The 288,358-nt window shown below is 41.9% G+C and overlaps 1 protein-coding gene and 1 non-coding gene across 2 annotated transcripts; one reads left to right on the top strand and one right to left on the bottom strand.

Annotated features, from left to right (window-relative positions):
• The first annotated feature begins 46,864 nt into the window (after positions 1 to 46,864).
• ATP10A (ATPase phospholipid transporting 10A (putative)) lies at positions 46,865 to 261,040 on the top strand. The gene is made up of 21 exons (XM_044229895.1): positions 46,865 to 47,325; positions 135,124 to 135,328; positions 191,533 to 191,618; positions 199,605 to 199,711; positions 200,116 to 200,247; positions 201,331 to 201,461; positions 203,049 to 203,301; positions 206,458 to 206,675; positions 211,711 to 211,905; positions 214,347 to 214,935; positions 229,445 to 229,548; positions 229,644 to 229,770; positions 235,220 to 235,404; positions 246,844 to 247,171; positions 249,745 to 249,821; positions 253,137 to 253,262; positions 257,067 to 257,267; positions 259,100 to 259,180; positions 259,259 to 259,363; positions 259,840 to 260,027; positions 260,167 to 261,040. The coding sequence occupies exons 1-21, from the start codon at positions 46,865 to 46,867 to the stop codon at positions 260,783 to 260,785; spliced, it is 4,518 nt and encodes a 1,505-aa protein (XP_044085830.1). The 3' UTR covers positions 260,786 to 261,040.
• Positions 166,607 to 166,728, bottom strand: LOC122894735. Its single transcript, XR_006381807.1, has one exon. It is a non-coding gene; the product is annotated as a small nucleolar RNA SNORA28 (small nucleolar RNA).
• Positions 261,041 to 288,358: the final 27,318 nt, after the last annotated feature.

Here is a 288,358-nt window from a genome sequence, read left to right as displayed (position 1 = left end):
GAAGTCAAACTATCACTCTTCGCAGACGATATGATACTCTATGTGGAAAACCCCAAAGACTCCACTCCAAAACTGCTAGAACTTATACAGGAATTTAGTAAAGTGTCAGGATATAAAATCAATGTACAGAAATCAGTTGCATTTCTCTATATCAACAACAATACAGAAGAAAGAGAAATTAAGGAGTCAATCCCATTTACAATTGCACCCAAAACCATAAGATACCTAGGAATAAACCTAATCAAAGAGGCAAAGAATCTATACCCAAAAAACTATAAAGTACTCATGAAAGAAATTGAGGAAGACACAAAGAAATGGAAAAATGTTCCATGCTCCTGGATTGGAAGAATATACATTGTGAAAATGTCTATGCTACCTAAAGCAATCTACACATTTAATGCAATTCCTATCAAAGTACCACCCATCTTTTTCAAAGAAATGGAACAAATAACCCTAAAATTATGGAACCATAAAGACCTCAAATAGCCAAAGGAATATTGAGAAAGAAAGCCAAAGTTGGTGGCACCACAATTCCGGACTTCAAGCTCTATTACAAAGCTGTCATCATCAAGACAGCACGGTACTGGCACAAAAACAGACACATATATCAATGGGACAGAATAGAGAGCCCAGAAATAGACCCTCAACTCTATGGCCAACTAATCTTCGACAAAGCAGGAAAGAATGTCCAATGGAAAAAAGACAGCCTCTTCAATAAATGGTGTTGGGAAAATTGGACAGCCACATGCAGAAATATGAAATTGGACTATTTCCTTACACCACACACGAAAATAGACTCAAAATGGATGAAGGACCTCAATGTGAGGAAGGAATCCATCAAAATCCTTGAGGAGAACATAGGCAGCAACCTCTCTGACCTCAACGGCAGCAACATCTTCCTAGGAACATCGCCAAAGGCAAGGGAAGCAAGGGCAAAAATGAACTTTTGGGATTTCATCAAAATCAAAAGCTTTTGCACAGCAAAGGAAACAGTTAACAAAACCAAAAAATAACTGACAGAATGGGAGAAGATATTTGCAAATGACATATCAGATAAAGGACTAGTGTCCAAAAATCTATAAAGAACTTAGCAAACTCAACACCCAAAGAACAAATAATCCAATCAAGAAATGGGAAGAAGACATGAACAGACATTTCTGCAAAGAAGACATCCAGATGGCCAACAGACACATGAAAAAGTGCTCCATATCCCTTGGCATCAGGGAAATACAAATCAAAACCACAATGAGATATCACCTCACACCAGTCAAAATGGCTAAAATTAACAAGTCAGGAAATGATAGATGCTGGCAAGGATTCGGAGAAAGGGGAACCCTCCTACACTGTTGGTGGGAATGCAAGCTGGTGCAACCACTCTGGAAAACAGCATGGAGGTTCCTCAAAATGTTGAAAATAGAACTTCCCTATGACCCCGCAATTGCACTACTGGGTATTTACCCTAAAGATACAAACGTAGTGATCCGAAGGGGCACGTGCACCCGAATGTTTATAGCAGCAATGTCCACAATAGCCAAACTATGGAAAGAACCTAGATATCCATCAACAGATGAGTGGATCAAGAAGATGTGGTATATATACACAATGGAATACTATGCAGCTATCAAAAGAAATGAAATCATGTCATTTGCGACAACATGGATGGAACTAGAGCATATCATGCTTAGCGAAATAAGTCAAGCGGAGAAAGACAACTATCATATGATCTCCCTGATATGAGGAAGTGGTGATGCAACATGGGGGGTTAAGGGGGTAGGAGAAGAATAAATGAAACAAGATGGGATTGGGAGGGAGACAAACCATTATTGACTCTTAATCTCACAAAACATACTGAGGGTTGCTGGCGGGGAGGGGGGCTGGGAGAAGGGGGGTGGGGTTATGGACATTGGGGAGGGTATGTGCTATTGTGAGTGCTGTGAAGTGTGTAAACCTGGCGATTCACAGACCTGTACCCAGGGGGATAAAAATATATTATACGTTTATAAAAAAATAAAAATTTAAAATTTAAAAATAAAAAAGAAGCCTACAGCTAACATCATACTTAATGGTAAGAAACTAGAAACCTTCCCACAAAGATCAGGAATAAGCCAAATTTTTCCAAATTTTCATCATGTGTCTCAACATTGTACTGGAAGTCCTAACTAATGCAACAATACAAGAAAAGGAAATAAAAGATTAGGAAAGAATGAAGAAAACTCTTTTTTTGTAGATGCCATGAAATTCTGATAAAAGTTACAAACAAAAACAAATTTATGAAAACAATGCTGGAAATAATCAATGATTACAGCAAGATTCTAGAACATTATTTCAAATTCCACTTGGTCATTGGTAGTACAAAATTCAATTGCTTTTCTGTGTACTAGCAATGACCAAGTGGAATTCGAAATAATGATACTGCTTTGTGATCATTTTGATTTGAATTCCTAATGCTTAAATCAAATTCAACTTTTCTTCCTGTTTTTCCCCCTTTTTAATTGTGGATTTTCATCTTTTTTTTTTATTTTCTTGAGGTCTTCTCTGCCCCTATCCTGTCTTTCGTTGAAGCTCAGGAGCAAGAAGGCACAGTGAATAAATAGGTCTCTCCTCCATCCCCCATCCCACTCCCAGGGAGAACAGCACATTAGTCAGTAGCAAACATACACAGTGCTCATTCAGTCATAGCTGTCCTGGGAAAGAATTACAAGTAAGGCAATAATTTACCTACAGTTTTTAATGTACGGTTTTACGATCAATAAATATAAAATTTGAAGGTTAAATGCAATAAACACTTATAGTTTGGAACACCATATTTTCTCCTAGGAGAACAAGGGACTAAAAAGAACTTTTGTTCCTTTAACTATATGGGAGGAGGAAAAAAAAAAATTCTCTTTCGGAAAAAAGACCTTGAGACTTTTAAAGAATAAATGATGACATTTCTTTTTTGTTGAGATTTATTTATTTATTTATGGGGAGGGGCAGAGGGAGAGAGAATCTCAAGCAGGGGTTTAGTTCCATAATCCTGAGATCACCACCTGAGCTGAAAACAAGAGCCAGATGCTTAACCAACTGCGTCACTCAGAGACCCCTAAAAGATGACGTTTCTATGAAAGAATGCCACCATTTATCATACTATAATAGAGAATTGGGACTTAATGTGGTAACAAAACTACTTTCTTTGCACCTGGATCAGCTCACAAATTCTGATAATATGAGGGCCCAATTCTCTAGAATCGCTACATTATTGTAAAGAACCCAAGTCAGATACAGATTTACTCAACGAACTTTCTTTTAAAGAGGCCCAGACTAAGGTTTTCTACTTTGAGTATACCTTGTCAACTTTGGTATGAGGGTCCGAGGATCCTGAGTTGATGATATTTTTAATACTGTATTTTATTTCCAATTTATTTATTTTCAGAAAAACAGTATTCATTATTTTTTCACCACACCCAGTGCTCCATGCAAGCCGTGCCCTCTATAATACCCACCACCTAGTACCCCAACCTCCCACCCCCCCGCCACTTCAAACCCCTCAGACTGTTTTTCAGAGTCCATAGTCTCTCATGGTTCACCTCCCCTTCCAATTTACCCAAATTCCCTACTCCTCTCTAACGCCCCTTGTCCTCTATGCTATTTGTTATGCTCCACAAATAAGTGAAACCATATGATAATTGACTCTCTCTGCTTGACTTATTTCACTCAGCATAATCTCTTCCAGTCCCGTCCATGTTGCTACAAAAGTTGGGTATTCATCCTTTCTGATGGAGGCATAATACTCCATAGTGTATATGGACCACATCTTCCTTATCCATTCATCCGTTGAAGGGCATCTTGGTTCTTTCCATAGTTTGGCGACTGTGGCCATTGCTGCTATAAACATTGGGGTACAGATGGCCCTTCTTTCCACGACATCTGTATCGTTGGGGTAAATACCCAGGAGTGCAATTGCAGGGTCGTAGGGAAGCTCTATTTTTAATTTCTTGAGGAATCTCCACACTGTTCTCCAAAGAGGCTGCACCAACTTGCATTCTCACCAACAGTGGAAGAGGGTTCCCCTTTCTCCACATCCTCTCCAACACATGTTGTTTCCTGTTTTGTTAATTTTGGCCATTCTAACTGGTGTAAGGTGATATCTCAATGTGGTTTTAATTTGAATCGCCCTGAGGGCTAATGATGATGAGCATTTTTTCATGTGTCTGATAGCCACTTGTATGTCTTGATTGGAGAAGTGTCTGTTCATATCTTCTGCTCATTTTTTGATGTGTTTGTCTGTTTCATGTGGGTTGAGTTTGAGGAGTTCATTATAGATACTGGATATCAACCTTTTGTCTGTACTGTCATTTGCAAATATCTTCTCCCATTCCGTGGGTTGCCTCTTTGTTTTTTTGACTGTTTCCTTTGCTGTGCAGAAGCTTTTGATTTTGATGAAGTCCCAGAAGTTTATTTTCGCTTTTGTTTCCTTTGCCTTTGGAGACGTATCTTGAAAGAAGTTGCTGTGGCTGATATCAAAGAGATTACTGCCTATGTTCTCCTCTAAGATTCTGATGGATTCCTGTCTCATGTTGAGGTCTTTTATCCATTTTGAGTTGATCTTTGTGTACGGTGTAAGAGAATGGTCGAGTTTCATTCTTCTACATATAGCTGTCCAGCTTTCCCAGCACCATTTATTGAAGAGACTGTCTTTTTTCCACTGTATATTTTTTCCTGTTTTGTCAAAGATTAATTGACCATAGAGTTGAGGGTCCATATCAGGGCTCTCTACTCTGTTCCACTGGTCTATGTGTCTGTTTTTATGCCAGTACCATGCTGTCTTGGTGATCACAGCTTTGTCATAAAGCTTGAAATCAGGTAAGGTGATGCCGCCAGCTTTATTTTTGTTTTTCAACATTTCCTTAGCGATTCGGAGTCTCTTCTGATTCCATACAAATTTTAGGATTATTTGCTCCAGCTCTTTGAAGAATGCCAGTGGAATTTTGATCGGAATGGCATTAAAAGTATAGATTGCTCTAGGCAGTATAGACATTTTAACAATGTTTATTCTTCTGATCCAAGAGCATGGAATGGTCTTCCATCTATTTGTGTCTTCTTCAATTTCTTTCATGAGTGTTCTGTAGTTCCTTGAGTACAGATCCTTTACCTCTTTAGTTAGGTTTATTCCCAGGTATCTTATGGTTCTTGGTGCTATAGTAAATGGAATCGATTCTCTAATTTCCCTTTCTGTATTTTCATTGTTAGTGTATAAGAAAGCCACTGATTTCTGCACATTGACTTTGTATCCTGCCACGTTGCTGAATTGCTGTATGAGTTCTAGTAGTTTGGGGGTGGAGTCTTTTGGGTTTTCCATATAAAGAATCATGTCATCTGCAAAGAGAGAGTTTGACTTCTTCATTACCAATTTGGATACCTTTTATTTCTCTCTGTTGTCTGATTGCTGTTGCTAGGACTTCTAATACTATGTTGAACAAGAGTGGTGAAAGTGGGCATCCTTGTCTTGTTCCTGATCTCAACGGGAAGGCTGCAAGCTTTTTCCCATTGAGGATGATATTTGCTGTGGGTCTTTCATAGATAGATTTGATGAGGTTCAGGAATGTTCCCTCTATCCCTATACTTTGAAGTCTTTTAATCAGGAACGGATGCTGGATTTTGTCAAATGCTTTTTCTGCATCAATTGAGAGGACCATGTGGTTCTTCTCTCTTCTCATATTAATTTGTTGTATCACATTGATTGATTTGCGAATGTTGAACCATCCTTGTAGCCCAGGGATGAATCCCACCTGATCATGGTGGATAATCTTTTTAATGTGCTGTTGGATCCTGTTGGCTAGGATCTTGTTGAGAATCTTAGCATCCATATTCATCAGTGATATTGGTCTGAAATTCTCCTTTTTGGTAGGGTCCTTGCCTGGTTTGGGATCAGGGTAATGCTGGCTTCATAGAAAGAGTCTGGAAGTTTTCCTTCTGCTTCAGTTTTTTGAAACAGCTTCAGGAGAACAGGTGTTATTTCTTCTTTGAAGGTTTGGTAGAATTCCCCAGGGAATCCGTCAGGTCCTGGGCTCTTGTTTTTTGGGAGGTTTTTGATCACTGATTCAATCTCGTTATTAGATATCAGTCTATTCAGGTTGTAGATTTCTTCCTGGTTCAATGTTGGTAGTTTATATTTTTCCAGGAATGCATCCATTTCATCTAGGTTGCTAAGCTTATTGGCATATAACTGTTCGTAATAACTTCTGATGATTGTTTCTACTTCCTTGGCGTTAGTTGTGATCTCTCCCTTTTCATTCATAATTTTATGAATTTGGGATTTCTCTCTTTTCTTTCGGATTAGTGTAGCCAGTGGCTTATCGATCTTATTGATTCTTTCAAAAAACCAGCTTCTATTTTCATTGATACGTTCTACTGTATCTCTGGTTTCTCCCTCATTGATCTCAGCTCTAATCTTGATGATTTCCCTTCTTATGTGTGGAGTTGGTTTGATTTGTTGTTGATCCTCCAGTTCTTTAAGGTGTAGAGACAGCTGGTGTGTTCTGGATTTTTCAATTTTTTTGAGCAAGGCTTGGATGGCTATATATTTTCCCCTTAGGACCGCCTTTGCTGTATCCCATAGGTTTTGGACCGAAGTGTCTTCATTCTCATTGGTTTCCATGAATTGTTTCAGTTCTTCTTTGATCTCCTGGTTGATCCAAGCATTCTTAAGTAAGGTGGTCTTTAGCTTCCAGGTGTTTGAGTTCCTTCGGAACTTTTCCTTGTGATTGAGCTCCAGTTTCAAAGCATTGTGATCTGAGAATATGCAGGGAATAATCTTAGTCTTTTGGTATCGGTTGAGTCCTGATTTGTGACCCAGTATGTGATCTATTCTGGAGAAGGTTCCATGTGCACTTGAGAAGAATGAGTATTCTGCTGTTTTAGGGTGGAATGTTCTGTATATATCTATGAGGTCCATCTGGTCCAATGTGTCATTCAATGCTCTTGTTTCTTTATTGATTTTCTGCTTCGATGATCTGTCTAATTCTGAAAGAGGCGTGTTAAGATCTCCTACGATTAGTGTATTCATATCAATATGACTCTTTATCTTGATTAACAGTTTTCTTAAGTAATTGGCTGCTCCCATATTGGGAGCATAGATATTTACAATTGTTAGATCATCTTGGTGGATAGTCCCTTTAAGGATTATGTAGTGTCCTTCTGTATCTCTGACTACAGTCTTTAGTTTGAAGTCTAATTTATCTGATATGAGAATCGCTACCCCAGCCTTCTTTTGAGTCCCATTGGCATGAAAGATGCTTCTCCACCCCTTCACTTTCAGTCTGCGTGTATCTTTAGGTTCAAAATGGGTCTCTTGTAGACAGCATATGGATAGGTCCTGTCGTTTTATCCAATCTGCAACCCTGTGCTGTTTTATGGGTGCATTTAGGCCATTCACATTGAGAGTGATTATTGATAGATACATTTTTATTGACATCGAGTTACCTTTGAAGTCTTTCTTTCTGTAGACTGTCTCTATATTTCTGTTCAATGCTATTCTTGGGATTTTTCCTCTTTTATAGAACACCCCTTAATATTTCCTGCAGTATCGGCTTGGTGGTTGCATAGTCCTTTAAGCCTTGCCGGTCTTGGAAACTCTTTATCTCTCCATCCATTTTGAATGTCAGTCTTGCTGGATAAAGTATTCTTGGCTGCATGTTCTTCTCATTTAGTGCCCTGAATATATCTTGCCAGCCTCTTCTGGCTTGCCAGGTCTCTGTGGACAGGTCTGACGTTATTCTGATGGCCTTCCTTCTGTAAGTAAGGAGCCTCTTTGCCCTGGCGGATTTCAAGAGATTATACCTACAATTATAATTTCTCAATTTGACTATCAGGTGTCGTGATGTTTTTTTGGAGTGTATAATCTTGGGTGGAGACCGTTCAGCCTCTAGTACATGAATGCTGGTTTCATTCGCGAGATTCGGAAAATTTTCATGAAGGACTTGTTCCACGATATCTTCTAGATTTCTTTCTTTCTCCTTCCCTTCAGGAATTCCAATAATTCTGACGTTGGAACGCTTCATGGCATCATTTATTTCCCTGATTCTGCGTTCGTGGGATCTAAGCTGTTTGTTCCAGGCTTCCTCCTGATCCTTTCTCTCTATCTGTTTGTCTTCCAGATCACTAATTCTATCTTCTGTCTCAGTTACCCTAGCTTTGAGAGAGTTTAGATTAGATTGGAACTCATTGAGAGCTTTGTGGACCTCCTCCCTGGTAGCTTTAAACTCCGCCCTAACATTGTGAACATCCTGTCTGGTCGCTTTCAGTTCGGCCCTAATCAATTCTGTTTGGTTATCCATGGCTTTCTCCAACCTAGCTATTGCCTGGATAATTGTTAGCCTGAATTCTCTTTCCGACATATTGTCTATGTTGATAGCCGTTAGCTCTGTTGCAGAAAATCCATCCTCTGTATTTTTCTTCTGTTGGGCATTCCTCCTCCTAGTCATTTTGGTGGGAGAAGACTGAACAGATGTAGCTGGATGTATCAACTCTGGTGCAGTCAAGGTGCACCCTGGAACACTTCCTGATCTCCGTCTCAGAGAGAAGCCTCAGTCTGGGTGCAGAAGCTGAATAAATTCCCCCTTGGACGCTGGCAGTGCAGGTTCCAAGTTGCAGACCTGGGGGCGCAGGATCTTTTGCTCGTCCCCAAAGCCAAGGCAGTGGCGGCTGTCTGGGAGCTCCTGACCGCCAGAGAGGTTCCAAGCAGCGATCGCACACTGAGATTTTGCCGCCGGCCTGGGCTGGGAGTGCCAGGCTTGGGCGCACCTCTTTTCAGAGGCGGCTGTGGGTCGGGCGCGCGTCTGGGGCACTGAGAACGGGGCGTTGGTCTGTAAGCTGCAGGCTGGGCTTTTGTGCGCCTCTGTCTGGGGAAGAGTTTTGCGCGCGCGCGGCTTAGACATTGAAACAATGGCACAGCTCAAGAAGTGCCCCTGGGCCTTAGTAACCCAGGAGAGCTCGATGGACGTGCGCGCGCATCTCAAGCTTTGTGGTAGGGCTAGCGCGCGTTCTGCAGACCGGTGCAGCTCCCATCCCCTCACAGGAGCCGGAACCCACGCGCATTCTCCGGCGCGCTGGCGGCTTAGGGACCAGGAGCTGGTTTCTCCGCCGCATCTCTCTGCCTCTGCGCCAGGGAGGCCGTCTGGTACCAGGGACTTAAGCCCCTGTCCCTAGCCGCCCCGATTCCCACAATTTCCCCCCATAATCCTTTGCTCTTTTGGAGTGCTTTCAACCAGTCTCCAAGTTAATGCTGGTCCCCAGACGCAGGGCACTCTCGCTCGTATTGGGGTATTACTTTCCCACCGGTTGCCTCTGGTGGCTCCCTCCCCCTTTTGTTTATCTTCGATATCAGTCCGCCGTTCCCATTCCGCTTTACCTGCTCACTGGCGTCTTCTGCCCCTGTAGAGATCCAGACGTGTATAATTCTGATCTCAGGCTGATTTCATGGGTGATCGGAGTTCTTTGGTAGGTAATCAGCTCACTTTGGAGTACCAGCTGAAAAGACGCCTCTTCCTAGTACCCCGCCATCTTGTCTCCCCTTTAATACTGTATTTAACTGAAGTATTGCTTACTGTATCTGAAATTAACCGCATCCAAACCTTAACTTTCCCCATGACATTAACCATGTTATTGATATCTCCTCTTTGCCCCCAAATTTCAAAGGTTCATAATGACCATAGGTGGGAATATTCCAACATCTCATACTCACCCATCTTCTGAGTCTCTCCTGCACTTCCAAACTCACTTGTTGCTATAGCATGATACCCCTGCTCCCCACTCTTTTATCTAAACCCCAGCATCACTTGTTCCAACACCAAGGGTTCATTACCATTTCCTAAACACACCACAAACCCCTTGCCTTCTGGCCTTTACATACTTCGTTCCCCATCTAGGCATCTGTCCTCTTACCCAGCCATTTACAGCTACTAAACCAATAATTCTTCAAGTCATAAATGCAAGACAAATTCAAAGGTCATCTTATCAAAGTTTTCCAGTTACAAAAGACTATCTTTTTCTGTTCCCTCTTTAGAACTTGGAATTTAATCTAGTTTTCATCACATCCATTCATTCAGTTTAATTGAGCACTTCATTAAGCTTTGGCAATTTATCAGGCTCCAGCATATCTGTTTGGCAACTTTCTATTAAGTGGTCCCAATGATCTAGAGGCTTAGGGCTTTTCTTGATATTGTAGAACTTGTGTTTATTCTTCTTCATTAGATTGTAAGCTCATCAAGGACAGAAAGTCTCTTACTTAGTTTTGTGGTAAGCTAATGATGAGCATCAAAGGAAGCCAGTGCAACTATAAATTAGCTCATGACCAGAAGACTACTCTTGGCACCTGTGGGGTCACAAACACCCTGCCTTCAGATAACAATCCAGTGAAAGCAGCAATAAAAGACCTAAATGTACAAGTTGATTACAATGTTCATATGGAAAGATAAACAAAAGTAGTCAGGCAAACTTGGAAGAGGGCCACTTGGGTGGCTCAGCTGGCTAAGAATCCAACTCTTGATTTCAGCTCAGGTCATGATCTTGAGGTTGTGAGATCAAGTTCTACTTTGCATTCCATGCTGGGTATGGAGGTTGCTTAAGATTTTCTCTCTCCCTCCCACTCTGTGCCTCCCCTGTTCCTTCTCTAAAAGAATTAAAAATAAAAATAAATAAAACAAAAGCTTAAATATATCCTAGAAAAATTAAATCAATCAATCAATCAACCAATTAATCAAACCTTAGAAGAAAATAACTGGGGAGGGAACTATCCCTACCAGATATTAAAACATAAACTTTCATTCATTAAAATAGTGTGGTGTTGACAAATGAAAGAACAACAGGTCAGTGAAATTGAATATGAAGTCCTCAAAAAGAACAAGTACATATGGAAACAGATTAGATCATAAAGATGGCTTCTTAAATCAGCCAGTAAAGGGTGCTTGGGTGGCTCAATCAGTTAAGCGTCTGCCTTTAGCTCAGGAAAATGATCCCAGGGTCTTGGGATTGAGCCCACATCCATCTCCCTGCTCAGAGGGGAGTCTGCTTCTCCCTCTCCCTCTGCCACTCTCTTGGTCTCTGACTCTCTTAAATAAGTAAATAAAATATTTTTTAAAAAATCAGCCAGTAAAAAACAGAATTCTGAAATAAATGTTGGTATGACTGGATAGTTACCTAGGAAAAGAAAAATTGTATCTATAACTTCACTCCACACCAGAATATGTTACAAACATAAGAGAAGTATAAATCTAGAATTTTGAAATTATCTAAGTTCTAGAGGAAAAAAAGAGTAAACTATCACCAGGGATAAGAAAGCCTCCCTAATTATGATTCAAAATTCAAAATTTAGAATTAAAAAAAGAAACAACCCTACAGAAAACTAAGCAAGATATATTGAGAGTGAGTTTACAGGAAGAAAAAAAAGTGTAAATAGCCTTTAACCATATGAAAAATGATCTAACATAATCAAAATAAGGGAAACCCTGGGGATGGGGTGGGTAAAATGGGTGAAGGTGGTCAATAGGCATGAACTTCTACTTATAAAATAAGTAAATCCTGAAGATGTAATGTATAACATAGTGACTGTAGTTACTACTTCACTGTATATTTGGAAGTTGTTAAGAGAGTAGATCTTAAAAGTCCTCATCATTGGGGTGCCTGGGTGACTCACAGTTCATTGAGGGTCCAATTCTTGATCATGGCTCAGATCTTGATCTCAGAATCTTGATCTCAGGGTTGTGATTTCAGGCCCCACGTTGGGTTCTGTGCTGGTTGTGGAGCCTACTTAAAAAGAAAAAGGTTTCATCACAAAAAAATAAACCTATAACTACATGTGGTAATGGATATTAACTAGACTTACTGTGGTGATCATTTCAAAAGATATACAAATACTGGGGCGCCTGGGTGGCTCAGTGGGTTAAGCCGCTGCCTTCGGCTCAGGTCATGATCTCAGGGTCCTGGGATCGAGGCCCGCATCGGGCTCTCTGCTCAGCGGGGAGCCTGCTTCCTCCTCTCTCTCTGCCTGCCTCTCTGCCTGCTTGTGATCTCGCTCTGTCAAATAAATAAATAAAATCTTTAAAAAAAAAGATATACAAATATCAAATCTTTATATCATATATCTGAAACTAAAGTAATCTTTTATGTCAATTGTATGTCAATTAAAAAAAAGAATCTGATGAACATTTTTTCATGTGTCTGATAGCCATTTGTATGTCTTCACTGGAGAAGTCTCTGTTCATATCTTCTGCTCATTTTTTTATATGATTGCCTGTTTTGTGTGTGTTGAGTTTGAGGAGTTCATTATAGATCCTGGATATCAACCTTTTGTCTGTACTGTCATTTGCAAATATCTTCTCCCATTTCGTGGGTTGCCTCTTTGTTTTTTTTTTTTTTTTTTTTTACTGTTTCCTTTGCTGTGCAGAAGCTTTTGATTTTGATGAAGTCCCAAAAGTTTATTTTCGCTTTTGTTTCCTTTGCCTTTGGAGACATATATATTTTTTTTAAGATTTTACTTATTTATTTGGCAGAGAGAGATCACAAGCAGGCAGAGAGGCAGGCAGAGAGAGAGAGAGAGAAGGAAGCAGGCTCCCGGCTGAGCAGAGAGCCTGATGCGGGGCTCTATTCCAGGACCCTGGGATCATGACCTGAGCCGAAGGCAGCGGCTTAACCCACTGAGCCACCCAGGCGCCCCTGGAGACATATCTTGAAAGAAATTGCTGTGGCTGATATCGAAGAGATTACTGCCTATGTTCTCCTCTAGGATTCTGATGGATTCCTGTCTCACGTTGAGGTCTTTTATCCATTTTGAGTTTATCTTTGTGTACAGTGTAAGAGAATGGTCGAGTTTCATTCTTCTGCGTATAGCTGTCCAGTTTTCCCAGCACCATTTATTGAAGAGACTGTCTTTTTTCCACTGTATATTTTTTCCTGTTTTGTTGAAGATTAATTGACTGTAGAGTTGAGGGTCCATATCAGGGCTCTCTACTCTGTTCCACTGGTCTATGTGTCTGTTTTTATGCCAGTACCATGCTGTCTTGGTGACCACAGCTTTGTAATAAAGCTTGAAATCAGGTAATGTGATGCCCCCAGTTTTATTTTTGTTTTTCAACATTTCCTTAGTGATTCGGGGTCTCTTTTGATTCCATACAAATTTCTGGATTATTTGCTCCAGCTCTTTGAAGAATACTGGTGGCATTTGATTGGAATGGCATCATCACTAGCCCTCAGGGAGATTTAAATAAAAATCACATTGAGATATCACTTTACACCAGTTAGAATGGCCAAAATTAACAAGACAGGAAACAACATGTGTTGGAAGGGATGTGGAGAAAGGGGAACCCTCTTACACTGTTGGTGGGAATGCAGGTTGGTGCAGCCTCTTTGGAGAAGAGTGTGGAGATTCCTCAAGAAATTAAAAATAGAACTTCCCTATGACCCTGCAATTGCACTCCTGGGTAATTACCCCAAAGATACAGATGTAGTAAAAGAAGGGCCATCTGTACTCCAATGTTTATAGCAGCAATGGCCATGGTCGCCAAACTATGGAAAGAACCAAGATGCCCTTCAACGGATGAATGGATAAGGAAAATGTGGTCCATATACCCTATGGACCCAACTTTTGTAGCAACATGGACAGGACTGGAAGAGATTATGCTGAGTGAAATAAGTCAAGCAGAGAGAGTCAATTATCATATGGTTTCACTCATTTATGGAGCATAACAAATAGCATGGAGGACATGGGGAGTTGGAGAGGAGAAGGGAGTTGGGGGAGATTGGAAGGGGAGGTGAATCATGAGAGACTATGGACTCTGAAAAACAATCTGAGGGGTTTGAAGTGGCGGGGGGGTGGGAGGTTGGGGTACCAGGTGGTGGGTATTATAGAAGGCACGGATTGCATGGAGCACTGGGTGTGGTGAAAAAATAATGAATACTGTTATGCTGAAAATAAATAAATTTAACTTTTAAAAAAAATGCAAAAACAGGTGAGGAGAAGGGGACATTAAAGAAGTGCTGTGAAGGAAAAAAAATCTGAGAATGATATTTACAAATTACGTATTCTAAGATACATGTTATTAATAGGGTTTGAACTCTAGGTAGTTGAATTAAAACAACTAATGTAAATTTTATTTAGATAGAAATAAATGGATATTCAAGTTCAATTTTTCACTTATATAACAATTTTACTTATAAAGTTAATTCCACTTATATAAAAATGTGTAGTCCTCTACAAAAGATATCATGGTATCAGTTTCAACATATAAAAATGATTAATTTCAATGAATTAGAACAATGAAAAAATACAACCCTAAAATTATACTGAATATATAATCTTTCTCCAAAGAGATTCACTTTCAAATGGAGGGTAAAATGTTTTTGTAGGCTTTTCTGATTGTTTTGATTCTGAATTAAGTGGGAGTTTTTTCTATCAGGAGTGGCTAAGATTAGGTATGCATACCACAGGTATCTTTATACCACCCAAAGCAGACATCACTAGCTGATCATGACATATTTAATCCTATGAGTCTGGATTCAGCCACAGATCTTTTTTAAAACAGCACTAAAATCAGTCACAACAATCAATTTCTTAGTACCTGTTGCTACTCCTTGCCTTTGCAAAGACAATCTTCCTTTTTTTATTATCTTATTTTATTTAAATTTGAATAATTAACATAAAGTGTATCATTAGTTGCAGATATAGAGTTCAGTTATTCATCTGCTGCATATTACACCCAGACTCATTTCATCACATCCTCCTTTTTTTTTTTTAAAGATTTTATTTATTTATTTGACAGAGAGAGATCACAAGTAGGCAGAGAGGCAGGCAGAGAGAGAGAGGAGGAAGCAGGTTCCCTGCTGAGCAGAGAGCCCGATGCGGGACTCGATCCCAGGACCCTGAGATCATGACCTGAGCCGAAGGCAGCGGCTTAGCCCACTGAGCCACCCAGGCACCCCACGTCCTCCTTTTTAAAGTAAATTTATTTTTTATTTTAAGATTTTATTTATTTGTTTGATAAAGAGAGAGAGCACAAATAGGGGGAATGGCAGGCAGAGGAAGAAAGACTCCCCAGAGAGCAGGGAGCCCAATGCGGAGCTCAATCCCAGGATCCTGGGATCATAATCTGAGCCAAAGGCAGATGCTTAACCAAATGAGCCACCCAGGCGCCCCACATCATGGATCCTCCTTAATGCCCATCATCTAGTTACCCCATCCCTCCACCCTCAAAAACAATTTTTATTATTTTATTTTATTTTTTCGGTGTTCCAGAATTCATTGTTTATGCACCACACCCAGTGTTCCATATAATACATGTCCTCCTTAATACCCACCACCGGGCTCACTTAAGCCCGCACCTCCCTCCCCTCCAAAACCCTCAGTTTGTTTCCAGAGTCCACAGTCTCTCATGGTTCATCTTCCCCTCCAATTTCCCCCAATTCATTTTTCCTTTCCTCCTCCTAATGTCCTCAATGTTATTCCTCATGCTCCACAAATAAGTGAAACCATATGATAACTGACTCTTTCTGCTTGACTTATTTCAATCAGCATAATCTCTTTCAGTACCGTCCCTGTTGCTACAAAAGTTGGGTATTCATCCTTTCTGATGGAGGCATAATACTCCATAGTGTATATGGACCACATCTTCTTTATCCATTTGTCCATTGAAGGGCATCTTGGTTCTTTTCACAGTTTGGCGATTGTGGCCATTGCTGCTATGAATATTGGGGTACAGATGCCCTTCTTTTCACTACATATATATCTTTGGGGTAAATACCCAGTAGTACAATTGCAGGGTGATAGGGTAGTTTATTTTTAATTTCTTAAGGAATCTCCACACTGTTTTCCAAAGTGGCTGCACCAACTTCCACTCCCACCAACAGTATAAGAAGGTTCCCCTTTCTCCACATCCTCTACAACACTTGTTGTTTACTGTCTTGTTAATTTTGGCCATTCTAACTGGTGGCATTTCAATGTGGTTTTGATTTGAATCTCCCTGATGGCTCATGATGCTGAACGTTTTTTCATGTGTCTGTTAGCCATTTGTATGTCACCCTTGGAGAAGTGTCTGTTCATGTCTTCTTTTTTTTTTTTTGACAGACAGAGATCACAAGTAGACAGAGCAGCAAGAAGAGAGAAAGGGAGAAGCAGGCTTCCTGCCGAGCAGAGAGCCCGATGCAGGGCTCGATCCCAGAACCCTGGGATCATGACCTGAGCAGAAGGCAGAGGCTTAACCCACTGAGCCACCCAGGCACCCCTGTTCATGTCTTCTATCCATTTTTTGATGTGATTATCTATTTTTTTAATTTTGAGCAAAACAACTTTTAGATAGGAGGGGAGGAAAACATAAATGGTCACTCTAACAGTGTGTAAGTCTTCATAATTCTGAACAATGGGAAAAATAGAAGAAATACAAATTAAAATTAAACTAGGATTCCATTTCTCACCTCCTGGGTTGACATAAATACAAAAGGTTGACAGCAAACTGCTGTCAATACCATGAGGAAGCAGATAATCTCAAGTGCTGGGGATGCTAATGTAATAGAGGGAAATTTGACAATAAGAAACAAAACTTCATATGTACTCACTCTTTGGCCCTACAAGCACACTTCTAGGAATCTAGCTTAAAGAAACCCTTGCAAAAAAGTAAAAAGATGTAAGACAAAGGGCATTCATTGCAGCAAAAGACCAGAAACAGCACACATGTCAAAATAGTGGGAAACTGACAGAATGTTTGAAGTGTGCCATGAAATGGTAAATATGAAGGAGAATTCTGGGTAGAGATTATGTTAGGGTTGCTGTGTTATTCCCTTCACTTTTATATTTGCTTAAACATATTCTTATCATAAAAGGTCTACAACTACACCTCCCGGCCTCCCCCTGCAAGATTGGTCCTGAAGGAATGTTGGTAATTTTTTTTTAATTCACCCCAAGGGTGTCTCATTAAAGCAAAGATCTAAGGGTGACTGATGCCTCCTTTTTTTTTCAAAGATTTTATTTATTCATTTGACAGACAGAGATCACAAGTAGGCAGAGAGGCACTCAGAGAGAGAGAGAGGAAAGCAGGCTCCCCACTGAGCAGGGAGTCCCATGTGGGGCTTGACCCCAGAACCCTGAGATCACAACCTGAGCTGAATGCAGAGGCTTAACCCACTGAGCCACCAGGTGCCCCTGGTTGATGCCTCTTCAGGAGCTTGCAACAGTCTTCTGTTCAGGGAATATTGAGTGTTTCTAAAGTTTGAAAGCCATTACTGTATCAGACCTACGCCTGCCTACTTTACAGAGAAATATTTGTTGCCTTCACAATTCTTTCCACTCTTCAAATTTATGAGTTTGGCTGCACTCCAGGCTTCCACTGGCTGCATCAGTTTCAGTTGGTACTGTCCCTGGCTGCTGGCGTAGAACTGCAGTGAAATGTTGTTGCTATAATTTGAGGTACCTCTTGCCTTTTCAGTACTTCACAGCCCCCAAAGTCTCTGTTTCTGGTCCCTAGGTAGCACTGTTCATGGAGTGAGGACATTACAAGTTTCAACAGGATGTTAAATACAGTTTTTCAGCCAAAACACACCCTCCACCCCACTCCCTACCTCCTCCCCACAACCTGAAGCTGGAAAGCAACCTTGAAAATAAGGGTTTTTTTTTAAATTTATTTATTTTCAGAAAAACAGTATTCATTATTTTTTCACCACACCCAGTGCTCCATGCAATCCGTGCCCTCTATAATACCCACCACCTGGTACCCCAACCACCCCCCCGCCACTTCAAACCCCTCAGATTGTTTTTCAGAGTCCATAGTCTCTCATGATTCACCTCCCCTTCCAATTTACCCCAACTCCTTTCTCTCTAACACCCCTTGTCCTCCATGATATTTGTTATGCTCCACAAATAAGTGAAACCATATGATAATTGACTCTCTCTGCTTGACTTATTTCACTCAGCATAATCTCTTCCAGTCCCGTCCATGTTGCTACAAAAGTTGGGTATTCATCCTTTCTGAAATGTTGATATCCAGGATCTATAATGAACTCCTCAAGCTCAACACACACGAAACAGGCAAACACATCAAAAAATGGGCAGAAGATATGAACAGACACTTCTCCAATCAAGACATACAAATGGCTATCAGACACATGAAAAAATGTTCATCATCATTAGCCCTCAGGGAGATTCAAATTAAAACCACATTGAGATATCACCTTACACCAGTTAGAATGGCCAAAATTAACAAAACAGGAAACAACATGTGTTGGAGAGGATGTGGAGAAAGGGGAACCCTCTTCCACTGTTGGTGGGAATGCAGGTTGGTGCAGCCTCTTTGGAGAACAGTGTGGAGATTCCTCAAGAAATTAAAAATAGAGCTTCCCTACGACCCTGCAATTGCACTCCTGGGTATTTACCCCAAAGACACAGATGTCGTGAAAAGAAGGGCCATCTGTACCCCAATGTTTATAGCAGCAATGGCCACGGTCACCAAACTATGGAAAGAACCAAGATGCCCTTCAACGGATGAATGGATAAGGAAGATGTGGTCCATATACACTATGGAGTATTATGCCTCCATCAGAAAGGATGAATACCCAACTTTTGTAGCAACATGGACGGGACTGAAAATAAGTTTTTAAAATGAAATGAGATTGTGCTGATAAATAGAAAGTGCGAGGGAAATTAAGTTCTAACCAAACAGGAGGTAGATTATATAAAAATGCCAGCCACATGCTTTCACCATCCCAAGGTTTTAATTCCTATAAAGGCTGGCTTGGCTCAAAACTTCCCCCACCCAACTTGAACTAGTATTTATAAATATTCCCACTCTCATCTAAACATCTTCCATTTATATTTCCTACTCCTTTATTTCCTTCCCGAACTCAAAAGAAACAAATCAAAAGTAGCAATTTTAACATCCTATAGGAATTTCCCATCTAACTCAGTTTTTTTCTTTTAAAAATTTTATTTTATTTTTTCACTGTTCCAAGATTCATGTTTACGTACCACACCCAGTGCTCCGTGTAATACGTGCCCTCCTTAATACCCACCACCAGGCCCTCCGTAACTCCCACCCTCTTCCCCTCCAAAATCCTCAGTTTGTTTCTCAGAGTCCATGGTCTCTCATGGTTCTTCTCCTTCTCTGATTTCCCCCAACTCAATTTTCCTTTCCTTCTCCTAATGTCCTCCATGGGGCAACTTATGAATTTGCACACACTTCTCTGTACCGAATATATAAGAAAGATTCTGGAGACATAATAAAACCTGCTTTCTTCCACCCGTGATCAAAACTCTTCCAATCAGTGTCCAGGACTGATTGCAAATAACCTGGTCCAACCTCCTGGCTGATTCGAACATTTTGGAGGTTGGCTGCCTGAGCTTCTCTCCACTTCTGCAGCTGTCTCTCAGGACAGATTCTGTCTTCATATATGAAAGGGTCATGATAGGCATGGAGAGAGAGAAGGGCATGGGCAAAGAAGTGCTTTGGAATGTCTGACAAATACCTTTCTAATCTTTCCTACTGCAAGTTTCTCATACCTGCCCCATTTTTCCAGGCCCATTGCTACCCTCTATATCTTACCTTTCTTTCCTTTCACCTGGATAATTGTTTTCTGCCTTCATCCTCTCTGATGTATATTCAACCCTCAATATACCCTCCTTTTAATCTACGCTCCACCAGAAGAACTCTTTAAAATTTAGCTTCAGAGTCAAAATTCCTTGGCTTTCAAAATTCTTTAGGATTCATGAAATATCAATTTCCTCCATCAGCCGAGCAAAAGTAGATAGGTGGATAGCATCTCATCTATTTAGATGTGATAAAATCAGCTCATTCATTCCATGCAGTAGTACAGCATTTTGGAAACACTGTCTCTCTAAATTCAGATGCACTTTTCCTTTGAAGAATCCAGTTCTAGGAATCCAACCTGTATAATTCTTTACCCAGCACATCAAGGTGCATGTGTGATATGTTTATTTTCTCACTGTTTGCAATAGGAAATTGTTAAAGATATCCAAATGCTTATCAATATGTAAATGATCAATCATATTTGGGAAACACTTTGCAGAGTACACAGCAGACCTACCACAAAAGTTAAGATAGATCTGTATGGCCTACAGGGAAAGACAGCCCATATCACCCTCCCAATATCACATGTTAAGCAAAGATCCAGGATAAGTCACAAGACCACCACTTCTATAAGAAAAAAAAAAGCTATATATTTATGGGGAAGGTCAGACTATGTAGTCCTTTCATTGGCACCAAGCACCAAAACATTAAGGTATCTTCTCCCTTTAAACAGTAATGCTTTTTCAAAACTATAAAATAAGTGTAAGACCAAGAAAGATCTGACTTTTCTTCTCACCCCAAAAGTCCCATTTCCAGCTAGTGCACTGACCACAACTTTAGCCTCTTCATTGTTAACTCACTGTTCAGAGACACAGTGTCATTTCTGTAGAGAATGGGTAAAAGACTTATAACCATGCTTTTTTTGCAGTTTAGCTATACATTTTTTTCCCCAAGAGTCCCATGCCAGGTCTTACTTATATCTCAACCCTCCCCTCAAGTCCCCACCTTGGTATCAGATTTCTCACCAGACTCAGAAATAGTCTTCAGAGCACTGACTGGGCTCTGTCTCTACCCCATCTCCCCTCCCACCCTCCTTCTCCTTGCAGGCTTGTACCCTGGCTCAACTGACTCTTGGCTGCTTCCCTTACCGAAAGACCAGGAAGTGTCGTGATTCTATCTTAGAAAATGAAATTTACACACTGAGGGCAAAAAAGAGAACAGATAGATACCTATGTCTATACCTATGTTGATATATCTATCTATATAGATCTCTTATCTATGTTTATATCTATATTTATACCTATATCTATATAGAGAGATAGATTGCCATTGCAATTCTTGATAGATATATATAGCTATATAGATATTATATACTAAAGATTTTATTCATTTGAGAGAGAGAGAGCACATGTGCAAGTATGAGCCATGGGAGGGTATAGAGGGAGAGGGAGAGGGACAAGTGGGCTCGATCCCAGGACCTGGAGATCACGACATGAGTTGAAATCAGATGCTTAACTGTGCCACCCAGGCATTCCCAGATATATATACATATATTTAAATAAAACTAAAATGGCCAGGCTGGAATTACCAAACAGGCACAATGGATAGGTAGGTGCGTGAATTCAGAGGAGAATTCAGGTTTCTAAAACCAGAAATAATAACTATTGGGAAATGTCAGGCGCAAACTAGGAATTAAGTATTTAAGAGAACATGAGTAATGCATTAAAAAAATGTACAAATCCAATTTTAAATCATCAAAAGAAAGAAGTCCACTGAGAAGTCAGTTGTGGGCAAACCATGAGAACAGCCAGTACATTCAAGAACATTCAAGCTATTAGGGGGGCACCTGACTAGCTCCGTTGGTGAAGCATGTGACTTTTGATCTCGGGATTGTGTGTTTGAGCCTCATGTTGTGTGTACAGATTACTTAAAAAAATAAAAATCTTAAAAAAAAAAAAGGGCAACAGTCATTTGAAAAACTGGCTGCAAGTGGTAAAAAATGCATATTAAGGCAACAAAACGCAATTTTGTAATAATAAGTTAACTAGTATATAATGAAAGTCCTGGGTTGGCAAGGTCTAGGCAAATTGGTGCCCTGGCATGTAAACTTATGAACTCCATACCCTTTCCCCTATAGCAGAAGCACTTCCCCAGGCAAGGCATAAGCTCCAAAATGGCTGGCATGGAAGAGGGTAATTGGGCAAGACTTTGAGTGGGAAAACAACAGAGACAGGGCCAGGGAGAAGAGGTGTGGGTGAATGTGACTGAAGGCTTTGAACTTCCCATCTCACTGGGGTTTTTCTTTGACACCGACCTCATTGCCCTATGTCTCTCTGTTTCACCCATCTTTCTCGGCCTTTCCTGTGGCATGAAGAAGGGCAACTGTGGATATCCTAACAAACGCCTGCATTTGGAGATAATATGCTGATATTAACCAAGGTATCTTTCCCTGTGTCCCTCCTCCCATTTCAGCAGCAACCTGGAAATTCTTGTCTTACCAGCTAGGGAATGGCCAGAAGGGGTGCAGAAATCTAGCACGTGGGTTCTCAAAACAGACTTTTGAAACTTTGTGGCCGAGAAAAACTGCTGAGAAAGACCTCAGGGAAGCACATGATGAGAATCATTCCTCTCCCTCACTCCCACCAACTTGACAACGATGCAGGAGTCCGATGTGAGAGAAAGAGAAGGACCCACTGGCACAGGGGCAGAGAGGACCCTTTGCAGCCTTTCTGTCACTGCATTCTTCCTACCATGGACTTTTTCTTTTTTTATCCAGTCTTTCGTCACATCTATGTTTGTTCTGCTATTTTTGGTTCTATTTACTATGCCGCAAGATCTCTGTTGCTCTTTTTCTCAAATTCCTGTATTATCATTGTTATTATTATTATTATTAGGTATTAATATTTTATGTGAGTTTGTGCACACATATTTATGTATATTTATCAGCTTCTCACCTTCTTATTCCATGTTCCCAACTGTCTCACTTTTTCCTTCTTCAAATATTTATTGACATCAAACTATGTGCCAGACATTGTTCTGGGCACTAGAGGTGCAGGAGCAATGCAAACATTTCTATCCTCCTGTTTTCACAGACTTTGTATCCACATAGGTGAGGGGCAGCATGCAAAAATCACACAATAAACAAAACCAGCATGTAGAGCATAATATCGGGTAGTGATGAGGGCTTTGAAGAAAGTCAGGGAGAGGGACCAAAGAGGCAGAGGAAGGTGGGATTTCACATGTGAACAGGCAGGCAAAGATCCAGAAGAACGGACGTCCGGGCTAAGGGACCAGCATACCTGGGGCCTGAGGTGGGAGCAGGCTCAGCATGTTCAGAGAAGAGCCAGGAGGTCAGTGTTGGCTATACAGGTGTGAGCAAGGGAGAGCAACAACATGGGGCCATGGAGACAATTGAAGGCAAGCATGCTGGGCTTTCCTACAGAAGGGACTTTGTAAAGTCAACAGAGGGCTTTGAACAGAGGAGCAACCTTATCTGATATTCATTTTTAAAAGGATCACCCAGGGGTGCCTGGGTGGCTCAGTGGGTTAAAGCCTCTGCCTTCAGCTCAGGTCATGATCCCAGGGTCCTGGGATCGAGCCCCACATCGGGCTGTCTGCTCAGCAGGAGGCCTGCTTCCTCCTCTCTCTCTGCCTGCCTCTCTGCCTACTTGTGATCTCTGTCTGTCAAATAAATAAATAAAATCTTTAAAAAAAAAAAAAAAAAGATCACCCAGACTGCTGTGTAAGAGATACACCACAGGGGGTGGAGTTGAAGTTGGAGGCTGGGGGCAGGAGTCCCTACTGTAGTACTTTCAGGGAAAGATTGCAGCTTGGGCTTGGACAGTGGCACTCAAGATGGCTACAGTGAATAGAAATGAGTTAAGGTAAGCTTTGAGTATAGGACACATAGAATTTGTTTATATAGTGGGTGTGGGACATAAAAGAAAGTGAGCAGTCTGTTCCTCTCTCCAAGCTCTTACTTTTTCTTTTCTTTTTTTTTTCAGTTTTACTATTTTTTTTTCCCAATTTATTTATTTTCAGAAAAACAGTATTCATTATTTTTTCACCACACCCAGTGCTCCATGCAAGCTGTGCCCTCTATAATTTAATGTAAGCTCCACACCCAACATGGGGCTTGAACTCACCGCCTCAAGATGAAGGGTCACATGCCCCACCAAGTGAGCCAGCCAGGCACTCCTTTTCCTTTTCACTTTTTCCTACTGAAGATCTGAACTAAATATTATATGTTTATTAGTCTTTCTGGGGAAGGCTTTATGTCTTAATTTAAATGTGTCTTTTAAACATTTTATCATTTATTTAAAATAAAAAATAATAGGGGCCTCTAGCTGGCTCACTTGGTGGAGCATATGACTCTTGATCTCAGGATTGTGGGTTCAAGTCCCACACTGGGTATCGATACTACTTTTAAAGAAAAATCTTTGGGGTGCCTGTGTGGCTCAGTCAGGTGAGTGCCTGACTCTTGATTTTGAGATCTAGCCCTTTATCAGGCTCTGCACCAGACATGGAGCCTATTTAGGATTCTCTCTCTGTGTGCCACCCCCCACTCTCACTCTCTCTCAAAAATTAAAAAAAATACAAATAATAAAATAAAATCTTTAATAAATGATAAAAATTAAAATAAAAAATAAAAAATTGCTGATGCTTGTGATAGGATTGCTTTTTCATTTATATGTGTTGCTCGGTTCCTTTTATCAGAGTGCCAGGAACCATTTTTCTTCTTATTTTTCATTCCAAATAAAAATATCTTTTTTTCTATGAGACATTTTTGTAATTGTGTTTTAATGCAATGACCGCTGCAGGAGCAATAATAGGGCAATGCAGTGCCCTATCACCCAGACTACAGTTTCTAAATATCATTTCCCACAGAAAGCCACCAGGGCTCTTTGAAAAACTGATTTATTCCAGAGCAAATGTAGGAAATGTGGAAGATGAACCTGGAACGTCGTGCTGCCCGAGAGATGAGGGAAGCTGTCCAGTACAACTGGAGTTGTATCAAAGAGACCCAGAAAACCAACCTGAACAGACCTCACTGACCAACCCCAGAACAAGAGGAGCTCCAAAATGCTATCTGCAGTGACTAAAAGACATCAATATGCTAAAATCCACGAGTTCATTTTGATACAAAACAAAATAACAAAATTGATCACCCTTGGAGGATCCTAGGGGCCAATTCATTATTTCATTATTCTGCAAACTGTTAATACAGAGAAATAATATTGTATTTCTTAAAAAAGAGTGACTGGAATCTCAGTATTGAGAGGGCCTTGGGGAAGTTGACTTATCCTAGTGCACTGACGACAGTGACAGTTCAACAGAACTTGATTGCTAGGAAGACCCAGGGGACCCAAGGGCAATGCTTACAATTCCATAGGTTATTAGAGAAGAATCCAATGTACTGCGTACAGCACCAGCACTAAAGTAAGGACATGCATCCCTGCCAAAGACTGTCTCCCAGGAAGGTATCTAGAAAGGTCAGCAGTCCACTCTCTGGTGCCACCCTGACAGGGCTGTGGCCAGGCACATGTTCTTTCCTCTGATCAGGAGCCATGTGGCTGGAGAGGCAAGTGCTAAGCAGGCTGATAAAGCAAAACCAAGATGTAAAGCCAAATTGGGGAGGCAATGTACAAAGATCCCCAGAGACTGAAAGTCCAGAAAGCTCTGTCTGGACAGCTTTTCACTGTATTAATACATACTGAGGTAGATTTCAGGTTTTAGCTAATTTGAATTAAGTTGCAATGAATAAGCCTTTTTTGGTGACTTTGGTCTAAGTGGCTCCATTTTGGGCCTGTGATTTTCTTTCTAACATAGCTGACTTTTGTGAGCCACACTAGCAAATTAATAGAACCTGAGGAAGGGGTTCTGAGAACTTCCAATTTGTAGCCAGTTGGTCAGAAGCATAGTTGACATTTAGCAACAGGCGGCTAGACTTGCAAGTTGCTTCTGAAATGGTGGGCAGTCATATAACCAAACTCAAGGGGTTGAGGGAAAAATCAACAGTCCCCAGTTGAATTATATGCGTTATTGTTTGTTCAGTCTTAGCACCTAGGCAAATTTAGATTCCTGAGTTACCTGGTAAAGGCCTCCTCTACATCTATTAAAATGGGCCTAGTGCAAGCTTTTTCTTCAGGTCTTCCCCAACTCTAGTTAAATCTACCAGTAGCAACCTCCACCATTTTTCCTCAGTTTCTTGACAAAGCTTAGCTAGAGTTGTCTTTAAAGTTCTGTTACATCTTTCAAACTTTCTGGATGGCTGTGTTCTCAGGCAGCATGAAACTTCGTTTTATCTCTGGAACATGGACCACCGCTATGGTTATTTTAGAGGCAAAAACCTTAAGTTATCTACTTTCAGATTTCAGGTCTTCAGAAAAAAAAGCAGGTCTAGTCCCAAAGAATGGGAGAAAATTGGAAACCTTAGTTCAGAGAGTCATAGCCAGATACTCAGTGAAACCAGGATCCAGCACAGTTTTATAGGCAAACAACAAACACCCAAATAACAATTAATCAGAACTAGAATCTAACATCCACAGAGGGGTGTTACTGAAATGTAATTTTTGTCTCTAAAGCCACCGCAATTTCCACCAGAGATAGCCAATTTGAGACTAATTTGTTTGTAAAACAAATACAGTTTCAATGAACTTGGCCTACATATATACTTAAGTGCATCAAGAACAGTGATTAGTAATATAGGTTATTTCAAATCTGTTTTGCTGGATCTTCCCATAAGGAGTTTCAGATTGAACACTTAACAGCTTTTCAAGGCTGAGAAGCCAAGCCAGATACTTGCCATCCGATTCGCCTGCAATACTATAGATTTTGGTTACTTCCTCTCTTCTTGAGGTCCCCAAAGTATCATGATGTTCTTGACTATGTCAGGAAATGGCTTTCCTTTCTTACTTGGTAAGGCTTCCAGGAAACTTGTAAGCAAGGTCCCAGGTCAATTTTTCCAAAGGGCTCATTGCCTCCATTAAGTCAACCTTAGTTCCTTAAAACTGTTTGGTCATACCTGAGTCTAAGCATGTCTTTTTCAAATATGATATTCCAGTCAAGCCCTTAGCAGTATGATCAATGTGTCTAACGGTATTCCGTTACAAGGACAACAGATTTCTATTGAATTTATGCAAATAACTATAATTGCCATGAAAGTATGAATACTCACTGAGTTTCCAAATTATGGAATGATCAGGTAGGGAGAAAAAGATAAATGTTTTGTATTTATTTACAAAGGAATATTTTACCACATTTTTGTAAGTCATAGATAACTTAAGAGAAAACGTTTCCTTAAATCTGGAAGAGCAAACATTAAAGAGCCAGCAGGGTTTCAAACAAGAGTCATAAAAATTATGATCATTCTCAATTCATGCAGCCTCAAGTTATTCTTACTCTGTTTGAATGCAGTTTTTTTTTTCTGTTTGTTCCAGAAATTCTTACTCGGTTTCATTTTATGATCTTAAGGGTATCAGAAACCTGTATTTGTCAAAAGTCCTTCCCGTGAATCTCCTTGAAAACCAAATACATTTGCAAGAGCCTCAGGACAATGACTGTAGATGACAAAAGACTCAAAGATAGTCATGTTTGAAGATCTGAGGAAAGTACTTTACAATGCAGTTGACAAGGAAATTTGATTGTTTTTGTGACACAACATTTCAACAACTAGAATTACAAGTGATGACATTATACTAGGACATATTAAAATTTGAGAAATTTCATGTAATTTCTAGAACAATTAGAGCATTTATCCATACAACATGCTCTCCATGTAACTTAATACATAAAATAAACAAGCCTAATTAGTCAAAAAGACCTTTTAGAATTTGAATTTTGGAGAAGTTTGTTAAAAACCTCAGAAAGTTTTAAAGGACATGCCTAAATAGGATTACAGATATTACAAAGCTTAATTTTTAATTACTTATTTAAACAAGGTGGCAATAAGATTCTACAGAAGGTTACCTAGATGTTAGCAAAACAAGGTTGTTTTCCTCTCTCTGTTTTTTAAGTTTTTATTTCAATTCCAGTTAACACACACTGTTACATTACTTTCAGGTGTACAATATAATAATTCAACACAAAACTTAACTCTTTTAATTTAATTTTTTACGTAGGCTCCACACCTAATGTGGACTCACAACCCTGAGATCAAGAGGTGCAAGCTCTTCCGACTGAGCCAGCCAGGAACCTGAAAACTTAACTCTTTTTTAATATTGAGAAGATTCGGTTTTCTTAAAGATTTTATTTATTTATTTATCTATTTATTTGAGAGAGAGGGGGGGAGGAGCAGAGGGAGATGGAGAGGGAAAAGCAGACTCCCTGCTGAGCAGGGACAGCTACACAGGGCTTGATCCTAGAACCCCAAGATCAAAACCTGAGCCGAAGGCAGATGTTTAACTGACTGAGCCACCCGGGTGCCCCAAGAGTTGTATTATCTTTGATAAGTAACCTTATGGAATCTGTTGGCTATATTTTTTTGAGCATGGTGATTTTCTAGTCTGTATTTTAAAAAGGCCTCTTTTTCCCTTCAGTCTTAGGAATGGGGGATAATTTAGATAAAATTTCCCAGAGATGCTGAAAGACTTTGAATTGTTTCTGAGACCATATTCCTAGTTTTTGCAATGATTTGTAAAATAAGCACGGCTGCTTTCAATCCCTCAAGGAATTGGGCTGCAGTTGAAATGACATCATAAGTTGACCTACACATCTGATTACATTTTCCTCAATTTGCTTCAACCCCTCTCAGTATATGGTCCTAATTTGGACTTCAGAAAGAAGGCCTTAAAGGAAATTCCTATTAGATTCTGACTATCTGCTTCCAATTTGGCCAGTTTATAACTACATTATCATTGCCTTAAAATGGTGAGAATGATTTTGATTTTAACACCTGGTTCCCCATATTTCATTCCACGGATATAAAGAAGGTAGAGTAGTAAGAAGTACTTCTTCAGGAGCTGATATTTTTGAGCCCAGTTTTGTCATTATTTCTGAATGTTTCTTATTAGTCCCTTGCATGGAAAGTATCCCGTCAATGTTTTTTTACAAGCTTCCAAATACCAATCAAAATATGTATCCCGCTCAAATTGTTTAGTTAATTGTTTAGCTAATTGTTTCTTGAGTTGGGTGCACAAATACACTTGCATGATATACAGTAATTAGGTATTCGAAAGGATCCTCATTTAGGACATTTGAGTGTTAAAATCATCCTTAGTATAATCATAATTTTTTTTAATCCCAGTAACCTGTACGCAGTGCATGCTTCTCGTGACCCAGGATGCTCTCCCTTCTTTCACTTGGGGGTTTCTAAACTCCCCTTGAATGAGCATTTAATCCCCAGAGCATTTACCTAAGGGGGCCTTTAAACACAACAAACGAATTAAAAAATAACTTTCCTTCTGTACTTGGATCTCTCTGTTAAGGATTTCTCCCTAACTGCCAAGGTCTGTAATAAGGGTTAATGGAGACACAGATTCAGCTGTTCTTTTTTTTTTTTTTTTAAAGATTTTATTTATTTGACAGACAGAGATCACAAGTAGACATAGAGGCAGGCAGAGAAAGAGGAGGAAGCAGGCTCACTGAGGAGCAGAGAGTCTGAAGCGGGGCTGGATCCCAGAACCCTGGGATCATGACCTGAGCCGAAGGCAGAGGCTTTAACCCACTGAGCCACCCAGTCGCCCCAGATTCAGCTGTTCTTAGCCTACTGAAAATTACCTTCTCTAGAGAGTTGATAAATAAGATCTTAAAAGCTCTAAAAACCTTATACTCAGGTTGGTCAGGTCTACCAAACAGACCTCCCTTACAGATAATTTTCAGAACATGAGATTTATATTATTTGGGCCTTCAATGGCATCTCCAATCAGGCATCTCCAGTCAGCCTCCAGGATTTGCAATTCCTCAGATTCCTTAATAGGACCAGACCAGATGGCTGTGCAGACACTGAGCTCTCTACCTCCCACCCATAGCAGCAGAGCCCAAAGCAGATCGGTGCCAATTAATCGACACTCAGTTCTCCAAACGGCTCTCCCATTAAAATGTCCTGAGCAGCTACTGAACCCATTCAGCAGGTCAAGGTGCATGAACCTGAAAGATCAGGCACCAAGAAGAATTCTCCTATGCCCTTCCGCAAAGGTTCCCCAGCAACATAGATGAGATTCCTCCCCACCACCAGTCCCATCTCAGGTGAGCTGCCACAGCTTAGTATGTAGCCATTTGGGAGCTGGGGGAACTCAAAGAGGTTAGGCAAGAGGTCCCATCTGGCTCACCAAAGTTTGTAACCAAAGTCAAGAGGATTGCTGCTTGGGTACATTAAATTGAACACAACCCAACAAAATGTTGAAAGCAAAAAACTTTTTATTACTTGTTACAAGTAAGAAGACAGGGAAATAGCTCTCAAAGCACAGTATCGTCCTCCTTCCCCACCCCACCCCACCCCGCCACCATAGGTCTAGTACAGGTAGCTTTTATTCAGTATATTAGGGGACAGGGGTGGGAGCTTGCATATACATTAAGGAACATATGCATATTCTATTACTCAGGCTCTTTGGTTCAATTGTGCATGCCTAGCCTGTCAACATGTCAGTGCATACATTGTATGTTTTTAAAAAATGGCTGAAAACCCTGCCCATAGGAGGAGACCTCGGTATTATTAGGAGCTGTAAAGAAATTTCAGGACAACTCAGGGAGCTTCTGCGCAGATCCTCAGCTCCAAACGAGCTAGAACTGGCTCTAGTAAGGGGCTATCATGTAAAACACCTAGTTGGGCATCTCCTTGCAGGAGCTGCTGGTTCTACAATATAAAACACAGTCTCTTCCTGCTTTTGTCACCATCTTCCTCCACTCCCCACCTCGAGCTCTACTGATAGCGTTCAGCCCTCAGATTTTACTACTTCTTTGTTGCATCCTAGCTAACAGCCACATGGGACTAAGCCCTTAACCTGTGGGATCTGGCACTATCTCCAGATACATAGTGTCAGGATTGAGTTAATTGCTTGATGGTATTGGAAAACACACATCAGAATAGTATTAATGAAACGAGCCACCCAGTGTAATGTCAGAAATGGTTTAAAAGCAGCACATGCTTTTCTCCATTCTATACATACATTTTTGGTTCCTTCAACCCCCTCACCCCAATTCCATTTCCTTTGAAATTACAAACTATAGCATTTCCCATAGCTATGATTCTGATACTAAAAATACCAGTGAGATCATCTAGAAACATGACTTGAATTGTATTTCTTCTTTTTTTTTTTCCTTGAGAGAGAGAAAGAGAGAGCATGTGCTGTGCACAAAAGTAGAGAGAGCGGCAAAAGGGGAGTGAGTGAGAGAGAATCTCCAGCAGACTCCCCACTGAGCACAGAGCCCAACTCAGTGTCAATCTCAGGACCCTGAGATCATGACCCCTGACACAAAATCAAGAGTCAGATGCTAAACTGACTGAGCCACCTAGGAGTCCCATCCTGTATTTTATTTTATTTTTTAAAAAGTGACATTTCAACCAAGCCAGAAGACAATGATCACAGACAAAAGGAAAAGAAGATGAAATATTCATCTTTTCAGACACATACCTGAATTATACACCTGAGGATATGTGTGCGTTATTTTTAGTCCAAGTTGCTTCTGTTGTATGGAAACCATGTCCGTTTATTTAATTATCCTTAAAGAGGCAAGTTTTTGTTATATCTGAAGATATAACAAAGTTTTTGTTATATCTCCAGCAAGATGGAGAGAGCATTTAGGATTCAAATATAGTCATAGAGAAAAAGTATAAATTTATGATTGGTAGCTGAAATACAGAGGAGGTTGATGGAGTGCTGCTGATCAAAATGTACAAGATACAGAATGACCATGCTGACATAGCTTGAAGGGCACCCTCTTTTACCTGCCCCAACACCTTTGTTCTTCCTCATCTCACACCCTGCACCCCACATGTTAAAGAACAAAAATCCAACTGTGGACATTTGAAAATCTAATTAGCGCTATTAAGTGATTAATAATGGGATGCTTCCCTTGAATACGGAAGCATCCCATTTGTCAAGTAGAAGAAAGTTCTGAAGAGTTGTTTTAAAAGGAAGATTTTTATAGGAACAAGGGTGAGTCAAGGAAGTTATTTAAAAAAGAAGGGATTGTCTCCGGCATGGTCACCTTCCCTTAAAGGGAAAAGTAGGGACCTTATCATGCAGATTATCTCATTTTCTTTTGGGGGATGGAGAGGGCCCATGTGACAGATTACCTCATTGGTGCCATCTGAAAATTTCCTGACCAAAAAAAAGAAGAAAGAGAAGAAAATAAATTTCCTGCCTGATTGGGTAAGACTACATTTCTGGGGGAGGTTGAAACAGCAATTAGGCTAGATATGAAGACCAGGTTTGGTGACTTGGCCTAAGTGATGCCGTTTTTGGCCTGTGGTTTTCTTTGTAACACAGACATATTTAAGTTCTTCCAGAAGGCCTCTAAATACTTGGCTGTTTCACCCTTTGCTTATAATTCCATGATCTCTGCTGTGTCCCATTTTTCCTTTTGTTGGCAAACTTCTAGTCTCCTTTCAAGACCCAGTTCAAGGATGATGTCTGGTTTGAAGCCTTTCTCAACTATCTCTGTCCAGATAGCATTAACTTTTTTTGGACAGAACTCTGAAGAAGTTTCTATCAACAGCAGTGGAATCATGTTGGGACACTTAGGTGTTTATGAGTGGAAGGAGACAGGATCCAGAGATGTTGACCTTGGAAATTTGTTTTACCTGCTCTTCCAAGTTTGGAAATTCCTCTCGATCATTTGGGAGTAGAACGGATATAGGAGACATTAAATGAGGAAGAGTAAATTTTTAGAGATTTTGGGTTTTGTTTTTACTTCCAAAATATGCTTTTGAGAATCAGAAAGGAAGGTCTGAAGTGGTATATTATAGCAGAAATGGAAACAGTGAAGGAAAAGCAAGACAATTCCATGGCTGGGGACTATAGGAGGTTGCTTGGATAGGGCCTCAAAGGGCAAGATCTGACCTGGTAGGCCATTGCGGAGACACTGGCACACTGCCTGGCTTCCCCCTCCATAGGCTTGGAAGCCAGTAGAAGTAGAGCCTCTACTTAGTGCATGCAGACAGGTGACATTTGTGAGGAGCCTCAAATGCTGTCCTGGTGCTTTTCTCGTCTCTTGAATATATAGGCTGATCATCCACAGTTGCCATCAGGAATTTTCCAGCAGCGTTTTCTCCCCGTGTCTTGGTACCATTTTGAGCCTGCTCAGAACTGTCCTGGTAGAATCCTTTTCTGTTTAATAGCACAGGGCACATCTGTGTTCTTCCAAAACAGAGGTGGAGTCCTTGACACCTAGAGGACAATGGTGGTGTGGAAGAGAAAACTTCAGCCTTGGCATGTGAATGTAGCTGGATAGAGATAATAAACTATGCTAGTATGTTTGTACCCTCTGAACATGGGCTTCCGAGGGCATAGACCAAGCCCTATGCTAGCGCTGTTCTAGTGATATTAGATTAGTGTATCCACCACTGTTGTTTTTCTGTGACAAGAGTAGGAACTTGCATAAGAATGTAATGTCAATGGACTGCTTCCTTCAATGAGAATGTTTTCTCTAATAAGCAGTGCACCAGCTGTCCATAGGCCACACTTTCAGAAACACTAACTATGCATCTTTATAATTTTGGTGGTTATTACCACCAAAGTATGCAATATATAGTAGGTGTTTGATCATTATTTATTCACTTCGTGAAATAGTTTTCTGCATGGATTGACTGATCTTTAGATTAATCATAAGAGGACCTCGGCCTTCTTGAAAAAGCAGTACTTCTTTCACCAGATAATCACTTTTCTATCTTAACCATTTCTTCATCGGTAAAGTGGTACATAATATAGCTATTACATATTATCAATGTATCTTTTCCTGTCTATTGATCAGTCTTTTATTTATCATAAAAGATAATATATATTATTGGCTCCAAGATGAATTTGGTTATTCTATAAGATAAAATTGGATGTTCTTTCCTTCCTTGCTCATCCATTTTCCTATAGCCTGATCACAGCAAGTATTTACTCAATAAATCATTAATCAGTTAATTTCTCATCTTAGGGATTGCTATGGGTTGAATTGTGTTCCTCCAAAATCCATATTGAAGTCCTAAGCCTCAGTCTGTGACCTTATTGGGAAATAGAGTTATTTCATATCTAATTCATAAAGGGAAGTTGAGGTCATATGGGAGCAGGGTGGACCCTAATCCAGTATAACTCATGTCCTTATAAAAAGGGGAAATTTGGAGACAGAGACACATAAGAATGCCCTCTGAACTTGAGGACAGAGTTCGACAAGTCAAAGAGTGCCAAACATTGCCAGCAAACCACCAGAAGCTGAGGGAAAGACTAGGAACATATTCTCCCTCAGGGCCCCCAGATGCAACCAACTTTGCTGACCTCTTGATGTTGGATTCCAGCCTTTGAAATTTTGAGACAATACATTCCATTGTTTAGGGCACTCATTTTATGGTATTTTGGGAAAGCAACCCTAGGAAAATCAATGCAGTGATATATGGCCATATAGTTCGTTCATATCCCATAAATGAAATATTATACATATTATTACTACACATAGAATTTCTAACTTCACTTTTTCACTCAGTGTATGGATGTCTTTCTGTCCTTCACATTTGGTTCTACTTCATTTTTTAAAAACTGGCTGTTTAATGCACATCGTGTGGATTTACCTTTTCTCTGTTAAAATGTTGCTTACGTTTCGTATGTTAATATTCTAGACCTTAATAGTAAAGAGGGATTAAATTATGCAGCTGATCTTGTCTTTTATGGCTTCTGGTTTTTGTTCTTTAGAAAGATCTTTCCACTCCAACATTGTAAAGATAGTTTATATTTCTATAATACTTTTTTTTTAAAAAATAATTAATCCACCTAGAATTTATTTTATTTTATATATTTTTTGACAGAATAGTAATAGTCTTTACTAGCTTTACCAACACTTGTGAAAAGGGTGCCTGACTGGCTCAGAAGGTAGGGCATGGGCTCTTGATCTCCATGTATGAAGTTTGAGCCCCACATTGGGTATAGAGACTACTTTAAAATAATAAGAAATGCCAAAGGCTTGGAAGCTGGAAATTCGGAAAGCCTCCCCTGCAAGCCTGGGTGGCTCAGTGGGTTAAGCATCTGCCTTCGCTCAGTTCACGGTCCTGGGCTCCCTGCTCAGCAAGGAGTCTGCTCTTCCTCTCCCTCTGCCCCTCCCCACTGCTCAAGCTTTCTTTCTTTCTTCCTCTCTCTCTCTCTCTCAAATAAATAAGTAAAATCTTTTAAAAAAAGAAAGAAAGGAAGGAAGGAAGGAAGGAAGGAAGGAAAGGCCACCCTAATGAGGCCCCAAATAAACTAAATCCTGAAAGATGAATCATCTTGCCAAGGCAGCTGTCAGGGATGCCAGTCCACCCAGCACAGATCAGTCTACCTAGAATTTATTTTAGTTTATGGTGTGAGGTTAGGATTTGACTTCTTTCCCTAAATAGTCATTTTTTTAATATGCTATATTGAAAATTTCTTTCTCTCCTCTATTGATTTAAAACTCCACATTTACCACAGATCAAACTTGCGTAAATACAGACATTTGACTTCTGTCCCAGTTATACATTCCTTCATAAAAACCATCAGGAATAATAGCTTTAATTGACATACAGTAGGATATAGCCTTCTTTTTTTTTTGTAAGTGGAAATTAAGTTTCTTTTTCTTTTCTTTCTCACCTTTTAAATTAATCATTTAATATTCAAACATTCTACATTATATATATTAGTTATAAAGCATAATAATACACTTGAAAATAGTTATCTATTACTAAAAAACAAATTACTCAAACAACAGTCACTCAAAACAACAACAGTTATCTATTATCACTCAGTGTCTGTGGTTTGGGAATACAGGAGCAGCTTAATTGGGAGACGGTCTTCACAACCCCAAGATGCATTAAGATGTTTGTCAAGTTTTAAAACATCTATATGCGTGATTAGAGCTGGAGGATTCACTTCCAGGTTGGCTGGCAGGTGGCAGGAGATCCCAGCTCCTTGTCACATGGGTCTCACATAGGGCTGTTTGGGTGCCCTCCACCATGGTAGCTGACTTTCCCTGGGACAAGCGATCCAAGAACGGAGGCAGAAACTGCAATATCTTATGACCAAGGCTTGGAGGTCACACACTGTCATTTCCTCAGTATCCCATTGTTTATATGTACTATCTCTGTTCAGTATAGGAAGGGACTACACAAGGACTTTGGTACCAGGAGATGGGGATCATTGGGGGCCACAACACCCATGAACTTACCACCAAGACCAAGAAATTGTACACTTCCGATAACTTGCAACTATCCATGTGTCCTTTCCTTGCCACAGTCCTCCCCCTTTGGTATTTATAATTCCACCCTGTTATTTTTTCTATTTTTTAAAATGTCTGCATTTTCTTCTTCTTTTTTTTTTAAAGATTATTTATTTATTTGACAGACAGAAATCACAAGAAGGCAGAGAAGCAGGCAGAGAGAGAGGAGAAAGCAGGCTCCCCGCTGAGCAGAGAGCCAGATGTGGGCCTCGATCCCACCATGCCGGGATCATGGCCTGAGCCGAAGGCAGAGGCTTTAACCCACTGAGCCACCCAGGAGCCTCTAAATGTCTGCATTTTCAAAAAAAAAAAATCTTTATTTTGAAATAACTGTAGATTCATGTGCAGTTGTGAGAAGTAACACAGGGATATTCAGTATACTCTTCACCAAGTTTTCTTCAATGTTAGCGCTATAATGTTAGCACTATAATGTTAGCGCTATAATGTTAGTGTTACAGAGCTATAACACAGCTTTACAACCAGAAAATTAATATTAATATGATTTATTGACTTGATTCGAAAGTCACAATGCACTCATGTTTTACCTGCAGTCATGTGTGTGTATTTATGTGTGAGTTTAGTTCTTTTTTAAAAAAATATTTTGTTTTGGGGTGCCTGGGTGGCTCAGTGGGTGAAGCCGCTGCCTTTGGCTCAGGTCATGATCTCAGGGTCCTGGGATCTAGTCCCGCATCAGGCTCTTTCCCTCTTTTCCTCTCTGCTCAGCAGGGAGCCTGCTTCCCTCTCTCTCTGCCTGCCTCTCCGTCTACTTGTGATCTCTCTCTGTCAAATAAATAAATAAAATCTTTAAAAAATATATATATATATTTTGTTTTTAAGTATTCTCCACCCTTAGTGTGGGACTTGAACTCACTATCCTGAGATCAAGAGTTGTGTGCTCCACCGACTGAGCCAGCCAGGTGCCCTACTGTGTCTGAATTTCATTCTATACAATTTTGTTGCATGTGTAGGTTTATATGATCACGACTATAGTCAAGATACTGAATGTTTCCATTACAAGGAACCCTAACAATACTCCTGTATCTCCCTCCCAAACCACATTTGTTCTCCATCTCTAATACTTTGACACATCAAAATTGGAATGGAATCATACAGTATGTAACCTTTTGGCTTTTTTCCTGAGCATTATTCTCTTGAGATCCATCCAAACTGTTGTGTCTATTAATAGCTCATTTCTTTCATTGCTGAGTAGTTAATTCCTTGATAGGAATGTACCACAATCTGTTATCCACTCATCTGTTCTAGACATTGATTTCTTCCCAGTTTCTAGCTATTATGAATAACACTGCTGCTATAAACATTTGTGTACAAGTTTTGTGTGAATGCAAGTTTTAATTTACCCAGGATAAACATCTAATAGTGTAATCACTGAATTGCATGGTAAGGACATGTTTGGTTTTGTAAAAAACTGCTTTATCACAAACAAAAGTAGCTGAACAATATTTTGCTGAATATTGCTAGCATTTATGCTCTGTTAAAAACAGTATTGTCATGTATGGAGTCTTCTGGGATTTGCTGTTTCACCCAGCAGTAGGTTTCCACGATTCCTTGACATTGCTGCATGTAACTGTAGTTTGTTTTCACAAATTTTTCGTTGTGATTTACTATACACAAAGTTGGAAGAAGTTGCCCCCTTTATGAACAAGCACATCATTTACACGTATTCTTGTGCAAGATTCCTTTGGCATATTTTTAGGGATGTATTTGACTTCTTAATTTTTGTTGTCGGTGTAGTGGGTTATTAATTTCCCATATCCAAAATGGTTTTTTAACTTACTTGTCTTTATTTATTCTTCAGTTACTTATATTCAAGTTGTCAAGTTGAAAAAAGAAATCCAGTTGGAATTCGTTTAGAAAATACACAAAATCCACAGGTTAGTTTAAAAACCAAGCACACTCAAAGGAATGGCATATTTCTGTGTTTTTTTTTTTTTTTCAGGGATACCTTCCTTTACCACCTTCAGCAAAATGTTAAGTTGTGATCACATATTCCTCATCTGTGATATTGGGATAAAAATTTTCCTACCTCATGGAATGGCCGAGGATGAAGATAGTCAGTGTAAAACAAGCAAGCACGTGCCTGGCAGGCATTATATTCTCTACAAAGGTTAAATATTATTGCTTCTGTTGTTGGTTTTTGTAACGATTATTTGCATATACCTTGAACTGACACTTCTTGCTTTTCTTTAGGTATTTTATTAACTCTAAAAATGAGATCCTTCTGTTATTGATCAGTTACATTTTCTAATTGGTACTTGCTTATACATGAGAAACTTAAGATTGTACATCCTTTATCTTATAGTTAGCTATATTACTAACCACTTTCCTAGATAAAAGCCATGATGTTATGGGGCACCTGAGTGGCTCAGTTGGATAAGTGTCCGACTCTTGGTTTTGGCTCAGGTCATGACCTCATGGTCATGGAATTGAGTCCAGTGTTAAGTTTTATGGACAGAGTCTGCTTGGGATTCTTTTCTTCTTCCTCTCCCTTTCCTCCTGACCTCCTTGCTTCCTCTCCCCCGACCACTTGTACATGCTCAGGCATACTCCCTCTTTCTCAAATAAATACATAGAATCTTTAAAAAAAAAAACCCTAAAGTGTTGCAAATACTGATATATTGTCCTTTTTTTCTTTTCTGGTATTTATACCTATAAATATTACAATATGGTGATAAGCTATAAATAAACTATATGTGGCTCCTTTGCAATTCCACTTTCCAATTTTTAATAAGAGGTTTTGCTAGCCTTTTGGAACAAATTGGGAAGGTCTCAGTATCTTCCTAAACTATATTATAAATGAAATAAATTAACTGTTTTGAAGTTTCAACAGAATTTACCTGCCAAATGGTCTCTATAGGGTGCTTTTGAAGAATGGATTTCTGGGGACGCCTGGGTGGCTCAGTTGGTTACGCAGCTGCCTTCGGCTCAGGTCATGATCCCAGGGTCCTGGGATCGAGTCCTGCATGCGGCTCCTTGTTCACCAGGGAGCCTGCTTCTCCCTCTGCCTCTGCCTGCCTCTCTGTCTGCCTGTGCTCGCTCACTCTCTCTCCCTCTGTCTCTGACAAACAAATAAATAAAATCTTAAAAAAAAAAAAAAAGAATGGATTTCTAAAGACCCTCTCAAGACCTCCTGGGGTTTAATGTATTAATCTATTCAATTTTTTTTCTTTTGTTTTGAGTCACTTATATTAATATGTTAATTTATATTTTGCTAACAGTAGAAAGTATATTACCATGGATAGTTATCTCTAGAGGCTTGCATGTCTATAAATTCATTAAATTACAGGATAGCTGGATATCAAGTTGACTAATATTGGAACCTATATTCAAAATATGCTTCCCACAATGGTGCTGATGTCTTTCCATCACTTAATGAAAGTAAATATTTATTTGTTGAGTACTTGCAAGAGGCAGCCCTGTGTGACTCTGGGGGCACATGGCCTCTGTGAGTAGCTATACACTGAGCCCTGTCCAGTGGAGCTGAGGTCTCCTAGTGTGGGAGAATGTACAGCTCACAAACAATCACATGGCACATCAGACATGGGAAATCAGACAGAGCTAGTTGGGGACAGGATGGGCTGCATGAGAAGAGGGGCCTTGAGGAGTCTTGTCCCAAATGCTGGACTTTGCTCTCTAGTGTCCTCCTCCTCCTGGGTCTTGGCCTCATTACCTTTGCTCTCTGTTAGCTCTCTGATGCTCCCAAATAGATTTTCTGTTAATGTTCTGCCCATCTTTTCTAGAAGTCCTCTGAAGCCTTGGTACTATTTACCTTATCTGCCAGTAGCATGGGCATACAGGAAGGGCATTATCTGGATCCATGCCCCAGATTGGTAGCCTCTTCTCTATTTTCATTTCTTTGTCTCTACGCCCTGCATGCTGAAAGAATTCCTCAATCTGATCATCCAGACCACTAGTTTTGCCCCTCCATTATGTTTTTTAAATTAAATACACACAGTGTAAAATTTATCATCTGAATCATTTTTGGGGTATATGGTTCAGCAATAGCAAGTATATTCATGCTGTTGTGGACTGTGTTTTTTAAAAAAGTACGTAATCTGTACTGTCTTTACTCCCAAGAAGTCTTTACTGTTCCTCATTTGCTTCTTTTCCATGGTAATTTTATGGATGAGCTGTCTTCTAGCATTTTTTTAAGGATAATAATAATTGGGTTTAATATTATTTTCTATGTTCTGTTAGGTCTGTATTCTGAAAGGAGAAATTCACGTCTGTAGAGCTTGCTTTCTTTCATGCTAGTAGTTCTTCTCAAATATAGCAATGAGAGCAACTTGTCAAAATAGCCAGCATGGGACCTGGAACGGCACACTTACACCAGATGCAGCGGATTTTTGACCTTTTTATCTCCCCAGATGTCCCACAATGGCTATTGCTCCCAGGCCTGCCTTACTCATATTTTGGACTTTCTAAGATCTGTTTGGAAACCCCATCCCCACTTTTTTTTTTAAACAGCATTGTCTACTTGATTACATAATGTATTGTCTTTTATTTATTACGCTTCCTCACCGATTCACTTTTATCTCCTTTTTATCTCTCAGATAGCCCTCATTATTATCTTCTGAAGAATCTTCTTTTGTATTCCAAGGTACTTTTCGATGTTTCCCAGCACAACTATACATTTCTCCTTTCAAGTATATCATCTGTCCTTTTAATAGGAATTTCCTTTGAAGAAAAGGAGATCATTGTGCTTAGGCAGGTATCCTAAAATAGAAATTTTTACTTAAGTCTCTGGAATTTGGCATTTCTGGGATTTGAAACATTATCATAGATTTAGCTTGTTGGATCATAAGAATTAATATAACCCAATTTTTCACAGAGCTCTGTACTCTGATAATTTAATTTAAATGAATGTTAAGTCCTTGTTAATTAATGGGCAACATATCTGTGCCAAACTTTACACATTACAAATTTGGGAATCTTTTAGAACTTTTTCTCTTAAATTAGGGACACTCGCAAGAGTAAATATTAAACAAATGCTATCAAGGTTAAAATTTTGTAGACTGTGATTTTTACTTATTCCACAAGCATTTATTGTGCAAGTATCACCCCACCAAAGTAGTACTTGAAAGCTGGAAGCAATCTTCTTGACTGTTTCATCCAACGTCCTACATTTTCCAGTGAGAGTGTCTCATCCAGTCTCTTCTATTTATATTCCATCTGTAGGTACAATCTTCTCATCACACAGCTCTAAATCACAGGCATCTTCTGACATGACCCAGATCTGTACTTCTAGTGCTGGCTTTTCCTGTCACTGTGAGACTTCACTATCCGGCTGCCTACTTCACATCCGTTAGATGTCAAACAGGCACCTCAAGCTTAACGTGCCGTATGTTAGCTTTGTATTTTCTTCCCCCGACCTGTTCTTCTTTGTGGGGGTAGGAAATATTTTCCTTCTTCCATCCTAGGTTCTTGGCTGGCCTAATAATTAAATTCATTGGAGAAAAAAGAAATTTAATTTTGTACTTACAAGGACCCCATAAAAATATGAGACTTAAAAAAGTGACCAAAGCAGGAAGGTTTTGTACCTTTTAGATGAAGAAATGGTAAGAAATTGGTGTCATGACAAGGATTATTTATATAGTCTTCTTGGTCTTAAATTTCCTATCTCTGGAGATAAAGTTGCCTTCTACCCTCCTGGTACAGTGAGGATGCCTTTCACATAGGAGATTTGTTTCCTGCTTTCAGAGGGACAAAGGAGGGTCAGTGTGTTTCCCTCTTGCACTCACTGTCTCTCGTCACTTTAGTTATTTTTAAAGATTTTATTTATTTATTTGACAGAGAGACAGTACATGAGAGAGCAAAAGTAGGGGTATGGGTAGAGGGAGAGGGAGAAGGAGACTCCCCTGCTGAGCAGGGAGCCCAATGTGGGGCTTGATCCCAGGACCCTCGGATCATGACCTGAGCCGAAGGCAGACGCTTAACTGACTAAGTCACCCAGAGTCTCAAGTCACTTTAATTCAAAATAATCAACATGCTAAAGTGGCATATTTGGGGTCTGGAATATTCTACAATCCTTCATCCTCAAGTCATTAACCAAACTGTTGAGTGTTACTCTTGATTCACTTCTTTTCCTCATCTAAATATCCAACATGTTGGCTTATCATGTTGACTCTACCTGGAGTCAACTCTGTCTATCCACTTCTTGGAGCCCAAGCCACCTCCTCCTCCATTGCCTTGCCTGCTCCCACTGGCTCCAAGTCCATCTTCTAACTTTTATTTTTTTATTTTTATTTTTTTTAAAGATTTTATTTATTTATTTGACAGAGATCACAAGTAGGCAGAGAGGCAGGCAGAGAGAGAGAGGAGGAAGCAGGCTCCCTGCTGAGCAGAGAGCCCGATGCGGGACTTGATCCCAGGACCCTGAGATCATGACCTGAGCCGAAGGAAGCGGCTTAACCCACTGAGCCACTCAGGTGCCCTCTTCTAACTTTTAAAAGGGAAAATGAGAACCTCTCACCTCATGCTTCTGCTGGAAGTAGTCCACAGCTTCCTGTAGCACTTGGAGCAAATCCGGAGGCCTCTCCCATCCAAAGGCATGCAGGGCCCTGCATGCTGGCCCCTCTGCCTCCCTCCTACTTCTGGCCACATTTTCCTCTACCCCGACTCACTCTTTGATCCCCAACTGACATCTCTGGCTGGGCCTCCCAGATGACCTTCGTTGTGTGTACCCCAGCCAGATCTTTGCTTCTGTGGCATCATGACCATGCCAGGCCTGACCCTCCCATTGTCTTCTGACCTTAGCGACTCAAGTTATCCATTGCTAGAGCATTTCTCAACTCGTTCCTTCTTTCAATACCCCACACCCAGTTCAACAGCATATCATGCATGCTTTAATATGGCCATATCTCACCCTGCACCATGACCACTCCCACAGGAACTATCAAATCTTTCCCTCCAGGATTATTGCAGTGGCTTCTTACTGTCTCCTTCCTACTGACCCAGCTCCTCTGCATTCTGTTCACACAGTAACTGATGATGTTTGAAAACCCGAGTTCAGTCACATGATTCCTGTGCTCAAAGCCCTCCAAGGCTTCCTTTCTCACTCAGCTAAAAGCCAAAATCCTTACTGTGATTCTTTAGGCCCTACATGAACCTACTCTGGGCTACATCTCAGCTTGCCCACTCAGCTCAAGATACCTGGACCATCTCTCTGGAACTGGAACCCCATGTTCTCCTTCACTTGCTTGTTCTTCCTGAAGACATTTCTGCAGTTTGTATCCCTTGCCTTTGGTGAGGGTTGCCCTGGAAGGTCCTCTCTAAAAGCTCTTGCTGGTTACCTGTGCCCCTCCATTTCCTATGTCCTTCTAGTTGGAATACTCTTCAGAGAACACAGCATTTTTGAGATCAGGGATTTAGAGGTGTTCCAGGGGTGTCTTGCTTAGTCATTGCTAATGTCAAGGGGTACTGATTCCAATGTGGGTCTGTAGGGTATCCCCCCCAACACTACTAATCAATTTTTTGACACCAACTGGGTGATTCAATCCCGTCCTGACACTACTTGGAGACAGCATCAGATCTCACAGGTTAAGGGCTCAGTCCTGCAAGATTGCACCTCAACACACACACACACACACACACACACACACACACACGCACTTCAGATGCTAGTCACAAGTTAAGGTTATCACCTGTGCTTCTTACCAGCAGGCTATGGATTAGATATTCCAATAATACTCTCCTTGGGTTTAATTAATTTGTTAGAGAAGCTCACAGAACTCAGAGAAACATTTTACTTACCAGATTACCAGTTTATTATAAAACAGTATAACTCAGGAATGGTCAGATGGAAGAGATACATAGGGTAAATATGGGGAAAGGGCATGGACCTTCCATACCCTGTCTGTGAGCACCACTTATCTTTGAATCTCCAGTGTTCACAACGTGGAAACTCTCCAAACCCCCCCTTTTGGGTTTTTTTGGAGGCTTCATTAAATAGATGCATTAAAACATTGGCCATTGGCAAGTGATTCGACCTCCAGCTCCTCTCCCCTCCCTGGAGGTCAGTGGAGTGGGGCTGAAAGTTCCAACTCTCTAATTACATGTTTGGTTTCCCTGGCAACCAGCCCCCATGTAAAGTGCTTTCTAAAAGTCACCTCATGAACTCAGGTGTGGCTGAAAATGGTTTGTTATGAATATCAGGACAACTTTAGCACTCAACACTTAGGAAATTCCAAGGGTTTACGAGCTCTGTGCCAGAAATGGGGATGGAGAACAAATATATATTTATTATTATAAATCACAATATCACAGTCTCTTCCTACTAGAATGTTAGATCCATTAGAATTATCTGTTGTCATCAACAATTCTTCTGAGTCAGCCCCCAGTGCCTAGAACAGTGCCCGGCATACAGTGGTTGAAGAATAAGTATTTACTGAAGGAGGACAATTACAGTGATTTGCCCAGGGTCCAGCAGCAGGTCCAGATGACCAACCCAGAGCTCATCTAAGCCTGGTCCAGGCAGTCAAGTCTAAGAGTTTACTTGGCAGAAGACATCCAAGCTCAAAACCCCAGCAGAGCAATCTAAGGCAGGTTTACATACCACTGCATATACATCAGAATAGAAGTAATTTCTCCGGGGTTCAAAGGATCACACAGTGTGGGAAACCTGGGAGGCCGGGCAAGTGAGGCCTCAGTGGAAATACTGAATTTGGATTGGTGAGGAGCAGGTGGGGAAAGATTCCAGACTTAAGGAGCAGTGTGACTCATGGAATCTTGGAACCTTAGAGTGGAATGTAGATGGGGATGAATAAGGCCTGTTCTGAGAAGGGTAAGGAGACCTCTTGCCCTGGGGCTGGGCCAGGAGTAGGGAGGGGTGGAGTTAAATCAGTAAGTTGGTGCCAGTTCCCCTGAGGGCCTCAAGGGACCTCTGCCTGAGGAGTCAGCATTTGACCCTGTAAGCAACAGGGGACTCCGGTAAGCTCGAGGGTAAACAAAGTGAAAGGGTCCAGTAGGTCAGGGAACCATTTTGGCAACATGTGGACTGTTGAAGCAAGGAGACTGGGAGGCAGAGAGACCCACCCAGAAGCTCTGGGGCCACACTGGGGATACCTATAGGGATGGAGGCATATATGGAAACGGAGGGAGAGAGTAGGCCCTTGGGCCTCAATGGGTTAGATGATGGAGGAAAAAAAGGATCCTTGAGGTCCTAGTCATTGGAAACCAGGGAAGTTGTATTACTTCCTTTGCTGTTAATACTCAATTTGGGATGCCACTGGTTCATCATGAGATCTGATTTCTTTCCCTGAAAATGCAGGTACTTTAGCCAAATCTTTCTCTGACCCAGGCCCCTCTACACATTAATATTCTATCCTTAGGAATGCTATGGGGGAGAGTCTTGATATATGACATACAATATTTTCCTAGTATCTGTCACTTTACCCTCCTTATGCTGGATTCCAGCAAATTTGTGGTCTGTGGCTTCCTGTAAAGACATGAGACCCTGGCCTGGCTGGATGGCATATGAGTGAGCCCCAAAATATAGGAGATGAGAGAGTGTCATGGGGGAAGATTTGATTTGAGCAAAGCTAGGGAGGTGACTAGTAGTAGAAGGGACAACCCAGTGCCAGCAATGGCTGTTATGGTGGTCTTTTGGGAGAATGTCAGAGTATTCCAGTGCAAGAGAAGAAAGGAGGGGCTGGCCTCTAGGAAGCCAGCAGCTCCCAGAATCAAGACAGGCAGTACCCCTAAGGGTTCTTCTCACCCAAGTTCTCAGTCAGATTCTCCTTGCCAAGAAATCTCTGCTGCTTATCCCTGTACTTCCAAAGCAGAAGGCCGAACTGTCACAGCTATGGTCTATCTGGAGGAGAGTGCTGCCACTGAAGTGGGGACTCCCCAATACCTTCTGCCATACCCAGCATAGTCTCCCACCCCCATCGTTCCCATTCGCCCCTTTCTGATTCCCCACAAATACTGAGGGGAGCCCTTTGCCCCCAAAACTCTTCTGCAATTCTGGTCCTCTCCTCCCCTCCCAACAACCACTTTCAATTTCCTGTCATAGCTTTTCCGAGGCCACTTCAGAACTGCAGCACACAGGGATATTTTGGTTCTGAGGGTTTACCAGAGAGGAAAAGAAAAATACCTCAAATCAAAAGCCTGCCTTTGCCATTGAGAAATATTCTTTTTTTTTTTTTTTTAAGTCTATTTAGGGAAGTAAGAAGTAAGAAAATGCAGCGATGGTCAGGGAAAGGGAAAAGTCTAGTTACCCAAGAAGTAAATCTGAAAGTAGGTGGAAGTTGAGCAGGCGTAGGGAAGGGTGTAGAGCCAACAGAATCCCAACTTCTTGGGCTCTCCCCAAAAGCAGATATCTTAGGTAAATGAGATTTTAAAATCGTAGCATTGGTATGGCACGGGTCATTTGGATTTTGATTCTAGCTGATTCCAAGAGGAGGCTCCTAATCCGGGCTCCCAGACCGTTTCCCTGTCCAGGGCCTGGGAATCAGAGCTGGCCCAGGAAGAGCCTGACGGTTGCCAGGGGACTGCGCTGCCTTTGCTCTCACACTCTGCAGCTTCCTCTCTCCTACCGGTGTCAGGGCGCGTTTGCACTGTTCTGGGACTGACTGATGCTTCTGGAAACGAAACTAAACTGCTCTAAAGTTTTCAGCTCCGGTCTTTCTGTTTCCCGCTATCCGCGGTATCCCAGCCTGGGCGCGGCGCGGGGCGGGGCCAGGAGCTGCCTCGGCGGAAGCGGCCAGGCAAGCGCGAGTACAAGGGGGTTCTGTGCCGCGCGCGCCCCGCCCCGCCCCCCCTGCGCCCTGCCCCGAAAGCGGACCAGCCGGCTGGGCGGGGCGGGCGCTGACCGCCGTCTCCTTGCGTCCCTCAGGCGGGGAGCCCGCGCCACCGCGCCCGGGCCGCCGGCGATGATCACCTAGGAGGCTGGCGCGGGCAGGCGCGAGCGGCGGAGGAGCCGGGCGCGGCGACACGCGGCCATGGAACGGGATCCGGCGGCGGCCGAGGAGCCGGGGTCCCCGGGTCGTCGTCGTCGGCGGCGGCGGCGCGGGGACGGCAGGACGCGCGTGGTGCGCTCCAACCTGCTGCCGCCCCCGGGCGTCGAGGATCCAGCGGCTGGCGCGACCAAGGGCGCGCGGCGACGGCGGCGCGGGGGCGCCCAGCACCTGGCGGACAACCGGCTCAAGACCACCAAGTACACTCTACTGTCTTTCCTGCCCAAGAACCTGTTCGAGCAGTTCCACCGCCTGGCCAACGTGTACTTTGTCTTCATCGCGCTGCTCAACTTCGTGCCGGCGGTGAACGCCTTCCAGCCCGGCCTGGCGCTGGCTCCCGTGCTTTTCATCCTGGCCGTCACGGCCTTCAAGGACCTGTGGGAGGACTACAGCCGCCACCGCTCGGACCACGAGATCAACCACCTGGGCTGCCTCGTCTTCAGCAGGTGAGCCCCGGCGCTCCGTGCTGTGGAGCGCGGGGTCAGCTCAGGGCCGCGGCGCTTCGGGGAACTTGGTGTGGGGCGCGGCGTGAATGGCAGCGGGCGGGGTGGCCCAGGAGCGGCTCGACAAGGGGCGAAGGGCCCTGCCTCCTTTGCGCCCGGGGACGCAGAAAGCAGGAAACCTAAATGCTGGGCGCGGGGGAGTACCCTGACCCTGATTGGCACTCAGATGCCTCGTCCAAACCGGAATGATCCCAGGGCTGGAATCTGGCAGCCTCTGAGCGTCCTCATCCTCACCACTCCCACCTTTTAAGAGTAAAAAGGAGGGAAATCCAGGCCCTGCGCTCTGGTTTGAAGTCCTAGCTTCAGTTTTTGGTCAGGCTCTCTAGGACAGGTAGTTTAACACGTTTAACAATCAATACAGATATGTAAAGCTCAAGCTTAGATAACCTCTCCTCTTGGGACAACAGTGAAACTGCCACCAAGTTTTGGTGTGACCAGCACAGACATATAAAAAAGCAGGAGTAATAATAACAGTGTCCACCCATTAATGTGAGCTGTGATCAGGTCACCCAACTGGGTACCATCCCATAGTTGACTGTTTAATGTTAGTTTTCTAACTTAACCCCAGTTTCCAAATGGAAAGACTGAAGCTTTGAGGGGTTTTTGAGTCCTGCGCATAGTTGGTACTAGGGTATGTCATTACATAGTACTAGGGTATGTCATTACACTTTCTCTCTCCCTTGCACCTTCCCAGAGTTTTGGACTCTCAGGCTGGGGGTGACTGCTGTCTCTTCTCCCTTTAGACTCCCCATCCCAAAATAGCAGCTAGGCTGCATCATCTTGGAGCTGCATCAGTAGCTGAACCCACCTCAAGGTGGAACCCTTCAGGAAGGCTAATGGGCTTGGCTTCCACATACAAAGCTCGGCCCATCTTTCTCTCCTATTCCCTTTGTTTGACTCCTGATGTAAATGACTGATGTAGGCCTTTGAATTAAGAACATCAGTCTTGTCTAGCTTCCATCACTTGTGAGAGACTTCTAGGAAACCCCTTGTGCTCACAGTGGCAGATTGTTTCCCTAAAAGGTGAGGGTCATGGTTATTCCTACCTCTTAGGATAACATAGGTGCAGAGTATTATTTCTGACTCTTCCCGCAACATTGGTTGTGTTTCATACTTACTTTACATATGCGTAAACTGATGTTCAGAGAGGTTAAGTAACTTGCCCATGGCCACACAGCTGTTATGTAGTGGTATTGGAATTGGACCTGGTCTTTTCGGTTCCACAGCTTTTCCAACATTCTGCTGCTTGAGCTTCTTAAATTTATATAAAACTTACTTCAGGAGCTTGTTATAAATAACAACTCTCAGGCTCCATTGCCAGTGTTTCTGACCAAGCTCATTTGGGATTGGGCCCAGGAATCTGAGTATTTAATTAGCACAGAGGTGATGCTTATATAATGGCTCATACTTTGAGTAATGCTGCCCTCTTGCTCTCAAGGGGTGCCCACTGTCCAGTCAGCAAGCATGATGTTGGTGGCCAGAGCTATGGGATTTCCTGGCTCCGCTTTGCAAGAAGCCTGAGTCCAAGAAGGGAGGACTCAGCAATTTCACAAAGGTCCTCTGTCCCTAGTGTGAGGACTCTGGGAAGCCGTACCTCTGGCTTCTGTATGACATCACTCTGGTGGGACTCTGGAAGGTTTCAGTCTTTACACATATACCACTTCTTGTTATTATTGAGCCAGTAGCTCCTGAAGCCTCCTTTGCAGAAATACTTGGGCTTCAGAAGTATAGTGTATTTTCAATTACAAAGTGTTTTTAACCCTTTAAGTCAATTGACTCTCAAAGCAACCACCACCCCCAACATGCAGATGAGAAAATAGAGGGGGACCCAGAAGCAGTTCTCTTCACTTGACCTCAAAGACTTCATGGGATTTTGAAACATTCATCTTCCCCTTGGACCATACCTGTCCATGTTCTCACCTTCTATCTTGACCTGACTGGTATTCTTAAATAATCAGTACAGCCCTAGGAGGCAGGTCCTCAGGGATAATGGTGCTTTCAGGAAAAGTTCCTAAATATCTCCTAGCTCCCAAGTTGAATTTCTTGAAAGCTTTCCTGGGGAGAGAAGGGGCCTTCTCCTTAGGAAGGTCCCAGGTGCTTATATGTAGGTGTGAGAGGGGTGGTAGCTGCTTGTGGAGAAGACTGGTCAGTCATCCTGCTCAGAAGCCAGGTCAAACTCTTCAAGTCCCAGAAAGTCTAAGATTGATGGTTTCAGGATTGAGCTGTAAGTGATGTGGTTTTCTGAGTCCTCCCCTGTCCTCTGAGAATGGTGAGTGACTTATACACCCACTGCATTCCAGGCTGTGTGTAGCTGCCTTGAAACTCCTGTCCATCAACTCAAACCAATGCCCTGATTTACTTCTCACTGTGCGAGGCCCTAGCCAGACCCTGTGATATAAAAGAGAGGAGGGTGGGGCCCACCCGCAGCTTACTGTGGGGGCTGACTGCACTGCAGGATGTGTCCAGGGACGGGCGACCTGGGCAGGGCACCTAGGTTATGCATGCAGGATGCAGCTCAGGAGAGGCCTCCCAGAGGAGAACATGAGTGAGGACAAGGGAGGATGTGGCCAGACAGGGTGGATGCTACTGTTGAGGGAACATGTGGTGGTGATAGGGCACGACAGGGTCACAGGGCAGCCTGAGACTGCAACCAGGCCATAACCTGATGTAGGCACAAGGTGTGTGCTCGAAGGCCAGATCTCAGGGCGCTGGCATGGGGACGGACCAGAGAAGCCCAGGAGAGAATGTATTTTATGTCTGCCAGTTTGTTGAGTGCCTTTAGTTACTGCAGAGACAATGGGAAGCACAGTTGTGAATAGTTGAGGTCTGTGCTGTGTTGTGTCACTGCTCTGGTTGATGTGCAGAGGGGTATAAATGCAGGCAAAGCAACTGTAAATGCAGGGTGAGAGCAGATTTTTTTTTTTTTTTTTTTTTTTTTTTTGAGGGAGGCTTACCTGCTGACACTGTCTCTGTTCTCTTGGACATCTCTGTGTTCTGACTGCAGCGAGAAGTGTGTCAGTCATTCACACCATTGTGTGAATCAGTAACCTAGTCCTTGGGTCCCTTCTTTATGAGATCTCCATTAGACTTGTTAGAAATGCAGCTTCCCAGGCCCCCACCCCTGGACTGTTGAGCCTGTGGTGGTGGAAGTGCTGGCATCTACATCATGGCTTTGTTTACATGTGGAAGTTTGAAAAGCAGTCCTTTGCTTCCATGTCCTGAGCCTGTTGCATCCTCTCACGGATTTCAGACTGTTGGTATTGAGGAAAATCCTCCTGAGCTATTCTCAGTGGGATGAGAGAGAGGGAGGTTGGTGATCCCAGGGGGTCAGGTCCAGCCCGTGGCCGCCCAGCTGGTGGGAATGGTCAGTTTGAGCAACATTGGCTCTGGACGAGTGAGTTGGGCTGAGTGTGGGAAGCCCTGTCACCTCCTTGGTGCTGGCAAAACATGGCCAGAGAAGTCCTCTCCCTAGGGGCCACAGGAGAAAAGAAAGGGGGCTTGCTGAGCAGTCTGCTGAGACAAGACCAGTTGTCACCAGGGGCTTGGGCTGAGAGGGGAGCAAATGATTGGAGGGTGCCAGGCTGGTGGAGCTGGAAGAGGAGAGTGAGAGGAGTACAGAGTCAGCCTGGAGGTGGGTGATTCTGGCCGCAGGAAAGCAGAGAGTAGTTAGCAAAGGTGGGCGGCGATGAGGAAGCTGAAGAAGGAATATTCCTAGAAAAGGGTGCTGCCCAGGAGAGGCAAAGGGAAGAAGCAGGGACCATGCGTGGAAGAAAGCACTCTCATCCTCCTCCTCAACCGTTGGGGCAGTGGTAACACTTGTTAAAGCAAGCCAACCTCGCCCCTGACCCTGCTCCCAGAGCAGGTCTTACAAAGGCACAGTTGGAAGGACGGGAGCCGCATAAGGCCCTTGCCTTGCCTGCACCCTCTTTCCTAACTTGTCAAGTGGGGTGCTTGCCCCAGGTCCACATACCTCTTCTGGTGCTCTTTTCCTGTGGCCCTCCCTCCTTCTGCCCCATACCCTGCCCTGGTCAATGTAATTTTGTTTCCCTTTTGCCTCAATTCCCTTTGTAATGACCCTAATGTAGTCCTACTGACACCTTCTAATGTCCGTCTCCGGGGTGGCGGAAACAGTAACATTTCTGCATGAAATCACCTGAGTGGACTTCTTCCAGAATCATTTGGGCTCTATACTTGGATCTGATTTCCATGCTTTTTTGGGAAAACAGGTAGTGGGGGGTACTCTAATGCTTATCTTGGAATTGCTCTAATCTTGCCTGTTGCCTTTCCTTTGATTCTCACTTCGTTTCCCCAGCTCACAGGCGTTATCTGTCCCACCGGGCTTCATGATTTGTTTTTTCAGAAGAGCCTGAAATGATACCCAGCAAAGCTCTCCTTTTGTTTTTTGTTCATTTATCTTGCCTCTCCTCTTCTTCCTTCCCTTTCCTGGAGAGCTGCACTCTTCCTTGTCAGCAGCAGAAATATCTTTTCCCTGGAAGCCTAGCAACTTTGTCTTATTTGGAGTAAAAGATTAGCAAAAGCACCAGGACGAGATCCAGGAGACAGGAGCATGCCCAGATAATGCATGTCCTCTTTATGCAGGGATATCTCTCGGGGATACTAGGCAGGGGGGCACTTGAGGAATAGTATTTGGACATTGCATTCACATGATTTTTAAGTTATTTTTCTTTTGATATCTGTCATGTGTCATGGCTGACTGGGCTCATGGTGTCAAGTTATAGAAAAAGAACCTTTCTTTTCCTAAAGACTTAGTTGCCCTCAGAAGGTAGGCATGGGGCAGTTCTTTTTTACTTGTTGATAGGAAGCAAGTGCTTTATATGTGTAATTCCATCTTAACCTAATGTCAGTCATATTTTCACATCCCCATTATGCACAAATGGGGAAACTGAGGCCATAATTCCATCTTGTCCTCCAACAGTCTCATTACTTTTTACATCCCCAACTTTCAGATGGGGGGAAACTGAGGTGGCGAGCTTGATAGCTTGCCTAAGGTCTCATTGTCAGGAGGCAACAGTACTGTGGCTTGAGCCCATAATCCCTCTGCTCTGACTCTACTTTTGTAGTTATTTTTGTACTTTGAGACCCTCCCCTCCAGGAAACGTAGACCTTATTTAAAAAAAAAAAAAAGTTGAAAATTTTATTCATCTCAAAGTACTTCCTTTGTGTTACAGATTTCTAATTTAATTCTATTCACACATGTAGAGAAGTGCATGTATAACGCATCATCGTGCAGTTTCAACAGTTAGCAGCTCATGGCCACCACTATTTTATCCTACCCCCTCCCTCTCCCTTTTATTTTGAAGCACACCCCAGGTATTTCTTCTTTCGTTATTTATCTTTAGAAAAACAATGACTCCTTTTAAGATTAAACAGCACATCTGAAGCTAATGATATATTTGGCTAACTGAATTTAGATAAAAACAAATAAAACTGCCATCATCATACTTAAATTTATACTAATGCCTTGATATTATTAAATATCCAGTCTGTTCAGATTTTCACTTGTCTTGTAAATACCATTATTTTTTTTTTTCCATCTATGTGTCTGAATCAGACCCAAATAAAGTCTCACTGTGATCAGCTGAGAAGTTGTTTAGGTCTCCTTTAATCTGCGGACATCCCTCTCCAAAGCTCCATTTCTCTTTCTCATGTTCTCCTTGAAATTTATTTTGAAGAAACGGAGTTATTTATACTGTAGGGTTTCCCATGGCCTGAATACTGCTGATCGTTTTCCTGTGGTATCTTCGTTTTTGTGGAAATTCCTGTTAGTGGTAGATTGGTCTGGATATTTTATCAGAACTTCCTCAGGTACAGATTTGACTTTTCTTTTTCTTTTTTTTTAATCAAAACCACATTCATAGATGGTGTTCTGTACTTCCATCAAGAAGAACATAGTGTTTCTTTGTCCCTCTTTTCTTGATGGATGTTAGCAGCCATGGGTGATCACTGCCTTCATCCGTTAATTTGTTAGTGGAAGCCAAATTTGGATGGTCTAATTCTTTATTACTGGGAATACTTTTATAAAAAGACCTTTCCCCTCATTTACTAAGTTCCCAGTGGTACAACTCATAGGGAAAGAGAGGTAAGTGTTTGATCTGGATCCCTAGCATCTTCTGATGAGAACCAGTTGGCTTTCTAAAATTTTAACCTCTTTATTTTGAAATAATTTGTAGAAAATTTGTAAAAATAATGCAGAATTCCTGTATATCCCTCACCTACCTTCTTCTAATTTTAACATTTTACTTAACTGTACTACAGTGGTCAAAACTAAGAAATTAACACTAACACAAAGCTATTAATTACTTCTTTTTATTTTAGAGCTAAACAGTTTTTCCTTTAATGCATTTTTTGTAGGTAGTTATTTTGCATATTGATCCTGTATCCTGCCACCTTGCTTACTCATTTATTATGGCTCATATTTGCTTTGTGGATTCCTGAGGATTTTCTCTCTACTGTTGCCCTTTGTTCCTACTTTGCTGAACATTTTCTTTTTTTTGATCAAGAAAGAGTATTAAATTTTGTTAAGTGCTTTTTCTTCATCTATTGACATGATCATGTGGCTTTTGTCCTTTAGTAAATTAGTACACTGTATTACATTGCTTTGCATATGTTAAACCGTCTTTGCCTTCCTGAAATCAATCCTGTCTGGTCATGGCATATAATCCTTTTTATAATTTGCTGGTTTCAGTTTAGTAGAATTTGTTGATGCTTTTTGCATCTGTATTTATTTGGGATATTGTGGGTGTGAGTTTTGCTCTAAAAAAAAAATATTATACTGGCGTCATAGAATGAGTTGTGGGGGGATACTTCTACTATTCTCAGTTTTGGAAGAGTTTGTGAAGAATTGGTGTTAATTCTTCACTAAATGGAAAACTTCAACATTGAGGAGAACTTTAGAATTTTCTTTGTGGGGAGTTTTAAAATCTCAGTACTTGTTATAGGTCTGTTCAGATATTCTGTTTCTTTTTGAGTTGTGGTTGTGGTTGTGGTACCTTTTTATCTTCCTAGGACATTGTTCACCTCATCTAAATGACCCTGTTGGCATACAGGTGTCCATAAAAATCCTTTGTAATTCTTTTTATTTTTTTAAGTTTTTTAGTGATATATCATCTGTTATGACTAATTTTTAAAAATGTGAGCTTTCTTATTTGCTTGCACCTTCTAGCTAAGGATTTTCCAGTTCTGTTGATCTTGTCAAAGAACCAAGTTTTTTGTATTGCTGATTTTTCTCTATTGTTTTTCTGTTCTCTGTTTCATTTATTTCTGCTCTAATCTTTATTATTTCCCTCCTTCTGTTTGGCTTACGTTTTAGTTTGATCTTCTTCTTGTAGTTAGGGTAGAAGATTAGGTTATTTTTTGGGATATTTTTTCTTTGTTAGTAAAGGTACTGACAGCTATAAGTTTCCCTATAAAAACTGCTTTAGTTGCATCTTATAATATTGGATGTATTGTATTTTCATATTTTTTGTCTCAAAATATTTTCCAGTCTCCCTGGTGATTTCTTCCTTGACCTTGGTTATTTAGTAATGTCTTATTAATTTTCATATGTTTGTGAATTTTTCAAATTTCTGTTATTGATTTCTAATTTCATTCAATTGAAATACTTGGTATGGTATCAATCCTTTAGATTTGTTGAGGCTTGTTTTATGATCTATCCTGGAAAATGTCCCTTGTGTGTTTGAGCATAATATATATTCTGTTGTATAAAGTGTTCTATAGATATCTTTTAGCTCTGTTATTTGGTTTAAAATGTTGTTTACATTTTCTATTTCCTTGTTGATCTTCTGCCTGTTGTTTTAGTCATCACTGAAAGTGCGGTGTTTGTAGTTTCCCAGTTCTTACGGAATCCTTTATTTCTCTTAGTGTTTGCTTCATATGTTTTGGGACTTTGTTAGATATGTAGTTATTTAAAATTTTTATGACTTGCTGATGAATTGATCTTTTTTTATCATTATAAAATGCATTTCTTTCTCTACCAATTCTTGTCTTAAAAATCTATTTTGTCTAAAAGTAATAATATATCTACTTCAGCTCTCTTGGTTACGGTTTCCATGGTATATCTTTTCTTATCCTTTTACTTTCAACCTATTTTTGTCTTTGAATCTAAAGTGTATGTCTTATAGATGATATATGGTTGAATTATATATTTTGAAAAATTTATTTTGCCAGTTTTTGCCTTTGGATTGTAGTATTTTATTAACATCTAATGTAATTACTGATAAGGTAGAAATTCTGTCTGCCAATTTGCTGTGTGTTTTCCGTATGTCTTAACACGTTTCTGCCCCATAGACTTCTATTATTGCCTTCTTTGAATACATATTTTTCTAGCATACCATTTTAATTCCATGTTGTTTCTTTTACTATGCTGATGTTCTTAGTTATTTTTGTAATGGTGCTATAGAGATCACAAATAGTATCTTAATTTAAAATAATGTAGTTAGCATTAATACTAACAATTTCCATAGTGTGTAGAAAAATTTGCTCAGTATAATTCTATTTTCTCCCCCTCCTTTGTGGTATTACTAGCCTATAAATTTGCATCTTTGCACATTATATGTCCATCAATGCAGATTTATAATTATTGGTGTGTGGAATTGTCTTTTAAATCCACATAGGAGAAGAAACAGTTATGAAAAATATACTTTTTTTTTTTTTGCCTCAACTGGTATAACACCTTCAGGTAGCTGCAATGTTGAACAATTGCTGCTGATTTTTTTTAAAAAATTTATTTATTTTAGAGAGAGAACCTGCTCCCCCACAGTAGTGGGGGAAGGAACAGAGAGAGAATCTCAAGCAGACACCCTGCTGAGCACAGAGCTTGAGGGGAGGACTGGATCTTACAACCCCAAGATCATGACCTGAGCCAAAACCAAGAGTTGGACACTGACAGATCCACCCATGTCCCTGCTGCTGATTATTTTCAATGCATGCCCTGGGTACAGGGCTTTACCCATAAAGCGAGGTCCAAATCAGCTCCTCTTTAACAACATTGTTCTGGGAATGGGAGTTTTTGAGGAACTCTGAACTCAGCCTTCCCTTTCTGATGGCATCAAGTCAAGTTGATTTTCTTTTCTTTTTTTTTTTTTTTAAAGATTTTTTATTTATTTATTTGAGAGAGAGAGAGACAGTGAGAGAGAGCATGAGAGGGGAGAAGGTCAGAGAGCGAAGCAGACTCCCCATGGAGCTGGGAGCCCGATGTGGGACTCGATCCTGGGACTCCAGGATCACGCCCTGAGCCGAAGGCAGTCGTCCAACCAACTGAGCCACCCAGGCGTCCCTCAAGTTGATTTTCATAGGTACTGCAGAGCTAGGGAGGGGGGAGTGGGAATAGGCCAAGTTAAAATTCCACAAATTCTACTATTGTTATTGAGGTTCTGCAGTTTTTCTTGAATAAACTCCCCTCAGCTTATGCCAGGGCTTACTTGTTAACACTCAGGCTTCTGAAAAAGTTGGTTTAGAAATTTTGCCAGTGTTGCTTTTATGGAGGAGCAAATTTATCTGGAGGTCCTTATTTCACCATTCTGGCAGCCCCAGTTATTTTGTACAATTCCCCTCATTTTGAGTTGGTGTGTTGTTTCTCATGATTAGGTTGAGACTGGGTTTTTGGCAAGAACCACTGAAGTGATGTCCTTCACACTATATGATATCAGGGTGTATATGATGCCTATATATCTTACTATTGAACACACTAATTTTAGTCTCTTGGTTAGGATATTGTAAATTTTTTGTTTTCCTGTTGTGAAAAATTAATATCTTGAGACTATGTAGGTATCATATTTCTCCTCAAACTTTTGCCCTCCAACATTAGCACCCATAGAGGATCTTGGTGGTATTCTAATGGTTTGTTTTTTACCTTCATTCTTCTGTTTTCATGGAGTAGAATTCTTAGAAGAGCATTTTTTCTCTTCTTCATTGGTAATTTGCTCATTTATTCCTATCAGTGAAGGCTAGTGGGTATTTGTTTTATTCTGTAGATTGTAATTGAATGCTCTTATAATTTATCTTGTTGCTCACATTGTTCCAGCTCTGGTGACTGGGAGCTTTCTCAGCATAGCCCTGTGTCCCTTTGACATTTCCCCAGAGTTTCCTGAGTTCTTCCCTACTTTCTGGCTCTAAGATGGTCCAGGCTTATCTCTTATTTTCTTTGCTGCTGTTCTGGAATTAAGTACTTTTCCTAAGGGTTATTTAGCTTTTTAAAAATTATTATTATGGATTTTGTGGATTTATTTACTACAGATTTTATATATTTGAATATAATCCATTGGTTTGGGGTCTATTGTGGTTATTATTATAGTTGATATCTTCTGGTCAGTAGAAGCCAATTCATTTGGCTCTTGAGTCTTTTGACATAACCTGCAATCATTATTATTTTTTTTTCTTTTTTGGTCTGTATCCCCAGCTCATCTTAAATATTTCCTACCACACTTCTGGAACCAGAAGAGGACTTCTTATTTTTTTTCCCCTAGTTTTATTGAAATATAATTGATATATAGCACTGTTTCAATACAGCACAATGACTTGACTTAAATATTTTATGAAATGATTACCATGGTAAGGTTAGTTAACTACTTTTCCTAAGGGTTATTTAGCTTTTTAAAAATTATCATTATGGATTTATGTATTCATATTTATGTATATGTGTATATATGTAGTTGTATATGCGTCAGTCATATAGATACAAAAAAAAAAAAAAAAAAAAGAAAAGAGGGGCACCTGGGTGGCTCAGTGGGTTAAAGCCTCTGCCTTCGGCTCAGGTCATGATCCCAGGGTCCTGGGATCGAGCCCTGCATTAGGCTCTCTGCTCAGCAGGGAGCCTGATTCCTCCTCTCTGCCTGCCTCTCTGCCTACTTATGATCTCTCTCTGTCAAATAAATAATAAACTCTTTAAAAGGAAAAAAGAGGAAAAGAAAAAGTTTTTTTCTTTGTAGTGAGAACTCTTAATAATGTTCCATATATACTACAGTATTGTTAAGTACAGTCACAGTGTTGTGACTTTGTAGCTTTGGGCCACCTTCACCTATTTCCCTATTCCTCCAACCCCTGCCTCTGGCAACCACCAGTCTGCTCTCTTTATTTAGTTTTGCTTTGTTTTGTTTAGATTCTGCATATAAATGAGATCACAGAGTATTTCAGTTTTCCTGTCTGACCTATTTTGCTTAGCATGACACCCTCTAGGTTTATATATGCTGTCACATGGCAGAATTTCCTTTTTTTTCTCATGGCTGAATAATATTCCGCTATATATATACACCACCCGTTTTTTATCCATGGCTTGGCTACTGTAAATAATGCTGCAGTGAACATGGGGACACACATGTCTCTTTGACATAGTATGTTTGTTTCCGTTGGGTATATTCCCATAAGTGGAATTGCTAGACCATATGGTAATTCCATTTTTTTGAGGAATCTCATACTATTTTTAGTAGTGGCTGTAGCAGTTTTAAATCCCACCAGTGATATCCAAGGGTTCCCCTTTCCTCACATCCTCACCAAAACTTGTTGTTTCTTCTCTTTTGGTACTAACCATCCTGATTGGTGTGAAGTGATATTGCATTGTAGTTTTTTTTTTCCATTGTAGTTTTGATTTGTGTTTCCCTAATCATTCATGATGTTGAACCACATCTACATGTACCTCTTGATAATTTGTATGTCTTCTTTCAAAAATGTGTGTTAAGATCCTTTGTCCGTTTTTAATTGGATTAGAAGTCCTGTTTTTTTTTTTAAGATTTTTTTATTTTAGAGAGATAAAGAGAGTGCAGGTGTGGTGGGAGGGCAGGGCTGGGTAGAGGGAGAAGAGGAAGGAGGGACTGTCCAGCAGACTCCCTGCTGCGCATGAAGCCTGATGTGCGGCTTGATCTCAGGACTGTGAGATAATGACCTGAGCTGAAACCAAGAGGCGGATGCTGAGCCAGCTGAGACACCCAGGCACCCTGAAGCCTTGTTATTTTTAATTCAATTCTTCTGTAGCTTTCTGTGCCCCCTAAAGCTCAGTGTCCTAGTTTGCCTTGCCATGGTATGGCTAGATCCTTATCTGAGGGTCATTCTTTACGTTGGTCATGAACCTGGCAAGTTCCATCTTTCCTGGAAGGGGTCAGGCTGTTCCAAGACGGTAGTGCCTATAGGTGTGCTTGCAAATACTTAGTCACCATAATGACTGCTGGTCTTCCTGGCACCTGGTGTTCATGGGCTAGGCTGCTGAATGGTATGTGATGTACTTGCTTTGCTCTGGACAGTCCCACCCCATAAGAAACAGCCCTGCCATCACTGAAAAGCATTTCTGGAAGACTTTGAAAGTAAGCACTTGTTTACTTGACTTGAGAAGATGGAGAAGGGCCTGTGTGACATTAGGGTCCTGCCCTTCACGAAAATGGATGGTCCAGCTACTTGTTGAGTTCCTGAATCAGGGGAGCCCGGTGTACTTATCTGTACAAGTCTTAAGCTTGCTATATTTAGTACATTGAAAGAACTAACAGGAAAAAATGGAAAGGCTGTTTTGATGTTGCTTTTTTAGACTACTCTTAGCTGGGCTTTCCCTGTTTGCTTGTTTTGCATTTTCCCGGAGTGCAGTTTGTATGCATTGCCCTGGGTATTTTTCCCCTGGGCATACTGTACTTTGAAATACTTTGCCTACCAAACTATTTTCATTAGGTAATAACAAATTCTTTTGCCCATTTTAAGCCAATTAAAACCCCTTCAGTGAGGTTGAACCCTTGCCAACAGTTAGATGCTGGGCAGGCTGCATCTCTCTTCAGCCCAGTGCCCTCATTTAAATAGGAGGGAGGATAAAGTGAATGATGCATGGAAAGGCTGGAGCAGTGCCAGGCAGGCAGGTAAGTGTTTGAAGAAGTTATCTGTAGCTCGTTATTATGATTATTGCTACTACCTTTCTTTCTATTATTGTTCAGATCTTTTGGTCCAGATGTTTCTTAACCTTGTTAATTACACCGAAGCAGATGTTCTTCTAGCCAAAACAAAGAACTTTAAGTGTCATTAAGCATGTCTGGTTTTGCCATGGGTAAATGGACAGTTTCTGAAAAACATTTTGAAATATTGGAATAATGGGAGCAGAGGATTCCCGTTGTTGACTTCCTGGACCGTGATAATCCAGGGATACTTTGGTTGGCCCCAGAATCTTGGAAATGCAGTTCACTGGAAAAGCCCTGTGGAGAATAGCAAAATTGAGGCATTATTTGCTTATCAGAGAGCGGCATGTGATGTATTCTGGTAATTATTTGGTAATAACTCTTTAAAAAAAATACATCAAGTAAGTTTAATTCATTGATTCATTTAATGGTGTCTTTGAAATTCTCATTTTTGTTTGTCAACTGTTACAAAATTAAAAAAAAAAAACCCTAAAGTAAATCTTTGATTTTTCAAAAGGAAAACAAATCTAGAGCTGCCAAGATCGCTTCCTTCAGAGATGGGCCCTGCAGGACTCCTCAAAAGAGTGCTTCCCAGACTTTAGGACCCATGATCCTTGATCTTAGAACAGTCCAGACATTAGCTCCTGGCGTGGGAATCTGCCTTGGTTCTTCTCCCCCATCAGGTCTGCCTCTTCCAGGAACTGTAGGGCTTTCCTAGAAAGGCTCCAGGGTGTGAATCAGACATGGGCATATTCTGGGTCTTAAAATACTGTCCCTTCCAAAGCTCTGGAGCGCCCCACCCCCACCCCCGGAATCCCACTTCTCCCACCTTTCTTCCTGTTCATCTTCTTCCCCCACCAGTGCTTTTCTGAATGGAACCTTCTGTCCAGGAAGGAATCCAGTAACAGAGGGGTTAATGAAATGGAAGGAAACCCAGCTGTCATCAGACAATTGAACTGAGCCCTTTGTTCTCACTTCTTACTACTCTTCTATCCACCCTTTGTTTTGGGGTACATTTCAATAGCAGTTTTTTAAACAAATCAAGTTGTCAGGGTCTGGTTTTGGTTCCTATTTCCATACTTTTCAAAACATGACCTTGGGACTCTTGGTGGCATGTGTAGTGTGTCAGCTGTGGATGGGGAGACCATCCCCACCTCCGCCGATGATCAGGGCATCCCATCTGTGCAGCCTCATTCGCCGCATTTCCAGCTCTCTAAAGGGATGAGTGGGTGGAGGAGGGGGCCCTGGGGCTTACTCTGAGGGTGTGGCCGCATCCTTTTCTGTGTTTGGGCGGAGACACAGATGGGGCCTCTCCCCCAGCTCTCTGCCAAGTTGGACACCATTCTCATTTCAGTTGCAGAATTCTCCAGTCTATCTCAGTCATCTTCAGTGCACAGTGGTTCAGGAAATCTATTGACTCTGAAAACTCAGAACAATCTGAGGGAAAAAGGCAGCACAGCAAGTGACAGTGAGTGTGTTATCAGGAGGGAGATTGTGGTTCCTCTTGGGATGCTTTCAGCTTTTGTCTCTCTCAGAAAAAAAGAAGCAAACCATTTTTAAACATAAATCCAAGTGGTATGTTTCAGAATGTCTTCTATAGATGACAAATAAGGGCCACAAATGTTCCCCACAAATGTTCAGGAGTCTCAAGATACACATGGCTTGCATTTATTTTCTTAAAGAAAGAGCATTTTTGCTAAATCGCATGATATTAGCGATGTCTTGGTCCTCCTGGCTCATTGGTAGAAGCCTAGCAATGCCATTCCATATTGTAATTGTTATCACCCTCATTCTTTTCTTTGTTCATTTTGCCAGGACAGACTTTAGTCAAATCAGATGTGTGCAACTTTTCCTGGCACTTAGCTGGCATTGTGACTTGCATTGTAACATTTTCCATTTACGATTTTTCTTTTTTTGGAAAGAAAAGCGTTGCCTTTAAGTGGGATGGAAAGTTTGATTCATTACATTGAAATCTGGTTGCTGCATTGCCTTCTGTAATACCAAGGAGCCCCCGTGGCTGGGATGCCATGCTTACAGAGGCCCGAGGTGAGAACCAGAGTTGGGTCTGAGTGCTATGGCAGCAGCCTTATATGCATGGATAGGAACATCTTACTGATCAACATAAACCTCCTTGCTTATGGTCTTTGTTTCTTTTTCCCCTTTTGGTTTCATATCCTATTAATTCCTCTGTGAAGTATGTGGGGGATATAATAGGAATTCCTTCCTAGTAAGCCTAGGGGAGGGATGTGTGGGGCTGGGAGAAGGGTGTGTGGATGGGTGGAGGGAGCAGCGTGTCTAATTCTTGGCTCTGTTCCCAACGGCTCTGTTCCCAACAAGTGCGTATGGCAACATCTTAAATTGGTCCCTGGGTTTTCAGTCCTGTGTTAACTTTGTCTTTTTATTGTCTATATTTGAGATTTTGATACCTGGGGCATTGTTGACCCTGGAAACTCTAGCCCATCCCAGGACCAACCAGTTCCCAGAGGCAGCAAAAGGACTGATCTGTGAGTGCCCCTTTCATATGCAAAGCAAACAATCCAGAGACCACACTCCAAACACTTCTTTATCAGGCTCTAACACTCATGACCACCATCCTCCTGCCCTAATCAGCCCAGGGCCAGTTGCCAGACAAGGGTCAGCCCCTAAGCCCTAGAGCTCACTGAAGTAATTCCTAAGCCTGCTTTTCCCCTACTCTGCCCCGTTCCTTCCAATGGAAAGCACAATTAAGGGTCTTGCCTACATTTTCCCCTTGTTCTGAATGGACCTTAGTCCTTCTCTGTGTGACTCCCTGTGGTGGTGTGTGCCCCCTCCTCTTGGGATTGTGAATGACGGACTGCATTCTCAATGGCAGTCATCTCCTGATCTGTTGGCCTCACCACAGCTGAATAACAATAAACCCTTCAGTTTAAGACACCTCCCAAGGAGCTACTCCCCTCAGGCTGTCTTCACCCTCCCTGTGAGTATCATTTCACCTGTCTTATCTACTCCTGCCTTTGCTGGTGCCTCACTTCTCTTCTTTCCTCATCATTACCAGAGCAGCATTTTTCAGTTGATACATACATCTTTTTCTTTGAATCTAGGATCATATCAGTGAATCTGGAAGTCATCCCACTATGTGCAGAGCAGCAGCCCTGAACCTCCATGCATGGGATCTCTGGAACCCATGCTCTCAACTGCTCTGACCACACCTGTAACCCCCCTAAATCCTGCCACTCTCACCCCATCTTAGCCTTTCTCTCTGACACCTGGTAACTGCTCTCTCCTGCTGCCATCTCTTCTGGAGAAGTCCCTTCTCTGTACCATGGGTATTACTGCCCTTCCTCTGCTCCAGCTGTTTCTGCAGACGTACTGCTCTGTCCTCCTCCCTGGGCCTCTCTGGGACCAGCCAGTCTTCACTGTCCCTGTAGTTCTTGCTCGGGAGCAGGGTCTCAGCATCTTTGATTGAATATATGGATGAGTGAGTGAACAAATCCTCATGATATATGGGTCATGGCACGATGAATGCCCATTGGTAGAACAGTAGTACCCTAGAGATGCTAATCACCAGAACCTGTGATTGTTAACTTCCATGGTGTGGGGGAATGAACTGACCTTGTGATAGGGACATTATCTTCGTTCTTTTTTTTTTTTTTTTAATATTTTACTTATTTTCTTGAGAGAGAGAGGGAGAAAGAAGCAGACTCCCTGCTGAGCTGAGAGCCCAATGTGGGGCTCGATCCCAGGACCCTGAGATCATGACCTGAGCTGAAGGCAGACACTTAACCAATGCTTAGCCACCCAGATGCCCCTATTATCTTGGTTCTTAATCCAAACACAAGTCCTTAATGTAATAGAGAGGGCAGGAAGAAGTGAGAAGAGCTCAAGAGATCTCACTGGCTTCTAAGATGGAAGAGGAGCCACAACCTGAGGAACATGGATGGCCTGGAGAAGCTGGAAAGTCAAAGCAGAAAACCTTGGCTCTATCCTGGTGAGATCCATGTCTGACTTCTCACCTCCAGAACTGTATGATAACACATTTATGTTGTTTTAAGCCTCTGAGTTGTAATTTGTAGCATCAGCCATAGGAAAAGAATACATTTGTGTTCTTGGGAGGACATAACAAATACCAAGTACTTGAACTACAGTTTTTGATGTGTTACTATTGATTTATATAATTTCCATTAAAAACATCTGTAGCCGGGAGCCTGGGTGGCTCAGTGGGTTAAGCCACTGCCTTCAGCTCAGGTCATGGTCTCAGGGTCCTGGGATCGAGTCCCGCATCGGGCTCTCTGCTCAGCAGGGAGCCTGCTTCCCTCTCTCTCTCTCTCTGCCTGTCTCTCCGTCTACTTGTGATTTCTCTCTGTCAAATGAATAAATAAAATCTTTTAAAAAAAAAACAAACATCTGTAGCCATTTGAATTAGCTGAGAATACATGAGAATCCTACCTTGCTTCATGGGATCATGAAGACATGATATGGTGGAAAATTTATTTTTCTTTTCAGTTGAAATATTTAATGATAAAACATTACATCTCTTTAGCACTGTGTGCTTTTGGAATTTTTATGAACTTGTGTGGTGAAGTTCCTGGCTAGCCATGCAAGATACTTGTAAATTTTTTGTTGACCCTTTCAGGAAATGGTGACCCAGAGAGAGGTCTCAGCTCAGAAGGCACAGAGCTGGGGGGTGGACAGGTAGCCGTTGGGCTCTGGGATCCCAGGTGATGTTAACCAGGATGACTGCTACCTGCTCATCATATGCTACCTTCTGTGAGCATCCTGGGCCGTTTTCAACTTGTTTTGTGTGTAGATGGGATCCAGTTCAGGCTTTTGAGAAAGTGTCTAAAAACCAGGTAATTATCCTGATAACATGGCAGAACCCAGAATTTACCAAGGGTAAGTGACAAAGAGGCTGCATATATCATTTTTAGAAAAATTCAAATGTTATAGACATTCTTTATAGTGTGGCTTGATTATATGAGTAATCTCCAAACTTTTTTGATCTCACACCCCTGTCCGTAAAAAACACTTGTGCATGTGCAATTAGTGTGTATTTAGTTTAATGTATAAATCATAGACTTTCAGTGCATGGTTGAATGAATAAATAAATAAATTAGAGAAATAACAATTATAAATAGAAGTTGTGATATTTTTTGCATCCCAGCGATGGTGTGTTTTGTGTGTATGCGCTTTCCTTCAGAGATCTAGAACACCTTCAAGTAGCTTTGTGGTTGTGAAATCATCTCAGACCACTGAAAGAATGTTGCATACTTTCATTTGTGTAACAGTGAAGCGCACTGGCTTGATTTCCTTTTTATCTGGGGTGACTTACAAAGTTTTAATAACTGTAGACCCCACTGATGCCCACCACATGCACACAGGGACAGGTCTTACTTGGGTTCAGTGGGGTTGGTTCTGGTGGTCAAGTTGTCAGGTGCTGATGTGTGACTGTGTCCGCTTCCCAACCTGCATGAGTCACTGCCGGTACAGGTGGCGAGCTGGTACATGGGGCAGCAAGCTGTGCTGCATGGGCCCAGTGGCCACCTGCCTTTGAGTGTGCTTTTTCATGTGCCTTAAAATTAAAAAGAAAAAGAAAATTACTGTGGTGTGAAATATACATGACATTTGCCATCTTAACTGTTCTTAAGTGCATAGCTCTTTGGCATTAATTACGTTCACAGTGCTATGCAACCATAACCACCATCCAGCTCTAGAACTTCTTCATCTGCCCTAAGTGAAACTCTGTGCCCATTGAACACTAATTCCCAACTTCCCTTCCCTAGCCCTTGACAACCACAATTCTACTTTCTTTCTCCATGATTTTGACTATAGCTACCTCATATGAGTGGAGTTATTCGTGCCTTATATATCCTTTGGTGACTGGCTTACACACTTAGCATAATGACCTCAGGTTTCATCTGTGTTGTAGCACGGATCAGAATCTCCTTCCTTTTTGAGGCTGAATAATATTTGGGATATGTACATACCCCATCTTATTTAATCATTCATGTGGTGATGGATAGTTGGGTTGCTTCCTTCTTTTGATGTTGTGAAAAATGCTGATGTGAACATGTATATGCAGATACATGCTTGAGTATCTTGGGGTTTACATTATTTAATGTTTTGCATGGATTTCATTTGGACTCCCTTTCCAGGGGCTATATCCGGGATGGCACAGTGAGGGATGGTTATTAGGGCAGGGATCATTTTCCTACTGTTAGCTTGTGTGTTGCTCTCATGGACTCTAAGAAGGTTGCTTTGGCCCTTTAACTGGAGGTGACACTGTCAACGGACAGGCCTCCAGGGGCTCAGGCCAGGGCCAGCTGTGTACCTATCACACTTGTCCCTCCTATGGACAAGTACACACAGGCAGCTTGGAGGAGTTGCTATCAACAGACATGGTGTCAAGTGCTCCTCTGTGGTGTGTTGCCTAGATATTATCCCACTCTGTATCTGTGAGTTGGAGATTCCTTTTGAATCCAGAGGCAGCCCTGCTTGTTGGCTGCTTGGGCACTGCTGTGGGGAGTGTAGGGAGCAATGCTGGGGGCTCAGGGCACACTGCTGGAGGAGGCCAGGCCTGGGTACAGCAGCTTCATCACCAAGGTGGCTGCTGATGCATGCACAGAGAAGAGGCCATGCTGACGTATTGATTTTGAAGCTTTGACTTGTCTTGGTTGCTGGTCTGTGAACTATTTTGCCTCCAACTTCCTTTACGGTTGTTCACAGTATGTGTCCTTTGTTCACACTCATCTTTGGCAGTCAGATTGAAAAGCTGCCTACTAGTTTATCTTAGGGCTCAGAACTGCTGGTGGGGGGATGTGGGAGCTGAGGTTTTACTTGGTGAGTGTCTACCATGGCACACAAAGGTGCCACGTTCTCCCTGTGTTTGGGGAATTTCTCCTGGTCAGCTCAACCCACCGAAAAGGCACTTGCTCAGTTAAGTGCCCCTTGTGGTCAAATCAGAGACACACAGTGACCGATTATGGGAGGAACAGGGAGGTCAGCCTTATCGAAAATATGTCCCTGAAACCAGGGAAGAGTTGAGATCATCTCATGTGTCCTACAGTGATCCCGCCAAGGCTTCCAGCCTTCCTGGCCCTAACCCCATTCCATGTCTCATTTTACAGGTGGGGCTAAGCATGTCCCCAATGGGCAAGTCTGCGGGGCCGCAGTGCTGGCTGCTTTGAAGCTGGGAGCTGAGCCAGGGTGTGTGGGGCAGGGCAGGGCGTCATGGTGAGGAGGCGGGTGGGGCTGCAACCTGACAGCCATTTGTCTGTTTCACCCAGTTTTCACTATGTGATCATAAAACCCCCCTCTGAAAGAGGCTGGTTTAAATCCTCTTTTACTAATGAGTGAGGGCTTGATCTAACTCCATTTTAAAAGCTTTCAGGAACACAAGTTGCTTTTAAAGGAAACAGTTTCACCTATTTATTTCCCTTTTGATTATCTGAGAACTTAATATAACTCTTTAAAAATAGAGCATCATAAAATTGAATGTTAGGAACATGGTGATAGGTAGAAAAATACCTCTTAAACTTCATTACTCTGGACAGGGTCCTTAGTTCAGAAAAACTTGTAAACTTTCCTTTTATTTGCATCATAATTCACCTTGAGGTTTCAGTTAGTTAACCCACCCTTTTATGGAAGGTCCAGCTGGCTTAGGGATGGGATGCTGAAAGAAACCAAAGACTTGTTTTCCAAAGGTCATTTCTGTGGAATGGTGAATTCTATCTTCTCTTTTTGAAAATATTTGAATTGCAGTGATATGACATACAACCAACTGCAAATAATAGATGTTACCAAAGTATACGACAAAGACTTTTTTAATAAGATCTGTGCTTTGTGGCCTTGCATCATTTGTTTTTAGCTCCTTCATATTATTTGGTGTGATAGTAAAGTAAGGTGTTATTTCCACTTGAACTGTCTTGAACAAAAGTTTCTACTGTGGTGGGCTTTGTCACAGTTTTGTCGAGGATGATACTATTATCATAGACAGATACTCCAAAACTGCACTTTGAGATCCTGGAAAGAGGAATTAGGTGCAAAGGAGCCCTTTCTGGTGGTTGCCTGCTGAGTGTTCTTGAATTTAGAGTTTTATACATCAACTGGAAAGAGCATCCGGAATAGTTTCTAGAATTAGTGGGATCTGTGGCAGTAGCTGTGGGCATGGTGTGATTTACCCAGGTAAGTCAAATGTGGTGAGTTTCATATTAGTGGTCCTGCATTTGTCTTTTATATTGGAAATGAATTCTCCTTGAATATCCTCAAAGGACCTTTTCTGTTCTTGATTCTTGGATGAACTCTGAATATGTGGGAATCAGGGAGGTTACAGCTGAGGGAAGGATGTTGAAAGAAGCTGCATTCATTCACAGATGTCTTTTTTTTTTTTTTAAAGATTTTATTTATTTATTTGACAGAGCGAGATCACAAGCAGGCAGAGAGGCAGGCAGAGAGAGAGGCGGAAGCAGGCTCCCTGCCGAGCAGAGAGCCCAATGCGAGCCTCGATCCCAGGACCCTGAGATCATGACCTGAGCCGAAGGCAGCGGCTTAACCCACTGAGCCACCCAGGCGCCCATTCACAGATGTCTTAAAGACCTTGTGTGTGTGTGTGTGTGTGTGTGTGTGCGCGCGCGCGCATGAAAAGCCGTGTTTGCTATAATATAATGTAGGATGCTAGTGAGAAAGCACTGTACAGAGAAGAGTATCTCTTTTCTGCAGCAAATCTGAACATTGAGTTGAGAAAATTTACCATTATGTCTGTATAGAGGCAAAGTTCAATCAGTTTCTTTTTTTCAATTAAAAAGATAATTTATTCTCTCTATCATTTAAATCACATATCTCTCCACTTGGACTGAAGAGGGAGAATTTTCTTCCATTTCTAGTTTTCTGCTTTGAAATTTAACTTCTGCAGAACTGTGCTCCCTGAAAGTCTCTGTACACACTGTTGCGGGTTTGGGTGTTGATAAAAGAGTTTGGAATGCCGCAGCCGCATCCCAGACTGATGGCGGTAGGAGTGTGGAGGACGGACCTGCTCCCGTATGGTTCATGTCAGCTCTCTGGCACCGGGGAGAAGGCATAGGGAGTGACTGTATTGGACAGGAATTTGCACAGCTTAATTTTGTACCCTCCCTATAATATTAAACTAAGGACATCTCCTACAGCTATTGAGAATACTAGTTTTTAAAATCCTGGATAATGGAGGGAAGTCATCTTAATATTTAATTAAAACATTCTGATCATAGAGTCAGCTTTTACAGTTCAGAGGGACCTTATAACATTAGGGATGATGTTTAATGACTGTGGCCTAAAATACTGTTGACATCAGTCATGCATGTAGATTATGTAAATTCTGTTCATCATATTCTATGACAATCATGTGACTCATAGAAATATTTCAGAAAATACAAATGAATATAAATTAACATTTTAATTTCTAGCAGTTCCTTTAAATATACTCAGTAGAAAAATGGAAAACAGATTTTGGATTCCAGAACAGGATGGTGTAGATTCACTTTTCCCAGCCCCTTCACTGTAAGTACAATGAAATCCAGGAAATAATTAAACAGGTACAGTAGTAGGACTCTGGTCATTGGAGAAGAAGGCAGACTGGCTGGGTATCTCAGAACCTGAGAAATGATAACATGGTGAATTCTCCAGACTACCCAGACTAGACATGAAGAGGTCTGTCATTAGAACTGCCAAAAACTATGAAACAAAACCAAAACAAAGCAAAATTAAAAAAAAAAATGCTATGGCCAAAGGAGAAGGCCAACAGAGACCTAGTGAGAGCCCAGAGTCCTGCTCTTCACGCTTGTCACCAGGAAGCAGCCTGGTCCCCCTGTCAGGGCAGTGTCACAGAACTCTGTGTCTTCCTGCTCTCCATCCAGTGGCAAAAGGATACCTTGTCCTGGGGGCTTCTGCTTACCCACGCATATCACAGCAGAAGGTGGCCCAGGGAGGTGCCTTGCTTTCCCTTACTAAAAACATTTACAGGAAAACCTAGTTAACATCTTACTTCATAGATGAAGGTCTGATGCTTCCCCCTTAGGAATGAGAATAAGACAACAATGGCTGCTCTCATCACTCTTATGTGATATAATACTAGATGTTCTCATCACCCAAAAAGATAAGAAAAAGAAGTAAAGTGCGTATAGCTAGGACAAAAAAGCCAAAACAAACCCAGAGCCTCAATTTGCAGATGACATGATTGCCTCTGAAGAAAATTCTTAAAGTATCTACCAGAGGCACCTAAAAACCTCTTCTAGACCAAATACACTTACTCATACCTACAGATTCAGTGAAATCCCTATCAGAATTCCAGTGGCATTTTGCAGAGCTAGAATAAACAATTCTAAAATTCTTATGGAACCACAAAAGACCCTGGATAGCTAAAGTAATCTTTAAAATAACAAAGCTGGAGACCACACACTTTCTGATTTCAAACTGTATTACAAAGCTATAGTAATCAAAGCAATATGGTATTGGCATTAAAACAGAAGCCTAGATCAATGAGACAGGCTTGAGAGTCCAGAAATAAACCCATGGATATATGATCAGTTAATTTATGATATAGGAGAACTCCTAAATTAAGTCCACAGAAATATATCCCAATTAATTTTTGGCAAAGAAAAAAAAAAGGAGCTCAGTGGAGGAAGTATAGCCTTTAATAACTGTTGCAGGAGTGATTGGGAAAAAAGAAAGGAAGGAAGGAAAGAAGGAAGGGAAAAACATAAACCCCATACCTCAAACAAAAGTTGGAAGGGATTTAAATGTAAAACTATAAAATTTTTAAAAGAAAACATAAAAAGAATTTGGCACATAGAGCTAGGCAAAAAGTTCTTAGTCTTCTTCCCAAAAACATGATCCATAAAAGGAAAAAAATAAAAAAAAACCTGATGAATTCAAACTAATCAACATAAAAATATGTGCTGTGGGACAAATCTTATTAAAAAGAAGACAGATTACAGACCAGAAGACAATATTTGCAATTTGTTTCCAGCAAAGCAGTTGTATTCAGAATATATAAAGAAGTCTAAAAATTGAACATTAACAACAACAGAAAAATCCAATTTGAAAATGGACAAGCCCAAAGGAGACATTTCATTGAAGACAATATCCAGAAGACATCAAACACATGAGTAGATGTTCGTCATCCTTAGATAACCGAAATGCAAATTGAAACCACAAGGAGATTTCACCATACATCTACCAAAGCTGCAAAAATAAAAACAGTGATAACACTAAAACATCAGAACATCCCTGCCATGGGATAATATTCAGCAATAAAAAAGAATGAGCTATTGATATATACTTGAATCAGCCTCCAGGAATCTTTGCTGAATGCAAAAGTCAATTTCAAAAGGAAATACACTGCTTGATCCCATTTACATAACATTTGTGAAATAACATAATTATGGAGACAGGGAACAGATTTAGTGGTTCCCAGGAGTTAGGAATAGGGGAGGCTGGTTCTGGCTACAAAGAAGGACTTAAATATGGGGCCTTATATTTGTGGCTATAAGAAGCTTTGCACATGGAAAATTACATAGGCTGGAAACACACAGAAGTGTGCTCAAAGCTGGTAAAAGCTGGTGAAAGAAGCTCTGTGGATTATACCAATATCAATTTCCTCATTTTGCTACTGTACTCTGGTTATTCAGTGTCTTTACATGGGGGACGACAAGTAAGGGTGAACAGGACTTCCATGTACATTTCTTTGCAACTTCCTGGGTATCTATGATTATTTCAAGATAAAAAGTTTAATAAGAGTCATTTCATTATCAAGAAATACAATTATGAAATGTGAAAATGAGACAGAGAAACTAATCATACCTAGTGCCCAGATGATGGGAACGGGAAACTGCCAGGACCACAGCCTCAGGGAGTCCTGGTTCTTTGGGATGGTGACACTTCAGAGAAGTGCCTGCTAGTTTTTCTAGGGAGAGGTAGTAGCAGAGACTTATATTCTTTCCAGGAAAGATGAAGTACTTGGGTAACAACATCTCTTGTAGGAGTGGGCATAAGCATGTAAACTTTGTGAATTACTTTAATTAAGGGCAAATAGAAGATTCTTGCTATTATTTCAGACACGACTTTTTTTTTTTAATTTCAGACATGACTTTTAGGAAACTTGATTCTCTGGTTATAAGGAATATAAAAAATGCTCAGTAATATTAGCTTATTAAATTAATGCCTAGAAATATCCACCAGTATTTTATTTTAATGTACTTTTATCTTATGGTTATGAGCAATTCAGATAACTGCAATTGGAATGGATGCACTAAAGCACACACCCTAATATTTATTATCCCATTCTCAATCCTAGGAGTGTTACAGCCCTTTGCCTTTTAAATCAGAACTGTAATTGTATGCTCGCAGCCAATGTCTTCTAGAAAGAACAGGTACTGAGTGAAAGCACGTTATTACATCTTGGTTGATGACTAAGTAAACATGCATTTTTAACACATTTACAAGAAATGGATACTGTGGCAAGTTACTACACTGCTGTGGGATGTTTCTAAAATAAACAAACTTGCAGTCAGAGCCATTCACTCCCGTGAGACAAGACATAGTGAAAATGGTGCAGGTGTCTTGCACTCATGGAAAGGTGAGGAAGTTCTCAATGGGAAATGCTTCTGAAAACACACTGACTGTTAATCATAAAAAAACAAAGAAACAAAACAAAACACACACACACAAAAACAACAACAAAAAAACCTCCTCCTAGAACTGAAATAGTATCCTGGAGTAATACCCACTCTCTACCTGTTTGCTCAGAGGAAACAGGTTTTAAGGAAATGCCTCATGCAATATTTTCAAGAACCATAACTCTCAATGAGATGCTTCCTTTAAAAAGCAGCAAGGGACTCTGTTTCAGAGTGAGTTTAAAGATAAAGAAAATCCAAACGATGTATGTTTCAGTAACAACCCCATTGGATTGATGAGAGATTAGCTAGCTGGATCAGAGATTAAAGAGTAACTGAGTATGAGGCCAAGGTCTGAGGCCACAGCTGGGATGCTGTATAATGCAGTCTAAGCTGGCAGAGGCCCTTTGGGCTTTCCCACTAATAGTGTGTCTGGGAAGGTTTTAGCAAGGGGAGGTGCTGCTGAGAATATGCACGTGACAGAACTCCTGGGTCATCTTCATGCAGTACAGACTGCCCTGACCCCTGGAACCCATCAGTGGTTGTGCAGCCTGTTTCCTCCCAAGCTTGTTTGGAACTGACAGTCCCAGTGCTTTTTCTCTGGTCCCTGAGGGGAACTCAGGGTTGTGCAGGAGCTTAGCTTGCTTGGTGTCCCATACTCTGTAGGTAAATACCCTGAAATGACATTAAAAATATATTTCAGAGTGTTAATCCTCAGAGTTTCTTATTGCTGATTGTTGGTTTCCTATGGAAAAAGTCAAAAACATCATAGTTTCTGTTAGATCAAATAAGAACCTGCTGAATGTCAGGAAAGCTGTGCCTGGAGAGGGTACACTCTTCCTGGTGGGGCCTTCCCATGTGACCAGCCATTTAGTTTTGGGGACATCTGGTGTGGAGCTTCATGGAAACACTGGAACACCTTCTACTAAAGTTACGGTGGGAACCCCAAAGAACACTGCCTTTCAAAGTGTGTTCCCTGGACCAACATCATCGCATTACCTGGGAACTTGTTGGAGGTATACCTTCTGTAACCTTGTGCCTGACCAGCTGAATCAGTCTGTCTGATCTCTCATCATCTGTTTGATGCTGTCACATGCTGAAGTTGGAGCCTCCTGTCCCAGAGCACTGTTGCTATCTGCTGTCTCGCTCCTCTTGTCCTCCGCCCTGCCGAGGAGCAGTGGCCCCTAGCCAAGGTCTTCCTTCCAAGCACATGGCCACCTAGTTTAGCCATGGTCCATGCCTGCCTTTTATCCAAGTCCACCTGTCTCTTTCCCCTTTAGTTTGCCCAGTCTATCGAGTATCCTTGTCTGTTTCCTAGGGGCCCATCTGCTAACTAGACTCAGGCGGGTGAATTTCACTGAATTCGCTGTTTGTGAAAGTGCATGTTTTCTGGTTCATTATCTATTAGTGCCCATTTGTGTTAAATAATAGTTCCTAGCACCTAAAGAATATTGCAGTTTATAACTTCCTGCTTTTTTCTTCAAGTCAACATCATTATGTACACACAGAAAGCCCAGTTCCAGATGCTTTGTGGACAGAGGTGAAACATTAGTCTTTGCCTTTACGGAACTCACACCCTAGTGAAAGAGACAGACACACACATGAATGATGTCCCTAGATGTGTGGTTCTTTGCATGTGACTTCTGCCCTTGCTCTCCTCCTCTGTGAGTCGAGGCTGATGATTTGCCACAGAGAGTAGTGCCCATAAGTCAACACCTGCAACAGTCTTAGGAGAGTTCTAGCTCATTGTTAACATTAAATAGAGGAAAGACTTTCTGGTGAAGGTGGGGCTTCTGGGGGCCTTGGGAATATCTTGGTGTATGAATAAGTAATTAAATAAATTAATTAAATGAATTAAGGGTGTTTGTACTTGATTGCCTTGCTTCAGTGTTGACTACGGCAATTTAGCTCACACCATGAGTCTTAAATGCTTCTCACTTTGATGTCAGCACTGCCACCTCTGTGGTTAGTGTTTCCTTTGCCACGCCACACTTAGGAGGCAGTGGGTCAGACAACCCTCAGAAAGGCAGTTAGAAAGGGAAGAGAATTAACAAGGAAAAAAGGGTACAGAGAAGGAAATGAAGCGTCTGGGAAAGATGGAGCAGGAAGCATATAAGGAACGGAAGGGAAAAGAGAAAGTGGTAACAGATCAGAGGGGAGAGTGGGATGCTTTTGAGCCCAGTGACAGAACTCCTGGGTCATCTTCATGCAGTACAGACTGCCCTGACCCCTGGAACCCAGAACACAGCTGTAGATGTTGTTGAGCGGAAGTCTGCGTCCGTACACTCTGTCACAAGTAGGGAGGCCACTTCTGAGGGATATTGCCCCTGTTGGGAATCAGGAGGGCCGTGGATTGTGATTTTTTTTTTTTTTTAAATCTTTGACTTCAAAGTGAAGAGAAATGTTTGGTAGGAGAACTCTACTGCCAAATGACTTTTTAAAACATAAAATTGGGTGTTATAGTGAGAAAGCCAGCATGAAATGGCCTCTAGCCAACCCTCTTTGGTGCTATAGAGCTAGGTTTCACTGACTCCAGATTCCATAGAGACATCAGTATTCCATTTCAGTGAGTCTTTTGGGGAGCATGACTCATAGGCATGCATGCTTTATGCTCTTTTAATTTCTTTTAATTTTTGTTTTTTAAAATTTCTTTTATTCTTTGCTTTATGTGTAGAATATCAATGCAGAGTGACTGATGCATAGGAAAAGTGTTTGAAAAAAACCTGGAACCCATTCTGAATAGGACCCATGATCATTAAACAAAAAATGGAATCTCCTCATCAGCAACCGAGGATATAAAGATGCCAGTTTGGAATTCCAGTGAGAGATTCAGAAGATCTCCAGTCTGTGTGATGTCTGTGGCTTGTGCAGCACACTCCGTGACATCGCCCTCCCAGAAAGGAGGCCTTGTGTCAGCACAGGAAATATCGTTCAGTTCTCCACCATTACCATAGTAGTCTCCTGGGGATGTTGTAACAAATCACCACAAACTGGGTGGCTGAAGACAGCAAAAATTTATTCTCTCTCAGTTCTAGGAGTTAGACATCTGAAATCAAGCTGTTGGCAGGGCCATGTTCCCTCTGACAGCTCAAGGGAGGACCCCTCCTTCCCTCTTTCAGCCTCTGGTGGTGACTGGCCATCCTTACAGTTCCTTGGCTTGTAGGGTCCAGTTCTTGTCTGCATCACAACATGGCCATCTTGGCTCTATGACCCTCTTTCTTTGTTTTCTTATAGGAACACCCGTTGTTGGATTAGGGCCCACCCTACTCCAGCATGGAGAATTACATCTGCAAAGACTCTATTTCCAAATAAGATCATGTTGTTTGGTCCTGGGTGGATATGACTTCTGGGGCGATGCTATTCATCATAGTATAACTCCCATACTTACTTACTGACACTTGCAAGTCTCTCTAGAAAGTTTTTTGTTTGTTTTTGTTTTTGTTTTTGTTTTAAGGATTCAGTTTTGGTGGGGAGAAATGAGGAGTTTTTATTAGCGGAATGTTGTATGGCTTTTTGGAAATCCCTGACAATGTTTGTCTTCTGGATGTCTGGATCAGGCAGTGAGGTAGTACACACAGGAGCCTCTGTGAGTTCAAGGAGAGTGTCACAGTACCCCATGCCCAGCACAATGCCTTGCACATTATATGAGCTCAGTTAGAGTTTGTGGATAAATAGAAACTCAGAAAACATGGCACAGCAATCCATATAGTATTTAGAAAAGCATCCTTGAAGGCAGTCTAACTGATTGCCTCATATTTCAAGGATATTGCTAGGTCAGCTTTATTTTCACATCTCTACACACTGTGTATTTTTGGACAACTCCAAATATGGTTCCATTCCCTATTAGGAATTGCCCACCCACAGCATTCCCCAGGAAAATGTTATCAGGGAGATTAACTGTGTCCATGAATAAATCTGGCATTTTTTTCTGAGGGAGCCTAAACATGCAGAATGCATTACAGTTATGGTAATTGCTCAACAACATGTAATTGCAGCATGGGTACCTTGTACAGGAGGAATTCACGGACGCCCCGAGCCACATATGGCTTTGGAGTGAGCTGGGCTTCCTTAGAAGGGAGAGGGTGTGGGCAGCAATTCCAGACATCCAGACAAACTAGAGGGGTTCTGGGTCAGGCCCAGGGTCTAGCCCGTCTGATGAGGGTAGGACAGGGTGTGGTGGGGAAGGTGGGTGGGTGGCGGGGAGTTTTGTTAGTTTTGTTTGCGTTCATTGCAGATTCGTCATTCACTCCAAAGATAATTTTGGCTTTGAATGATGTGGATGAGCAGTCAGCTGAAGGAAAGTCTGGCAGGACCTGAAGCTGTGAAGCCAGAGAAGGCTTGATGTCTCCCTCCGAGAGTACTGCTAGCTCAGCTCATTGGTTTTTGGTGCCTTTTTTAAGTCTGAGGAAATGAGTTCCTTGAATTTGAAATACTGACTCCCATAAGCTATTAGATATTAAAGTTCTCATTAGGTGACAAGTTTCCCAAAGCTGATTTTTTTTTTTTAAATGGTCTAGTAGTTAACATGAAAAGAGATAGTCTTAGAGTGTCATGTCTTCCTGGGATAGCCTGGGTGTGGGAAAATGAGTCACAGTCTTAGAGTGCTGAACTAAAGAGGAGGAGAGGGGTCATACAGAGCAAACAGTGCTTTAGTAAGTGTGGTGTCTGGGACACCTTATGAGAAGGTAAAAGTGAGGATATAGGCTCAGGACCAGGAGTGCGCTTTCTTTCCTGCTGTTAACCCCCTGCTATGCCTGTGTGCTGAGGTAACCCCTCCATGCCTTGTTCTGTTTGTAGATCAACCCACGGCTCCCACTGGTTATTCCTGAGGACCTAGCTGTCTCCCCTCTATTATGACTGACCTTGGTGGCCTAGCTGGCATTTCTGCCTTTACTCTCTCACCAGCTCCTGCCTTTACCCTTGCCTGAACACATACTGTGTACCCTCCACTCAGCTACCACCGTGCTGCCTTAAAATTTAAAGCAGATCAGGGCACCTGGGTGGCTTAGTTGTTAAGGGTCTGCCTTTGGCTCAGGTCATGATCTCAGAGTCCTGGGATTGAGCCCCACATCAGGCTCCCCGCTCAGCAGGGAGTCTGCTTCTCCCTCTCCCATTCCCCCTGCTTGTGTTCCCTCTCTTACTGTCTTTCTCTGTCAAATTCTCTATCTATCTATCTATCTATCTGTCTATATCAGATCACACACACCTCAGAAACCCTCCATTCCCCCACCCTACCCCAAATCCCTTTCCTGGGCCTATAGGTCTTTGTACTAGTTGGCTGCTACCTCCCTCCCTCATGTCCTCACCCTCCTACCTTGGACCTGCCTTACACTGCATGGCCTTCTGGCAGTGCCCTGCCTCAGAGGCTTTCTAGAACCTTCCGCCAGTGCTCCCTAACTCCAGTATCAACCTCCTCAGGGAGTCCCTCCCTGATCACCTTATCTTTGTCCTTATCCTGGTCTGGTTATCTTGACAACACTTAACATCTGTCCTTTTACTTGCTTGCCCTTTAGCTGTTTTGCAATCCTCCCTCCTCATTCTAATGTCAACTCCAGGGGGACGATATAACTAGATATAACTAATGCTGTGACTGCACATCTGGATCCTAGAGTAGAATGATGTTTGTCTCCTAAATGATGCTCAAAATATATGTGTATGGGTATATTTTAAAGATTTATTCATTGGGGCTCCTGGGTGGCTCAGTTGTTAAGTGTCTGCCTTTGGCTCAGGTCATGATTCCAGGGTCCTGGGATCAAGTCCCACAGTGGGCTCCCTGCTCTTTGGGCTCCCTGCTCAGTGGGAATCCCTCTCCCACTCCCCCTACTTGTGTCCATTTTCTTGCTTTGTTTCTGTCAAATAAATAAAGTCTTTTAAAAAATTAAGATTTATTCATTTATTTTCAAAGAGAGAATGTACATGCGTGTACGTATGAGCAGGGGGAGGGGCAGAGGGAGAAAACCTTTCAAGCTGACTCCCCACTGAGTGAGGACCCCCACGGGGGCTCTATCCCACAACCCATGAGATCAGGACCTGAGCAGAAATCAAGGCACTCAACTGACTGAGCCACCCAGGCGCCCCAGTGTGTATGACTGTATTTAAAAGAAAAAATAATACCAACACTCAATATTCATTGACTTGGTTATGAAATACTTTGACTAAAAATTATATTTAAAGCGTACTCTATTTTAGTACAGTTTAATATGGAATTGGTATTACCCCCTTTGTATAAGTGTTGGTGAAATAAATTCAAAGCCTAATGATAGTCACTGCTCCCTGGGTGCTTTCGGACATTATCATGGTTGTTGTTAATGTCACTACCATACATAAAGACATGTGAGCCAACACTCTTCCTTTATCCCAGACTTCTGTGAATTTTTTTTTTATGAAAAAACATTCTTATCAGGGAGATCATATGATAGTTCTCTTTCTCCGCTTGACTTATTTCGCTAAGCATGATACGCTCTAGTTCCATCCATGTTGTCGCAAATGGCAAGATTTCGTTTCTTTTGATGGCTGCATAGTATTCCATTGTGTATATATACCACATCTTCTTGATCCATTCATCTGTTGATGGACATCTAGGTTCTTTCCATAGTTTGGCTATTGTGGACATTGCTGCTATAAACATTCGGGTGCACGTGCCCCTTCGGATCACTACGTTTGTATCTTTAGGGTAAATACCCAGTAGTGCAATTGCGGGGTCATAGGGCAGTTCTATTTTCAACATTTTGAGGAACCTCCATGCTATTTTCCAGAGTGGTTGCACCAGCTTGCATTCCCACCAACAGTGTAGGAGGGTTCCCCTTTCTCCGCATCCTCGCCAGCATCTGTCATTTCCTGACTTGTTGATTTTAGCCATTCTGACTGATATGAGGAAGTAGTGATGCAACATGGGGGCTTAAGTGGGTAGGAGAAGAATCCATGAAACAAGATGGGATAGGGAGGGAGACAAACCATAAGTGACTCTTAATCTCACGAAACAAACTGTGGGTTGCTGGGGGGAGGGGGGTTGGGAGAAGGGGGTAGGGTTATGGACATTGGGGAGGGTATGTGCTTTTGGGTAAATTGGAAGGGGTGGTGAACCATGAGAGACTATGGACTCTGAAAAACAATCTGAGGGGTTTGAAGTGGCGGAGGGGTGGGAGGTTGGGGTACCAGGTGGTTGGTATTATAGAGGGCACGGCTTGCATGGAGCACTGGGTGTGGTGAAAAAATAATGAATACTGTTTTTCTGAAAATAAATAAATTGAAAAAAAAAGAAAAAAAATTCTTTTGATCAGCTTGTGTTATCATGAGAAAAAATGGGATAGGAAATAATTCAAGTGGCTTTCACTTCCCCCTCTTTACCATGTTGATTCTTTTTTTTAAAAAATATATTCTGTTTATTTGAGAAAGAGAAAGAATGAGAGAAAGCATGAGCTGGGGGGTGGGGATGGGGGAGAAGCAGGCTCCCTGCTGAGCCTGATGTGGGGCTTGAACCCAGGACCCCAGGATCATGACCTGAGCTGAAGGCAGATGCTTAACCTACTGAGCCACCAGGTTACCCTACCATGTTGATTCTTATAAATATATTGGAAGAATGATATTTGCCACCTATCTTTTATCCCAAACATTTATGTCACTACATATGATACTGAACATAGCTTTACAAATAAAGTTACCAGATATCAATAGCCATACACCTGTATTTAGTGCACATTCCATTTCTACAAATATAATCTGGGGAAAATAATCTTTAATGCAAAGATTAAAGTGTTGAAAGATGGCCAGTTTTTACGATAGCCAAAAAGGAACACAACTTAATGCTGTCAAATTAACATAATAGTTAGATATTATGGTGAGCTCATTTGTTGGAATACTGTGTATTTATTCAGTTGCATTTAAAAGTAGTTTAATCAAATGGAAATGTTTATATTTGAAAAGAAATATAAAAATTATATTAAATATGGAATAAATTTCCCTTTAGGCACTGTTTTAGCTGCATACCATAAATTTTGGTGAGTTGTGTTTTTGTTTACATTTATCTCAGAGTGTTTTCTAATTTCCTTTGTGATTTCCTCTTTGACCCATTGGCTACTGTATTGTTTTAAGGTCCACATGTTTATATATTTTCCAACTTTGCTTCTGTTACTGAATTCTAAGTTCCATTTCACTGTAGTTGGATAACACACTTGGTATGATATCAATCCTTTAAACTTATTGAGACTTGTTTTATGGCCTAGGATATGGTTTGAGCTACAGCATTCCATGTGCACTTGGGAAGAATGTTGTATTCTACTGTTTTTGGATGACATGTTCTAAAGTTGTCTGATAGATCTAGTTCATTTTAGTTGTTCAGGTTTTCTATTTCCTTGTTGTTTTTCTGATAGTTGTATTTATTATCATAAGTAGATTATTGGAATCTTCAAATATTATTGTTGAATTGTCTATTTCATCTTTCAGTTCTGTCAATTTTTTCTTTATGTGTTTTGCAACTCTTGTTAGGTGCATTTATGTTTGTAATTATATGACTCCCTGATGGATTGACCCATTTATCATTATAAAACATCCTTTGTTATCTCTCTAGTACAAATTTTTATTTTTTTATTTTACTTTATTTTATTAAGATTTTATTTATTTATTTATTTATTTATTTGAGAGAGATGGAGAGAGAGCACAGCAGGGTAGAGGGAGAGGGAGAAGCAGACTCCCACTGAGTAGGGAGCCTGATGTGGGACTAGATCCCAGACTCCAGGGTCATGACCTAAGCCAAAGGCAGATGCTTAACCAGCTGAGCCATGTAGGTGCCCCCCAATTTTTATTTTAAATCTATTTTTTTTTCTGATATTAGTATAGCCAATTTTTTTTCTGATATTAGTATAACCTCTTTTGGTTACCATTTGCTTATTATATCTTTTTCCAGCCTTTTACTTTCCACTTTTTGTGTTTTTGAATGTAAAATGTGTTTTATAGGTAGCATATAGATGGGTCATGTTTTTTAATAAGACTCCATTTTGTTGGGGCACAATGGCTCAGTTGGTCAAGTATCTGCCTTTGGTTTAGGTCATGGTCTCAGGATACTGGAATCAAGCCCTGAACCTGGCTTCTTGCCCAGCAGGGAGTCTGATTCTCTCTCTCCTCTGTGTACTTTCTCTCTCACTCAAATAAATAAATAAAATCTGTAAAAAAAAAAAAAAAGACCATTTTGTCAATCTCTGCTTTTTAGGAAGTTTGATCCATTTATGTTTAATGTGTTTACTGAGGAGACTGAATTTAAGTATGTTATTTTGCTATATTTTTTCATTGTGTCTTATATATTTTTTCCTCTGTTCTTCTGTCACTTCCTTATTTTTTGTTAAATAGATATTTCCTAGTGTACCATTTTTATCTCCTTATCATTTATTTTATATATTTGTTTTTGGATTTAATCTCTTAGTGGTTGGCCTGGGTATTAAAATTAACATCCTAATTTATTGCAATTAATTCAGATTAATACTACCTTAATTACAGTATTATAAAAATTTTGCCCTTAATATCTTCATTTTCTCTCCCCTCCATTGTGATATTGTTATGCCTTAAATGTCCATCAACATAGATTTGTGTGTTATTTTTAAAAGATTTTATTTAGGGCACCTGGGTGGCTCAGTGGGTTAAAGCCTCTGCCTTCGGCTCAGGTCATGATCCCAGGGTCCTGGGATCGAGCCCCACGTTGGGCTCTCTGCTCACCAGAGAGCCTGCTTCCCTTCCTCTCTCTCTGCCTGCCTCTCTGCCTGCTTGTGATCTCTGTCTGTCGAATAAATAAATAAAAAAACTTTAAAAGATTTTATTTAATCTTTTAATAAAAGAGAGCATGACTGAGGAGTGTCGAGGGAGGAGCAGGCTCCTTACTTGGCAGGGAGCCTAACAGGGATTGAGATGCTTAATAACTGACCTCCCCATTCCCCAGGCACCTCCCATCAACATAGATTTATAAGTATTGCTTTATAAGGTGTCTTTTAAATCAAGGGGAAAAAGAAAACCACATGTATTTTGTCTTATGTTTACTAAGTAGCTATTTTACTGGTACTCTATTTCTTCATGTGGATTCAAGTTACTGTCTAGTGTGCTTTTCTTTCAACCTGAAGGATATTGTTTCATAGTTCTTGAAGGGATGTCTGCTAGTGATGAATTTCCCAGTTTTTGTTTACTTACGAATTTCTCCTTCCTTTTTGAAGGATAGTTTCTGCAGATATAGACTTAGTGGGTGGCAGCCTTTCTTTCAGCCCTTTGAATATGTTATTCAACTTCCTTTATGATTTCTGATGAGAAATCAGCTATTAACCCTTATTTAAAATAGCATATCTGAAATGAGTTGCTTCTATCTTGCTGCTTTCAAAATTCTATTTGTTACTAAAATTGGAGCATTGGGCTTTTGACTACTTATTTATAATGTATGTTAAGTTTAGACCTCTTGACTTTATCTTACTTATAGTTCATTGAGTTTATTATGTGTATATTAATGTTTTCTCACATTTAGTAAGTTTTACGCTATTATTTATTTAAATGTACTTTCTTCTCCTTTTCCTCTCTCTCCCAGTGAGACTTCCATTTTGTAAGTTTCCATACATCTGGTGTCCTACAGGTTTCTAAGGCTTTGTTGATATTTATTCCTTTTTTTCCCCTGTTCCTTACACTGAATGATCTCAATTGACCTATTTTCAAGTTTTTTGATACTTTTATCTGTTCAGAAATATTTTGAGCTCCTCAGGTTTTCATTTCAGGTATAATACTTTTCAATTCCAGAATTTCTACTTGGTTCTTTTTAATAATTTCCATCTCCTTACCCTCATTTTGTGGGACTTCATGCTCATATTTTCTTTTCATTCTTTAGACATGGCTTCCTTGAGTTCATTGAACATATTTAAAATAGCTGATTTAAAGTCTTTGTCTTGTAAATCCAACATCTGAGCTTCCTTGGTGACAGTTTTGCTTGTATATGGGCTATACTTTCTTGTTTCTTTGGACGCCTCATAATTTTTGTTGTTGCAGTTGTTGAAAATGACATTTAAAGAATATAGCATGGACACTCCAGAAATCCAATTCTCTCTCCTACCCAGAGTTGTTGTTGCTCTTTGTCGTTTCCTTAGTGGAATTTCTGAACCACTTCTCTAAAATTGGTGTTTCCTTGATCTGTATGGCCACTGAGGATTGCGTGATTACTAACTTAGTGGTCAGATAATGTTTGAGTAGCCCTGTAGTCTTTGCTGGTGGGTTCTGCATTCATGTTCTGGCATGTCTTTAACACTTGGCTGGGCAGCCTACTCTATTTTAGCCTTCACTTCCTGCTTGTTCAGAACTTCACAGTCAGAAATTGAGCGCTTAAGGTGTTCTTGGGTCTCTTCTGAGAATGTACATAGCTCTGGGCATGCATACATTCCATGCATGCATGTGGTCTTCAAGATCCCCAGGGATATGTGGGAGTTTTTCAGAGTCATATATTGTCTTATTCCCCACATTTTCTTTCTCCTCCCTCCCTCCTCTCCCCTTCTGTCTTCTCCCCACCTCTCCTTTCCTCTCCTTCTCTTTTCTTTTCTTTCCTTCCTTCCCTCCCTCTCTCTCTCCCTTTCTTCCTTTCCTTTCCTTTCATCATCCTGATGTTTGCCCCAACTCTTACTCACCATCTGAGGCAGCCTATTAATTGCCTTTAATTATTTTTAACAAACACCTCCAGAGAAAACGTTTTTTACACTGACTGAGATCCAAAACAGGTCAAATGAAGACATCTTTGTTAGTGGGATCTTCCAAGAAACAAATTGGTCAAATAATGATAATTCTGTGAGAATGGGGCTGTGGGAGCCCTCGTTCGTTTTGCTACCTCTTGACTTTCCTTGTGGTCATGGCTACTATGAAGCTAGAGTGAAGGGAATAGGAACTAGTAGGGAAAGTTAAAAAGTCAAAAAGCTCACTGCTCTTACTGAGTTTCAGCCATTTTTCTTTAATAAATATTCCCAGATTGTTGCTAACCTTTTATTGGTTTTAGAGATCTGAAAAAGTTGATTTTGGCAATTTTTGCCAGTGTTCTCATTGCTTATCTAGAGGAGAGAATTTTCCTCTAACATGGAGGAGAAAATGAAGCCTTCACTCTACCATTTGCATTGACAACCTAAACATAAAATGTTAAAAATATTTTCTTAAAATTTGTTAAAATGTGAAAAATGTAAGAATGTTAAAAATGTAAGAAAGAATAATTAATTGAGATTTTTTTCGATTACTAAGTTTTTTTTTTTTTTAAAGATTTTATTTATTTACTCGACAGAGAGAAATCACAAGTAGACGGAGAGGCAGGCAGAGAGAGGGAAGCAGGCTCCCTGCTGAGCAGAGAGCCCGATGCGGGACTCTATCCCAGGACCCTGAGATCATGACCTGAGCCGAAGGCAGCGGCTTAACCCACTGAGGCACCCAGGCGCCCCTCGATTACTAAGTTTAACAAAATTATCTTTTCTCTCTGAAAGTAGGAAGTGTTAACTATAAATTTTAGTCTTATACACAAATACTTTGCCTTATAGCAAATTCTTGGCAACTGGTGAGTATGAGCAAACTATAACCCCTGTTTTTTTTTTTTTTAATACAGTTCTGTTGTAATATAGACATACTCTTTGTTCACATATTCTCTATAGCTGTTTTGTGCTATGGTGGCAGAGTTGAATTCATGCAAAAGAGTGTTTATGGCCTGCAACGTTTACTCACTCTTAAGCCCCTTACAGAAAACGTTTTCTATCCTCAGGGATATAGTAAAGTAATTTGCTATATTAGATTAAATTTTTTCTTTGTTTTTATTATAGTGATCAATTTGGAAAGGTGTTAACTTAAAGTTTACTTATTACCATGTGTGTTTTCAAAACCCTAATGTCAAGAATTAATTAGAATGAATTCATTAGAATATTTTGATTGTGAACAGTGTTATGCTATGGAAATTTTTTGCTTACCTTATATAAGTTGAAGATTAATGATGTTGAATTAATGCAACTGATCCTTTTGTGCTCTGAATAAATTATATAGTAACTACGTGGACAAATCTTATACTTACAATTTGGTGAAGCATTTGAAATACAATCTTATGAATTTCTGACTATAAGAAGGGAGTATTCCTGTTAAAGGTGCTAGCCCTACAGAAAGGTATCTGTAGAAAGTCCTCAAGCTTTCAGTAACCAGCTGTGTGAATTTGTGCAGTAACTTTGCCTTGCTGACTTTAGTTTTGCCCTCTATTAAATGAGTAAAATGCAATTCTTCTGAAAATGCTTTGTGAAAATTAGGTTATGTATGTGAAAATTTCACAAAAACTATAAAAGCTAAACAATCATCCATGCCATTATTGTTACTAGTATAGTTATTACTATATAATGAGATGCAGAAGGGACTTTTTTCTTTTGCTAATGCATACCAATAAAGCTAGATTTTTTTTTTAAGTTAGTAAGCTCTCCATTACCTTAAGAATATATGAGGCTTTTCCAAACTTAAATCACAATTTCTCTTTCACTCTTGAGGTTTCTAAATTTAAAAGTCTACTAGAATACTAGAATATTTAAAAAAATTTTTTTTTTTAGCAGTGCCTGAGTGGTTCAGTTAGTAAACCATTGGCTCAGGTCATGATCTCAGGATCCTGGGATGGAGCCCCTCTTGGTACTCCTTGCTCGGTGGAGAGGAGCCTGCTTGTCCCTCTTCCCCTCCCCTAGCTCCTGTGTGCGCTCTCTCCCCCCCCCACCGCCAAAAGAGAGAGATTTTTCTTTAACAGGGTAACTTATGAAAGTTTGCATTTTGCAGGGGCATCAGGGGTTCTTTCTTAGATTAAATGGTTAATGAAAGTAGAATTTACAACCTTAGATGGAAATCCAGTGTAAGAAAGACATTATGTAGAAATCCAGATTTGTTTTTATTTTAGGTTAGAATTAGCAATTCAGTATGGCTTAAACTTTGGTTTACCATAGTTAAACATTTAAACATTTATTCTCTGTGAATTGGCAATACAGTGCCTTGTGTAAGGTATAAAAGGGGAGAGGAAATTGTTATGTGTAAGATAATCTTCCCTACAGACATTATTTTCTAAGATGTATGTTCTGTGTGTGTGTGAGAGAGTACATAAATTCATATGTCTTTGGAGTGAAATAGACCTGAAATTTTTTCCAGCTCTCCTTAGAGGCTAATTAATTTGAACATTATACTTAAAGCCCATGTTCTTCTGTAAAATGGGAGTATTACCTACCTTGTAACCTTATTGTGCATGTCAGGTCCTTGTGACATGCCTGGTCAGCATAGAAGGAAAAGCGTAAATCAGATACATAAAATTCACATGCTGTTCCCCAAATCATAGCCAGTTTGAAATTATAATACTGAAATAAATGTAAATTACTATGTACCGTTGATTGCATTTTGAGAAGTACTACATAACAATTTAGCATCGTACAATACCTATTTGTAGATACATTTATTATGATTCTAAAATGTATAGGTTAACTATAGATAATTTTGAACCTACAGAAAGAGAAAAATAACAATCACGTGTAACCTTTTCTTCCACTCAGAGATATTTTTAACATCCTGGCATATCTACAGTTTTGTATCCTATGCTGATCTCATCATTATTATGTTTCCTATGTCAGGAAATAATCTGAAAAAATGTATGATTTTTAAGACTTACAAAGTTTCTACGCTGAAGTTTGTTACCATTTACTTCATTATTTGTTAACTTTTGAACTGGTTGTATATCCTTGTGCACACTTTTGTTGGTTATTACTTGTGGATATATTGCTCTGGGAATCCTATGACATGTGGGCAGAGCCCTTTCTTCTTTTTAATTTTTTAAAGATTTATTTATTAGAGAAGGGGGAAGCAGAGTGAGAGGGAGAAAGTATCTCAAGCAGACTTCCTGCAGACTTGAGGTTCCATCTCACAACCTTGAGATCATGACCTGAGCTGAAAAGAAATCAAGAGTCTGTAGCTTAATGACTGAGCCACCCCGGCACCCCCCAAAGTCCTTTTCAGTATCACATGCCACAACTGGCACACTTGTTCACAGAGGCCTTCTGCTCAGTCTGCGCCTAAAGACAGACAAAAATGGCATCATCTTGCTTTCAATTTGTGTCTCTTTGACAGCTTATAAGATTGCAAATGATTTCCTTAAGATTAAAAGCTATACATATTTCTTGTTTTTAAAACACCTGTTTCTTTGCTAGTTAAAAAAAATAAAAAACAAACACATGTTTATTTTTCATTACATTTATAAGTATATAGATACCCCATCATATAAATTAATTTTTGTCTGGTGTGTATGTTACAGTATTTTTCCCACTTAATCATTATGTTCCATTTCTTTTAGGGTGAATTTTTTGACACATGAAAATTGAAAACCTTTGTGTAATCAAACCTATCAATAATTAGCTTTTGTTATACCTTTTAATTTTTATTTATTTTTTTATTAACTTAGAATGTGTTATACCTTTTTTTTTTTTTTTTAAGATTTTATTTTTTTATCTGACAGAGAGAGACTGCAAGTAGGCAGAGAGGCAGGCAGAGAGAGAGAGAGGAGGAAGCAGGCTCCCTGCCGAGCAGAGAGCCCGATGCCAGACTCGATCCCAGGACCCTGAGATCATGACCTGAGCCGAAGGCAGCGGCTTAACCCACTGAGCCACCCAGGCGCCCTGTTATACCTTTTTAACTTAAAAATTTCCTCCAAACCCTGAAATATGCAAATAATCACCTATATCCATTTCTCTTTTTTTATGATTTCATGTCTTAATTTCTTTTCAAGTTTTACAGTTTGAGAGGGTAGAGGTATATTTTTCCTCTGTACATAATAATTTTTTCCAAGAATATATTGAATCCTTTCTTCCTCATCATCTTAAAATCCTACTTTTATTGTATTAATTTTCAAAATCATCTTACTTCAGACCACTGATCTTACCTTACACATTATTTGCACATTTATAAATATTTTAATGTGTCATGGTGAAAAATCACTCCAATTCAATAGTTTTCTTGGGTATTTGCACATATTTACTTGTCCACAATAAATATTAGAAATATTTTCAAACCACCCTCTCTCCCTTAAAAAAAGTCCTTTTGTAGTTTTGGTTGGGATTGCTGTTATATAAGGAGAATAAACATTGATAAGGTATAGCATGTTTCCATTTAAGGTAGTGGTGGGTGGGTCCTTAAGTCACTCAGAAAGCAGTGTTATTTTGTCCATATTGCTTCTGCACATTAATTTTTTAAAAAATTATTTATTTTAGAGGGAGGGGAAGGGCAGAAGAGAGAGAGTCTTAAGCAGACTCCATGCTGAACACAGAGCCTGAGGCAGGGCTCTCTCCATCTCACCACCCTGAGATCACCACCTGAGTTGAAACGGGGCTTAACCAACTGCTCCGTCCAGGTGCCCCTCTGCACATTAATTTGTAAATTTTTTTTTATATATTTAATTTTTGTGCTCTTGTGAATGGATTGCCTTCCCTGGACAAGCTTCCTACTCCAGATTTTTGAACTAGTGTGTGTCAGTGCATGACTATGTTACTTAACAGTTGTATCTGGCTATTTTATTGAAGTTTTTGTTTGTAATCATGGCAGTTTTATTCTATATGTTTATCACCATAGTATGACCTATTCATTTAATATCTTTTGTTTAAAACTATTTGCTTAGCATTAATTTGCGGTCTTGAAAAAATATTTTCTCATATATTTGTCTTATATTTTTCCACATTAAAGAAAAATCTTCCTGGTTTCAATTTGCTTTAAGTGTTATCTCCTATAAAGATCAAATATTTTGAAGTACCTGGCTGACTCAGTTGGTAGAGCATGTGACTCTTGATCTCAAGGCCATGAGTTTGAGCCCCACACTGGGCATGGAGCCCACTTAAAAAAAAATTAAAAAAAGGAATGGGGGGCGCCTGGGTGGCTCAGTGGGTTAAGCCTCTGCCTTCGGCTCAGGTCATGATCTCAGGGGTCCTGGGATCGAGCCCCGCATGGGGCTCTCTACTCAACAGGGAGCCTGCTTCCCCCTCTCTCTCTGCCTGCCTCTCTGCCTACTTGTGATCTCTCTCTCTCTGTCAAATAAATAAAATTTAAAAAAAAAAAAAAAAAAAAGGAATGGGTGCCTGGATGGCTCAGAGGTTAAGCGGCTGCCCCTTGGTTTTGGCTCAGGTCGTGATCTCTCTGCTGTGTGATAGAGCCCTGCATCAGGCTCCACACAGCTCAGTCTGCTTCAGATTCTTTCTCCCTCTGACCCTCTCCCACTCTTTCTCTCTCTCTCAGATAAATGAAGTCTTAAAAGAGCAAATACTTTTCTTTTTGTATGTTGTTTGCATAAAAATAAAGTTAAATTGGCAATGTTAAATTATCCTTATAGTTCCTTTTAATGGGATTTAAAATCAAATAAATAATGGTTTAAATTGTATTTTTCTGTGTGGCTTCTTATATTTGTGACTTTATCTCATAGTTATTTCAAGAAAATTGCATGAAAATTCAGTATACTGGAATACTAAATCTAGTTCCTTATGAAAAGCAAAAATGAGTATCTTTTGTATTCTACCAAAAGGAATGCCTGTTTACAAGACACATTTTGCTTTATCATCATCATAGCATTTCATTACATATTATTCTTCAAAATCTTTAGTACTCTTCATTTTTGAGAGAGCCCTGTGTTGCCTTGTTTCCATTTTGAAGATAAGGAATCTGACCCCATGAAAGGTTAAAGAATGTGTACCCAGCTGGATCTGCATCTGTTAAGAGTTGAACTGATTGTTGAACCTCACAGTCACTTTTTGTTGACAGCCACCAGTGTCCTCCCACCTATAATCCGACTGGACAAGAAAGTTTGGAGAAAAGAGTGAGCAGTGTAGGTTTATGTACATTTGGGCAATTCTCTTCACTAAGGACATTATCTTAATCAATCATTCTTAGATTCTTGTAAGAGGAAGTATGTTACGAGAAATTAAGTTCCTCAAGTGAATTAATAGTATTTTTATTTTAGTCATCTTCATACTATCAAAATTGGAAGTTAATCTATTAAATAGATCTATTTCCCGTGGATACAGACAAAGAGGAAAATTAACATTGTAAATAGTCAATTACATAGATACTAAAGAGGAAGAATTACAATGTAAATAGTTGATTACACAGGCTAATGAAATTGTAAAATTTGGGCAGAATTTTTTTTTTCTATGCGTTATCAAATTCTAGGATAGGAACCTACCCTTTTGCAGCCCAAAGTATAAGCTACAGTAGGAATTCTCACCCATTCTTTCAACAAGCTTTTCTCTGTAAGCCTCTCATCTCCCTAATGAGGAAAGTAATACTTTAAACATGGAGATCTCATGTCTTTTTGCTTCACAGAGAGGTCTTACCTCAGAAATTCATGTGGATAAAACAAACAAAAAAACCCATATTTTTTCTTACTTTTTTAATTTCTTGCAATATTATAGTATCTCAAAATAGTAGTACAATCATTGAGAGAGAGAGAGAGAGAGGTGTCCAAACTCTTAGCATGGTTGATGGTTATCTTTTAAAGTGATATTAAAGGCATGGCAGTGTTTTGGAAATATTAAACAAACTTACACTCTATAAAAAGTACACAGAATTCTATATTTCAAAAAATTTTTACTGAGCCTATCACTTAGCAGATATCTGAATTTTTAACTTATGTAAAACCAGTCAAAATTGGTTGGCACTGTTAGAAAGGAAAAATTTTGAGTTCATTTGGTTTTCCATATTTTTACACTTTTGTTTTAAAAGCAAAACCAGAAAAGCAATGTAAATTTTGTCATTTTATTCATCATAATTTTCATTGTTCTACAAGTTCTATTTATCAACATCAAACAGTTTAATTTCTAAATTCTAAATATTACTGACATTAAAAATAACATAATGGGAATATCACACTTTTATAAATAGTTTTAATTTTTTCCTAAGTTAATTATTACAGGTATTCTAGATCCCTACTATGGAAATTTCTGGTTAAAAAAGATTTAGCTATTTTCCTCCCTTTTTAAAAACTCTTCCATAAAACCTAACTGTCAGATTAATTCTCAGATTATCAGCCTGGAATGGGAAAGATAAAATTTCCTTACATTTGCAGGAGTTGGGACTAGAGGGTGCTTGGGTGTATCAGATGGCTAAGCATCTGCCTTCAACTCAAGTCGTGATCCTGGGGTCCTGGGACTGAGTCTTACATGGGCTCCCTGCTCAGCGGGAGCCTGCTTCTCCCTATGCCTCTCTCTCTCTCTCTGTGTGTGTCTTATGACTAAATAGGTAAAATCTTAAAAAAAAAAAAAGAGAGAGGAAGAAAGAAAAGAAAGAAAGAAAGAAAGAAAGAAAGAAAGAAAGAAAGAAAGAAAGAAAGGAAGAAAGAAAATGACCTGGAACTGTGGTGATATTTTTTTGTAGACAAAGATCTGTGCCATATGCCTTTGACTTGAAAAATTACCAATCTCTTACTTTCTAGTATTCTTCAGCAAGTCTAATTCATTCAATCTAAGGTACTATAAATATAGAAAAAAAAATTTAGTTTCTAAACTTTTGATTCCTCAAAATCAGTCAACTTTTAAAAAATTACATATTTTCTCTAAATGAGACATTTTCCATTAAAGAAATATAAAGCAAAATAAAATAAAAATTAAATGATTAAAAAAAAGAAAGAGTTGGAATTAAGATAAACCACTTTGAGCCATAAAGTATCACCTTATTAAAGCAAAAATGTATCATTTTAAGCAAGGAAGCTAGTTGCTTGATAAGGTTAACGTGTCCTCTAAAATTGCTAATAACTAAAACCAGTCTTGTTTGAACATTTCCAACACAATCGCATTTTCTTGGGTAAAGTTGCTTTTCATATGTGAAGAAAATATAATCATTTAAAAACGCTTAATAAAATGTTTGCAGAATTCATTTCTGAGTTTGGTTTTAGCCCATGTCCTGTAATAAACATTGAGAACTGGAAGAGGTGAGCCCTACGGTTCTTTGCCTTCTAAGATTCTGCAATTTGAAGAATATCTGCTATTAAATGGCAAAAGTGATACACTGAAGTTTTCTACCTTCTTGCTGCCTGGCCACTCCTGGTGTTGGAAGTGGGAAGCAGGTGGGAACAGGAGAGGAAAGCTCTCAGGGTGTGTGCATCTAGAGGTGCAGGCCAGGGTGAGCAGGCACCGCATGTACAGGGTACTGTGTGGCTGCAGAAGCCAGCTCAGCCCCAAGAGATGCCCCTTGTTCCCATGGAGTCGCAGTGTTGGCTGGGTTTCACAATAAGCTAGACATGGAGACTTTTATAAATGTCTTTCTTTTTATAAGCCTCTTTTTTTCAACTGAGGGCAGAGGTTATTGTGGACCCCTGGTTTGGGACCTCAGCACTCCCATGGTTAGACTATGTATCCACTCTCTAGGTACTATTTTAGAAGAGTTCAAAATAGAACCTTGAGACAGAGAGTCGCAGTTCCTACTTCATGCAATGAGAATGCATTTATAAAATGTACTTATTAAAAAAAATAATAATCAGAGAACAGGCCCAGAGTGTGTGAGTGGCCAGGATTTTACCACAATATTTTGGCTCTGTTACCTCTCTGTGCCCCCTCCCTCCCTAGAATGCCACACAGATTTCTCCTGTTTTGGAATTTGAGGTTATGTTAATCATTTCGAGCACCGATCATCAACTGATCAATAATCTCAGCTAATTGGATTGATTGAGTGGGCATCTGTTTTGATTTTCGTTTTTGCTTTGATGGAGAATACCAGCATGGGTTTTATGGAATTTAACTCAAGTGCATGGTAGTTTTGATGTAAGCTTGGTAGAGGATGCAGGGGGTGGAGGGAGTTCAGTTTAATCAAGCTGATTTTAACAAACAGCAGGAAATTCAATTGTAGTTTTTTTTTTTTTTTTCTTAAAAGGACCTTCTAGTCTCTTGAGAGAACCTTTGTCCATACATATTCTTCACAATCCAGATGGACATTTCATGTTTAGAATCTGTGCTCAAATTTGGAAATGTAAAAGGTTTTTCTCTTTTTATATACAGAGTGAGTTCCCAAACCACAAATAGTTCCAAGGGAAATCCAAAGTAGCCTCATTTAAATGTAAAAAGGCTCATTCATTTATCTTTAGAAGTAACTGACTCCCATCTCCCTGGCTTTAGGACTGTGGTAACCTACAGAGATCACAAGGAGACATGTATTTTCCAGAGCAACTTGAAAGAAACACACCAAAACAAGGCCCCAGTCAGCATGGATAGTGCTGAAGAAAAGGGCAAATGAGGATTTGGACTCCAGACCCAAAGGTGTGGCTCTGCAAACATCCATCACTGTTTTTGGTGCTTTTCGTGGCTTTCTTACCTATGCAAGCTTTCCATCTGGCCTCCTTCTCCTTCTGCCTGAAGGATTTCCATTTACTTTCCCAGAGTATAGGTCTACCTGGGATGAATTCTGTTCATTTTTCTGAGTCTGAAAAAGTTTTCGTTTCTCCTTTATTTTCAAAATTTATTTTCCCTAGGTGTATACTTACAGATGGACAGTTTTTTCTTTTTGTACTTTAAAGGTGGTGTTCCACTGTCCTTTTGCTTCATTGTTTCCAGGGAGAAGTTCATCCTTCCTTTCTTTGCTTTTCTGTACCTAATCTTTTCTTCTGTTTTTGTGATCTGTCATTGATTTTAAGCAGTTTGAGGAGGATGTGCCTGGGTGTTGTTTTTTCTTTTTCTTTTGTGTGTGTGTGTGTGTGTGTGTGTGTTCATTTGTTTGTTTTGTGCTTGGGGTTTATTGAGTGTTTTGAATCTGTGGCTATATAGTTTTCATTAAATTTGGAAAATGTTTGGTCATTATTTCTTCATCCATTTTTCTCTATTCCTCCCCTCCCCTCCATTCTAATTAGATACATTAGGTTACTAGAAGTTGTCCTGCAGTTTACTGATGTTCTTCTCATTCTAAACTCCATCTTTTTTAATTTTTTTTTTAAAGATTTATTTATTAGAGAGAGAGTGAATCCACTCCTGTGGGAGGAGGAGCAGAGGGAGAGGGAAAGAGAGAATCTCAAGAAAACTCCCGTTGAGCACTGAGCTCAATCCCAGGAACCTGAGATCATGACCTGAGCCAAAAATCAAGATTTGGAAGCTCAACCAACTTAGCCTCTCAGGCGACCCCTAGCCCTTCACTTTCTTTTTTTTTTTTTTAAGATTTTATTTATTTATTTGACAGTGAGAGAGAGAGAGATTACAAGTAGACAGAGAGGCAGGCAAAGAGGGGAAAGCAGGCTCCCTGTTGAGCAGAGAGCCCAATGCGGGGCTCCATCCTAGAACCCTGAGATCATGATCTCAGCTGAAGGCAGAGGCTTAACCCACTAAGATACCCAGGAACCCCCATTTTTTTAAAATCTGTGTTTCATATTGGATAGTTTCTATTGCTGTGTGTTCAAGTTCCTTATTTTTTTTCTTTTATGATGTCTAATCAGCCGTTAATCCCATCCAACGGGTTTTTATCTCAGACTTTGTAGTTTTCAACTCTGGAAGATTGATTTGGATCTTTATTTATTTATTTTTTAATCTTCTGAGTAGCTTCTTGAACACGTGAATTACAGTTATCACAACTATCCTAAAGTCTTATTTATTTTATCTGTATCATTTCTGGGTCTGTTTATGTATACTGATTGATTTGTATCCTTATTGTTGATTGTATTTTCTAGTTTCTTTGCATGGCCAGTAATTTTTTATTAGAGGTGGAACATTTTGAATTTCAAGGTGTGGGACATTTTTATGTTCCTATAAGTGTTCCATTTTGTAATAATTGAAGAAAAATTGACATACAATATTGTATTAGTTGTAGGTACACAGCATACTGAATATTTATGTATGCTATGAGATGGTCACCATAATAAGTCTAATACCATCTACACCATACAAGATTGTTAGGTGAATATAGTCCCTGTGTTGTACATTACATCCCATCCTATTAACTAACTGGATGATTATATCTCTGAAACCCTTTTATCTATTTTTCCCTTCTCTCTACCCCCTCCTCTCTGGCAACCACTGCTATGTTCTCAGTATATATGAGTCTGTTTCTGTTTCCTTTTGTGTTTGTTTTATTTTTTAGATTGCACTTGTAAGTGAAATCTTATGGTATTTGTCTTTCTCTGTTCGACTTACTTCACTTAGCATAATGCCCTCCAGTTTCATCCATGTTCTTGCGAATAGCAAGATCTCATATTTTTTGGCTAATAGCCTCTCATGGTTCACCTCCCCTTCCAATTTCCCCCAACTTCCTTCTCCTCTCTATCTCGCCATCCATGTCCTCCATGCTATTTGTTATGCTCCACAAATAAGTGAAACCATATGATAATTGACTCTCTCTGCTTGACTTATTTCACTCAGCATAATCTCTTCCAGTCCCATCCATGTTGCTACAAAAGTTGGGTATTCATCCTTTCTGATGGAGGCATAATACTCCATAGTGTATATGGACCACATCTTCCTTATCTATTCATCCGTTGAAGGGCATCTTGGTTCTTTTCACAGTTTGGCAACCGTGGCCATTGCTGCTATAAGCATTGGGGTACAGATGAACCCTTCTTTTAACTACATCTGTATCCTTGGGGTAAATACCCAGTAGTGCAACGGCAGGGTCATAGGGAAGCTCTATTTTTAATTTCTTGAGGAATCTCTACACTGTTCTCCAAAGTGGCTGCACCAATTTGCATTCCCACCAACAGTGGAAGAGGGTTCCCCTTTCTCCACATCCTCTCCAACACATGTTGTTTCCTGTCTTGCTAATTTTGGCCATTCTGACTGCTATAAGGTGATATCTCAATGTGGTTTTCATTTGAATCTCCCTGAGGGCTAGTGATGATGAACATTTTTTCATGTGTCTGATAGCCATTTGTATGTCTTCATTGGAGAAATGTCTGTTCTTCCTTCTGCCCATTTTTTGATATGATTATCTGTTTTGTGTCTGTTGAGTTTGAGGAGTTCTTTATAGATCCTGGATATCAACCTTTTGTCTGTACTGTCATTTGCAAATATCTTCTCCCATTCCGTGGGTTGCCTCTTTGTTTTGTTGACTGTTTCCTGCTGGGCAGAAGCTTTTGATCTTGATAAAGTCCCAAAAGTTTATTTTCGCTTTTGTTTCCTTTGCCTTTGGAGACATATCTTAAAAGAAGTTGCTGTGGCTAATATTGAAGAGATTACTGCCTATGTTCTCCTCTAGGATTCTGATGGATTCCTGTCTCACGTTGAGGTCTTTTATCCATTTTGAGTTTTTCTTTGTGTACGGTGTAAGAGAATAGTCGAGTTTCATTCTTCTACATATAGCTGTCCAGTTTTCCCAGCACCATTTATTGAAGAGACTGTCTTTTTTCCACTGTATATTTTTTCCTGTTTTGTCAAAGATTATTTGCCCATAGAGTTGAGGGTCCATATCTAGGCTCTCTACTCTGTTCCACTGGTCTATGTGTCTGTTTTTATGCCAGTACCACGCTGTCTTGGTGATCACAGCTTTGTAGTAAACCTTGAAATCAGGTAACGTGATGCCCCCAGTTTTATTTTTGTTTTCAACATTTCCTTAGCGATTCGGGTCTCTTCTGATTCCATACAAATTTTTGGATTATTTGCTCCAACTCTTTGAAAAATACTGGTGGAATTTTGATCGGAATGGCATTAAAAGTATAGATTGCTCTAGGCAGTATAGACATTTTAACAATGTTTATTCTTCCGATCCAAGAGCATGGAATGGTCTTCCATCTATTTGTGTCTTCTTCAATTTCTTTAATGAGTGTTCTGTAGTTCCTTGAGTACAGATCCTTTACCTCTTTGGTTAGGTTTATTCCCAGGTATCTTATGGTTCTTGGTGCTATAGTAAATGGAATCAATTCTCTAATTTCCCTTTCTGTATTTTCATTGTTAGTGTATAAGAAATCCACTGATTTCTTTGCATTGACTTTGTATCCTGCCACGTTGCTGAATTGCTGTATGAGTTCTAGTAGTTTGGGGGTGGAGTCTTTTGGGTTTTCTATATAAAGAATCATGTCATCTGAGAAGAGAGAGAGTTGGACTTCTTCATTGCCAATTTGGATACCTTTTATTTCTCTCTGTTGTCTGATTGCTGTTGCTAGGACTTCTAATACTATGTTGAAGAAGAGTGGTGAGAGTGGGCATCCTTCTCGTGTTCCTGATCTCAACGGGAAGGCTGCAAGCTTTTTCCCATTGAGGATGATATTTGCTTGGGTCTTTCATAGATAGATTTGATGAAGTTCAGGAATGTTCCCTCTATCCCTATACTTTGAAGCGTTTTAATCAGGAACGGATGCTGGATTTTGTCAAATGCTTTTTCTGCATCAATTGAGAGGACCATGTGGTTTTTCTCTCTTCTCTTATTAATTTGTTCTTTCACATTGATTGATTTGCGAATGTTGAACCATCCTTGTAGCCCAGGGATGAATCCCACCTGATCATGGTGGATAATCTTTTTAATGTGCTGTTGGATCCTGTTGGCTAGGATCTTGTTGAGAATCTTAGCATCCATATTCATCAGTGATATTGGTCTGAAATTCTCCTTTTTGGTAGGGTCTTTGCCTGGTTTGGGGATCAGGGTAATGCTGGCTTCATAGAAAGCATCTGGAAGTTTTCCTTCTGCTTCAATTTTTTGAAACAGCTTCAGGAGAATAGGTGTTATTTCTTCTTTGAAATTTTGGTAGAACTCCCCCAGGGAATCCGTCAGGTCCTGGGCTCTTGTTTTTTATCACTGCTTCAATCTCGTTATTAGATATCGGTCTATTCAGGTTGTTAATTTCTTCCTGGTTCAGTTTTGGAAATTTATAGTTTTCCAGGAATGCATCCATTTCATCTAGATAGTGTAGCTTATTGGCATATAACTGTTGATAATAACATCTGATGATTGTTTCTACTTCCTTGGTGTTCATTGTGATCTCTCCCTTTTCATTCATAATTTTATTAATTTGGGCTTTCTCTCTCTTCTTATGGATTAGTGTGGCCAGTGGCTTATCGATCTTATTGATTCTTTCAAAAAACCAGCTTCTAGTTTCATTGATACGTTCTACTGTATCTCTGGTTCCTACCTCATTGATCTTAGCTTTAGTCTTGATTATTTCCCTTCTTATGTGTGGAGTTGGTTTCATTTGTTGTTGATTCTCCAGTTCTTTAAGGTGTAGAGACAGCTGCTGTGTTCTGGATTTTTCAATTTTTTTGAAGGCGGCTTGGATGGTTATGTATTTCCCCCTTAGGACCGCCTTTGCTGTATCCCATAGGTTTTGAACCGAAGTGTCTTCATTCTCATTGGTTTCCATGAATTGTTTAAGTTCTTCCTTGATCTCCTGGTTGATCCAAGCATTTTTAAGCAAGGTGGTCTTTAGCTTCCAGGTGTTTGAGTTCCTTCTGAACTTTTCCTTGTGATCGAGCTCCAGTTTCAAAGCATCATGATCTGAGAATATGCAGGGAGTAATGTCAGTCGTTTGGTATCGGTTGAGTACTGGTTTGTGACCCAGTATGTGATCTATTCTGGAGAAGGTTCCATGTGCACTTGAGGAGAATGAGTATTCTGTTGTTTTAGAGTGGAATGTTCTGTATGTATCTATGAGGTCCATCTGGTCCAATGTGTCATTCAATGCTCTTGTTTCTTAATTGATTTTCTGCTTTGATGATATATTTCTGAGAGAGGTGTGTTAAGATCTTTTACTATTAATGTATTCATATCAATATGACTCTTTATCTTGATTGACAGTTTTCTTATGTAATTGGCTGCTCCCATATTGGGGACATAGATATTTACAATTGTTAGATCATGTTGGTGGATAGTCCCTTTGAGAATTATGTAGTGTTCTTCTGTATCTCTGACTACAGTCTTTAGTTTAAAATCTGATTTATCTGATATGAGAATCCCTACCCAGGCCTTCTTTTGAGGCCCATTGGCATGAAAGATGCTTCTCCATCCCTTCACTCTCAGTCTGGGTGTATCTTTAGGTTCAAAATGGGTCTCTTCTAGACAACATATGGATGGGTCCTGTCGTTTTATCCAATCTGCAACCCTGTGCCGTTTTATGGGCACATTTAGGACATTCACATTGAGAGTGATTATTGATAGATTCGTTTTTATTGACATCATGTTACCTTTGAAGTCTTTCTCTCTATAGATTGTCTCTATATTTCCATTCAATGCTATTCTTGGATTCTTCCTCTTTTATAGAACCCCCTTAATATTTCCTGCAGTGTTGGCTTGGTGGCATAGCCTTTTAAGCCTTGCTGATCTTGAAACTCTTTATCTCTCCCTCCATTTTGAATGTCAGTCTTGCTGGATAAAGTATTCTTGGCTGCATGTTCTTCTTATTTAGAAGCCCTTTCTGGCTTTCCAGGTCTCTGTGGACAGGTCTGACGTTATTCTGATGGGCTTTCCTCTGTAAGTAAGGAGCCTCTTTGTCCTAGCGGCTTTCAAGGGATTATGTCTACAATTATGATTCCTCAGTTTGACTATCAGGTACCTTGATGTTTTTTTTGGAATCTATAATCTTGGGTGGAGACCGTTCAGCCTCTAGTACATGAACACTGGTTCCATTCGCGAAATTGGGAAAATTTTCATGAAGAACTTGTTCCACTATATTTTTTAGACTTCTTTCTTTTTCCTCCCCTTCAGGGATTCCAATAATTCTGACGTTGGAACGTTTCATGGCATCGTTTATTTCCCTGATTCTGTTTTTGTGGCTTCTAAGCTGGTTGTTCTAGGCTTCCTCCTGATCCTTTCTCTCTGTTTGTCCTCCAGATTACTAATTCTATTTTCTGTCTCAGTTACCCTAGCTTTGAGAGAATTTAGAATAGATTGGAACTCATTTAGAGCATTGTGAACCTCATCCCTGGTAGCTTTTACCTCTGCCCTAACATTGTGAACATCCTGTCTGGTCGCTTTCAGTTCGGCCCTAATCAATTCTGTTTGGTCATCCATGGCTTTCTCCAACCTAGCTATTAGCTGGTTAATTGTTAGCCTGAATTTTCTTTACAACATATTGTCTATGTTGATTGCTGTTAGCTCTGTTTCAGAAGGTCCATCCTCTGTATTTTTCTTCTGTTGGGCATTCCTCCTCCTAGTCATTTTGGTGTGAGATGACTGAACAGATGTAGCTGGATGTATCAATCATGGTGCAGTGAAGGTGCACCCTGGAACACTTCTGAGCAATCAGGATTCCCCACCCAAATGAGAGAAAAAAAAAAAAGAAAAGGAAAAAAAAAGAGCAAGAGAGAGACAGGAAACAAACGGAAGATAAAAGAAAAGGTTCAGCCCAAATGGGCCCCAAGGTAAGATTTATGAAGTGTACAAACAAAAACAGATAGACGAAAAGAGTGATAAAAGTATATGACAAGAGAATATACATATATATATGCAAATAAAGGAAGAACCTCATCAAAAAGAACCCCAAGTGTAAGATTTATATACTATCAGAACAAATACAAAAACACAGAAACACTGGTGGAAGAAAAAGATGGGATAGTGGTTATAAATTCTCAATATGGGCGAAGAAGGTTGTTTTGATTCTTCCTAGATGTATCTTGATATCTTTGTTAAAGGACTCAACTTTCCTAAGATAAAGGGGGATTAAAAATTGGCTTACCTATAGGGGTAGTATTGATTGGGGAAAGGGGATTACTTTGAAGTTTAACTCTACATGAATATTAGAAAATAAAAATAAAAAAGGAATAAACTAGACTAAACTAAACTAAAATTAAAAAAAAAGAAATTAAAAAAATAGAAATGCAAAAGAAAAACACAAGTGTATGTATCAAAAAGTTCAGGTTAGAAGATTATTATGGGATTTGATGTACTGGACAGCTCACTACGATGGTAAATAGGTTAAAAAATTGTATAAAAAAAATGAGCCAGAACAGTGGGAACAAATTAAAAATAAAAGTTGTCCTATGAAGTAGTGGTTGTGGTTCTCTTGTAGTTTTTTTTGTTTTATTTTTTTCTTTCTGGTTTTTTTTCTGGGGAAGGGGCCTGCCACGTGGGTTTTCAGTCAGTGGTGTTCCCTGGGTTAAGTCCTCCCATCCCCCTCAAGGGGGTGGGCTCTGAGGAAACTGGTTTTTTCAGGCTTTTGTTCTCTGGAGGTTTTTATGTTCCTTCACTTTTTTTTTTTTTTTCCTCTCTCTCTCGCCTTGACCGCTTTTGATGGTTTTTGTAGGTTTAGAGGAAAGGAGACCGCACTCTGACCTCCCTCTCAGAGAGAAGCCTCAGTCTGCTCTTCTGTGGGTGCTGCAGAGCCCATCTAAATTCCTCCTTGGCCGCTGGCAGAGCAGGTTCCAAGTCATGGTCCCTGGGGATGCAGGATCTTCTACTTGTACCCAAAACCACAGCAGTGGCATTTGTCTGGGCAGCTCCAGACCACTAGAGAGGTTCCAAGTAGCGATCGCACACTGAGATTTTCCTGCTGGCCCGGGCTGGGAGTGCCTGGTCTTTCTGGGTCTAAGAGCACCCGACTTGCGCGCACCTCTCTCAGGGGAGGCTGTGGGTCACGTGCGAGCGTCTCAGGCTCTGAGAACAGGGTATAGGTCCGAAAGCACCAGGCTGGGCCTTCGCGCACCTCTCTCAGGGGACAGTTTGGGGCGCGCGTCTCAGGCTCTGAAACAATGGTGCGGGTCTAAGAGCACCGGGTGGGCCTTTGTGCACCTCTCTTAGGGGAGGGTGAGGGGCGTGCGCGTCTCAGGCTCTGTAGCAGGGCATTCTGCTGTCTGGCGTGGCTCCCAGTCCCTCATAGGAGACAGACCCCACGCAATCTCGGGAGCGCTGGCGGCTCAGGGACCAAGACCTGGTTTCTCTGCCGCACTCTCTCTGGCTCAGCGCCAGGAGAGTCTGTCCTGGGTCCGGGGACTTAAGCCCCTATCCCTAGCCACCCCGATTCCCACAATCCGCCCCCCCCCACTGCGATCCTTTGCTCTTTTGGAGTGCTTTCAACCAGTCTCCAAGTTAATGCTGGTCCCCAGATGCAGGGCACTCTCGTATTGGGGTATTACTTTCCAACCGGTCGCCTCTGGTGGCTCCCTCCCCTTTTGTTTATCTTCTGATATCAGTCCGCCTTCCCACTCCACTTTACCTGCCCACTGGCGTCTTCTGCCCCTGCAGAGATCCAGACATGTATAATTCTGATCTCAGGCTGATTTCATGGGTGATTGGAGTTCTTTGATAGGTAATCAGCTCACTTTAGGGTACAGGTTGAAAAGTCGCCTCCTCCTACTTCCCCACCATCTTGTCTCCTTAACTTTTTTTTTGTTTTAAGATTTATTTTTTTATTTTAGAGGGGGGAGGGGCAGAGGGAGAGAATCTCAAGCAGATTCCAACAGGCTGGGGGAGGTGGGTGGAGACTCCAGGTGCAGAAGCACAGAGCCTGACAGGGAGCGCCATCTCCTGTCCCTCAGATCATGACCTGGGCTGAAACCAAGAGTTGGACACTTATATAACTGAGCCACCCAGGCGCCCCAGTATTTTTGTTTTCTTCACATAAATACCCAGATCATATGGTAGTTCCATATTTAACTTTTTGAGGAGCCCCCATACTGTTTTCCATAGGGGCTATACCAATTTATATTCTCTTTTCTTTTTCATCCCCGCCAACACTTGTTATTTATTATCTTTTTCATACTGGCCATTCTGACAGGTGTGAAGTAATACCTCATTGTGGGTTTTTCTCTTCTGAGGTTTTTTTAAGTAATATCTGCAATTAATATGAGACTTCAAACTCACAACCCTGAGATCAAGAGTCACACATTCTTCTGACTGAGGCAGTCGGGTGCCCCTCTCTCATTGTTATTTTGATTTCTGTTGACCTGATGATTAGTGATGCTGAGCATCTTTTCATAAGTCTGTTGGTGATATGTATGTCTTCTTTGGAAAACATCTAGTCAGATCCTCTGCCCGTTTTTAAATTGGGTTCTGTGTTATTTTGATACTGAGTTGTATGAATTCTTTATATATTTTGGACATTAATTCCTATAAATGTTTTCAAGTTTTGTTCTTAGTGTAGTAAATTAGTTAGAAACACTTTGGTCTTTTAGAGCCTTACCTGTATGTAGTCCTCATGGGGCAGGATCAGAGCAACCTTCAGCCATGGCTCATGTTCTCTCTACTACTGAGAATAATACCCATCAGATTACTCTACCTTGTGTCCTTTGAATTAAGAGATTTTCTACACTGGCCTGTGACAACAAGGGCTACTCCTGCAACCCTGTGAGCTCTAGCCATCTTCCCTTTGTTTTTTGTTGTTGTTGTTTGTTTGTCTGTCTTTTCAGGTAGCTCTTTCCTGGCTCAGGATAAGTTTCCTCACATGCAAAATGACAATGAGTCTGAGCTGAGAACTCAAGGTGGACCCTCTGCTGTCCTCCATTGTCCTCTCAATTTTCTCATCCAGTGGGTTTTGTTTTTTGTTTGTTTGTTTCTTTGTTCTTTGTTTTTTATCTCAGACTTCGCAGTTTTCAACTCTGGAAGTTCGATTTGGGTCTTTATGTTTTTTAAATCTTCTTGTAGCTTTTTTGAACACACGGGTTATAGTTACCACAATTAGGCAGCTCTCTGGGCAGCTGTCCCCTCTCTGGCACTCTGCTCTGCAAACTGTAGCTGCCTTGGCTTCTCCAGACCCTCAACTCCATCCCCCCTACTTAGAGAGACCTTGTTCCCTGTCCCTTCTGCAGCCTGGAAACTTTCTTCAGACAATATAGTGGGGCAGGTATGAAGCTCACCTTGTTCATTCCCCTCTCTTCTAGTCCCTGTGGTCCTATGTTGGAAAACCATTTTTTAAAAAATGTATTTTGTTCCAGTTTCTTACTTGTCTCACAGAGGAGGGTAAATCCTATACCTTCATTCCATCTTGGTTAGAAGTGGGGGTTTGTGGTCATTTTTGAAAATGGAATTTTAGTTTTTCTAAAAATCTCTAAAAATCCAACTCAGATTAATAATGTGTTTTACTGCCCTTCTCTAGTCAAGAGAGAATAATAGTACAGGTTTCAGAATAGAATATTCCCCTGTGTTCAAAGAAAAATAAAGGCAGACCGTACCAAAAAAAAAAAAAAAAAAAAAAAAAAGCTTGTTTTAATTTAAAGTGGAACAAAATGAGTATTTTTTCCCCTGTGTTTAAGGCAGGTTGATCTTAGATAAATTAAAGGGCTTTGATATCATCAGCAAAGCATTCTTGCCAGCCCAGGAACAAATGCAAGTGTTCTTGGAAAAGGTTTGTGGGTGTGCTTCGGGCGTCCTTGTTATTTTCCCTCCCTTTGAATGAAAAAAGAAACTTATTTATTTTTGTAATAATATTTCCTCAAAGTGATTGTGTAGCAACGGGTAGAACATAATACTCTACATTACAAAGCAGAAACAAATAGAGCTTTGTACTCAGTACAGGGCATGATATCCAAACTACAAACGTGTTCTTTAATGCTGTAAGAATCTGAGTGAGGTTCCTGTTTCCTGACTTATTTTTTAAGTGTGATTGATACCATGTTCTTCACCAGAGAGTAGTCTGAAACTAAGGAAACTTAAAAAAAAAAAAGGAAGGAAGGAAGAAAGAAAAAAAAAAAACAAACCCAAAATCCAAAACTAAAACTCAGTTGTTTTGGTTCTAATTCTAACTTCAGTTTCTTAGAATGTCAAGCAGGGACCAGAGCTGTCATCTTTGCTAACAGTGTTCATCTGCTCTGTCTCCTAATTATCTTTGGTCAATTTCAGAGGAGTGGTGTGGGGAGAAAACCTGAAACACACACAGAGTGAAAACCATCCTGGTGTGCAGTTCTGTGTGATGCTATACACTGCTAAGAGCTGTGGCTCTCTGCCCACTGGCAGCTCCAACCACATGCCTCATTTCCCCCTGGCCTCCTGGACAGGTCTTATAGAGTGGAGAGGAGTGGGGGCATTCAGGCATGGACAGATACACAGGGACTGGTGGGGAGTATCTTCAGTCCGAGGAAGCATCTGAAGGCTGGGCTGGGTCTGAGCTCAGTCCCCATGTGCCAGAGAACCTGTGTGCGCTATCTTTGTACTTCTGATGTGGTAGTGTTTCTGAGCCCCTGAATCTTCTCCCTCCCATAATCTCAGAAGTGCTTTTTCATTACCTATCTTGTAATTTTTTGGATTACTTTTCCAATTAGGCATAGTCTTGCCACATATACTTGAAAAGTAGTGGAGATAGCAGTATGCATTTTGTCCATCTGTTTAAAGTGGGAGCAGACTCTAGGGGTGGTTTTGACCTGGGGCTATTGGAGGGTTTCCAGCATGCTCCACACTTTCTTCTCAGTCTTCCCTCCTCATCTCTTGCTGCTTTCTCTTTGTTTCTCCTTTCTTCTCCCAACCCTGCCGTATGTCCTAGTGGAATGCATCACTCACTTGGTGGCCAAGAACAGGCCAGTCACCAAATTTGCTTCTGGCCTTCTTCTTCCTCTTAATCACCCAGTTCCAGTATCTGCGAAGAGGCTGCAAGAACCATGGGCTGTGACATCCTGGAAGCTCCCTTCTGGGTCCATGTACTGTCCTCTGATGTTGACTTTTCCCCAGTCTCCTGTAACCTACCCATACTGACCTATTTAAATCCCATTTTTGAAGGACCCCATTGCCTGCTAGCTGAAGGATGTTAATGGTTGTAATTAATTCAATAAAGTAAAATTCCTGCTAAGATGCTTGCAAGGTCATCTTTGACCCTTACTGGATAGCACAATTCCTCCACCTCATTAAAACACAGCAGTTGTCATATAACTAGAGGACTTTGGCTGACTCTCAGATCAGGACATCATTACTTTTTCTCTGCTTTTGTAAGGTTGTGGTCAAAGGAAGGTCATCATATGTCCTCTACTTAGCTTTTAAATACAATTTATAGTGTTTGGGTCTTTGTAACACCTCACCTTCCTGACTTTGAAGGTGATTCACTGACCACCCAGTGGTTGCCGACTGGAATCCCAAGTAATATTTTATGTGGAAGGCTTTAATGTCAGACCCTGGACAGTTCTTGCCCTTGAGTCCTGCTGGGACTGTTTGCTGTTTTCAGATGATGGCAGAAATATATCTTGTTAATCTTGTGCCTATCGCAGGCAGGTATGAAGTAAAGCCTTGTTGGACACATAATCTAAGTTCAGTTTGGCTATTATTTTCTTTGGCTATCTTTCATGGTGTTATTTATTTATTTATTTATTTTTCCAGTAAGCTCTGCGCCCAACGTGGGGCTTGAACTCCTGACCCTAAGATCAAGTGTTGCAAGCTCTCAGCCAGCCAGGCACCCCTCATGGTGTATTTTTAAATTTTGCAAAGCAGTCTGTGTACTCAGAGCCCTGTTTGCATTGCTATACTTTGAAAACAATTAAATACATAGATACGGTTTTCCTGGAACACCTTCAGATTTAAAGGAACCGTAAGACATGCAGGCAAGAGGATTAGTCGGCCCTTGAAGCCTATGAGTGGTGTTGACTTCTAAGAGATGCGAGTGGGCGTGTCGGGCTCTAATTGTCCAGTTGTAACTCATCCGAGCCTTCTGCCCTCTTGTTTTCCTGGCAACCCCACCGTTTCTGTAGCAGCTAACCTGTTGTGACCAAGGAGAGCAAAATTAGGGAAACCCGAACTAAGGTTCTGGGGCTTTCTGATGGCAGATCTTATTAGAAGGTTTGTGGGAGATCAGGAGCTTGAGAATGGTTTTCCTGTCCTGGCCTCTTCCTTCTTTACTCCCCATCACTGCCATGGATCTTTGGGAGTTAGCTCTCAGTGATGGGAGAAACTGCCAGCAAGCCTTAGTCTTTGGTTGATGACCCTGACTTTTAAGACTAGGCTCTAAAATAGACTCCCAGTTTTTTCAGAAAAACATTCTTGCAATTAATTTCTTATTTTAGATAGTTTATTGTCCGTATCCTAGATCGACATGAAGTACTCAGAGTCTTTAGCTTGGTGACTCCAGGACAGGCCACTTCCCTGTTGGGTGACCAACCCAGATCTAAACTCTCCAGTGGCAGCGCTCCAAAGATGGAACCGAGAATGAAGGCCGTGGGAAGAGGGCTAAGTGTCTTTGGTCCCTTTCTTATTCTGTTTCGGAATTTTTAGTAGCAAGACCCATGCTTAAATCATAGTGTGCTGCTGGAGATTAGATCGTGGAAATGTCTTCCTGCCTTCCCAGCATATCCTGGGGGATGGGCACGGTTCTCAGGCATACTGTACCCCTGTGGCCCTATGACTGACTTGGAGTTCTTCCCAAGGATAAGAGGGAAATGAATACAAATGAAACATGGAAGGCAGAAATTTAATTATGTGCTACATTGAAGATAGACTTTACAAAAAAACAAAAAACAAAACAAAAACCACCTTTCTTGTGTCAAGTAAAGGTGCCTTTTATTTATTTTAGCTCTAGCAAATTTGTGAAGTGGATGGGTTTCTTAAATTAAGGTTTGATGCTCCATTTGATTTTTTTTTCCCCATGTCTCTGATTTTGAAAGAAAATCCATTGCTTGGAGAAAATCAGAGTAAAATGCATGTTCTCCATTACTGTCCCAAGCAGTAGTTGTCCCTGACGTTTTGGGAGTGAATATCCTTGGTTCATGACTCACCTCTCCCCCGAGCTCACTGCTAGACTTTCTTTGGGAAATAAGGGAATTACAGGCTTCCTATATCCTAGGGGGAGTTGTCCCCCACCACGACCTCTTTCAGGGTTTGCAACATCCTGCACACCAGGGCTCTTTCTGGTGGTGCTCCCTCCTTGCCATCTTGTGGCTACCAGGGGCGCTCTTGCTCAGAATGCAGTTTGTCCCAGTGCTCAGAAAACTGCAGGGCCCAGGCCTCAGAGAATAGAATATAGACTCTCTCATTTAGCCATCCTGTCTCTTCTCCCCACAAAGGGGCCCCTTTTCTGTTAGGACCTTATTGCCTGCATCTGGCCTTCCCACACATCCCCATCTCATGGCCAGTCTGTGGGCGCATCATGTCCTCCTACTTTGGTCTTTCCCCAAATCTAGGAAAGCTTGTTTTAATGTTAGCAATTGTGAATTTCCCCACCCACTAACCCTAAACCCAAACCCTACCTTATCCAAGAAAATCCTCTAGATTTTTCCAAAGAACAGACAGTATTTGGCATAAAAATACTGTAGATCCAGGCTTATCACCCAGTAGGGGAGCAATATTGGCAAACAAACAAACAAACAAACAAAAAAGCATGAGTTGGGAATAAGTAGTTAGTTACCCAAGTGTTTTCCACCTGAGAAACAAGACACAAATGAGAGAATGTTTTAGTGAGAATTGTCGAGCAATTGTGTTGAAATAATCCTTTGTGGTTCATTGAACTGTTAATTTATGGCTAGATACTTGATCCAAATGCCTGGCAAGACAGTAAGTCCATAGTGAAACCTTGACAAAAAGCAAATACAGTCAGAGAACAAACTTGAGAACTAGGAAGGAACCTTGATATCCAGGGGTGACTCATAGCAGTGTTATTTTCAAATTGCAACATGAAGGGCCTATTAACGTAGCACAGCATGGGAACAAAGAGTTAAACCAGGGGGTATGATCTATCAGCCTGCTGATATATTTGGCACATATAAAAAGTAAATGTATTTAACTTTAAATGTTACTTGATGATGGGTTCCTTATGGCTTTTTTTCTTACAAGTATGGTCTGTGGTCTTCCTCAAAGAAGTCAGATTTTACCTTCATCTCCACTATAAAAACAGCTACAAAATCATAAGGAAGTCAGTTCAGAGTCCCAACTGGGACCAATAGGTGCATTTTTTTTTTCTTTTAAAAACATTTGGTTAATTAGGATTTCATTTAAAACTGTCATCCCACAAAGAATGCTTGACTGTCACAAGAATTGTCAAAGCATTCATTCTTTCAGCCAGAGCATCTCTGGGAGGTCTGCTGGGGCTGGCTGTAGGGATGGGTGGCCTGAAGACCGGCTGGCACCCGGTGCACGTAGCTGCAAGGGAGTGGGTGAGAAGCCACATGGTCAGGTACTCAGAGACTGGGCATGAGGTCACCTCAAGAATTCAGAGGTATTTGGTGGTAGAGAGAAGGCATTGGAACCCATTCTTGAAAAATGTCAAGATTCTACTAAGTGAAGAAATGAGTGAGGTTGTTTTGCTGGTCTCACACTCACTATAGTAATTCTTCAAAAGTCCTGAGAACCTCTCAACTCACCCCTTTTTCTCTTTTGTTGCACTCTGAGCTGTGGTGGAGGTCCATCCGTTTGACGGAAACATGGGTGTGTGGAGGTGTCAGCCGTGGTCAGAACCATAATTTAGATGCAGTTAAGAAAAATAACTGCCCTTCAGTTATTCCTGGAGAAAGAATGAGTTATGGCTTTGGGAAAGGAAACATTTATGGTAGGGAGGAGGAAAAAAAATGTGTTAGGAAAAAAAAATGTGTTAGGGCAGCTGTTTTGTGTAGTCCCAGGAATGAGTGAAAAATCACTTGTTCAATGCATGGCCAAGAGGACGTTTAGTCTTCTGTACAGAGATAACTGTGTTGAGCAGTTTTCATTGCTTCTTCTCAAAGCAGTAAGGGCCACTTTTCATAGGTAAGGTAGACCTATTGGCAAAATTGTTTGAAATAAATAGCAGATATGCCTTTCGTCTTTTATTCTAAAATACGTTTTCCTCTGATATGTTTAGGGAGGTTTTATTTTTTGTCTTTTATTTTTAATAAAGATAGAAGCTTATTTTCATGAAGCAAATTATGAAATGTTGGGCAATCCCTAGAGTTAGGTGAGGTTGGGAAAGGAAAATAGCCTAATGTTCATTTTTTAACCTATGGATCTAACATTTCCTTGTCTTCTGCCCCTACAAGAGAAATATAACCTTCAATCTGTGGGCCCATTCCAACATTTGTGGGTCTATAAGGCTTTGACTTTTTTGGGACCTGGCTTGTATGTTAAAGCACTATTTTCCTCACCAAAATCTGTCAATAGCCAACTCATTACTTTTCAACTCAGAGAGAGTACAGAAATGTGAAGCATGCTACAGTGGGTGGGTGTGTTTTTTGGTAAATATTACCACTGAAAAATTGATGATGATAAGGGATTTTTTTAAATAAAGGTAGTATGTCTTTTCCTGGATCACGACCCTTAGGCACAATGGAATGAACTTAAAGCCACGCAGGCCAACAGTATATTTCCAGCCCCTTGTGAGGCCCTAGCTCTGAGGTCAGTGCATGGCTGGGCATGACAGATTGCATCAGCAGAGTGGGTCCAAGGGACTCAAACAGTCATCCAAAAACAAACTTGGGAAATGTCATTGAGTGGGGACCCCACAGGCTCATGTGTGGATGTCGGGGCCGGCTTCTCCAAGAATACCCCTGTGAACCACCATTGATGAACTGTTCTGGCAATGCACCTTTTATTTCTTTCTCCTTTTTAAAAAGATTTATTTATTTATTTTGGAGTGGGGGAGAGAGAGAGCAAGTGTGAACTTGGGGAGGGGCAGAGGGAAAAGGAGACAATCTCAAGTTGACCCCCTGCTGAACCTGTGGCAAGTCTTGATCTCATGACCCTGAGATCATGACCTAAGCTGAAATCAAAAGTTGGACACTTACCTGACGGAGCTACCCTGGTGCTTTTTTTTTACTTTTCCTCCAACCTTGCCTTTCTATTTTCTCCATCCTTGCCTTTCTATTTTCTAAGCCAAGAGCTTCTACCTACCCGGGATGTGTTATAATTGAAGCAAATCTAAAAAGCCAGTACTTAAAATTCCTAATATTTCTGTAATGTTTTATACTTTCAGAAGAAACTTCACATTTATTTATTCAACTATTCAAGAACTATTTATTTGAATATTAAATATTTGACAAATACCTAATGTGTGCTATGAAAATTCTGATTTGATTCTCAAGGACAGGTCCGACAGGCAATCTGCTTTCCATCATTAGCCTTATTTTACAGATAAGATGACTTGATGCTTACGTTCCCAGAAGTTGGATGGTGTATCCAGGCACATGAACACAGTGGATGGCAGAGATGAACTTGAACTTGCTGTTTATTTTAGGTCTCATGCACTTTCTGCTCTATTTTCTTGCCTCTCTGTTAATTATCCTTTATCTGTGTGTAACTGTGTGTGCATGTGTTACACACACAGCCCATAATATAGATATACACACACATACACACTCGTGTGTCTTGGGGGAGGAGCATTGTAATGACAGACCAGCAGCTTGTAGCTGGTGCCCGAGTCTGGGAGGAGAGCTGCTCCTCCCATCCCATATGCCAAGAAGCCAAGGCCTATGAGGTTTGGGAGCTGCCCTGAATGGTCAGAGCTGAGTGAGCTTCAGTCCCCGGTTTTCTGAATCCACTATTCTGTTCACCTGCTGGCGTGTCTACTGTGAGCTATCTTGCCAGTACCAACAGGAAAGCAACATGCTTTGGAGTTTTAAGAATGTATATCCTTATAGAACAGGTGCTGGTGACAAAGGTGTTTGTGAATGGGGACTGGATTTAGCCTGCCTGAGGATAAAGCCAGCTACACTGGGACGAAACCCTGGTTCATAGGGGCTCACAAAGACAGAGAAATTCAGAATGCTTATTTTGATTCTTGGAAGAACCCTTGATATAGTGGGTGGATTGCTCTAGAGACAGAGTCCTTGTGGCCAGGAAGTGGAGGAAATGTACAGACACCCAGACGGAAAGGGACGTGGGCAGGCCTGCCTTGCTTAGCACCTCGGGTGTCCTTAGCACCCAGCATGTGCCCTGCAGAGCCAACAGACCCTTACATGAATGGATGAGAGAAAGGAGCCTAGATGGTAAAGTGTAATTCAGGTGTCAGAGGGGGCAACATGGTAGACTGGGAGGGAAGGAAACTAGCGTGGCCTACAGTGTCACTACCTAACTGTGTTCTTATTAACAATTTGCTTCCCTTCAGACTCCTGAGATTGCTGTGTCCAGGAGGTCAGATGTAGATGTATTCTTGAGACCTGGCTTTGCCTTATCAGGAATTATCCCACCTCACAAAGTTCCCTTGGTCATGTGGGCACCAGGTAGAAACTGAGTTCTGGGTGAAATCCCTAAAATGGCACGCCCTACTGAATATTACCAACACTCTCCACATATGTACAATGCAGTCGTATGTACCAAATTTTGGTTTATGATTTGTTTCAGGCAACATAATGGCCTCCCCAAATATGTCTATCATCTAATCCTCGAAACCTGTGAATATTTTAGGTTATATGGCAAAGTAGAATTGAAGTGGCTAAACTCTCATAGCCTTTAAATAAGGAGATTATTTCGGATTTTCTAGGTAAGCCCAATATAATCACAGAAGTCCATAAGGTAGAAGAAAAAATGAGAGAGAGAACCAGAAAGATGGTCACTCAGTAGGAAAGACTTGGCCTCCACTGTTGGCTTTGAAGATGGAAGAAGAGGCCATGAGCCAAGGAATGTGGGCAGCCTCTTAGAAATTGGAGGAGGCAAGGAAACAGATTCTCCCCTGGAATATCCAGAAAGGGACACAGCCCTGCTAATCCCTTGATATTAGCCCAGTGAGACCTATATTGGGATTCCGACCTCCAGAACTATAAGATAGTAAATTTGTATTTTTTAAGCTATTGAGTTTGTGGCAATCTGTTAGAGCAGCCCTAGGAAAGAGGTTCCTAAGATTATTGACATGACTCAGCAGACTGTCCATATAGCCCTAGGTTGCAAGGAGAGAGCTTCTTCTCAGGACTGGGAGAATCTGCCTGCACATTTATCTCTGTGTTTGTCTCAGTTTTCAAAGAGGAAAGCCCAATTCTGTGTTTGCAATGTTAAGACAACACAGTCTGTACTATGGGGATGGGCATACGCCAGTGTTTCCACAGCGCACTTTGCCCAATTTCTGTTCTGTTCTAAGAAGAAAAGCATCCAGACAGAGAGTTCCCAAATAATGTCTTGGCCCAAAAGCAACATTTTACTGACTTAAAACAGGAAAATAATTTAAAAAGTCTCTCTGGTGAACAAAGATGGCTTTGTATGTGGTACTGAACCTAAGTAGGCCGCGTGGCCTTGTCATGTGGTGTACATATTCCCTGTGTTGACAAAAACATGTAGATGAGATCCTTCCCTTTGGAATATGGGGAGCCTTTGGCCTAGGGTAGGTGGCTAGCTGCTCAGCAGCCTGGGTCAGTTGTCAGTGTGTGATGAATTCCTAACATAGGAGATTTGTCACTACAGTGGCTTTTGTGTGCTGGCAGACACCTTAGGGAACAGAGATTAGTGCAGGGGATTCCCCAAGGTGGACGGGGTTGCCCTTCCTGCTAATTGGTGGGAAAGGACAGCTGGCCAGATAAGCCTTATTTGCAGGGGTGTCAGGACCAGGTACTTTATAAAGCTGGGCTGTGTATTTTTCCTTAAAGCAAGGTATTCAGTGACAGATGGAACGATTTTACCAAAATGAGCAAATTGAAATCCAGATGTTGGCTGCCCAGGACATGAATAAGAATCAGCATTTCAAGGCTGAGTACTTGCACCTTCCGCCAGAATCTTGCACCTGAGATGCATTCCTGACAGCCCTGAGTACAGAGCCGAGCTCAGTGCTGCTCACATTACGCACATTATGCTTACACACATTACACACCCACTCTCCATCACCCACGATGCTGTCACACCTACTCACCACCACCCACAATGTCCTCACTTGACTGGGTTGCTGAGGCTCAGAGACATGACTGCCTATGCCCTGGACTCCTCAGCTCACTTGCCTTGTGTTGTGTGCCCAGGTGCGGCCGAGGGTCACCCAGACACCCCCATCCACCAAGCCTGGGCTCCTGCCTTGCGGGCTGGGGAGCTGCTGGCTGAGTAGCCTCCTCAAATCCTAGTGTATACATGATAGCACGTGGGTGAGCACAGGTAGGATAAATCCCCTAATACAGCCCATGTCCCTGGGGACACTGTGCACTGTCATCCAAAGAGTTTTCTTGTCTTCAAGTTAGTTTCCTAAAAGGAAACATTCTTCCCTTCACCCAGAGTGACTCACCAACCCTTGGCCTGCGGCTGAAGCTGTAATCCAGTACAACATAAGGATAGTGAAGTCAGCTAGTTACTCCAACACCAAGAATATATTAAATGCACAGATTTTACCTCTCTGAAAACACAGTCTCTGGTGTTGTTGAAATACTGGTACTAAAACTGAAGAATAAAACAATAAGAAAGAGATGCCTAACTCCAAGACTCTGGGTATTGGTGTTTGAACTAAAGTGGATTTCATTAGGATGGGTGGGAAGCCCGAGGGCCTGTTCCAGAGTGGGCTGCTGGACAGGTCTTTCCCCACTAAACGAGGCTGAGTTTGCATTATTGGGGACTCCAGGTGGGCTCGCTTTATCTGGCTTGCCCATGTGCTGGTGGCATCTTGTGCATTTCTGAGGAGAGGCAAGGGAGGGGACGGCTGACTAGAGTGTTGAGGCAGCTCCCACACAATTGGGTTTTGCTCCCATGGTCTGGAGAGAGTTTGGGTTTTTTGCTCATTGTTTGCATGTCAACCAGTTGACTCCAGCAGTGGAGACCTGAAAGCTATTTCACCCGATTGGAATCTGGTGCTTTGCAGGAAAGAGAAAAGAGCCTGGTTTTTCTCTTGTGGATTTGAATCTTCTTCTTCTGTGGTGCCTTCTGATGTCTCCTTGGTCATTTGCTAGGGTGTCCAGAGACAGGTTGTGCTAGGTGCTCTTAACCCTTCCCCTACCAGACACATTCCAAGAGTCATTGTGATTTCGCATGTACATTCTGTCATCTGTGTGAAAGTGTGGTGCTTGGCCCCTTTTCTGTGACAAGAGACCTGCACGACAGTGTTTCCTGGATCTTGGGGGGTGTCTGTTGGCGCTGTCCTGGCAGCAGGGGACTGCAGGCAGTGGGGGCTGGATAGGCACCTGTGACTCTTATCCCAGGGCACTGGCCTCAGGGTTGGGAGCCGCCCTAGCTTCGAATCCAGGCTCTTGAATCACAAAACGCAGGCTGCACTTGGCACCTCAAGAACACTTATTTGCCTCCAAGATACTTTGATTTAGTTGGCTGTGGAGTCTGGTTCTCCCAACTAGAATAGGACTGTCATCACCAGAAGAGTGTCAGATGTCAGAGGTGCTAGGAGGTAATAACAACACATTAAAGAGAGAAGGCAGATGGGAGACATACGAGGTTCTTTCTTGGCCATTAACAAAGTCCGTATCCCAGCTTTGTTGCCTTAAGAGTCCATGCAAGGGTTAAGTTTTGAAGAAGCTTAAGACCCCTTTTGTAATCGTCACAGAAGTCTTAAATTTAGCTGTGTTGTCAGAAAAGTTTTTACTATGGTGAGTATGTTCTCTCTGTGTGACTCGTCTTCTGCCTAATTCCATGTACTTTCCTGGAGGATGTGGAACCTTGGCCAAGAGTGAAATCAGGGTGGTGCCTCTGGTCTGTGCTGTGGTCTCTGTCCTATCCCTGCCTCAGATCGGAGAAGAGGCTCAGCCCTGGCCCCAGGGGAGGGGGAGCATCAGCAGCTGTGGGACTGCGCATTCTGGGGGCCGTCCCCGCTGGAGGGGGCCTGAAAACTTGCCCACTCTTCGGAAGGCATCCCATCTCCGTCAGGACTGAGTCTGTGGTTTAAAAGGGGAAAAAAGAAAAAAATGTAGCCCAAAATAGAGAAGTCAGAGATAGACTTGAGTTCAAGGGAGCAGAGTCCTGGAAGGCATCCGGGGAAGACAGGGATGAGGGAGCAGCGAGCTACCATGTGCTGTCCTCAGGCACCCCTCCTTGCCCACAGAGTGGAGGAGGGGAAGGGGGTGATAAGAGAAGGAGTGGAGGGGGCTGGGGTCAGAACCTTGGCTTGCCGCTGAGGAGTCCTGTACACAAAGGTCTGTGGTTTGTGAATTCTTTTTTCGGAAAAATAACATATCCAACCTATTAAAGTTCCTGAAGCTGCCAAAAGAGGGAGAGGGACGTTCAACTTATTGTTACTCCTGTCCTCTGCCCAGGGACTTGTTGTCCTACAGTCCAGTTGGCCCATCCTAGGGGAATACCAGGCAGGTTGAAGACAGAGAACACCTGTCCAGACCATTCCCAGGATGTCTGCTTGGCCATGGGATTACCTGTGGATGGATCTATTACATCCCCCTGTGGAAAGGTGTCACATTATGAAAGAGGATGACTGCTCTCTGATGACTCTTGGCACTGATTTTGTGCACCAACAGGGACACCTCTTAAACTCCCTAGCCTGCACCCCGATGTGGGAGCTTCAGGTATCTGGGCACTGCTGTGTGTGTGCATCCTGGGTCATGACCGAACCATGGCAGTGTACAGGAAGGATGTAGAGGGGTGCTGGGCTCATATTTGTTGGTATAAAACAAACTTTGCACAGGTCACATTTTTCCCAGTGGATTTCATGACACATGACTCCAGGGTTAAGGAAGAAAATTTCTACAGAAATATTTTTAGGCAGTAATTTTAGTTCTAGTACCTAGCTGGTGCAATCAGGAAAATACATACTACTAATAACAGGAGTGACATGGATAACAGTACATTGCTGAAGCCAAAGTCATAAATCTAATTCAGTGGCATTTGGATTCTTAAAGACATAAGCAGAAGTCCAAAACATTAAAATGATATTTTGTTCTTGAAAAAAATGATATTTTGTTCTTATTCACAAGTCCTTTCAATCCCAAATCACTAGGGTGGATTGAGGGAAGAGTCTGTTATTCCTTATCTCTGTAGACTGAAGCAAAGGCCCAAAGTCGTCAATATTTCCGTATTTAAAATTTACAATTCTGTGTTCAAATTAGACCAGAGATAAGAGCTTGGCATAGATATTTCCCAATTGTGGACCTGTGTGACAGTCATCTGCCTTGTTGGGGTGGGCTCAGGTGTACGACTGATTTGGTTCTGATTGGTGGGAAACTCCTGGCTGATGCAGTTCCTCAGAAGGCCATGCTTCTTATCTTTGTGTATTTGTGAAGTGACAGAAGGCACTTTGTATGTAACCATTTGTATCCTGCTCAATTTTCCAAAGAAGAGAAGAGAAATGTTTTGTTTTGTTTCTTTCTCCATTGAGTTATCTTTTCTGTTTTGTTTTGTTTTGTTTGTTTTTGAGAGAGAGAGAGAAAGCATGAGTGAGCTTGCTTAGGGCATGGAGTCGAGGGAAGGGGCAGAGGGAGAGATAGAATCCCAAGCAGGCTCCATGCCTAGCATGGAGCCCAATGCAGGGCTCAATCTCACAATCCTGAGATCATGACCTGAGCCAAAATAAAGAGTCAGACACTTAACCAACTGAGCCACCCAGGAGCTCCTGTTTTGTTTTTTTTTTTCTAAATAAAGACTGGCAAAAACATACAGAGTTTAGCAATTCCCATTTCTCAGCATTTTTCCCCCTAATAATCTAAAATTAGAAAGCGAGGGTTACTTTAGTTTTGGAGTAGGTCTCCTGACTTCTCCTTGTGAGCTTTGGAACACTGACTTCACGCCATCTGGCCCACTCAGTATCTTCATCCTTAAAATGGGAATGTCACCTCCTCAGGGGCACTGCAGAAAAGGGATAGATATAGTGACTCTGCAGAGGCCTTCGTGGGGACTGGCTTGCATGGTGTGCGGGGGAAGATCAGCATGGCCAGTCTTAACATATTTGTACCCAAGGCAGAAAACCATTCCTTCTAAATTCCAGCATTATTGATTGTTGTCAGAAAATTATTGGGTGAAATCATTTTCCCCAGGTTACTGCTGCCATTACTGCTTTACTGGGAAGTAATGGGATTTGGCTCTTAAGCTGTGAATCCCAAAGTTGTCTTATGTCACCACACAAACTGCAACCAAAGGATTTATGTCATCATAGCCTAGTTTGATCTATATTTTAATATTCCTTCTGTTCTAGGAGCCATGTCTCCAAGAAGAGCAGTGCTTATTTTGAGGTCTTTCATGGACTATGCTTTGTGGCCTGTCATAATTGAAGGCCATTTTTAATATGTTTTGGAGAAATGTTATTGTACTGATTCTCTTAGAAATGCTTAATATAGAGAAAAGTTGCTTGCCTGATTTCTAGTTCTGTGTAGGAGGGAGAAACCCAGGGTTGTGTGGGTCAGGGACTGATCTGGAGGTAAAGGCCATTCAGTAAGCCTCAGGAAGACTTCTCAGAGTTGCACTGAGAGACAGTTTGGGCTACACATACACAGTATGTCATGGCCATTGAGTAAGAAAACTCTTCTTCTTCTTCTCTGGTTTTTAGTCCCTTCAGAATATCAAACATGAGGGAGGGATCAATGAAATCATTGTCATCAATGAAACCTTTTCCCCTTCAAATTCTGATTCAGAGGAAGCAAGGGACTCTGGGGAAATGGTGGCCTGCATACAAACCCTTTCCCCCTACAACCTCACAACCCCCTGGAGCATACGTCTCCTTGCATCTGGATCAATCTTGAGTCCATCTGGGTCCTGGGGAGCACTGGTGTAGCTTCCCCACTATGGGCTGCGAGCACGGGAAAACACCATGGGAGAGTCCTGAGGTAGGTCCCCACAGGGCAGAGTATCTTAGAAAACACCTGGGCCAAGAGAAGTCTTTTCCTTTCAGTGAGGAAGGTGACTGTCAGTGCATGCAAGGGTAACCAGATGCCCTGGTCCCTGGTATCTTTCTTGCTCTTGGGGCTGGAAGAGATTGCCAGGGAAGGCTGGGCGAAGGAACCCCACTGAGCTGGGGAGCCACTTCACCTTCCACAGGAGGGGACCGGCCATCACTTTAGAGAGCAGAGCAGAACCAAGGTGTGCTAACCAAATATGGTAACCATTCCACCAAAGGGGCCTGGCCCCCAGGGAGAGGAAGATGGTCTGAACAAGAGAAATCCCGCAGGAGGGTGGGGAGACTTGTAGCCACACAAAGAACTGCTCACTGTAATTGAAGGCACTGAGCATACCACGAAGGGAAGTGGGGACGATCAGATAGTGAAAATAGGAACAAAAACTGTAAAATACCTCAAAATAAATTGAAAAAGAAAGGCTCAAACCCTTCCTGAAGAAAAGTGTAGTACCTTTCTGAAGGATGTCAGCAAGCACGAGGCAGTGAAAAGCTTGGAGGGTCCCTGGGTGGGAGAGTGAATGCTGTCATAATCCCAGTTCTCCTGAGAAGAATGTGTGTGGTACGATTCTGCCTAGAAGGCTCTCTTGGAATTGAATAAAACTGATTAAAAGTGTATAATGCTCCAGGGTAGCCAAGACACGTTTTAAAAGATGAAGAAAGGACTTTGTACCAGTTAGAGGAGCCAGGGCTACAACATTAAAGTGCACGTGGCTCACAGGTGCCCTGCAGAGGAAGGACAGGAGCCCCCCCAGCAGTCATGCTGGTTGCTGGGCTGGCTGCCCTGGGGCTTCTTTTCTCCAGAGAGGGGCACTAAGTGCTGGAGCTGATCCGATCTATACTGTGCCATCTAACCAGTGGTACCACAGTGGACACGAAAAATGACAGGCTGATTGCCTGAACGTTGTAGATAAATCAGTAAATGATATTGTCTGTGAGAATTTTAGAGAAGGTATTTAAGTTCCTTGGGAAAACGATTATTTAATAAATAGTGCTTATGCAATTGGCTATGTGGAGGAAACAACATGGGACCCTTTGGCTGTGCCTTATAACAATGAGTATTAGTTGGTCTGAACATTGAAATATGAAGAGAACTCTGTACTCTTTCCCATTGCCCCCCCTCCAAAAAAAAGAAAAAAAAGAAAAAGTAAGGAAGCTACAGTTACAGACCAGGGGCACAGGAGACTTCCTAAGCCAGGCGTATTTAACTAAATAAAAATTTTAACTGTTCTATGACAACATATGCCACAAAATAAACATTATAAAACCATAATTCTTGAGAGAAAAAATTTGTTTTCAAGGCAGAAAAGAGATTAATATTTTTAACGTGAAATTTCTCACAATGAAGTTGTCAAAAAGGAAGCCAAAAATACAATAGGAAAAAATGAGGGGAACATAGGCGTCAGTTCCTAGAAGAACAAGTCAGTTGGCCTGAGAGTCAGGGAGATGCGGATAGGAAGCTAAAGTGTCCTGTCCTGCCTATCAAACTGGCAGGGGGATTTTGAAGAGAGGAAGAATCAGCTATTGCTTACAGAAGTAAGGGGGCTGGTACTCTTAGATACCAGTGGAGAAATGTGAATTGTTGCAACCTTTTTGGAAAAATTATTAAAAACACAGGACCTCTCTCAGCTTTAGGGTATTGCCTGCAAGAATGTGTGTCATATTACTTCTGCCCATTTTGTGAAAATATCATACCAACAAGTGAATTAATGTAGAAGAAATTACCTTGACAACTTAAAGTGTCCCTGAAGTGTTTATTACGTGCTCGAATGGCAGTAATAGTGTTATTATTGAGATGATTAATCTGATCCCTTGATGTCTGTGGAGCTATTTTGGGAATATCCCATGAAATTCAGGAAAGACTGCAGTAGAAATGATTTGTCCAAAAAAAAAAAAAAAGTTTTATGTTGAAACTCACCAGGGGTTTCTAAGTGGTCTTTTTTTTAATCATTTTGCAGTCACAACCTAGTACATTTCCTAGGAAAAAACTATTTCTTCTGGATAGGCAGTATTGCATTGTAGCAAATAATTGTGTGGTCCCAGCATAGTACAGTGTAGGCTGAGAAAATACATCTCTCTCATCTTCATTCTAAAGAAGCCTGAGGTCCTTTATCTATGGGAGAGTTCTGTGAGGGCAGCCTTCAGCACTTTCTGACTTTATTTCAAAGGCGTCAATATTTTTCTTCATCTTGACTCATTTATGCAGTCTCCTCCATGCACACATGTGCTTCTACACATATCTGGAGCATTTCTTACTGTACATGTAGCTTTTAGGAGATATCTGGAATAAGATAATAAATGTATTTTCAGAAAATACATTTGATGTATATGGGTTAAACTACCGTACTTTTGGTAACTTTGCTATCACAAGATTCACTGCAGAAAAATCACTCCCAAGTATCTTCTCTCACTGCCTCTGACTTTCAGAAGCCATTAGTGTGTCTCACCAGAGGAGCAGATGTTTCAATTTAGGGTAGAAAGAAGACACATTCTGGATGTTGCACAACATATTTGGGTCAAGCTCCTGCAGCAGATTTTGCCATTTATGTTTCAGTGCTGAGTTCTCATGTATATGATTTTTAAAATATGTTGGGCCTGTAAATATTGACTTAATAATTCATTTCCAGAATGTTTGTCCAAGGTGCTTCGAAGCAATGCTTCTCAACCTGGGATGATTTCATCCCCCATGGGGCATTTGGCAACATCTGGAGCCATATCTGGCTGTGACAGCTTGTGGGGAGGGACACACTGCTGCCATTTCTTGGGTGGAGACCAGGGTTGCTGCAAAGCGAGATGGCCAGCCCTCTATGATAAAGCATTATCTGGCCCAAATACCGTTTGTGCTGAGGTTGAGAACCCCTGTTTTAAAACCATTGTCTCTCATTTTGGTCTCTCTACTTCTGCCTGTTGTGTAATGAGGGTTTATTGAATTTGGGGTAATTTTAGAGTCTCAATGGATCTTTTTAAAGTGCTGTGAGAATTTCCCGTCTCTGTCTCTCTCTTTGTGTTCTGCACACATGCCTTCATTTGTTTACAATGTGAAAAATAAATTCCATGAAGGATTTTTTTATCCCCAAGGCATTAGGGCTTGGCACTGATGATTATTCTACGAGGTTCTTGAATCTCTTGCCGTGAACCTCCCATTTAGGGCTTGCCTCACTGTGTCCTTGTTTCTCCTTCATTCTGTTTGCTTAAAATGTGTTGTGCAGCTCTCTCCCTTTCCTCGGCCCCGGGAGTTCTCAATCCTGCCCAGGCTGGGGAGGCCTCGGTCTAGTTGGTTGACATGTTCAGTTCATTCTGTGGTCTTCCTTCTTTCTTAAAGATGTGTTCTGTAGACCTTTCTAGATACTTTACCTTTGAACCTAGCTCAACTTTGAACTCTTCAAGAGAAGATGATGCATTCACCTCTCTTGTCTGTAAGACACAAAGTTTCCAGAAATTTCTTCAAGTTCTCGTTTTGTTGGTTTAGTAAATGAAACACAACTTTAGTTGCAACATGCCTGTCTCCACCATGGAGTGTTTTACCAACAGGAAATGTGTATGACAAGCTGACATGCCAAAATCAATTTGATGTTTAGGAAAGAACTTTCTTTTTTCAGGGGTTAATTGCTCTGTGCCAATGAAACAGTATAGAATGGTGTTAAGCATGTAATCTAATTTTCAATATGTTTCTACCCATCTGGATACTCTGTTTCCCTTAACTGCTATTAATAACTATACCTTCTAAGTTAAGAAAACAAAATAGTAGCTCTCGCTGTAAGTCCAAACCATGAATCAAATGTAAGGTTTAACTTGTTGGTCACTTGCAGTATTTCTGATTTTATTAGTCAAAATCAGACACATGTTTCAAAAATAATAGTAGGAAAAAATTATGCCAAAAAAAAAAAAAGGAAAATGATGTCAAAATAGAGACCGTGGCCTATTTTGAGAGGTCCCTGGGGATAGTCTGATGCCCACCTGGAGAGCAGGAAGCCTACAGGCCAGAATGAAGGCTGCTGGGTGTTAGGTGTGAACAGTTTCTGTGGGAAGACAGACCCCCATTTATAGACCAGGAACCTGAGGTGCTGAAGTTCAGGCTCTGGAACCCCAAGCCCTCTCTTTCCCCTGCACATCTTAGTAGAAGGTGAGTCATTAACTTGGCAAGAAAGTCCCTGTGCTGGGGCTTCTAACCCTCAGTGGGAGCACTGGCCAGATGTGAGACATCATCTGTCTTTATTGATCATTCCAGAGCCAGCTGCTTAGATTGTTTATAAATATTCCCTGGGGGAGGGAGTTTTCAGGAAAGGGTGGGGCAGCTTTGCACAGAAGTGACCCGTAAGATGCCTGTTCTAGGGGAGCTGCTGTATTTGAAGATGAGCAGTTTGGTCTGAGCCTTGTCTCCCACAGGGCCACATGTGCCCAACCCAAGTTGGGAGCACTTGTCAAAGCTATCAGGTCATCCTGAAGCCGTGTGAAAAAACTGTTCTCCTGCCTCAGTGACAACCCACCAACTGCCCTTCAGTCCCAGAGGGGTCTCCCCAGTCAGAGGCCCAAAGTGGGTGGTGTCCTTTAGGATGCCAAAGCTCAGAGGCTCCTGGCCACAAGTGGTCTCAGTTATTGATGAGCTCATCTCTCAGTCTGCCAAGGCCCATTTAGGGCACACTTCCCATCTGTAGCAGAGACCACAATTTTGTGACTTCTAACCATGGCTATTCTGGCTGTTTGCAAATAGGCAGGTGTTTAAGCAATGAGCAGAGATTTGTTATTCTGTGTCTGTGTCAAACACTGCATAGGCCTGGAACTGTCTGCCTTTCCACTCTTATTCAAGCCTAGCTGTATTTTATTTTCAGACCACATTGGTATCTGGGCTGCATAATTTAAAAAAAATACAGGTTTTTGGCTTGGAATTTTGCAAAATTTTCACCAGTCAACTCCTTTAGGAGTTTTAGTTGTTCCTCTTTTAAGCCACCAGATCAGATGTGCTTTCAAAACCAGATGTCTGGGAGGTTTCATGGCCCCTGGTCCTTTGTCTCTTTTCCTGGCTTGTGACTTTGGGTAGGTCATTCCACCTCGGGGTTTCTATATCTGTAAATGGGAATATAATGTTAGGATTGTGTGAGGACTCACTGAGATAAAGGATATAAAGGATATAAAATGCTCTGCACATTTCCTGCTTCATAATGAGTGGTGTTGAGGGAAGTTGTATTTATTGTTCTTTTGTTATTATTAAGATAATGATGGCTCAAAACTGACAGGGCTTGGTGTCTAGACCTCTAGCTGGCATTGGCTGAAAGACTTGTCCTCAGACAGGAGGTCCATTTCTAGACAACATCTCTTAGTCTTTCCAAAGACTGAACTCTCTCTTGAGCTTCACATGGAATGTGCTCCAGTGGTGAATAAGTCTGAACGGTGACAAAGTGCCAGAACTGTTTGGAAAGGCGACCTTTGATCTTAGTGGTTATGCCATTTCAGGTCTGTGCCAAAATGTTGCCTTTAAAAAAAAAAAGAAAATATGGCAATGGAAGGCATGGCACTCTGGATTCCTGTCCAGCTACCATTCTGGCTTCCCTACCTCATCACTTACCTACCCTTCATGATCCCCATTTTCAACCCTCATCACTGTTTCCTTCTATGAAGATAGTAGAAGGTGTTAAAAAAAAAAAAGATACTAGAAGGTGGTATCTCTGGTAATCTCAGTGATGGTATCTACAGTAGGGGACTGATCACCTCCATGCCATGAGCTCCAAGTTCCTATCTTTATTTGCCTTTGTCTTTGAAGCTGTCAAAGAGATCACAATTGGACTCTGTTCTTTCCCACAGTAGACCCACTTCTGGGTAAGGTCAGTAATATCCACATTCTAGCTACACATACCAATTCATTCATTCATTCATTCATTCATTTATATTCAATTAACATATAGCTTATTATTAGTTTCAGAGGTAGAGCTCAGTGATTCATCAGTCTTATAATACTCAGTGCTCATTATATCACGTGCCTTCCTTAATGTCCATCACCCAGTTATTCCGTCCCCTCACTGCCACCTCTCCAGGAACCCTTAATTTGTTTCCTATGATTAAGAGACTTTTATGGTTTGTCTTCCTCTTTGATTTTTCTTACTTTATTTTTCCCTCCCTTCCCCTATGCTCATCTGTTTTGTTTCTTAAATTCCACATATGAGTGAAATCTTTTTTTTTCCAATTTATTTATTTTCAGAAAAACAGTATTCATTATTTTTCCACCACACCCAGTGCTCCTTGCAAGCCGTGCCCTCTATAATACCCACCACCTGGTACCCCAACCTCCCACCCCCCCGCCACTTCAAACCCCTCAGATTGTTTTTCAGAGTCCATAGTCTCTCATGGTTCACCTCCTCTTCCAATTTACCCAAATTCCCTACTCCTCTCTAACGCCCCTTGTCCTCCATGCTATTTGTTATGCTCCACAAATAAGTGAAACCATATGATAATTGAATCTCTCTGCTTGACTTATTTCACTCAGCATAATCTCTTCCAGTCCCGTCCATGTTGCTACAAAAGTTGGGTATTCATCCTTTCTGATGGAGGCATAATCTTATCATGTTTTGTCTTTCTCTGACTTATTTTGCTTAGCATGAGACCCTCTGGTTCCATCCATGTTGTTACAAATGGAAGGTTTCATTTTTTTGATGGCTGAGTAATATACCATTGTGTATATATATGCCAGATCTTCTTTATCCCTTTATTTGTCGGAGGGCTGACATCAGGACTCTTTCCATAGTTTGGCTATTGTGGACATTGCTGCTCCTAACATTGGGGTGTTTAGAGCATAGCCATATTTTATGGCTTTGGATCACTACATTTGTATCTTTGGGGTAAATACCCAGTAGTGCAAATTGCTGGTAGTGTATCTATTTTCAACTTTTTGAGGAAACTCATACTGTTTTACAGAGTGGTTGCAACTCCTTTCTCTGCATCCTTGCCAATATTTGTTGTTTTCTGACTTGTTAATTTTAGTCATTCTGACTGGTGTGAAGTGGTATCTCATTGTGGTTTTGATTTGTATTTCCCTGATGCTGAGTGATGTTGGACATTTTTTCATGTGTCTGTTGGTCATTTTATGTCTTCTTTGGAGAAATGTCTGTTTATCACATGCCCATTTTCATCTTATCATTCACAGTGGTGTCCAGTCACATTGATTATATAGTCAAACTTCCATGCCCATCTTTTCTTCCTGTTTCTATTTCTGAATCTCATGATCTCTTTCTTTTCTCTAAAGATTTTTATTTATTTATTTGAGAGAAAGATAGTGAGAGAGAGAGCACATAGGGAGAGTGATAGGGAAAAGCAGACTCCTGCTGAGCGGAGAGACCAATGTGGGGCTCGATTCTAGGATCCTGAGATCATGACCTGAGCCAAAGGCAGATGCTTAACCCATTGAGCCACCCAGGCTTCCCTCATGATCTCTTTTGATCCATCTTTTGATTCAACTCTGCCTTATCTTTGATTTGGGCACTGCTTTTCTAGTCTCTGCCTAAATTCCACCCTTTTATGTAAGTAGTTCTCTTGAGGTAGCATGGGGTATGGCTTTAGGCTAAGATTTCGTTCATCCCTGGGGTTCCTGAATGGCTCAGTCAGTTAAGTGTCTGACTTTGGCTCAGGTCATGATCTCAGGGTTCTGGGATCCAGCCTAGCCTCCAGTCCCATGTCAGGTTCTACACTCAGCAGGGAGTCTGCTTGTCCCTCTGCCTGGCCCCCCAACTTGTACTCTCTCTCTCTCTCTCTCAAGTTTTAAAAACTTAAAAAAGGAAAAAAAAAAAAAAGGAAGAAGATTCTTTTCATCCTCGAGGATCTAAATCCAGATATCCCCTTGTCTAGGAATCAGTCCCCAATTCCCTAACCAAAACAAGTGCTCTTCCTTTCGGCATTAAATTGTACTTAAAAACTGTAGTGCTCTGGGGCACCTGGGTGGCTCAGTGGGTTAAAGCCTCTGCCTTCGGCTCAGGTCATGATCCCGGAGTGCTGGGTTGGAGCCCTGCATGGGGCTCTCTGCTCAGCAGGGAGCCTGCTTCCCTTCCTCTCTCTCTGCCTGCCTCTCTGTCTACTTGTGATCTCTGTCTGTCAAATAAATAAATAAAATCTTAAAACAACAACAACAACAACAACAAAACCAAAAAAAAAAAAAAAAAAACCCTGTAGTGCTCAAACCTTAAAAACAAACAAAACCCCCCACAACCTTGCATCTCTTTTCTTTCTCTCTTTCTCTCTTTCTCTCTTTCTTTCTTCTTTCTTTCTTTCTTTCTTTCTTTCTTTCTTTCTTTCTTTCTTTCTCATCCCTACCCAACGTATTCCTTTGTGGATTAGTCTTGTTAGAGGAGGGACACTTTTAAAGGAGAGGAGAAAGCATGGGAGGCAAGTGAGATGTGCCTCTGTTACCCTGTCCACCCCCATTCCAGCAGGTGAACAGGGTGTGAGTATGGTGAATGGTGGGAGGGCAGGAGTGGGGTTCCCATGTGTTGTTGTGAAAATAATTTGCCATTGAATTAAAACTGATATTTTTACAACATAGGAACGTATACAATAATATATGGCCATAGGAAGTTGTTAGATAATGTAAGGGTAAGAAAATCGAATGTTTATACATGTTACAGGCATTTTGAACATTTCATTCATCTTGTCAAATACCAAAAATAGAAGAGGCAAGCATCTCCAACTATAAAATGCCCTGGAAGCTGGCAGGTGGCAGCTCCAGGCACGTGGCCCCGTGTTCTGTGGGCAGAGTGGTCCTGCAAACAGCCACTGCTACTCTGTGTTGAATGTCACAGAACTTGAATGTCACAGAACTACTCAGTGTCACAGAACCTGAATGATCATGTCATATTACATGACATGAGGAGTAACTTGTGTGTGGAACCAGCAGTGAGTTTGCCTCTTTCTGCAGGCTGGGAGAACTCTTAAATAAAACAGAATGAGTTCGTTCATAAATTCAGAGACTAGGTTGAAGATCAGTGATGATCCAATTATTGTGACTGTCCTTGTACAAGGAGTGGCTGTGGGTCACCAAGGATGTTGACTGGTTGTGGCAAATTCAGAATCTGTTGTCACCTTAAAAAAAAAAATGCTCTGTTACTGTTAGGGAAAATTATAGCCAGTAACCTAAATGAAAATCTTCTGGAAAACAACCTATTAAAGGTGAAAGTATGATTCCTTCATTTATTGCAAAGCCCCCCCCCTTTTTTAACTTGGTCAAAGTTTGTTTGGTTTTATGAAATAGATCTGCCTTTACTACATTGGAGAGATTTACAAATACATCCCTGAAAACCCTGAACCATGACAGAGACACCTTAAACACTGGAGGGGTCAGGGGTCAGTGAGGCTGCAATGGGTGAAGATTCTGATGCTTTCAAAAAATAAAACCTTGGGGCGCCTGGGTGGCTCAGTGGGTTAAGCCGCTGCCTTCGGCTCAGGTCATGATCTCAGGGTCCTGGGATCGAGTCCCGCATCGGGCTCTCTGCTAAGCAGAGAGCCTGCTTCCCTCTCTCTCTCTCTCTGCCTGCCTCTCCATCTACTTGTAATTTCTCTCTGTCAAATAAATAAATAAAATCTTTAAAAAAAAAATAAAACCTTAACAAGGTGTTTTAAACAGTATATCCTGAACCTTGTATTCATGAAGAAGAGCTCTGTGAAAGTAATAGAGATCTCCAGAGAAAACATGCTTTCAACTCCTTAAAGTAATTCCTGTAAATTCTGTAAGTTAGCTACCTCCTCTTAAGGAACTATTTACTAAAGAACCTTAAAAACCTAACTTTAAATAACCAAAAATGATGAATTAAGGGATCTTAAAATTTTATTCTAATTTTATTAAAACAAAGACTGCTTGTCTTCAAATAAAATTGGTCACTCATCATCCTCATGTTTTCTTATTCTTTCACCCCTCATTGTGTTGTTTTCAACCAAAAAAAAGAAAAAGGGTCAGATGAGAACTGCAAAACTCAGCACGACTAATTATAAAATGTTAGTAATAGATTTTCCCAGAAGAGATCTATTAATCTCAAAAGGATCACATTAGCCTCAGAACAGATTTTCAAAATCATCTGTGTAACATTCTCACTGTTTAGCTGAGGAAACAGCAGGCCCTAAAGTGAGGTGGTCGGTGCAGAAAACAAAATTTGAAAAAGCCCAGAAAACAAACAAAAACAAAAAACAAAAACAGTGCGAGGACTTTTTAAGAAAAGAATCGCTTTTGTCTATGGCTTCTTATGTGGTTCTTTTAAATATAAGACATCTTTATCAATATACCTCCCCCTTTTTGCCCTCATTTCAAAAGAATCATACTTTTTTCACTTACGACCTTTGAAATCTTCGTTCAGCCATCTGAGTTCAGACCTTTCAGGAATTATGAGCAGGGATTTGCAGCTAATTAGAAGAGCCAGTTGTCATTCCTGTGGTGCAATCATGTGCCATGTTTGTAATTATTTATAGCCACTATTTCAAGACTGCACATCTTCAGGAGTTCCCCATGTTTTAAAGACTTTACTGATTTATTTTAAAGAGAGAGGAAACGGGTGAGTGGGGGAGGGGGCAGAAAGAGAGAGAGAACCTCAGACTGATTCCCCACTGAGCATGCAGCCAGATGTGGGCTTGATCCATCTGAGAACAGAGATTATGACCTGAGCCAAAATCAAGAATCAGATGCTCAACCAGCTAAGCCACCCAGGCGCCCCAGGGTTTCCCCACATTTTAATATGTTACTCATACCCTCTGATGGGCTTCTACTTTGTGGGTGTTTGGATTTTAACCAGTCTTGCTCTGCATTCCTTGCTTGTGAAGTAGTTTTTTCCTTAAGTATGCAGGTTATAAAACTGCATAACTGCAGGTAGGATCTTTAGTTTGTTACACTGTAGAAGATTGAGCTGCCAGGAGGAGAAGCATCTAGTGCCTGCTGTGTGGAAGATGGAAATGGGTCATATTAATTCTTTATTGCTATGCAACAAATCCTTGCAATCTCAGCAATTAAAAACAATGTTGCAACAACGTGGATGGACCTAGAGGGTATTGTGCTAAGTTAACAAGTCGGAGAAAGACAAATACTGTATGATCTCACTTAAATAAATCTAAAGAACAAAACAAACGAACAAACAAAGCAAAACAGAAACCAGAAACAGATTCATAGTTACAGAGAATAAACGTTTGGTTACCAGAGTGGGGCGGGGTTGGGTGGCAGGGGAAGTCAGTGAAGAGGATTAAAAGGTACAAACTTCCTGTTATAAAAGAAATAGGTCGTGGGTATGTAATGTACAGAATAGGGAATATAGTCAATAATACTGTAATAACTTTCTGTGGTGACAGATGGTAATTACACTTATCATGGGGATCATTTTGTAATGTATAAAAATATCAAATCACCATGATGTACACGTGAAACTAATGGGATTTTGTTTGTCAAAAAGAGGAATGCAGATGTATTAACTTAGTTTCTGGGCATCAGGGGTGCAGGCCTGGGTTGGCTGGATCCTCTGCCCAAAGTCTCACCAGGCTACAGTTGAGGTGTAGGCTGGGGCTGTGGTCTTGTCTGAGGCTTGGGTCCTCTTCCAGGCTCTTGTAGGATCTTGGTATAATTCAGCTCCAGTAGGTAGGACTGAGACCATGTGCTCTCATCCTGTCCATATGGCCACTTTCAGCATCTGTCTTCCTGTCTCTTGCCTTAGGGTCAGATTTATGGGACTCCTGTGGCTCTCTCAGAGACCCAGATGGTGTCTCTGTTGACTGGCTCACAGTCTGCTGATTGGTCACCCCAGTTACATCAGCAGGAATGATTTTCACCACATTCACAGTCCCTACGTCACTCAGGGGGACTGGCAGGGGTGTGTACACCAGGACTGAGCTGGGGATCTTGGGGCCATCTCAGAATCCTATTGGCACATGGGACGGCTGGCACCTGTCCTTAGGAGAAATAGTCTGTGGAAAAAATTAAATAGTACTACTTCCTAAATGCTGTGAAGGAATCAAGAGTATTGAGGACTTAGAGATATCAAACCTTGCCACTGTAAAAAAAAATACAAGCCATGTATCTCAGGAGAGTACTAGGTTCCTGAAGGAGGCCGGCCTCAGCCTGGTTGGGGTGGAGTTGGCAGGAAGGCCACAGGGCACTGTGCACTCCTGAGATTTTTGCCATGGAGAGGGAGGGGTCACACATTCTATCCACCCTGAGCTGTGTCCATACTGACCTGAGGAAATAGAAGGCCATTCTAAATTGTTTACCTGCTGTGTAGAAAAGCCTGAAGAAGAGTGTGATTAGGAGGTGAATGTAACATAGAATTGTGTCAGAGATTTATTTCTGTCTTCTCTGCAGTGTTTTCCTGTGCACAGATGTGTGGGGAAGCGTGGGACACATGCCTATGGATAAATCCCCTGGCGCAAGGCCTTCCACTACCTGCTTCCTCTGCTGCCCCCCCTTCTCTGTCACGGTGGCCTCAGAGCCGGTCCTTCCAGCAAGAGTCATGGGAATTGCAGTTACTAGATGTGGGTCTGCTCAGGCAGCCATAACAAAGCACCACAGACCAAGTGGCTTAAACAAGTCGATTGTCTCTCAGTTTTGGAGTCTGCAAGTCCCAGATCATGATGCTGGCAAGATTAGCTTCTCTTGAGGCCTTTCTCTTTGGCTTTCAGATGGTTGTCTTCTCTCTGTGACCACACATAGCCTTTCCTCTCTGTGCACGCATCCCTGGTGTCTCTCCTTCTTCTAAGGGCATCAGTAGGGATGCCTGGGTGGCTCAGTCTGTTAAGCCGCTGCCTTCAGCTCAGGTCATGATCCGAGTCCAGCACTGGTCTCCTTGATTGGCGGGGAGACTGCTTCTCCCTCTGCCTGCCACTCCCCCTGCTTGTTCTCTCTCTCTCTGACAAATAAATAAAAATAAAATCTTTAAAAAAAAAAAAAAAGGTCATCAGTCACAGTCATACTGGATTAGCACCATGCCCTGTAACCTCATTTCAACCCAAGACCCTGTGTCCAAATCATTTGCTGGGAAAAAAATAAGTGTTATACCCTCCTCATGAGAAAAAGGGCCTCTCATATATAATGTATGTGTCATATGTAATATGTATTACATATACATATATATGTGAATATATAATACAGTATATGTACAGTATATATGTTATATTTAACATATAATATTCTATGATAAAGATAAGAGAAAAGTAGCAGGGACATCGCAGGGGTTGGTGTTAGGTCCAGACTCAGCTAGGTTGTTCAAGCTGGAAATTGTCTATGGGACTGAGGGGCTTTGATGGGGAATCTTTGGTCTGTTGATGTGTCGAAGAGGTTCCATCATGTGGCTCTCCTTTCACAGATGACTCCCAGGTTTGGGTTTTCAAGGACCCATCCTGCTGCTGGAATTCCTGCGAGCTCCAGGGCCTTTTCACAGAAGCCAGTACTCAGGCATCCTGGAGCCACTGAGCTCCTGCTTCCTTTGCTTCCCATGACTCACGTGGGTCCTCTCACTAGGTCTGTCAGCAGGGATCTCCTGACCCAGTGCTTGCAGTCTTCAGGCTCACTGGGGGCTGTAAGGGGTCCCGTGGGGCTCAAGGCCACCATCAAAGTAAGTTGCTTTTTCAAAACAGTGCTCCAATGGAGTGGGCAAGCTAAAGTTTTAAGATTCCAAGGCAGAAGGAAACTGATTTCATGTTTGATGAGTTCTGTAAATGGAATGTAGTTAAGATAAACTGAACACAGACAGCTCTGCTCTTCTCCTTGTCCTCACCTTCCTGTGCCTGTCCCAGGGCAAGTCTGGGACCACCCGTCTCCTGGCAACTCCTGTCACAAACGAAGGCTGTCCGCTCACTCTGAGTGCATGCTACTCTCTTTATTGACTACATGGTGACTGAGCTTTTGGAAACTTTCTTCTGGAAGAGGATTGGTTCTTTCAGATTTCTCCATACTTTCTGTGGGACTCAACAAATGGTCATGATAAGGAAGAGGGGCTAAGCAGCTGATGCTTGCAGTGATCATAAAGTCAAGGTTTGACCTTTAGAAAAGGGAATGGGAACATTTTAAAATGTTGTTTCATCTGTCACACATCAAGGCTATCTGTCCACAGGGAAGAGGTCAGACTGGTGTTGAGCCAACAGGAGGCTCAGGTGACTGACAGTTCTGTGCCTTATCTCAGGGCCAGCTGACCTCGAGTCGGAGGCTGATGGGACCTTATCACAACTCTTGAAGAAGTCTTAAAGAACACCCTGGCCTTGTGGGGAATGTTGTGTTGGCCCAGGAAGAGTATTTTTGCTCACTTTGAGGTCTTGATTTTACCATCCCCAAAGGTTGCTATCCAGTGTTTTGGTCTTGCCTTGCATTATTTTTGAGTACAGAGCTATACCTGATTTGTCTTTGTTGGTCTTACTTTATGGTGGCCAAGCTGTGCGTTGCATGTCATTAGTTTGGTGGTCTTGAATTAGAACAAGAAAGCAGAGGCTTAAAATGGAAGGGGATACTTGTTTCTTCCCATCTGGGGCAACTGATGGCTAGGAGTTCCTGGATGTTTGCCTTGGGTTTCCTCAAATCCACAGTGTGGAATTAAATAGATGTGTAAAACTCTCAATACTTCTTCCAAAGTTCAGTCATTTAGATGTGACTGCCTTGGTCTACCTTGAGATCTGGACTTGATGTCTGAATTCACATTCTCTGGGAGCTCAAGCAAAGAGAGGCATTTTATTGGGCAGGAAACAGTAGGTGATGGTTAAAGTGAAATGTGTTTTGGTGTTGTTTTGTTTCCCACTTAACACTGTAACCCAAAGGATTTCTTGCTGAAATTTCTTTATAGCATACCATGTTGAGATAGTCATGTTTCTGTACTTACTTGTAAAAATGGACAAAACTGCCTTGAAGGAACTCTTAAAAATACCCTTTGTAGGATTAATTGGCCTATATTTTTAGAGTAGAAAAAAATCTAAAGAAGAAATCTACAAATACTGATTTCATCTAAGTATTCATTAGTAGTAACTGTTGTATGTTGAAAGCCATGTTGGGTATTGTTCTGAGTGATTGGCATGTGCTATCTACTTCTTCTTGAATGAGGTGGAGAGGATGCATCTATTATTATTTTCATTCTGTAGATAGGAGAAGGATAGTGAGATGTAGGCAGGTTTTACTGTTTCTGAATTTGGCCGTTGTAGGTACTTCATAACGGTGCATTCATACAATATTCTACTTAGCAAAATGTCTTCAAGATTCATCCATGTTGTAGCATATGTGAGAATTCCCTCTGTTTTCACAGCTGAATAATATTCCCAGGGTAGCTATATATGACATTTTACTCATTGGCTCATTTGTTGTTGTTTCCCTCATTTGGCTATGATGACTAGTGCTTCTATGAAGACGGATGTACAAAACTCTTTATCAGTCCTTGCTTTTAATTCTTTGGGGTAGATATCTAGGAGTGGACATTTGAACCGTTTGAAAGTGTATAATTCAGAGCCATTTAGTGCTTTTACAATGTCGTGCGGCCACCACCACTACCTAGTCCCAGAACATTTCAATCAGATGGAAACCTGTACCCAATAAACAGTTTCTCCCCATTTCCTTTCCTCCTGGTCACTGGCAACCACTGATCTACCTTCTATGTCCATGGATTTACCTATACTGTGTGTTACATGTAATTGGAGTCATACTATATGGGGTCCTTATGAATATCCTTCTTAAATACTTTTTATTATGGAAATTTTTAACATACTGGAAAAATAGATTTTTTTTTTAAATGAGCTGCATGTGCCAATCACACAGATTCAGGTATGATCAACCTTCTGCCAGTCTTGTTAATGGCAGTTTCTTTACCAGGGAGGAAAAACAGTATGTGAATCGATTCTGGAAAGAAATCCGAGTGGGAGATTTTGTGCGTCTCCGCTGCAATGAGATCATCCCTGCAGACATTCTGCTGCTCTCCTCCAGTGACCCTGATGGACTGTGCCACATCGAGACTGCCAACCTGGATGGAGAGACCAACCTGAAGCGAAGGCAGGTGGTCCGTGGCTTCTCAGAGCTCGTAAGTGACCTGATACTATCAGGGTATCCTAGGCACCACGTCCATAGGGTACCTCCCATGCTGGACTTCTGGGCGTCAGAGCACCTGCCCTCTGCCGCCTGTGCCTCGCCGCCTCCATCAATTCATCAGGCTGGGCCACTTTTCCTGGAAGATAGGTGTGGAACAGAGGGTCTGAGAGGACCCCTGACCCACCTGAGCCCATGACCAACCTATGACTATGGGGAACAGGACTCAATTTTATAACTCTGATTTCCACTGTACATTGCTGAGTTTCTCAAAACAGTATTTAAAATTACAAAGAATATTTATGACCAGCTGACTCTTGACATTTATCTAGTTGTTGTTCTAGTTTGCTAAATGGCTACACAGCAGAACTAATGCCCTATTCTGAGAGTGTAGCTCTGGAATGTTTTCTCCTCAAGGGTATTTCTGAGTTGGCATCAGATCTTCTGTATCTGAATTCTGCTTTAGAGAGCTTCAGCCACGGCTCAAAAGAATATACAGTTGATGTGGAGTAAGAAGAAGGCAAGGAAGTGTGGTGTCTGACTGCGGGCGCTCACCAACAGCCTTGTGGCTGGAAAATTCCAACCCTGTCAGGGGTTTCCAACCTTCTGTTCACTCTCATTCCTGCAGTTCTGTATAAAGGATGCAGGGGTCCAAATCTAGGTGTAATGAAAGTAGCATGAGTTGTCAGAGATCAGGAAGTGTCTGGAGGGGAGCTGGGCTCGCCTGAGCCCTATTCTCCTAACACCACCTCTATCCTAGGCTGCCTGTTTCAGTCGTGCCTGGGAGTCTTGCTGTTGGCCTGTACTGAAGGGGATTTAAGAAGTGCCCAAGGAAATGAGCTCCTGCATTTCAGAAAGGATGCCACTGGGGAGTCTCTTCCTCTGTCACATATGTGTCAATCAATACATTGGAGATTTTCTTCCTTTGTCACTGAGATCTCTCCATGAGCTCCCATAGAAGCAGCAGCTCCGGACTCAAGACCGGACAGGCTTCTTTGGAAAGGTTGGCTTGTTTGACGCTTATGGATCTCATCGTGAGCACTGTCAGTATTTGGGTGAGATGTTTATTAGACAGGATCCTTTTTGCCTCCCACTCATGAGTGAACACGTAATCCCCCTTGGTCACTGTGACAACCAAAGATGCCTCTACACACTTGTAGACAGAATTCCACAAGCTGAAGCTCCCGACCTTGCTTCAGCTGATAGGGACTTCTGAGCCTGACATCCCTCCAACCTACAGTGCACTGGGACATCATTACCAGCATCTGCTCCCACTTATTTCCACCACAAGTTCCTCTCTCACTCTTTTTAAAAAGTTGAGATATAATGGACATACAGTAATATATTAGTTTCAGGTGTACAACATAAAGATTCAGTATTTGTTTATATTGCAAAATGATCACCACACTAAGTCTAGTTAACATCCAACAGCACACACAGCTATAATTTTCTTTTTTTGTGATGAGAACTTTCAAGATTTACTCACTTAGCAACTTCCAAATATACAGTGTAGTATTGTTAACTGTAGCCACTACTCGTTTACTTTTTTTCTTTTCCAAGCCTTCTTTTGTGCGAAGTGTTTTTTTGTGAGCTGCCTCAAATCTTTCTTGGAATGACACGGAGCTGACATAAATATCAAAAATAGCAATTTTTAAAAATGGGGTGCTGTCATCATCCCAGATCAGGATCGCTGGTGGAATTTAGGGGCCCCTTGAGGCCCAGTGCTGGAGGTTTCTGACTTCTGCATTGATTGTTCTCCAGGGTTTGGCAATAAATGGGGGCTCACCTTCTACTGCCCCCCCACCCGTTCTCCTAATGATGTTCTTACTTCGAGGCTTTCTCGACCAGGCTTGCTCAGTCTTCTAGACTAGAGCCCAGAATTCCAGGTACAGATCGGTGTGTGAATTAAGCCTGAAATCAGCATGGCAGCTGCACTGCGGGCTCATTTCTTGTCATCTGAGCACACACTGGGTTATAAGGAGGCAGTGGCTACACAGGCTAGAATGTTACCCTCCTGGTAGAGTGGGCAGGGTGCTTGGAAGATGACTGTAACATGTGTGAATACTTATGTATCTTTAGTGGGTGAAGATTTGAAAACTGGAGAGCAGAGTGTACATGTTTGGGGTGGTGGAATGGAGAACGCCTAGGTATAGCTCCTAGCTCCTAAGTTACTCAAGAGTAACTTTCATGTTTCACATCATCTAATTTTATTCAGTTGCTAAACGCAGTAATAGCTAAAAACCTCCTCCACCTACTTTTTCCCCAAACAACAACTGGAACTTTTCATAGCTCAGTAGTGCTTTATCTAAGAGAGCTGTTTGTAAGTTGGATGTTTATTTAAGGATGGCTACAGGCAGACACATCCTATATCACCCTCCTTTGTGCCCCATGAATGCCTGAGGAAATAAATGGAGCTGAGCCATAATTTAGTCTAAATAGCCAAAATTAACAACCAAAGGAATTCTGATTTGAAATAAAAGTTTATCAGCACCCAAATTCTTCAGTAAGCATGCATATTGTCTCTATTAGTGGAATTTTTTTCCACTTTTTTCTTTTCTTTTCCATTTTCTCTAAATGTCTGAAAATATTTTTCTGGTAGCTGAACTCCCATTCAGACGTTATTATTCTGAAATGTAAGAACCACCCCACACAGAATAAAGATAGGAAATTTCTGGCATTTAAAAGCCTGACAATTGGAAAACTAATATTGCACACTATGTTAATTGTGGTAGAATTAAAATTAATTAGTTAATATAAAATAAAAATTTAAAATGTTTAAAAATTAAAAAAAAAATTAAAAGCCTGACAGCTGGAAAACCAGAGTTCTGACTACAGCATTACAATGCCAAGAACATTCTAGTTCTCGTTATTTAAGTAGGTTTTCATAGAATGGAGTCAGTTAGTGTATCTCAGACACGTGAGGAACTGGGTCCTGTCAAATACAAAGCGCTATGCTGCCATTTTGATGAGTAGTCAGTTGTAAGTGGTGGTCCCTAGGAAAACCTAAATTAGAAGCAATTTGCAAAACCGGGGTGAAGAAATGTGACAGGGACTCTTTGTACACATGAAGTTCTGGTGAGGAAGCAGAAATTGCACAGGATTCAGTCAGGGCAAGTTTGATGGAAAGAATTCCAGTGGGGGTTGTGAAGTGAGAACAAAGACTTGCAGGAAAGCAGACCTCGCTGATAGAGCAGTCACTGGCCCTGGGGCCTACCTAGATAGTACCCAGTGAAGAGATACCCCAGGTTGAGTCTTGTTTTCATGGCTGGGAGCACAGCCATTACTCACATGATGGTAGAAAAGCTTCTGAGGGGCTGTGCCAGCCAGAAGTCAGCCATCCACAGAAAAGTGCTGAGCCAGGAAACTTGGAAAGTGCCAGGGACAGCTGCTGGCCACTAGGCACTAGCGGGGCTCTAAGAATGCTGCCTTCTTCTTGCGGTTCCAGCTGCTGCAGTGGACAAAGGCTGAGTGGTGGCTCTTTAGACAACCAGCCTGTAGAGCCCAGATCTGTACACGCAAAGGGACCAGGAGACGGTGCAAGGAGATGTAGCCCCCCTTGGGGTCAGGGTCCATACCCTTGGGATCTCTGGTTACCTTGAGCTGAAAGCTGAAAAAGGATGTGGCAGATCTAGTCTGGACATATAAACATACCAAGTTCCTTGCCTTGGAGACCCCTGGAGGGGGTGCTGGGAAGTGAAGAACAAATCCACACACCCTTCCACTTGACGGCCAGCCCCTTCTCCTGCAGCATCCTTCCAGCGCCCTCTATTGACAAGGCAAAAAAAGTATCTCTGTTTCTGAAAGCCTTTACTGAAGGGCTTGTTTGCTTAGGGAAGGATGCTAAGAAAGGGGAAAGTGGGCGGCACTGAGGCTGCTCAGGTCCAAAGTGGCAGTAGGGGCTGAGTCCCAGGTTTCCCAGTCCAGAGCACAGCTGGGGCAGTCCATGTGGCACCCAGGGTGCAGATGGCTCAGCTGGCACGTGGAAGACCTTCACCTACTTTGTAGTACTCCCTGGCAAGTGTGTGAGCATGCTGTCTTCCTGAAGTCGAATCACAGAAAGCACAAGAGACCTCAGTGTGTCACCTACTCCATCTCCACATCAGGTCCAAGCCCATGGGGTCCAAGCCCTTTCCCTGGGGAGACGATGATCATACTTGGTTTCATAACTCTCAGGCGAGTCTGCTTCTCACCGGCTATGAAGATGAATAAGGAGAACCTGGAATACTAAACTACCCATTGGGGACCACAGAACTGGGTTGGACCATGACTCTGCACATAGACCAGAAAAGTATACCCTTTGCTTATGGAAGGAGATGGTTTAAATAAATAACTTAGATTGGTCCATGAGCAAAAAACCAAAAAAAACAAACAAACAAAAAAAAAAAAACAAAAAAAACAAAAAAAAGAAAGAAAAGAGGGACTCGGTTCATGTGCTGCAGGGTCTAACGATTTAAGGCAATGGGGCTAATACCTAGAGGACTCAGGCTTGTGTACCAGCAGACTCCCAGTGCAGAAATTGCCCAGGATTCATGGACTAGAAGCAGGAAGGCAGCATGCACAGCCGGCCCAGACCCTTGAATCTGAGGATACAGCCCTCAGACACTGGACAATGACCCCAGGACCTTGAACCACCTAGCCATCTGGCCTCAGGCAAAAGAAACAAGAGATCATGGGACTGCAAAATAAACATACAATTTTCAAGTGGGAGCCAAATTGGCATTATCCCAGAAGTCATAGAGAACCCCAGTGTTTCACATGAAGCTCTTGGGATAACAACTCAAATTTGTTCAGGTTCCCTTGGTGTCAGACCTCATCATGCTTCTCACATTTGTAGTAGCACAGACATTTTAAAAACAACTTCACATATTTAAAAAAAAAATCTCATGAGGTAATGATTATCACACCCTTTTATAGACCAAAAACAGAAAATGTGAAGACAGGAGGTTCTTACAAGGCACCGCCTGCTGTGGCTTCCTGAATCAGGGTAGAGCTGGAGGCAGTCCTGGGTTCTGTCACCTTCTGAGTTGGCATGGATGGGGGGATTCTCCAGCATCCAGTCCTTCCCTTTTGCACTGGGCATTTGCTGTTGCTTCTCTCTCTCTCTCTCTTTCTCTCTCTCACATTTACACACATACACAAACACTCATTCTGACCCACAGCCCTGCCCATGAGTCTGCGTGCAATTAGCCTCTACACAGATAGAAGCGTCTAGTTTGTCTGTAACATTTGCACAGTGATTTCTGCAAAAGTGGGAGTTCCTTAATCTGATAATTTTATATAAAAATATTCTTAGAGACTCGTTTTTGTGATTTTTCATTATTAAGCACATACTGTGCTTCAAATGCTTCAAATGGATGCTTCTAGGCAATCTGTTGATCGAAAGAGGCAAGCGTCTTTCCTGTCAATGTTTATGTGATCTTTGCAAATAGTGATATGCACTGAGGAGTAAATGATAAAGCAGGAAGAGGGACGTGAAATATCAGGTGGGTGTTGGAATTTCAGATGGGAACTGGGCAGAGCAGGACAGGCCTCCCTGAAGACAGTGGGGGAGTCCAGACCTGAGATCTTGCTGCTGAACAAGCTGTGTTAGTATCAGGGAGGAACCTTCAGGGACTGACTTCTATGTTGGTTGATTTACTGAGAAAAAAATGTTCTTCCAGTTTATCTCTTGGGTAGACCCGTGGGATTATTACCCACAACCCTGGCTACACCCACGGGGCCATCTGCTTCAGGCTGTTTAGAGCAGCGATGATGAGGTTTTCAGGAAGAGCTGAAATCACAAGCCTGGAGTAGCTAGCTCTTCTCAGGTGTGTGGGGGTGTGTGCACAGGAGTGTGCATGTGTGGCCTGCTGCGTGCTTCCCATGAGCAAAACGGATGAAACTTGTATGGAAACTTTCCTAGGCTGGGGGAGTCTGTGAAGCATGAGTCTAAAAGATTTACCTAATGGTCTAGACTTGCACAGATTCTAAGACAGTGATGTGGCTTTACCTCCATTTTGCACATAAATTTTTACTAAATTCCCAGGAACATTCTTGGGTGCCAGGCACTCTTAGGCAGTGACAAAGCACAGTTTCCTTTATAAGGGAGAGTTAGGCCACCCCTGAATTACCTGACAGAATTCAGAGAGCTTTATCACTTTACATTCTATTTATGTAGGAGACAAAATTATTATGTTGTTTGTTGTTTCTACCTACACATGCTCTCAAAATTATCTCTACCACAGGAAGACTAGAGGTTTAGAAAAAGGACTGTTTGCAAAATCTGGCACCAAGCTGTTTTTTTCCTTGAGATTTTCAGGTTGTTAGTCTTTAACTAAATTAGTTACATACATGCTCTGCTGTGGAATGAAAGAGGAAACAGTCTATCATCTAAGTGGAAAACAAAGCTAGCTGGACTTGTTAATTGGAAAGATCAATATCAAACTTTTATGAAAAGATTCATGGTTTTCTTTTACATACACTAAGCTCATAACTTATAATGTGGGACATTTTCATTCCTGAACTTAACAATCAGATACTTCAGTTGAAGGATATGAAATATGTAACAGGAAAGCTTTTAAGGAAGAAAATTACTTTGAAAACATAACTGTATTTAGACTAAAGTTTCAATTCTGTGGATATTCAAAGCCATTTGGTTAGGTAGGTGATATAATTATCTGAGATATACCATGTTTTATAATATCAACTGTTTTCTTAATGGGAAATTTAAATTTGGTTATATAAGATTTTTATTTGTTTCTAATCTTCATGACTTTGCTGCAGATTCTTTGCCTTGAACCTGTGGTCTAGCATATCAGTGCATGTAGAGAGTAAAGTACTGTGATCTTAATGAGGACAGTTAAATGCCATGAAGTTGATAATACTAGGCTAACCTAATATATTAATCCAAAAATATCTTATTACATATGGAAACTTGAACATTCTTTGTGTATGTTTAATTTCATGTTTTCGTGTCATAGGAAGTGGACATTTTTTTTAAAGGTTTTATTTATTTATTTAACACAGAGATCACAATTAGGCAGAGAGGTAGGCAGAGAGAGAGGGGAAAGCAGGCTCCCTGCTGAGCAGAGAACCCGATGCAGGGCTCGATCCCAGGACCCTGAGATCATGACCTGAGCTGAAGGCAGAGGCTTAACCCACTGAGCCACCCAGACACCCCACATTTTTTATTCCAGGAAAAAGACAACCAAAGCATTAATAGGTTTTGTTCTATTTATGTGCTATGTGGTTTGAAATGCTGTCTTTCTCTTTGATTATATTTTCACTGTAAAAAAAGAAGGAATTTAATCAAATTCCAACCTTTCTAAATGTAGCTGAATTGCGTTCACAATTGCAAAGAGTTTGAGTTGTGTGTATGTTTCTGAGCTAGAAATTCCTTTACCAGTGGGAAGGGCTGACAATGTGAGATCTGCCCAATTGATATTCTGCGAGTGGGTATGGATATGTATGTTTAAGTGCGAGTGTGTGAGCATGTGTGTATGCACACGTGAGTGTGTTTGTACACATGTGTGTACACACATGAGCATATAAATGGATGAGTGTGTTCGTGCACGCACACTTATGAGTGTGTGCAAGTGTGCAAGACATGTGTATGTGTGTGCAGGTATGGCCGTGTATGTTCCAAAGAAGAAAGCAAAACGAAATAAAAGGGCTTGACTTATCACTTCCTATTATCTTCTAGGAGAGGATACATGTTCTTTCCTGGGCTAACACATGATGTTCTAGAAGCAGATTTACCGGTAAAGGCAACATTCCTGGAGAATCTGGAATTGTCAGCCTGGTTATTGAGCACCTACAGAGCACTGTGTGTATTAGGTGTGGGAGGGGCGGTGTTGGGACAGTCCAGTCTTCACTTGTGGACTGGGAAACACTTTGCCCCTTGAGGAGGTCCCTATACTTGGTGTCGTATCTCTTCCACTTGTTTTGTGAGCAGAGCCTCCAGTGAGAGGAAAATCTCTGTTTCCACAACATGAAACCAGTCACCACACCCTGACTCCCACAGCATTTTATTTCTTTGAGTTATTCTAATTATGTTTCTGAATTTGTCAGAGTCTATTTTCCCATTTCACCAAGAATTACTGGGGAAGTTATGTAATGCTTTCAATTTGCATGTGTTCCTCCAGGGAAAGGCAGCACTTTGGTTCTCATTTTGATACTAGTGCTTCTTAGGATTTCTCCTCTTCATAGTGAGACATACCATATATGCATATGTATACACAGAAATATCAGTACACACATTTGTACTCTCATGATGATATTAACATAACCCACAGCTTATAAGAATCCTGTTTTAAGCAAGAACTATACTTCAGAAGATATAATTACCTACTTGTGTGTAGATGAAACTATTTTCTAACATCTAAATTGGGTTTTAACTATAATGAAATAAATTTGGGGCTTTTTAAAGGTTGCTAATGAATAATCCATGTTGTGAAAGGTACCCAATGATGTGACCTAACAGACCCCAATGAGAATTTTAACCAAGCTGAGATTAGACCTAAAGCAAGCTTTTTTAGTTTGTTGGTTTTCCCTGAGGTTGTTTTTCAGTAGTGTATCTGTCAGAAGGCCGTATGCTCACCTCCCATTATAAAAAGCATGTCATTGACAGTGACAAAAGTCTTCCCCTCCAGTTCCAGAGAGCAAGCATTTAGGTATATCTGGATGGGGTTTTATAAGTTAAGAATTGGGCCAAAGCTTAAAATCATTTTTTTTTTTCATAAAACACACACACACACACACACACACACACACACAACTTACCAAACAAAAATGTCTACATGTGGTTCTTCTGTCTTTGAGTAAGAGGGGAAAAAACATAGTTCTCTCTCACCTGTAATGGCTTACTTTTTTCAGTAATACCTGCTGTAGTCCAAAAATGAGCCCTTTTGTTTGGTTTAAAAAAGACCAACTTCAAAGCATATGGATTTGGGTTTGTTTTGGATGTGACTTCAAATAGTTGGTTTACTTATCTGCCCTTTATCAGGAGTTCTGGAGCCTTGATCATCAGGCAGGAAATTTTGTTCAGGACAGACTTGTAAGGTTGACGTCTCCACCTTGGCCCAGCAGAGCTGGTGTTGGCCATGGAAATACATCTCTGGAATTCTGAGTGTTGGCCTTTCGAAGCTAACAGTGGGCAGAGAAAGGTGGTGCATGTAGGGCTGGATTCAGTTGCTGGGACTTGGACTGTTCATCTCAAGCATTAAAGTCCAAAGGCTTGGGGACACTTGGATAGTGGTTTGCTCCTGCCTGTTTCTGCACCTCATGCATCCTTGGGAGACTGGGGTCTTTCTGACAACCTGCTTGTAAATCTCTTGTTGACAAAAGATCCAGGAGCTAGTGCCACCTAGAACCTGAAATTGGTGGGAGCTCTGTGTCAGTGTTCAGAAAGCTTGTAACCCTTGTGGTAAGAATAATGAGACTTTCCGCCCCCACCCCTATCCTGAATAATGGTCCCAGTTCATACTCATTCAGTACCCACTGTGTGTCAGGCCCTATTCTGAGTCTTCCTATGACACTGCTTCTTCTAATTTTCTGGGAACGCATCCATGGGGAATGCATTCCAAAACCCACAGTAGAAATTTTGATTTCTGCAAATCAAAATTTTAATAATGCTTGCAGTTAACAAGTAGCTTTGGATGCTCCCCAAACTAGGACTTGGGCACTTGTGACACTGGAGGAGCTGCATGGGAAGGTCAGTTTGAAAAGCTACTTCCTAAAGGCAGTGGTTGGTCACCACCATGTGCTCACTGACTGCCCATGCTGGGGGAATGGGATGGGATTACTAAGTTCCTGTTGTACTTAGATCACAGGAAAGATCTGCCTGTCCTCCAGTAAGGACACTCACATCTGTGGTGACGGCATGTTGGTGGCACTCACCAGGTACCCCCTTGCTGCTGTGTTCAAGCCTGGGTTTACAAGTTCCCTGAAACCACAGGCCCTGAGGGCCCTTCCCCCAACCCCTACAACACGGGCCAGGTGCTGGCCATGCTGCCCCAGAGTGACTGCTCAGTGTGCTCTCCCTAGCCTCCATGAGGAGTCCTCCTGAAGAAAGGGGAAGAAATGCAGGTTATATCAGGGCTGGAAGCAGGAAGAGAGGAGGGCCTGGCATTAGCTTTGTGATGCTCCAGCTCTCAAATTCCAGCTCTGAGGCCTTGGGGCCCAGTGCTGCTTGGTGGTTCTTGCTCTTTCAGCGTTCATCTGCAGGAGTCAGTGAGTGTACACACCAGCCCACCTGTCAACATCAAGCTCTGGGATGGGGAGGTCTCCTGAAATCTCAGGCAGCGATGACTCAAGGCTTCAATGGGGATAATTCTCAGTTTCTGTGCAGATTATGTTTTAAATGTGCGTGTATTCATTTGCTAAAGGTGCCACAACAAAGTCCTACAGACCGAGTAGCTTAAATAACCAAAATTTCTTGTCTCATAGTTCTGGAGGCTGGATGTCCCAGATCAAGGTGTCACAGGGCTTCTCTCTTCAGAGGCTTCTCTGTTTGGTTTGTAGATGGCCATCTTCTCCCTGTGTTCTCACATGGTCTTCCTTCTGTGTCTGTGTCCTCATCTCTTCTTTTCAGGACACCAGTGAGATTGGATTAGGACCCACCCTAATGTTTTACTTCAATTACCTCAAGACCCCGTCTCTACTACGTTCTGAGGTGCTGGCAGTTAGCACTCTAACATAGGAATCTGGGGAGAGGACATAACTCCATCCATAAGAGTGGCATGTCAGAGGGAAAGCCGTGCTATTTTTGCAGATACCATCAGCATGCTGATTACCTCAGATCAACCCACTGTTGCATTCCACATCCCTTGTCTTCCACTGCCAGGAGGAAAATGCCTTCTTTTGATGAATTTCTTGCCGGAAACTTGAGCCCTAGTTTATCCATGGGGGATGCATTCTAAGACCCCCAGTAGATGCCTGAAACCAGAGATAGTACTGAACGCTAGGTATACGATGTTTTTTTCCTATACATACATACCTGTGATAAAGTTTAATTTACATAGTAGGCACAGTAATAGATCTATAATAACTAATAGTAAGATAAAACAATTATAACAGTATGCTGTAATAAAAGTTATGTGAATGTGGTTTCTCTCTCAACATATCGTACTGTAGTCACACTTCTTGTGATGATGTGAGATGATCAAAGGCCTGTGAGACGAATGAGACAAAGTGAAGTGAATGAGGTAGGCATTGTGATGTGTCGCTCTCGCCAGCAAGAACGACCAGGAGACCTCAGCGAAGCAAGCTTTATTTCTGGGTAGCTGTTGGGATCTCTCCCACCCCGCCCGCGCATGTCTATATATATCAAAGTTGCACAACCAATCACTTGCCGCCACATAGATACAAAATCCTCAGTTCCGCCTACTGGCTCGCATCCGGCCGCCATCTTAATGGCGTGTTTACTTTCAGGCACCGACAAAGTTGTGCGGCGCCCGGGGCCCCCCCGCGGGCCCAGCTGGAGCAGCTCCGCACCGTGGCCACCCGGCGGCGGCGACGGCTTGAGGCAGCGGCGGCTGAGGCAACGAGCGGGCACGGCGGAGCCCAGAAGCATCACCGCGGCTGCCCCGGCTCCGCGCTGGCCCTGCACACAGCCCAACCCACCGCGCATGCGCCACAAGCCACTCGGGCACCGACATCTCCCCCTTTTCTTTTATATTAGGCATGCAAGGCAGGAGATCGTGCCTGTCTTAGGTTGTCAGCTGCCATGAACATGCTTACCCATCGTCGGATAATTCCCCCTGGTTGGAGAACTCCTGGCGTAGGTTGCTATGTGCATGCAGCCAATCTTACCCGTCATTGACTACCGGTCTAGCGCTGCCAGCCAGATTTGGGGAAATGTACCAGCTTCCAGTGCCATGCAAGCTTGTACTAGCGCCAACTGTTGCCTACGTTGTTGTTTACGTAATGATGCAAAACGGCGGAACATAAGGATTTACAATAGATACCCAATCCCGTGATGGAACTATGTCAATCTTATCTGCTTAACTCTTTCGACAGATTAGCAGCAATAGAAAGGTCATTATAGGCCATGGAGGTTATGCAAAGTCCAGAAAGTGATTGGATGCATCCGGTCGTCAATAGTTTCTGGAGAATGTCCACTTGTTACAGACGTGGTGAGAGCTACAGCCGCTGCAGTTGCTGCAGCTGCGGAGGCTGCTACAGCCGCAATAATGGCTGCAGTGATCCCAAAGTCTCTTTTATGTCTTGAGAGCAATACAGGCAAATCGTTAGGATTTACAGAAACAGGCATGGGAATGAAAGTAGATATACAGAAAGGAGGATGGCGGACTCATTCGTCAGTGGCATGGGGAACGGCCAGGCTTTCACTATTGCCCATTGGTGCATCTGTTGAAGGGATGCTGGTGTCGCCAGGATCGCTATCAGGCCGAGCATCAGGACAGGGCGGGCCATGTTGATCGATTCTTCTAATCAGTTGCTCCGGGACCCAGATAGGCACTTGGGCATCCTGTGGAAAAAGACAAACAGAACCTCGGTGCCATCTTAGGACTGGGTCAGGGCCTCTCCATTGGCCCGTGAGTATATCCTTCCACTTTGCCTGGGCTAGAGTGCGTTCGGTAACCGCTGCATGCCTGTCCGCTGCAGATGTACCATTATGGTCCAAGGACAAAAAATTTAAAATGTAAAGGGTGAGAGATGTAAGATCACGGGGTGACTTGTAGTCATCCCTTATTCCCCCTTTTCTTATTTTTTGTAAGCATCGCTTGAAGGTGCCATTGGCGCGTTCAATTATTCCTTGACCTTGTGGATTGTAGGGTATACCTGTAGCTATTGATTGGGGGCTGTATATAGTTTCAGTTGTCAGGCGGACGCTCATCTGTTCCAAAACGTCTCGTCCCCAGAGGGAAATAGGAATATTGAAGACATAGGGCTGAAAAGTTCCCCTATGGCCTTCGTCATCCTCCCACTCAAGGGTAGCTGCGCTTTGATCAGGACTTTGAGCGATTCCTAAATCCCTGAGTGTTTGTTTTGCTTGTGTTAGGGGCCATCTCGGAGGCCACTCTTGTTGGCTGATGATGCTCTTATCGGCGCCCGTATCCAGTAACCCTAAAAATTTTCTTCCTTGCGCCTTGAGGGTAATTATGGGCCTATCAGTCATATCCAGGGTCAGGCATGTTAGGTCAACTCCCGTAGACCCCAAACCTCTCGTACCTTTTTCTTTTCCTTTACTGGGAAAGGCTTCATGATGGCTAGGGAGTATGAGAAGTTGAGCTATCCGATCTCCTGGGCTAATTGCAGTAACTCCCCTTGGTGAAGACACCAGTATCTTGATCTCTCCCTCATAATCTGAATCTATTACCCCAGGGTGAACTATTAGAACTTTGAGATAAGTGGAGCTTCGGCCAAGTAATAAACCTACAGTACCATGAGGGGGGCCCCCTCTTAGATCGGAGGCCAATGCTTGAGTGCCCATCTCTGGTGTTAGGACCATTCGGGTGGCTGCTCTGATATCGAGCCCTGCTGATCCAGAGGTTGCGAGCCTTTTTCCGAGGGAGGATACCATGTCCTGGGCATTTGCGTTAGTGCTCCATAAATTTGTGTTGGGCCCCGGGGCGCGGGGCCCTGCTTCCCGTTTTTTGAGTCATTGAATTGAATCCGGTTATTCGGCGGCAGGGGATTTCCTTGAATATCTTTCTGGGACCTACATTCATTAGCCCAATGATTCCCTTTACGGCACAACCCAGGTGCAGGCTTGACTGGTCTAGGAGGTCCTTTACCCTTTGGACAATCCCTCTTAAGATGACCGTCCCTTCCACAAAGGAAACAAGCCTTGGAAGAACTCCTGGTTCCTCCACTGAAACTTCTTATCCCTTGGGCTACTGCTGCTGCCACAACTTGGCCCTGAACAACTGTATCAGTGATGTCTCGACACACTTTGATATACATAGTCAGGTCCTTAGACTTCCAAGGGCGGATAGCCTCTTTACACCATTTATTTGCTTGTTCATAGGCTAATTGTTTAACAAGGGGCATTGCTTGGTCCACATCCCCAAATATGCGCCTTGCTACTTGGAGCAGACGATCTACAAAGTCAGCATAGGGTTCATTAGGCCCCTGCAACACCTTGGAAAGTTGTCCCTGCAAATCGCCAGAACCCTGTATGGTCTTCCAAGCCCTAGTGGCTGCAGCTGCTATCTGTACATACACCCCTGGGGGGGTACCCAATCTGATTGTTTTGTCCCACAAATTGACCTCCTCCCATGAGCATGTCAATATTCCAGTGGGGATTCCCTGACATGGCGTTACACCGGGCAGTTTCTGAGCTACACTCTTGCCAAGCAGTTTTCCATATCAAGTATTGTCCACCAGACAGAGTTGCTTTTGCCATGTTAGTCCAATCGTCTGGGGTAAGGTTCATGCTACTGACTGCTTCCAAAAGTGAAAGTGTATAAGCAGCTTGTGGCCCATAAGTAGTGACTGCTTCCTTAAACTGTTTAATAAGTTTGAAGTCTAGTGGTTGATGAAACCTCTGTTGATTTTGATCTTCTAACACTGGGTATGCAAGAGGGGAGGGTTTAGTAAAGTCCGTAATGTCCCTCCATCCTGCATTTCTACATTCTGGACAACCGCATGCCCCTCGGGAGCATGAAGTGTTATATGGTGGCGGCCATTCTGCAGGTGGCGCTATAGGCCTACATTCAGGGGTAGGAATTCTTTACCTTCTGACAGAGGGCGCTAGGGAGTCATATTTTTTCCCGGCTTCTTTGTATGTCTTTCCCTTTAAAGGTTCGTTAGGGACTTCCTCTTTTAAGTGTGTCATGGCTTCCCCAAGCTCATCTTCAGAGGAGCTCTCCTCTGAATTTTCTCCCCCTCTGCTAGATCCTGCCTTAGAGGCTTCTCTGACCTGCTCCTCGATAACATTTTTAACCGTTTTATGGTTAGAGTCTAGCGGAGTGCCGTTAGCCTTAAGCACTTCCGTCAGTAATCCTCCCATCTTAGTAAACTTTGATCCCATTATTTCTCGTCCTATGCCTAGGAGCCCTTTTACTTCTCGTCCTATACTTAGGAACTTTCTCACTTCTCATCCTATACTTAGGAACTTTCTTATCTGAAATTTTGTGCACACTTACCGGATCGTTGCGTTCACTGAGAACTCCTTGGTTTCCGAGGTTTCCCGGGTTTCGGCACCACTTGTCGCTCTCGCCAGCAAGAACGACCAGGAGACCTCAGTGAAGCAAGCTTTATTTCTGGGTAGCTGTTGCGATCTCTCCCTCTCCCGCCCGCACATGTCTATATATATCAAAGTTGCACAACCAATCACTTGCAGCCACATAGATACAAAATCCTCAGTTCCGCCTACTGGCTCGCATCCAGCCGCCATCTTAATGGCGTGTTTACTTTCGGGCACCGACAAAGTCGTGCGGCACCTGGGGCCCCCCCGCGGGCCCAGCCGGAGCAGCTCTGCACCTCGCCACCCGGCGGTGGCGACGGCTTGAGGCAGCGGCGGCCGAGGCAAGGAGCGGGCACGGGGGAGCCCAGAAGCATCACCGCGGCTGCTCCGGCTCCGCGCTGGCCCTGCACACAGCCCAACCCACCGTGCATGCGCCACAAGCCGCTCGGGCACTGACAGTGATGCAGTGTTAGGCTGCTATTGATCTTCCAGACTATGGTTGTCTGTGGGTTACTGGAACTGGAAAGAGACCAGAGGGACTGTGGTATAGTTGCCCAAGACTGAGGCAGAATGGCTTTCTCTGGCTGGCTGCTGCCTGCCGAGAGACTGAACATTAATATATATATGTTAGATATTAAAAACTCCATGAATGACAGTGGAACAAAAAGAATAAGAACTGTACTATTAGGAAGATTTTTTTTTTTAAAGATTTTATTTGTTTATTTGACAGACAGAGATCACAAGCAGACAGAGAGGCAGGCAGAGAGAGAGAGAGGGAAGCAGGCTTCCTGCTGAGCAGAGAGCCCGATGCGGGACTCGATCCCAGGACCCTGGGATCATGACCTGAGCCAAAGGCAGCGGCTTAACCCACTGAGCCACCCAGGAAGATTTCAAAAATTTGGTTAGAGTTCTTTTAAGTGTGTGTGTGTGTGTGCATGTATGCGTTTATGTATGTGTGTGTGTATTTCACACCATATCAAGACACAAACCCTCCCTCCTAAGTAATTTGTCTTAGAAATAGGGAGGGACAAACTTTTCAACTCTTGACTAAAGTCTTTTTTTTCTTTTTTAAAGATTTTTTTATTTATTTGAGAGAGAGAGAGATCATGTGAGTAGGGGGAGGGGCAGAGGAAGAGGGAGATAAAGAATCCCAAGTAGACTCTGTGCTAAAGGCTTGATCCCATGACCCTGAGATCATGCCCTGAGGCAAAACTAGGGGTCCGAAGTTTAACCAATTCTTTGACTAGGATCTTGATTTTAGAGTTTCCTTCAAGGAAGATGTCTTTTCCATAGACAGTGCATCTTGTGTGTTTCCTATTCACCTATTTGTTTGACATTATAAAAGGAGTCTCAGGACTTACTAAACACCAGTACAGAAAGAGCACTGTTCTGAGAGTCAGTTTGGGAAAACAAGGCCTGGACCTGGGGGGCAGACAAGGTGAATGTCCAAGTCTCTGTGGCTGGCACCACCACACCTGGCCCTGGTAGGTTTCCTGGCCAGCTCAGAATTTGTGCTTCTCTTTCCACAGCCATGATATGATGGGAGTAGGAAACATTTGCTTTTCTTCTAAGCAGGTGAAGCCTTTTCCCCCTCGTTACACTTTTCACTAAAGAGTCTGCAGTTAATGGTATTGGGTTGTTGTGGAGCAGGTGGTCTGGGCTCTCCTGTTTACCACCCACCCCATAGTTCAGGAGTTCCCACAGACCTGACCATTCCTTTTGTTATGGCTGCTCCTTTCACATCATCCTGTAATGGTCTGGTCGTTTCCCAGCCACCCCAGCCCAGAAGCTGGAGTTACCACTATCCTGACCCTGCCTCACTGAGTATAGGCAACCAGTTCCCAGCCCTCTAGATGCTATCAGGGCAATGCCTAGGAATCAGACTCAAGGGATGAAGGGCGTTGGGAAGACAGCCCTCCTTGGCCCTGCCCTCACAGGTGTCACCTCAGTCAGACACATGCAGGCCCGTTCCCTTTGTCCAGGTGAGCCCTTCCAATTTGCCTCAAATATAGAACTTTAAAAGGATCCCCCCTTAGGACCACATGGAGGACATATAATTTCCCCTCCACAGGAGAGTTCTTCAGATCTTTGAAAGCTGCCTGGTAGCTCGCCTGTGGTCTATCCATAGTTAACATTTGCCAGTACTTACCACTTTGCATGTTATTAGTATGTTTGATCTAAACCCACCGTGGTAGGTGCATCGGACCCTCTAGAGGGCTTTAGACATCCCTGAGGGCCTGGCCCACCAGCACTCTGGCTCCCTTGGTGTGGAATGGGTCGACACTGGGGTGTTCCAGGCTCCCGGGGCTGTGTACCACTATCCCAAGACAAATATAGTCACTTCCCTAATTTACAAATAAAGTAGCCCAGGTCCAAGACAGTAGGCCCCTTGCCTAAAATCCTGCAGCTACTCAGGGGAGGGGCCACTGCCAGGTATCCTGGGCTGCAAAGCCCATTCTCATGGTGCCCCACCTCCTGCCCCCTGGCTTGCTCCAGCTCATGGAAGGCACCCTTCAGAGGTGCTCGCATCTGTCCTTCACTACCCCCCACCAGCAGCCTGACCTGGGTCCTCCTCACACCTTCTCTGGGGTGCCATGTAGTGTCCATGTGGTGTTCTCACCACAGTCTGCCCCCGACTCTCTGCAGCAACTGCCAGAGTCATCCACACAGATCCAAGAGCTCTTCTGGGCACTCTCTTGCTTAGAAGCCTGCAGGGGCTGTTGGCACTGTGTTAAAGCTGAAGAGAAGCTCCCTTGTCCAGAACAGACAGAAAGCAAATGGATTACTGTCTAAAAATCGGACTGCAATGGGCTATGTTGCAGAACTGCTTCGTCTAGAGAAACTGCTGATGCCAAGAAACAGGTCAGGGCAAAATGCATGTGTACATGTGTGTTTCTATAGTTCTCTATAATATATGCATACACACATATATAGGTACATATATGCACACAGATATAGCAAGCCAGACACGCACGTGTATGGGTTTCACTTAAGATTTTGTTCGATAAGAGAGTTCCAGCCATTTGAAGTGTTGACAGAACCCTGACTAGATGATTTCTAGGGTGCATTCTGACTGTGCCTTTCCAGGCTTTGGGTTTGGTCCATGGCTTCCGTCCAGGCGACTTTACTGAGGCATGATGGGTGCTCTTGGCGTTGAGCACAGACACTGAGCTCTGGGGTTCTGCGATAGAAAGACCTGGCTTGGGCCCCGAGGAGCAGCCAGAGTAGAGGCAGGGAGACAGCATTGCGGATGGGGCCTTGTCCTTCAGAGGATGGTTGTATCCAGGTTGTGCAGATGAGGACAGAGGAGGTTCTGAAAGACTCATTCACAGAGTCTTTCTGTGAGACATTGCTCACAGATGTATTAAGCACATGTGTGCCAAGCACCGTAATTAAAACAAAAAAATCCCTTCTCTCAAGGAGGCACTGGCGAAGTAATTTGATCGGTTGAGTGGAGCATAGCTGGATTCACACTGAAGGCCACCTGCAGCATCCAGGAAGGGTTGGACCAAGCCTACGCTGCCCGTTGCTTGCTAAGGGAGGAGAAGGATGCCTGGCCATGTGGCTCCTCGGTGTTTGTGGATGTCGTGCATCCCATTCCCTCCAAGAATTTCTAGAAGAAAAACCCATTAATAGTATAGGTGAGCAGAAATGGGAAATGCTAAATGTTAAAAAACTAAATGCTGTGCCCACCAGTTAATGCGAAGAAGAAATAAAGTTGTGCCTTCTTGGCCCGTGAAGTGATCTGCAACTTCCTGCTTTCTCAGCTTCCCAACTTGCTGTGGTGGCCGCCAGCTCTTCTCACCCCTCATTGCTGGATCAGAGGAAATCCCCATTTTCTGAGGGCACAATGCACTGCAAGGGCCTGACAAGAAAGATCCTAGGGTTGGCGGGCTGAGAAGGAGTTTGGGCAGGCTTGGTCCCCCTTGAAGTTGGGGGCTGGTGATAGAACTGCATGGAGAGCAGGCTTTGGTCCTGCAGCTGCTAGCTTGTGACCTGGAAATCATATGACTTATTTGGACCTCAGTCTCAACAACTGCAAAATGGGAACAGTGTCAGAGATCTTTCTTTCCTGGCAGGTGCATGACCAGTGGGGGTGGCCATTCCTATCACCAGCTCTTCTCCTGCTCCTGCTGCTGTCCTCAAGGGCTTCTGGAGGGAGAGTGGGAACAGCCTGTTTGGGCCTAGTTTTAGGGAAAAGGGTTCACCTCACTGTGCAAAGGAGCATAATCATAAACACAGCAGATCTGTCTCAAGTGGGAGGCCTGCCTTGAGCTCCATAAGTCCACAGAAATAATGGAGAAGCTGGGAGCTTATAAAGGGTTGAGTTGAGAATTGTCTAGACTTCTGGGAAGGAGGAGGCTGCATCATTGACCCCCTATCCCAGGGCTGTGGGAGTCCTTGCCCGCCTGTGCCCGAGAGCAGGGCAGCTTTAATTCTGCAGTAAGACCAAGCTCTCCATGGCAGAGTGCCAGCCACTGGGCTGGGGGATGCCAGGTCTGCAGCTGTAACCTGAGCTTCCCTGGTGTAAGAACATGGGAACAGCATGGCAGAACCAGCACTCTGGGGGGCTTCTAACAGACTCAGCTTCAGGGGCAGGGGCAGGGGCAGTGCTTCTAAAGGAAAGTCCTGATTTTTAGAGGGAATTCTTTTGTCACATCCTGCAGTTCTTGGCAGGTATTCACAGAGAAATGGAGGATATTGGCTTGATGTGCCAGCGGCTGTTAGACAGATCTACCCTGGCAGCCCAGCAACTTGGACTGCATTGCTGAGCTCAGCACACACAGTGCCTCCCAGCCCAGTGCCAACTTCATTAGAGGGTCCATGTGGCCACCAGGGCTCAGGGATGCTCCACCTCAAGCTGGAGGACTGTTGGCTTTTACAACAGTTGTAAAAGCCAAGTTTACAAAGAGAAAATAATCCAGAAGCAAGACTTAATTTGTGTCCAGTGTTTCTCCTGACTCCTCATAAGTGTTTACCAGGCACACTGCAGAATTACCCTCTGCAACTGGAGGAGACGTTGGCTCTTACCACCTTAAAGGTGAGTGCAGAGCCTGTATGATTTGTAGTACCACAGGTGGAGTGGCTGTGGTGATAATCCTCATGTTTCGTGGAGATAAGGTAAAGGTGGCTGAACTCACCAGTAAGGGAACATGTTTGGTCCCATACTGCATCATGGATCTTTGATTAACTGCTTGCACATGATCTCTTGTGTTCCTATGTCCTTGATCCAGAGGTTGGTGGATATAGACTCAGCAGTGCCCTCACCTGGGGCTGGTGAGAGATGCAGAGGTCCCAGGTACCATCCAGACCCACAGAGACAGGATCTTGCCTTTTGATAAGATCCATGGGGAATTGATATTTGAGTCCCTTCGACTTTGAGAAGCCATGCAGTGCAGGATTTACACCTGGATGTAAATACATATTTTTCTTTAATTACTTCCTATTTTCTAAACATGAATGGGACAATAATCAGTCTTTATGTTCTCTTGCCCTCTTGACAGAAGCTGTTATTTCTGTAATTCCCTAATTAAGACATTTCTTTTTTTTTTTAAGTGGCAAACATCGATTACCTACAAATGATGCACTTTTGAAAACCTCTGGATAAAATATAATTGAGTGATATTCTTTCATAGATGTAATTTCAGGGATACTTTTTTGTATTACTGGTAGATTGACCCATGTGGGAGCAGCTTGTGTTGGCTGGCTCCAATCTGTGTAGTAATTAATTAGGAACAGTTTTTCCTGGGGTGAATCCTTTTACAGCTGGTGCTGTGTCCCCGACTTCGTTGAACTAGCAGCCTCTGTTCCCACCAGCTTTCCTTAATGAGAGTCACTGGCAACTGGACTCCTAATGTAGCCCCCCTGCCCCCCTACTACAAAATGCCGTTCCACATCTGAACTGTTTTGTTTCATACTGTTGGCTGGTCTTTCACAGTCTGCACCCACCCTGCCTTTCTGAAATTCTCAGTGCACACCTCCCAGAGTGGACACACTTTCAGGAAACACTAGCAGTTTGGAATATCATCCACAGCATGCCCCAGACCTCCTTTGCTTGATATCCCAGGTTTCCGTCCAGGTGTGAACTTGGGCAACCTTGGGGATTTCCTCTGTTCCTGGAGCCTGGCCTCTTTTTAGGTCACTGCCTGTTTTTTTAAATTCCAGATACCACTTCCTGTTCTCCAACGCCTCCAGAAATCTTGCAACAGAAGATTAAAATATATAAAAATATTCTTTGTTTTTAAAGTTTAAAAAGTAAGGGTAACACTCATTGACTGACGTGAGTGTTTGTGCGCACGCGCGCCTGTGGGTGTGTGTGTGTAGATTGGTACATAGAGGTACATATGCAGTTTTCCCATAGAGAGCTCTCTGCCCCAAGAGCCATGTTTTTACCACGCTGGTCAGCTGAGACTCAGGAGGCAGTCTTTGGCAGAAATCACAAAGGATGGAACCATTTACAGAAACTGTTCTTCCAACCTCTGCCTGTTTCATATCAACTGTTCTTAGGGCCTTCAGGCTATTTTGGGAAGAGGCCTTGCTTAGTTAGGTCTCTTGGAGTATTCAGAAAAGGTAACAGACTCTAAAAGGTTATTGGGAGTTCTCCATAAAAACAACTAATAAGAGAGAAAGAGAGTTCTCTCTCTGCGTCAGTATCTATATGCCAATGTCTACAATAAATCTATCTGTAGATGTCTATTTCTAGAGAGATATAGACCTATAGGGGTGTGTGTTTGTGTGTGTGTGTGTGTGTGGATCTGTATGTCTAGAGAGATTTGTTATAGAAATTGGCTCATGGGTTTATGGGAGGTGAGAAACCTCACGTTCTGCCGCCTGCAAGCCGGAGACTAGCAAAGCTGGTGGTGTAATTCAGTCTCAGACTGAAAGCCAGAGAATCAGAGGAGCCAATGATGTAAATCTCAGACTGAGGGCAGAAGACAAGATAAGATATCCCAGCTTAGTCAGTGAGGCAGGAAAAAAGAACAGATTTCTCTTTCCTCCATCTCCTGTTCTCTTTAGGTCCCTGGTGGATGACGCCCACCCATGTTGGGGAGGACCATGTATTTTACAGAGTCCACGGATTCAAGTGCCAGTGTCATCTCGAAACACCCTCATACACACACACCCCCAGAAACAGTGTTTAATCTGGGCAAGTCCTTGGCCAGTCAAAGTGACACATAAAATTAACCATCACATATGTTTACTTGGCATCTTGTGGGGTTTTCCTTGGAGAGCGTTTGAGAAGTAAAAAGTAGGGGAGGCAGATCTAGCACTTTGGCGTAGGCCCTGACCATCGTTTGAGCATGGACTATTCTGCTTCTGGTCCTGACAAATGGCTTCAGAGGGACGTGATCCTGGGGGCTGCTGAAGGAGCAGAGGGGAATGGAATGGAGCTGTGGTGAGCAGTTTTAGGCTGGGCAGGGAGATGAGAGACCGGCCCTGACATGGCCATGGGACCTTGACCACGTAACTCCTCCCATAGCCCAGGATTGTTCCCTATCTGGAAACGGATGTTGTTGGATCTTAAGGTCTCCCGTCTCTGCTCTGTGACTGCCTTTTATGGAAAAGGGCAAGGACATGGCAGAGGGGTCGTGAGATGGCAGAGCTAAATAGCTGTGCCCGTGATGTCACAGCATCCGGCCACAGTGCCCACTGTGGGCGCTGCATGTCAGGCCCCATGTGGCAGCGGGGACACAGGGATGTGAAATCTGCTTCCCGGATGAGTAGAGTGTCAAACAGTGCTGGACTCGGGCTTTCAGTGGAGGCCTGCTCTCATCTGCCTTGTTATGCTGTAGGAGTGGTCCAGCTTTGTCAAGAATAGAAGAGAGGAAGACAGACTTGGGCAGCAAAGATTTAAATTAGATGTGGGGCCAGACTCTCCTGTTAAGAAAATTATGTGTACTAACCTGTGTGGGAGAGGGCGGGGGGACAGAATTCCCTGCAGCGCAGCCTCAGTTTGGGGAGGACACTCCAGGCTCTGCTGCACCGTTGTCAGCAAGTGGCTATAAAATGAGAGATATATTCATTAGCAGAAGGAGGAGGGGTTTGGATAATATTTAACAGAGAGGGCTCTGTTGGCCAGAGGGTCTGTGCTCCAGAGAATGACTGGACATCACCGGTTTGGGCACCTGCCTGGGCTGAAACCTCTAAAGGGGCTAATCTTCACTAGCACCCTTTCCGGGGTCTTGTTATTCCTCGCCCCATTGAACAGGATCATTGTCATCCCTACTTTATGTGTGGCAATCAAAATCCCAGCAAGATGCTTCAGTTTTTTGGATTTGCCTGACTTTGCCCGTGCCTTTTGTTCTCCCAGTGAGGTTTCCAGTTCCCAAACTCATTCACGCACCCTAACTGATAACGAGTGCCCAAGCACATGTATCTTCCCTGTGATGTATGCTTATTTATTATAAATTGAATTCTGTGCATTAGGTTGAACCATGACTACTGTCGTGGGTCATGATACTACTAAACTAATACTTTCAGTACCTTATAAAATATTTTATAGGAAAGAAACATATCAGGATGAGATTAAAAATGAGTATCAGTAGAAGTCCTGTAGTAACTTGCTTCTGCGTGGTTGATCTTGTTGGAGGCCAGCACGGGTAGAGTGGCTGTGTGGGCATTTGTGTCCTCTTGTCACAAGTGGATTATATGTGTGTGTAACAAGGGGAGTGATCAAAACTGCTTTTCCTCCCTGGAAGAGATGGATATTTGTCACAGTGCAGTGGGAGCCTTAGAGACAAAGAGCCAGAGTACCCCTCTCTGTGTTCCTTTTATTCCTTACTTTTCCACTGTTTTCTTCTGGATGAAGACAGGACAGTTCCCAAAGAGCATGTTAGAGTGACCCTGGCAGGGATTAGGTAAACTGCACCACCATTAACTCTCTGTCTAGCAGGAGCACGTCTGGGGAGGACAGAACCACAGCTGCCCCAGCTGCCTCCAAAGGGAAGTGCACCAAAGTGTGGAGAGGGAGCAGGGAGGCAGGGCTGTTTGGCCAGGAGGAGAATTGCTGTCTGACTTTGTATCGTTGGGTAACAAAGGGGATCCTTTTATTTGTTCAGACTTTTAATCCTCGTAAGGATTAGGGATTGGGTCAGGAGAATAAGTATTGCTAGCCAGTTATGCATGGGATTTGGAGCATAATTCTGAGTCACTTTAAGCAACAGGGGCTCCTACTGTTGATCAGCTTGGCAGCGCAAAGTGGGCAGGTGTTGACATAGCAGTGCTAATGGCAGAGGAGCAAGAGAAGTGTGCATGAGAGCAACATGCACAGTACAGTGGCTCTCCCTGAGCAGAAGCCCCCTCCTTCCATCCCCGCCAAGCTGGACAGTGACCTAGGGGCACAAAGGAATGTCAGGAAGAGGATGGATGTCTCAAAGGGTGTAGGCTTCTTACTTAACTCTGTCTGGAACCAGTTGTGTGCCCTCTGGATTCCACTTTCTTTACTTGTACCCAGTATATAAGAAAATACTTTCCTTGTAGTGCTGGTGTAAGGTTTGGACACAAATTAAGACATGGCTCCTGGCACATGGCATGCCCCCAGTCACAGAGAGTGCTGTATTTTGTTCCTACGTAGGTCTGCACAGGATCAGGTATACTGTAGATGTTCTCAGGGCTGGGGGTCAGAGGGTTTGTGAGTGGGTCCCAAGTGGAGCCTAGGGTGATCAGAAGGTTTAGAAAAGAGGGGAACCTAGTGCAAATGAGTTGCCACAAGCAGAAGCCTGACCATCTGCTGTCATTCGGGATGAGTGGGACTCACTACTTGCTAATAGTCAAGAGACAAACAAATAAGCAGATGTTAAATTAATGATCTAAAATTAAACATGCCAAGTCCCAATGAAAATAATTTATTTCAAGAATTCCATGTGCAAGCAACTTAGACTTCTAAAAGTAAAGCCCTTGCTCTGGGCAGGTTACTTTTGCTGGAGGAGGAACTAAGCACAGGTGGAAAAGCAATTCTTTTCTTATAGAAATTAAATTTCTCAGCAGGAAGGCAGTCCAAGACGGTGGTGTAGGAAGACCCTGAACTCACTTCCTCCCAGGACACACAGAACCTATACCTGCATGTAGAGCGATTTCTCCTGAAGATGAACTGAAGTGTGTTTGAATAGTTTCCGCACAACAAGGAGAGAGGGAACCCATAGAGCAAAGCCAGAGACATGGAGACACAATGATACTAGGACCCCACTCCCAAGGCACTACCTGCAGTAGGGAGGGATGTTACAAGGAGGCCCATATACAGACTTGGCTGCCCTGAAACACACTGAGAAAACAGCGGTTTAAAGGGCAACTAGGGAGGTAGATGGGAGATGGGCTAGATGAGTGGTGGGTATTCAGGAGGGCACTTGTTATGATGAGCACTGGGTGTTGTATGTCACTGAATTCTACTCCAGAAACTGATATTGCCCTGTATGTTAACTAATTAGAATTTACATTTAAATATAAATAAATAAATAAATAAATAAGGGCGGGTGCCTGGGTGGCTAAGTTGGTTAGGCATCTGCCTTCAGCTCAGGTCATGATCCCAGGGTCCTGGGATGGAGTCCCTCATCAGGCTTCCTGTTCAGCAGGAAGTCTGCTCCTCCCTCTCCCTCTGCCCGTCCCCTGGCTTGAGCTCTCTCTCGCTCACTCTCTCCCGCGAATAAATAAATAAATGGCAACTAGACTGTCAGTAAAGGGAATCTACTTATTAACCCTAGAGCCTCTACCAGATGGGCAGGAAACTGCTTGAATTCTTCCTGGGTTGAAGGTGCCAGTGAGAAACAGTTCTTTTATGTTTACACTCAATCTTGATAAACCCAGTGGGTGCAGGTTCCAGGGATTCTAGCCAGACTGCTAGGGCCACCTCAGCATGCCCAGACCCCTAGGTTATACCAATTCCAGCTTTCTCCCTCTGCACACCCTGGGCATCCCTAGCCAGCACCCACCCAAGCTCCAGCCATTGGGTCAAGGGGGCCATGGTACACTGATGAACTCAGGGACCCCTGTGACCTGTGCCCAGTGCAGTGATCCTGCTAAGAGGCAGTCCCAATATGGTATGCCATAGAAATGCTCCTCCTTCCACAGTTGCTCCAGCTTCAACCTGCCAGAACAGTCCAGTGTGGTGTGCTCCAGGACACTCCTGGCTTGTGCCCACTCTAGTCTTGCCATGCTGGCTCCTATGTCGCATGCTGGCTCCTATGTCGGACCTTGACCTGCATCTGATCCAGCCATCTCACCAAAGCAAACCCAGTATGGCCTGGGACCCTCCTGCCCTATGCCTGCCCCAGCTGGCCTGACAAAGTTGCCAGGCGCTCAGTTTACACAGGGACTTTTGGTTACAGTGTGGGGAGGAGTTGGGAGCAGGTGGAATAGGTAAAGGGGCTTGAGAGGTACACGTACAGTTATAAAGAAATATGCCATATATAGCACTAGAAATACAGTCAGTAATATTATAATAACTTCAGTAACAGACTAAAAGTGGTGATCATTTCAGAATGTATAAAAATATCAAATCACCAAGATATTGTCAGTTATACTTCAATAAAAAATAAATAGGAGCGTAGGAGCAGAGACAGTCTTTTGCCATCAGCAAAGTGTTAACATTCAGCATATAGAAGAATCACGTGAGCCTAGGTTTTAAAAATAAACATAATTATAAAAGAGAAATACATAGGATTTTGGATAGCTTCACTGGGACCAAGAAAACAAAGCAATGAATTTTATTATTCTAGGTTAGAGACTGCCACCAATCCAAATGCAAATCAAAGAAAAAAGATGGGCTTCCCAGGTTCCAAATTATTGTTGATCTCACTTACATTTCACATGCTTCAACAGGTGGTTTATCCTTTCTCTTTCTTGCTTCTTCCCAATATTGACAAACAGTATTTAAAAAGACGAGTATCATATTCTAGATCCCGCCTTAGTTAATCTGCACAGCAAAAAGAACTTGTATTTTTTATTTGTGAATTTTAAGGACTTCAATTTTTTAAAATAATTTTTTTACCCAAGTTGGGATCTTTATGGTAATAGCTTCTGATATCTCAGAGCTTAAAAATGAGCCAGGAATCTAGCAAGAATTTGATGAACTGTAAGTCACTCATAGCCTGTTGCCTCTGATTTTCTCTCTAGAGGGACAAAACTAATACTTTGTTTTTAAGTTGTGAAAGAAAACATGATAATTAAAGCTTAGTAAAGAGAAAGAAAAAAAACAAAAGAGATTCACCAGAAATTCCACCATCCAGAGATAACCACTCTAAATATTTGGTAGTATCTCCTTCCTGATATTTCTGATGCCCTAATATGTACATACACACATCTGTGCATGAATGTAATAATTTCTAAATGCTGCCCTTTCTATTTAGGTTTTCTGGCATTACTAAACATTCCATTTGAAATACTGCACCACGTGTCTAGATTTGAAAGAAATACTCATTAGAATTATCAAGAATTAATTGCATTTCCTATTTTTGCTTTTTGTATAAATCTGGCTCTGTAACTATTTCTGAGTTTTACCTTAGTATTTTATCCTAGATTTGTTTGCTCATAGTATTGAACCAAGTATTGTTAATTTTTACCTCCTAAATGTATCTAAACCTACCGGCCCTTCTTCATCTTTGTAACCACAGGTCTCCATTGAGCTAGAATGCTCTTTGTGAATCCCAAAGATTCACTCCTCTTACACAATGGAGCTCCGTGTGTCTTGGTGCCTTTTGTTGGCCTCTCTGTATCAGTGACCTATGGACTTCACCTGCATGGTCTTCTGTCTGGATCACCTAATCCTAGTCATTTTCTCTTTTAACAGTGATCACTCGTGACCTCATTTCACTTTCAGATGAGTCCCCTCTCTATTAAAGGACTTATTTTACTGGTACCTCAAACACAATCCATGTAAAATCGAACTTGATCTTTCCCCTCAAAAGCATTTCATCACAATTTTCCACATTTCAGTTAATGGCCACTTCATCCTTCAGGTTATTCCTGCCAAAAGTCCTGACTCCCCTCTTCTTCCTATTTGATACATGACTGTAAGCTAGTCTTTTTCTACCCCCCTGGACCAAGCCATTGTCTTTTGCTTGGGTTACTGTACTACGCTCCACACTACCTACACTCCTTGCTTCGGCCCTCCCCCCTCCTTCTCTGCCCCTTACCCACCCAGTCTCCTCTTCAGGCCTCCAATGGCTTCCTGTCTCACTCAGTCAAAACTGATAATGGCTCACCAGCTCTATATGATCCTCCCCTATCATCTCTGACATAATCTGTTACTACTCTCCTCCTTTCTTACGTCTCACCAATCCACAGTGTCCTCCTTGCTTTTTCCCCAGAAGCTGGCATGGTTCTGCCTCAGAGGCTTTGCACTTGCTAGTTCTGTCTACAGTGTTCATTCCCCAGCTATCTGCATGGCTGACCCCTCACCCCCCTGTAGGTCTTTGCTTAAATCTTGTCTTCTCCATGATTATTTCTGTGACTTCCTCATGAAAAGCAGCCTTTACTCACACCTGTTCCTTGGCTAGGCTTTGCCTTTTTGGCCATTTTCTGCCTTATTTATTCCCCATAATAATTCTTCTCGAGCAACATACCACATATTGTACTTAATTTTTTTCATTGTCTGTCTTCTCCCCTTCAAATATAAGCTCCATTTGAGCAAGAACTTTTTATATTGTCTATGTCTTTATTCCCAATGTCTAGAATAATGCCTGATAATTACTAGGTGCTAAATAAATATTTGTTGAATGAGGAAAGAAGGAATGAATGAAGGAAGGGGAGAAGGAACTGGGAAAGTGCCTCTTTTCCTGAGGTGAAAATAGCCTTGGAGAAGTCAGGTGACAATGTAGTTCCTAAAGGATAGGCAATTTATTAAGCAGGGGTTTTTTTTTTGTTTTTTTTTTTTTTTTTAGCTTCTCTGTAAGACCCATGCAGAAAATCAAAAGTTAGGGAAAATTAGTGTGCCACTGGGAGGGGGAAGACTTTTGCTAGTTATTATCAGTTGTAAACGTCATCTGTCCTTTCATTTATAATACTGCCCCATTGAGGTACAACTGACATAGAGTAAGCTGCATATATTTAAAATGGACAATTTGATGAGTTTTAACGTAAGTATACACTAGGGTAGCTGTCACTGCAACCAAGTCAGTTAACATGTCTCTCATCCCAAAACGTTTGTAAAGCCTCTCTCACACTTTCCCTGAGCCCGTGGGCAACCATTGATCTTTTAGTCCCCGTAGATTATTTTGGATTTTCCAGAGATTGATAGTATGTACTTTTGTCATCTGCTCTTTTCCTCTTGGTACACTTTGAGATTCATCTAAGGTGTTGTGTGTTAGTAATTTGTTTCTTTTCATTGCTAGTGATGTTCCTTTATGTAACTATATCTCAATCGTATATCTCAATACATTAACCTATTGGTAGGCATTTGGATTGCCTATAGTTTTTGGCTGTTACAAATAAGAGTGCTGTGAAAATTCATATGTAGGTCTTTTTATGGAAATAGACTTTAATTTCTCTTAGATAAATAAAATACCCAGGAGTGGAATAGCTGGATTGTATGGTAGGTTAGCTTTCTGAGAACTACCAACCGCTTTCCAAATTGGTGGCATAATTTTGCATTCCCACTAGCATGTACGAAAGTTCCAGTTCTTCCACACCCTCAACAATATTTTGTGTGGTGAGTGGTCAACCAGTATTTTTCTTTTAGTTGTGGTAAAATATGTTTAATGTAAAATTAGCACTTTTTAACCATTTTAAATGTATAATTTGACAGCATGAATTTCATTCACATTATTGTACAACCATTACCACTATTTTCAAAAATTTTCATTAACCTACACAGAACTCTCTAACCATTAAGCTATACCTATAGCTCCAGCCCTTGGCATCCTTTTATCTACTTCCCGTCTCTGTGAATTTGCCTTTTCTAGAAATTTCATGTAAATAGAATAACTTGATATTTGTCCTTTTGTGTCATTTAATTCACTTACCATTATGTTTCAGGTTTCATCCATGTTGTAGCATGAATCAGAACTTTATTAGTTTTATGGCCTAATAATATTCCGCTGAGGGAATGCAAGTTGGTGCAGCCAATTTGGAGAACAGTGTGGAGATTCCTTAATAAATTAAAAATAGAGCTTCCCTATGACCCTGCAATTGCACTACTGGGTATTTACCCCAAAGATACAGATGTAGTGAAAAGAAGGGCCATCTGTACCCCAGTGCATAGCAGCAATGGCCATGGTTGCCAAACTGTGGAAAGAACCAAGATGTCCCTCAACGGACGAATGGATAAGGAAGATGTGGTCCATATACACTATGGATTATTATGCCTCCATCAGAAAGGACGAATACCCAACTTTTGTATCGACATGGATGGGACTGGAAGAGATTATGCTGAGTGAAATAAGTCAAGCAGAGAGAGCCAATTATCCTATGGTTTCACTTACTTGTGGAGCATAAGAAATAACATGAAGGACATGGGGAGATGGAGAGGAGAAGGGAGTTGGGGTAAATTGGAGGGGGAAATGAACTATGAGAGACTATGGACTCTGAAAACCAATCTAAGGGTTTTGAAGGGGCAGGGGATGGGAGGTTGGGAGAGCCTGGTGGTGGGTATTAAGGAGGGCATGTATAGCATGGAGCACTGGGTGTGGTGCATAAACAATGAATTCTGTTACACTGAAAAGAAATTAAATTTTAAAAATGAGAAAAAATATTCCATTGAATTTATATACCATATTTTATCCATTCATCTCTGTGTCTCTTCTTTTTTTGGGAGGGGACAGAACAAAAAAAAGGAGTAAACTCTTAATACTCCAGTTTATATTATACCTCACTGACTCTCATGCACATTTAAAACGCTTGCCCCCATTTGCTTTAGAACCTTCCCTCAGATCATCATACACAAACACAATGCTACTTGTAATTCTAAGAGGATTCACAGACCAAATTCATCCACTGTCATTTCCTATGAAAAAAAAAAAAAAAACCTCCTATGTAAACATTTGGAAGTGTTCCAGAATAAGTAGAGGCATTAACTGTTCCGTACGATTAAGATGAAGTGGTGATGTCTCAGAAGACCAGGTGGTTAGTGAAGGTTGGCACTCCTCACCCTTTCGTCCCCCATGCACCTGAACAAGAACACATCTCAACTGCACTTAAGCCCAGAGCAGGAACATTGTTGAAGTCTATGTAACAGTTGGTCTCATGGAGGAGAACACTAAGACAGGTCAGACTTTCTTGTGATAGCAAGCTCAATTTGTGTCAGACAGTGACCAGCATCTGCCACAGTGTGGCTTGCAATGTCCATTCATCTCTTGACAGACACTTGGATTACTTCCACTTTGGGCTATTCTGAATGATTCTACAGTGCACATTGGTGTACAAGTATCTCTTTGAGCCTCTGTTTTCAGTTCTTTAGGGTTTATACTTAGAGGTGAAATTGCTGGGTCATAAGGTTTGAGGAACCACCAAAGTGATCTTTTCCACAGTGGCTGCACATTTTACATTCCCACCATCTATGTATGAGTCTTGCAGTTTCTCAGGTCCTTATCAATGTTTGTTATTTTCCTTTTTTTGTTGTTGTTGGTGGTTTTTTAAAGAAAACCATCCTAATAGGTATGAAGTGGTATTTCATTGTGATTTTGGCTTCCATTTTCTTTTCTTTTTTAAAGATTTTATTTATTTATTTGACAGAGAGAGAGAGATCACAAGTAGGCAGAGAGGCAGGCGGAGAGAGAGGGGGAAGTAGGCTCCCTGCTGAGCAGAGAGCCCTGATGTGGGGCTTGATCCCAGGACCCTCAGATCATGACCTGAGCTGAAGGCAGAGGCTTAACCCACTGAGTAACCCAGGTGCCCCGGTTTCCATTTTCTTAATGACTGGTGATATTAGGCATCTTTTTATATACATTTGTATATATTCCTTGGATAGATTCTCTGTTCAAGTTCTTCACTCCTTTTTTAAATAGGTGATTGTCTTTTGGTTTTGACTTGTAAGAATTCTTTATATATTCTGGATATTAAACCTTTATTAGACATATGATTGCAGATGCTTTCTTTCATTCCCTAGGTTATCTTTTCACTTTAATCATGATGTCCTTTCATTTGCAAAAAATTTTAATTTTCATGAAGTTCATTTTAACAGTTTTTTTCTTTTATTGCTTGTGCTTTTGTTATCATATCTAAGACTCTTGCCTAATCCAAGGTCAGAAAGATTTACCCTCATGTTTTCTTTTAAGAATTTTATGGCTGGGTCACCTGGGTGATTCAGTTTGTTAAGCATCTGCCTTTGGCTCAGGTCATGATCCCAGGCGCCTGCTCAGCAGGGAGCCTGGTTCTTCCTCTCCTCCCAGCTCCTGCTCTCTCTTGCTGTCTCTCTCTCTCAAATAAATAAATAAAAATGTTATGGCTGAGTCCTTATATTTAGATCATTTTGAGTTAATTTTTATACCCGATATGAGGTAGGGCTCCAACTTTGTTCTTTGGCATGGGAATATCCAGTTGTCTCAGCACATCTATTGAAAAGGACAAGGGGCGTTAGAGAGGAGTAGGGAATTTGGGTAAATTGGAAGGGGAGGTGAACCATGAGAGACTATGGACTCTGAAAAACAGTCTGAGGGGTTTGAAGTGGCGGGGGGTGGGGGGTTGGGGGTACCAGGTGGTGGGTATTATAGAGGGCACGGCTTGCATGAAGCAGTGGGTGTGGTGAAAAAATAATGAATACTGTTTTTCTGAAAATAAATAAATTGGAAAAAAAAAGACTTTTTTTTTTTTTTCCCCGCATTGAGTGGTCTTCAAAAAACATTTGACTTTATGTGAGAGAGTTTATTTCTGGGCTTTCTATTCTGTTGTTCTATATGTCTATCTTTATGTGAGCTCTACACTGTTTTGATTGCTGAACCTTTGTGGTAAGTTTTGAAATTAGGACATATGAGTCTTCCAACTTCTATTTCATGAATTTGAGGATTGTCTTCCATTTCTGCAAAAAAAGGCTGTTGTGATTTTGACAGAGATTGAATTGTAGCTGTAGATCACTTTGGGTGGTTCTGATGTCTTAACAATATTAAGTATGCCAATTCATGAACAGAGGTTGTCTTTTCATTTATTTATTAATTTTCAGCCATATTTTATAGTTTTCAGATATAAGTCTTCCACCTTCTAAAATTATTACCAGATATTTTCTCTTTCTAGATACTATTGTAAACAGAATAGCTTTATTAATTTCCTTTCCAGAATGTTTGGTTTTAATAGATTGAAACATCTCATTTTTGTGTGTTACTCTTGTACCCTGAAACTTTGCTGAAATTATTAGCTATAGTACCTTTCTTCAGGATTCCTTGACACTTTCTAAATATAGGATTATATCAAATTGCAATTTCAAATGTCAATTTCTTAGTAAATATAGGGTTGATCATGGTTTCTCTTTTTTCTTCGGTAAGCATTGGTAGTTGTGTCTTTTAAAGAGTTTTTCCTTTTTCATCCAATTCACTGAATTTATTGGCAATGTTTGTTCATACTCAGTCCTAATATCAGTAATTAGAGCCTTTTCTCTCTCTTCTTTTTCTTTATCTGTCTGGTTAGAGGTTTATCAGTTTTACTGATGTTCTCAAAGAAAAATCTTTTGATTTCAATGACTATTACTTTTCTGTTTTCTGTGTCATTGATTTCCAGTTTGATCTTCATCACGTTGTTTTGCTCACTTTGAATTTAGTTTACTGTTCTTTTCTAATTAAGGTTAAAGGTCATTGACTTGGGACCATTCTTCATTTCTAATGCATGAATTTAGTGCTATAAATGTCCCCATATGTTAATGGAATCCTACATATCTGTGTTCTCATTTTCATTCAGTGCAAAACATTTACTGATTTCCTTTTTTAGTTCTTTTTGACCCATAGGTTATTTAGAAATGTGGTATTTTGTTTCCAAATATTTGGGCATTTTCCCAGAGTTCTTTGTTATTGATTTCTAACTTAATTCCATAGTGGTGAGAGAGAACTATGTTAAATTTATTCATACTTATTTTATTACCTAGAATATGGTCTCTCTTTATGTGCTCTTTTAAGTATAGTGTGAATTTTGCTTTTGTTGAGTGGAATGTTCTATAAATGTCAAGTAGGTCATTCTGGTTGGTGATACTGTTCAATTCTTCTGTGTCCTTGCTAACTTTATGCCTGTTTGTTCTATGAATTATTGAAAAGGGCTATTGAAACCTCTGAGTATAATTGTGGATTTATCTATTTCTCTTTGAAGATCTACAAATTTTGTTTCATTTATTTTGAAGCTTCGTTGTTTGGGGCATTTTGACTCTTTTATCACTATGAAGTGACCTTCCTCATCCCTGGCAATATCCTTTGAGCTGGAATTTACTCTGTCTGCTCTAGGTTTCTTTTGAGTAGCTTTAACATGCCCACATTTTATTTTTAACCTGTGTGACTTTGTTTTTGAAGTCCATTTTTTATAAGCAACATACAGTTGGGTTTTGCCTTTTTTAAAATCCTTTTTTATAATCTCTGCCTTATAATTGGGATGTTTAAAGGTTTTGTGATTTAATGTGATTTAATGTGATTACTGACATAGTTAAGTTTAATACTATAATATTGATATTTGCTTTCTCATCTTTGTTCTCTTTTTCTATTTCTTTTTTTCCTCTTTGTCTAATTAGCTATAACTCTTTGTTTTACTGTTTCTGTAGTTACTTCAGAGTTTATAGGATACATCTTTAGTTTATTTCAAGTGATGTTATTCCACTTCACAAATAATAAAAGGACTTTGCAGTGGTATACTTCTATTTCTTTTCTGGCAGCCTTGCAGCCTTTGTACTATTTTATCTGTGTGTTAAATACACAATACCTTGTTATTTTTTGTATTTATACATATATTAAAGAGAGTCATAAAATTTAAAAAAAAACTTATATTCTTACCCATGTAGTTAACATTTTCTGTGCACCTCCGTATTTTGTCTAGATTTCCAAATGATACCATTTTCCTTCTGCCCAAAGGACTTTAACATTTCCTGGTAGTGTGGTTCTGTCAGTGATGATTTTTTTTTCAGCTTTTGTCTCTACAAAAACACCTTTGTTTTTCTTTTTGAACTATATCTATATTGGTTATAGATTCTAGGTTGACAGTATCTTGTCTTTCAGTGCTTCGAAGATGTTGCTCACCTGTCTTTTTGCTTTTATTATTTCCAATGAGAAGTCTGCCATTATTCTTATTTTTGTATCTTTGTATATAACACAACTGCTCTTTTTTTAAAAGAGATTTATTTCTTTTAAAGAGAGAGAAAGAAAGAGTGAGGGAAGGGGGCAGAGGGAGAGAATTGTAGCTGTAGATCACTTTGAAAAGGGCTATTGAAACCTCTGAGTATAATTGTGGATTTGTCTATTTCTCTTTGAAGATCTACAAATTTTGTTTCATTTATTTTGAAGCTTCGTTGTTTGGGGCATTTTGACTCTTTTATCACTATGAAGTGACCTTCCTCATCCCTGGCAATATCCTTTGAGCTGGAATTTACTCTGTCTGCTCTAGGTTTCTTTTGAGTAGTGCTATAAATGACTGCTGAGCACAGAGCCTGACACAGGGCTCAATCCCTGGACCCCAGGATCATGACCGGAGCTGAAATCAAGAGTCAGAGACTTAACTGACTGAGTCACTCAGGTGCTCTTAAGATTTTTTTTTTTAAATTGTGGGTTTTGGATAAATTGACTAAGGTGTAACATTGTAATTTTCTTTGTCATTTTGGGCCTTGAAATTCTTGAGTCTGCAGGTTTATGGTTTTCGTCAAGTTTGGAACTTTTCAGCCATTACCATCAAAGTTTTTTTTTTGTTTGTTTTGTTTTTTTGTTAATATCTTCTTGTTCCTTTGAGGACTCCAAATACTTAAGTATTAAGATGCCTTTTGAAGTCATCCCATAAATCATTGACATTCTTTTCTCTTTGGTTCTTAATTCCCTCTTTTTTTTTTTAAGGAATTTTTAAAAAATATTTTATTTATTTATTTGACAGAGAGAGAGACCACAAGTAGGCAGAGCAACAGACAGAGAGAGATGGGGAAGCAGGCTCCCTGCTGAGCAGAAAGTCCGATGTGGGGCTCCATCCCAGGACCCTGGGATCATGACCTGAGCGGAAGGCGGAGGCTTAACCCATTGAACCACCAAGGAGCCCGGTTCTTTGTTCTTTTTGATTTCACTTTGAATCATTTCTATTGCTATCTTTCAAGTTCACTATCTTTTTGGGACACCTACATGGTCAGTTAAATGTTTGCCTCTTGGTTTTAGCTCAGGTCATGATCTCATAGGCTGTGAGATTGAGGCCTTCCCTGGCTCTACCCTCTGTGGGGAGTCCACTTGAAGATGCTTTCCCTCTGCCCCTCCCTGCAACTTGTGTGTACACATGTGTGAGCTCTCTCTCTAAAATAAAAAATTAAAAAATAAAAACTAAAAAACTTTAAGCTCTCTGTCTTTTCTTTTACAATTTCTAATCTTATTTATTTTTCATCTCCAACACTGAGTTTTTATATCTAGAAATTCAGTTTGGGCCTTTTTTTAAACTTCGATGTCCCTATTTATATTTTGATCATAGGAATTCTAGTTACAATTACTGTTTTAGTGTCCTTTCCTGCTAATTTTAACATCTGTGTCTCTTGTGAATTTTAGTCTATCTTGTCTTATTTATTGAATAAATATAGTAAGTAAATAAATAACTATAAGTAAATATATTAATAAATAAATGTCTTTATTATTGAAATAAGACAGTTTCAACTGATGTGTTCATTTTTCTCACGATAGGTCTTATTTTCCTGCCAGATATTTGGAGTTCACTTTACTGGGTGCTGCCTCTTTTCATGTTTCTATAAATATTCTTAAGCTTGAGCTTCAGTTACGTAACTAAAAATAGTTTGGTTTGTTGGGTGTAATTGAAGCAGTAGGCCTCTAGAGCTAATTTTTCTCCACTCCTGAGTCTTCTATCAGTGCTCATGGATTTTTACTTTTTCTAGTCTGTGTGCTGGGAACAGGCACTGTTGTGGGATGTGTGTGAGCCCAAAACACCGCTCCCTCCAAACCTTAGATTGTTCTTTCCCATCTGCAGTGGCTCTTTCACATGCGTGTGTCTGTCGTCTTTGATGGATTCCCGAGGGGGACTGTCCTCAGGTTCCCAGGGTTCTCTGTGCACTTCTGTCTTCCCTGGTACTCTACACTGAGAGCTCTAGCTCTTGGTCTCTACTATTGGATCTAGCTCCTCCATGGAATACATCAACCAGCTGGGTTCCCATGCCCTCTGTCATGACCTGTACAGCCTTTCAAAAGCAGTAATCTGGAGTGAATGGGTGAATGTAGCAACTCACATCCTTTGTTTTCCCTCTCAGATATTACTGTCCAAATGTTCAGTGTCTTGAATACTTTTGTTCTATATATATTGTCTGTACTCTTTGTTTTTGTTGTTTTTTCTGACTGTAGATTAAGCCAATCTCTGCTGCTAAGTCTTTACTAGTAGCTATAATCATGAACTTTATGTTTTAAAATCTCCCTTCTTGTTGAGGGTGCTTTTCCCATAAATATTGTGCTTGTCTTTCAACTCACTTTCAATTCAGTTATGCATGCTCAATCTCTTCTCCTGAATAAGACACTTAGTTCTGCAAGGAGAGTGCCCATGGCAAGGATGGCCCTGCCTTCACAAGGGTTAGTCACAGGGGCGTGCTAAAACAAGTACGTGGACTGCTTTCATCTAAGCAGGAGTCAGTAAGACTCTTAGTAACTTGATGGAAGGGAACTCAGAAGTTAAGGATGGAAGAAAATCATTTCTACAGAAGAGGACATTTAAGAGTCTTGAAGGATGACTCTTTGGTTGACTCTATACTTTCATTAGTGTAGGAAAACTTCCCATTTGAGTAACACTTTACAATTGGAAGAGTTTCATACTCACTATTTCTTTTAAGGAGATATATGGACTTTGGAATGCTTGAAAGAACCTCCCCTGGCATAGGATACAGCTTGAATAAGGGTAAGGTATCAAGAAAGCTTTGGCTGTATTTAGAAAAGAGTGAGTTCTCCAGGTGGATTATCATATAGATGGATGATGGCATCAGGCACAAATTCTGTAGAAAAGGTCAGTTGGGGACCATTTTGTCAAGGCAATGAATGACAGGTAGAGACATTTATACCTCATTTCTTAAGAAGCAGGAGCCATTGAGGGAAGCATGGGACCAAATGATAGAAGCCCTGTGTTCTGAAATTAACTTAGAAATAGGGTATGATAGGAATGAGGAATGCAAAGAGAATAAAAGTAAGGAAACAGAAGTCTATCTCTTCTTCCCTCTTACTGAGCTTTCTTTTTGAACCTCTGTCATTCATCTTGTTGTCTTGAATGCACACTAAGGAAAGGAATTGACTGTATGCAGTCAGTAGTTCTGAGTGGCTGCCGTTACAATTTCTTTTTAAAAATTAAAATAAGACAATTGTTGGTCCTGGGGTCATAATTAATACACATGATCACTCTCCTCTGCCACCTATTTCATATTCCCTTTACCTTAGCCAGCTCATCTGCTGGTCTAGGTCTGCTTGGTACGGTGACCTTTGTTCCCAATGAGCTCTTGGTCACTGTGCTGTTGTTGGCGATGGTTGCCATAATTGAGCATTAATTGTCACCCATTATGGAAGCACCAGGGATGGCCTAGCACATTCTCTAAATTTCAAATATGCTTGTCCCTGCCCCAGTGATGTAGCAGCAGCCCTCTCTACTCATGGTCTTTAGGAGCATTCTTTTGCTGTTGGTGTTCTGGCGTGAGGAGCCTGTGACTGTTACCTATCACAGGATTCCTGGTGGGAAATTATTTCACTCTAACTCCATTTTCCTCCTCCAGGAACCAGGACTTCTAGTCCACCATAACCTAAAGGTGAAGGGACCAGAAACACTAATTCCCCATGATGGCCCCTGGGATTGATAAGGAGAGGGGCCATTCTACTTCCACACCTTTTTAATTTCAATAGATGGTCCCAGTCATCCAAAGCAATTGAACTCAATAGCAGTGTGTGAGAGTTCACTTTGCACCAGTTCCTCGTTAGTACTCAGTACTTTTTATTGCAGTCATCTGATGGTATGTAGAGGTATCTCCTTGTAGTTTAATTTGTATTTTTCTATTTACCAAGGATATTGAACACCTTTTCATTTTATCTCACATAGATGCTACCTTTGTAACATCCCTATTAAAGTCCTCTAATTTTCAACTAGGTTAGCTGTCTTTTTGTAATTATTTTCTAGGGGTTAATTATATACTCTCTTATCAAAGTCCTGTGAAGATTTTTCTTCCATTCTATGGCTTGTCTCTCCACCCTTTTTATGGTGTCTTTTGATTAAGGTAAGTTATTAGTATTTCTGTAAAACAATTTATTGGTCTTTTTCTTTATGACTAATTCCTCTGGAGGTCTGTTTAATAAATTTTCCCTTATTCTGATATCATGAAGATATTCTGTAATTTTCTAAGAGCTTTGTTGTTTTACCTTTCACAGGACCACAATCCACCTAGATTTGATTTTTGCAGATTCTCATCTGAGATCAAGTTTCACTTCCTTTTCCCATATGGATGCTCAATTATCCCAAAATCATTTACTGAAAAGATATCCTTTACCTAGAGTAATGCCACCTTATCATAAATCAGATAACCATATATATTCATGGCTTGTTTGGAGAACTCCTGTTCTGTCCTGTTTATTTCTCTAACCTTACACAAGTACTACAGTTTTAACTACTGTGGCTTTCTGATTAAGGCCTAATACCTGGTAGAGATCTTCCTCTCACTTTGTTCTTCTTTTTTTGTTCTTCTTCTGATATCAGATCAGAGTATCTGCTCTTCATGGCCATTTACCTTTTCATTTTTTTTTTAAACTAAACTTGTTCCCAACTCTAGTTCCCAAAGATGTTGGGTATTTTATTGTGATTACATTGAATATATTGATAAGTTTGGAGACAAAGTAGTTGATAGTTATAGTTTTGAGTCCTCTAATTCATATATATATAGATATGTCCATATCTATCTATCTATATAGATAGATAGATAGATAGATATCCCCTTATTATATCTCCTTTAATCTTTCTCAATAATGCTCTGTAATTTCAACATGAAGAACGTGCACATTCCTGTTAGATTTATTCCTACAAATGATTTTGTAAGCTTGTTATAATGTGTGTATAAATGCAATATGTATGTTCATTTTCAAAGTAGTAAATGCAATACACAATACACACACATATGTATATATGTATGTATGTTTGCATATGCAGTCTGCATATGATGATCTTATATCCAGAAATCTAAACCCACATATTAATTCTAACGAGTTTTCTGAAGATTATTTTAGATTTTCTATACATATAATCATTTTGTTTGCAAATGATGATGGCGTTATTCCTACATTTTTAGTTATTCATACTTTTGGTTCTTTTTCTTACCCAGTTGTAATGGCAAGGACCTCCAATTCAATGTTAATAGAAATGGTGATATCAGATATTCTGTCCCTGATACCAGTCTTTTTTTTTTTTTTTCCAGTGGTGGGAGGGACAGAGGGAGAGAGAGAATCTTAAACAGGCTCCACACCCAGCACAGAGCCTGAAGTGAGGCTTAGTCTCATGACCCTGAGATCATGACCTGAATTCAAATCAAGTTGGATTCTTAACTAACTAAGCCACCTAAGCACCCCTTGATACCAGTCTTAAAGGGTAAAATTTGAGCTTTTTACCATTATATGAAATATTTCTTTAGGCTCTAGCTGAATACATTTTATAGATTAAGGGATTAAGGATGATCCTTTTTTTTTTTTTTTCTTTTTTCTTCTCCTCTAGGAAGCATTATCATGAACTGATGGTGAATTGTATCAGACGGGTTTTCTGCTTCAGTTGAGGTGGTCAAATTATTTGTTTTTTTCCCTTTTGGGCTAATGTGGCTGATTACACTGATTTTTTAAATGCTATTACCAACTTCGAATTCTGGAACTCTATCCACTTTCCTAATGTACTATCTTTAAAAAATATATATATTTTATTTATTTATTTGACAGAAATATCACAAGTAGGCCGAGAGGCAGGCAGAGAGTGGAGGAGAAGCAAACAGGCTCCCTGCTGAGCAGAGAGCCTGATGAGGGCTCAATCCCAGGACCCTGGGATCATGACCTGAGCCAAAGGCAGAGGCTTGAGCCCACTGAGCCACCCAGGTGCCCCTGTACTATCTTTTAATACATATTTAGGCTCAGTTTGCCAGTGTTTTATTAAGAATACTGGGGCGCCTGGGTGGCTCAGTGGGTTAAGCCGCTGCCTTCGGCTCAGGTCATGATCTCAGGGTCCTGGGATCGAGTCCCGCATCGGGCTCTCTGCTCGGCAGGGAGCCTGCTTCCTCCTCTCTCTCTCTGCCTGCCTCTCTGCCTACTTGTGATCTCTCTCTGTCAAATAAATGAATAAAATCTTTAAAAAAAAAAAAAGAATACTTTCATAAATAAGATAGGCTTATAATTTTCTGTTTTTATAATGTGTTTTGGATTTTGGTATCAAGCTCATAGTGGCTTCATAAAATAGGTTGGGAAGCATTCTTATCACTAGAAAAGTTTTATGAGTGTTATTTCTTCCTGACATATTTAGTAAAATTCATTGGTAAAACCATCTGAATTCAAATTTTTTTTTGTGGAAAGATTTAAATGATCTCTCAATTTATTTAATGCTAAATAACTATAATGTATTTTTTTCTACTATAAATTGTAGTTAATTTGCATTTTTCTAGTAATCTGTCCTTTTCATTTAAATTTTCAAACTTATTACCCAATTTCTCTTGTCACTTTTCTCTTTGACCATTTAGAACTGTATTCCATAATTTCAGAGCAAATTTTTTGAAGAATTTTCTTCTTATTTTTGATTTTGCTTTAATTAAATTCTATACTAAATATGTTTTTGAAATTTGTTACTTGCTTTATGGCTCAGAATACGATCAATATTTTTAAATGTTATGACTGCCCTTGAAAAGACTATGCATCCTATAGTTGTTGAGTGCAGTTTTTATTTATGTCCATTAGAGTAAATTTGTTAATAATGATGTTCCAATTTTTTGTACCTTCCTGGTTTTCTTGACTGTTTGTTCTATCAAATACCAAGAAAGGGTATTTGACCCCTGATCAAGATTGTGGATATCTTTATGTCACCTATGTTTCTATTAATTTCTGTAAGCTATAATTTTGACTTATTTTAATTAGAAATATGTAAACTTATAATTATTTTTATTTTCCTTTATTTTTAATTTAAATTTTACTTAGTTAACATATAGTGCAATATTGGTTTCTGGAGTAGAATTCATTGATTCATTGGTTATGCATGACACCCAGTGCTCATCAAAAAATTGCCCTTCTTGGGGCACCTGGGTGGCTCAGTGGGTTAAGCCTCTGCCTTTAGCTCGGATCATGATCTCAGGGTCCTGGGATTGAGTCCCACATCGGGCTCTCTGCTTGGCAGGAAGCCTGCTTCCCCCCTTCTCTCTGCCTGCCTCTCTGCCTACTTGTGATCTTTCTCTCTGTCAAATAGATAAATAAAATCTTTTTTAAAAAATTGCCCTTCTTAATAACCTTCACCCATCTATCCCATCCCCTGCCCACCTCCCTCCATCAAACCTTAGTTTGTTGTTCTCTATCGTTAAGAGTCTCTTATGGTTTATTTCCCTTGCTCCGTTTCCTCCCCTTCCCATACGTACATCCATTTTGTTTCTTAAATTCCATATGTGAGGGAGATCATGTGGTATTTGTCTTTCTCTGACTGACTTATTTCACTTAGCATAAAACTCTCTAGATCTATCCATGTTGTTGCAGATAGCAAGGTTTCACTCTTTTTGATGGCTGAGTAATATTGCCGTGTGTGTGTGTGTGTGTGTGTGTGTGTGTGTGTGTTGTATGTGTTCTTATTTATCCATTCATCAGTTGATGGAAATTTGGACTCTCTTCATGGTTTGGCTATTTTTTATAATGTTGCCATAAAGATAAAGGTTCACGTATTCCTTCAAATCTGTATGTTTGTGTCCTGTGGGGAGATACCTAGTAGTGCAATGGCTGGGTCATAGGGTAGTTCTATTTTTAATATTTTGAAGAACCTCCATACTTTTTTCCAGAGTGGCTACACTAGTTTACATTCCCATTAACAGTGTAAGAGAGTTCCTTTTTCTCCACATCCTCACCAACACTGTTGTTTCTTGTGTTAATTTTAGCTATTCTGGCAGGTGTGAAGTGGTATCTCATCGAATTTGTATTACCCTGTTGAGGAATGTTGTTGAACACCTTTCCTGTGTCTGTTAGCCATCTGGGTGTCTTCTTGGGAAAAGTATCTATTCATATCTTCTGCCCATTTCTTAACTGGATTATTTGTTTTTTGGGGGTGTTAAGTTTCCCAAGATCTTTATATTTTGGATACTAACCCTTTAACTGATATGTTGTTTGCAAATATATTCTCCCATTCTGTAGGCTGCCTTTTAGTTTTGTTGACTAACAAACAAACTAAAACTAGTTAGTCAACAAACAAAACTAAAACTTTAGTTTTGTTTCCTTTGCTGTGCAGAAGCTTTTCATCTTAATGAAGTCCCAATAGATTCCTTTGCCTTTGGCAATGTATCTAGTAAGTTGCTGAGGTCAAAGAGGTTGCTGCCTGTGTTCTTTCTCCTCTAGGGTTTTGATGGTTTCCTGTCTCAGATTTACGTCTTTCATGCATTTTGAGTTTATTTTTACCTATGATGTAAGAAAGTGGTCCAGTTTCATTCTTATGGATGTGGCTGTCCAATTTTCCCAGCACATTTGTTGAAGAGACTGGATGTGGCTATCCAATTTTCCCAGCACATTTGTTGAAGAGACTGTCTTTTTTTCCATTGGATAGTTTTTCCTGTTTTGTCTAAGATTAGTTGACCGAGTTGTGGATCTAATTCTGGGTTTTCTATTCTATTCCATTGATCTATGGGTCTATTTTTGTGCCAGTACCATACTGTCTTAATGATTACAGCTTTGTAATAGAGCTTGAAGCCAGAATTGTGATGCCTCCAGCATTGTTTTTCTTTTTCAGGATCACTTTGGCTATTCAGGTTTTTTTGTGATTCCATACAAATATTAGGATTATTTTTTCCAGCTCTTTGAAACATGTTGGTGGTGTTTTGATAGGGATTGCATTAAATGTGTAGATTGATTTGGGTAATATATATATTTAAATAATGTTTATGCTTCCAACCTATGAACTTGAAATGCTTTTCCATCTCTTTGTGTCCACTTCAATTTCTTTCATGAGTGTTCTATAGTTTTCAGAGTAGAGATCTTTTACCTCTTTATTGAGGTTTATTCCTAGGTATCTTACTGTTTTTGATATAAATGCAAATGGGATCAATTCCTTGATTTCTTTTTCTGCTGTTTCATTATTGGAGTACAGAAATGCAACAGATTTCTGTACATTGATTTTATATCCTGTGACTTTGCTGAATTCATGAATTAGTTCTGGTAATTTTTTGGTGGAATCTTTCAGGTTTTCTATATAAAGTGTATTGTCATCTGCAAATAGTGAAAGATTGACTTCTTCTTTGCCAATTTGTGTGCCTTTTATTTCTTTTTATTTTCTGATTGCTATGGCTAGGTCTTCCAGTACTGTGTTGAACGACAGTGGTGAGAGTGGACATCCCTGTTGTGTTGCTGACCGCAGGGGAAAGGCTCTCTGTTTTTCCCCATTGAGGATGATAGTAGCTGTGGGTCTTTTATAGATTGCTTTTATGATGTTGATTTATTTTCCTAATGAATCAAACCTGTTGTCATTTCACATTGACCTTTTATATACAGATATGCTTTTTTATTTAAAAGTACTTTGGCTTGGGGCGCCTGGGTGGCTCAGTGGTTTAAGCCTCTGCCTTCAGCTCAGGTCATGATCTCAGGGTCCTGGGATGGAGCCCCACGTCGGGCTCTCTGCTCAGCAGGGAGCCTGCTTCCCCCTCTCTCTCTGCCTGCCTCTCTGCCACTTGTGATCTCTCTCTGTCTATCAAATAAATAAATAAATTATCTATTTAAAAAATCATTTAAAAGTACTTTGGCTAATATTAATACAGGTATACTAGCTTTCTTTTTGTTAATCTTTGTCAGGTAAGCTCTTTTTGTCTTTTCACATTGTTCTCTGGTACTTGTATGTTTTTAGATGTATTTCTTATAAACATCATATTGTTGAAGTTTTTTTTAATTCTGACAATTTGTTTATTTTTGATAAATGATTTTACTTGATTTACCTTTAATGTTAATATTGGTTATTTGAGTATGAAAGTTTTCTTCTTTCATTTTTGTTTGTTCTGCCTGTTTGTTTTTCTTTTTCTCTCCACATCTGCCTTTTTTTTTCTTTTTTCTTTTTTTTTTTTTTGGCCTTTTTTTATTTTATATTTTTTGCTTTCTTTTAGATCAAGAGATTTATTATTCTTTTATCACTTGGTTTGGCAGTTACGCCAGTTACACACTCCTTTACTCTCACTGTAGTTGTTACATTAGAGATTATAAGATGCATCTTTGACTTACCAGTATCTAATATGCATTGATTTTTTTTTTTTGCATTTTGATTTTTAATTATTTTCCTGGACAATTTCCAAGAACTTCTTTTTTAAGCTTCTTTTCATTCCCTCCTAACATAATATGCTTTTGTAGTCATGTGCTATAATTAAAGCTGTTTATGAACCCCTTAAGACATCATCATTATTTAATACAGTTAGCACACATTCATTTTTACCCTCATATTGGCCATTTTTGTTGCCCTTTATTTTTCTCTGCTTCTTACCCTTTCATCAGGGCCATTTTCCCTTCTCTTTGGAGAAATATTTTGTTTTTATTTTTTTTAAGTCTTTGTTTTTAGTATTTAGTTCTGTTCTGCCAGGATCAAGTGCTCTCAATTTCCTTTTAAGATTTTATTTTCTTTGGTTTTGAGCATTTTCATACCATGTGCTCAGGTATAACTTCCCTCTATTTATCTTATTTCAGGTTTTTGGATGTGTGGGTAGGTGCTTTTTAGTCAGATTTACTAAATTCTCAGCTATGACTTCTTCAAATATTGCTCCTGTGTAATTCTTCCTCTTCTTCATCTTGGGCTCCAGAAATATATATGCCAGCCTTTCCTTTCTATCTTCTCTGTCTCTTATCCCTCTGCTGTGTTTCCTGCCTTTTGGTCCCTGTGTTTTATTCTAAAAACTTTTTCTGACCTTTCTTTTAGGGTACTATTTTTTTTCTTCAGGTTACCAAATCTGCCGCTAAACCATTCATTGAGCTTTCAGTGTACTTTTTTTCCAGGTTTGATATTTTTTTTTGTTTGTCTGTGTTCTTTTGTTTTTGTTGTTTTCAAATTTCTTAGGTTGCATTTTAAGGTTTCTAGCTCTTCCAAAATGTCTTTAACTTCCTGATCAAGGCAAGCTTGGGAACTTAAAGTCCCTGTGAGCCTATTCCTACTCTTGTTTCTGTTGGTTCTTTTTGGATGATGTCTAATCTCTCTTGTGCCTGCTTATCTTTGAGTATGTGTATGATATTATACTTAGAAATTTTTTTTTTTTAAGATTTCTTTATTTATTTGAGAGAGAGCATTGGAGAGAACAAGTCAGGGGAGGGAGCTAATGGAGAGAATAATCTTCAAGCAGACTCCGCACTGAGCATAGAGCTCATGCGGGGCTTGAGCCTACCCATGAGGCCATGACTTGAGCCAAAATCAAGAGTTGGAGGCTTGCCATCCAGGCACTCCAGAATTTCATTTTTTATAAAAATTTGAAGGTTAGAATTATGACTCTTTTTTCATTTTTTTTAAAAAAGATTTTATTTATTTCTGAGCGAGAAAGAGAGAGCACACACAAGCAGGGGTAGCACAGTCAGGGTGAAGGAGCGGCAGGCAGAGGTGGGGAGCAGCAGGCAGAAGGGGAAGCAGGCTCCCCAATGAGCAAGGGGCCCAATGTGGGACTTGATCCCAGAAACCTGGGATCATGACCTGGGCTGAAAGCAGATGATTAATATGCTGACTGAGCCACAGGCGACCCACTCCCCCCCCCCATTAAGAAAGGACTTTAGTGGGGCTTCTGGGTGGGTCAGTTGTTAAGGATCTGCCTTCCACTCAAGTCATGATGCCAGATCCTAGGGTCCTGGGATCAAGCCCTGCATCAGGCTCCCTGCTAGGCAGGAAGCCTGCTTCTTCCTCTCCCGCTCCCCCTGCTTTGTTCACTCTCTTGCTGTCTCTTTCTGTCAAATAAATAAATAAAATCTTTTAAAGAATAAATAAAAGAAAGGACTTTAGTTTGTCTTGTTCAGTATCTGGAGGTTCTATCAATCAAATCCCAAATTTTAGTATTTGAGATAGTCTGGGTTTAAGCTGGGTGGCACTTTCCACAAAGGTTCACTCTTCCAGTTCACTCTTTCTTTGTGGTTCAGTTGTTCATGGTCCCCTAAAAAGACATAGCTGTTTATCAGGCCCTTCTGTTGGTGAGTTCAGTGGGAGGCAGAATAATAACCCTTCAAAGATGGCTGTGTCTTAATTCTCTGAATCTGAGAATAGGTAATGTTATATGACAAAGGGAAATATAATTTAAGTGGTTAATTAGCTGTCCTTGAGATAGATTATTCTTAATTATCCTGAATTATTGACGCTTTATAACTGAAAGAGGAAGCAGGAGAAAGAGTACACAGCGAAAACTCTGGTTTCCCTGATGTTAACTTTAGAAACAGATGAAAACCATAAGGCAGGAATAAGGGGAGTCTCCAGAAGCTGGAAAAAGCAAGGCAATGGATTCTTTCCTGGAACCTTCAGGAGGAATGCAGACCTGCTACACTTTGTTTTAGGCCCAGTGAGACCTATTTCCAATCTTTGACCTCCAGAACTATAATAAAACACATTTATGTCATTTTAAGCCACCAAGTTTATGGTCTGTTATGGCAACAATAGCAATCTAATTCAGGTTCTAAACTCCAACATTGGTTTGTCTAATTTTGCTCAATTTCCCAACTACCTCCTTCAGAAACTGTAGGTTCCTGTGAGAGGAAAGAGGCCCCCAAGACCAGTCTCAACTCTCTGGACTTTTTGTCCTTATTAGATGGTGGTTTGACTATTCTTTATCTTCTGGTTAAATCTCTGGTATCTTTGTTCAAGTGTTTCTAATATTTCCCCTGTGTTTCTTTTTGCCCTAAATATGACGTTTGGTCCCAGTTGTCAGTCCTTAATGCTGGATGGTCTCCCTTTTAAATCTGAGGACTGAGCTCACCTGGTTGTGCATTAGCATTCACAGTCTTGCGCCATTTTGGTGTCAGGGTCACTTCCTTGGGTGATGCAAGACTTTCTTCACTGACTTCTTCTTTTTAAGTCCCCCATCCTGATTTTATTCTAACATGAGCAGTATGACTTTTTTCCTACATGGTTATCACTGGGACCTGCCCTCAGAGGTCACTTTATTATAGAAGTCTCTAATTCTTTCTGTGCTGCCTGGTGAGAGGAGAGCACCTTATCTCCAGTTGGGATATCTGTCTCGTGATCCCCAGAACTCGATGGGTCCATACCTACAGCCCTGTCTTTGCTCACTCCATCATGCCCACAGATTATGATGGAAGAGGGGCAAAGAGGTTCATGGCTGTGAGACAGACAGGCTGACTCATAACCTGGCAGTGCACATTAGCTCAGCAGCATTGCTGTAGACGTGTTTCAGCACCTTGTTGGTGTAGACGTGTGTGGCACCTTGTTGGATTAAGTACAGATTCTTTTAAGAAGGCAATTTTAATACACAGTTCTCCTTTAGGTTTTGAAGTTGGTTTTCTATAAAGCAACTCCTGTTGCTTGCTGTCTGGTTGCACAGCCTGCCCTTAGATACTCTTAACATATTTATAAAAGAAAAAGTGGAGGAGCTCTGCTGTCAGTCACAGCCCATGAAGGCAGCACGAAGCAGTCCTAGCTATGAGGGAAAGAAAGGCTTTTGATTTTGAGAATTTAGGCTCAAACCTGGCATTCTGGGCCTTTGAATTTTGCCACCATCTAAACTACCGCTTTGAGGCTTTTTGAGTATAAGACAGCAAGGAGGCTAGAGAAGAAAGGATAAAAAGGCAGGGAAAGGAAGGGAGAGGTTGCCCCTCCTGTTTCAATGAGGGCAAGGCTGGCTTTCTTCTTTCAAAGAGAGGTCCACATGATCCTTGTACTCGGGACAGGAAAATTTGCAATTAGAAAAAGAAAGCAGCAAATTGATACCCCTTGATCAGTGTTTCTGTGAGCTGTCAAAGGCTTTGAGGTTCCCGAAGCCTCTTTGAAGTCTTGCTGAGGCCCGTATGCCCCTCCCATGGTGCTGGCCAGCTTTGTTTCCCTGGAGATGACAATGGCATCAGGAGGGCTTCTTCATGGGCTGCATAACCAACCTACATAAACACTAACATACTTAGGACACACTGGATAATATAGTCGCATCTATTGCAACTATAGAGTAAATGGTTATTTAAATGTGTTTCGTGATCATTTGTATCAGGGCATAAACTCCTAGTGTTAGAACACTGAATCTATGAAAGTGATTAGAAAAAGATTACTTTGAATTAAGGTTCTTTTATGTTTGACATTTCCTGCTGCCAGTACCAGAATGCCTACAGTTTCATTCAGGTTTTTATTTTTTGATGGCTTGAGTACTGACTATGTGCCAGGGGACACATTGGTGAACAAGACAGACTATTTCTTTCCCATTTCAGCTTAACTACTTGAAAATATTGATTTGGCAATTCACTCTTTGCAGTAAATAAGTAAATTTATTCATTCATTTGTTCATGCAGTATTGGGCTTTCTGCCCTCCTTTAATTCCCAAGGTACTAAAAAGTCATGTGGTAAACATAAATTGGATTAAAAATACAGAACAAAAGGGTTACAGTAATTTTTCCATTAATTTAGGTTAAAATGCTTTGCCTAAGTTAATTCAGATATTGAACACCCTATGTTAATAAATAAACAGCTAGATTAGAAGCTGTGAAGAAATTCTTTTACATTGCTACTAAATGAAATGCACTTGTACCAAAGAGGGACTGAGTTTCTGAAACACAGAGAAGCCCTACCAGCCCCTTGACAGAACTGTTTGTCTCAGCATCAGGTGAGGGAACACCTGGAAGGCAGAGGTTCTAGGCCTCAGGAGCCCAGCACAGAACTCTAGGTCTGCTTGCAAGCTTGTGATATATGAGATCCTTGCAAAATAAGCACCCGTCACCCTGGTCCATGTGTGCATAAGGCTCTGTGCTGGTCTCGGGGGCATAGAGCTCCTGCCTGAGGGAACCTAAAGTCTGTGAAGCATGAATGAAGCCAGCAAGCTCACAGCAGTGGCACCTGTCTGTCCTGCCTAGGGCAAGGAGCTGTCACTTCTTGAAATACAAGAGGCAGTTAGCCAGGTGGAGTAGTGTGGGAGGGCAAAGGAATCCATGCAAAAAGGTCTGAGCCTAATATCTCAAGTGGCAGGAATAAGAAGTGGGAGGGGTGGCATCCAGCCCTGGGCAGAGCCTGGCTGCTACACTGGGATGTGAATATCTCATCCTCTATGGCAGCAGCTAATACAGGGTAATCAGCTTTTGTAAAAAAATTTTTTAAAAATTCATTTATTTTATATATAGAGAGAGAGAGTGTGAGTGTATGCTAGCTGTGGGGAGGGGCAGAAGGAAAAGGAAAGCAGCTGACTCCCCCCTGAGCATGGAGCCCAAATTGTGGCCCCATCTCACAATTCTGAGATCCTGACCTGAGCTGAAATTAAGAGTTGGACGCTCAATCAACTGAGCCACCCCAGGTGCCTGCAGGCATCCCTATGTGGGGTGGTGATGTCGAGGCTGGAAGTGGAGGGGAAACCGTCAGTCCCTTGTGACCAGTTGCATCATGATGAGTGACACGAAGGACAGTTTCAGGACAGGGTCCCTGGTGCAGAGGACAGAAGGAGCATGTGTATTTTCTGTGTCTTGTCACTGGTTGCTGGGCTTGGTACATTCTCTCACCAGGCTTCTCTGGATCATGTCATCCAGAAATCAGGACAGACAGCCTCACTCTGAAATCTTTACATGGAGAGCTGGTGGGGTCTCCGGAAGCATGTGTTTATTCCATTTTCAAAGCAGTTTAAACTGGTTCACTTCATTCTTCTCATGATAAAAAATAGTGGTGTCGTCTTTGATGGACTGAAAATGTCCTTTTAGGTATCACTGTTTTGTTTTAGGTTGAAGGAAGTGCACTTTCACTTTTCCTAAACAGTTATTAGTAATTCCGTTAACACAAAATGTGAAATATAAGACTGGTAAGAGACTCTTCCCTGTAAATCAAGCCTTCATTCAGTGAACAGTCTGGGTACTGCTCAGTTAGACATCATGCCTCCCCCATGTGATTGAACAGGGGACATGCACCTGCATAGACACCTGGAAGTATCTGCATCAGCACCTGGAAGAGGTACTGAGTATGAGGGGTGATCAGCATTGGGACTCTGAAGAAAGGACCATCTGCTGGAGTGACTTGGCTCATTAGGCCCTTGGCTGCTGCAGTTTCTAACAAAAATTCAAGTTCAAGGGCAGAGCTCTCTCCTATGTCCCTGCCCTGCCTCTTCCTTTTCATGCAGTAAGATTGAATCACTTTGTCCAAAGAAGCTGGAGAAATACTCAGAGTATAGCAGCAGAAAATATGGCGAGTAATGTACTCATTTGGACATGCCTGCTCTGCACTGAGTGATGTCATCAGCTACGCTTGGCCCAAGGTGCTTGGCATGCTGGGTGGTGCTGCAGAGGGCCAGTAGCTTCAGTCAGAGAGCCTGCATGTACAAGAATGCTCTGAGGCAGATGCTTCTGCAGCAACTCCCAGTACTGACGTTGTCACAGCATGGGTGTGAATTAAAATCACCTCTGCATTCTGTGGATTGGTGAATTTATAGAGCTCTGGAGACCTCAGAAATCCAAGTCTAAAAGGTCTCTCTTGACTTGCTAACAGTCTCACATTTATTAAACTGAAGAACTAGGACTAAATCTCAAATCTCCTGATTTTTTTTTTTTTTAACTCCATTTTTGGGTGAACTCTGCTAACTCCACATGCACAGGCATTGCTGAAGATGGGAAGGAGGTGGATATCAACAATCAGACCAGGATATATTTAATAGGAAGCATCTTTTTTAAAACATTAAAACTTAAAGACTTGTTTAAATATCTTTGAAATTTTCTTTAGAATTACATACTTTCTGGCTTATTAAACATAATGTCATCTTTGCCTGTTAAAGCAGGTTAGCCTAAGAATCAGCAGCTGTGCTGGATGTCTGAAAGGCCAAGGAACTGCCATCAGTTACTCAGAGGCTCCTTGACCTTGGGTATGACCTTGGGCGTGGTCCCTAATCACCCTAAATTAAAGGTAGCATGAAAACGAACCCTGCCATAAAAGGTGGTGAGTAGCTTGTTAAATGTCTGACATTTAACAAGCTATCAAAAAATTGTAATTGGTGACAGTGATGCTGGTGATGCAGTAGAGTTGTGCCCCCAAAATTACTTACGCGTGCATGGTGTATTTATATTGCCGTACTTATATTGAAATCCCTGGTTTTCTAGGCTATGTTATACTTGAGGAGTAATTCCTTTCTTCACAATGGATTCTCAATGTGTGTACATATGCTTTTTTTTTAACTTTCTTTTGTTATGGTAAAAATATACATATAACACACAATTTACCATTTTGACCATTTTTAAGTGCGCAGTTCTGTGATATTAATTTTATTCACATTGTTGTGTAACCATTATTACCATCTACCTCCAGAATTTTTTCATCTTCCCCAAGAGGAAGTGTTTTCTGTTTTTTTTTTTTTTTTTTTTTTTTTTTTTAATGGATTTAACAAGCTCAGAATGGAAGGGTGGGTTGGGATCCTCTAATCCTCTAACTCTGTCCATGCTCCAGGGGGCAGTGTTGAAAAAGTTTGGCAGATGATGGTGACTAGAGCATGACCTTGAAGCCAGTTTGGAAATGAAACAGATGGGTAGGTAGATGAGTGAGAAATAAATAAATATATTTCTTAAATGGGGTACTATTATATCATCAGTTTACTTAGAAACAATCAATATAAGTAGAATTTTCCTACCCAAAACATGTGCTCTGCATGTGAACTTTTTTAAATGAGAAACTAAGAGATGGTCTCTGTATTGGTTTGCTAAGGCTGCCATAACAAAATACCACAGTCTAGCTACTTAAACAACAGAAATTCACTTTCTCCAGGTCTGGAAGCTGGAATTCCAGACCAGTTTGTCCACAGGACTGGTTTCTTCCGAGAACCCTTCTTTGGAAAGCCATCTCTTCCCTTTTTCTTCAGTATGTGTCTGCATCCAAATTTCCTCTTAGAAGGATACCAGTCACATTGTATTAGGCCTCCCTTAATGACTTATTTTAACTTAATTATCTCTTTAAAGGTCCTGTGTGGGCACACCATGAGGTCCTGGGGTTTAGGACTTCAACATATAAATTCTGGGATATGGGGTGAGGATGGTAGTGGTTACACAGGTGAATTATAACAATCTCTGAAGATCCCTTCAATTCTAAAAATCCTCAAAATTCTCCCCAACTCCAGATGAAGCAGATGAAACCACGCAACCTGAGCCTTGGACGTGCACATTCCTCAAGGCACATGGTTATTGATAGAACGTTCCGAATGCAGCACTGGAGTCCAGAGACGGAATGTCCTACCATTTCTGAGCCATTCACATTACATTTTTCTTAGAGAGAAAGAATAACAAACAGACAGTATTTTAAGTGCACCCTTCTTGTCTGCCAAGAATAATCCTGGTGTGCTGTGGAACTCAGTCCCTTCATGGCTATCCTGGATGCTGCATCTGCAAATGTCTGCCTTGGAAAAGGCAACCAACTGGCTTCAAGATACTTCAGATGGCTTTAAATGAACTCAAGGCAGCCTGACACATAGCCTCACTCTAGAAATAGAGCCAGAGGCCATTTCAGTCCAAGGGGAGCAAGGCTGATGGCTAATTAAACCTCAAGAAGAGTTTTTTAAAATGGCATTTTAATTTCAGCTATTGAATTGAGCTACTATTATCCAGTGAGTTCTCTTTTTAATATACAGGATGCACTGAGAAACAGTATGAACTGATGTTTGAGTAATTACCTTTATGGCTGTATTCTGTGCAGGAAACTATGTTGTTGTGGTAGAGTCATAATCACCTGGGGTGGTGTTAACAATATTTATGCCATTGCTGTGATTTTTAACCACTTGCACTTTTTATGTGATGATTTACTTGTGTGAGCAAAGACAATTCAACTTTTCATCATGTTGTGACACTTGGTAGATAAAAGGGAATGACAAGTCTTAGCAATGAGAGCTAATTTTTTAAAAAATCCATTAATGATAGTTATATATATTAAAGGCCTATTCCCTGCATTTCCCTCCCATTTTTCTTCTTCCCATTCTCCTTCCTTCTCCCTTCCTTCTCTCCACTCCTAATCTGGTAATATGGTTTATGGCAGTGTTATATCTCTCAGTGGTAAAATTCTCAATGAGAGACTTTGTGGTGAGCTGCCATTTTTCATCAAGTAGAATAATACAGAAATTGTTGTTAAATGCATGTCATTAAATATCTGTGCAAAAATTTTAGTGCACATTGAGGAAATGTCATTTTATTATAAGTTCCTATTTTCCAGAAGGAATTTGCTTCTCTAATCTGTATAAGAAATTGGAAGGTGCTGGTCTGTTTCACAGGAAACAAAAGCGAAAATAAACTTCTGGGACTTCATCAAAATCAAAAGCTTCTGCACAGCAAAGGAAACAGTTAAAAAAACAAAGAGGCAACCCACGGAATGGGAGAAGATATTTGCAAATGACAGTACAGACAAAAGGTTGATATCCAGGATCTATAATGAGCTCCTCAAACTCAACCCACATGAAACAGACAAACACATCAAAAAATGGGCAGAAGATATGAACAGACACTTCTCCAAACAAGACATACAAATGGCTATCAGACACATGAAAAAATGCTCATCATCATTAGCCCTCAGGGAGATTCAAATTAAAACCACATTGAGATATCACCTTACACCAGTTAGAATGGCCAAAATTAACAAAACAGGAAACAACATGTGTTGGAGAGGATGTGGAGAAAGGGGAACCCTCTTACCCTGTTGGTGGGAATGCAAGTTGGTGCAGCCTCTTTGGAGAACAGTGTGGAGATTCCTCAAGAAATTAAAAATAGAGCTTCCCTACGACCCTGCAATTGCACTCCTGGGTATTTACCCCAAAGATACAGATGTCGTGAAAAGAAGGGCCATCTGTACCCCAATGTTTATAGCAGCAATGGCCACATTCGCCAAACTATGGAAAGAACCAAGATGCCCTTCAACGGATGAATGGAAGATGTGGTCCATATACACTATGGAGTATTATGCCTCCATCAGAAAGGATGAATACCCAACTTTTGTAGCAACATGTACGGGACTGGAAGAGATTATGCTGAGTGAAATCAGTCAAGCAGAGAGAGTCAATTATCATATGGTTTCACTTATTTGTGGAGCATAACAAATAGCATGGAGGACAAGGGGCGTTAGAGAGGAGTAGGGAATTTGGGTAAATTGGAAGGGGAGGTGAACCATGAGACTATGGACTCTGAAAAACAGTCTGAGGGGTTTGAAGTGGCGGGGGGGTGGGAGGTTGGGGTACCAGGTGGTGGGTATTATAGAGGGCACGGCTTGCATGGAACACTGGGTGTGGTGAAAAAATAATGAATACTGTTTTTCTGAAAATAAATAAATTGGAAAAAAAATTCATTCATCCCTTTCAATCATTAGTGGCTTCCTTTGCCATTATCTCTTAGTCTTTTATTTTCATTAGAGCTATAATCCTTTCCAGCTCACTTACTCACCAGTACTGTTCTATTAATTGCTATTCATTCTACAATGATCAGTTATCATTCAGTATAAAGATGTGAAAGCATGAGCTACGTGCTGTGTGCCCATTGGCATTCTGCAGAGGTTTCCGGGCAGACTCCATCCATGAAATTTCCCTGCCCCATGTGGATATGAGACCAAAGAACAAGTGCCTTTTAGAATGGAACGGTCTGAGCCCAGATTTCTCTAATGTATGCATGCTGTTGTTTTAGGTCTCCGAATTCAATCCGTTGACGTTCACCAGCGTAATCGAGTGTGAGAAGCCAAACAACGACCTGACTAGGTTTCGTGGTTGCATGTGAGTATTGTACATATGTTTGAGCTTGATCTTCTGTTTGATACACACACACACACACACAGACACACACACACACACACACACACTTCAAAAATAAGCATTTAGTATTCTTTGCCACATGTGTAGCCTTTTAGGAATGTTGCCCATTGCTGAGCCTTCTTGGTTGCTTATGGGACTGGTTTGTAAGATCCTATCTTCAGTAGAAACTTGCCCACACTGCCCATGATGAATAAATACAGCTTGTCCTTCCTCCAGCTGGCCCAGGTTGGATGAGGGGAACAAGAGAAGTATGGTTGACTGACTACACATAGCCCCATTAAATGGAAGCATGGGGGCTACCCAGGAGGCGTCTGGGTAGAATCTCATTCATTCATTCACTTAGGTACTCAGTCACTGAGTTTTTGTTGAGCCTCCGCTGCATGATGATAGGCCCTGTTGAGGGCTCTGAGAGTGATGCAGTGAACTGAATAGTTAAAAAAAAAAAATATTGCCTTCATGTTTATTTCATTCTAGTTAGGGAAAAAAAGGGACAATAAACAAACAAACAAAATAAGTACATTCTATAATGTGTCAAGTAGTTCAGTCCCTTGCTCCAAAATGGGAAGACAAAAAAGGTGGATAAATGACACAGGCTTGGCATGTAGTGCACTTGCAGAAGCTGGGCTATGCATACGGGGGACATATATGCTAGTCTCTCTACTTTCATATTTATTCAGAAATAACAGTCATACTGAGTGTGTGTGTGTGTGTGTGTGTGTGTGTGTTAGTCCTTTGACTTGGGGAAAACAATGGGACAGAAGAGGGAGCATCAGCATGGAGTTGACATAGAAGGAAGGTAATGGGGTTTTGAGATTTCCTGAATTTGAGGAGCTGGCAAGTGCCTCAGATGGAGTCAATGTGGACAGAACTTTAGGGGAGTAGGACCTAAAGATAAAGATTTGAGGACCCTCTGCCCCAGAGGTCATCTGTGAAGTCATGGAACAGGCCTGGGAACATGGGACAAAGGGCTAGGGAAGAAAGGAAAGGAATAAAGACAGAATAACCCCACAGTCAGGAGCAAGCCTCCTTAGGTGTGATAGGGGTGTGGTTCCAAGGGCAATGTCCAACGATGGAGGCAGAGCAGGGACATTCAGGAGAAAATCTGCCTGCCACACTCCAGGGGCAGCTTAAGGAACAGGAAGGCCACACCATCAGAGTGTAGACCGAGACAGTCAGAGTCCAGATTGCAGGAGGTAAAAGAGGAATTCTATTTTTCCTCTGCTCTTTCTAGAAATGTGGCCTAAAAAGGAGAAACAAGGCCAGAGACGAAAGCCTTAAAGAAAAGGGGAAGGACTTTTACTAGGAAAAGAGAAGATAACAAAAAGCCAGAGTGGTGGAGATCTCCATGTGGGCAATGCTGACTTTCAGGTGTGGAGAGGTGGTGATCAATGAGAGGTAGCGTCCCCTGGCTCCTTGCTTACCCCCAGTGCCTGCACCACCTCCACACCAAGCCCTTAGCTGACTCGGTACCTCCAGCCTCTGCATTCTCTGGCAGATGGCTGCTTGAGTGGATGTCATTTTGCCCCCCAGCCAGCAAGGCTTACTCAGCTTCTGAAGCAGATGCCTCCAACAAACGTTTTTAACATGAGTGACCTCACTGGTCCATCTCCTGAGAAAGAAAGGCAAGAAGGACAGTTGCCTGCTGCATGAATCTTTCCCCACTCTGCTCCCTAGTTTTGCCATACTTTCTCCACCCTGTCGTCTGCAGTGAGACTCACCTCCAAGCCTGGTCCCAAATCCTGCTAGTCTAGATGCTGCCAGGCTGCCAGTTCAGGTCTTTGCTTACTTGGACTCTGGTTTAATTGTGATTTACCATTTCCACCAAGCCAGTTGTTTTGGATTGGAAGGTCACTGGAAGGTCATGATGCCGATGGGCCTCTCTCCTAGCAGGCCAACTGAGGCAGGGTCTCAGGAGGTGGGGCATAGGTGACTGTGTGTTAAAGTTTCTCCGTTTGGTGCTGTGCTGCAACCAGCATGAGCAGCTCTACTCCCTAGCCAGGCTGAAGTGCTCCGGAAGAGTGAGGGGAGTGGGGGCAGGTAAGTGGAGTGTCGTGGGTGGGGGGGCACCTGTTCCTCCCCTGAGAGAAGGGAGGCCATGTTCCCATACTGGTCCTTATGCTCAGGGGTGGAGCTAACTTGGGAGGTAGATCTGCAGTTTAGACCCAGGGAGCAGATCAGCAGCCAGTTCCCTCGTAGGCTGGTTTGCTGGATTTCATTATCTGCTGAGGATGGCCTCCCTTCAGCCTTGACTCAGCTGCTGTCCTGTGACCTCACTCCAGCCAGGGAGCCCAGGCCAAGCCCAGCTGCCCTTTATACCAGCAATACCAGTTTCACTCATATTTGGACCAGCCAATCTGAACTCAAAACTTTAGCCATTTGCACTTAGAGAGACCCAAGCTTAGGTTTATAGCAAGAAGACCCAAGTCTAAATTCTAGCTTTGCCCACTCACTAGGCAAATTATTCTACATTTCCTAACATGACTTCCTCCTAATGTTGGAAGTAACAGTGGCTGACATGAGAATGAAGGAAAAGAATATGGGTGATGAAAGAGGTGAATTATTTCTTTCCCTTTTTTTTATTGTTTTAGTATATGGGTAAGAAAATACAGAAATTCTAAGATAGGCTTGAAATATTCCAAGAAAAAGTAAGATCATGTATTTAGAAATTAAGAAAGAAATTCACGTGCACGGCAACAACAGAAATAATCCTTTAACTGTCTGTGGAGGAAGCATGAGGTGTATTATAACATGTCAGACAAGAGAGTGGTATTAGCCATGGTATGTGATTCCATTGGGATGAAATGTCTTCATAAGAATGTCTTTATAGATAGAAAGCAGGTTAGTAATTTTCAGGGTTCGGAGGGGTGGAAGGGGAATGGGGAGTGACTGCCAGTGGTTATGGGGATTCCTTTTGGGGTGGTAAATGTGCTCTAAAATTACCTGGTAGTGATAGCTGTGTGAATAAAAAAAAAAAGAACAAAATGCTTAACTGTACACTTTAAACAGGTAAATTTTATAGTATGTGAAATGTATCTCAAGCTGCTAAAATTTTTTTAAAAAGTGTTAGGACTTTCATTATTCAAGGGCACCTTAATGCTCACCATTGTTTAATACAATCCCACAGTTAAGCCCTAACGAAATCCTGTTCTCCACCCATGTGGGCTCCTTCTCCTTGAACCAAGGCATTGAAGCCTCTTTGGGCTGTGAATGGTCTCCTGGGAATGGTCTCCTGGGAATGGTCTCCTGGGAATGGTCTCCTGGGAATGGAGACCAGCTCAGTGGCTGTGTGCCCCAGCAGCTCAGAGCACCCAGCTCAGCTGTGCTCAGCCAACCTCATGGCATATGGTGGGTGATTTCTGAAGCCACTAGTCAATCAAACATTTTCGTTTACCTTTAGGAATAAAGCAGAGAGGTTGGTTGGTTTAGTCTGAAATAAAATTCCATTTCAAATTGTACATACAGGTTCTATTTCTGATCCCAAAGTCTTCTACAGAGTAAGTCCTGAGCTCCCTCCCTGCATGCTACAGAGCCTTATAGGACCACCTAGGGCTGGGAACAGCCATTGCAAACTTGTTCATGCTTGTTGGGGTAGTCTCCCTGCCCTGCAGATGATACACTCCAGCACCACTCTCACCTGTAAGAGACAGCAGCACAAGAGCCCTCATGGGTCCTTACCACCCCCCAGCCCAGTGTCTGGATGGAACTATGGGTTTATGTCCGAGATGTACTCATTACCAATGACCAGGCATTAAGATGAACTGTGCCAATTGGACTCGTTAAAACTAGAAAAATTTATTTTACCTTGACACCTTTAATTGACATTTATATCTCAAGAAAATCTACCATTGACATAAAACACACAATTGGGTTATTTCTGCACTTACATTAGATAAAAAAAACTTGATCAACTATTAACTTAAAGAAAATTCTTCTATGATTTCTTTCTCCCTACATGTCACTCAGAGTTCCCTCGGGCAACAGATCTGGCACTCAGATTCATATATGTGGAGAGGGGTCTTTTTTGCTAAGGTCCATTGAAACAGGAGTGGATGGAGCCACAAGACTTAGTAGCAGTGGAGCTGCCACCACTGTGAGGTCCAGTGGCCCCAGGACAGGAATGGCCACTTGGACTCATGTCAAGGGGGCCACCTGGGGAGGCTCATAGCCCTAGTCTAGGGACACACCCAGCCCAATACTCACTCCCCAAAAGGAACCAGGGAATGAGCTTGTCATCCTCCCTTGCCTGTGTTCACAGCCCTGTCCTTATGACATAACCATTGGATGGACCCAACCTAAAGCTGCGGACAATGCAACCTTCAGCATTTGCAAGGCTTAGAGATAGATATCAGGGGTGCTAAACAGAATAAGATTTGAGAAGCTCATGTTTAGGAGTGGACACAAACAAAGAGGCATCAAAGAATACTGTAGAGTTTCCTGGCTGCAAGGCCTGGGGAGCTTAACCCAGAGAACCTTCCTGAAGTTTATAAAATGTGACCCCAGGCTAGCAGGCTAGGCTCCTCTAGACTAACTGGCTGCACTGCAATGAGAGGCAGCATGGGTAGAAGGATGTGCAGTGTGAGGTGGCTGGAGCCCAAAGCCTGCACAGGAAGAGCCCACAAAGATGCTGCAGAATCAGCTGGGCCATGTGTGTGAAGCCTGAAGAAATAAGGAGATCACACAGAATCTCCCAGGAGAATGCAACATTCAGGTGCACACACTGAAAGGTTGCTCTGGTGACTGTGTGAGAAATGGACAGGAGGGACCAAGGCTGGTGGCATCCAGGCCAGCAAAGGGTATGTTGTAGTCTCTGAACAGAGAAATCTTGGAAGCCTGAATTAGGGCAGTGATGCACAAAGGGAGGGAGAAGGTTATTTCTTGGATTCAAGAAATAACCAGGGAGGAGAGTAAAATTAAGGACTGACATTTGAGTAGATGTAAAAATGAGGAAGGAGTGGTCAAGAAGGGTACTCTTGGTGTGGTCAGAGTGCTGGTCAGGGTGTGTGAGGGTGGACCACTATCTGGGGTGGAGAAGTGGAGAAGAGAGGAGGGCCCAGGTGTTGGAGGTGATGTGACCAGGGGAAGGAAAGAGCAGCTGGCTTCTCTCAAAGGTTCATGAACTCTCACCCTATTGCCTCTGGTCTTGGGGACAACTGGGCAGCAACAAGTACACCTTGCACCTCTGTGTTTGAACTCATGGATTGCTGCCCGGTTGCTGGTCCCTGGAGGAACGAGCCTTGATATGGAAAACCCATTACCAACAGCAAGTGCTGATTAGGGAGATATGACATCTTCTGAGGAAGAATAGCTATGCAGAATACTTATTAGCTGAACTCCACGGTTTCCCAAGGAGCCAGGCTGTGACCCTTCCCAGTGCACAGAACAGTCTTGCCAAACAGCTCTCTCATCACACTTGGACTTTGGGACAGTTTTGATTTAGAAGAGATTGGTTGTGATGAGTCAGGAAGCCAGGAGACTTGAACTAGAGAAGCTCTTCTCAGAGGCTCAGATGAAATGTTAAAGGATGCCTCAGTTTGCTCAGGCTCACTGTAGACCAGGCAACTGGAATAGCAGAAATCTATTATCTCACATAATGAGGGTAAGTATCTAAAATCTATGAAGAACTTACCAAATTCAACACCCCAAAAACCAATAATTCAATTTAAAAATAGCCAGAAGACACAAATAGACATTTTTCCAAAGAAGACATGCAATTGGCCAACAGACACATGGAAAGATGCTCAACATCACTCATCATCCAGGAAATACATGTCAAAACTACAGTGTGATATCATTTCACACATGTTAGAATGACTAAAATCAACACTAGAAACAAGTATTGGAGAGGATGTGGGGAAAGAGGAATATTCCTGTTCTGTTGGTGGGAATGCAAACTGGTGCAGCCACTCTGGGAAGCAGTATGGAAGTTCTTCAAAAAGTCAAAAATAGCACTACTCTAGGATCCAGCAATTGCACTAGTTGGTACTTATTCAAAGAATGCAAAAGTCCTAATTCAAAGGGATAATGTACCCAGTGTTTACGGCAGCAATATCTACTATAGCCAAATAATGGAAAGAGCCCAAATGTCCATCAGTTGATTTACATAAAGAAGAAATACAGACAGACACACACACACACACACACATTCAGGAATATTACTCAGCCATAAAAAGAATGAAATCTTGCCATTTTCTTATGATGTGGTTGGAGCTAGAGTGTATTATGCTAAGCAAAATGAGTCAGTCAGAGAGACAAATACCGTATGATTTGACTCATGTACGGAATTTAAGAAACAAAACAAGTAAGCATAGAGGAGAAAAAGAGGGCAAACTAAGAAAGAGACTCTTAACTATAGGCAGACTGATGGTTACAAGAGGGGAAGTTGGAGGAGGAATGAGTTAAATTGTCGGTGGGGATTAAGGAGGGCACTTGTGATGAGCACCGGGTATTATATTGTAGTATATTGCAGACTCAAAAGTGTATTGTAGACTTGAAAATAATATTAAATAATATAATAAATAAATAAAATTTATATAAATAAATAAATAAAATATAATAATATTAAATATTAAAGTCCAGTATGTTAACTAACTAGAATTTAAATAAAAGCTTAAAGAAAAAGAAAAATTTGTCTATTTGTGACAATACAAGGTACTGATGAGGAGCAGTGTTCTCCAGGATGAGCAGGAAACAGGCACAAGACCACAGAGCAACCTTCCCTGGCCAACTTCTCACTCAGTCTTACGGTTCCCAGGTCTACCCTCTCTAGCTGTGGTCTGTCCCTGTGATGAAAACAAGCCTGTGATGCTGACAGCAATTTGCCCATGTGGGTTTTTCCTACATATCCAGCAATTCTGTCACAGCAGCTGGGTGTCCTCTAATTTAACTCAATTCGGAAACTCCCTGCAGACAGTCAGATCCTCCAGGTTAAGGCTCAGTCCCACAAGACTTCCTTGTTCCAAACGCCAACTGCAAGTCCCCGCTGTCACCTGTCCTTCTGACTGATCTGTTATAAATCCGATGTTCCCATAGTCCCCTTTTCAGGTTTGATTAATTTTGTAGAGCATCTCACAGTACTCAGAAAACAATTTGCTTACTGTTTACGTTTATTATAAAAAGATATGATAAAGGATACAGGTGAACAGCCAAATGGAAGAGACGCGTGAGCAAAGAATGTGGGAAGGGGTGCAGAGCTTCCGTGCCTTTTCTGGGCATATCACTCTTCCAGCATCTCCATGTGTTCACCAACCCAGAGGTTTTCCGAACCCCTTGGTATTGGGATTTTATGGAGGCTTGATCATATAGGCACAATCTATGATTAATTTAATTTCCAGCCCCTCTGAACTCTCTAAAGAATGGAAGGTGAGGCTGAAAACTCTTAAGTTTCTAGTCCTGCCTTCGTCTTTCTGGTGACTAAACCACAACCAGGAGTCCACCCAGAATGTCTTCATAAGATCAAAACCTACTCTTATCTCCCAGGAAATTAAAAAGGATGTAGTATCCTATGTCAGGAAAAACTGGGTTCAGAGATGTTCCTAGTGCTCTTATCACTGGGAAATTACAAGAGTTTTAGGAGTCCTTTTCTGGGAACTGGAGTCAAAGACTAAGTATTAGAACAGAAGATCCTGGTAGCACCCGTATATAGCAGGGTTTTTAGGAGCCCTGTGTCAGGAACAGGGGGAAGAGATATATCTATCTTACTATTTCACAAAGCCCATGGACAAAATAAACTGAAATAGCCAGCTGTTGAGATACTTCTAGAAGCCCAGTTACTAGTGAGCACCAGCTCCCTCTCAACCCTTGCAGAGATCCACGGAGACAAGCCACCCACTCCCGGAGTTCCCTGTTTCTCTTCCCAGCATCCAGCTCTTCTTTTCCCCAGGTAGTGCTCGTTGAGATGCAGGGTGCTTCAGAACATCCCTGTGATGCATGCCACCTTTTCCTCGACAGGATACATGACAATGGGAAGAAGGCCGGGCTGTATAAAGAAAACCTGCTGCTGCGAGGATGTACAATCAGAAACACGGAGGCTGTTGTTGGCATCGTCATCTATGCAGGTAGGCATGGCCATGGCCCATGCGGTCTGTGGCGCTGCTGGCTTGCCACCTGTGCTGGGTGTCCTTAAACATTGCTCCTTGTCCTTTTTTTTTTTTTTTTCTGATTATGAAAGTAGCACGTAGACATTGTAAAAAATTAGAAAGCCCGGAAAGCAGAAAGAAGAAAAATTTCTAGTAGTATCTCAACGAAAAGTGTTCTCTCCTAGCATTTTAACTTATTTCTTCCCATTATTTCTCCATGGTTGTTACGTATTTGGGATTCATTTCATACCCTGTGTTTTTGACTGAGCCTATCCTGTAAGTATGAATGGACGGCAGCACTATGCTTCAGTCCGTGGGTCGGGGCGTGTGGTCACTTTGCTGCTGGGCATCGATTTACCACATCCCTCTTTCTCCCCGCACAGGCCATGAAACCAAGGCTCTGCTGAACAACAGCGGGCCCCGTTACAAACGCAGCCAGCTTGAGAGGCAGATGAACTGCGACGTGCTCTGGTGTGTCCTCCTCCTCATCTGTATGTCTCTGTTTTCTGCGGTCGGTAAGTCTCCCTCACGGGTCACAAATAAAAGAGCACTGCCGGACAGCCTCCAGGTGAGCCCAGTGGGCTGCCGGCCACTCATTCTGACCCAGCACTCTAAAGTTAAAACACGCGTTTGTCATCCACTTAGACTCAAGGGCTGGTTGCATCATCAGTACAGGCCATGTTAGAGAGGCCTAGATGAATGACCTTTACAAAGTAATGCTACTTTTCACATTTGAAACTTCCTGGATGGAAGAATGTTTTAATCACAGCAGTTATGATTTCAGCAGAAGAAGTATTAGTTACCTGGTGATAAACTGAGAATAATAGAGCAAGAGAAGTACAAATGATCCTAATCAGAACTCTCCGAGAAAAGGGAAAAAAAAGCATTTGTGTCCTAAGAAAGGGCTAGCAGTTAGCTTACACATGGACTCTGGTGCTGTCCAGCCTTTGATGGGCTCCAGACCCGGCATGCTGCCTTGGGAGTACCTTGCAGGGAACTGTGTTGAGCCTCTGTGTAAATGATCATCACCACATCCCCTGTCTAGCTACCATCATGAAGCAGACAGGTGTGATGTGGTCTTAGAGCTCAGTGGTGAAAGACACAGGTATGGGTCATGAAAAGGGCTTCTGTTATCAGATAGGCATGGGTCCCAGTAGAAGAAATAATGTGCATTTCCACTGGCTTCTGAGAGTCCATGACATGTGTAATTTGAATCTATAGCAAGGGTCAATAACAGGCAGTAGGCCTGCTGACAAGATGTGTTTTGTGAGGCACATGCTGGGAAATTCCTTTTCTGGGATTTCCCATTGGTAGCTGCCAGCCCATACCCAGTATCTGCCTCATGACCAGTGTGCTTTTCAGTGCCAGTAATGGGAAGTGCCTGACGCAAGGGAGAGTCAAGAACCAGTGCCTTCCAGCAATCCAATTGTGGGTGTCAACAGTCCCTGCCGTGCCCTTTTTCTTTCTTACATGGCAGGGCAGGCTAATGAGACCCGGTGTGCCTATTCCATAGTCTTAAAATTTTGCTTTAATTTTCACTAGTGGTGTCTTATTTTTCCCATTGGATGAATGATGTTTCTTTTTGAATGTTGCTATAGGACACGGACTGTGGGTACGGCGGTATCAGGAGAAGAAATCATTATTTGATGTCCCTGAGTCTGACGGCAGCTCTTTATCCCCAGTCACGGCTGCAGTCTACTCGTTTTTGACAATGATAATAGTTCTGCAGGTAACAGTATTAAGTACCATTTGATAATTGCTTAATTTTCTGGTAAGAACTTAAAGTTTTCATACTCTGCTAAGAATGTCCTATAAATTCTGGTCCTGGGAGGACCACAGATACATCTGCCTAATGTGCTGCTTCTTACTTTTCTATCTAATTTATCTATAGGGTCTTCTTTGGCTGCTTTTCAAGTTAACATTTTCCTAGGATTCTTAGGCCTTGCAAGGTTGGTTTTTGGGTAATTGTGTTTTATTTTTCTATTCAATCACTTCTTTCTTTAAAAAGACCCTAAATTTTATTTTGGGATAATTTTTAAGATTTACAGATAAGTTACAAAGAATAGTGCAGAGAGTGCCAATATGTCCCTTACCCAGAGTCCCCTAATGTGAACTTAACTACATTACTATGGTAAATTGTTGAAACCAAGAAACCAACTTTGGTACTTTGCCATAAATTCTAGATGTCATTTGGCTTCTACTAGTCTTTACAGTAATGTACTTTATCTGTTCCAAGATTGAATTCAGGCTATCACGTTGCATTTTGCAGCATTGGTTTTTATTTTTATTATTATTACCATTAGTATTATTAGTTCACGTGCCTCATGAGCAATTCCCCATCATTAAGTGAGAATCTATGCCCAAAAGTCTTGTTTAAGAGTAGGGAAGGGACAGTGAGTGTCATCTTAGGAACACAAAGTGCACAGAGGAACTCTGCTTAGCCTTTATCTATGAGGGGAGATCTGTTGTCTTTTATCACATTTGTTTCATACAACAGGAACTTTCCAAATAGTTTTTTATGAATGCAGATTTCATTCTAGATTTGTAGTAGTAGTAGCACTGGAGTAGTGTTGTAGTATGGTAGATGTTGCATTAACATTAAGTTTCCAGGAGACCCCAGTTAGTCTGTCTGGATATGATAGTCTGAGCCCATGAACATCAATTCAATACTGTTACTAAAAAGAATTTAAACACTGACTTCATGAAGATTATTCTTAAATTGTCAAAGTGTAATTGTAAATATTCTTCCCAAAGCCTTCTTCCCTTTGCTCTGTATTGTACAAGATCCCAGAAACTGTCCTTCAACACAACCAGCCTCTGGAAAGACTGTCTCTTCTGAAACGTGGGGTTGTGTCTGCAGGTTGGGAAGCTCTTGTTGCCAGGAGCCCTGGGAGAGCCTGGGGGCCAAGTGCCGCTGTGGTGCGAGGTGACTTTGCTTATGAGGACTCTGACTGTGCCATGTGTTTTTTTTTTTTTTTCTCTTTCTTTCTCCTCTTTCCTTTCCTAGCTTCTCTCAAGCACAACTTAGTAATACGAAAATGCTTGCTTCTATCCAAGCCATGGTTACCATTCTTCCAGACACGATAGTGGATTTCTGCTCTGCAGTGACACCATAGGCTGCCCTAGTTTAAACTTTTTGCCAATATCCTCATACTTTTCCAATACTGACTCTAAACCAACCTGGTTAAGCTCTTAAAGGTACAGTATAGTCCCTACTTACTTGTGGTTGTAGTCATTTGTCCTTTGAGTAGTTTGGTCTACTTCTGCAGCCCCCTAGTCCTCCTAAGTGTTCATGTGTATGCCTTATGTCTTCTAGGTTTTGATCCCAATTTCCTTATATGTTTCCATTGAAATTGTTAAAGTATGCCAAGTATACTTCATTCATCAGGATACAGAGTTGTATGATGAAGAAACAGACTCGCAGCTGCAGTGTCGAGCTCTGAACATCACGGAAGACTTAGGGCAGATACAGTATATCTTCTCAGATAAAACTGGCACTTTAACTGAGAATAAGATGGTTTTCCGAAGATGCACTGTGTCTGGCATAGAATATTCCCATGATGCAAATGGTGAGTCTGGGGGTGGGGACGTCCAGTCTGGGCTGGACAGAGAGCTGCTCTGTCAAAGCTACATGCACGCATGCCTGGGCACACATACATCCACACACACACACACACACACACACACAAACTTTAGAGATTGCTGATTTTTGAGCGAGAATAAAACATGGAAAGGCTGTTGGAGCAACTCAGGAGACTGAAGTGTGGCAGCATTTATAGAAACAAATACAGAATTCCATGTTTCTGACAGCACCCTATTCACTGCAGTATCTCAGTGTGGTGGGCATCTGCTTAAAACACCCATTTTCTGCCAGACAAGAGAACCAAGGAGGGCATTCTTGAGAAACTCATTTCTGAGGCACCCAGTCTCTTTACCACACCAAGAAATGAAGAGTTGTTTTTGCTCTCACCTGTCAGTCCTCTTGTTATTAGCTGAAAGTCTCAGAAAGGCATTGGGCATTTCATGCTGTATTCTTTGCCTTAGAAAATGTTGTTCGTGAAAGCTGGAATGAAATATCACACCCATTTGAATTTTATGGTGGTTACTCCTCCCAACTCTCCTTTCTTTATCCTTTGCTGCCTCTGTCCTCCCTGAACCCCTACAGGAGCCATCCACTTCATAAGTGGAGGGTATGACTAAACACCCATCAGACCCAGGAGAGGGCACCATGATAAGGGTCTTGGTGCCACAGTAGTGTTTGTGGTGCCGTGGTACCTTTGAGAGGTAAACCAGCTCTGCAGCTTGGACTCCCTCTTTTTTCTGCAACAGCATCTGAAAATGTGAAGGAAGTCTTGCCATGGGAACAGAAGCAAATAAAGAACAGGAATTAGTACATGGACATCATTAGGAAGCTGTTCTTTAGGGGGATATGGCGGGAAAGATCTGTAAGAGGCATGGGGTTTTTGTAAGTTTCATGAGACTGAGAATTATGATATCCAGTAAGGCCCTTTATGTAAAATTAAAGTAATCATATTAAACAGAAGTCACAGGAACTTATCCACTATGTTTATTGTTTTATTTGCCACCCAAAATACATGGTCAATGACTGTCCATCTGTCCCCCTCACACTCTCCCTTCCATAACTCTTCAGCCTTGTACAGAAGAGTCCATTTGCCTAAAAGCAGAGCTTAGCCTAATTGTAAAGGAGCCAGAGACCCAGGTCTGAAGTTGGGTCAGAAGCAGCCTTTGAAAGCTGGACCTGGGGCTCCATGGGCAGAATCCCAACTAAGATTACAGAAAAATTTTGACAGTTGTCAGATGCTTATCATAAAATCAAAGGCTTGCATTGCCCTTAGAAGACACAGGAAAGCATTTCTAGTGAAGACCAAAACATGCAGGCCTCTCTGCTGCATGTTTGAAAGAAGTGCTATCATCAGTCATTGACATGCACCTGAGACCAAGAGCAACTTCAGCTTTACTGCCCATGACCTGACCTCTTAGATCTTATTAGTAAAATGTATTAAGATGACTTTGACTCTGTACAATGAGCCCAGTTCACATATATCAAGACAGTGGGTTGAGCCATCTCTGATCTCTTGTCTGATGACATTGTGTGCCCAGAATGAGGCATGACCTGCTTCTTGCCTCCGTCTTCCCCAGCAACACTGAGGATGTCACTGAGGGGCCACATCGTTGTATCATTGTAGACCACAGACACATCAGCAGTGGTCTGAGGGTTTGCTTCTTTTAGACTAATATCCAACTAGTGCGGCAAGAGGGTGGCACGGGCTGGTGCATCCTTCGAGGGGTTGACACCAGGCTCCTAATGCACAAGCCCAGAAGCTTGACAGCACTGCATCTGGGTTTTGTTCTTCCTTGTCGTTCATTTACCACCGAACTGGGACATCCATCAGCCAGGCGTGGGTGGGATGGGCAGGAGGAGATTTACTTCTGGGGTAAGTAACTCCCTGAGTTGAATCCTGGTGTTGGCAATTATTTGGCCTTGTGACCATGGATGACTCACCTTTCCTTATCTCTGCTTTTTTTCCTGTTTTTCCCATCCCTAAAGAAACGTCTTCCTAAAGAAAGATGTTGAATATAAGGCCTGTCTTATAGGACAGATCAACGCCACAGACATGCCCAGATTAGAGGGCCCTTCTTAGCCCCTCAGGCAGACCATGTGCTGAGATACCTTGTGCTTACACCCAGCACTCGACATGCTCTTGGAGTTCCTAGTAATTGGTTGTTTTGAATGACTAATCTTCATGAATAGTCTCCTTGCTCATCCATAATGAAACAAGCCGAACTAACTGGGCAAAGCCAGAAAAATGTGTTCAGAGCCATCCATTAGCAAGAAGCAGTGCAGAAGGACCTTGTAATTCACTGAGGGGTCACAGGACCACAGGGACTTTTTCTGGGAGAAGTGCCCCCTTGAGGGCTCAAGCATAACAATGCAGTCAAGGTCGTCTTTAGTGGAGCCTTGCCTGCTGGGTCTCTATCCTGGCAGCATTTGTCCACCCTGTGCAACCCACAAGGACTCTGAGCTTCCCTGTTGGGTAAGGCTTCATCCATACAGGGTAAATGCAGGCAGTACCTACCACCTACCTGGCCTTGAACAAGGATTTCTCATAGGAAAGCACCATCAGCACAGCCTGAGAACCATTACTTCTGTGTGAGTACAGGGTAGAGATTCAACTTGTGAGATGTCCTGACAGCCCCAGTGAGCCAGGTGCTTCCATGACCCCAGGTTAAAGGGCAAATCCTGGAGCCAGGCTATTCTGTGGGCTAGGCCTTCATTGTCTTCCCCTCCTTTGTCCCTGTCATCTGCTGCCCAAACCCCATTCATCACACCTGGGGTCCACCTGAATGGAAGGGCTGTATGTGAACCTATCTCTGTCTACTCCTTACTTGTTTGTGGACTGGGATGGCTACTGTACCAAAAGGCACTGGACCTGAGCTTTGGCATCACCTTGACCTGTGTGCTTATTAGCAAGTTCCTTGTGTTCTCTATGACTCAGTGTGCTTATCTGTGCAGTGGGCTGAGAATGTCAGCCTCACCAGGTTGACTGTAGGTCCAGATAAAATGAGATCGGCCTCCACCTCTCAGTGGAAACTCTCATTAGATGTGGCCTTACCTTCAAGCAAGTGAGGGTGGCGAGTGCTCTGAATCATTTTCATTTTCCTAGCCTCCTTGTGATGTGTCACCCATGTCCCTCTGCCCACAGCCCAGCGTCTGGCCAGGTACCAGGAAGCAGACTCAGAAGAGGAAGAGGCAGTGCCCAGAGGGGGCTCGCTGCCCCAGCGTGGCAGCATAGGGAGCCACCAGAGCGTCCGAGTCATGCATAGGAGCCAGAGCACCAAGTCCCATCGGCGCACAGGCAGCCGGGCCGAGGCCAAGCGGGCCAGCATGCTGTCCAAGCACACGGCCTTCAGCAGCCCCATGGTGAGTCCCACTTAGAGCATGGCAGCTGCCAATGCTGGGGCAGCGTCACCTTTCCTGGCCTTGCTGCTTCCCTCCATTCCTCCAAAGTGTCTACATGTAACAGTATGCATCAGCTGTTGTTGGGGGTCTGGCTCTGCTCATTTAACAGAACTTTTGTGGCCAGCACCTTCCCCCTAAAACACTGACATGGCCCCTTGGCCTTGGGCCCTAAGGATGGGGGATTGCCAGTGAACTATCCAGATGGGTGCTAAAAAGGAAGTCTGTCCTGCCAAATGGAATGAATAAAACATCAGAGCAAGATGACAACTGTGAAAAAGTAAAGCCAAGTCGGGGGGGAAAAAAAAAGTTTTCATTAGAGGAGCCCAAATCCAATAAACTTCTTTCTCCCTTGCCTTGCCAGCTGCCTAAACATTTATGGACCCTTCTGGTCAGGCAGGGAAATTTCCAGAAGTGAGTGAATGAGGATCTCTAAAAAAATCCTTTCACTTCTGAAATGTTTTAAGAGCAGAGAGGGAGAATCCATTTTGATCACTTTGTGGTGGCCTGAGTCTCTTCTGTCCTTAGAAACCCATATAGAGGCTGCCATTACACTGCAGTTGCTGATTGGTGGGTTTACACAGGGGCACCTGGGAGGAGGGCTCTCATGCCTGACAGGAGGTGGACTGTGTTGGAGCAAAGCTTTCCTGACATCGATCTAGCAATATGGTTCCAGGAGTATTTAAAATATTCAAACTTTCTGACCTAGGAATTTACTGATTCAGCCAGTTTTCTGTGCAAAGCAGTTTATCAGTGGGGAAAAAAAATGTATTCAGTGATAAAAGAATGGCCAAATGAATCATTGTATGTCTGTTTTGAAGTTATTCAAAGTTATATTTTCAAATGATCCCTAAAAGCCTGGGGGGCCTGGGTGGCTCAGGGTTAAGTGTCTGCCTTCAGTTCAGGTCATGATCTCAGAGTCCTGGGATTAAGCTCTGCTCAGGGCTCTCTGCTCAGCAGGGAGCCTGCTTCCCCCCTCTCTCTCTGCCTGCCTCTCTGCTTACTTATGATCTCTCTTTCTGTCAAATAAATAAATAATATCTTAAAAAAAAAAAAAACCTGGGAAAGTTCAGACTGCAGTTGACCCTGGAACAGCACAGGTCTGAACTGTGCAAGGCCATTTACACAGATTTTTATTTTTATTTTTTTATTATAATTTTTTTCATTGTGTGTTAGTACCCATTCATTACATCATTAGTTTTTGATGTAGTGTTCCATGATTCATTGTTTGCATATAATAACCAGTGCTCCATGTAATCCGTGCCCTTCTTAATACCCGTCACCAGAGTAACCCATCTCCCAACCTCCTCCCCTCTAAAACCCTTAGTTTGTCTCCTGGAGTTCATAGTTTCTCATGGTTTGTCTCCCTCTCCGATTCCTCCCCCCACTTCATTTTCCTAATGTCCTCCATATTATTCCTTATGTTCCACAAATAAGTGAAACCATATGATAATTTATTTTCTCTTCTTGACTTATTTCACTCACCATAATCTCCTCCAGTTCCATTCATATTGTTACAAAAGTTGGGTATTCATCCTTTCTGATGGCTGAGTAATACTCCATTGTATATATGGACCACATCTTCTTTATCTATTCTTCTGTTGAAGGGCATCTCGGCTCTTTCCACAGTTTGGCTATTGTGGACATTGCTGCTATGAACATTGAGGTGCACATGCCTCTTATTTTCACTACATCTCTATATTTGTGGTAAATACCCAGTAGTGCAATTGCCAGGTTATAGAGTATTTCTATTTTCAAGTTTTTGTGGAACCTCCCTACTGTTTTCCAGAGTGGCTGTACCAACTTGCCTTCCCACCAACAGTGTAAGAGGATTCCCCTTTCTCCACAGCTTCTTCAACATTTTTTCTTTCTTGCCTTGTCAATTTTTGCCATTCAGTCTGGTATAAGGTATTATCTCAGTGTGGTTTTGATGTGAATCTCCCTGGTGGATAATGATGATGAACATTTTTAATGTGTTTGTTAGCCATTTGTTTGTCTTCTTTGGAGAAGTGTCTGTTCATGTCTTCTGCCCATTTTTTGACTTGATTATTTGTTTTTTGGGTATTGAATTTGAGAAGTTCTTTATGATCTTGGATATTAGCGATTTATCTATAGTGTCATTTACAAATATCTCCCATTCTGTGGGTTGCCTCTGTGTTTTGTTGGCTGTTCCCTTTGCTGTGCAAAAGCTTTTTATCTTTTTTTTTTGTTAAATACATTTATAGTTTATTGTTTATGTTTGTCAAATCTTGAAAAATTACGTCTTCTAAGTTATACAGCTTTTATTCTTTTTGTTTGCATTTTCTTTTTTTTTTCCAATTTATTTATTTTCAGAAAAACAGTATTCATTATTTTTTCACCACACCCAGTGCTCCATGCAAGCTGTGCCCTCTATAATACCCACCACCTGGTAACCCAACCTCCCACCCCCCCGCCACTTCAAACCCCTCAGATTGTTTTTCAGAGTCCATAGTCTCTCATGGTTCATCTCCCCTTCCAATTTACCCAAAAGCACATACCCTCCCCAATGTCCATAACCCTACCCCCCTTCTCCCAACCCCCCTCCCCCCAGCAACCCACAGTTTGTTTCATCACTCGGCATCAGGGAAATACAAATCAAAACCACAATGAGATATCACCTCACACCAGTCAGAATGGCTAAAATCAACAAGTCAGGAAATGACAAATGCTGGCGAGGATGCGGAGAAAGGGGAACCCTCCTACACTGTTGGTGGGAATGCAAGCTGGTGCAACCACTGTAGAAAACAGCATGGAGGTTCCTCAAAATGTTGAAAATACAACTGCCCTATGACCCAGCAATTGCACTACTGGGAATTTACCCTAAAGATACAAATGTAGTGATCCAAAGGGCCACGTGCACTGAATGTTTATAGCAGCAATGTCCACAATAGCCAAACTATGGAAAGAACCTAGATGTCCATCAACAGATGAATGGATCAAGAAGATGTGGTATATATACACAATGGAATACTATGCAGCCATCAAAAGAAACGAAATCTTGCCATTTGCGACAACATGGATGGAACTAGAGCGTATCATGCTTAGCGAAATAAGTCAAGCGGAGAAAGACAAATATCATATGATCTCCCTGATATGAGGAAGTGGTGATGCAACATGGGGGCTTAAGTGGGTAGGAGAAGAATCCATGAAACAAGATGGGATAGGGAGGGAGACAAACCATAAGTGACTCTTCATCTCACGAAAAGCTTTTTATCTTAATGAAGTCCCAAAGGTCATTTTCACTTTTGTTTCCCTTGCCTTTGGAGACATGTCTTGAAAGAAATTGCTGTGACCGTTGTCGAAGAGGTTACTGCCTATGTTTTCCTTTAGGATTTTGACAGATCCCTGTCCCACACTGAGGTCTTTCATCCATTCCGAGTTTATCTTTGTGTATGGTGTAGGAGAATGGTCAACTTTCATTCTTCTAAATATATCTCTCCAATTTTTCTAGCACCATTTACTGAAGAGACTGTCTTTAAAAATAAATCCCGTACTGTACTTTCTTTATGATTTTTTTAAAAGATTTTATTTATTTATTTGATAGGCAGAGATCACAAGTAGGCAGAGAGGCAGGCAGAGAGAGAGGAGGAAGCAGGCTCCCTACTGAGCAGAGAGCCCGATGGGGAGCTCCATCCCAGGACCCTGGGATCATGACCTGAGCCAAAGGCAGAGGCTTTAACCCACTGAGCCACCCAGGTGCCCTCTTTATGATTTTTATAATAATATTTACTTTTTTTCCCCCAATTTATTTATTTTCAGAAAAACAGTATTCATTATTTTTTCACCACACCCACTTTTAAAGAAATTTTTTAGAGATTGTGTTTATTTATTTTGAGAGCAGGAGAGAGAACATGAATGGGGAGGAGGGGCAGAGGTAGAGGGAAAAACAGGCTCCTCGTTGAGCAGGGAGCCCGACATGGAGCTCCATTCCAGGAGCCTGGGATCATGACCTAAGCCGAAGGCAGACACTTAACCAACTGAGCCACCCAGATGCCCCTTCATAATAATATTTTATTTTCTCTAGCTTACATAATTATAAGAATATAGTACATAATACACATAACAAACAAAATATATTATTAGTCAATTGTTTGTGTTATCAGTAAGGCCTCCAATTAGTAGTAGGCTAATTTTAGGAATGTCAAAAGTTATATAGACTATTTGCCTCCACATGGGTCAGTGCCCCAATACCTGCATTGTTCAAGGATCAACTGTATATAGTGTTTTGGGGAAAATGGACACTGCCAATGTATAAATTTTTTATTAAGATATAATTGACATATAACATTGTAAAATTTTAAGGTGGGAATGCAAATCAAAAGCATAATGAGATATCACTTCACACATTTTTAGAATGGCTGTCATCAAAAAGCCAAGAGATAAGAAGTGTTGACAAGGTTATGGGGAAAAGGGACCCTCTTACACTGTTGATGGGAATGCAAACTGGTGCATCCACTGCAGAAAACAGTATGGAGGTTCCTCAAAAACTAAAAAATAGAATTACTATATGGTTCAGAAATTCCACTTCTGGGTTTATGTCAAAAGGAAATGTATAAAATATTCGATGAAGTTAAATGTCTAAAATATTCGATGAAGAAAATAGACTAGAAAGAGACAAAGAAGTATGTGTTTCAAAAAGTATGTATTACTGTGAGGTGGTGTGATACAGATTTGTTAAATTTTCCTCTTTGTCTTTTTCAAGTCTCTCTGAGTCAGATATGTTAGAATAATATATTCTTAGCTGTATTACTTTATAATGAGAACACGTGTTATATATAAGAACATATGCTTTTCATTTCATATGTAGGTCATATATTCTTCTACCAATTATACATTATTCATCACTATAAAATGGCATATGTACGTGAGTCAGATGAAGGTGTCTTTACAGCTTATTATAAAATCAGAGTGCCTTAAACAGTCAAGCACTAAGACGTTTTCACTGGGTTATACTCACCTCTCATTCTCTGTCTTCCAGGAGAAAGACATTACACCTGATCCAAAGCTGTTTGAGAAGGTGAGTGAATGTGACAGGTGCCTGGCTATCACAAGGCACCAGGAACACCCGCTGGCCCACCTGTCCCCGGAGCTCTCTGACGTGTTTGACTTCTTCATTGCACTCACCATCTGCAATACAGTAGTAGTCACATCCCCGGATCAGCCACGACAAAAGGTAGGTTCTGGGGTATCTCTGTGAAGCCGAGACTTTGACCTTCAGTGTGGGCCCAATGTTGTCAGTCTAACCTTTCCAGCAAGACTGCTCAGCACCTCTCAGGTTTAATGGGAGGTTAGCAGCAGGCTTCACGGAGGGCTGCTCACTGGTTCTGTGGTGCTGTCCCCGGGCTACGGTGAGCAGGTGAGGGAATTGGGGCCAAGTGGAGAGGAAAAACTTCTGAGCCCATGATGGGTGGGACATACAACAACCTATGGAGTGGGGCTGCCCTGCATAGTCTACAATAAAGTTCAGGGTTCCTAATTCTCAAAAGAGTGAACAGGACAGACTCAGGGCCCAGACAAATCTCCTGGACTTGAATCCTGACTTTACCAACTGGCTGAGTGGCTTTGGGCAAGCCATTCCCCTCCTATGCCTTAGGCACCTTATCTGTGACATGGGGGTAGTGGTGAGGGTTTAGAGGAAGGGCTCAGAGAAGGTCTTAGCACACAAATGTATTTGATGTAAAAAGGGTCTTTAACATTGTCTTTCAAGGATAAGGGTCAAGAATTAATCAGAAGTTACTTAAGGTGGTAGTAACAGAAATACCCAAGTTGGTTTTTTGGGGGGTTAATTATAAGGCTTTCTGTGAAGAGAGTAAAGTTGCATGTGCAAACATGTCCTCTATAATCCTGGTGGTTCTCAGAAAGTCCAGTACTCACTGGGAGGAGTGTGTGGAGGGGGACAGGGGGTGCACCTAAGGAGGGATGTGCATAATGAAGCTAAGCAACTTTAAATGGGTAAAAATAAAGATACCATGGGGCTAGATGCATGCCATAGGTCTGCCCCTCAACCCCCCACTCTCCCAGACCCCTTTTCCTCCTCCTGAGTCAACCCTTCTAGCAGGTTCCTCTGATGGAACCATTGGTGTGGGATGTGGGGTAAACCAATGGTCTCTGCCCTCTTCACAGCAGCAGATCTGGCAGTAACACAGCCCCCTGCCCCCATGCTCCTGCTCCTGTGACACTGGCCTGCAAAAGCCCCAGGGGGCCTGGTGAATTCAGAGCAGACAAGGTCCCACCACCTGGAGACCACAGGATTGCGCCATCTGCCTTAGGCGAGAGGATTTCCTGATGCAACTCACCTCTTAGCTGCCCAGCATCCCTTATCCGGCCTTTGGGTTCTTCCACCACCCTATATTCAGTTCCGCTGGCATGCATCCCTGGAGAAGTGTCTGGTTTCTAGTTAGACCTGTCTGAGACTCCGTCATTGTTGCAACTACTGAATAAGTGAGGGAGACCCCAATGTAACTGAGGCATGTGATGATGGTCACATACGCAGTGCCTTCCACATAGGGAGCAGAATATTTAATCCCCCACTCTCTGAAGACGAGTAGGTCTCTGGATGCACTCCCCTTGCCACATACTCGTCAGTGCTATCTCCCAGGGTATTTGGAGCCAGCAGGAGCTCCAGTGTGACTGCTTGAAACTGCCCCTTGAATATATAGCACATTTAAAGTCATAACGGGAACAAAGAAGAAACACCTTTATCAAAATTGGTCCCATGTTTCCTGCTTTACCAAATGCCTGACTTTTCTGCAGGCTAGTACATAACTTATAACTTTGGACACATGGGGAAAAGGATGAAAATTAAAAGCTAACTATAATTCAATGTTTTGCTTGTTGCAACATTTGCTCTAGATCCATCTTCTAGTAGAAAGTTTAAAATAGGCATATTATACTAGCATTAGTAAACAGTACTCTTTAAATAAAGTATTGCTGTTTCTCCATCAGTGAGCTTTTTGGAATGTTAGCAAATGTACATAACTGTCATTTTGTTGTTTTCATTTCTTGTTAGAAGATAAGTGATTTATTGTGGCTTTAAAAAAATGTGCTAAATGATTTGAATCCTGAATTTGTCCAAGCATTTAATTAGTTTATGAAATTTCATCTGGGTTTGGGAGTATTATTTAAATTTTATATGGACACAGCTCAAAGGACTGTATAAGCTGGTCTTTTGTCAATGCTTCTTGTGATTGGGTGGGGTGGGGAAGCTGGGTTTTGTGCCAGGCAGTAGTGACAAGTATGCTCTTCTGAACCTTTTCTGCAAAGCAGTGGGACACTGCAGTGTGGGGACAGGTAGACGAGGGGATCGTCTCAAAGCCTACAGAAACCACTAGCCACACACTCCCTGAGTCAGTCCCAGGCCTCTATCTGGCTACCCAGGTGATATCTTCTAAAAGAATGTATACTGCTAATTTTTAAGTGAAATGGAAGAGGCCAAAGAATGGTCTCAAGGAAGAAATGCTGGCTCTAGTTGCAGTTTCTAGCCTATGCTCCAAAATCTGGGAAATGGGAACTCTGTGCTCTGAGCCCCCACTGGGAAAGTGGGGGAGTGCCTGTGGCAGTTTGGGTGAGGCCTCTGGATATACCTCACGTGTCTTCTAACTGCTTCTCTTGCAGGTGAGGGTGAGATTTGAGGTGAAGTCCCCTGTGAAGACGATAGAAGACTTCCTACGGAGGTTCTCACCGAGCCGCCTGACCTCAGGTTGCAGCAGCATTGGGAGCCTGGCCACCAGCAAAGCCGCCCACAAGTCAGGGTCCAACTTTCTATCCACCCTACCCAATGACAGCACACTGTTCAAGCTGGAGGAGAGGCTGGACCAGCCAGCCGCGGCCATCGCAAGCAATGGCTATAGCAGCGGGGCTGCAAGCTGGGCCCCAGAGCACACTGCCCAGGAGCAGAAGCTAGAGCTGGAGCAGGAGCAGGAACGGGAGTTGCGCTATGAGGCAGAGAGCCCCGACGAGGCAGCGCTTGTGTATGCTGCCCGGGCCTACAACTGCGCGCTGGTGGACCGGCTGCATGACCAGGTGTCCGTGGAACTGCCCCACCTGGGCAGGCTCACCTTTGAGCTCCTGCACACACTGGGTTTCGACTCCATCCGCAAGAGAATGTCAGTGGTGATCCGGCATCCACTCACCGATGAGATCAATGTCTACACCAAAGGAGCTGACTCAGTGGTCATGGACCTCTTGCTCCCCTGCTCCTCAGGTATCTAGCTCCCCTCCACTGGGCAGCAACCCCCCAGGTCCAGGTGGAAGTCCCAAGAAATTAGCCCCTTCCCTCAGTCCCTCAGTCCCTTCTCATGGGTGAAGTGATTTCTATTGAGCTTTTTCTAAAGCAATACCCATCAGAGATTTGCCTTTCTGGATCACCCTTTCCTCCTTTGAGGAGTTTGGACTAGAATGCACTAGGGGTGGGGGATAGAGGGCTTCAGTGCCTGAACTCACCTTAGAACAGTGGGGTCGGGGGTCACTCGGGGTGAGGCCTAGCATCATTTTAAATCTGGACAATGAAAGTTAAGAACTTTTAGACTAGACGTTCCAGAGTGTTCTTTCCTACTCTGTGATTGCCTGGACCAGGGCAGCTGTGAAGCCAGGTCATGGTTTATAGCCCAGTTGTGGAGCTGCCTCAGGCCACAATGAGAGCCTAGGTGGTGGAGGCTGCTGGCCGCTCAGCCACTGTCATCTCTCCCACCTTCGCACAGAGCAGCTCTCTCTCAGCTTCTTTCGTGTACCAGAGTTCCATATAACTTCTGTATTTTAAAAAAGGAATTTGAAAACCACTGGTGTTAGTGGAAATTTATCCAGGAGAAGGGCTTGCTTGAACCTCCTTCTAGGCCTTGTCTTCTGGGCCTTACAATGGCCTAGGTTCCCATTTCTAAACCTGGTCACCCTTCCTCTCTACTTGGAAGGTGAAACCTTACACATCTGACCTCCAGGGGGGAGAGGTGGGATGGTGGTGAGGATCCTGCTGTCAGATGGCTCTGCTGCCTGGCCTCCACAGTCCCCCTGTCTGTTGTATCCTGGAAACATCTCTAGGCACGGACTGCTATGAAACCCTATCCACAGGGTATAGCCTTCCCAGTGCTCTGGGATGGAGCTAGAGAATACTTTACTTCCATAATCCTTTCACTGTAATCTCAGTGCCTCAGAGGAGGACTCCTGGCTCCCAAGTGCAGCCCCACTTCCTTGTGGGAAAGTGTCCTGGAGAATCGCTGCAGATGAAATCCTTTTCCCTTGGCAGAGCTGTTGCCTCCCAGTTTGTAAACATGTCTCTGAAAACAGTTTGGACAGCTTTTCATGGTGATAACCTACCAAGGGCAGGATTTGCCTTTCCACCCCAGGGGTTCCATGTTAGAGTGGACATAGAATCTGATTCATAGGCTGATTTTGCATTCCAAAAATTTTCTTCATTGTGCGTTTCTGTAGGTTGCCTTTTACTTTTTTTGATTGTTTCCTTTGCTGTGCAGAAAGATTTTATTTTAATGTAATCCCAATAGTTTTTTTTTTGTTGGTTGGTTGGTTGTTTTGGTTTTTTATTTTTTATTTTTTTTTCCAATTTATTTATTTTCAGAAAAACAGTATTCATTATTTTTTCACCACACCCAGTGCTCCATGCAAGCCGTGCCCTCTATAATACCCACCACCTGGTACCCCAACCTCCCACCCCTCCACCACGTCACTCCCCTCAGATTGTTTTTCAGAGTCCATAGTCTCTCATGGTTCACCACCCCTTCCAATTTACCCAAAAGTACATACCCTCCCCAATGTCCATATCCCTACCCCACTTCTCCCAACCCCCCGCCCCCCAGCAACCCACAGTTTGTTTTGTGAGATTAAGAGTCACTTATGGTTTGTCTCCCTCCCTATCCCATCTTGTTTCATGGATTCTTCTCCTACCCACTTAACCCCCCATGTTGCATCACTACTTCCTCATATCAGGGAGATCATATGGTAGTTGTCTTTCTCCGCTTGACTTATTTCACTAAGCATGATACGCTCTAGTTCCATCCATGTTGTCGCAAATGGCAAGATTTCATTTCTTTTGATGGCTGCATAGTATTCCATTGTGTATATATACCACATCTTCTTGATCCATTCATCTGTTGATGGACATCTAGGTTCTTTCCATAGTTTGGCTATTGTGGACATTGCTGCTATAAACATTCGGGTGCACGTGCCCCTTTGGATCACTACGTTTGTATCTTTAGGGTAAATACCCAGTAGTGCAATTGCTGGGTCATAGGGTAGTTCTATTTTCAACATTTTGAGGAACCGCCATGCTGTTTTCTACAGTGGTTGCACCAGCTTGCATTCCCACCAACAGTGTAGGAGGGTTCCCCTTTCTCCGCATCCTCGCCAGCATCTGTCATTTCCTGACTTGTTGATTTTAGCCATTCTGACTGGTGTGAGGTGATATCTCATTGTGGTTTTGATTTGTATTTCCCTGATGCCGAGTGATATGGAGCACTTTTTCATGTGTCTGTTGGCCATCTGGATGTCTTCTTTGCAGAAACGTCTGTTCATGTCCTCTGCTCATTTCTTGATTGGATTATTTGTTCTTTGGGTGTTGCGTTTGTTAAGTTCTTTATAGATTTTGGACACTAGTCCTTTATCTGATATGTCGTTTGCAAATATCTTCTCCCATTCTGTCAGTTGTCTTTTGATTTTGTTAACTGTTTCCTTTGCTGTGCAAAAGCTTTTGATCTTGATGAAATCCCAACAGTTCATTTTTGCCTTTGCTTCCCTTGCTTTTGGGATGTTCCTAGGAAGATGTTGCTGCGGCTGAGGTCGAAGAGGTTGCTGCCTGTGTTCTCCTCAAGGATTTTGATGGATTCCTTTCTCATATTGAGGTCCTTAATCCATTTTGAGTTTATTTTTGTGTGTGGTGTAAGGAAATGGTCCAGTTTCATTTTTCTGCACGTGGCTGTCCAATTATTCCAACACCATTTATTGAAGAGGCTGTCTTTATTCCATTGGACATTCTTTCCTGCTTTGTCAAAGATTAGTTGACCATAGAGTTGAGGGTCTATTTCTGGGCTCTCTATTCTGTTCCATTGATCTATGTGTCTGTTTTTGTGCCAGTACCATGCTGTCTTGATGATGACAGCTTTGTAATAGAGCTTGAAGTCCGGAATTGTGATGCCACCAACTTTGGCTTTCTTTGTCAATATCCCTTTGGCTATTCGAGGTCTTTTCTGGTTCCATATAAATTTTAAAATTATTTGTTCCATTTCTTTGAAAAAGATGGATGGTACTTTGATAGGAATTGCATTAAATGTGTAGATTGCTTTAGGTAGCATAGACATTTTCACAATATTTATTCTTCCAATCCAGGAGCATGGAACATTTTTCCATTTCTTTGTGTCTTCCTCAATTTCTTTCATGAGTACTTTATAGTTTTCTGAGTATAGATTCTTAGCTTCTTTGGTTAGGTTTATTCCTAGGTATCTTATGGTTTGGGGTGCAATTGTAAATGGGATTGACTCCTTAATTTCTCTTTCTTCTGTCTTGTTGTTGGTGTAGAGAAATGCAACTGATTTCTGTGCATTGATCTTATATCCTGACACTTTACTGAATTCCTGTACAAGTTCTAGCAGTTTTGGAGTGGAGTCTTTTGGGTTTTCCACATAGAGTATCATATCATCTGCAAAGAGTGATAATTTGACTTCTTCTTTGCCGATTTGGATGCCTTTAATTTCCTTTTGTTGTCTGATTGCTGAGGCTAGGACTTCTAGTACTATGTTGAATAGCAGTGGTGATAATGGACATCCCTGCCGTGTTCCTGACCTTAGTGGAAAAGCTTTCAGTTTTTCTCCATTGAGAATGATATTAGCAGTGGGTTTTTCATAGATGGCTTTGATGATATTGAGGTATGTGCCCTCTATCCCTACACTTTGAAGGGTTTTGATCAGGAAGGGATGCTGTACTTTGTCAAATGCTTTTTCAGCATCTATTGAGAGTATTATATGGTTCTTGTTCTTTCTTTTATTGATGTGTTGTATCACATTGACTGATTTGCGGATGTTGAACCAACCTTGTAGCCCTGGGATAAATCCCACTTGGTCGTGGTGAATAATCCTTTTAATGTATTGTTGAATCCTATTGGCTAGTATTTTGGTGAGAATTTTTGCATCTGTGTTCATCAAGGATATTGGTCTATAGCTCTCTTTTTTGATGGGATCCTTGTCTGGTTTTGGGATCAAGGTGGTGATGGCCTCATAAAATGAGTTTGGAAGTTTTCCTTCCATTTCTATTTTTTGGAACAGTTTCAGGAGAATAGGAATTAGTTCTTCTTTAAATGTTTGGTAGAATTCACTGGGGAAGCCATCTGGCCCTGGGCTTTTGTTTTTGGAGATTTTTAATGACTGTTTCAATCTCCTTACTGGTTATGGGTCTGTTCAGGCTTTCTATTTCTTCCTGGTTCAATTTTGGTAGTTTATATGTTTCTAGGAATGCATCCATTTCTTCCAGATTGTCACATTTGTTGGCGTAGAGTTGCTCATAGTATGTTCTTATAATAGTTTGTATTTCTTTGGTGTTAGTTGTGATCTCTCCTCTTTCATTCATGATTTTATTTATTTGGGTCCTTTCTCTTTTCTTTTTGATAAGTCTGGCCAAGGGTTTATCAATTTTATTAATTCTTTCAAAGAACCAGCTCCTAGTTTGGTTGATTTGTTCTATTGTTTTTTTGGTTTCTATTTCATTGATTTCTGCTCTGATCTTTATTATTTCTCTTCTCCTTCTGGGCTTAGGGTTTCTTTCTTGTTCTTTCTCCAGCTCCTTTAGGTGTAGGGTTAGGTTGTGTACCTGAGACCTTTCTTGTTTCTTGAGAAAAGCTTGTACCGCTATATATTTTCCTCTCAGGACTGCCTTTGTTGTGTCCCACAGATTTTGAACCGTTGTATTTTCATTATCATTTGTTTCCATGATTTTTTTCAATTCTTCTTTAATTTCCCGGTTGACCCATTCATTCTTTAGAAGGATGCTGTTTAGTCTCCATGTATTTGGGTTCTTTCCAAACTTCCTCTTGTGGTTGAGTTCTAGCTTCAGAGCATTGTGGTCTGAAAATATGCAGGGAATGATCCCAATCTTTTGATACCGGTTGAGTCCTGATTTAGGACCGAGAATGTGATCTATTCTGGAGAATGTTCCATGTGCACTAGAGAAGAATGTGTATTCTGAAATGTTCTGAATATATCTGTGATAACCATCTCATCCAGTGTATCATTTAAGGCCTTTATTTCCCTGTTGATCTTTTGCTTGGATGATCTGTCCATTTCAGTGAGGGGAGTGTTAAAGTCCCCTACTATTATTGTATTATTGTTGATGTGTTTCTTTGATTTTTTTATTAATTGGTTTATATAGTTGGCTGCTCCCACGTTGGGGGCATAGATATTTAAAATTGTTAGATCTTCTTGTTGGACAGACCCTTTGAGTATGATATAGTGTCCTTCCTCATCTCTTATTATAGTCTTTGGCTTAACATCTAATTGATCTGATATAAGGATTGCCACTCCTGCTTTTTTCTGATGTCCATTAGTATGGTAAATTCTTTTCCACCCCCTCACTTTAAGTCTGGAGGTGTCTTCGGGTTTAAAATGAGTTTCTTGGAGGCAACATATAGATGGGTTTTGTTTTTTTATCCATTCTGATACCCTGTGTCTTTTGATTGGGGCATTTAGCCCATTAACATTCAGGGTAACTATTGAGAGATATGATTTTAGTGCCATTGTATTGCCTGTAAGGTGACTGTTACTGTATATTGTCTCTGTTCCTTTCTGATCTACCACTTGTAGGCTCTCTCTTTGCTTAGAGGACCCCTTTCAGTATTTCCTGTAGAGCTGGTTTGGTGTTTGCAAATTCTTTCAGTTTTTGTTTGTCCTGGAAGCTTTTAATCTCTCCTTCTATTTTCAATGATAGCCTCGCTGGATATAGTATTCTTGGCTGCATGTTTTTCTCGTTTAGTGCTCTGAAAATGTCATGCCAGCTCTTTCTGGCCTGCCAGGTCTCTGTGGATAAGTCAGCTGCCAATCTAATACTTTTACCATTGTATGTTACAGACTTCTTTTCCCAGGCTGCTTTCAGGATTTGCTCTTTGTCACTAAGGCTTGTAAATTTTACTATTAAGTGACGGGGTGTGGGCCTATTCTTATTGATTTTGAGGGGCGTTCTCTGAACCTCCTGAATTTTGATGCTCGTTCCCTTTGCCATATTGAGGAAATTCTCCCCAATAATTCTCTCCAGTATACCTTCTGCTCCCCTCTCTCTTTCTTCTTCTTCTGGAATCCCAATTATTCTAATGTTGTTTCGTCTTATGGTGTCACTTAACTCTCGAATTCTCCCCTCATGGTCCAGTAGCTGTTTGTCCCTCTTTTGCTCAGCTTCTTTATTCTCTGTCATTTGGTCTTCTATATCACTAATTCTTTCTTCTGCCTCATTTATCCTAGCAGTGAGAGCCTCCATTTTTTATTGCACCTCATTAATAGCTTTTTTGATTTCAACTTGGTTAGATTTTAGTTCTTTTATTTCTCCAGAAAGGGCTTTTATATCTCTTGAGAGGGTTTCTCTAATATCTTCCATGCTTTTTTCAAGCCTGGCTAGAACCTTGAGAATTGTCATTTTGAACTCTAGATCTTACATATTACCAGTGTCAGCATTGATTAGGTCCCTAGCCTTTGGTACTGCCTCTTGTTCTTTTTTTTGTTGTGAATTTTTCCGCCTTGTCATTTTGTCCAGCTAAGAGTATATGAAGGAGCAAGTAAAATACTAAAAGGGTGGCAACAATCCCAGGAAAATATGCTTTAACCCAATCAGAAGAGATCCCAAATCATGGGGGGGAGAAATTCCCCCTCACGATTGGGTGAGGGATCTCCTCTGATTGGGATCTCTTCTGATTGGGGTCTCCCAGTCTCTTCTATTTGGGAATAAAAAGAGGTTCAAAAAGAAAGAAAGAAAAAAAAAGAATTAAAAAAAGAGATTGAATTAAAAATTCAATCAAGAATTAAAAAAAGAATTTAAAAAAGAGATTGAAGAGATTGGGATCTCTTCTGATTTGGGGAAAAAAAGAGGTTCAAAAATAAAGAAAGAAAAAAAAAGAATTAAAAAAACGAATAAAGTAAAAAAAGAAAAAATATATGTATATATATTATATAAACTAGTTAAAAAACGTTAAAAAAGAAAAGGGTAAAAGTTTAAAAAAAATTTTAGCAGAAGAAGAGAAAAAAAATGAAAAAGAAAAAAAATTAAATTAACTGCAAGACTAAAAAATCACAGGGAGAAAGCCATGAGTTCCGTGGTTTGTTTTCTCCTCCTCTGGAATTCTGCTGCTCTCCTTTTTATTGAAACTGCACTCCTTGGTAGGTGAACTTGGTCTTGCCTGGATTTCTTGTTGATCTTCTGGGGGAGGGGCCTGTTGTAGTGATTCTCAAGTGTCTTTGCCCCAGGCGGAATTACACCGCCCTTACCAGGGGCCGGGCTGAGTGATCTGCTCAGCTTTGCTTTCAGGAGCTTTTGTTCCCCGAGCGCTTTCCGTAGAGTTCCGGAGGACGGGAACACAAATGGCGGCCTCCTGGTCTCCGGCCCGGAGGAGCCAAAAGCCTGGGGCCCGCTCCCCAGCGCGCCCTCAGCGAACAGCTCCTAGTAACTCCCGTCTGCCCAACCTCCAGCCGCGCTCCGAGCTCACCGAGCCCGCGACTGGCTCAAGGCAACACCGAGCTGCGAGCTTACTGTCGGCTCTGTCTCTGTAGCCGGCTTTCCCGTTCCAATATCCGCAAGCTCTGCAACACTCAGACACTCCCGATCCTTCTGTGACCCTGCGAGACCCGAGGCCACGCCGACCCCGCGTGGGCTTCGCCCCGGTTTAGCCTCTGGAGCGATGTCCCTCAGTGGCACAGACTTTTAAAAGTCCCGATTTTGTGTTCCGTTGCTCAGCCGCTTGCCAGGAGCCGGCCCCTCCCCCCGGGGTCTATCTTCCCGTCGCTTTGGATTTACTTCTCCGCCAGTCCTACCTTTCAGAAAGTGGTTGTTTTTCTGTTTCTAGAATTGCTGTTCTTCTTCTCTTTGATCTGCCAATGGATTTGCAGGTGATTGCAATCTTTAGATAAGCTCTCTAGCTGATCTCAGCTAGCTGAAGTAGTCTCAGCCTGCTACTTCTCCGCCATCTTGACTCCTCCCCCGGTTGTTTTGGTTTTTTGTTTGTTTTGGGCTCTTGTTTGTTTTCATTTTTTGTTTGTTTGTTTTGGGGTTTGTATTTCGGGAGACCTAGCTAGAAAAATGTTGCTATGGCCAGTGTCAGAGAAATCACTGCCTATGTTCTTTTCTAGGATTTTTATGGTTTCAGGTCTCCATTTTAAGTCTTTAATCCATTTTGAGTTTATTTGTGTATATGATGTAAGATAGTCCAGTTTCATTCTTCTACATGTGGCTGTCCAATTTTCCCACCATTTATTGAGGGGAAAAAAAAGACAATGAAGGAGAAGACAAACATGTGGACTCTAAACAATATGATGCTAAGCAACCTAAGAAGAAACCAGAAAGTACATGGAGACAAATGAAAATGAAAATACCAAAAAAAAAAAAAAAAGAAAGAAAGAAAATGAAGATACAGTGGTCCAAAACCTATGGGATGCAGCAGAGGGGACCATAAGAGGGAAATACATAGCAATGGAAGCCTACCTCAAAGTGGCTCAGTGGGTTAAGCCGCTGCCTTCAGCTCAGGTCATGATCTCGGGATCCTGGGATCGAGTCCCACATCGGGCTCTCTGCTCAGCAGGGAGCCTGCTTCCTCCTCTCTCTCTCTCTGCCTGCTTCTCTGCCTACTTGTGATCTCTCTCTGTCAAATAAATAAATAAAATCTTTAAAAAAAAAAAACAACACAAGAAAAAGCTCCAACAATGTAACCTTACACCTAAAGGAATTAGTAAAAGAAGAACAAAGACCAAGAGGAGTAGAAGGAAGGAAATAGTAAAGACCATAGCAAAAATAAATGACATATAGACCAAAACAAAACAAAACAAAGTGGAAAAAAAAAATTGAAACAAAGAGCTTGTTCTTTTGAAAAAGATAAACAAAATTGATAAAACCCTTAGCCAGGTTCATCAATTTTAAAAAAAGGACCCAAATAAAACCAGAAACAAGAAAGGAGAAGTAAAAACTAACACCACAGAAATATGAAAATATTATATGCCAACAAATTGGACAACCTAGAAGAAATAGATGAAATTCTAGCAACATACAATCTTCTTAAATTGAAGAAGAAATAGAAAGATTTTCTATAGAAAATAGAAATGGAAAATTTCTATTTCAAGAAGAAATAGAAAAATCTGAACAGACTAATAGTAGCAAATTTGAATTGGTAATCAAAAAACTAAATAAAATAAAAGTCCAGGACCAGATGGATTCATAGGTGAATTCTGCCTAACCTTTACAGGAGAAGTAATACCTATTCTCAAACTGTTCTAAAAAAGAGAAGAGGAAGGAAAGCTTCCAAATACATTTTACAAGCCGTCTTTATTCTGAAATCTGATTTTGTATCTGCACAAAAGAAAAACAGCTATGGCAATTATCTACCATATTAAATATGGCAATTATCTACCATATTAAAAATGGCAATTATCTACCATATTAAATCTACCATATTAAATATGGTAGATTTAATTCTACTGTTAAATAAAAAATCATCTTTGTGCTATTCCACAGCCTTTCATAAAAGATAATTTAATGGGCCACTGTATTTCAGATTTTACCACATACAGTCATGTATAAGGTAAAAGGCCTGGAGTAGCACAAGCAAACAAGGGTAGGATGGTAGGACAGGGTGGCAAGTAGGACCCCCCCATACAGAGAGGGCCAGAGACTGTACTGAGCTGTGCAAGGGACAAAAGAGCAACCAAGAAGGCTGCAGCAGTCACCACACTTGTACTTTGCTGGCAGATCACTCTTTTAAATGAGGAAGCAGCCTCAAATTTCTAGACAAAGTGCAAACAAACAACTCCTACCACTCATAGTCAACTTCAAGGTTGCGGGGGGTTGTTTGCTGGGAGACTCTATGCAGGCTGGGGAGCCTTGTAGCCCCCTCCACCTAATCCTTCAGCCCTAATGTAGCTTTGCTTTTGTGCTCACCTCCTCTGCTACTGTCCATCTCCTGCAGGTCTCTGGAAGGAAATTATTACCCATATCTAGATAACTATAGCTAAGAAGCAAACCCTTCTATCTTTTCCACCGTGAAAGACACTTAAAAAGATGACATTGCTCTAGTTACACATTGCTCAAACCATGGCATTGAGAGGGACAAATTAAAAATAAACCATTTGTATAGCTCTCCACCTTACTCTGGGAATTCCAAGCAGTGTGCAGGTCAGATAGGTTGGGACAGGGAAGAGCTACATGTAGACATCCAGCAACTTAAGATTCAGGAGGTTCCAAGACCCCGTTGGGTTCTCAAGAGAGGAGCTGTCACCTTGGGAGGTCACTTTGAAGATATCCACTGGTGACACCCTGGAATTATGTATAAATCATTCAACTTCTACTTTGTGGGTTGGTTGGGTGTGGAAAGGAGCAGGCTTGCAGAGCACTTCACCAGAGCCATTATAGCCAAGCTGCTGTGCCTGTGTGCTGGTGATAAAATGAGGTAGGCACACAAGTATTATCCTCCGGATTCCTTCCGATCTTTAAGACCTTTTTTCAAAGAGATTTAACACTTCTACCAAAAAAAGAGAAGAGACTATGCTGATTTTGGATGTGACTGTGTTAGAGTGTGTTGTGTTCTTAGGTCGCGACTGTATCTTGGACATTGTGTGGGATCAGGTAGAAAGCAAGGACTCCACCCCACCACGATACCTATAGACATCTGTTCAAATCCCAGGTCTACATTTACGGACTAAAATGACTCTGAGTAAGTCACTTAACATTGTTTGCCTCTGTTTCCCCTCCACACAAAGGAAATCAGGATGCGGGCCTCATAGGAAGTCCCTGTCCAAGCTCCTAGCACAGTGTCTGGTCTGATGTTAAGTACAGAGTACAAGTTTAGGTCCCTTTCCTTTTTCTCTGGTTCCTTCCCCTTAAGATACACTTCTTGAGGTGTGGTCCAGTTGCCACGTGGTGTGCTGTTTAAAACACAAACACCCAGACTGCGCCGGACTCCAGACTCTGGACTCCAGACTATGGAGAGTAGCCCACCACCTAGCATGGGCCTCACACACTCCTGCTATTGAGTAAATCAGTAAATGCATGCATGAACAAGGAAGGGAATTCACCTTCTTGTTCTACCACCTGGCCAAGATGAATCTCCCTATAAGAGAAATAAATTTGACTCAAGTATAGAAGAAATGGAAATACCACTTTGAGCGTTTTAGACCACATGTCAAAATCATGAGTCAGAGTGGCCATTTTCCTCTGAGAATGTCCTCAGAGCATTTCCAGGCATGCTCTGGTAGGGACTCTGCTGCGGTGTCCAACTGTACTGCTCAGCCAGAGCCGGAGTAGGCTTCCTTTCACTCCTCCTGCATTTTGAGGTCAGTGACGTGGGAGTCATCTTTAAAGATGGATGGGAGCTGTTACTGTTTGACACTTTGCATACCCTCCCAATCCTTCCCCAACCAGCACCCAGATGTGGCTGCAGGGATCTTCTCTGTGGGCTCCTCAGGCTGCCACCACCCATCAGAAGGCTCTGGGTAGCATTGGTTCCACTTCCGCCCATGATGATTGCTCATGACCCAGGCAGCTGTGTTGCAGACCCAGAATTCTTCCCACTACCTTAAATAGAAAAGCCCATGGGCTCTGCGTTGCTTGTAGAATATCAGAAAGAAGAGGCTGATATTGCGTGAGTATCACTTAAAATACAATGGGACTGTTAGATTGCCTGTAGTCTGAGATGAGTGCAGAAGAGCCAGGCTGACCACCTAACTCTGGGGGGTTATGGGTTAGCTTTCTAGGACATTGCCCAGTACACTCTTTGCAGGTGCCCAGTACACTCTTTGCAGGTGCCCCCAGCTCCTCGGTGCTCATCCACTTTGAGTTTGAGTTCTTTCTACCACCTTGGCCCCTCCATCAGAATATAGACATATCCCAGCATTCACAAAGAACCAATCCTACAAACCCTAACATTGGCTTTTCCCAGTGACTGTGCAATCACTGGTGTGGTGGGAAACTACAAGGGAGAGGTCAAGTAAGAATCAGAAACAAGGTCTTACCTCAAGTGGCAGAGCAGGCTGTGTCTGCAAGTCTGGAGGAGTAAGGGGATGAGGCAGGGCAGTCACTGCTTCTCTCCCGGAAGGTCTGGGTGGGCTCTGTCCCAGGCTCTGCTGTGAGTGGCCCTGTACAGAGCAGCTCTGCATGGCTGCCTGTGGGATCACACAACTCATCCAGGGCACCCAGCATGCTGAGCTGCCTGGCCTGCTTCCTCTAGCTCATCAGGTCTGTTTTGACCAAGTGTTCAGTCTCAGCCCCTGCACGCTGCTGCTTTCCTAGAGTGCAGTCTTCCCCTCCCCTCTCTGGAGAACCAAAGTACCATATTGTTATTATTCTAATTCCAAAGGCCCTCAGATAGATGCGTCTTTGCTCGAGTAATAGTCAACATCTGGAATACTGTTATTATCCCCTTCTGAGAATTGTTAACACAATATCAGGAGTAAAATAGTAGTCAAAATTAAGATGTCATCTTTTCAGTGTTATTTTTTCAGGTAATTTAAATTCCTAAAGCAAAGCAATCAAGGGCAGTGTTTCCCCCCTCTCTTTTTTTCTTTATTGCTCCTTTAAGGAGCCTTTTTAGACATTTTTAAATTATCTCCCTGTGACATTTTAATGCCACAGATATGCTGTATATTTGTTTATGTACTGTATATATATATATATCTGTGCCTAAGTATGTTTTAGGTATATAAGTAAAATTAGTTCTGGGTTTGTTTTTTTGTGTGTTTTTTTTTTTGCCCCAGAACCAATATTTTAGGCCCTTGCGGGTGCTATCTTCTCTATGGAGAACACATGTCTGAGAGGTGAAAGTGTTCCTCCCAGATCCAGTTTGCCCAGGACCTGACTCAGGTTGTAGACAGCCTGTCTTAGACCAGGGTGGAAGTAGAATTGCCAGATTTAGCAAACAAAATATATTGAATGCCAAGTAAAATTTGAATTTCAGATGAAAAACATAATATTTTTAGTAAAAGTATGTCTTATGTGATATTTGCACATATTATATTCTGTCTGGTAAAACTACTGGTGTTCTGGGGATAGAAACAGCACTTTTTATTAAAGTACAATTTTTCGGGGCACCTGGGTGGCTCAGTGTGTTAAAGCCTCTGCCTTCAGCTCAGGTCATGATCCCAGGGTCTTGGGATTGAGCCCCACATCGGGCTCTCTGCTCAGCAGGGAGCCTGCTTCCTCCTCTCTTTCTCTGCCTGCCTCTCTGCCTACTTGTAATCTCTGTCAAATAAATAAATAAAATCTTTAAAAAAAATAAAGTACAATTTTTCACAAACTGGAAGAGAATGTACCTTTGTTTATATCCACCTCCTGGGCCAATGGACACCACTGGATCACTCCTAATAAAGCTTTGTTTAGGGACACCTGGGTGACTCATGCAGTTAAGCGTTTGCCTTCTGCTCAGGTCATGATCCCAGGGTTTTGGGATTGAGTCCCGTCTCAGGCTCCTTGCTCAGCGGGGAGCCTGTCACTCCCCATGCTTGTGCTCTCTCTCTTTCTCTCTCTGACAAGTAAATAAAATCTCAAATAATTCTTTGTTTATATGAGCGTCTCATTTCAACAAATGTCATTAGTAACAGTCAGAAATATGATGTGGTTCCTTTTAAAATAAGCTTTACTTTAAATTTTATGTGAAACGTGTATACTACGTACATGTGATGACATAGACCCGGGATGAATCTAGTGGTGTGGAGGGCTCCACACGTGTTTCTTACTGGAGGTTGTGGGAGTAAGTCACAGGGGAAGAAGGCTCTTGTGACATTCCTGCTTAAAGCACTGCAACAAAATGCAATTCTAAATGCAGCCAGCTAGAGCACTGGTCCTGAGACCCAGGCATCATATACTTTCATCACGCACAAACCAAAGTGCGTTATGCCTTTCCACACATAATTGGCGACCCATGGAAATGGTCGACTTGGGAAAGTGTGTGTCAGCTTGTCGTGGATGCCACAGTCGGGTGAGGCTCTGAGTCAGCACTTCTGAAGTTTGCTAATTAACCAGTAAGTCTACTCAGCTGTGTCTACAGGAAACAGAAAGGGGTGTGTGTTTAGAGAACTCTTACTAGTGGACTTAGCTTTTCCTTTGTAATTGTGGTAAAAAAAAAAAGAACTCACATGACCTAAAATTTACCATCTCAATATAGTAATGTTAAGTGGATTCACATAGCTGGTCAACAGATCTCCAGAACTTACCTTGCAAAGCAAACTCTTTACCCACCAGACAGTTCCTCTTGTCTCCCCACGCCTCCACCCCTGGCACCACTGTTCTGATTTCCGTGTCTGTGAGTATAACTACTTTCAGGCCTCCAAAACATGGCTGTTTTCCTGGAAAGCTAGCCAGAAGCTGGGGGAGAGGAGCTTCCAGACTGGAGCCTCTGGGGTGGTGCTGGCCTCTCTTGTGGGCTGCACGTGCAAAGTCGTTTCAACACCATGCAAAGCTGCCTGAGGTTTGTGGAGCGGTCCACCAACCGCTGGATTCTGCTGTTTGTACTTACCTGTGTTTCTGCTTCTACCCCAACCTAGATGACGCCAGAGGAAGGCATCAAAAGAAAATCCGAAGCAAGACTCAGAATTACCTCAACCTGTATGCTGTGGAAGGCCTGCGCACCTTGTGCATCGCCAAGAGGGTGAGTGGGTGCCACCGCCACAGGAGCACGGGTGCTGACCGCCACCCTCAAGGTGCTCGGCGCCTTTACGGCACTCACCAGTGTGTCTCATGTAGGTTCTGAGCGAAGAAGAGTATGCCTGTTGGTTGCAAAGCCACTTAGAAGCAGAATCTTCCCTGGACAACCGCGAAGAGCTGCTTTTCCAGTCTGCCATTCGCCTAGAAACGAATTTGCATCTGTTGGGTAATTATGCACATGGGCAAGAGTTGCACCAAGCAGTGTGGAATTTGCAGAGACCGTCCTGAATGGGGTCCTGACATGGCTATAGTCACTGGCAGCTCTGCACCTGCCGGGCATGGTTCAGGAGCTGCCTGGTCTGATGCTAGCACGGCCTCCAGGCCCAGCCACCCCTGACAGAACATTCACACCACAGCCTGTCTCTGTGATATTCCGTGTGTCCCACCAGGCACCCAGTGACACCTGACTTGCCTCCCCTTAAACGCTGCTTTTCCACCAAAAATAGAGATGAGGGCTCACTCCACCTCCTACCCCTGACACAAAAAGAAACTGTTGGACTCCAGAAATGGCTGCACTTTACATCTTATGAATGTTTCATAGATTCAATTTGGATGAAAAGAAAACGAGCTCATTTTTGCTAAAATGTGCCCATTTGCTACTGTGGTCATATTAGTATATATAAGAATACTTATTTTAATATTTAAAATATTTAATACTAAGTTTGTATTAAATTAGCTGAGTCTTTATATATGTGCTCTCTGTGACCACAGCAGGAATGGATTGTGATCAGCACACAGCCCATCCCGTGGTTCCAGTAGTCAGATGGTATATCTGGGGCATGGAGAACCTGGAGTTCATCCCTCTTCATTTAATACAGAAAGGCTATAATTCATTTGGTCTTGCTCCCTGGATGAAGGAGTTGGGCTACCTATATATCTGTATATGCATATCTAATATAATGATTAATATGTTCCATAGCATAACAGACACACTTCATATAATATTCTTTTTTGCCTGTGCTGTGTTATAGGCAGGCATGCACTGCTCAAAAAAGCCCCAAGATCTAGATGCGCAGAGATTTCATGAGCAGTATTCCTGGGGGGGGGGGTGATTAGATGAAACACTTGGAAGACAGCTCTGCTTTTTCTAGCCTGCCAGGTTTTGATTTACTGCACTAGGACTATTCATATCTAGAACATACTTCTCCAGAAGACTCTGTTGATCATACCTGTGGGATAGGCAGGAGTTCCTGCTGGTCTTCCTGGCCCATAGACAGGTTGTACCTGTCTTACTTCTCTGTCCCTTCACTGCAGGGCACTCTCCCTGGAAAGCTCTGACTCTCGAATGGAGTAAAATTTGCTTCCCCAGTCCTTTCTTCCGGTGGGCACTGGTCCTACTCTGTGGAGCAAGGCAGATGGAATCTCTCCCCTTTTCCACAGGGTGAGACCTTAACTGTTGGAGGACTTGGCTGTGAGTCCCCATGCTGTCCACCTATATTTTTAGGCACCCCTACTTTTCCTTCTTTCAGAGTCTACAAGCCTTGCCTTTGTTGTCCAGTTCTGGCTCTATCCCCTAGTGACCATAAGACCCTGAGCAAGTGACACTGTCTTTTTGGCATCCCAGTCTCCTTGGCTGCCGGGTAATAATCCTGTGGGGAAGAACAAAGGAGATGCCAAGTGAAGCACTAATGAGGTCTAAGCACAGGGTCTAGTATTCAGCAGCACATGGTGATGAGCCTGAGGTTACTGCCTTCACATATGGGGAATTGCTTTCTAGCTTGGATTTTGATATTTGCTTGGGCAACTATGTAAGCATCTAAAAGTAAGGTTTTTTACTTATCCCTATTCCAGTTTTTTTTTCTGTTGGGGCTGGGATAGTAGAATTTTTCAGCCTCTTGATTCAGCCACATTCTGCTGTCATCCTGAGTGGGTGCTTATCTCCAGGGGTGTGTCAGATGGCTCTGAGGTGAGTCAGTGAAGGAACTACTGGAGTGCCCATAGTGGGTACCATCAGTGTGCTGGAGTCTGGTCATGCCTGCTGGGGAGAGCGTCTCCATACATTTTCAGTAATTTTGCAGTCACCTTTTGTTGTTTCACATAATTTTCAGGAATTTTTGCATAGCTTTTTGATGCTGTTGGTAGTTTGACATCGGCCAAGGTGGGTGTATTTGTACTACAGAAATGGGAAAATGCGACAAATCAGCTTCCCTCCTGCTAGCTGGTTGTTAAACACTTAGCATCTCCTGCAGCCTGGGCTATTTACGGTTCAGATGATGAGCCAGCCTGAGCTGGAGAATAGGAGAGCCACCGCCTTAGTGTTCACCACAGCTTTATCCACAGACACTGTACTCCAACTCCTCTGATTCATTTTTAAGAAATGTAAAGTAAGCCATATATATATATGTATATATATATATACACATATATATATATATATATATTTTAAAGATGTTATTTATTTATTTGACAGAGAGGGAAGCAAACTCCCCGCTGAGCAGAGAGCCCGATGCAGGGCTCGATCCCAGGACCCTGAGATCATGACCTGAGCCAAAGGCAGAGGCTTAACCCACTGAGCCACCCAGGCGCCCCAAGCCATTTATATTTTAAATAAGCCCACAGCCAAATACTTTCTAAATATTTTCATTTAGATTCTTACATTAAATAACATCAGAGAACTACAAAAGAAGGGTCACCACTTACACTGTGTGCTTGAAATTTCCTTTTCCATACTGTTCTGGCCAAGAACCTTAATTCAAAGGACAACATTCTGTTCCCTTTCCCCAGCGTTCCTGTTTGTTTTTCCAGATGTCATCTGGAACTCCCCTCGCATGAAAGGCCACCTGACATTTGTTCACAGTGAAACATGGTGGCACTAGCTTGAACCCTACTACCTACCCTGTTATAACACTCAAAATGCCAGGTCCTCCCGAGGCTCAGGCTGTAGAGAGGTGGCATTTACTCTAAGTCACATAGATTTTATTGCTAATAAGCTACCTTAAAGAGCTGAAGAAAGACCACTGTGCTTCCAGGTAATTTTTAAAGGACTGTTCCCTGAGATTTATCTTTATCCTCAGCTCAAATACTTTATCCTCAGATACTCTTTATCCCTAGCCATATTTCATGCTGAGATAGACATACTTTACATAATTCTCTTTCTGAGTTCAATAATATTCTGTATTTGATTCAAAGCTGCACATAGAGGTTAGGATCAGCAACCCAGTCAGGGCCCATTAGTTTGGCCAGTTAGCTCCTGAAATGAAGGTGCTTTATTTTCAAGGTGTTAGGTTTTCCCCGAAGGACTGAATTTATCTCTGAGTCCATCCCTGCCTTTTTTTTTTTTTTTTCCCTCAGAGGACATTTATCAAGGAGCCCTGGCTGAGCAGCCAGTATACAAAGGTGGGGAGTTACAAGGCCCCTCTAGGAAGTTGCTGTCTAGTGAAGTGTGGGTAACTGGCTGAATTACACACAAAGCTGTGTTCCACAGTCGAAGTTCTCCTAGAGCAGCCGTACAGGTCAGAGGTTTGGAGCATGAGACATACTGTGTATGGAATACTGTAGCCCTTGCATTGCTAACTAATCTTTCTCACCTTTGCTTCCCACATCTGTATGGTGGGGATAATTGTAGTACTCACATGTTAGGGATGTTGCAGAAACTTTTGCCTGGCATTTAATAATTCATCAGGGTTAGCCATCATTATGATTATTCCATAACCATTGTTGTTATTAAGTATGAACAAGATTTTTTTTAGAGAGAGAGAGAGCACACACAGGGGGAGGGACAGATGGAGAGACAAACTCTAACAAGGCTCCGTGCTGAGCACAGGGGCCCAGTGATACGGGGCTTGATCTCATGACCTTGAGTTCATGACCTGAGCCAAAACCAAGAGTTGGATACTTAACCAACTATGCAACCCAGGTGCCCCTGAATAAGACATTTTGAGTACATGGAGGCAGACGTGATCATCCCTCCCCCTTCACTTGGATATCCAGGAATGTGCCACAACATAAGTGATACTTAGGATCCCTTGGTAGATATCAGCTCTGTTGGATGGTGAAAATAGGGAGCCAGAGACATAGAGCATACCCTTTCTTCCCGTCCTAGAACCAGAGGTCTGGGGGATGGGAGAAGGTCCAAGACCAGACGGCCTTCCAGTGCCTGGGTTATCAAAAATATGCTCACAATGAACATGGAGCATAACATGGTTTTATTCCTAAGCAGACTTTGAGCCCTACACCCCTGCTTCGTCCTCTTCTTGAGGATTCCGTGATTCAGAGCTGAGGGCAGCTTGGGTGCAATATCTTGTCCTCCTTTTCTGGGCCCTTAGACTTCTGTTCCCACTTAGGCTTCTGGTGCATTCAAATAGAAGATAGGCCCAGGTCCAACACACTGCACAGGCTGCACGAGATGTAAGAGAGAAGACTGCCACTTACCCTTGAGGGGGCTTCTGGAGAGCTGGTCCAACAGGCGTGTGATTTGTGAAAGTGCATTATAGGATATACTTAAGAAAAGCATGTTTTTGTACACGTATTATACTCATGAACATGTACAAGACTCCACCCTCCCTACACCTGCCAACTCATCTGTTCTAGGAGGAGAAAGGAAAGTGGTGTCTGTTTTAGTCATTCAGGCTGTCATAGCAAAGTACCACAGACTGGACAGCTTAAACAGCAGACATTGATTTCTCACAGTTATGGAGGCTGGAAGTTCCATATCAAAGTGGCAGCCAGTTCGGTTCATTAAAGGACTCTCTTCCTGGCTTGCAGATGGCTATCTTCCTTCTGTATCCTTGAATGGTGGAGGGAGATCATCTCTCTTATGTCCCTTATTTTAAGGGCATTAACCACATTCATGAGTATTCTACCTTCCCACCTGAGGCCATCACAGTGAGGGTTAGGGCTTCAATCTATGAATTATGAGGGTAAGGGGACACATTCAGCCTGTATCAGCCTCTCAGCACAGGGAACAGTGTGACATAAAAGAGAAGGGCAGGGCCAGTGAGGTGTCCTTGGTCAGTGCTATACTTCCAGAGGGAAGATAGAGACCATCTCATTAAGTTGGCAATAGGAAAAAAACTGAGGGTGACCTGGAGAGCACCTTTCTGCACTGGATAGAAAATGTGTCCCAATGTACAGAAGACTGTGTAGGGAGACCCACTGCTTATTAATTATGTTTGTGGAAAAGGTACATTCTGGGTAATGTTGCTTTTGAGAAATAATGGGCTTGTGTGGTCTGCTTAGGCAGCTCACAGTAAACACTGCTGAGAGCATAGCTTGTGGATGTCATGGATAATTTTTAAAGCTTTTTCATCTTTCAGAATATGGTCATTCCTACCATCTTCCCACAAGCTTTGTTTCCAAGTTATCTGTTATGTTAAAAATTAGCCGCCTGTTAGGAAGCATTGGAAGTGCTTTTTCGTAAGTACAGAGAATTACGTTCGGTGCCTCACAGCTATTCTGACTCATTCTCGACTGTGTGCGTGTCAATCGAGGGAGACACTGAAAGTGTTCACAAGGGTCTGGAAATGAGTCATCATCCACATGAGAAAGGCACCAAGCAGGTCCCAATCTATGGGGTCATGCTAGCATTGCTGCTATGTTGGCAGTGGCATCCGTGCCCCATCAGGGTCTGAGGGCATGTGCGGAGGGGGCTCACCTATACTTGCACGTTTGACCAGGTGCCACTGGGATTGAAGATCGCCTGCAAGATGGAGTCCCAGAAACCATTGCTAAATTGCGTCAAGCAGGCCTGCAGATTTGGGTTCTCACTGGTGACAAACAAGAAACAGCCATTAACATTGCCTATGCCTGCAAACTGCTGGACCATGACGAGGAAGTCATCACCCTGAATGCTGAGTCCCAGGTATGTAGGTTTCCAGGAAGCCGTGCTCTGCCTGGGGTAGGTTCATACCCACCCAGCCTCATGGCAACAGGGAATGCCTTCCGTTTCTTTGCCCTCTACCTCTGTGTTTACATCTGTGTTGGGTTCCTTCCATGTTTCTTACCATTGCCTAGAAGGATGTGGGATTTGATGGGATTTCTTAATTTCTAAGGGATGCATCTCTGGACTTTATTAATGCAAAGTTAAATCTGATTTTCCCTGACATATTCATGTCAACAATATTGGAGAATTGTTTCATGAGTCACACAAGTCAGCATACCAGTCCGTTCAGCACTGATATACTCAGGATGGGATGGGTCGCCTTGCGGAGGCTTCACTGGGCACCTAGACTTTTCACCCAATCACATTTATCTATTTAAATCTCCAAGTATGTAGGGAGTATCTACTTCTCATAAACCTGGCCTGGGCTCCGATTCCTTGAGTGACCTCCCACTTGAAACGTCTTTTTGAACTGTATGATGAGGTCTGATTCTTTTTTTCTTTTTCTTTTACAGATTATCATTTAGCTGTTACATTTAAGATGTGTCTAGCCACAAAGATTAGTACTATGTATTCTTTGAAAAGCTTTGTAGTTTATTGCTGTACCTTTAGACATATTCCATTTTATGTGGAATTTTGTCTAAGGTTCAGGTCAAACTTCATTCTTCTGCATATAGCTCACTCATCCAGCACCATTTGTTGAAAAGCCTTTTTTTTTTCCCACTAAATCATCTTTACACCCTTGTTGAAAATCAGTTGGTCATGTTTTTTAAGGTCTATTTCTGGACATTCTTTTCTGTTGCACTGACCTGCATGTCTGTCTCTTCACCAGTGTTGTGCTGCCCTGTGGAGTTTAGAAGTCTTAATATTGGTAGTTCTTTCTTTCTTTCTTTCTTTCTTTCTTTCTTTCTTTCTTTTTCTTTTTTTTTTTCCTGATTATTCTTTCTGTTTTCAGTTCCTCCATTCCCTTTCCTGCCTTCCTTTGGGTTCCTTAAAACATTTTTTAGTATTCCATTTTAATATATCTCATTTCTTTGATAACACCTTACTTGGGTTTTTAGCTTCTTCTTTTTTTTTTCCTAGAAAATACAATATGCATTCTTAAGTCGTCAGTACAATCAGTATTTTGCTACTTCAAGTAGAATGAAGTCTTGTCACACCGTGTGTCCCTTTACCTCTTTACTTTGTAGGCGTCTTCTATATGAAAGCTACAGAGATGGAAATCCTTGTCAGATAATTTTTGCTTTCAATCAAAAAGCATACTTTAAAAATGTCAAAAGGGAAAGAATAGCCCATTTTATTTATGTGAATATTGAGAATTTCTGTCACACTTCTTTCATCCCCAGTGTTAAAAGCATCCTTGTGGCATTTTTTTTCTCTTGTCTGAAAAACTTCCTTCAGCAATTCCTTTAAAGTAGGTCTACTGCCAACAGATTCTCTTACTTTCCTTTGTTCAGAGAATGTGTTTATTTCACCATGGTTTCTAGGTGAAATCAACAGTCATCCAAATCATTGTTACCCTATAGCTAATGCAACATTTTTATCTGGATGTTTCGATTGATTGATTGGTTGATTGATTGATTTTGCCCTTAAGCAGTTCGTTTATGGTGTGTTTGGGCACAGAGTTTTTCAGATTGATACTCTGGGATTTGCTGAGCTACTTGAATCCAGGGGGTTATGTCTTTCACTAAATTTGGCAGGTTTTTAGCCATTTTTTATTTCTTCAGACATTTTTTTCTACACTGCAATTTCTCCTCTTCTTCTGGAAGACTGATGACATGAATGTCAGGTCTTCTGGTTTGTCTCAAGGCTCCCTGAGGCTGTCTTCATTTTTTTGATTTTTCTTTTTCTCTTGGTAAAATTGGTTAATTTCTATTGATCTTTGAGTTCACTAACTTTTTCTTCTGTTATCTCCTTTCTGCTGTTGGGCTATTTAGTGATGTTTTAAAAAATAAACTTTATATACACAATGGTTTTAAATTTATAGAAAAATTGGAAAGATAGTATTGAAAGTTCCAAAGTAATACACACCAAAATTTTCCTGTTATTAACATCTTTAACAGTAATCAGTGAACCAATATTGACATGCTGTTACTTACTAAAATCTATACTTGGGGAGTGCCTGGGTGGCTCAGTGGGTTAAGGCTTCTGCCTTTGGCTTGGGTCATGATCCCAAGGTCCTGGGATTGAGCCCCACATCAGGCTGCCTGCTCAGCAGGGAGCCTGCTTCCTCCTCTCTCTCTGCCTGCCTCTCTGCCTACTTGTGATCTCTGTGTATCAAGTAAATAAATGAAATCTTTGAAAAAATAAAATCTATACTTAGGGTGCCTGGGTGGTCCAAGATTAAGCATCCAACTCTTGATTTTGGCTCAGGTCATGATCTCAGGGATGTGGGATCAAGCCCCACATTGGGCTCTGTGCTGGGCAGGAGCCTGCTTGAGATTAATAATAATAATAATAATAATAATACTTCCTCCACCTCTAAATAATAATAATAATAATAAATAAAATAAAATCTATGCTATATTCACATTGTCTTAATTTTTACCTAAGGTCCTTTTTGTGTTCGAGGATCTCATACAGAATATCACATTATATTTAACTGTCATGTTTCCTTGGGCTCTTACTGGCTGTAACGGTTTCTTAAATTTTCACTTTTTGATGACTTGAGAGTACTAATCAGTTATTTTAAAGAATACCCTTATATGGGGATTGGTCGGGTGTTTTTCTAAAAGTGCCTAAAGCGCCATTTTCATCATTGTATCACATCATATTAAAAAGTACATTCTATCAACATGATGTACCACTGTTGGTTTTATTTTGTCAGCTTTCTCCACTGTGAGCCGATTATTTTTTCTCCTTTCCATATTGTACTCTTTGGAAGGAAGGGACTATGCACAGTTCACACTCAAGAGTGTGGAGTTCTATTTCCCCTCATTGAGGAGGGAATATCTACATAAATTACTTAGAAACCAATGAGCTGCTTATTTTGGTTTAGACTTTTTTGGGTTTTGTTTTGTTTTGTTTTGTTTGGGGGGGTTCTAAAATTTCTATTGGTTCTTCTTTATATCTTGTCTTTTCTGTGAGACTTTCTTTCTCTTCATCTAGAATGTCCACTCTTATTAGATAGAGCATTTTTATAATAGATGTTTCAGAGTCTTTCTCAAATAATTCTGGTATCTGTGACATCTTCACTTTGGCTTTTGTTGACTGTCTTTTTTCACATGCATTGAGAATTTTCTGCTTCTTTGCATGCTGATGAATTTGGGGTTGTATTGTAAGCATTTTGAATAATAATGGTTATTTTAAAATTCTGTGAAGAGGGGGGGACAAGATGGCGGGGTACTAGGAAGAGGCGTCTTTTCAGCTGGTACCCCAAAGTGAGCTGATTACCTACCAAAGAACTCCGATCACCCATGAAATCAGCCTGAGATCAGAATTATACACGTCTGGATCTCTACAGGGGCAGAAGATGCCAGTGAGCAGGTAAAGCGGAATGGGAACAGCGGACTGATATTGGAAGATAAACAAAAGGGGGAGGGAGCCACCAGAGGCGACCGGTGCAAAAGTAATACCCTGATAAGAGCGAGAGTGCCCTGCGTCTGGGGACCAGCATTAACTTGGAGACTGGTTGAAAGCACTCCAAAAGAGCAAAGGATCGTGGGGGCAAATTGTGGGAATCGGGGTGGCTAGGGACAGGGGCTTAAGTCCCTGGTACCAGACGGCCTCCCCGGCGCGGTGGCAGAGAGAGTGCGGCGGAGAAACCGGCTCCTGGTCCCTAAGCCGCCAGCGCGCCCCAGAGCGCGGGGGTTCCGGCCCCTGTGAGGGGATGGGAGCTGCGCCGGTCTGCAGAATGTGCACTAGCCCTACCACAAAGCTTGAGATGCGCGCGCACGTCCCTCCAGCTCTCCTGGGTTTCTAAGGCCTGGGGGCGCTTCTTGACCCGCGCCATTGTTTCAAAGTCTAAGCCGCGCGCGCAAAACTCTTCCCGGGACAGAGGCTCACAAAAGCCCAGCCTGCGGCTTACGGACCAGCGCCCTGTTCTCAGTGCCCCAGACGCGCGCCCGACCCACAGCCGCCTCTGAAAAGAGGTGCGCGCAAGCCGGGCACTCCCAGCCCGGGCCGGCAGCAAAATCTCAGTGTGCGATCGCTGCTTGGAACTCTCTGGCGGTCAGGAGCTCCCAGACAGCCGCCACTGCCTTGGCTTTGGGGACGAGCAAAAGATCCTGTGCCCCCAGGATCTTTAACTTGGAACCTGCACTGCCAGCGTCCAAGGGGGAATTTATTCAGCTTCTGCACCCAGACTGAGGCTTCTCTCTGAGACGGAGATCAGGAAGTGTTCCAGGGTGCACCTTGACTGCACCAGAGTAGATACATCCAGCTACATCTGTTCAGTCTTCTCCCACCAAAATGACTAGGAGGAGGAATGCCCAACAGAAGAAAAATACAGAGGATGGACCTTCTGCAATAGAGCTTACGGCTATCAACATAGACAATATGTCGGAAAGAGAATTCAGGCTAACAATTATCCAGGCAATAGCTAGGTTGGAGAAAGCCATGGATGACCAAACAGAATTGATTAGGGCCGAACTGAAAGCGACCAGACAGGATGTTCACAATGTTAGGGCGGAGCTCAAAGCTACCAGGGAGGAGGTCCACAATGCTCTCAATGAGTTCCAATCCAATCTAAACTCTCTCAAAGCTAGGGTAACTGAGACAGAAGATAGAATGAGTGATCTGGAAGACAAACAGATAGAAAGGATCAGGAGGAAGCCTGGAACAAACAGCTTAGATCCCACGAAAGCAGAATTAGGGAAATAAATGATGCCATGAAGCGTTCCAACGTCAGAATTATTGGAATTCCTGAAGGGGGGGGAGAAAGAAAGAAGTCCAGAAGATATCGTGGAACAAGTCCTTTATGAAGATTTTCCGAATCTCGCGAATGAAACCAGCGTTCATGTACTAGAGGCTGAACGGTCTCCACCCAAGATTATACACTCCAAAAAAACATCACGACACCTGATAGTCAAATTGAGAAATTATAATTGTAGGTATAATCTCTTGAAAGCCGCCAGGGCAAAGAGGCTCCTTACTTACAGAGGGAAGCCCATCTGAATAACGTCAGACCTGTCCACAGAGACCTGGCAAGCCAGAATAGGCTGGCAAGATATATTCAGGGCACTAAATGAGAAGAACATGCAGCCAAGAATACTTTATCCAGCATGACTGACATTCAAAATGGATGGAGAGATAAAGAGTTTCCAAGACCTGCAAGGCTTAAAAGACTATGCAACCACCAAGCCGACACTGCAGGAAATATTAAGGGGGGTTCTATAAAAGAGGAAAAATCCCAAGAGTAGCATTGAACAGAAATATAGAGACATTCTACAGAAAGAAAGACTTCAAAGGTAACTCGATGTCAATAAAAACGTATCTATCAATAATCACTCTCAATGTGAATGGCCTAAATGCACCCATAAAACGGCACAGGGTTGCAGATTGGATAAAACGACAGGACCCATCCATATGCTGTATACAAGAGACCCATTTTGAACCTAAAGATACACGCAGACTGAAAGTGAAGGGGTGGAGAAGCATCTTTCATGCCAATGGGACTCAAAAGAAGGCTGGGGTAGCGATTCTCATATCAGATAAATTAGACTTCAAACTAAAGACTGTAGTCAGAGATACAGAAGGACACTACATAATCCTTAAAGGGACTATCCACCAAGATGATCTAACAATTGTAAATATCTATGCTCCCAATATGGAGCAGCCAATTACTTAAGAAAACTGTTAATCAAAATAAAGAGTCATATTGATATGAATACACTAATCGTAGGAGATCTTAACATGCCTCTTTCAGAACTAGACAGATCATCGAAGCAGAAAATCAATAAAGAAACAAGAGCATTGAATGACACATTGGACCAGATGGACCTCATAGATATATACAGAACATTCCACCCTAAAACAGCAGAATACTCATTCTTCTCAAGTGCACACGGAACCTTCTCCAGAATAGACCCCATACTGGGTCACAAATCAGGACTCAGCCGATACCAAAAGACTGAGATTATTCCCTGCATATTCTCAGATCACAATGCTTTGAAACTGGAGCTCAATCACAAGGAAAAGTTCAGAAGGAACTCAAACACCTGGAAGCTAAAGACCACCTTGCTTAAGAATGCTTGGATCAACCAGGAGATCAAAGAAGAACTGAAACAATTCATGGAAACCAATGAGAATGAAGACACTTCGGTCCAAAACATATGGGATACAGCAAAGGCGGTCCTAAGGGGAAAATATATAGCCATCCAAGCCTTGCTCAAAAAAATTGAAAAATCCAGAACACACCAGCTGTCTCTACACCTTAAAGAACTGGAGGATCAACAACAAATCAAACCAACTCCACACATAAAAAGGGAAATCATCAAGATTAGAGCTGAGATCAATGAGGGAGAAACCAGAGATACAGTAGAACGTATCAATGAAACTAGAAGCTGGTTTTTTGAAAGAATCAATAAGATCGATAAGCCACTGGCTACACTAATCCGAAAGAAAAGAGAGAAATCCCAAATTCATAAAATTATGAATGAAAAGGGAGAGATCACAACTAACGCCAAGGAAGTAGAAACAATCATCAGAAGTTATTACGAACAGTTATATGCCAATAAGCTTAGCAACCTAGATGAAATGGATGCATTCCTGGAAAAATATAAACTACCAACATTGAACCAGGAAGAAATCGACAACCTGAATAGACTGATATCTAATAACGAAATTGAAGCAGTGATCAAAAATCTCCCAAAAAACAAGACCCCAGTACCTGACGGATTCCCTGGGGAATTCTACCAAACCTTCAAAGAAGAAATAACACCTATTCTCCTGAAGCTGTTTAAAAAATTGAAGCAGAAGGAAAACTTCCAGACTCTTTCTATGAAGCCAGCATTACCCTGATCCCCAAACCAGGCAAGGACCCTACCAAAAAGGAGAATTTCAGACCAATATCACTGATGAATATGGATGCTAAGATTCTCAACAAGATCCTAGCCAACAGGATCCAACAACACATTAAAGAGATTATCCACCATGATCAGGTGGGATTCATCCCTGGGCTACAAGGATGGTTCAACATTCACAAATCAATCAATGTGATACAACAAATTAATATGAGAAGAGAGAAGAACCACAGGGTCTTCTCAATTGATGCAGAAAAAGCATTTGACAAAATCCAACATCCGTTCCTGATTAAAACGCTTCAAAGTATAGGGATAGAGGGAACATTCCTGAACCTCATCAAATCTATCTATGAAAGACCCAAGCAAATATCATCCTCAATGGGAAAAAGCTTGCAGCCTTCCCATTGAGATCAGGAACAAGACAAGGATGCCCACTTTCACCACTCTTGTTCAACATAGTATTAGAAGTCCTAGCAACAGCAATCAGACAACAGAGAGAAATAAAAGGTATCCAAATTGGTAATGAAGAAGTCAAACTCTCTCTCATCGCAGATGACATGATTCTTTATATGGAAAACCCAAAAGACTCCACCCCCAAACTACTAGAACTCATACAGCAATTCAGCAGCATGGCAGGATACAAAGTCAATGTGCAGAAATCAGTGGCTTTCTTATACACTAACAATGAAAATACAGAAAGGGAAATTAGAGAATCGATTCCATTTACTATAGCACCAAGAACCATAAGATACCTGGGAATAAACCTAACTAACGAGGTAAAGGATCTATACTTGAGGAACTATAGAACACTCATGAAAGAAATTGAAGAAGACACAATAAGATGGAAGACCATTCCATGCTCTTGGATCGGAAGAATAAACATTGTTAAAATGTCTATACTGCCTAGAGCAATCTATACTTTTAATGCCATTCCGATCAAAATTCCACTGGCATTCTTCAAAGAGCTGGAGCAAATAATCCTAAAATTTGTATGGAATCAGAAGAGACCTCGAATCGCTAAGGATATGTTGAAAAACAAAAATAAAGCTAGCGGCATCACGATACCTGATTTCAAGCTTTATTACAAAGCTGTGATCACCAAGACAGCATGGTGCTGGCATAAAAATAGACACATAGACCAGTGGAACAGAGTAGAGAGCCCAGATATGGACCCTCAATTCTATGGTCAATTAATCTTCGACAAAACAGGAAACAATATACAGTGGAAAAAAGACAGTCTCTTCAATAAATGGTGCTGGGAAAACTGGACAGCTATATGTAGAAGAATGAAACTCGACCATTCTCTTACACCGTACACAAAGATCAACTCAAAATGGATGAAAGACCTCAACGTGAGACAGGAGTCCATCAGAATCCTGGAGGAGAGCATAGGCAGTAATCTCTTCGATATCAGCCACAGCAACTTCTTTCAAGATACGTCTCCAAAGGCAAAGGAAACAAAAGCAAAAATAAACTTTTGGGACTTCATCAAAATCAAAAGCTTCTGCACAGCAAAGGAAACAGTCCAAAAAACAAAGAGGCAACCCACGGAATGCGAGAAGATATTTGCAAATGACAGTACAGACAAAAGGTTGATATCCAGGATCTATAATGAACTCCTCAAACTCAACCCACACGAAACAGGCAAACACATCAAAAAATGGGCAGAAGATATGAACAGACACTTCTCCAATCAAGACATACAAATGGCTATCAGACACATGAAAAAATGCTCATCATCATTAGCCCTCAGGGCGATTCAAATTAAAACCACATTGAGATATCACCTTACACCAGTTAGAATGGCCAAAATTAACAAAACAGGAAACAGCATGTGTTGGAGAGGATGTGGAGAAAGGGGAACCCTCTTCCACTTTTGTTGGGAATGCAAGTTGGTGCAGCCTCTTTGGAGAACAGTGTGGAGATTCCTCAAGAAATTAAAAATAGAGCTTCCCTACGACCCTGCAATTGCACTCCTGGGTATTTACCCCAAAGATACAGATGTCGTGAAAAGAAGGGCCATCTGTACCCCAATGTTTATAGCAGCAATGGCCACATTCGCCAAACTATGGAAAGAACCAAGATGCCCTTCAGCGGATGAATGGATAAGGACGATGTGGTCCATATACACTATGGAGTATTATGCCTCCATCAGAAAGGACAAATATCCAACTTTTGTAGCAACATGGACGGGACTGGAAGAGATTATGCTGAGTGAAATCAGTCAAGCAGAGAGAGTCAATTATCATATGGTTTCACTCATTGTGGAGCATAACCAATAGCATGGAGGACAAGGGGCGTTAGAGAGGAGTAGGGAATTTGGGTAAATTGGAAGGGGAGGTGAACCATGAGAGACTATGGACTCTGAAAAACAGTCTGAGGGGTTTGAAGTGGCGGGGGGGTGGGAGGTTGGGGTACCAGGTGGTGGGTATTATAGAGGGCACAGCTTGCATGGAGCACTGGGTGTGGTGAAAAAATAATGAATACTGTTTTTCTGAAAATAAATAAATTGGGGAAAAAAATTCTGTGAAGAATTTAGATATAATCAAGGCAGGTAATTAGCCCTCTTAGATACAGGCTTCAAGCTCTTAACAGCCTCTGGGTGGTTGTTTTGATGTCACTTTTGTGTAGCCTTTACCAAGCTGTTATTCTCTGTCTCACATTTTTGCAAACCCTTAATAAAAGTTGGGAACTTGGTTGGCAGGCTATCCCTAGTTCAGTTCTCAAAAGTCTTTGTTATGCCATTTAGGATTATGTCTATGTGTGCATGGTTTGTGGGTGAGTTCAGGAATTAATAAGCCATGCTGTGGGATCAGCTGGCCAAGCTCTTCCCTCTTCACCATTTTTTTTTTTTAAGTACTTTCTGGTTCTCTGGGACTCCCCTTTCCAGTCCTCTGCCCATAAAGCTGGGTTTGAGTTACCTTGCTCTACTTTGTACTTCTGCCCCAACACCTCCATCCAAGACCAAGTGGTGATAGGACAGAGAGAAAAAGGCAGAAGTTACCTTACCACCACAGCACCATGGCTTCTCTAATAGAGTCTTTGGCAACAGATTGTCCTGCTGTCATGATAGCAAAATTACCTGGGGCTGGGATCCAGAGAATAAAGAAAAAGATAAATAAAAGTGGGATTTCCCCTATCTTCTCTGTGCATTGGGGGTACTCTTTCCCACTCCTCCAGCAGGGGCAGGAATGGGGGTAAGGGTTGGATTTCTCCTGGAGCTCTCTCTGTCCCTGCCTTGGCTCCTACTTCTAGATTTTATGATGCTTGGGTACAGACCAGAGGGAAAATGGAAAACTCACCCACCTGTCCAGTGTACTTAGAACACTAGTCTTCCACTCCAATGCAACAGCTACTGTTTATTTTCAAAGTCCTCAAACAGTTGCCCTATGACTTCTCTATTCGACTGCCATAACTGCTTTCAGTGGGGGAGCCAGGGTAGATGTGCTTACTCCAGTTTACCTTAGCAGGGCTTGGTGCTAGCACAGGGAACACAAGGTGTTTGTAGAATGAGATTTCACATCCTCTTCCAGCCCCACCTCAGTTACTGCCATTCCCAGCCCCACCCTAGAAGCAAATCTCTCCCTCTTCATAGCCTGTAATGCTTTTGCACATCCTAATCTGTGACTTCCTGTGATTATATGTTCAGCTGCTGCCATTTGTTCAGGAACTAATAACTGTGTCTTCTTAGTCTTCCTTTTTCTTCTCTCACTTTTCTAAATACAAAAGACCCTCAATAAGTACTTACTGACACAGCTGGATTTCCAGGGTACGTTGCAGGAAATTGGTTGCTTACCCAGTGGGCTCACTGTCCACAGAGGTCCAAGAACTACTTGCTTTCCCTGCAGTGTGTTTACTCCTGGAAATTGTCACCTCTCTTATTTCCCCTGACCCCTTGGCTTCTTCTATAAGTTTTCCTATTCTTTCTGGAACTCGGGTACAGTTTTGGAACTCAGGTACAGTTTTATTGCCAATAAAAGCCTCAGAAATTATGCTTTTTAAAAACATTATTTCCCTGGCCAACTGGAAAGCTTAGGGAAACCCTGATAATTACACTTCTTTAGAGGATAATCATAATAAAGACTTCTAAAAGGTTTTGTACCTCACAAGCAAGCAAAAATGGCTGAGTACAGCCCTCAGAGAAGTACAGAGGGGTGCGTGTTAGACTCCCTCAGCCTAACCAGCCAGCAGTTTAGCCATAGTACAGTCGGATTTTGCAAACTGAAGACGTTCTCGTCTAACGTCCACAGAGTGTAATGGGCAGTGAAGTGGAGCCTTATCAAAACACTAGACAAGCTCATCCTCTTCGTGTGGACCGTTATCATCTTCAGTGAACTTCCCTTCTGGGCAGAGCCTGCAGCCTGGTGCCCTTGAGATGATCAGACTATCAATGTCGAGGAAGGTAACAGAATGCGTAGTACAGCTGAGTGAACAGAGCTTCCTCTCATGTCCATTTCAGGAGGCCTGTGCGGCCTTGCTAGACCAGTGTCTACACTACGTGCAGTCCAGGATCCCCTGCAGCACCCCTGAGAAGACTGCAGGCAACGTGAGCGTGGGGTTCTCCCCTGTCTGCCCACCTTCCACGTCCACCACCTCTGGCCCCAGCCTGAGCCTCGTGATCGATGGGAGAAGTCTCGCCTATGCCCTTGAGAAAAACCTAGAAGACAAATTTCTCTTTCTCGCTAAGCAGTGCCGTTCAGTCCTTTGCTGTCGCTCGACACCTCTGCAGAAGAGTATGGTGGTGAAACTGGTCAGAAGCAAGCTCAAGGCCATGACCCTCGCCATAGGCAAGTATCCAGACCAGCCAGGCTGGACCCTATGTAAATGAGTAGCCTCTGTCTTATGCAGCTGCTTCCTGTGGATGCATCCTGGAGTTTCCACCCTGTCAGTGCTATACTGTAAGATGGGAAAACACTTCCTTTCTCTTTTCTCTGTTTATAAATTCACACCCAGTGCAAGAAAATAAGCAGCCTGTTTGAAGTATAAATCATGGACTTGAAAACCACAAAGTGTGGTACAACAGTTATAGCTTGTATATATAGCTGTATATAGTTATACAATGGAGGTTTAAGAAGACAAAGCTGACACTGTTTCTTGGGAGACAGGAGACTAGACATTTGCTGTACCAGGCAGCCTCTGCCACAGCAGAGCCCTGCATACTAAGTATTGTTTCAGAACACCTTAAAAAGAAGGCCCTCTGCAGGGGCTTCTGGTCACCATGACCCAACTGGAGTGCAAAACTCCATAATACTGCAAGAACCCAGAGATCTGATGGTGATCCGAATCCCTGTTGCCTCTTAACCTTTGAACTTTACTGATTGTTCCAAGACAAGCATGTAATTAAATGAATCCATGTAAGTAGTTGCTAAACCTTACAGTATTTCCTTAAGAACTGTGCATCTAATGGTGGCTTTTCCTTGCAGACTTTTGGCCTGGAGAGCCTTCTAGGGTCCTCTCCAGTGCTACCCAGTCCTCACCTACCTCCTCCCAGGGCATCATCCCCACCCACTCTGGCTGGGGTGCCATCTGCGGCCACGTTGGGGGACTCAGCAGCACCATCTGCTGGTGAGGGCTGGGAAAGACTGCAGGTAGCCCAGGGAAAGGGGTGATCCCCTTATCCCCAGATACCAAAAAAGTTTGGTCTCCCTGAATATAGAATCTATACCTAGGTGAGATTTGGTTCTGAAATAAAAGATCCTCGCCAATCAATAATAAATACAGTGCTTTCTGCAAAGGGTCTTTGACCCTTTGACCCTTTCCTGATATGGGGATTGCTACTCTCTCACACAGGACACTTCATCAGGACAGAGTTGAGGCTGGTAGAGCCTGGGTCTGAGGTGGGATAGCCTTAGTGTGGTTGTTAGGGAGACAGCCCTGTACATCTTCAGGGCTTTGGTAATCACTAAGGGTAGGGAGATGACCGTAGATGTGAACACATGTTTACTCTGAGTCCGTGGTCCAGGCTATGGGAAGGCCCCAGCTGTGTCCCTCTTCCAGGGGAGGCTGTTTCAGTCCACCATGACCCTCATGTATCTGGAGTAGCCTTCAGAGCTCCCTTAGCAAGTGATGTAGGTTGGTGCTGAGGAGTGTGCAGGCTAGGTGCAGGCTTCTCTGAGGTCCTCTCCATGGTGGCTTGAGGACCAGGCCCCCGGTAAGGCTGGTGTAACACATGAATGAATAAATTACATTTTCATAGCCTCATCAGTGCCTGGGTCAGCCATGGAATCACTGGTGGATGGTATTCATTTAAAAAAAATAGCAGTAAAGTCTTAGTTGGTTAGAAAGAAAGAAAAAACAAAATAGAATTTCAAAAGGGAAAGGGAAAGTAATGGCCCATCAGAACTTTAGCTCATTTCTTTGACCATAAATGAAAGTATTGATGGCACCTAGTCCCAGGTGTCCAGCAGTTAATAATGTAGAGAACATTGTTGCCTGCCATATCTCAATTTGTTTGGGACATTCTGGGAAAAACTGCAGAGATTGTTAATGACTTCACAGAATTTCAATTTCACGAATATTGACTGATCACTCATGTTAGGCCAGTGCAAAATGAGTACAGAAAAATCATAGGGCCAAGACATCCCATAACCAGGTTATGAATCACTCTGACTTGTATATCTGCACTTTTTGCATATTTGAAACTTGGGAGATACTCTGTGATTGGCTCCTTCTGCTGCCCTATCCTGAGTGACAGTGACTTTAAATCTCTGCTTGCTTTTCCCTAAAGGTGATGACATCTCTGACCTTTGTCCTCTGTTTCTAACCATTTTCTGTCAGCAGCTTGACTGAATAAATAGGAGTTCTTCTTTATCACATCTTTAGAGGGCCCAAAGGTAAGAACAGTAACTAGTAAGCTAGCCGGTAATCAGTGTACAGGAAGAGCTCTACAGTTTGCTGGGCAGAACTTAACTTCCTTTTTTCAGTTTAGAAAACCACTCATGTAAGCATGAATTAGAATAGCCTTTACTGATATGCTCTACATGTGATAAAGGCTAGAGCTTAGTAAATAGTAACGATGACGGTGATAGCATCTTTATTGCACCAGACACTGTGTTAAGGACTCTATCTCTAGGTATATGAGCCAATAATGTAGAGTGAATATTAAGCAAAATGGTGACCATGCTAGCCTGCTTTCTGAAACATCTCTTGATGTGACTGGCAATTCCAAACCCCACACCATGTTTGTTCTGACTGCTTAATTCAATTTTCCCAGGGAAGACTCTGCACTGCTTCTTCCTTACTCATCCCCATGACCCTTTCACAGGACTCAGCCCAGTAGGGACCCCATGAAGATCCGTCAAGCCATTTGATTCTGTGCATCTCAACTCAAAACGATTCTTCCTGCCTATGCTGTTTCTAGGAGATGGAGCCAATGATGTCAGCATGATCCAGGTGGCAGATGTGGGTGTGGGAATCTCGGGCCAGGAGGGCATGCAGGTAAAGATCAATCAGGGCTGTCCTATGTGACCAATTGGCCTACTGTCGTACCTTGTCATAGGCTTTGTCTGACAAAGCTAAAGGGTTGGCCTTCAGTGCAATGTGATGCTCACCTTCTACTAAGCCGTAGAAGATAAGGTAGAGGTGGCTAGTTCTTCATGTTTATGAAGCAATAAATAGCTTTTCTTAGGTCCCTAAGTATATTTTTGTGAAATAAGTGGAACAGAGTTAGGCAAGGTGAGTCATCACCTTTTCTCTATTTATGGCTCATCCTTGGAAGAAAGCATGTTTTACTGTTCCATTTGAAAAAATGACTCTGCTGTTGGACTGTTGAAACCTGGTATCGCTATAAAAATGGAATGTAGCCATCTTGACTCACATGAAAATTTATTTCTGCCTTTTTCATTTGCCACTGTGTTGGTTCTTAACATGTGATTCAGATGCTGAACACCCGAGTTAATTAAAATTAACTTTCTTCTGGATGTAAGACCACAACGATTTCCAACATTTGATTAATTTTGAATCATGACATTTTTTTAAGTTGGTGGAGACTTTAGAAAACAACGTTTCCAGTTTCCTTCTAAAAATTCCAGATGCTGGTCACCATTTAGTCATTGGTTGATTTATTCACTGATGCAGTCAGTATTTATTCAGTGAACACTTGTATGTGCCAGGCCTTTGCAGAACTCACTAATTTTCTTACCTGATATTAAAATAACAGTAAGATGGAAAGTCCCGAGCTAGAAACCCAGTAGTTTCTCTTGGCCCATCCTTAGCATGTACCTTACTCTCTTCCTGCCTTCATTTGACCTGAGTCACTGTGTTATGTTACTTGCATGGTTTTAATTCTTCCATGAAATGAAAGTGCAGCCCAAGGTTGGACTCAACCCTGCCTTTTTTTTTTAAGATTTTATGTATTTATTTGACAGAGAGAGTAGAGAGAGCACAAGTAGGCAGAGGGGCAGGCAGAGAGAGAGGGAGAAGCAGGCTCCCCACTGAACAAAGAGTTCAACACGGGACTCCATCCCAGGACCCTGGGATCATGACCTGAGCCAAAGGCTGATGCTTAAGTGATTGAGCCACCCAGGGCCCCTCATCTCTGCCTTTTAATGCCATTTAGTATGTGGGGAGTGAATGGATGAAGAAGATTGTTGGTTCATTCTGATGTTTTCATTATCATCTCCATTGCATCTGTTTCCTAGTGAAAAGCTAACCAGGGAAGTGCCTGTAAATAGCACATGCAGAGAAATGCACCAAGTAAATACATTTTGTATGAAACACTCTCATGTTTGTGGATGGGGAGGAGACTGAGCTACCACCACTGTTCACTTCCTCAAGTCAGGGGCCAGTGCAGATATATACTTCAAGTCATGTGAGGAATGATAGGAACAGCCAAATGACAAGGCACATACCAAGGCGAAGCTTTGAGTGGGAATAACTTCTAGGTAAAACATTGTTGGATGCTTCTGCATTTATTTGAAGCTACACTTCCTATTGAGGATACATTATGTAAGATGACGGTAAGGCCTAATACCTTTTCTTACTGTTCCAAGTGCTCAGGTTCCCAGGGAATATTTTCCCTGCTTGCGTTTTAGTCAGTCCAATAAGCAAAGGTGAGCTCTTTGGAAGATGGGCTTTGTGGGACGCTTTGGTAACACAGACACTAGGCATCTGAGCAGAGTCATCAAGAATGAGTGAGGGTGTTGGAGCTCTCCTGCTGAGCCAAAGTGAGAAGCTTATCTCAGCTGGGCAAAGGAGATCCTGCATCTCTGAGAAACTTGGTGTTCATGGGGTCATCTGGTCCACCGTGTTTATTGAGCACCGGCACTGACTGGGAACTTAAGGTACCTGGTGATCACATCTACTCTCTGGCTCTCATGGAATGTCCAGAAAAGTTGGGGAGACAGATACTTATTTTAAATGTACATAAATAGTCCCAACTCTTATAAAATGATATAAAGAGAAACACTGGTTTTGGTATTAAGTATTTCACAGGAAGATTTAACCTAGCTGGGAGCATTTTTTAAGGCTGCCTTGACAGAGGGACAAACAGGGCCTAAATTTGGAGGTAGGAAGAAGTAGCAGAAGGCTGGAGATGAGTACACAAAGCCCTCAAACCCCAGTGTTCATAGGAAGAGGTATAGAAACAGTATTTGCTTTGAAATCCTTAATTTTAGGTTTAGAAAGCAGACATTTGAAGGCTTCACACTTTTTTGTCATGTATAATGACATTATTCTGTTTCACCTAAGGGACCACATCAACTGTGATCTAACTCTTTTCAAGGAATTATTTGACTAGAGGGAAATCAGTTGGAATTTTCAAAGAAGACATATTTTTGTGTAGAATAATCCTCCAAAAATAAGCAGAAATCTATCTTTTCTGACAATTTCTTTGAGTTTTTTTCAACAGAGAAGTTCATTATATGGTAGATTCTAAGATATTCTGGGTACAAAAGGTGTCATTTTGGATGGCATTTGTCTTCCCCACTTAGTTTAATTGTATAGAGGATAATACTCAGTGAAGTGAGGGACACTTTCAACCCTAGTCATCTTTCCTTTCCATGGAGGAAACCTGCTGTCCTCACTCCCTTCTGGGTAGAGTGGACACCTGTTGCCTTTTTGCAGCTTCCCAGAACTGGGTTATGTGAAGGCCAGCAGAGCCATGGGCTTGGCCGTGCTTGTCACCTGTGACTGCTAAGAAGGGTCCAAAGCACACCTCCCAAGATGGCCAACTGCCTGTCTCTGATTCATAGAAAAGGGGCAGCTTTGGTTCATCTTTGGGTTGAGATCCCAGTATGAATAAAATATCAAGGGGTGGAGAAGAGTAGGGAAACTGCATCTCTGGGTTTTTATTTTTGTTTTTTGCTTGTTAAAGAAAACATGGGAAAACAATGGGGCACCCAGGTGGTTCAGTTGGTTAGGCATCTGCCTTCAGCTCACGTCATGATCCCAGGGTCCTCTGGGATCTCTGTCTCTCACTATCTCTGTCTCTCAAATAAATAAATACATAAAATCTTTTTAAAAGGGGGGGAGGGGCATGGGAAAACAAAAACTTTTGAAAATCAATTACATATATTCAGAATCTTAAATGAGTACTATAAAATGATACCCCTGAACAAGAATGCTTGCTGAGATTGATTTATTTTTTTAATTAAAAGAGATAATAAGGGAAATGGAGATAAAGTAAGCTCTGGCCAATCACGTGCACATTGTGTTTGAAACTGGATTTCTCCATTCCTTGTATTTGGGGGAGATAAGACAGACTTTAGACGGAGATAGGTGTCACCAATAACAAGGACTTTGTTCCCTTTCAAGGCAGTGATGGCCAGTGACTTTGCAGTGCCAAGATTTCGATACCTCGAGAGACTCTTAATTGTTCATGGACATTGGTGCTATTCCCGACTTGCCAACATGGTGCTGTATTTCTTCTACAAAAATACAGTAGGTGTTTGATACTTCTGACTTCTAGAGGGTTTTTTGTTTGTTTGCTTTGCTTTGTTTTGTTTTGTTTTTTGTTTCTAGAGTTTTTACATCAAAAAGCCTGAGCTGAGATTTATTAGACCATCCCCTGAATGTGGCCATCTGGGCATCCCAGAGCTTCCTGTTGGTTCCATCCTCCTTGCCCTCTGTGAACTTACCCCAGGCCAAGCCTGGCCTTTCCCCCTGTGGGCTCAAGAAGTCTAGCTCACATGGTCATGAAGGTAGCTGCACCTCTAAAGGAGAAAGTTGTAAAAACAGATCAAACAAGAATATCCATTTAGTGCTTTATAATAAGAGGTGGGGGAATCATGAGTTGCAGTGGTCTGTACAAGGTCACACAGTTAGGGAGTAGTCAAGGCTGCATTTAACCCAGCTCATTGGCCTCCCAACTCTTAGCCACTCTGTTAATGTGTTTTCTGGGAGCAGACTGCTAAGGTATCCATAGACAGGAATCCTCTAATCAGTGCTCTTTCTAGAGCAGACAGGGAAATCCAGGGATAAGCCGGAGTGCAGTGGCAGTGCTGGAGTCCGAATGAGAACACTTAGTCATCCTGTGATCCCAATACTGAATGGCCTCTGTGGAAACATAACCACACTGGGCTGGGTGTGTGAGTCCCCTGGTCAGGGCACAGGCATAGGGCCCCAGGAACAGGGCCACCAGCAGGTCCTTGCCACACTTTCTCCCGTGCTGTCAGGGCAGATGTGCCCCCTTCTGGCCAACTCTGTCTATAACTGACCATCCAGTTAGGTCATGCCCAGGCCTGGCTGACTGATTATAATTCTGTCTCTCCAGAGACTCTCTTCCGGGGCCATGCTCCATTTCATGTTGATTCTAATGTTTAACGCTTAGGTCCTTTATTACTAAGCCCTTGGCAGACAGGTGTTCTTTTCCATAGTCCTCTAGCATGGATGCCATGGCCGTTTTAGAATCCTTATCTACTCATAGGTAATGGGTTGACATTCTGCTAAGAAGTTGAGGAGTTGCTGCTTGTTGCTCTTGTCTCTAAAACCTTGTGGCTGAATGTACAAACAAGGAGACAAAATAAATAAATTTTGGGGGTAAGTGATCTTTCAGGGTAGTTCCACAATTCTGCCACATTGGATGCCACAATTCCAGTGTCAGGATCATCCTATACTCTCCTAAAATAGAACAAAATACAACAAATTAAAAGATATCTATCTGTCTATATATATATATAGAGAGAGAGAGAAAGAGAGAGAGAGGGAGAGAGATATTTTTTTCCTCTTTCCATTAAAAGAGCTCCCTGCTAACTCTAACTGCCGTCGGTGTAACTCTTGTTCATCTTCCTGTTTGCTCTGGAGATTTAGACCGATCTACTTTTCCCAACACTCTTGCTCCCCTTACTCTCACCCATTTTTCAAAATGTCTTCTAATAAATGAATACAAATACCCAGGATCAATCACATCATGTCTAATTTGATCAGTTGGGTCCTGGAAATTAATTCGGATTAGGTTCTGCCTGGGATTGTGTCCACGTAAGTCTGTGCCATGCTTCCCTTGGCCTTGGCCAGTTACTCCCTGCTTTCTCTCAACCACCTGGTATTGCATCCCCAGAGCTGAGGCCCCATGATATACTTACAAGCCTAGAATTTCCCAGTTCCCAAAGAGGTGGAGGGATGCTTGAGTATAGATGAGTGAGGCTGAGAAGGTAGAATCCCGGCTCTGTTTCTGTCATTAATTTTTGTGCAATCTTGAGCAAGTTACTTGCTTTTCTAGGGATTTTGTTTCCTTTATTTGAAAACAAAGCATGAGAGTTGAGCTCTGCTTCTCCATAATTCCTCATGAAAATTTCTCAGACTGAGGGGAGGGAATTCAGCATTTCAGTTGCAAATAAGTGCCAGAGTGGCCACCTGAATGGGCACAGCCTCCTGCCTGGCATGATGAATCTGTCCTCATAGAGGGGATGGGAAGGAGAAGGGGATGTCTGTCTTTATCCCATATAAGATGCAAGGCCTCTGTTAACAGGCGCTCAATCTAGTTGAGAAGTGCAAGGATAATTACCCTACCTCCAAAAGTGAGAAATTCATTAGTTTTAGGAGTAAGTTAGTCTTCCCTTCCAATAAAGAACAGAGAAGAAAAGTTTCCATAGCAACAGTAGTTTGGGAAGAAGGCTTTTGGGTACTATAAGGAAAAAATGTCAATTAACTAAGTACTTTTCCTCCTCTTTCTCTTGACTCCAGTTGTTCACTGATGAGTCATTAGACTGAGCCTGTGGGGGTGGGTGAGAGAAAGTCAGCCGTGGGAGTGAGAAGGGAAGAAAATCAATGAAAAACCCAAGTCTGTCAGTTTTCTGTGTGGAAGGGTAAGTTGCACTGAGTCATAGATTGAAACAAGACTTGGAGGGTATGTGTCATTGCTTCCTGATCTTCAGACCAAGCCATTTGCAGGTCCAGAAACCAAAGCTCAGAGAAGGTAAGTGACTGAGTCAAGGTCATAAAGAGAGATAGTGGCAACTTCAGAACCCAAACCCAGGCCATTACCTGAGGTCCCCTGCAGAGAATGTTCTCCACCTGGGGGTGTCTGCCCTCCAGGCCAAGACCCACAAGTGATTTGAACAGGTCAGCTTTTATTACTCACACAATGGCCATAGTCAAGTCATTCAGCATCTTGGACCTGAGATTCCTTTTCTCTGAATCGAGTAAGCACACTACCCTGCTTGAGCCTCATAGGAAATGGCTGTACTGCTAACTGAAACAACAATAAATCACAGTGTACAAGGAGACTGTGTGAGTACTTTAAATGTATTAGTTCATTAATCCTCACAATAGCCCAAAGCTAAGTACTGTTAAGGGGTGCCCATTTCAAGGACAAGGACACCGAGGCAGAAAAGGGTCAAATGATCTATGCCAAAATATACAGCTAATAGGTTAAATGCTTTTCCATTGCTAAATTGCCATGCCCCATGTAAATGCACTCAAGCCACTGATGTTCAGTGATCAAGTAATAAGGGGAAGAGATCCCCTCAACTCCTCCTACTGAGCATGGACTTGAAGAAGCCGCTCATTCTCCCTGACCCTCACTTTCCTGTTCAGCAAGGCAGGGATAACTCTGAGAACCAGTGATTATACCTATACCTCATCTGCCATTAGAGTGCCCAGTGGATATCTGGGCTTGGTCACAGCAGCAACCCTGGTATCATCATTGACTTTGTTGCTGTGCGTGTGTGTGTTCCCCCTGCCATGGGAATCGATAACTGCCCACTGTCCCTCATCAGAAAGGGTAAGTAACTAAAGAGAGAAGCAAGATCTGAGATGTAGAATAAATAGGTTTGGTTTAGGATCACAGAGGACAGCTACTAGGGAAGGTCCCTGCTGTACCTTTATGGGGAATTTCTATACTCAACTGGACCTTATGTCCTCACCTGGCTGTGGCAACAAGATACAACGAGTTTGTCCTGTAGTTAAGGGACTGTCAGGAAGGACCTATCCAGCACTTTCACAGATGCTCAATAAATGCTATTCCATTTGATCTGCATTTCCTGTGGGCTGTTATCAGCATCGTCTTTCTGTGGGCTGTCCTTGGGAATTTTCATCTCCCATTGCCAGTCCTTCATGCTGAAGGAAATGAGGAGAGAGAGCAAGCATGTGCGAGCGCATGCTATAAGATTAGAGCTTTGAAGGAAATTTCTGCCTCTAAATTCAATCTTTATAGTCAAATTCTACAAAACCCTTAGATATCTTGGATATGAATCTGCAAGGACAGCTAAGAATTGCTTGGCCCCATTCTTCCTTTCTTGATTTCAGATGTTCGTGGGCCTCCTGTTTTGGTTCCAGTTTTACTGTGGCTTCTCTGCATCTGCCATGATTGACCAGTGGTATCTGATCTTCTTTAATCTGCTCTTCTCGTCACTTCCCCAGCTCGTGACTGGGGTGCTGGACAAGGATGTGCCAGCTGAAGTGCTGCTGACTGAACCACAGCTCTACAAGAGTGGCCAGAACATGGAGGTGAGGCTCCTTTCCTGCCCCCATCTCCTATTGCTTGGCCCTCCCACTCTCCACATTCACCTACAGAGAATGAAAGTCTCTACACCTCCCTTTAAATGGACACCCTGGGGGAAATTGTTAAAATTTTGGAAAATGACCAGCGGGAAGTAAAAAATGGATTCTATCTACTTGATTGTGTAGGACCTGTGTATTAAGTAGAGTGAGGTTAATGGTTGGAGTGATGGTATCGTGGTATATGCATATGTCCAAACTCATCAAGAAGTATACATTAAATGTGTGCAGTTTTTGTGTACCAATGTACCTCAGTTAAAAAAAAAAAGAGGGAGGTTAATAGAAAAAAAATATATAATGACATGAAAATTCTCTATACCAACAGTCTCTAGGAGCCTAAGGAAAGTCCACTTGGAATCGAAGTCAGGGTCATGTAGATTGCTGCCTCCTGCACAGGGATTTTTCTAAAACAATCCCCTCAAAATGTGATTTATTTTGAATGGGAACTAATCAGCAGATAAACCCATGGAGAATCCATTGAAAGAATAAGTGAATACAAGCAGATATAAGTATATGTTTACATCAACACAACACATATATTGACATGCTAATTACTAGCTATTCCTACCAGCATTTAAAGTTGGCCCTCTAAGTGCTTCTCTTTGCTAGTTGGAATTATTGTATGTGTGCAAAGGGAACGGAGCTCCCTATGTCTTACAACAGTATCTGATTTAGAATTTGTTTACTTTTGAGTTGACTATCCCCTGGTCACCTTCATTGACACTGGGTTCCCTCAAGGTAGGCAGCAGGGGTGGGGCTGTGGGGTGGGAACAACTGAGGGTCAAGCAGATGAGGAGGGCCTCTGCATGATAACTTTCACGGGAGGAATGGCTGTACTCAGCTTGTCCTCCTGTCCTTGGCCAGGGGCTAGGGCTGGCCAAGGGAACAAGGCACAAGAAGATTGTCCTGTGGAGATAGAGGACTGAAGGAGGGGCCTAGCCAGCACTTTCTTAAGTGCTCAGTAAGTGCTCATTCAGTCCAATCTACATTTCCTGTAGGCCAGTACCAGCCCCAGCTGCTTAGGAGCTCAGAGTCAAATACAAATGTAGTTGCCCAGGAAATGAAGTCTTGATCAGTCCATATCAAGGTCATTTTGCCCTCAGTGTACAGCTTTTTTATTTTAACATTGAACACTTCCATGATCCATTTTTTTAAAAAGACTCACTCTTAAGAAACATTCTAGGGGACCCAACAACAAAGGGCAGCAACATCATGCAAAGTAGGAGCAGAAGAACTCAGATTAGAGCAGAACATGCAGAATTTGAGGTGCTGTTTCCTATTGTAGAGAAATGCTCCCTTGGGGACACCTGAGTGGCTCAGTCAGCTAAGCGTCCAACTTGTGATTTTGGCTTAGGTCATGATACCAGGGTGATGAGATCGAGCCCCATGTTGGGCTCCATCATCACTGGGGAGTCTGCTTGAGATTCTCTCCCTCTGCCCCTCCCCCTGCTCTCTCTCTCTCTCAAATAAATAAATCTTGCTTTAAAAAAATGCTCCCTCTTAGGATTTAGGCAGTCGTTTTATGTGTCTGCTGTTGACCTAGATCTAGAGAAGCTGGTCTTGTGGACAGATGCTCTGAGTGATTGACCCAGCTGCAGATGATGCCTCTGCAGACGTTCTTGTAGTCCCTCTGGGACCCGACCACAACTCGCCAAAGTCTTGAATTAGCAAGTTCCCCTGGGGTGCTTATCTTGTGCATTAATGGCCCTGTACTACTGGAAGACATCATTTGAAGAGATTCTTACTTTTCTATAATTTCTGTGCTTGTTTTTGTGTCTAAGGAGTATCGGCCACGCACGTTCTGGTTAAACATGGCTGATGCTGCCTTCCAGAGCCTGGTTTGCTTTTTCATTCCTTACCTGGTAAGTTGGCACCTGGAACAGCCTTTGTCACCAGCTTCGTCCAGCAACCCACAGACATAGGACACTACTGTCTTTCAGGCCTACTATGACTCAGACACAGATGTATTTACCTGGGGAACCCCCATCACGGCCATCGCGCTGTTCACCTTCCTTCTGCACCTGGGTATTGAAACCAAGACCTGGGTAAGAGCTGTGGGCGTGATCCCAGGGAGTGCTGATGCTGCAGGCCCCACACTCCCAGGCAGATTCCATGACATCTAGAAGATTTCTGAGCAGACAGGTGACTTCAAAGCCAGCTTCACTGTGGAGAAGGGAAACAAGTACATGGGCCTGCCACATGTGTATTAGAGCTCCTTGTTGTGGGAACTGCCACATCCTGACTGGTGTCTTCACCTGGGCAGCACTTTGCTCCTTCCTGCCCACTCTCCTCTTCTCCTCCGCCTCATGCTGCCCTTTACCTCTGTCTTTCCTTCCTATGCCTGACTTCCATCTCCTTGACTGTGCCCAGGGTGTTTCACTGATGCCAAAGGCTTCATCAGATCCTCCCAGCTGCCTGTGCCACAGACCCATGTTTTCACTAAGCCCTGAGAACAGCTATGCACTGATGGATAACCAGTGCAACTCTATTTAAATAAATGCCCTTTCTCTTTCCCCCTTAGACCTGGCTCAACTGGATAGCTTGCGGCTTCAGTATCCTTCTGTTTTTCACTGTGGCTTTGATTTACAATGCTTCTTGTGAAACGTGTTATCCTCCGTCCAACCCTTATTGGACTATGCAGACATTACTGGGCGACCCCGTGTTCTATTTGACTTGTCTCATAGCACCTGTTGCTGCACTGCTTCCCAGGTGGGTATCAGGGACAGTGTCCCTCAAGTCTTAAACGAGTTCTGAGAGCATTCTCAGACCTCTGTTTTTATACGATGAAAGTCTCAGAAGACTCAAAGTCACCACCCACAGATGACTGTTTTGTATATGCTCTTTCCAGATTGTTTTTCAAAGCCCTGCAGGGGAGCCTTTTCCCCACCCAACTTCAGCGGGGGCGCCAGCTGGCCAAGAGGCACCCCAAGAAACTCATTGCTCCCAAAGAGAACTTTGCTCAGGGACACCCTCCAGAAGAACCCAGAACTGAGTCATCAGAACAGAAGAGCATCAGTACCTCTGGACCCCTCTCCCAGGATTGCACCTCACAGGCGTCATGGCACATACAACAACCAGCCTGCTCCCCAGAGGCTAGTGGGGAGCCCAATGTGGTGGACATGAATGTACCTTTAAGGGAAGACATTCTGCTGGAGGGACTGAGCAGTCAGGCCCCGGGGTCCTCCATGCCAAGGGAGCCTGTCCTGGAAGGATGTCCTGGGGACTCCAAGATGAAACCCACCCATACCAGCAGGGCAGCCCCCTTGTCATCCATTTTCAACCTGCCCAACTTCAGCTCCCTCAACTGGATTTCCTCCCTGTCACTGGTCAGTGGGCTGGGAAGTGTCTTACAGTTCTCTCGAAGTAGTTTACAGATGGACAAACAGGACAGCGAGTTCTTGCCCAGCCCACCTCAGCCAGACCAGGATCTGTGTGGCTTAAGCAGGCAGACCACTGACTATTTCTAGGAACATCTTCCAGAGACTTCAGTGGATGGCTGTAGCAGTGAAAACCTTGAAATGGCCTCTTTTTTTTTTTATAACTTAGATGTTATATTATTTATGTTTATTATTTGCACAGAAGAGTTCTAGTGAGATGTATTTTATGTTTCCAAGGCTAAACAAGGCTTTCACAGGAAATGAAAGGTACCAAAAAAGAAAGTTTATTTTTTAAAAGTTCTAAGTAGAATATATTGAAAAGAAAAATGAGAGCTTTAACATTTATAAAAGTTTAAAGAAAAGTAACACTTGAAAAGTGTGTTTAGATTTATTTTTTCATCTCATTTTATAAGAAAATGCAATATGATTGATATTCTCCAACATGAATGACCTTTGCTTTCCCCATGTGAAAATGTGTGTATGAGCTCAGTGAATCCCAGTGGGTGTGGACAGCAGTGAGGGGAGATGACAGGGCAAGAATGCAACTTCTCTGTCCTTGTCCCCTGTTCTCCCACACTGCCTCCACCAGCCTGGGAGAACTTGGCTCTGTTTCACCCAGAAAAGGGAAGGAAGGAATGCATGCAAAGAGTTCATCCCAATGTTGAAATCTATGCAGGCATTCTATAAAGATCACCTTGTAGGTATTACGGTCCCTATGTAGGGTCTTGCCTGTCAAAATCATAACAAGCAATAAAAAACCTTCACTTTGCAAAGAGAATGGATCCTGTTGCCATTATTGTGTGAAGTTATTAATATGTGACCTAACAGCATGTTCTGAGTACCACAGGGCGCTTCCTCATGGCAAGTCCTTTTAAACACCGTGAAGAATACAGCTGGGTGCCCCACACTGTAATGCTATGACCCCAGGTTACATCATGGCTTCATACACTAGGCTACCAGCCCCACAAGACTCTTCCTGTCAAGAGGCTAGGCTTTTTAAGTGTGTATCTTTAGACATTTGTCTTATGAGTCATTATTTCTGTTCCTCTAAACAGAGGGAAAGGGGGGAAAATTGAAATATCCAAGGCAATTAATTATATAGCATTCCCTCTACAGAGACCTCTTTTTGCACTTAAAACTGTTTTTTTTAAACTTTTATTTAAACTCAACTTAGTTAACAAATAGTGTATTAGTAGTTTCAGGGGTAAAATTTAGTGATTCATCAGCTGCATATAACACCCAGTGCTCATTACACCAAGTGCCCTCTTTAATGCCCATCACCCAGCTACTCCATCCCCTCACCCACTTCCCTCCAGCAACCTTCAGTTTGTTTCCTATAGTTAAGAGTCTCTTACAGTTTGCTTCCCTCTGTTTTTATCTTATTTTTCCTTCTCCTCCCCTATGTTCTTCTGTTTTATTTCTTAAGTTCCACATATGAGTGAAATCATATCATATTTGTCTTTCTCTGACTTATTTTACCTAGCATAATACCCTCTAGTTCCATCCACATCATTGCAAATGGCAAGATTTCATTCTTTTTGATGGTTGAGTAATATTCCAGTGTGTGTGTGTATACACACACACACACACACCACATCTTTATCCATTCATCTGTCAATGGGCATCTTGGTTTTTTCCATATTTTGAATATTGTGGACATTGGGGTGCATACACCCCTTTGAATCATTATTTTTGTACCTTTTGGATAAATACCCAGTAGTGCAATTGCTGAGCCCTAGGGTAGTTCTAATTTCAACTTTTTGAGGAACCTCCATAACATTTTTTCTGAGTGGCTGTAGCAGTTTACTGTCCCACCAACATTATAAGAGGATTTCACTTTCTCCTCACCCACATCTGAGTTATTAATTTTAGCCATTCTGACTGGTGTAAGGTGGTATCTCATTGTTGTTTTGATTTGTACTTCTCTGATGATAAGTGATGTTGAGCATTTTTTCATGTGTCTATTATCCATTGTATGTCTTCAATGGAGAAATGTCTGTTCGTGTCTTCTGTCCATGGATGGGATTTTTTGTTTTTTGGGTGTTGGAGTTTGATAAATTCTTTATAGATTTTAGATACTGGCTTTTTATCTGATATGTGTGAATATCTTCTCCCATTCCGTAGGTTGACTTTTGGTTTCATTGACTATTCCCTTTGCTATACAGAAGTCTTTTATCTTGATGAAGTCCCAATAGTTCATTTTTGCTTTTGTTTCCCTTGTCTTTGAAGATGGATCTAGCAAGAAGTTGCTGTGGCCAAGGTTGAAGAAGTTGCTGTCTATGTTTGCCTTTGGAATTTTGATGGATTCCTGTCTCATGTTTAGGTCATTCATCCCTTTTGAGTTTATTTTTGTGTATAATGTAAGAGAATGGTCCAGTTTCATTCTTCTGCTTTTGGCTTTCCAGTTTTCCCAACACCATTTGTTGAAGAGACTTTCTTTTTTCCGCTGGCTATCCTTTCCTGCTTTGTCAAAGGTTAATTGATCATAGAGTTGAGGGTCCATTTCTGGGTTCTCTATTCTGTTCCATTAATCTATGTGTCTGTTTTTATGCCAGTACCATACTGTCTTTATGATTACAGCATTGTAATAGAGCTTGAAGTCTAGAATTGTGATACCTCAAGCTTTGGTTTTCCTTCTCAACATTACCTTGCCTATTTGGGGTCTTTTGTGGTTCCATACAAATTTTAGGATTGTTCTAGCTCTTTGAAAAAATGCTGGTGGTATTTTGATAGGGATTGAATTAAATGTGTAGATTCCTTTGCATAGCATGGATATTTTAAAAGGATTAGCTCTTCCAATCCATGGGCATGGGACATAGAATGTTTTACCATTTCTTAGTGTCCTCTTCAATTTCTTTCATAAGTGTTCTATAGTTTTCAGAATACAGATCCTTTTCCTCTTTGGTTAGGTTTATTCCTAGGCATCCTGTGGTTTTTAGTCCAACTACAAATGGGATCAAATCCTTGATTTCTCTTTCTGATGCTTCATTGTCAGTGTACAGAAATGCAACTGACTTCTGTGTGTTGATTTTATATCCTTAAACTTTGCTGAATTCTTGTGTCAAATCTAGCAATTTTTTGATGGAGTCTTTTTGGGTTTCTACGTAACATATTATCATGCCATCTTCAAAGGGTGAAAATTTGACTTCTTTGCCAATTTTATTTCTTTTTGTTGTCTCATTGGTGAATCTAGGCCTTCCAGTACTATGTTGAATAACAATGGTAAGAACAGACAACACTGAGAGCAAAAAAGCTCTCAATTTTTCCCCGTTGAGGATGATATTAGCTGAGGATGATATTAGCTAATTAGCTAATTAGCTAATTAGATATTAGTCTTCTGTATATGACTTATGATGTTGAGGTATGTTCCCTCTGTTCCTATATGGTGGAAGGTTTTTATCAAGAAAGGATGTTGTATTCTGTCAAATGATTTTTCTGCATCTATTGAGAGGATCATATGGTTCTTATCCTTTCTTTTATTAATGTGGTATATCACATTGATTGATTTGTGGATGGTGAACTACCGCCACAGCCCAGGAAAAAATCCCACTTGGTTCTGGTGAATAATCTTTTTAATGTACAGTTGCATCCTGTAGGCTAGTATCTCAGTGGGAATGTTTGCATCCATGGTCATCAGGAATATTGGTCTGTAATTCTCCTTTTTAGTGGGGCCTTTGGTTTCGGAATCAAGGTGATACTGGTTTCATAGAATGACTTTGCAAATGTTCCTTTGATTTCTATTTTTTGGAATATTTTCAGAACATTGGGTATTAATTCTTCTTTAAATGTTTGGTAGAATTCCCCTGGAAAGCCATCCAACCCTGGACTTTTGTTTATTGGGAGATTCTTGATTACTCATTCAATTTCTTTGCTGGTTATGGCTCTATTGAAGCTTTCAATTTCTTCCTCTTACAGTTTTGGTAGTTCATATGTTTCTAGGAATTTACCTATTTCAAGATTGACTAATTCGTTGGCATGTAATTTTTCATAATATTCTCTATAACTTTTTACATTTTTGTGGTGTTTGTTTGGATGTCTCCTCTTTCATTCATGATTTTATTTATTTTTTTTCTTCTGAAAAATATGACTATTTTTTTTCCAATTTATTTATTTTTAGAAAAAGAGTATTCATTATTTTTTCACCACACCCAGTGCTCCATGCAATCCGTGCCCTCTATAATACCCACCACCTGGTACCCCAACCTCCCGCCACCCCACCACTTCAAACCCCTCAGATTGTTTTTCAGAGTCCATAGTCTCTCGTGGTTCACCTCCCTATCCAGTTTACCCCAACTCCCTTCTCCCATCTAACACCCCTTGTCCCCCATGATATTTGTTATGTTCCACAAATAAGTGAAACCATATGATAATTGGCTCTCTCTGCTTGACTTATTTCACTCAGCATAATCTCTTCCAGCCCCGTCCATGTTGCTACAAAAGTTGGGTATTCATCCTTTCTGATGGAGGCATAATACTCCATAGTGTATATGGACCACATCTTCCTTATCCATTCATCCATTGAAGGGCATCTTGGTTCTTTCAATAGTTTGGCGACCGTGGCATTGCTGCTATAAACATTGGGGTACAGAGGGCCCTTCTTTTCACGACATCTGTATCTTTGGGGTAAATACCCAGGAGTGCAGCTGCAGGGTCATAGGGAAGCTCTATTTTTAACTTCTTGAGGAATCTCCACACAGTTCTCCAAAGAGGCTGCACCAACTTGCATTCCCAACAAAAGTGGAAGAGGGTTCCCCTTTCTCCACATCCTCTCCAACACATGCTGTTTCCTGTTTTGTTAATTTTGGCCATTCTAACTGGTGTAAGGTGATATCTCAATGTGGTTTTAATTTGAATCGCCCTGAGGGCTAATGATGATGAACATTTTTTCATGTGTCTGATAGCCATTTGTATGTCTTGATTGGAGAAGTGTCTGTTCATATCTTCTGCCCATTTTTTGATGTGTTTGCCTGTTTCGTGTGGGTTGAGTTTGAGGAGTTCATTATAGATCCTGGATATCAACCTTTTGTCTGTACTGTCATTTGCAAATATCTTCTCGCATTCCGTGGGTTGCCTCTTTGTTTTTTGGACTGTTTCCTTTGCTGTGCAGAAGCTTTTGATTTTGATGAAGTCCCAAAAGTTTATTTTTGCTTTTGTTTCCTTTGCCTTTGGAGACGTATCTTGAAAGAAGTTGCTGTGGCTGATATCGAAGAGATTACTGCCTATGCTCTCCTCCAGGATTCTGATGGACTCCTGTCTCACGTTGAGGTCTTTCATCCATTTTGAGTTGATCTTTGTGTACGGTGTAAGAGAATGGTCGAGTTTCATTCTTCTACATATAGCTGTCCAGTTTTCCCAGCACCATTTATTGAAGAGACTGTCTTTTTTCCACTGTATATTGTTTCCTGTTTTGTCGAAGATTAATTGACCATAGAATTGAGGGTCCATATCTGGGCTCTCTACTCTGTTCCACTGGTCTATGTGTCTATTTTTATGCCAGCACCATGCTGTCTTGGTGATCACAGCTTTGTAATAAAGCTTGAAATCAGGTATCGTGATGCCGCTAGCTTTATTTTTGTTTTTCAACATATCCTTAGCGATTCGAGGTCTCTTCTGATTCCATACAAATTTTAGGATTATTTGCTCCAGCTCTTTGAAGAATGCCAGTGGAATTTTGATCGGAATGGCATTAAAAGTATAGATTGCTCTAGGCAGTATAGACATTTTAACAATGTTTATTCTTCCGATCCAAGAGCATGGAATGGTCTTCCATCTATTTGAATCTTCTACAGTTTCTTTCATGAGTGTTCTGTAGTTCCTCGAGTACAGATCCTTTACCTCTTTGGTTAGGTTTATTCCCAGGTATCTTATGGTTCTTGGTGCTATAGTAAATGGAGTCGATTCTCTAATTTCCCTTTCTGTATTTTCATTGTTAGTGTATAAGAAAGCCACTGATTTCTGCACATTGACTTTGTATCCTGCCACGCTGCTGAATTGCTGTAGGAGTTCTAGTGGTTTGGGCGTGGAGTCTTTTGGGTTTTCCATGTAAAGAATCATGTCATCTGCGAAGAGAGAGAGTTTGACTTCTTCATTACCAATTTGGATACCTTTTATTTCTCTCTGTTGTCTGATTGCTGTTGCTAGGACTTCTAATACTATGTTGAACAAGAGTGGTGAAAGTGGGCATCCTTGTCTTGTTCCTGATCTCAACGGGAAGGCTGCAAGCTTTTTCCCATTGAGGATGATATTTGCTGTGGGTCTTTCATAGATAGATTTGATGAGGTTCAGGAATGTTCCCTCTATCCCTATACTTTGAAGCGTTTTAATCAGGAACGGATGCTGTATTTTGTCAAATGCTTTTTCTGCATCAATTGAGAGGACCATGTGGTTCTTCTCCTCATATTAATTTGTTGTATCACATTGATTGATTTGTGAATGTTGAACCATCCTTGTAGCCCAGGGATGAATCCCACCTGATCATGGTGGATAATCTTTTTAATGTGCTGTTGGATCCTGTTGGCTAGGATCTTGTTGAGAATCTTAGCATCCATATTCATCAGTGATATTGGTCTAAAATTCTCCTTTTTGGTAGGGTCTTTGCCTCGTTTGGGGATCAGGGTAATGCTGGCTTCATAGAAAGAGTCTGGAAGTTTTCCTTCTGCTTCAATTTTTTGAAACAGCTTCAGGAGAATAGGTGCTATTTCTTCTTTGAAGGTTTGGTAGAATTTCCCAGGGAATCCATCAGGTCCTGGGCTCTTGTTTTTTGGGAGGTTTTTGATCACTGATTCAATCTCGTTATTAGATATCGGTCTATCCAGGTTTTCGATTTCTGCCTGGCTCATTGTTGGTAGTTTATATTTTTCCAGGAATGCATCCATTTCATCTAGGTTGCTAAGCTTATTGGCATATAACTGTTCGTAATAACTTCTGATGATTGTTTCTACTTCCTTGCTGTTAGTTGTGATCTCTCCCTTTTCATTCATAATTTTATGAATTTGGGCTTTCTCTCTTTTCTTTTGGATTAGTGTGGCCAATGGTTTATTGATCCTATTGATTCTTTCAAAAAAACCAGCTTCTAGTTTCATTGATACGTTCTACTGTATCTCTGGTTTCTACCTCATTGATCTCAGCTCTAATCTTGATGATTTCCCTTCTTATGTGTGGAGTTGGTTGGATTTGTTGTTGATTCTCCAGTTCTTTAAGGTGTAGAGACAGCTGTTCTGTTCTACATTTTTCAATTTTTTTGAGGGAGGCTTGGATGGCTATGTATTTTTCCCTTAGGACCGCCTTTGCTGTATCCCATAGGTTTTTGGACCAAAGTGTCTTCATTCTCATTGGTTTCCATGAATTGTTTCAGTTCTTCTTTGATCTCCTGGTTGATCCAAGCATTCTTAAGCAAGGTGGTCTTTAGCTTCCAGGTGTTTGAGTTCCTTCTGAACTTTTCCTTGGGATTGAGCTCCAGTTTCAAAGCATTGTGATCTGAGAATATGCAGGGAATCATCTCAGTCTTTTGGTATTGGTTGAGTCCTGATTTGTGACCCAGTATGGGGTCTATTCTGGAGAAGGTTCCATATGCATTTGAGAAGAATGAGTATTCTGTTGTTTTAGGGGTGGAATGTTCTGTATATATCTCTGAGGTCTATCTGGTCTAATGTGTCATTCAATGCTCTTGTTTCTTTATTGATTTTCTGCTTCGATGATCTATCTAATTCTGAAAGAGGCGTGTTAAGATCTCCTACGATTAGTGTATTCATGTCAATATGATTCTTTATTTTGATTAACAGTTTTCTTAAGTAATTGGCTGCTCCCATATTGGGAGCATAGACATTTACAATTGTTAGGTCATCTTGGTGGATAGTCCCTTTAAGGATTATGTAGTGTCCTTCTGTATCTCTGACTACAGTCTTTAGTTTGAAGTCTAATTTATCTGATATGAGAATCGCTACCCCAGCCTTCTTTTGAGTCCCATTGGCATGAAAGATGCTTCTCCACCCCTTCACTTTCAGTCTGAGTGTATCTTTAGGTTCAAAATGGGTCTCTTGTATACAGCATATGGATGGGTCCTGTCGTTTTATCCAGTCTGCAACCCTGTGCCGTTTTATGGGTGCATTTAGGCCATTTACATTGAGAGTGATTATTGTTAGATACGTTTTTATTGCCATCGAGTTACCTTTGAAGTCTTTCTTTCTGTAGAATGTCTCTATATTTCTGTTCAATGCTATTCTTGGGATTTTTCCTCTTTTATAGAACCCCCTTAATATTTCCTGCAGTGTCGGCTTGGTTGTTGCATAGTCTTTTAAGCCTTGCAGGTCTTGGAAACTCTTTATATCTCCATCCATTTTGAATGTCAGTCTTGCTGGATAAAGTATTCTTGGCTGCATGTTCTTCTCATTTAGTGCCCTGAATATATCTTGCCAGCCTCTTTTGGCTTGCCAGGTCTCTGTGGACAGGTCTGACGTTATTCTGATGGGCTTCCCTCTGTAAATAAGGAGCCTCTTTGCCCTGGCGGCATTCAAGAGATTATACCTACAATTATAATTCCTCAATTTGACTATCAGGTGTCTTGATGTTTTTTTGGAATGTATAATCTTGGGTGGAGACCGTTCAGCCTCTAGGTCATGAACGCTGGTTCCATTCGCGAGATTGGAAAAATTTTCATGAAGGACTTGTTCCACTATATCTTCTAGACTTCTTTCTTTCTCCTCCCCTTCAGGGATTCCAATAATTCTGATGTTGGAACGCTTCATGGCATCATTTATTTTCCCTATTCTGCTTTCGTGGTTTCTAAGCTGTTTGTTCCAAGCTTCCTCCTGATCCTTTCTCTCTGTTTGTCTTCCAGATCACTAATTCTATCTTCTGTCTCAGTTACCCTAGCTTTGAGAGAGTTTAGATTAGATTGGAACTCATTGAGAGCATTGTGAACATCCTCCCCGGTAGCTTTAAGCTCCGCCCTAACATTGTGAACATCCTGTCTGGTCGTTTTCAGTTCGGCCCTAATCAATTCTGTTTGGTCATCCATGGCTTTCTCCAACCTAGCTATTGCCTGGATAATTGTTAGCCTGAATTCTCTTTCCGACATATTGTCTATGTTGACAGCCGTTAGCTCTGTTGCAGAAGGTCCATCCTCTGTATTTTTCTCTGTTGGGCATTCCTCCTCCTAGTCATTTTGGTGGGAGAAGACTGAACAGATGTAGCTGGATGTATCAACTCTGGTGCAGTGAAGGTGCACCCTGGAACACTTCTGAGCAATCAGGATTCCCCACCCAAACGAGAGACAAAAGAAATGAAAAAGAAAAAGAAAAAAAAAGAAAAGAAGAAAAAGAAAAAAAAAAAAAAGATATAGAGGGAGAGACAGGAAAAAAAGGGAAGATGAAAAAGAAGGTTCAGCCCAGATGGGCCCAAAGGTAAGATTTATGAAGTAGACAAACAAAAAGAGATAAAAAGACTGATACAAGTATATGGCATGAGAAAAAAAATATATATGCAAATAAAGAAAGAACCTCGTCAAAAAGAACCACAAGTGTAAAATTTATATGCTATCAGGACAAACACAAAAAACACAGAAACACTGGTGGAAGAAGATGGGAGACTTCTTATAAATTCTCAGTGTGTGCGAGGAAGGTTGTTTTGATTCTTCCTGGATGTATCTTGATATCTTTCTTAAAGGACTCAACTTTCCTAAGATAAAGGGGATTAAAAATTCGTTTACCTATAGGGATAGTATTAATTGGGGAAAGGGGATTACTTTGTAGTTTAATTCTATATGAATATTAGAGGATAAAAATAAAAAGGAATAAACTAGACTAAACTAAAATTTTAAAAAAGGAATTCAAAAAATAAAAATGCAAAAGAAAAACATAGGTGTATGTATCAAAAAGTTCAGGTTAGAAAGGTATTATGGAATTTGATGTACTGTACAGCTCGCTGTGATGGTAAATAGGTTAAAAAATTACCTATGTGTAAAAAAAAAAAAGTGAACCGGAATAGTGGAAACAAGTGAACAATACAAGTTTTCCTATGAAGTAGTGGTTGTTCTCTTGTAGTCCTTTTTTTTTTTCCTCTCCTTTTTTTTCTTTCTTGGTTTGTTTTCTGGGGGAGGGGCCTGCCACGTGGGTTATCAGTCAATGATGTTTCCTGAGTTGAGTCCCCCCGCCCCCCTCAAGGGGGTGGGCTCTGGGGAAACTGGTTTTTTTCAGGCTTTTGTTCTCTGGCGGTTTTTATGCTTGTTCACTTTTTTCCCTCTCACCTTGACCGCCTTTGATGGTTTTTGTAGTATTAGAAGAAATCAAACTGCACCCTGATCTCCGTCTCAGAGAGAAGCCTCAGTCTGGGTGCAGAAGCTGAATAAATTCCCCCTTGGCCGCTGGCAGAGCAGGTTCCAAGTTGCAGACCCTGGGGGCGCAGGATCTTTGTTCGTACCCAAAGCCAAGGCAGTGGCGGCTGTCTGGGAGCTCCCGACCGCCAGAGAGGTTCCAAGCAGCGATCACACACTGAGATTTTGCTGCCGGCCCAGGCTGGGAGTGCCCGGCTTGCGCGCACCTCTCTTCAGAGGTGGCTATGGGTGGGGCGCAAGTCTGGGGCACTCAGAACGGGGCGCTGGTCCGTAAGCCCCAGGCTGGGCTTTTGCGTGCCCTGTCAGGGGATGAGTTTTGGGCGCGCTGCTTAGGCTTTGAAACAATGGCTCGGGTCAAAGAGCGCCGGCCAGGCCTTTGTAACTCAGGGGAGCATGAGGGACGTGTGCGCGTATCAAGCTTTATGGCAGGGCTAGCGCGCGTTCTGCAGACTGGCGGGGCTCCCATCCCCTCACTGGAACTAGAACCCACGCATTCTCGGGCGCGCTGGCGGCTTAGGGACCAAGAGCGGTTTCTCCACCGCACTCTCTCTGCCTCAGCGCCGGGGAGGCTGTCTGGGACCGGGGACTTAAGCCCCTGTCCCTAGCCGCCCCGATTCCCACAATTTCCTCCCGCGATCCTTTGCTCTTTTGGAGTGCTTTCAACCAGTCTCCAAGTTAATGCTGGTCCCAGACGCAGGGCACTCTCGCTCGTATTGGGGTATTACTTTCCAACCAGTCGCCTCTGGTGGCTCCCTCCCCCTTTTGTTTATCTTCTGATATCAGTCCGCAGTTCCCATTCTGCTTTACCTGCCCACTGGTGTCTTCTGCCCCTGTAGAGATCCAGATGTGTATAATTCTGATCTCAGGCTGATTTCATGGGTGATCGGAGCTCTTTGGTAGGTAATCAGCTCACTTTGGGGTACCGGCTAAAAAGGCGCCTCTTCCTATGCCCCCGCCATCTTGTCCCCTCCATGATTTTATTTATTTGGGTTCTTTCTCTTCTTTTTAAAAATCTGGTTAGGGGTTTATAAATCTTATTAATTATCTTCAAAGAACCAGCTCCTAGTTTTATTGATCTGTTCTACTGATTGTTTGTTTTGTTGTTGTTGTGGTTGCTTTTAAATTTTGTACTATTTATTTCTGCTCTAATCTTTATTATTTCTCTTCTCCTGCTGGCCTTAGGCTCTATTTGCTGTTTTTTCCCCCAGCTCCTTTAGGTGTAAGTTTAGGTGGTATATTTGAAATTTTTCTTGATTCTTGAGGTAGGCCTGTATTGCACTATACTACTCTCTTAGGACTGCCTTTTCTACATCCCAAAAGATTTGGACTGTCATGTTACCATTTTCATTTGTTTCCAGTTTTTCTGGAATGGTTTAACTGTTCATTCTCTATGTATTTGTGATCTTTCCAAATATTTTCTTGTGGTCTTCACGTTTCATAGCAGTGTGGTCAGAAAAGATGCATGGTGTGAACTCAGTATTTTTGTACTTCCTGAGGGCTTATCTGTGACCCAGTATGTGATCTATTCTGGAGAATGTCTCCTGTGCACTTGAAAAAAATGTGTATTCTGCTGCTTTAGAATGAAATGCTCTGAATATATCTGTTAAGTCCATCTGGTTCAGTGTGTCATTCAAAACCATTGTTTCCTTGTTGATTTTCTGCTTAGATGATCTGTCCGTTGCTGTGAGTGGGGTATTAAAGTCCCCTACTATTATTGCATTATTATCAATGAGATTCCTTATGTTTGCTATTGATTGGTGTATATATTTGTGTGCTCCCAAGCTAGGGGCATAAATATTTACAATTGTTAGATGATCTTGTTGGATAGACCCCTTTATTATGATATGGCACCCTTCTTCATCTCTTATTACAATCTTTGGTTTAAAATCTAGTTTGCCTGTATAAGGATGGCTACTCTGGCTTTCTTTTGATGCCCATTAGCATGATAGATTGTTCTCCATCCGCTCAACTGGAGGTGTCTTTAAGTCTGCACTGAGTCTCCTGTAAGCAGCATATTGATGGATTTTGTTTGGTTTTGTTTTGTTTTTATCCATTTTGATGCCCTATGTCTTTTGATTGGAGCATTGAGTCTATTGGTGTTCAGAGCAATTGTTGAAAGATACGAATTTAGTGCCATTTTGTTCCCTGTAATGTCACTGTTTGTGGAGTTTCTCTGTTCCGTTCTAATCGTTGTTGTTTTGGTCTTTCTTTCCCACTCAAAAGATCCCCTTTAATATTTCTTGTAGCACTAGTTTAGTGTTCACAAATTCCTTTAGTTTTTGTTTGTCATGGAAACTCTTTATCTCTCCTGTTCTGATGACATCCTTGGTGGATAAAGTTTTCTTGGCTACATATTTTTCCCATTTAGCTTGTTGAATATATCATGTCAGTCCTTTCTGACCTGCCAGGTCTCTGTGCACAGGTCTGCTGTCAGCCTTATGCTGATACACTTGTAGGTTAAAAACCTCTTGCTCTTTGAGCTGCTTTCAGGATTTTCTCTTTATCTTTGAAATTTACAACTTATAGGTTGACATGTTGACCTATTTTTGTTGATTTTAAAGGGGGTTCTCTGTGCCTTCTGGATTTGAATGCCTGCTTCCTTACCCATGTTAGAGAATAAGCTATAATTTATTCAAATTCTAGCCTAATTTGTTCTCAAAATTAATGAGAGCTGTAATTTGTTCAAATAAACCTTCTGTCCCTCTCTCCTGCTCTTCATCCTCTGGAAAGTGTGGTATCTGGATATAATTTTACTTATGGAATCACTGAGTTCCCTTAGTTTACCTTCATGATCTAATAGTTTTTTTCCCCCCTCTTCTTTTCTGCTCCCATATTTTCCACCATTTTATCTTCTGTATCACTGATTCACTCTTCTGCTTCATTCATCCTCATTTTTATGGCCTCCAGTTGGGACTGATTCTCAGTAATTTAATTCCCTGACAGTGAGTACTGCCTTCTGTTCTTTCTTTTGGGGTGAATCTCTCCATCTTGTCATTTTGTCCAGAAAAGAATATAAAAAGAAAAAAAAAAAAACTAAAACAACAGTAATGATAGCAACAAACAGAAAACAAAACAAAAAACTTGTTCCAGGGTGTGCTTTGTTCTGCTTGTTAAAAGAAACTAGATCCCAAAATAAGAAAGAAAGAAAAACACACACAAACACACACACACATAAAGATAAAATGAAAGGAAATAAAAAATTAAAATATATAAATTATATATAAAAATAAATACTAAAAGAATTTAAAAATTGAGAAAATAAGAAAATAACTGAAAAAATAATACTATAAGACTAAAGAATAAAAATATTAAGAATAGTATCTACTGTTTTCCCCAAGAGCTGAAGCTTTGTAGCCCTCTATGATCAGTACACTTGGTGTACAGCAAGTTTTACTGGTCTTCTAGGGGAGGGGTCTATTGTGATGATTCTCAGGTGGAGTTGCCCTAGTGCAAAAGCCCCTCCCCCGCAGTCAGGCTCTGTGTAAGTTGCTCCAGACTCCACTAGGTGGCACTGTTTTGCTCCCTGAAGGTTCTCAGCACTGATGGGCAGGATGAATATGGCTGTACCCCACTAGCCCCCAGAGCTGAAAATTCACACACACACACACACACACACACACACACACACACCCTACTCTTCAGTGAGCCTACACAGAAAAAGCAATCAATCTCTCTTATCTACCAGTTTCTGTGAGTATTCTGTGTTCACCCAGACTGTGACCAAGTATTTTTATCTCCATGTTTTATCTCAAAACTCCAAATTTTACAGACTCCTGTGGTGTAGACCCCTGCTGTTCCTCCCAGGTGTTGGGGGGTGTGAAGGGGGCAGGTGGAGGGTCTTGCTACACCTCTGCCTTTTGCTGGACCCCCTCCTGGGAAAGCAGTCAACCATGCAGACATTTTCAGTTTACGGCAACACAGAGCAGAAAGCCAGCACCAAGACTCCCTGTTCTCAGCCAGCTTCCCTGCTCCTGTGCCTGGGAACCCTGCTGCACTCAGGCACAACCCATTCTTCTTGTGACCTGGGATCCTGAAACCATCCTGTCACCTGAAATTCCACCCTACTTCACCACCTGAACACATTTAAGCCAGGCACATCCCTCCCCAAGACACTATACCAGACATCAAAAAGTTCTGATTTTGCACTCCACTGTTTAAAATACTTCGCAGTAACTGCCTTAAGCAGGCTGCCTCCTCTTCACCATATTTTCAGCAATATCACTCCAGGATCAATTCTCCCCACCTCCTCCCTTCCAAACTTCTAGACTTGCAGCATTTCTTTTCTCAGATCTCTGGTTTCTCAGGTGTTCCAATGACTTGATAACTATCTAGCTGTACTCCAAGGATGATCCAAACTTAAGTCACCATATCCTTCACCATCTTAACTCCTCCACCCTGTTTTCGCACATTGCTAACAGCTGTGAGTCAATTGCTCTACTCAGCTTTAGAATGTGAAGTGAGTGGCATGTGCTCCCTACTTAGGGGTCTTGTGGCTGTTTGTCCCCAAGAAAAGTAAGGTACAGAGGGTGGAGGGCCTCAGGAGAAGCAGCTCCTGAGCACAGCACATAAGGAAGAATGGCTGGCTGGTTATCCCGCGTGTGTGGGTCATTGAGCAAGACAAAAGATGCACCCCACCAGGTTAGAAAGAGAAGGCAGGTCTCACCATCTACAAAGCCAGAGATAGGGTGGGCTTTGGGGCCATTGAACTCAGCAACTCAGAGCTGAGGCTTTACCCTTTTCTCCCTCAGTTCTCTAGGGTCAGTTTTGTCCTAAGACTTGCTTTGTGATTCTTGATACATGGCCAGAGACAGGTCCCACTATCCAGAGGAGAGGGCTTTCCTCTCCATCCAGAAGCAGAGTTCTGGGTTCCTTCACCTCAAGCAGCACAGGTTGCAGTTGCTGGCAAATTGAGGGGAATATCCTAACTGGAGCTTCTGGCTAGAACTGGAAGAGGGGTCAGCTTGCCTCCAAGTACTTGAGTTGCATGAGTGGACTCTCAGGACTATCTGGGCCCTGTTAGAGCAAGGAAAAAGAAGGAGGAGTGGAAGGGACTTCAGCAGCCAGCAGTGACCAGCGGAGGTGATGTTGTCCCAACTCTCTCCCTGAATGCCTTCTCTCCTTGGAGCAACAAGTACAAAAAGAACTTACTTGGGAAGATACACAGCACTGCTTTCCTGAGTTAATATAATGCTTGTTAGCACAAAGTACCAAAAAATCTTTATGCATATTTCCCTGAGTATCAAAGCTCAGCCTGCTCCAGCTTCCAGATTTTCTTGCATTCACAGTTACCCTTCTTTCCCAAAGACTTCTCTCTTCCCTAGATATGTCTTCTTAGAAAAACAGTATTATCCAAGAAATGGCTTCAGGAATATGCATACCAAAGCTATTTCAGAGAAATAAACATCATAAAGGGCATTGTCAACTACTCTGTAAGATGACAATATTTGTAGAAGCCAACAACAGTAATCAATCACAAGCCAGTGAGTGTGATCTCAAAATGAATGTGGTTCAGAGATGAACTTGATCATTATCTCAGAAAAGCACTGGGAAGGATTTGAGTTAGGATGGCAGTGCAGGGCATCTGGGTGGTTCAGTCCTTAAGCGTCTGCCTTCGACTCAGATCATGATCTGGGGTTCCTGGGATTGAGGCCCACATTGGACCCCCTGCTCAGCTGGAAGCCTGCTTCTCCCTCTACTTCTGTCCTTGCTTGTGTTGAGGAGGATAGAGGCTCCCCCAGCCCCAGCCCCTTCCTGTCCACTGCTCTCCATTGGTCCTGCTGAGGTGGAAGAAAAGACCAAATGGCTTCCCTGTTTGGTTAAGAAAAGAAAACAAGTTCCACAGGATGCTTTAGCACTCTCTTAAGACACATCTGTTTAGATTACACTTCCGCATAAAGGGGTGCCAGTTGGCCCTGAGAGACCATGAAAAATATCCTGTTACCATCCCCCATCACCCATAACCATAAAAACTCACCCCTAACCCTGCCGGGTGCTCAACCTTTGGGAAATGATCCCACTGAGCCTGCCGGTGAAAATAAAGCTGTGTTCTCCCAGATTTCCATGTGTCACTTGAGTTTCCTTGGTCGCTTCAGATTTTCCACAACAGTGTTTCCTCTCTCGCTGTGTCTCTGTCAAATGAATAAAATCTTAAAAAAAAAAAAAAAATGGCAGTGCGGTAGAGGAACCCTATACTTGCCTTGTCCCTCAAACACAACTACACAAATATCTAATCATAACACCACCCCCACCCAAAGAAAAAGCTGAGAGAACAAACTGCAGAACTAGAGGGATAAAAGAGGCCCCATAGTGGAAACTAAGAGGTACAGAGATGTGATTCAGGGGAGAAAGGAATCTCTGGTGCTACAGAGCAGAGGGAACCTTGATATGGCGGGGAGAAGTGTGCAGGGGATTACATAAGAAAAACACATCCTCAAAGTCACTGACTAGCAAAACTATAGCAACTGATAATTGTAAGTTTTTACCAGCAATAGAGTTCAAAGTCAGAAGTTTTTGAAGTCTGCACCATCACCGAGTAAAGCCTGGTGGGCATACTGGTGCTTCTGTTTGGAAGGGGGACGGAGGCCTGGGAGCAGACTGAATGGTACCTGAGGATCCACTGGGTGGCAATGGGAGAGTGCTTCTTAGAGTGCTTTTGGGGGAAGGTGGCACGGCCTCTCAGGGGACAAAAGAGCTGGAAGGTGCCAGTGTGCTGCCCCATTCATTAGCATAGGAAGAGAGACATCTGCCAAAGGTAGCAAACCTTGGTGCTGGCTTTTGCTGTGTTTCCACACAAACTCCAAGCCCCTGCACAATGTGCAACTGCTTTTCTGGGACAAACTGACACCAGCAACAACATGGTGATACCCTTCCCAGAGGATCAGAGCAGGACCATACTACACTCGGTCCCTAAAATTTGAAGTTTTGAAACCCAGCTGCATGCCTGAGATAAAATAGAGGAACAGTGAACTGCAGGGTGGGCAAACAGCTTGGACACACACAGGGTGATGGCAGGGATCAGACAGAAACCCAGAACACAAAATGAAATTATTTGGTCTTCTGTGAGGGTTTTCTAAACAGTGGCAGGTGCAAACTCCCCAATCTGGGAACAAGAGAGTGGGGTGAGGCCATTTTCCCTTGCCCATCAGCACTAACTGACTTCAGTGAACAACACAGTACTCCTAGTGGAGGCTGGAGCCACTTAATGGAGCCCTGCCCCCCGCACCCAGGGGCATCTTTACTAAAGCAAATCTGCCTGAGGACCAGTGCAGTAGGCGCCTCCCCCAAAAGACCAGCACACACCCCTCACATGCACCAACTCTACTTGATCATAGAGTGCTGCAAAATTACAAGTCCTAGCAACAGCAATCAGACAACAAAGGGAAATAAAAGGTATCCAAATTGGCAATGAAGAACTCTAACTCTCTCTCTTCGTAGATGACATGATACTTTATATGCAAAACCCAAAAGACTTCACCCCCAAACTACTAGAACTCATACAGTAATTCAGTAATGTAGCAGGTTACAAAGTCAATGTACAGAAATCAGTTGCTTTCTTATTCACTAATGAAAATACAGAAAGGGAAATTAGAGAATCAATTTTATTTACTATAGCACCAAGAACCATAAGATACCTGGGAATAAATCTAACGAAAGAGGTAAAGGATCTGTACTCGAGGAACTATAGAACACTCGTGAAAGAAATTGAGGAAGACACAAAAAGATGGAAGACCATTCCATGCTCTTAGATTGGAAGAATAAGCATTGTTTTAAAATGTCTATACTGCCTAGAGTAATCGATACTTTTAATGACATTCCTATCAAAATTCTACCAGCATTTTTCAAAGAGCTGGAGCAAATAATCCTAAAATTTGTATGGAATCAGAAGAGACCCCAAATTGCTAAGGAAATGTTGAAAAACAAAAACAAAGCTGGGGGCATCAAGTTACCTGATTTCAAGCTTTACTACAAAGCTGTAATCACCAAGACAGCATGGTACTGGCATAAAAATAGATACACAGACCAGTGGAACAGAGTAGAGAGCCCAGATATGGACCCTCAACTCTATGGTCAAATAATCTTTGACAAAACTGGAAAAAATATACAGTGGAAAAAAGACAGTCTCTTCAATAAATTGGATATCTATATGTAGAAGAATAAAACTCGACCATTCTCTTACACCATACACAAAGATAAAAGACCTCAACGTGAGACAGGAATCCATCAGAATCCTAGAGGAGAACATAGGCAGTAATCTCTTCAATATCAGCCACAGCAACTTCTTTCAAGATATGTCTCCAAAGGCAAAGGAAACAAAAGCAAAAATCAACTTTTGAGACTTCATCAAAATCAAAAGCTTCTGCACAGCAAAGGAAACAGTCAACAAAACAAAGAGGCAACCCATGGAATGGGAGAAGATATTTGCAAATGACAGTACAGACAAAAGGTTGATATCCGGGATCTATAAAGAACTCCTCAAATCCAACACCTAAAAAACAGATAATCATGTCACAAAATGGGCAGAAAACATGAACAGACACTTCTCCAATGAAGACATACAAAAGGCTATCAGACACATGAAAAAATGTTTATCATCATTAGCCATCAGGGAGATTCAAATTAAAACCACATTGAGATATCACCTTACACCAGTTAGAATGGCCAAAATTAGCAAGACAGGAAACAACATGTGTTGGAGGGGATGTGGAGAAAGGGGAACCCTCTCACACTGGTGGTGGGAATGCAAGTTGGTGCAGCCACTTTGGAGAAGTGTGGAGATTCCTCAAAAAATTAAAAATAGAGCTTCCCTGTGACCCTGCAATTGCACTACTGGGTATTTACCCTAAAGATACAGATGGAGTGTAAAGAAGGGCCATCTGGGGGTGCCTGGGTGGCTCAATGGGTTAAGGCCTCTGCCTTCGGCTTAGGTCATGATCCCAGGGTCCTGGGATTGAGCCCCGCATCGGGCTCTCTGCTCTGCGGGGAGCCTGCTTCCTCCTCTCTCTCTCTCTGCCTACTTGTGATCTCTGTCTGTCAAATAAATAGATAAGATCTTAAAAAAAAAAAAGAAAAGAAGGGCCATCTGTACCCCATGTTTATAGCAGTAATGGCCACGGTCGCCAAACTGTGGAAAGAACCAAGATGCCCTTCAATGGACGAATGGATAAGGAAGATGTGGTCCATATACACTATGGAGTATTATGCCTCCATCAGAAAGGATGAATACCCAACTGTTGTATCAACATGGACGGGACTGGAAGAGTTTATGCTGAGTGAAATAAGTCAAGCAGAGAGAGTCAATTATCATATGGTTTCACTTATTTGTGGAGCATAACAAGTAACATGGAGGACATAGGGAGATGGAGAGGAGAAGGGAGTTGAGGGAAATTGGAAGGGGAGATGAACCATGAGAGACTATGGACTCTGGAAATCAACTTGAGGGTTTGAAGGGGTGGGGGTGGAATGTTGGGGGAGCCAGGTAGTGGGTATTATGGAGGGCACGTATTGCATGGAGCACTGGGTGTGGTGCAAAAACAATGAATTCTGTTACACTGAAAATAAATTTAAAAAAAAATTCAGTTCCAGTGGAAATAAGTTCAGGCTTTTTTTTTTTTTTTTTCTCCTCGGCATACCACAAGAAAGCAAACAAAAGCATACCTAGTAAAAACACCACATACCAGACAGGGTCCAAACACTCCCCACTGCAGGCAAGGAGAAACTGCAGAGGACTGACCTGAGAGAAGAGCAGCCAAAACACAAGAGCAGAGTCCATATTCTGAAATACTTCCTGGAGCACCAGCCCCTGATCAGTATGGGTTCTCTTCTTCATATAGTCATTAATCTCAGGAGCATGAAATATAATAGGCTTTCCTAACACACACACACACACACACAGAGTGATCTAGACAAATTTCCAAGGCAGAGGAATTCACCTCAAAAGAAAGAAAAAGACGAGTTCATGGCTAGGGATCTAATATGCCTAAAGCAGAAAACATACTCTTTTTTAAGTGCACAGGGAACATTTACTTGAATAGATCACATACTGGGTCACAAATCAGCCCTCAGGAAGTACAAAAAGATGCATCTTTTCTGACCACACTGCTATGAAATGTGAAGTCCACCATAAGAAAAAATTTGGAAAGATCACAAATTCATGGAAGTTAAAGAACATCCTACTAAAGAATGAATGGTTAAACCAGGAAGTTAGTGGTGCCTGGGTCGCTCAGCTGAAGTGTCTGCCTTCAGCTGAAGTCATGATCCTGGGGTTCTGGGATCCAGCCCCACCTTGGGCTCCTTGCTCAGCAGGGAGTCTGCTTCTCTATTTCCTCTGCCCCTCCTTCTGCTCCTGTTCTCTAACTAACCAGGAAATTAAAGAATAATTTTTAAAAAGACATGGAAGCAAATAAAAATGATAACATGACAGTCCAAAACCTTTGGGATGCAGCAAAAACAGTCCTAAGAGGGAAATACACTGCAACACAGGCCTACCTCAAGAAGCAAGAGAAGTTTCAAATATACAACCTAACCTTACACTTAAATGAAAAAGAAAAGGAATAAATAAAGTGTAAAGCCAGCAGAAGCTGGGGAATAATAAAGATTAGAGCATAAATCAATGGCATAGAAACAAACAAACAAAAAACCCCAATAGAACAGATCAAGAAAGTTAGGAGCCGGTTCTTTGAAGGAATTAGTAAAATTGATAAATCACTAGTCAGACTTCTGAAAAAGAAAAGAGAAAGGACCCAAACAAATAAAATCATGAATGAAATAGAAAAGATCATAACAAATACCACAGAAATACAAACAATTATAAGAAAATATTATGAAAAAATATATGTGAACAAATTAGACAATCTGAAAGAAATGGACAAATTCCTCTAAACATACAAACTACCAGAACTATAACATGAACAAATCATAACTTAGAGCAGACCCATAACCAGCAAAGAAATTGAATCAGTAACAAAAATCTCCCAACAAACAAAAGTCCAGGGCCAGATGACCTCGCAGGGGAATTCTACCAAATATTTAAAGAATAGTAAATATCTATTGTTTTAAAACTATTCTTTAAAAAATGGGAATGGAAGGAATACTTCCAAAGTCATTCTGTGGGACCAGCAGCACCTTGATTCCAAAACCAAAGACCTCACTAAAAAGAAGAATTACAGACCAATTTTCCTGATGAACATAGATGCAAAAATTCTCACCAAAATACTAGCTGATAGGATTCAACAGTACTTTAAAAAGAAAGATTCACTGTGGTCAAGTGGATTTATTTCTGGGCCATAGGGGTGCTTCAGTGTTTGCAAATCAATTGATGTGATACATCACATCCTCTCAATAGTTGCAGGAAAATGCATTTGACAAATACAGCATCCATTCTTGATAAAAAAAAAAAAAACCCTCAAGAAAGAAGGGACAGAAGGAACATACCTCAACATCATAAAGGCCATATTCCAAACACACATAGCTAATATCATCATTGATGAGGAAAAACTGAGAGCTTTTTCTTATGGTCAGGAACAAGACAGGGACGTCCTCTCTCATCATTGTTAGTCAACATAGTACTGGAAGACCTAACCTCTGCAATCAGAAAACAAAGAAATAAAAGGCATCCAAATTGGGAAGAATAAAGTCAAACTTTCATATTTGCAGAAAACATTATACCCTATGTAGAAAACCCAAAAGACCCCATCAAAAATTTCTAGAACTAATACATGAATTCAGCCAAGTCCTAGGATATAAAGTCATTGTATAGAAATCCATGGCAGTTCTATACACCAATAATAAAGCAGCAGAAAAAGGGATCAAGGAATCAATCCCACTTACAATTGCACCAGAAATGATAACCTAGAATACACCTAATCAAAGAGACAAGTGATCTGTACTCTGAAAGCTATAGAATGCTTATGAAAGAAATTGAAGAGGACACAAAGAAACAGAAGAACATTCCATGCTCATGGATTGGAAGAACAAATACTGTTAAAATCTTTATGCTATTTAATGCAATCTACACATTTAATGCAATCCCTATCAAAATTCCACCAATATTTTTCACAGAGCTAGAACAAACACTCCTAAAATTTGCATGGAACCACAAAAGACCCCAATATCCAAAGCAATCTTAATCAATCTTGAAAAAGAAAAGGAAAGCTAGAGGTGTCAAAATTCTGGACTTCAAGCTCTGTTACAAAGCTATAGTCATCAAGACAGTATGCTACCGGCATAAAAACAGATCAGTGCAATAGAACAGAATACTCAGAAATGGCGCCACAACTCTATGGTCAACTAATCTTTGACAAAAAAAGAAAGAATATCCTATGGAAAAAAAGACAGTCTCTTCAACAAATTGTCCTGGGAAAAGCGGACAGCCACATGCAGAAGAATGAAACTGGACCACTTTTTTACACCATACACACACAAACACAAAGTGGATGAAAGACCTAAACTTTTAAAAGATTTTATTTATTTGAGAGAGAGAGTGAGAAAGAGAGAGCACAAGCCAGGGGGAGAGGCAAAGGGAGAAGCAGACTTCCCAATGAGCAGGGAGCCCTAGGTGGGTTTGATCCCAGGACGCAAGGATCAAGATCCAAGCCATGGCAGACCCAACCATCTGAGCCACCAAAGCATCCCAAAGGCCTAAATTTAAGGCAAGAAACCATCAAAATCCTAGAGAATATACATATATGTATATATATATGTGTATGTGTGTGTGTGTAATCAATATAAAATGCTTCTGTACAGTGAAGAAAACAATCAACAAAACCAAAAGTCAGCCTACAAAATGGGAGAAGATATTTGCAAATGACTTATCTGTTAAAGGGTTAGTATCCAAAATCTATAAAAAAGACTTACCGAACTCAACACCTAAAATATAAATAATCTAGTTAAGAAATGGGCAGAAACACAGGAAATGACAGATGCTGGCGAGGATGCGGAGAAAGGGGAACCCTCCTACACCGTTGGTGGGAATGCAAGCTGGTGCAACCACTCTGGAAAACAGCATGGAGGTTCCTTAAAATGTTGAAAATAGAACTGCCCTATGACCCAGCAATTGCACTACTGGGTATTTACCCTAAAGATACAAACGTAGTGATCCAAAGGGGCACGTGCACCCGAATGTTTATAGCAGCAATGTCCACAATAGCCAAACTATGGAAAGAACCTAGATGTCCATCAACAGATGAATGGATCAAGAAGATGTGGTATATATACACAATGAAATACTATGCAGCCATCAAAAGAAATGAAATCTTGCCATTTGCGACAACATGGATGGAACTAGAGCGTATCATGCTTAGCGAAATAAGTCAAGCGGAGAAAGACAACTATCATATGATCTCCCTGATATGAGGAAGTAATGATGCAACATGGGGGCTTAAGTGGGTAGGAGAAGAATCCATGAAACAAGATGGGATAGGGAGGGAGACAAACCATAAGTGACTCTTTTTTTTTTTTTTAAGATTTTATTTATTTATTTGAGAGACAGTGAGAGAGAGCATGAGCGAGGAGAAGGTCAGAGAGCGAAGCAGACTCCCCATGGAGCTGGGAGCCTGATGTGGGACTCGATCCCAGGACTCCAGGATCACGCCCTGAGCCGAAGGCAGTCGTCCAACCAACTGCGCCACCCAGGCGTCCCCATAAGTGACTCTTAATCTCACGAAACAAACTGTGGGTTGCTGGGGGGGGGGGGGTTGGGGAGAAGGGGGGTAGGGTTATGGACATTGGGGAGGGTATGTGCTTTTGGGTAAATTGGAAGGGGAGGTGAACCATGAGAGACTATGGACTCTGAAAAACAATCTGAGGGGTTTGAAGTGGCGGGGGGGGTGGGAGGTTGGGGTACCAGGTGGTGGGTATTATAGAGGGCACGGCCTGCATGGAGCACTGGGTGTGGTGAAAAAATAATGAATACTGTTTTTCTGAAAATAAATAAATTGGAAAAAAAAAAAAGAAATGGGCAGAAACATTTTTCCAAAGAAAACATCCAGATGGCTAACATACACATGAAAAGATGCTCAACATCATTTATCATCAGGGAAATACAAATCAAAACCATGAGATACCACCTCACACTAGTCAGAATGTCTAAAATTAGCAACACAGGAAACAACAGATGTTGGTGACGATGCAGAGAACGGGGAACCCTCTTGCACTGTTGGGGATGCAAACTGGTGCAGACACTCTGGAGAACAGTATGGAGGTTCCTCAGAAAGTAAAAAATAGAACTAGCAAGGACCCAGCAATTGCATTAGTAGGTATTTACCCAAAGGATACAACAATACTAATTTGAAGGGGCATGTGCACTCTGATGTTTATAGCAGCATTATCAACAATAGCCAAATTTTGGAAAGAGCCCAAATGTCCACCATCTGATGAATGCACAAATAAGTTGTAGTATATATGTATATTCAACATGGAATATACACATGGAATATTTTAGCCATCAAAAAGAATGAAATCTTGTCATTTGCAACAATGTGAATGGAGCTAGAGTGTCTTATGCTAAGTGAAATTAGTCAGTCCAAGATAGACAAATATCATATAATTTCACTCATACATGGAATTTAAGAAACAAAACAATTGAGCATGGGAAAGGGAAAAAAAGAGAGGGAAACAAACCACAAGAGACTCTAAGCTAGGAGAGTCTGGGTGGCTCAGTGGGTTAAAGCCTCTGCCTTCGGCTCAGATCATGATCTCAGGGTCCTGGGATTGAGCCCTACATCGGGCTCTCTGCTCAGCAGGGAGCCTGATTCCCCCCCTCTCTCTGCCTGCCTCTCTGCCTACTTGTGATCTCTCTTTCTGCCAAATAAATAAATAAAATCTTAAAAGAGAGAGAGAGAGATACTGTAAGCTAGTCTACAAACTGAAGTTTGCTGGAGGGGGGGTGAGCAGGGACTTGGGCTAAATAGATGATGGGTATTAAGGTGGGCAGGTTTTGTGTTGATCACTGGGTGTTATATGTAAGTGAAGAATCACTAAATTCTACTCCTTAAGCCAATATTACACAGTATGTTAAGTAGAATTTAAACAGTAACTTGGAAAAAAAATAGCACTGGTAATATATGTTACCCAATCCTAGTTACAAATGTAAAATAATTAAGAAAGTTGGGTTTCTAAGGCTACCTCTGCTCCTAGTGACAAATAGCAGGATTAATTATTTGACTTTATACAGAATGTTTTATTTCAAACCCCTAATCAGTGTTCTGTTTTTGGAGCCTGGATCTTGTTGTCCTCTTTATATCCCCAGCACTTCTTAGAATGTGTTCAGTAAATGATGGATCCAAGAATAAATGTTAATAGTGAAACACTAAAGGCATTCTTGTTAAAATCAGAGATAAAGGAAGTTGCTAGTTATAACCCATTATTATTTAATATTTTCTGGAATTTCTGGTTAATGCAATAAGATGTGAATTTTAGTAAATAATCAATACTGGAATTTGAAACCAAATTATCATTACTTACAAATGCTGTGTTTATATGCCTAAAAAATCTGAATGAATTAATTAAAAGGTTCTCAGAGCTAATAAGAGAAAACAGTAAGTTGACTATGAGGAAAACAAACTGTAGCTTTCCTATAAAGCATGATGGCAGAATTACCAATATAACAGCAACACTAAAAAAATTTCAAATGCCAAAGAATAATCTTTGGAAGTTATAAAGACAATTTATCAGAGTTTACGAAGACATTAACCAAAGTCTTCACTATGAAGACCTGCCTCATTCCTAGCTTAGAAAACTAAGTATTGTTTTGTCTGTGGGAATGCCATCCCTCTGTTAGATTTTCTAAACAAACAAACAAACAAACAAACAAACAAAACCCTGCTCTGGGACTGACTATTGAGGTCTCAGCGACTAAATGGGTTCATAGTTGTGGCTTCTCATGCTCCATGGAAGCATTGGTGTGTGAGTAGGATTCTGACACCAATTCTATGTGTGGGTTTTTCCACACCACTAAGCATTTCTCAAGACACCAACTGAGTGTCCTACAATTCAACTCAATTCTGACACCATCTACTGAGAGACTATCTCTGCAGGTTAAGGGCTCAGATTTAAATCCTGTAAGACTGTCCTTCACTTCAGATGCCAATAAAAAGCCCAGGGTATTGCCTGTGCTTCTGACTTACTGACTATAAATCAGAGGTTTGCAGCTCACAAAATTCAGGAGCTCACTAGATTACCAGTTTGTTATAAAAGTATATAATTCAAGAACAGCTGGAGAGAGTTGTGTAGGGTAAGGTATGGGAAAAAGGATGTAGAGCTTCCATGGCCTCTCCAGGCACATCACACTCCCAGCACCTCCATAGGTTCACCAATATGACATCTCTCTAGACCTCATCTTTTTGTGTTTTTATGGAGGCTTCTTTACAGAGGCATAATTGATGACATCATTGACCTTTAGTGATTGAACTCAATCTCAATCCCATCTGACCTCCTCATAGTTGAGGGGTGGAGAGGGTATGGGAACTAAAAATTCTAACCTTCTCATCATACGGTTGGCTTCACTGGCAACTAGTTCACATTCGTAGGTGCTTTACAAAAGCCACCTCATTAACATAAACTCAGAAATGGTTTAAAGGGACTTGCTATGAATATTGAGACAAATTTGTCATTCTTAGTCCAGGAAATTCCAAGGCTTTTAGGATCTCTGTACTAGGAATGGGAACAAAGATCAAATATATATTTATTATAAGTCACAATAACAATGGTGAGTCTAAGGGAAGTTTGTAGGAGCAGCATCCTAGAAAGTCCAGGTTGATAGTTCCAGGTAATAATATAGAACAAATCTAAAATGGGCAAATGAGAAGCCAAGAGGGTTAGGGAAGGAGCTGTATAGGGCATGACTCACAGGGACAATGGGAAGCAGAGGCAGGGGGAAGACTTCAGGACCTCCCCCAAGTGCCCACAGGCCACCCTCTCCAGAGGTTAAAAACCCTGGCACATATTATACTCTAAATACATATTTGCTGAACCAAAACACAAGCCTGTCACACAGCATACACAGGGCTTTGGGGGTAATGGGTATGTTGTCCTATTAAAACCATACTGAAAGATACTCTAACTTAATTTGACATGACTATTGGATCCATTGGAACTTTTGGATTCATATGTCCATTTCCTTTTTTTTTTCCTTATCCTAATCATTGAAAAACAGCATGATGTAGAGTTGGGAACTAGAGTGTCACAAAATTGGAATTTTGACCTTAGCTGAGCCATAAAGTAACTGTAAAACCACAAGTGTTATCTCCTCTTTGGAATCCTTTTCCTAGTTGAAACATAGTCCAAATAAATAATTAATAAAGTCTTTTTCATTCTATAATTCCACATTTTTTAAGATA

The sequence above is a fragment of the Neovison vison genome, chromosome 13 (assembly GCF_020171115.1).
Source record: "Neovison vison isolate M4711 chromosome 13, ASM_NN_V1, whole genome shotgun sequence".
Classification (NCBI taxonomy): domain Eukaryota; kingdom Metazoa; phylum Chordata; class Mammalia; order Carnivora; family Mustelidae; genus Neogale; species Neogale vison.
This window is presented reverse-complemented; position numbering and strand designations above follow the sequence as displayed.

What these genes read in the sequence shown, in the direction of transcription:
- ATP10A (XM_044229895.1), top strand. Translation starts at nt 46,865, where the DNA reads ATGGAACGGGATCCGGCGGCGGCCGAGGAGCCGGGGTCCCCGGGTCGT. An exon ending in ACTAGGTTTCGTGGTTGCAT is followed by an intron (nt 191,619 to 199,604) that starts GTGAGTATTGTA and finishes TTTCCTCGACAG; the next exon opens with GATACATGACAATGGGAAGA. An exon ending in CAATGATAATAGTTCTGCAG is followed by an intron (nt 201,462 to 203,048) that starts GTAACAGTATTA and finishes TATGTCTTCTAG; the next exon opens with GTTTTGATCCCAATTTCCTT.